The sequence below is a fragment of the Marmota flaviventris genome, chromosome 3 (genome assembly GCF_047511675.1).
Source record: "Marmota flaviventris isolate mMarFla1 chromosome 3, mMarFla1.hap1, whole genome shotgun sequence".
NCBI lineage: Eukaryota > Metazoa > Chordata > Mammalia > Rodentia > Sciuridae > Marmota > Marmota flaviventris.
In genome coordinates this window covers 156,830,676-157,041,261 of record NC_092500.1, presented here as the reverse complement: position 1 = coordinate 157,041,261, position 210,586 = coordinate 156,830,676, and the positions used below count along the sequence as shown (strand labels likewise).

Below are 210,586 nucleotides of genomic sequence, written 5' to 3'. Positions count from 1 at the left end.
TTTAAAAAATTGTTCTAATTAGTTATACATGACAGTAGAATGCATTTTGACACATCATACATAGTGGAGTATGACTTCTCATTCTTCTGGTTGTAAATGATGTAGAATCACATCAGTCATGTAATCATATATGTATATAAGATAATGATGTCTTATTCATTCTACTCCCCTCCCCTCCATTCACTCCTCTCTGTATAATCCAGAATACACTATTCTTCCCTTACCTCCTCCCCTTATTGTGAATTAACATCCACATATCAGAGAAAACATTTGGACCTCTGTTCTTGGGGATTAGCTTATTTCGCTTAGCATAATCTCCAGCTCCATCCATTTACTGGCAAATGCCGTAATTTCATTTTTCTGTAAGGTTGAGTAATATTCTATTGTGTATATATGCCACATTTTCTTTATTCATTCATCAATTGAAGAATACCTATGTTAGTCCCATAGATTAGCTACCTGAATTGAGGTGCTATAAATGTTGATGTGTCTCTGTCATTATAATATGCTGATTTTAAGTTCTTTGGGTATAAATTGAAGAGTGGGATAACTGGGTCAAATGGTGTTTCCATTCCAAGTTTTCTGAGGCATGTCCGTACCACTTTCCATAATGGTTGCCCCAATTTGCAGTCCCACCAGCAATGTATGAGTGTACCTGTTTCTCCGCATCCTCACCAACATTTATTGCTACTTGTATTCTTTATAATTGCCATTATGACCAGAGTGAGATGAATCTCAGTGTAGTTTTGATTTGTATTTCTTTAATTGCTAGAGATGTTGAATATTTTTTCATAAATTTGTTGATCAATTTTATTTCTTCTTCTGTGAAGTGTCTGTTCAGTTCCTTTACCCATTTGTTGATTGGGTTTTTTTGTTTGTTTGTTTTGTTTTGTTTTTGTTTTTGTTTTTTTGTTTTGGTATTAAGTTTTTGAGTTTTTTATAATATCCTGGAAATTAATGCTCTCTCTGAGGTGTGCATGGTAAAGATTTTCTCCCATTCTGCAGGCTCTCCCTTCACATTTTTGATTGTTTCCTTTGCTGTAAAGAACCTTCTTAGTTTGATGCCATCCCATTTATTGTTGCACTTCAGAAGTCTTGTTAAGGAAGTCGTTTCCTAAACCAACAACACATGAACTTTTGGGGGGACACATTTAAGCCATAGCATATTACAGATAGCATGTTATAAATAGTACAATTCCATCTATAACATCCTGGATGTGACAGAAGTATGGAACTAGAGAACAGAGTAATGGTTGCCATATGCTAGGGGAAGGGGAGGGAAGGAGGATGTGAATATGATGGGGTAGATAAGGAAGTTCTTTTGTGGTGATGGTACAATTTTTTTGTTGTTGTTGGGGGAGAGAGGTTGGGGATTCCTCAGCCCTATTTCATATTTTATTTGGAGACAAGGTCTCTTTTTTTGGTGGTAGTGGGGTACCGGGGATTGAACTCAGGGGCACTTGGCCACTGAGCCACATCCCTAGCCCTATTTTGTATTTTATTTAGAGACAGGATCTCACGGAGTTGCTTAGCTTCGCTAAATTGCTGAGGCTGGCTTTGAACTCTCGATCCTCCTGCCTCAGCCTCCAGGGCTGCTGGGATTACAGGCATGCCCCAAGATGCCCAGCAGTGATGACATCATTCTGTATCTTACAGGTGGTGAACTCTAAACACACACACACACACACACACACACATACAGAGATGAGGATATGTGAAACCTGAGTAAGATCTCCATGGTCTAGGTAACAGTGTTATTCCATGGTCTAGGTAACAGTGTTATCCTAGACATTTTACTGGTGTTAATATTGGACTACCGTTACATGAGATGTCACCATTGGAGGAAGGCAGGTGAAGAGCATATACAATTCTATATCTTACGTTTACAACTTTGTTAGTCTATAATTATTTCAGAAGAAAGAATTTCAAAAGTCAGCCTTAATAATCAGAAAAAGAGGTAACTAATCATCCAGAGTATCTTTTCTAAGGGAGATCTACATTCATTTTTCTTAAAATTTCTCATATAGTCTTTAAACTGGATAGATTTTTGGCTTTGTAATGTGGCATAAGTCTAGAAAGCAGAGAAAACTAAGGTGGCGTAAGTGGGGAAGAAAACAAGGAAGAATAGATATCCTTTGGACTTAAAGATGAATGATCATGAAATAGCAAAAATATTTCCACAAAATTGGACTTAACGGTCTTATCCAAGCATACTTAATGGTCAAGAAATAAATAACATATAAATACAATGCAAACATGAAGCCTGTAATACCAGCGGCCTGGGAGGTTGAGGCAGGGGGATCACAAGTTCAAAGTCAGCCTCATCAACTCAGCAAGATCCTGTCTCAAACTAAGACATAAAAAGGGCTGGGGAGGTGGCTCAGTGGTTAAGCACTGCTGACACAAAAATTAATTAATCAATTAATTAATTAATTAAATTGGGGGACACTCTTGATGCAATTACTCTTTCTATACTGAATAAAGACTGTCACCCACCACACAACTAGTCAGGTCTCTTGTCTCTTGGGAAAAAAGATGAAAGTAACAAATTGAGACTGAAGCAAGATACAGAAACACTGTATGCACTTTTCCCAGAAAGACAGATTGTACATATTCACAAATAGAGCAAGAAATGAATGCAAAATTCTTACCAAACTTTGAGAAGAATAAAAGAAAGCTGACCATGGAGTCCCCCAGTGTTGCCTCCGATGAGGTAGGAGTATGACTGACTGTGACCTTGATTGTTAGCACAATCCTCATCTCTTTCTAGAGGGGATAATAAATGGTCAGGTTTTACTTTTTTGAGGCTGTCATCTGGTTGTTCATAGACACAGCTGCAGATGAGAGGCCCAAAATCCCAATATCGAGTAAAAGGGGAGTCCAGATGGCTAAAACTTTTGGAAAAATTACTGCCACCAAAGCAAGTGTGAGTCTTACATAAATGTCTTCTAGCATTATCTTGGGAAGAACACGAAGATCCAGCAGAAAACTCATTGCAATCTCCTGGTGTCCTGAAGTCTCAGACTTTCATTGCTTATTCATAAGAATGAAATAAGCCAGCAGGGAAGGGGCGATCCGGGACTTTGGCAAAGCCCTACTATATTCAGGAACTCTTGTACTTTTTTTTAGTTCTACCTGTGACCTCTGGCAGTGTGCAGACTTGTTGACATGGGAAATCTTCTGGAAGCACTAAATGGATTATGCAAATGGGAAAATCATAAGTATCTTCTGAAAGTGGCCTACAATGTCACATGCACATCAAAACCATGGCAAATATGGGCTGTCAAAGAATACTTGAACCAACAATAAAAATTAAAAAAAAAAAAAAAGAATACTTGAGTCAGTGGAATTGGACATCAACTCTAATTTCCATTCTTATTTATTAACTTGGGATTAAAATATTATTAAACTCAAATTTCAACAATCATTTTTGGAGAATTTAAGAAATAAAATGTAAAAGGCTAGAGGATAAAACATTACTACTATGTGAGATTTCTTGCTAGGATTAAACCTTTGGAATTAGAAAAGTGTCATTTTGGGGATTTTGTTTATTTGGCATCACATTGGCAGAAGAGCTGCATTTTTTTCTAAAAAGCAAAAAAGCTGAATTATGGCATCAATTTAAGGGCTCAAGGTATCCAACTGTGAGGAGAAACTAGACCAGGGACGACTGTAATTATGACCATATTTCATATTGTACAAACTGGTCAATTCCTTTATCTTTAACAGTGGCTGCAGAAAATGTCAAAGCTCAGTTTTTTTCCCCTCCTCAACTCTTTTTTTTTTTTCCCTGCTGTGTGACTCACATCCTACAGTAACTCCTGGGTGACTTGAAAGCCTTTCTAGGACATCAATTCCCAGGACTCAATTTTCTCTATCAGATTGTTGCAAATAAATCTCATTTTATATCTCGGCTCATAACAGCAGTGAAAATGCTTTACTGTGTCTCTGCTTCCTATTGCTGTGTTTAACGCTACAGCTGAGGACTTGATCATCCCGCCAAGAGCCACTGAAGATGGGAATGTGCTGTCCCTGCCCCCACCCCTCTGCTCCCAGGAACAACTGAGCATTAAGGTAGTAAATCACCATCATAATTGTCTAGATAGATCCAGTCAACTGGCTTAATGAGACGGGAAGTAGGTTGCTGGGGAAGAGGAATGACATTTTAACAAGACAACTCACATCAAACTGTAATTTATCCTTCCCAGCACATTTAATTTTTCTGGAAAATTATCAGAAGCAAAATCGCCATTTGGAAGATGCCAGGCCCTGCTTACCCTTTTCAAGATACTTCATTAAGTCAGCAGAATCACAAAAAAAAAGAAACCTTAAGATACTTGAAAATCTCTGCTAGCACAATGCCAGCTATGTCTCTCATTTCTGGTAGGTTCTGTAGCATCTGAGTTTTAAAATATTCTCTTTGGAATGACACAAGTTCCATACAGTACTGCTTTTTTCATTTTGTAAGTTCCGGACTTGCATTTCTACCTCCTCCTGAGAAGGAATTGACAGGACCTGAGCTTTCTGTTTACTACCTCCTAAGTATCCCAGCACCTATGGCATCCCAGAGTCTGATGGAGGCTATGTTCAGAGGGAGAAGTTGAGGGCTAATCAAGGGATTGTCCACACAGTGGTTTCTTCAGGCCTTGGGAGGTGGGGATTGGTCACCCTTGAGGGCAGACATGGAAAGAAGCTGCCACATGGAAGTTCCACGGTGGCCATGCGCCTTCCTCTGTGCTCAGCCGCTTTGCATTGTTTGACCTTGCTGCAGAAAATGAAATCCCGGGTGCTTCTCTTACGGCTCCCTTGAGCTTTTGATTGAAATGCTCTTTGCATTCTCTGTTTCAGCCTGAACAGAGCCAGTCGGCTGTCCCAGTAGCGCTGGGTTTCCTCCATGCTTGCCCATTTCCTTGTCCTTCTGACTCTCTTTTCTTCTTTTCCTCCACCTTAACTGATTCGGGTCCCTCTTGTCTTTTCCTCCCCCTCCCTTTCTTCCTCCCCTCCCCTTTCAGGTATCTCTGCTTCACAGAGACCCCTTCCTCTTGCTCTCTAAGTCGCCTGCAGTCTCTTGATTTCGAGTCCTAAAACAGGTAATTCGCATGAATATTTTAGTCAGAATTTTGTGGCTAAGGAAAGCCTGTCGTGTTTCTGCTGTGCTGTTGAGGAGATTGAAAGGAATGACTCCTCTGTGGCTTACACGGGAACAAGCGCGCTCCCTGAAGCCTTTGCTTTGAGCAAGAGGCAGCCTCTGTGGTGGTTCAGCCCTGTCAGCATCCTGAAAAAGAGTACTCTGCTCGACACACCTGCTCCCTATTTCAGTTACACAAACCTATTTCCACTTTATTTGCTCATGATTTTAACTAAAAAAAAAAAAAAATCAAACAACACAAAAGCAGATAGATTAAAGAGTGACCTATCAGGCTTACCTTTGTTGATTTACTCTTCATGACTATCTGTGTTCCCAATTAACACCTGTGAAGCAGAGGCACAGATGAGACACATACTTGCCCAGTGACACACAGCTGGTCTGTGTCAGAGCCAGGAATTGGAAACTAGGCAGGCTGTCTCCAGCTCCTGGCCAGAATCACTGCTCACTGGCTCTGTAAGTGTATGTGCATAGGACTTAGATTGGAGGGCTTTTAAAGCATGAATGCCATATCACTGTCCATACTATTATAACATTTTTAAATCATTTCTAAGGGAGATGGGAAATGGGTGCTTAATGGATATGGATTCCTTTTTGGAATGCTGAAAATGTCTTAGAACTAGACAGAGGTGATGGTTGCACAACACTGTGAATGAATGAATGAAATGTTACTGAACTGTATACTTTAACACAATGGGGTCTGGCATGATGGCGCTGGCCTGTAATCCCAGCAACTCAAGAGGTTGAGGTGGGAAAACCATCAGTTCAAGGTCAAGCTGGGCAAGCTGTTTCAAAATAAAAATGTGGAGACCCTGTTTCAAAAAAATAAAAATAAAAAGGACTGAGGATGTAGCTCAGTGGTAGGTAGAGTGCCCCTTGATTTATTCAGTCCCCAGTAATGCCAAAATTAAGAAAGAAGAAAAAAATGTAATGGTTAATTTTATGTTATGTGAATTTTACCTTAATATTAAAAAATCAATTCCCATTGTCTTGGAGATGTTTCCATATACTTATATAACAATTTAATCAATTCCATGTTTAAGGACAATGAGTTGTTTGCCAGTTTTTGTTGTTACAAATAATGCGTGTGTGTGTGGGTGCGTGTGTGTGTGCGTGCGTGCGTGTGTGTGTGTGGTGTTAGGTGTTGAGCCCAGGACCTTGTGCATACTAGGCAAGCACTCTACCACTGAGCTATATTCCCAGCCCTATAATTATGCTTTGTACACATGTATGACTGTTTTTATGGGGCAGATTCCTTTAAGTGAAATTATTGCATGATGGCAGGGCATGCCAATTTTTTGTTTTGATAGATACTGTGCATTTTCTTCCAAAAAGGATGTGCCAGTATAGACACTTATGTTAAAATCATCAGTGGAAATAGATTTCTGTAGTGAAAGTGGCTTTCTCTTCTTCCACTGTGTGTTGATCCGTACAGCCTTATATTAAAGTATGATGCAGACTTTGAAAGGCCAAGCCAGTCTCATTCTGTCACTCAGACATTGGGTAGGCTTACTGTGGTTCCTGTGCCCAACCCTCCTTACAGTGTTAGAGACCCCTCTGCTTCCAGATCTTACCTCCACACATTCCATGTCTGTCTCACTCCTCGGGGACCATCTTCCAAAAAAAAAAAAATCTGTTCCTGGATTTTTGACAGTTTCAGTCTATTCTTGAAGATGTATTGAGCCATAGAGAGTGGTCACAGGCCACCTTCTAGATCCTTCTTTCTTTTCTTTCAAGTCCCGTCCCCAGTTAGGTAAAGTCACTCCACCCTGGCCACTGAAAACTGGACCTTGGCCAAAGCTGGGAGAATCAGCTCCTACTGATGGAGAAGAACGTGGGGCTGGGGTTGTGGCTCAGTGGTAGAGCACTTGCCTAGCATGTGTGAGGCACTGGGTTCCATTCTCAGCACCACATAGAATAAATGAATAAAATAAAGGTTCGTTAACATCTAAAATAAAAAATAAAAAAAGAAAAGAGAGAGAGAAGGAAAGAAAGAGTGAGCTGTTGACTCCTCGTGGGAAAAGTGTTCACCACCCCGCCTCAGACGCGCCTTTCCCACACCTTCCTCCTCCCACACAGTGCAGCAGAGATCCGCTCCAGCTCTGAACACTGGGTCTCCTTAATTAACTCCCTGTCAGACTGTCCTTCATCAGTTTCATAACACCATTCTGGCATAAATATGCCTAATCGCTCTCAGCAGGTAAATGAGAAAATTGCTCTCCTTTGCTCTTGGCCTTTGTGCTCTCCCTGCTCTCTGCCCACCCCTGGTAACACCCCCACTCACCGGAAGGAAGCTCAGGGTTCATTCTTCTCAGGTCTCTGGAAGATTCTGCCCCAGTCACCTTGTCCCACTGTTCACATTGCCCTAAGGATTTAGTCAGTAAAGCAACATGGGGAAAAAAAAAGTCTCTTTTCCATCTTCCACTTTAGGAAATTTGGCATCTTAGTTCTTGCCTTTTACTCAGTAGGAAAAGTTTTTTTTTTTTTTCTTTGACAGAAAATACCCCAGGAAGCATAATCTCTGGCAGAGTCTTGCAAAACTCCATGTCTTCCAAGAATCCAATTATTCAGGCTTTCAATGACTTGAAATCTTTAACTTTCAAGGGTTTGAATGTACCCCACGGGGGCAAGCATCCATAAAAAATGAAAGGCTGGAAGGAGTGAGAGTTTTCCTAAGGGACAGTAGACACCTGTTACACTTGAGTCCCCGGAAGCACAAAGGCTGTCCTCTAATTTTCTGAGAGCTAATTGTTCCAAGGCCCAGAGGGACCCTCTGCATAATCATTTCTGCAGAGACTTCATTTCCTGCTAGGAATAGCCCTCTTCACTCTTTTCTTTTCTTTTTTCAGGTGAGCTTAACCCATTTAATTCCTTTTAATTCTTTAACGAAGTTCTAGTTTTCCATATGGACTGTCACTTTTTTAAAAAATATTTTTTTAGTTGTAAATGGACACATTGCCTTTATTTTTATTTATTTATATGTGGTGCTGAGGATCGAACCCAGTGCCTCACCCATGCTCAGCAAGCGCTCTACCATTAGGCCACAACCACAACCCCAGGACTGTCACCTTTTTACACATATTTTCTACTTCTTTTCTGTAAGCATTGACTAAATTGTCCAACTGGCTCCACTTGATCTGTGCCTACACAATATCCAAAACCAAAACAAATGAAAAGCAACAACAAGAACAGCTGACGGATTTAATCATCAACCCACAGTTAAGCAATTGCTTTACAGAACTAGCTAGAATTTGGTTAACGTGATTTGCTGATTCACTTAAAACCATCCAACCATATAGATAGCCACGTTTCAGAGACTCTTCCAAATCATTTCTGTGTTCTTTTAGAAGTAGAAACAAGTGTCCTCCGAATTTGGGGGTAGAGGGAATTCTGCTGACTCCCGATGAATGTCACGTGGCTAAGAAGTATGCAAAGAGGCAATGCAGTCACGTGTCATCCAGAATCAAGGAACTCATCTAAGAAGAACTGGTAACTTCACTCTGCAGTAAGGAATCTTAGGAAATACAAATACCCAAGCTTCTGAGGAATTTTTAGTTTACTGTGTTGGAAATTGTACAGTTGCAGGCTCATATTTATGAATTTTCAATGGTTTTAATTTTCAGTTTTTTAAGCATGGTGAAATATACAAGTTAATTTCTGAGTCTGCTCTCAGAGGCCTTCTTGATGATCCTGAATAAAAAATTAGTTGCAAACTTCCATTCTGGGCAGCAGCAGGACTCACATGGGGGTTCCATATCAATGCATAACCAGGCTTTTCATTTAAATTCTGAAAGATTTTATTCCAGCAGTGCCTGGTCTGACAGAACTGTATTTGAATCTCTTCTAATCCACTTGCTACAAGCTTCAGTGGGAGGCAGATAGTCCAGTGTACAATGGCTGAAGTAAAATAGCCTCATCTCTGCTATTTCCATCCTACTACTGATCCCAAAACCAAGATATACTCAAACATGCCTATGCATTCATGTATGCATACACACACCTCATTTTAAAATTACAAGCGCTTGTCTAACATGTGTCAAACCTTGGGTTCAACCCCCAGTACCTCAAAAACAAAACAAACCAAAAAATTATGTTATGAAGTTGGTAACTTCTAAAATTAAAAGTTCACCTTCTTCACAGCCTTCTGTCGTTAATTTCACCCCTTTGGTGGATTTTCAAATGCAAACAATCATCAGAGCAGTTGAATAGGAGAGAGGCATTAAAATTTGTTGGATATGATAATATACAATCCTTTAAACATCCCACTAAGATCAAAAATGCCCATCTATCTGCACCCCTGTTTTCCTCTCTAAAAAATGAAGGCAACTGTATCTGCCAGCAGTTCGAGAAAGATGAATAGGATCATGTTTTCCAAGTCTCTTTAAGCTTCACTGTACAATAGTGCCAGCAAAGAACAAAGTATCGTTTTCCTTCGGGCGGAATAATTAAAACAAAATCTCATGAGTCCCATCTGTATGCATGTCTCTCAAATTGATCATGCAGTGATTTTTAAGAACAGAGCAGCTCTGTGTCATTTATTTATGATCGCTTTTCATTGTTACAGAGGAGCTTTCATAACATCACCTTTGGGCTCTGGGGGACCCTTTGCATTCATTAGGGAAGGGAAACAGTCTTTCTTTCAAATAAGCAATTTGATTGCTTCAGGAATAGGTCTGTAATTACTGGAGCACTGGGATATGTTATTGTTAATAAGATAAAGAAACTAGGCTTTCTCCAAATCAGAGGGGGTTCAGCCTCTTCTTCCAGACACTGTAATTAAAATGGGGTGGCAATAGTTTCTCATGCCCCATGACAGGGCTTGCACTAGGCTGCATGCATCAGGTCACCAGCACTTCCTCTATCTTTTTTTTTTTTTATATGAAATAGGGTGACCGGAGTCGAATAGTGAAAGTGGTCCCATATAATATCTGAAATTCATATATACAGTGGGAAGGTCAAAGTCCTTGGCTTTGTGATTTATATCTAATTTTGAAATAGTATAAGAGCCTTAACTGTGGAAGCCTGACAAGCTTTTAGAACTTAACATTTTTTTTATCCAGAGGCTATAGCAGATTCTAATTGGGTGAACAAATTCAAGAGGATTGAAGACTTTAAATTCAACAGAAACAAATTTGTGGACTATTAGCAATGGGTTATATAGGAGTTTTTTGTTTGTTTGTTTGTGACTTTCATTTTATCACTCCTTTCAATCCTTTGTGCATTCAGGCAGTTTGCTCCACAAACATTATTGATTTCTTGTTCCATCTAGCAAAGTGCTTGGCTGCAGGGCAAAGGGGTCCTTACTCTTGAGAAACTCATCTAATGATCTGCTTCCCACTCCTGCTTCTGCTTGTTCTACTTGGGTTGTTAGCCTTTCACTTTCCTTCATTCCTGCCTTTCTCATGCATATTTAAAGTCTTTGGCCATTTTGAGGGCAATTTTTTTTCCAGTCTTATAAAGTTACCAGAATATAAACCAGAAGGGGACGTTGCACCGGAATAAGGAGGTTTATCCCCCCCCTTACCCTGTTGCTACCCAATAAAAAACCAGAAATATCACCCTTATCATCAAAGAAGGTGCAGTTTGGTGGCATTGTACATATAAGCAGTGCTAGGAAAGCACTTCTGTTTGGTTGTACTTGGAGATAACTTCAGCAAAGGGCAATGCAAACAATTTTTTAGAATGTTTCGGTCATGGACACCTGGGGAAGCTTTTCATTTTGGAGAAGACCTGCTGGAATGTGAGTATTTGAAATTGTTTTTCAGACAGCAGATTCTTCTGTCAATACCTCAGGGAAACTCTTTCCTAATAGAAGAAAAGTCAGTTTTGGAGTAGAAAGAGGAGTGTCCCTGGGTGGGCAGAATGGATGCCCCTGACCTTGCCGTATAAAGATGATGCTGGGGTGCTATGATAGAAGGGGAATGCACTTAAATTGTTTAAGTGCTGCAAGACTTTGGGAAGAAAGTCTAGAAATCCAGGGAAACAAAGAAATGATCTATCGATATTACATGACAAAACAGTATGATCTGTGTTTCCTGACATGGCAACTAAATTATACGACATGCGAAGGAGCTTAGATTCCTAGAATAGAAGGAAGCTGCGGGGCATGAATCTGTGATGTCATTAGCCTGTACCTGTACATCCATTTATCTGAGCTAACTAGTCATAAATGCCCATGTGGATCATGTAATAAGATTCATACGTAATTACCTCAGCTTTCTACTTGCAACCAAATATCCTCTGGTTACAGAGAATACTTAGCAAGCTAATTAGTGGCATTCATTACCCTCCTCCCAGTCCCACAAGAATGATTCATAATAAATCCTCAGTAATCCAAATCCTAGGGCTCTGCTTGATTTGGAACAAAGGAAAGACAGAACTGGAAGGATGACATCATGGGAGGGGGCTCTGCTGCAGCCTGTTGCAGACCAGCCAGAGAGGGGCATTGACTAGACACCTGTTGGAACAATGCCCAGGACTTGTTGGGCCTCATCTTTAAACTCTCGGTGCCTGTGCCCCTCTGCTCCTTTGTTTTCTCCTATAAATGCCATCAACAGAAATCCACCGCCACGGTAGCGGCAGTTTCCATCAGCTCTCTTTCAAAACGCATCCCGATAGATCCCAGAGCTCATGGTGCCTCATCAGCTTCACTTGTCTTCAACTTGTCTGCAAGCCACAGCCATCTCATCCTCGCTTCTGGTGTGGTCTCTAACTGCTCTTCTGTCTCCACAGAGTGTTCTTTCAAAATTGGAAATTATATGTCACCACCCTGTTTATGAAAACAAATTCCTTGCTGGGGCCTTCGAGGACCTAAGTGACTTGGGCTCTGCCTGTACCCACTTCCCTCTCCTGATGCTACTCTCCTGTTTTTCTCCTCTTCCTGGAACCTGTCAAGCTTACTCTGGCCTCAGAGCCTTGGCACTGGCTTTTCCTTTGGTCTGAACACTTCTTCCCTGGAACTCTCCAAAGCTGGCTACTCTCATCATCTAAGTCTGGTATCTGATATGTCCTCCTCAAAGATGGCTTCCCTGGCATTTCAGCTAAAGTAAACCACCTATTTCCCATCACCCCATAGCTCCCACACTGATTTGTTCCTCCTAATACACCTTTCTATGAAGTCATCATATTAACATGCTCATTGTCTTGTTCACTCTTATGTCCTTAGCATCTAGCACTCAGCAAGTGCTCCATGAATGGATATTAATTCTAATAATAAAAAAGTAGAGAAAAAGCATTCAATCTAGCCAAGATTTCAATTATAGAAATCGATTAATGTAGGAGTTACTTACTATAGGCATGTCTCCTATAAAGTGCAAGGTGACAGCTCTAGGTTGTAGTTGAATTTGTTAAGTTTTGGAATTGAGGTTTGCCGTGAAGGTAGTTGTCCTAGAGAAGCAACTTGTATTACCTTGATGAGACAACAACATTGACTTCTCCTTGTTAACATTGCAAGATTGATCAGTCAGGAATGCTTCTGACTACACACAGGAGCTGTACCTGACTATAGCTTAAATTAACAGAGTCATTCTGGTTATCTATACTCTGTAACAAAACAGTGCTACTTTGTGGCTTTAGGGAAAAAAAAAATTCCTTTTGCTTACAAATCTGCATTTTGATCAGGCTCAGTAGAGAGTTCATCTGGAATCTCCACTTTGCATCAGCTGGAAGGGGCTTGCAATCACCCACATGTAAAAGCTCATTCACCCACTTATCTGCAATCAAGGAAGATTCCAATATCCAGGGACTGGAATAGCAGGACTCCTTGGACATCTTTCTTGTGGCTTCTTTATGTGATCTTTCAAGAATGTGGCTATTTCTTTTTGTTAGAAGTAACAAGCTGAAGCTGATCTATAATTAAGTCGAAGAGAATTGGACTTTTTCTTTTGATGGGAAGAGGATCAAAGAATCTGTGGATCTATTTTATGATCACTATATGAAATTTATTTTTTGGGACACAAGAAGAACCAAGATAGCTACCCCAAGGCTATTGCAGTGGCTCAACAATGTTAGCAAGTCCTAGACTCTTTCAACCTTTCCCCTCCACTTCTTTAGGGTCTTGGCTTCTCATGCTATGTGCCTATAGGGGCTGCCACCCTTCCGGGCATTGCATCCAGATTCTTATCAGGATGAAGGCAGAATGTCATTTGCTCTTCACTCTCCAGTCTCCTATAAAACACGCAGCTGACTTCCTCTTAGATTTAATTGTCTGGAATTGTGTCAAGATGGTTCTGTCAGGAGCTCAGCTGAGCTGGGAGAGGGGGCTGAGCTGTCAGGTGTCAGAGAAGCAACAAGGAAGCAACAACAAAGCAAAACGAAAGTGACAGTGAAGCCTTCAATCACTTATTGCAATGAAAGGCCCACTCCCCCATTTCATTTTCCCACTTGGATTGATGCATCCACCCAGGTCAAGAGTCAGGTGGACCAGCACAGGTATGGGTGTGTCTCATTCTTAAGGGGACTACTAGGAAAAAAAAAAAGCTACTATGGTTTAATGAGTTTTATGGTCCTGAGACCCATCAGAAAGGGAGATTGAGGGAGGTCTAAGAGAAGAAAAGTACCCAGTGGAGAAAAGTATCATTGAGGTTCCCTGAGGCCACTCAATGGAGACTCCTGTACTAGGAATACAGATAGGCATGACCCACCAGGGGTCTTGGGTCCTTGACTACACTGCCTTTCAGAGAGTGCAGTGCAATGGGAGGTGCGCCAGGTTTGCTGTGGGGGACCCACTTTCTCCCATGAGACCGCCAGGTGGATTGTAATTGCCTATGGTCAGACCTGAAAAGTTGCACACGAGTTTCTAGCCAGAAGCTGGACTCCTCAGGATTCCCCCTAGCCACAGGCCACAGTGGAAGTTGGGAAGTTCAGCATTTTTCTTTCTAGCATCTACAGCAAAGGAAGATAAGTGCAAAGGTGACGGGGAATGTATGTTGAATGAACAGATGGACATTATCTGTCAAGCACCATAAATTCCCAGAAAGACTGTTCAATTTTGTTACAGATGTTTGGATGTTTGATGATTCCATTATAACTATTTAATTTATTTTATGTTATATATGCATAGAATTGAGTAGGAGCAGAGAAAAGTCAGGAAAGAGATTTAGGAAGGAAAAAATGGGAATGGCTATGGAGAAAAATAGGTCCCCTGAAGTCCTCAAGGATGAGAAAGGTGGTCTGCGACCTAGGACTACAGTATCTCAAACTAACAGCTTGATGTTGGTTTCTTTTCAAAATTTTATTTATCTACTTATTTTGTGGTGCTGAGAATTGAACCTAGCAACTTGCACATTCAAGTGCTAGGTAGTGCTCTCCCACTACCCAGCCCTTTTTATCTTATTTTGAGACAAGGTCTCACTAAGCCTTCCAGGCTGGCCTTAAACTTGAAATCCTCCTCCCTCAACCTCCCAAACAGCTGGCATTACAGGCGTGCACCACTGTCCCTGGTTGGGGTTGGTTTCATTTGACTTGCATGGTCCAACAGTTCTCTGGTGCCCTGTCCCTTCAGCATCTCCCACCCACACTGCCTTGTCTCACAGGATCACAAAATTGGTTCATCCGATTTGGGACAGTAGCAGAATAACTTGGCATGAAAGAGTTATAATCCAAAAATGAATCTTGCAGTTTTCCAGACCCCTCTTGAAGCAGAAAGTGCTGAAAATGAACACATTCTAACTCCATAGGCTTATTTACCATCCCCTGTTTGGCTTTCAGTAGCTGCTATGATATCATGCTCACAGAAGGAAGGAAGGAAGGAAATGAAGGGAGGGAGGGATAGAGAAAAAGTAGCCTGGCACAGTGGTGCATGCCTATAATCCCAGGGGCTCGGGAGGCTGAGGCAGGAGAACCTCAGGTTCAAAGCCAGCCTCAGCAATTTAGCAACTTTGTGAGATCCTGTCTCGAAATAAAAAAATAAAAAGGGCTGGGGAGGTGGCTCAGTGGTTAAGCGCCCTTGGGTTCGATCCCTGGTACTGAGAGAGAGAGAGGAGAAGAGGGAAGGGGAGGGACAAAGGAAGATGGAAAAGAAGGAAAGAAGTGGGGGAGGGAGGAAAGAAAAAGTCTTCCTGCTTAATTCATTTCTTTAACATTAAATTTTTTTTTGCCAAAGTCAGAGATGAATTAGCAATTACTTGGCAGCCAATTAAAATTCATAGCAAGCTATTCTCTGACCCTGGGGTCAGAAACAAATTTCTTATAAACCTTAGGAGAGTCTCTCTCCTGGGTTTCTTTGAGGTGAGAAAAATTCATATCCTGCTCTCAAGTTCTCATTTCTTGTACAGGGTGGTGACCGGCTCTGTTCCCGGGGCATCGGTTGTGAAACCTAGAGATAACTCTTAATTCCCCACTCAGTGATTTCCCTGCAATTTGGAGAGAAGATCTGTGGTGACAGCTGCCAGTAAGAGCTTCTCAGCTGCAATATTCTGTACGTTGTGGATCAAGAAGAGACATGAAGATGGGGTTAGAGTCAAGGCTGTCTGTTTTCCACGGTTCTGAGAGTTGATCATTCTACAGAGCTGACATTAGACAGGAGCAGAGGATACCATCACCAGGTGTTTCCCAGGTGTGAAAAAGATGCTATAGTTGAAGTGAGTCTTCCCTTCCAGGAGGCAGTAAAGCAACTTGTTTAGGATCTGCAAGTGAATCTATATGGATGGAAAATGATTTCACCACGCTTGGAACTTCCCATTCCAGCAGAATTAAAAAACTTTCAAATTCCTAGTGGTTGACAAATCTTTTTTGTTGATGGTTATTTCCCCAAGGGAGTTGTGGGGAGGGGGGTGGGCACAAAAAACAAACAAACCAAAAAAAAAAAACCAGTCTTTGACCTTAAGTCATTAAAACAGTTGAATACATGCAAAGTGTCCCTTTATGTCTCTCTATTTATATAAGAGCAAACACTTTCCCACATGGAACATCTGTGAAGATGATATACTGTTTCTGACACTGTGCTGTCAAAGGGACAGAGGGGGAAAAAGATATAAAAAGAAATGCAAATATAGCTAGCTAGTTAGCCAAGAGGGCAAAGGGAGGGGAGACTTACATTAACCTGATCTTCACAGTTGCTAAAAACCTGACAAGGGAAATATGAATTTTAACTAACCACTAAGACTCAATTGGTTATTCATGTGTGACCAAAAAAAAAAAAAAAAAAAAAGAACCAGGGAAACTTTAATTTTCTCCTTGTCAGTTTTAAACAGAGAGGCTGTCAATTCACCAAGTGCAGCTATTAAACACGTTACAGAAGGGAACCGTCCTACCAGCATCCAGTCTCAACATGACATCAAGCCCAAGACCGCTGTGCCATTACCCTTCAATCAAGTTTCAGTCCACCCTGCCCTTATTCTGCCCCTGTTATGTGCTCTTGCTTTTATTGGGTAGCACAATGCTCCCTGGGCCTTGCCATCATCCTGTGTTTCCAGAAAGGGAAATGTGGAATGACATTGGCAGTTTTAATCAGCAGCCATTATGAACTCTTCCTGGGTCACTGTCTGGCACAATCAATGGAATTCTTTGGCCACGTGTGATTTTGCTGTGCTTCACTGGCTTGGTGCTGATTGAGTTCAAGTTAATTTTACAAAAAAAATATATAATTACTATGTTTAAAAATGTTAACGCCAGGCACTAGAGTTCTGTGTCATGTACCGTGTTTTCAAATGTGATTTAAAAATTGCTGTCTCATAGAGCTGGGGTGGTGGCTCCGTGGTAGAGCATTTGCCTAGCATATGTGAGGCCCTGGGTTCGATTCTCAGCAGCGCATATAAGTAAGTGAATGAAATAAGGGTTCATCAACATCTAAAAAAATATTTTTAAAAAATTTGCTGTCAAATAGGCAATGATGGGGGGCTTAGGAGCAAGGTCTGGGGTAGGGGCAGCAGGTGCCACGTCCAGCCATGAAGGTGGCAAGAAGAAGCCCCTGAAACAGCCCCAGGGAGATGGATGAGGAAGATAAGGCTTTCAAAGAGAAACAAAAAGAGGAGCAAAAGAAACTTGAGAAGCTAAAAGTGAAGGCTGGTGGGAAACTGGCCACAGGTGCAATTAAGAAATCTGACAAAAAGTAAGCTGCTTCTTGTGCCTGAAACGACGGTGACCATGGATTCCATTCCTATTTAAACATCTTTTGTCACCTATAGCTAGTCACAAGTGTTGTGTTGGAGTCTGTTGTAAATTTAAGAATAAACTTTTGTTTAAAAAAAAAAAAAAGGTGAAGTGGTGCAGACCTGTAATCCTCGTGACTCAGGAGGCTAAGGCAGGGGGATGGCAAGTTCAAGGCCAGCCTCAGCAATTTAGTGAGGCTCTAAGCAACTTAGCAAGATCCTCCCTCTACAAATCAATCAATAAATAAATAAGGCTGGGGATGCTGCTCAGTGGTTAAGCACCCCTGGGTTCAATCCCTGGTACCAAAAAAAGGATAGATGAGGTAGTGCTTACCTGTAATCCCAGTGACTTGGGAGGCTAAGGCAGGAGGATCACAAATTCAAGGCCAGCCTCAACAACTTAGTGAAGTCCTGAGCAACTTAGCCAGACCCTGTCTCAAAATTAAACAACAAAAAGGGCTGGGGATGTAGATTGGTGGTTAAGTGCCCCTGGCTTCAATCCCCAGTCCAAAAAAAAAAAAAAAAAAATACTATCAAACTATTTGCAAGTCAAATCCATTAAGTCATAGACATCTCCAGAAAACCCTTGGGTGTTTGTTTAGTAACTGTGATCTGTGATACGTGCTCATTCAATACATATTTATGACTACAAATTGCTATAATATTTCTGCTTTGAAGAATATGAAAATGTGCCAGGAGGTAAAGTGATATTGTTAAAAAAGGTATGAAACTACTTAAGCCAGTGTTTAGGAAGGATCTCCTGGAGAATTGAGCAAAGATTAAAGTCAAAGTTTCAGAATAAGGCCAGAATAAGTTTCCAGAGAAGCCACAGTTACAGGCAGAACCAATCCTAGCAGCATATAGATCCTAGTAAGGAGACTGGATTTTTATTTTGATTGCCACAGGAAGCCATTGGAGGGTTTTCTACTGAATCATGGTAGAATGCTCTGGCTACTGAACGGAAAACAGTCCCCGCAGAGCCAGAGTGGAAGCAAAGAGTCCAATTTGGAGGCTTTGCAGCAGCCTAGGCAAGCCATGATGTTGCTCTTCACAAATGAACTTTCCATCTGATCAGGCTCATACTGAAATTCTGTTTGAGCCTTACATGAATGGAATGCCTAACATGTGTTTGGTGTGACGATTTTCAATCATAAATTATATCACCATATCCCGAGGGCTTCAGGGTTCTGCTGACCCATCGTTCAGAACTTGGGAAGGATTTACTCTGATCTACCTATTCTGAAGGATCCCCTTTGAAAACACCATCAGATATTGGAAAATGTATGAAGGGCTAAACTCTGAGCCTGTGAAATGGAGAACTCACTAGTAAAAAAACGGTACTTAGTTTACACCTTTGTTTATGGCTGTATCCCCACACACAGGCTGACGTACAAATATTTGTTGAAGGTGGTAATAAGTCGGCCTATTAAAAGCTCAAAAAAATACCGGTTACACCTTAGTAGTACAGCATTCCAACCAGTTGGAAGTGGCCTTGGAGAGACACTTGGTGTTTGAAGACTGTTTCCATGGAGAGGTAGGAATGGACCCACAGCTACTCCAACCTCTGTGTGCCAGCATCCAAGACTTCTTGCTGATCACGACATCCTGAACTGCCTAAGGACAATTCCATCTCTTGCTAGTCACCATCCCTGCCCCCCAGCTCTCCTTCTCAAGGGAAACCCTGTAGACCAGCATCTTGCTCACGCACAGGACGTTCCCCCTGGACACCAGCCCCCCATCCTGCTTCCCAGCTGGCTCTTCTTCCCACTCTGCACCAAAACATGGGAGCCTTTTGTGGAAGCAATCAAGCCCTAAATCACTGTTTATATTTCTTGGAGTAAACTTAATGCTGAGAAAAGGTTCTGGAATGACTACCCGGGGGACTGAAGCCCATCTGGAAACATGAATAATGTGAAATTTATCCCTCCATGGATTCCCCCACAAGACCAATTACAATATCATCCTTTCCGAGAATTTCTGCCAATTTTTTATGGGGTCACCAGAAAGTTATATGTTAAGTGAAAACTGCACAGATTTATATAGGGGATAGTGAACTGGTGGGGTGAGGAATGTAGAAGTAAACTACAGGAAACAGTGATGCTCCACAGATGGAAATGTGTGTAAACTTGGCTCTTCACCTCAGGAAGTGGAATGGATTTATTCATTTATCGAATGACTACTGTGTGCCAGGCACTCTTCTAGGTACTGGGGTGAGGGCAATGAACACCCCTGACATGGCCCTCATGAAGCTGGCATTTTAATGGCATGGAAAGATGGGCCATAAGCATCGACACTAAAAATGGTGCCGAAAGCCTGAGCCATATGAAGGAATTGAGTTTCTTGCTTCTTGGTAGTTAAGATAGTTGTGCTGCCCTACTTCTTGAGAATTCGTGGTGGAATCATATCCATTGTTTGGAAACTCTCAGGATGAAAGAGACTTGGCATTTATGAGTTCCCTCATACTTCTCTCCTTGAGCTGCAAAGTTCAACGGCGAGGTATTTGGCAGAAGGCCTTTTGCTGAAGCAATCACCTGACATCATGAGTGGGGATTTGAGCCAGTCAGAGTCTAACTCAGATGGAGCAGTTTGATTAGGTGATGAGCACACATTATCATAAAATTGCAGAGGGGCTGTAATTCACCACATCATGGCTAGAAATTATCCTCCTCTGAGGAAAAGTGTCCATGAAGGGTCATCTTCTTTACTGACGGTAGTCCTTAAAATTTCGTTTCCAAGGGATCATTTGACTGAAAGATTCCAGCTTCTCTCCTAGAAATTCAGAATGGGAAGGTCTGGGAAAAGGTCCAGGAATTCACATTTTACCACTGTCCCCACTGATTCTGTTGCAGGTGGCGCCACATTTGGAGAACTGCCACACCACGAAGGGTAAGAGAGAAGATAGGGGGTACAGACCTCCAATTCCCCTCCTCCAGATGCAAGAGCATGTTGGCCAGGATCCCTTCCTTGGAAGGGAAGGAGAAAAGGAAGCTGATAGGAATGGCTGATTAGAGCTTATTCCTTTCTCTCATGCACTCAAGCAAATATAGTTTAGCCACCACAGTGGACAAGGTACAGTTACCCACTAGTGGGAGGATATTACAATGCATAAGCACCAGTTACTGGACCATAGGGAGCTTGTAACAGATAAGAGAATGGAATTCATTGAGGCTGAGTTTGACTGGTACTGCACGGTGCTGGGTGCTTTCTCAAACATCCTCTCATTTAGTCTTCTCACGTTTTGCTTCCTCAACTTCTTCACGTGTTTACCCAACTGTCTCTTTTGCAGTGAAACCTTGCCAGATGATCCTAAGTCAACACATCAACAGCTGAACTCCTGACCCTTCCACAACCAATTCCTCCCAGAGTCTTCCACATCTCAGTAAATAGTAATTCCATTCTAATAGTTGATCAAGCCAAAAATGGAATCAATTTTTTCTATTGCACCCCAAATCTCACCCATTATAAGTCCCAATGGTTCTACCTTTAAAATACGTTCAGAGTTCTGCCACTTCTCTCTTCCTCAATGGCTACCACTTTGGTCCAAGTCATCATTACCCTCTGTCTGAATTACTGCTATAGTCTCCCAACTGTTCTCCCAGTTTCTACCATAGCCTCTCTTCAGACTATTGCTGACACAGTACCCAGAGTGATTTTGTTAAAATACAAGTCTGAAAAGGTCATTCCTCTGCTCCAAACTGGCTTTCCATGTCACTCTGAATAAAAGCTAAAGTTCTCACAACAACCCACAGGGTTCTGTCCTGCCTTGCCACCGGGCACCTTTGAACTTGCTGTTCCTGGAATTCCCTTCCTCTACTTGTTTATGTGGCTTGCCTCTGTCCTTCCTCCATGTCATTAATCAACCCTTGCTTGCTCACTAGGCTTAGCTGGCCTCTTTGTCTAATATTTTGTTACATCTACTCATTTCCTGTACCTTCCTGTTTTATGCTAACATCTCCATATTTTTCTATTTTTGTTTTGTTTCTTGTCTCTCTCCCCTAACAGAATGTAAGCTTCATGAAGGCGAGGGTTTTTGTCTGTTTATCCCTACTGTATCTTTGGAACATAGAACAGTGTCTGGTCTGTGGCAGGTTTTCAATGCTGTTAGTTTGAATAAATAAATGAGTTCAAGATCAAATAAATGAATGGATAAAATAGTAACCCCATACATATACCTTCTATTTCCCCTATTTTCTCCACAGAATTTATCATCCACCAATATATTCTAGAATATATATTGGTTCTATTTACTGCCCAATTTTCCATATCAGAATGCAGGTGCTGTATGATCTCTGAGATTTCTGTCATATTCACAGGGTTATACTTATCATGCAGAAGAGTACCTGGCTTTTACACTTCATATTTATTGAATGAGTGAATGCTATTTTTGTAGATTTATATATGTGTTTTGTAGATATATATATATATATGTTTTATAGATTTATATATTTTGTTTCTATATATATAATATATATAATATATATAATATATATAATATATATAATATATATTTTGCAGCATTGGGTCTCATGAATGCTAGGCAAGCACTCTACCATTGAGCCACATCCTCAGCCCTAGATTAATATTTTTGTCATTAATATTTTGTAGATTAGGAGTTGACTTTTAGTATGATTAAATTTTACATGAACATTTACACAATTGACGTGTAGCAGGGCCAGGGTGAGAATTTGGATCTGTGGGACTTGAAGTCTGTGCTTTTTACACTTTTCTAATTGAGAAGGCCTTTGAACTAGGTACTAAAGGATGGATAAAAGGTGGGCAGGATAGTTTCCTCTGCTGCAGAGCTCTTTCCCACCTCTTCTCCCTCTTTCCTTTCTAGTCACAGTACTTCCCGCACATCCTGGCATGTCAATTTCCTATTTATTCTTTTGTTTTCTGCAGTAGGTTGAAAGGTCTGCGTAGGCAGGTGTCACTTGTATATTGTTCACTGTTGTATGATAGGCCCACCACATAATCTAGCTCATGATAGGTCCCCAGTGAAGACCTGGTTGGTTTAACGAAGGAGGGGAGGGAGGTTTCTTGCACAAGAAATAACAATCAGAGAATTTGAGGGGGCAACCGGAGTTATGTGCTTAGGGTGGAGGCTTCCATGGGGTAATAATGTGGAATACATCTAGTCAGGAAGGTATGTAAAAGACTGTGAAAAACACTGAAGATTGTGGATATAAAGATTATCTTTGGAAAGCTATTTGGGAACCACTGAGTTTAGTTTGCACAGAGGTACAAAGAGTTCTTTTTTCAGAAGTTTAATCTGATACTGATAATGGATTGAAAAGAAAAAGAGGAAGGCAGATTTTGCTGCAATAGCTAAACCACAAAGGTAAAAAAAATATCCCCACTTGAATGGTGTCAGTGGAACTGGAATGGAGTAAACAGGTATGATAAATATTTTAGGAAAGACCCAACAGGATTTGGTGAACAACAGGTTCTTGAAGACAAAGGAGAAGAGGGAACTGAGCTGGCCCCAAGGCTTTGAATCAGGGTGGCTGGAAGAATAATGGTGTATTTAATGGAAGGAGGGGAGGAAATTGGAAAGAGACAATAATTGGATGGAGAGAGAATGAGTTTGGCTCCAGGCATTTCAAGCTTGAAATATTCACACAACATTCAAGTAGAAATGAAGTGAATTAGAAATTCAGGACTAAAATTCAGAAGAGATGTCTGTGTAAACCCTGAAATAGTTTAGCCTCTGTAACAGTAGGTGAATTAATGCTTAGTTTTCCAAGGGTTTAGTTTTTGTAAATCTTAAAAATGTTTGAACATGGGGCTGGGAATATAGCTCAGTGGTAGAGTACTTGCTTAGCATACATGAGGCCCTGAATCCCCAACACCACAAATATCTATATAAATATATTTAAAGAGTTTTTTAACTTTCTGACAATATTTGCTAATCTTTTCTTATTTAATGAGACAAAACTCTGAGTAGATTAGGGTGTGCTTTTGCATACCTGTAACCTTTGGAGTCCCAGGGCTCTTGACATTTGGTTAGAATGGGTATTAATCTTGTGGACATTTAATCAACTGGTGGAGAGAGACACACAATGTAAGCTTGAGAAGATTTGTTCAAATACTGAAATAAACACTTTCTTGGCAATTTTTCTGGTTGGGCAGATCTCTGGGACTTTAGCTCTGTACACAAATTCAAAGTTCCATTGTCTGAAGACTCAAAGGAAGCTACTTTATACAGCTAGCAACCTACTAGAATTAAATTGTTTATGTTTTCCCTCTACTAAAAATAGATATGCAAGGTTTTAATTCTATCTACAATTTTAAAGTATCTGATACAAAGGGGTAAAATTTCAATATTTTAAAAATCTGGGTGGTAGGTACTTAGATATTTATTATCTTATTATCTCCACTCTTCTATTGAAATGCAGGAATTCGTATTTTAAAAAATTTTAAAGGAGCTATAAAACAGCAGAAGACTGAGATTCTGAGGCTTCAGCTAGTCTGGGAAGATGACCTATTGAAGCAATGGAGCAACTCTACTTTCCAAAGTTCCTGTCCTCTCCAAGAACAAAAGGCCATGTGGTTGACCTCCATGTTAGAGGTCATGGGATAGAGAGGGAGGTGGTAATTCTTTTCTCGGGCTGTGGGTCACACAAAGTCTATAATAGTCTTCTTGTGGTGAGCCACCAGCTTGGGAAGTCACATACTCACCACTGGCGGTTAGGCGACAGTACACTCCCATGTTCAGAATCACTTGTAACTCAAGCACAGTGACAGAGGAGTCTCCTCCCTGTCCACCCCACACTGTGCCTGACTCAGGCTGGGTTTTATGTCACTTAATACCATGGTGCTTTTCTGAGAGAGCGCATCAAAGCAGGCATTGAGTCTCAGGGGCCACGATTCTCCTCCCAGGCTGTGTGTGACACTGGGAGACCTGAGTGGGTGGTGGGGTGGGGAGCTCCCAGGGGCATCTCCCCCAGGCCTTCCAGAGGTTTCCAGCACTGCGCTCCCTTCCTCTGGACAAGTCCAGAGCACCTTTCTGCAAGTTCTAAACAGTCCCTCTAAGCCTTCTGCACTTCCCAAAGCTGACAAACACTTCCTTTTTCTAACCTCAGTTTCTCCTTTCACACAGGCCTACACTGGAGACACCACTGTCTGATAAACCTCAGCCATACTAACCACCGGGCAGGCTTGATATGATAGCAATATTCCAGTAAATTAGCTCTTTAGACTAAATATACTAGAAATCAAACTTGAAAAATGTATGTCCTAGGGGTCCACCCATGTGCCATAGACTTCTACAAGGAGAAGCAATTTTGAGGAAGAGTAGACAGACATCTTTCAAGCCAGAATTCAATAAAGAGAAGCAAACTTGCCTCTGACCTTGCAGGCTTTGGAAACAGTTAGCATCTAGTCTGCAGCTCATCCCTTGAGAACAGAAGTCCTTCCCCTAGCTCCCAGGAAAGCCTCCTTTTGGCTTCCTGCACAGCCCCAATTGGGAAAAATGAAATGTTTCCCCTGGAGCTTTGTGTCTCTTCTCTGATCCGGGGCTCCTCCAGATAGCTGCCTCTTCTGTCAGATCACACAAGAAGTCCACATTCTTCCTGCCAGCCCTCTTCCAAGTCCCCTCTTCCAGCCAACTTGCCACTCAGCAGACAGTAGCCTTCCTTTTTCCTGCTGCACAATTGGGAACAGTCTCATGTCCCTAGCTTTCCCTTCCGGTACTTGTCATTTCCCCACGAACACAAGCTGCTTTGCAGCCTAGTCACACGCATGGCACCATTGCTGAGACAGGTCGGACGTATGGCGCTGATCAAATTTGCTGTTCCAAGTTGCCAGGACTTTCTGGAACAAATAAAAATTTAACATTCAGCTCTTGGAGCACCCCCGAAGCCAGACCTCCCAAAGTCTGCTTCATTTCCATCAAAGCATTTGAGTTCTGAATTTCACTCTTAGAGACGAGTAATTAGAAACTTTTATAAAAGCCATATTGTATCTCTCGTTTTTTCAGCTTCCTAAGACCACTGGAATCACAGTGCCTCCTAGAGTCCTGGAATTTGAAGGTCAATGTCATTGAGTTCTCATTCCAGTCTGGAAAATTACTACATATCTTCGTTCTTCTGGTAGCTCATACTTGCTACTCTTTTCCTCTACTTACCTTCATGGACAATTTAGCCAAACACTTGCTGGACACAAATTTGTGTCCAGCATACCAGGCAAAATGGCCTGGAATCTCATCATCTTGATTGGTATCTGTGGCCAGCACTAAATCAACAGTACAGATTTATATTATTGACATAACAGAAATCATCTTCTCTTTGTTGCCATTGCTTCTTTTGGGGGACGCAGGGCATAAGAACAGAGCTCAACTCAGGCCTGGGTATACATTTAGCAGAAGGGGAAATGAATTTCCTCTGAAAACTTTTAGCCTTTCCGGTCAGAGGAGAATGAATGTACCCAGCATAGCACCAGCTTGCAGAGCACAGAGAAAGATCCAAGCAACACGTTCTATTTGCTAAACAAAACATCTAAATGGGATTTCTGGTCCAAAACCATGTAATATTTTCATGTACATTCATAACTTAGTACTGAAGATTTCCAATGCCATGTATACAAATGCTAAAGTTAAAAACAAAAGCTGACAGATTGGAGAATAGCACCATTCAGCTCAGCCCTCCAATTTGTTTCTTGTCCCAATAATATATATTTTGGTAAACAGCATTTGAAGGACAAAGAAAGGGTGGCAGATTAAAATAAATTATAGAACAAAATAATATAAAGAAAGAAGCAACCACAGGTGAAATACCCAAACGTTATTATTTACAGATGACTCATATTTCCAGAGCCCCCATCTGACAGCTGCCTTTTACAGACCCCTGTCCAGAATGTTACAGACTGCCGGTTCAACCTTCAAGCGTCACAGGACTTGTAAACTGCATGCTTTGCTCCATATCAAATAAAAAGCAGAACCTTTTAAATTAAGCCAACACTCCTTTCCCCAAGTTTTATCTTGTTTCCGCAGGGCAGAGAAAGTGGCAGTCTTTTCCATACAAACCTCTGCCAACCCCAGCTAATATTAAGTAAATGTGTGGGATCCAAAACAGAGGGTTGTTCAAATTTTTTCAAGTTTCTCCCATGCTCCGTTTATCAGGATCCTAACCTCTCTCCCTGGGCTCCCGGCTCTAAAATTATATGACTCTAGTTATTTTGGCAGTGATTCAGAGGAAAGAGAGAATAGGGAGGAAGGGGGAAGAAAAGGTAATTATTTTGCTTAAATATCACCTCTAAAATTCAGATGGCATTGAATAGAAAAGGTGTTTAAAAGACAGTCCCCATTGTACCAGCTAGAACATACATAGGACAAGCACTGTTTAAGTAGCCACTCAAGTTCACTGCTCCATACTAATTTTTCAGCAATCATAATGGCCTTGATGACTAAACCAAGATGTTTCTTAAGCAAGAGGTCCCAGGGCTGTGTGGCTTTATCTTTTCCCTTCTGAATTGAAGGGAGAAAGGGCAGCCCCACAAAGGGCTCTGTGTATTTCTTATGTTCCTTAGTGGTTCCTAAGGTGGTCATAAAGCCAACGACTCTGTTACATAAGCCAACCATTGTTGAACCAAGATCTCCCAGGGCCCAAGCCTGTCCCTGGTAGCAACCGTGAAATACATTAACTTTTCCAGGCAGAGTAAAATACACCCTAATGGGTAACAACTGTAATTCCTCAGCTAAATGCTGCCTTTGTGGCCTCTAAGTCAATGTGCTCCCCCACCAGCCTCTAGCACAGGAGTGTGGGAATGCCTCTGCATTTTAGATGTACCCTCTATTCACAGATGCAACGCGGAACATCAAGTCTGACCAGCCGAAGTAGTAACATAACAATGACATTACAAGAAAAACAATGATAAAAGGCCGAAGTAGTAACATAACAATGACATTACAAGAAAAACAATGATAAAAGGATCACAGCACTTCAGTGTCCAAAAAGCTAAGATGGCAGAGACATTGCTTGGCACTCATCGTGAGGAGGTGGTACAGAGAGGGTGATGTGTGTGTTGTGGGTACTGGGGAAGGCAAATGCTCAGAGTCTGCAGAGATGTTCTCTGCCTCTCTATGAGTTGCCACTCAGAGCTTTATCCCTACCCTCACCTCTCCTTCAAAATGACAGTCAACAAGTCACTGAACAGTACTGTGGTCTTTTGTGCTAATCGTCTCAGCAAGAATCTGATTTTTGTCTTTGCTCTCTGTCCTCCCACCTCATCAGCTGTGGCTAGACAGATGGTCCCTGACTCGCCCTGCTTAGACTTTGGTTTTCCAAACTATATGATAGTGTGAAAGTGACATGCATTCAGTGGAAACCATACTTTGAACTTTGAATATTGATAATTCCCAGGTTAATAATGTGTCACAGTACTCTTGGGCAGTGGCAGTGAGTGGCAGCTGCCTGTCAGCTACGTGATCATAAGGGGGGCAACCAACACTATAGTGTCCTGTGTTGCTAGGCTGTGATGTTTGGTAGGTTAGGCACGATATGCGCATTTTGGATTTATGATATTTCCAACTGATGATAAGTTTATTAGGACTTACCTCCATCTGGTTGAGGAGTGTCCACACTGTAAAGCTGATGAAATTGAAGCTTTGGAATTTTCATCCATGTGGGGTTATTCCAAAGGTCTTAGGAAGTCTCCTAGCAATGTGACATATAGATGTATACACACATATATGTGTGTGTGTGTAACTGTGATATATATAGCAGTGTGATATATATTACAATATTATTATTATAACAATATTATCATATACAACATATAGGAATTTAATACACACACACACACACACACACACACACACACACCCGAGTTAGGGACATATTTGACTGGATTTGATGAAACATATTAATCTGATTTGCAAACCTATCTGGATATAAAGTTATTGCTAGTCATCCGGATATGGGAGTGGCTTCCAGAAAAACTACCCATTGTGCCAACTCACCTCTGCATCATGGCAGGAAGGTACAAACCCAGGATTTGCCTCATAATATAAATGTGTAACACAGCATCTATACCACAAGTGTGTGGTTCCTGAACCTAAAACAGTCTGAAACACTTGGAGCCAGAAGCTAGTCTTAGGGGATATTCATTCAAATTTTACAGTTTACATATAAAGGGAACTTGTTAGAGGTTATTCCAAATGCAAAAACAACCCTAGAATTTTAAATGACATAACCAAACAAAACTTTTAAGTATACATAAGCAAATTTCAATCAGCCCTGCCAGAGAAAAGATTAAATGATCCTATTCTCCCTAGAGAAAATGAAACTTCAAAAAAAATTATTGTTGGAAACTATAAAAATGTTTTCTTTAAAAGATGACCAGAGAACATACATTCAAAGAATATGTTAGGAGGGGAAAGTGTTATGAATGCATAACAGGCAGTTAACTAATCAAATTATATTTTATTGAGTTTTATAATTTTATATCATTCAATTTTATCACATGCAATTTGTTGTGATTTTTTTAACTTATGATGTCATAACTAATTTTATATACCCGATTTTATATTCTTTTACTTAGAGAGGCTCTCCCCATGACTATGTAAACTTCAGGCCCTCAAACCTGGATCTGCCTCTGCTTTCACAACATGTAAAAATGTAGCAGGTAAACTGTTGAGAATTGCACACATTAAATGTTTGCGGAGTTCCATGCTGCCCTCTCCCTCATTAAAAATCATTCCCTCTGGTCTTTAATCTCTCCCTGCTTCATCCACAGCCCTGCCTCAGCTGCATGGAGCCCACACATTTCTATGGGTCCTGTAAAGCAGCCTCCTCCAGGGCACTTCCCCTGCCTGTCATCAGGACCATCCACTGACAGCTCGTCAACTGTGACAAGACATCCATCAATACTTACAAGACCCTGGGAGCTGGAGGGGCGTGGGCTTCGGGGAGCAAAAGAAGATGGTCACTAGAAGTGAGGTGACCTCTCTCTAATGATGCCTGTGCTAGCAGCAGCATCTCCTCCATTGACGGCCCAAGGGGTACAGCAGCTACCCCATTATCTCTGGGGCTGGCCTTGCACTGAGTCATTATTGCCACCAAAGATACCTAATAAAATGACAGCACAGACCACATGAAATCAGCCCAAAGCAGACACAAAGAACAGGCAGCTAGTTTCCCTCCAAAATGCAAAGCCTCCGTGACAGGCGACAGAACAAATAATGACCATAGTGCTCATAATACCAGAGGCTCAGGAGGCTGAGGCAGGAGGATCAAGAGTTCAGAGCCAGCCTCCACAAAAGCGAGGCACTAGGCAACTCAGTGAGATCTTGTCACTAAATAAAATAAAAAATAGGGCTGGGGATGTGGCTCAGTGGCTGAGTGCTCCTGAGTTCAATCCCTAGTACCCTGTCCCCCCAAAAGATTTATAGATGAAAAGAGGAAGACAGATGGCATAAGGCTCCACAAGACAGTGTGACTTAGATGTGATTCTCTTTGTAGATGGTTTGCAAACAGAAATATTAGCAGACTCAGTGAGTTACTTTTGATATCTGCTTTTTCTTACTTAAGCCCCTTCAGAACTGGGACAACCTAGATTGATGTGATTTTAACTTTTATTCATATATTTTGATCTTCATTTGCTCAAGTTGAGGTACATGAATGGTCAAAAATTAAAATAATATTTAAATAATAATAATGATATTTTAAACCCAGGTCCTCTTCCTTCCCAACGTTATTGGTTCTGCCTCTATTGGCTCAACGGCATTCACTACTTAGGAGACAGTGGAAACAGCTTGGAACAAAGCCCACAGTGGAGGTGGCTGAAGGAATGTATAGCTCACAGCATCTGAAGTTGACTTGAAAGAGCTAGTCATGTGACACAGGGAGGTGGTTTTGTTTTGAATTCCAAAAGGGCTTCGTTTTAAGATGCTAGTAAAAGCTTGAGGGACCAGACCATTGTTTCACAAGTAAGTGTTAACTCCAAGGGATGCAGGTCATGGTACAAGGTCCATTCCCCCTCATAAAGGAAAGCAATGACATTTGTTTTCCTGATTTGGGATAAAGGTGGCTAGAGAGTGGCACATAAGCAGAAAGGCAGAGAAGAAAAAGAGCTAGGAGTTATACGTTTTTTTTTTTTTTTTGCACCAGGGATTGAACCACTGAGCCACATCTCCAGCCCTTTTTTTTTTTTTAAATTTTTTATTGTTGGTTGTTCAAAACATTACATAGTTCTTGATATATCATATTTCACACTTTGATTCAAGTGGGTTATGAACTCCCATTTTTACCCCATATACAGATTGCAGAATCATATCAGTTACACATCCATTGATTTACATGTTGCCATACTAGTGTCTGTTGTATTCTGCTGCCTTTCCTATCCTCTACTATCCCCCCTCCCCTCCCCTCCCCTCCCCTCTTCTCTCTCTACCCCCTCTACTGTCATTCATTTCTCCCCCTTGTATTATTTTTCCCTTTCCTCTCACTTCCTCTTGTATGTAATTTGTATGTAATCCAGCCCTTTTAATTGTTTAGTTTTGAGACAGGGCCCTACTGAGTTGCTGAGGCTGGCTTTGAACTTGTGATCCCCCTGCCTCAGCTTCTCAAGCCACTAGGATTACAGGCATGCGCCATCATGCCTGGCTTATGTAATACACCCTTTCTCCCACATATGCACTATGTTTTCTATTACTACAGGTACATGGTACAAACATGCACATATGTGGAGGAAATGTGTTCCGTTCTGTGTGAGGAAATCAGGAAAGAGCCCACAGGGTCTTGGGAGGGGCAGCCAAAGAGAGCAGAGCCAGCCACTGCAGAGGTGGGGCCAGGACAGATGAGAGCAGCCACCTGAGAGCACATGACAAGCTAGACAGGTAACAGCAACAGGAACCGTGATTAACACTCATGACCCAGGTAACAAGATGTCTCCTAGACCAAAGTGGACGAGACAAAAGAAATGGGGAACTCAGACCCAGGGCTGAGTGAAGTTATAAAGAAGTCACATTTCACCTGCACATCAGAGATATCACTATAAACTTGAAACCTACAGGGGTGAAGTGGCACATGCCTGTAATCCCAGGTACTTGGGAGGCTGAGGCAGGGGGATTGCAAGTTTGAGGACAGCCTGGACACCTTAATGAGGCTCTAAGTAATTTAGGAGACAGTGAAAACAGCTAGAACAAAATTAAAAGGACTGGGGATGAAGCTCAGTGGTAAAGCACCCCTGAGTTCAATCCCCATTTCCACAAAAAAACAAGAACAAACAATAAAGTTCAACATGAAACCGACTGTATGGATTTGAAATCCCTGACCTTCCTCCAACCCCTGAAATCACAGAGGTGGTCTTGCACCCTGTGAATCTGCCTACATTTGGTGGTTGCGGTGGGTGATTAGCAGAACCCGGACCAGGGACCAGCCATCCAGCAATAAGCACTTCACCCAGTATCTTTTGTACCTGTGGATTCTGTGTCTAAGGACTCAACCAACAGTGCATTGAAAGTATTAAAAGTGAAAGTATTGGTATGACTTCTATCTTAGCATATTCCTAAATAATACAGTTTAACAACTATTTACATGGCATTTACATTGCATTTAGTATTAAAAACCATCTAAAGATGATGTAAAGTATATGGCACAATGTACACATGTTATATGCAAATTTATACAAGGGACTTGAGAATCTGCAGATTTTGGAATCCATTGGTTGATCCACTGATTACTAGTTGAGAGGTTACTGGTTGTCATGGAACCAATCCCTGATGCATACTGAGGGACAACTTTGAACTTACAGAGATCTAATTTGTGGAAGTGTTTGAGAGAGAGATTCAAAGGTCTCACGTAGGTCATGAAGATATGAACACTGATGGCCCCAGTGTCGTCTTGATAATCATAATGGCTATCATGATGTCTTCATCTAAGACAATATGATAAAGAAGTATGATGTCAGCTTTCCCCCTGATTTCTCCCCCTCTATAATCTGACTGATAGCTTGAAAGCAGAAAATTATAACGTAGCATGTGCTATAACTACCTTCTTTAATTGTCATCCACCATGATGAGGGACACCTCCGTCAGGCTGGGCACAGCCCACCGGGTGTTCAACCAAAATGACTACTATGCTTCTCTTTGTTAGGCCTCTGAATTATTTATCTCTAGGTATGGGGGCAAGAGGCTCAGACTGTGGTTCTCTAAATGCCCAGGAGCCAAACGTCCCTGTTGCTTTCTCTGGAATAACATAATTCATTCCTTTCTGTAAGGAAGGGAGTTCTCAGGACTGTGATGACTCAGGAGGAACTAAAATAAAAGCGTTACAAACCCTGTAGGTAAAAATGAGGATGTTCTTCAAGTTCTGTTATGAATTGGGTATAGCCCAAGTATTCAGCGGAGAATAAATGAGAGATTACTGGTTGTCTGGTTTGGTTGCCCCTGGGGAATAGTTTGTGTGGGAGGCCAGAATATATAAGGCTCCCTGGGACAGCAGCCCCAGCTCTGCTCTCGATCCTTCCTTAAGAGAGGAATTGAATTTCCAGCAATTTATTTTTCTGTTTTTTTTTTTGTGGCTCAGGCTCATAGAATCCAAACCAAACAGACCCAGGAAGAGTCTTGCTCCTGTTTGTAGAGAGGACCTCCCCCTCAGCATTTCCTCTCTGGCTTTGGAGCTTCCTAAGCAATCGCTGTTAACCTCAGGGTACCCATGAAATGTCTGTCCTTTATTTATTTATTATTTTTTTGGTACCAGGGATTGAACCCAGGGGCACTCAACCACTGAGCCACTTCCCCAGCCCTTTCGTAAAAATTATTTTGAGACACTAAGTTGCTCAGGGCCTCACTAAGTTGCTGAGGCTGTCTTTGAACCTGTAATCCTCCTGCCCCAGCCTCCCAAGCTGCTAGGATTTCAGACATGTGCCACTGTGCCTGGCTATCCTCTTTTATTTAAAAAAAAAAAAAAAAAAAAAAAAAAATATATATATATATATAACTATGGCTTGTTTCTTAGCAGCAACTATATATTTGAGTAGTGGGATTTTTATAATCTCAAAACAGAGCCTGCCATTTACTATTGATGGTTTTTTTTTTTTTTTTTTCGGTGCTGGGGATAAAACCCAGGGTCTCATGCACGCTGGGTAAGTCCTCTACACTGAGCTACATCCCAGCCCCTACTGACAGATCTTATCTTGCAATGTGAGTTGATTGGTTCAGATTTTTAGAGATCTTTTGGGATTCTGATTTTGCCCTTGAATGCATTAGCATTCCACACAAGTTCTGTGTCACCTGCAAATAAGATAAGCTTATTTTTGGTCTTCATCCAAGTCACTGATGAAACAAAACAAAATACCCAATACTCTCTCTCGAACCCTAGAAGAACATGAGCTATTCATCATGGCAGCATGGCCTCTAAACCCCCTTTTTATTTGGGAAAATTATCAACTTTGAGTCTTCTAGAAGGTAAGACCTCTTCCCACTCTGCAAGGTGAAAACATCTGTCACTGGCTGTCCCAGAGCCCTTGATAGCTAGGGTATGGGGTGTCATCTGGGTTCCACCAAGCAGAGACATCATGGTAGACCTCAAATCAGGAGCTAGAGCTGCTCAGAAGTTGGGTCTTTAAAAAAGGAGTTCATTCCAGTAGAGGGTGAGGTCAGCTTTATCCATCTGGGGGACAGGGACAGTGATGTCAGCTATGCGGCCATGGCATTCAGGACAATACTGACTGGCTGTCAGATCCTCTGAAAACCGGTTCAGCGATTTTTGGACGTGGTTCTGATTTGTGATAGCCAAGCCTGCTGACCAGCCCTCTGGAGAGTCTGTAGGCTGCTCTGTATCCTTAACTAAAATCCCCTTCTTTTTAAACGAACTAGAATTTCTTCCTATTCTTTTGAGCTAAAAACAAGTGACATATCTTTCTTCTCCACCTTATCCTCTGGTACAGTAGTGATCATGTCAGATTCCTGAAATGTAGACAAACCATATCATCCTCATTTGCAAGTTTGTCAGTGAATAATCCTGTCAGAAAACATGAAATTAGTATGACACAATTTGTTGTTGGTGATCCTGTGTTTTCTTTATTTGTTTTTTTGAGACAGAGTCTTGCTAAGTTGCCGAAATCATCTTGAACTTGTGACCTCCTGCTTAGGCCTCCAGAGTAGCTGGGATTACAGATGTGTACCACTGTGCCAAGCACTACTAAGAACTCAGAAACCGTCTCCCAGTATTCTCTTTAGGACACTTGCCAAGACTCAACATCAAGCTCACTAGCTTATGGTTTATAGAATCTGCCTTCTTTCTTGAAAATCAGAAATACATTTCCTCCATCTCTTCTAGTTCTGTTATGTTTCAGAATTCTTCAGGGATTTTCCTAAGGATCTCTGCACACAAAGATTATCAATCATATCTTCAAATTCTCTCAACAGCCTGAAATCCAATTTTCTTTACTAGGAAAAATACAATTGATCTCAAACATACTTTGATTTGTACTTTATGGCTTGAAGAACATTATTCTTTGAGAAGGTAGAAGTAACACTGAGTTTGGGCCTAGTAAGAGTGAGATCCCTACAACCAGACAGGTGCTAGGGAGTCACTGTTTCCAGAACTCCAACAAAAGGGCTTGACTAGCCTGGGTGGCATAGCAGAGGCAGAAGAAATGAAATTCAGGGAGAGATTCCACCCCACATCATCCCCTTCCACTGAGCAAACATGACAATACTCCTAACTCTTTAAGGGCTCATGACCCGCCCCCAACTCCTTAACTGCTCATGACTCCCTTTACTGAGCTGACAAGGAATGGAAGGGGTTTGACAAAAAGTCCCTGGCCCGTTGGGCTCACATCTTCCTGAGAGGAAGGTAACATATAGGTCTTTAACCTAAAGGTTCCTGAGTCAGATTACATCTGTAATCCCAGAAACATGAGTGGCTGAGGCAGGAGGATCTCAAGTTTGTTAGTAAAACCCTGCCCCCGAAAGAAAAAAAAAAAAAAGTCCATCACTGAAGGCCAGTTAGACTGGAAGACATGGGAGTACAAGCTGTGTTTATAGAGGATGCTGCCTGTCTCCTGAATATCTTGAGCATTAGGTGAATTCAGCCTGACTTGCCAACAGCAGGGTCTGTCCATCATGTCCTCTCTACTTAATTGCATATCAACAGGACACTAAGCCTATTTAGACCCACCCACCCACCCACCCACACTACTCAGGGACAGATAGATGACAAGGGAGAGGCTTGTTGCATTTCAGGAAGACTGATTTCTGAATTCCCTGACATTATCGGAAGGCAGCTCTTGAGCACTTGCTATCTAGGGATGAAATGGGTCACGTTATTTCTCCAAGAAAACTTCAGACCCAAAGTACATGGCTGCTTTTGATACTAACAACTCTCCATATGCCCTCATCCTTATCTGTAAGCAACCAAGAAAAAAACTAAAACCAATCTAAACATTCCCTTCTCCCAAAGGTTTGATAATAGAACCCATACCATTCTAAAAGAACACATTTTACTTCCCTTCACTAGATACACAGGCCTCCTCCTTTAAGGGAAATAAAATAATTACAAACAAAAATTCACCAGACATACAAAAAGGCTGACCAGTGCAAAGGAGACGAATCTGAGATACCAGTGTAGCTAACCCATTTCAAAGACAGTGCAAGAAACAGGAGGAAAGGGAAAAAAAGCATATTCTTTTTTTTAATGTTTACCTAGACAATATTCTTTAAAAAAATTTTTTTTAGTTGTAGATGGACACAATACCTTTATTTTATTTATTTATTTTTATGTGGCGTTGAGGATGAACCCAGTGCCTCACGTGTGTTAGGCAAGAGCTCTACCACTGAGCCATAACCCCAGCCACTTTCCACCGGCAACAGTCATTTCTTAATGAGTAATTATAAAAGAGAAAGAGCAAGAATTCCAGGTGGGTATCTCTCTGCAGCTTTCCTCAGAGATCTTCTGCACACAGAGGACAGGAGCTGAACTCGGGTGTGTGACCTGGCAGCCAACTGCACATTAGAGCTCCATCCTCCAACCCACCTAACACTTCATAGGTTGGTGCCCTGGGACATCTGACTGTCCCTTTCCTTTTCAGAACTATATAATAATGGATCAACCAGGGACTGAGGTTGTGGGTCAGTGGTAGAGAGCTTGCCCAGCAGGCATGAGGCACTGGGTTCAATTCCCAGCACCACATAAAAAATGAGCGAATGAAATAAAGGTATTGTGTCCACCTACAACTAAAAAAATATTTTAGAAAAACAGTGGATTGGGCTGGGGTTGTGGCTCAGTGGTAGAGTGCTCCCCTAGCATGCACGAGGCACTGGGTTTAATCCTCAGCACCACATAAATGTAAAATAAAGATATTGTGTCCACCTAAAACTAAAAAATAAATATTTTTAAAAAATAATGGATCAACCAAAGATAGAAAAAATAAGGTAGAAAATGGCTCTCTGGGGGATCTTGAATCACATGAGATGACACCCTTTCCTGAGATTCCCAGCCCTGAGAGGGAAGCTTTGGACCTCCAACATGTGCACAAAGAAACATGCTTTCAATTTGAGATCCCTACAGATGCCTGGTCTGGACTCTCTATCTCTGAGGATCAGCAAAGCATTGTCCAACTCTCAAGACGCCTCCTGAGAGCAAGGACAAAACACAAACGATTCTGGTACTTTTCCATTTTGTCCTGTCAGGAAAGAAACATTTTTAAAAGTCAACCCATGTTCTTGATCTTGAGAAATCACCAGCAGAGTTAATAGACATCACCAGCACTGCAGAATCAACAACCATGTGTGTTTCTTTCCTCCCTGTGGCCATATGCCCAGAATGAGAGATGTAATATAAGAAGCAGAGAAAATTATTAGCAATGGAAAAAAAATCGCATAAAGGGAATGACTGGCCAAGATGTGAATCCAAATGGCAAATGGGGATGCCTGTAAGTGTTCGCAGCAGCAAGCACTTGCCACAATTGCTACTCATACCAGGATGTAAGATCTCGGCACACAATTATATAAGCAGCGCAGTAGGCCAGGGTGATATGTGACTGTTCTCAGAAATGATCGGTTCATACTTTGCGCAAGAAAAATCAATGTAAGGAAAACAATGTCATCTTTATACATCAAATAGCGTGCTGTGTTCAATGAGATTTTTATGATTTTAAAGACATCCTTTTAATATATCAATGCCCATATGATCTGCCAGCAGGATTTACACATCATTGCACAATTATAACAAGAACACAGAAATTTCATTTCAATTCTGATTGGGTCTATAAGATCTTTGCATTCTTTCCTGAAGAGAAATAACATTTCCTTTTTTTTTTTAAACAAAAGAGAAAAAAGGGTCAGGATGGCTGCCAAGAACTTCTTGGTTCGTTTCCAAAGCATTCTGAGCAGATTCTCTCTGAAAGTTAAATGTAACATCCCATTCAGGGATTCATCTGGATTGTCAGTGCTGTGAGATTGGGAAATGTAAAATTCTTCTCCAGTTCCTTGCTTTGCTGCAACAGAGACTGTCACCCTCTTCTGTGACGTGCGACTTTATCCTGACCCCCTCTTTCTGCCCTTGTTTCCAGAAGAAAGTGGTCTGTGATGTTCCTGCCCCTCTTCATGCAATCAGTACCCTGTCAATGTTTCCCAGCGGCAGCCATTAGTTCTTGGCTAGTCTATCTACACACACTCCTTTTCCTCTAAGGTAAAGAGTTCGAAATAACCCAACTGATTGGTAAAGTTTCATATTTTCAGCTGTCCATGAAGACATCCAGTTTAAACACCACCATCGTTTCAAACTCAGCATTTCTGAAATAACACTCTGGAAACATGCTTCTCGTACAATCTCTGCATCTCTTTCAAAGGCTCCTTCATTGCACAGTCATTTTGATATGAATCCTAAGGGTTATTTTTGTTTTATCTCCTCCATTTCCTATATTTATTCAGCAATCAATTTCTACTGGCTCTTTTTTTCAAAAATGCCTCCTGGGGAGGGCCAGGGTTGTGGCTCAATGGTAGAGTGCTTGCCACTAGGCATGAGGCACTGTGTTCAATCCTCAGCACCACATTAAAAAAAATAAAATATTGTATCCATCTAAAACTAAAAAATGAATATAAAAAAATGCCTCCTGGGCTTTGCTCACCCTTCATATCCTCTTCTACCAGCCCTCTTGCCCCTGGGGTACAGCTCCTGCTACTCCAGATCTCCCTGGCCCTAATCTCCCTAGCTGCTCTCCATTACTTAATCTTCTACATGATTGTAGTTCCTTGGTCCTTTTTTTTTTGATGTTGGGGATTGAAACCAGTCAGGACCTCACACATGCAAAGCACACACTGGACCACTGAGCTACCTCCCCAACCCCTAGTATTTCTTTTCTTTCTTTCCCAGCCCCTAATATTTCATATAACAACTTTGATTTTTGGATTGTCTCCCCAGCAGACCGTAATCCTCAAATACAGGGACAATGGCTTCCTTTTTTTAAATTATCCCCTCTTTTTGAGAGCCTATTTCTTTTTCTTGATCCGACATTGTACTTATTTTTGTTCTCCCATTTTATTATATATGTTCTTGTAGGCCATCTCCAAATATTTGCAGAATAAAAAAGAATTTCTTCTGTATCTTTCACAATATTGATCAGTGTTAGCTAAGCACACAGTTACTTGTAAAAGCCCACTCAACTAATATGTAATTGGTTTTTAAATATAGCAGGTTGTATGTGAATTAACTTCAGGCAAATAAAAATATCTTTAAACTCTTAAACATGTTCATGAAATCATTTAAGTCTTCTTTCCCCCAATTCAGCTGTGTTGTCATTTATTATAGTTCAGTAACACGATAATGCCTTGATACCACTAAAACTAAAGAGATAGAAAAGCAAAAAAAAAAAAAAAAAAAAGCCCAAAACCCCACAATTTCACCCATGAGAATTTAAAGGGAGTAGCTGGACTATACTATTTTTAGATGAGGACATTTGTTTGTGGAATATTCCACCAGATATCTAGCACCACTATCCAATGCCTCCACCAAGGAGTGAGTGGTGGGGGAAGGTGCCGCAGTCTGGCTAGGCACAAATGCCGCAGTCTGGCTGGGCACACAATCACGAGCCACCACACAGCTTGTAGATTCAAACAGCAACTCTTTATTCCCAAACTCACACCAGCCGTCTACAATCACGTTCTGGGGAAATCCACGTTCTCTGCCCAAATCCACCTCCTCTGGGCTTCTGTCTCCCAAAAAATATACTGTCTGAATCCCGTGAGAACTCAAGGGGAACTCAGGCAGCAGGATACGCCCTATTCCCAGCAGGAATAATCTTAAACCTTAAACCTGGAACCTAAACTGGGAACGCCCTAAACCCGATTATCCTAAACCGGGAACACCCTAATCCGCCCTGGTCCTTGAGCAAGGTCACCTACATTCAATGTCACTGCAACATGGGGTACGCTGGCAAGGAAATTGTCATACCTACTTGGCTAATGGCTCCCAGCAGGAAGGAAAGAAGGGCACAGCAGGCTGAGGTGAAAGCATTAGGAGAGAACAGTGAGATAAAAGAAATGAAAGAAATAATCCAAAATGTTGATTTTTTTTTTTTTAAGGAGAAAAAAAATGCCTTCTCTGGCATCAGAAATAGTTCAAGATCAAAGGCAAAGATTCTGATTTTAAAAGTTCTGAGTCTGCTTTTCTTAGACCTGAGTCACTGGGAGAACTGAGATAGTGGGAGAAATTATTGCAGCTCTGCTCCTGGGAGGCAATGCTTTTGCAACCCTCCTGTTCCTGAAAACTTCACTCGCTTGGGATTTACTATGGGGACTGGCTGATAATATGCCAATCCCACAATCTGTCTTGGGCAAATAAATCACAGGAAAGAAACTTTTCAGTTTAAAGGGTAAGAAACTCAAGTCCAACTTTGACTTTTGCAACCATCACCACATCATAGGAATCCCACAATTGCTACCCCAGTAGAACAAACAGTGCTGGCTATATATGGAGACTACCCTACTGCCCTGTGGCCTGAGCAAGAGGAGGAGGCACCCGGCTGTCCAATACCCTCAGAGCCACAGGAGTCAGCTCTTCCTTTCTAGCTGGGAAGGAAGAAAGGAGTCCTCCCTCCTCACCTGTGTCCTTGCTGATTGCTGTTTCTCGTGGGTTTGGCTGTTTGAGCAATATAATGGGGACAAATATATGCATGAGCCACTTTTAAGCACTGTCTCTCAATTTCTGTGTCTAGTCACTGTACAGAAAGGGTTTCGGTGACCCAGGTGGTCTCATGTGATAGAGTAGTCTAAAGCCAATTATCTGGTATCTAAAACATAAAAAGAGATTTTTACTCACAGAATCCCCATCATCATCTCCAACCCCAAATTCTCAATCAGAATAAACTTTTTTTTTTTCTTTTTGGGCTGGGGAGGGAACCTAGGACTTCTGAGCTACATCCCCAGCCTGAATCAGTTCTTAACAGAAGGTCTTAACTAGATGTTGGTAGGAAAGGGGGAGAAAAAAAAGAAAAGACACAAATTAAGACCACAGGGGATGGCTGAATAGTTTATGTTAAAGAGTGAGCCGGCAGCAAGGTATCAGTCTTCACTGTGTCTGCCTTTAGGGAGTTTATTGAATGGGCTTTTGTGATATAATTTATAAGGAAATTGGTTTTACTCAAAAGGACATTTTTGCTTTATGTTTTGTAGCACCCTTGAGTGCTTAAAAAAAGGGAGAAGGTAATTCCATTAAGCTTTCAATTTTCACAGGCAAAAGAAATGAACTAGATGTGATTGGAAAGATAAGGCGATGGCCTTCACTTGAACTGACCTTGCTGGGGGCGGGCGGTGGTGGGGGACTAAGAATCATGGCCTTTGTTCTAGAGATGCCACTTCATGTTTAATTAGAGGGCTAGAGTGTCATTTTCTTCCTTCTATAAGCCCTAATCTCAGTTTGCTGAGAAAATGACCAGTTAAATTCACAGTGGGCCGATCATCTGACCATCATGCCAACAGCTTTAGGAGTCACGCGTTCATTCTGGGGACCCTACGTGGACTAAAGTTCACGGCCAACGTTAAAATCAAGACAGATGTGCAAGAGATATGCACTGATATTCAGGGAATATCACCTCTGCTTGCTTGGAAGTTCATGGTCTACACAGTCAAACCAAAAAGGCTTCATTAGGTTCCCCCAATACTCTCTAATCAAATCTAATCTTTTTGCCTATTGTTTGGAACACATGGGGAGGAAGACGCCATTCAAAATTAAAGAAAGGATCTCTGGGCTGCGATGCAGCTCAGTGTAGAGCACTTTCCTAGCATGTGTGAGGCCCTGGGTTCCATCCCAAGCACTTCAGGAAAAAAAAAAATTAAGAAGAGAAAAAAATGCTATTGCTCAAAGTTAAGTGTTTTCACATATCTGGCAGCGTTTCTAACACATTGAGTTCTGTAATCCTTAATGTATAAATTGCCTCCCTGTGAGAGCTGGATACAGTATAGCAATGCCGTGTTTTGTGTTGTTTTTCCCTTCTTTGAACGATCTTTCTCAAATAGCATTTCTCAAAAACTGCACTGCCTAATACTGTAGCTATTGTCACTATGGCTTTTTGTATTTAAATCTAATTAATTTAAATAAAATCCAATTATAAAAATAAGGAGCACCTAATTTCAAAATTACAAATACCTTAACCTCTTTTAATTTTTAAGAATTTGTCTTCCAGATTCATCTGTTAATCAAGTATAAAATAATACTATCATATTCATCTCAGTCTTGCTTATAATATCAAAATATTGGAAATAACTTGAATGTTCACCAGAAAGGCACTGGTTAGTTATGTCTTTCTTTTGCTGTAGATGTGTGGCTAGTGAATCCTTGAAATGTGGCTATTGTGACTGAGGAAGTCACATCCCAGGTAGCAGAAGTCCTGGCCCCATGCCTCATGGTCTAAAGCCTGGTGAAATTATTTAATTATTGATTGCTCACCCTGTCTTGCCTGGGCTCTCCTACACAAACCCCTAATAAAGGCAGTGGGATAAACATTCCCTTTGCTCCTATTTTTTACTCCCACCTCAGTCTTTCTCATGACCTGTGTGGTTCACAGTGCCTCCTACATGAAAATCACAAGTTCAAAGCCAGCCTGGTAACTTAGTGAGATCCTGTCTCAATATAAAATTTCAAAAGGCTGGGCATATATACTTCAGTGGTAAAGTGCTTGCCTAGCATACATGAGCCCCTGAGTTCAATCCCTAGTACTGAAAATAAAAAAAAGATTAATGTCAGTTGCATATCTCTTCAACCTAGTTACTGAGAGTCTGGATCATTGCAGAACGATGAGAATTAGCAAGAGTAAGATCCATATGGTGTTTCTGAAATGGAAATCCAATGAGCCAAATCGGAAAGTAATTACACTTGACCCTTGAACAATTTAGGGGCACCAACCTCCTCATGGAGTCAAAAATCTGAGTGTAACTTTAGATTCCCCCCAAACTGAACTATCAATAGCCTGCTATCAACCAGAAGTCTCACTGATAACATTAACAGTTGATTAATCCATACTTTGTATGTTATATGTGTTGCATACACCAAAAAAAAAAAAAAAAAAGGTGAGACCCACCAGAAATAGCTTTCTCCTGCCACACACAATTTCCTGGAAAGATGAACCACTCGCGTGGAGATGATCAGTAGCACACAGAGTTTTAAGCAGATAATCCTAATGCTTGAGCTCACTGCAATGGCTATAGGAGGTGGCTACAAGATTACCATAATTCTACAGTTAATCTTATGCAGTTATGATATAAAGATAACAATGTATCTTTACATTTGCTTGCATTTCTCTCAACTGTGAATGGGGCCACATACAGTGTGCTTAAGTTTTGATAAAATCTAACCGATTTGCATGTATTTTATGGTAGTAAATGACAAAATAAAACTGTTATCTACATATACTTTACACATCCCCACCTAATTTTTTCTTGTTTGAACAGGTCTAGGCTGTGATGTTTAGCACAAGTTTTTTCAAATTGTTGCAAATCTCCAAAGAATCCCTTTATGTATGTGGACCTGTGCAGTTCAAACCTGCATTGTTCAGGGGTTAGTTGTAATAGGAAGTCAAAGAAATGTTCATTTGTGAACTAGAGACAGGGTATTTTAAAATTGTCACCATTTACTTTGGCTGGTTACCATTCAGTCTAATAGCTCCTTTCTACCTCTGGTGACGATCGCTAAGGGGCAGGCAGAGCAAAGTCCCCAGCACTCCCCATTACATTCTGGAGCCACAGAAGTCAGTGAGGGTTACTCCCCTCAGCCAGATCTGGATATTGGCTAATCTCTTTTGTAAATGTTTATTTTGGGAAGCTGGCAAACTCTTTTCCTTGGAAAGGAGAAGTTTTCAATAGGACTCCATCTTGATAAGGGCTTGCTTTAACTGGTTCAAAACACATTCAAAAAAAAAGAAAAATTCACATGGATACATACTTAGAGTTGCACAACTTAGTTAAACATCTATTAAAAGCACTTTCCAAACTTGAATACCAGTATTGTTCATAGTTCTGGATTAAAATATTCACCTGAACTTGTGAAGATATAAAAATGTTGTCTTAAGCTGGGTGGAGCAGTGAGTGCCTATAGTCCCAGCTACACAGGAGGCTAAGGCAGGAAGATCATTTGAGTCCAGGAGCTTGAGACTAGCTTGGGTAACATAAGAAGACACTGTCTCAATCAATTAAATAGTCAAACAGTCAGTCAGTCAATCAATCAATCAATCAATCAATGGTTGTCTTATTATCATAGACAATTCAATGCACAGCAGTTGGAAATATCACCTTCCTTTGTTCCTTCTGAATGCAATTAGACTCCATTACTATATATTGTGTACTCTAATAAAGTGAGATAAAATATTTGAAACTAGAGATGAATTTAATGCCACATACAAATGTAATAAAATTAAAAGTTTCAAAACAATGACATTTTCTCCTTTGCGACTCACCTTACCCAGTGGGATAGACAGACCAGTAATATGAAGAAACTAGTAACTGACTTACACAGATGATTACAAAGGTGATTTTTTGGTAAAGCCACAATACAACCTGGAATGCCTGATTTTTAATTCTCACAAGTCATTTGAGAGTAAGCAAGAGTTAATGGAAAAATATTTTTGAACAAGAATTATGTGGTCTTTTCATTTCATGGAAGATTAAAATCATGGTAGGTCTCAGGATTAGGTCCCCAAGCCATGTTGAGACCCAACAGTTCATATGGTTGGCTGAAGGTCTGCTACCCTTCCCATGGCTTCTAGCACTTACCAGGCTCTTTAGTAACCCTGAAGGGGGAGGGGGAGCAGAGATGCTATGCAGTATCTTGTGAGACCTTATAGACGCTTTGCAGAAGACTTCAAGCTTCTTGGAGGAACTAAACAAATAAGGTTTTTTGTTAGTTGGAGAGGTAAAGTGTATAACCACCAAACTGATGCTTGCAGACACCTGCTGTTTGAGGTGTATGCAAAGAATTTTTATGAAACAGAAATCAAGTCAAAAGTATCCTAGGTTAAAAAAAAAAAGGAAAATTTTAAGGACTGACACAGGGGACTTATAAAGGTTGAACATCAAATTTTAATCTTGAAACATTTTATCTAGTCCTCAAATTATTAACATGTAAAGGAATGATAAATTATAATTTTATCATTACCATATCACTGTGTAACAAGCCCTTGTTACAAAATCCATCTACTGTCTCCAAAAAAACCAATAGAAAACCCATACATTATATTACCTAATGATCTATTAACAGATGAAATCTTAACCAACTTTATACCAGGAAACTTATTAACAGAGGTACTTCAATCACATAGCTTAAAATATGAAGAAAAGACAGGTAAAAAATTATCTTAACCTGTAGTAGTCTTTTTACTTTTTAAAATTTTTATAAAATACACTAATTTCCCAAAATAAAGAATATTATGACACATTGGTGTCAACTTACACAGATGAAAGCTGGCATCAGCTTTTTTTTTCCTAACTAAAGTTCATTTCACCAACCTTTATATATTACATGAATATCCCAGTATTTAAAAAAAAAAAAAAATTCAACACACAGGAACATAATGTACAGTGTTTTATAAAAAAAAAAAAAAAAAATGGTTAACTTAGGAATGATTTCATTTTCAACCACATTCTGTATCTTTTTAAGACGATGAAACTTCTTGCTATTGCAAGAAGACTTTTAAGTCCATGTTTCTATTTCCCAGCATTAATTCTTAAAAGTGTAAAAAAAAAAAAATAAGGTTTGTTTTTTTCTTTACTTAGTTCCCATGAGAAAACTGTGGTAACAACCTCACCACCAGGCTGCCTTCCCTCCTTTTATTCTCAGGACTCCCCAGGTCCACGACTGCGTGGCACCGTAATGAAATCGGTGGAAGAGGCCAATGACATCAACGAATGGATATAAATATAAAAAGGCAGGCTCAGCTGGATCCTGCCACAATTGTAAGGTGTGGGCACACTGGCTCCCGCCAAGCCTTCCCGCCAGAGCTTCCAAGGAACAGCCTCAGGAGCAGCCTCCTAGATAAGCTCATCCTTTCCATCTGTCTGCTGGGAGGACACAGAGCATTTTCAGTCATGACTTGTGTGATGGCTAATGGACACCTTAGCCAGAGAGGGAGCGAGTGTGCTCAGCAGACCTTGGTCAGGAGAGGCTGTGGGGTACAGAGTGCTGTTTATTTTACATCTCCTGCAGTGGTCAATGCTGAATGCAAACTAACCTCAGCAGAAAACGGCAATGAACTATACACACCATGCACAGTCCATGTTACTGTGGGACTTGGCAACACATGCAAGACGGTGGAGAAAGAGCCACAATGGATGAACGTAAACTTTTCACAGTGTTTCTTACAGCCTTTGACCCGAACACGAGCGCATCACTTACCACCACATCTCACAAACGTTTTACTGTGTCCTGGGCATGCAGATCACTTGGGGTAAAATGGAAATTACATTTCATAGCCATTCTCAAGACAGCAAGTACAACGTCAATGTTCCCTACTTTCCAACCAATGAATTGAGCTGCTTCTGTTATAAAAACTAAATATTATTTCTGAATATATTTCTAGTCAATGCTTGTGCTTTGTTTTTCCTTATTACTGGTTCCATTCTAGGGAAATTTAAAAACCCATAAAATTAAATTGAGGACTAGGTCTTCAGGTTGATTCCTGATCAAACTAGAAAAAAAGGAACACTAACCTTTCTTCTCTTGAGTTTTTCTCCCTACCCCAGGCCCTTTCTATACTGATTCAATTCTATGTTTGGTTTCCCAAAGAGGAAAACCCAAATTAGAGAACTGGTAATTCTGTCTTAGAGAAGCAAAATATAATGGTGGGGGGGCAGGGGTAAGGGAGGGAAGATGCATCTGACATCAAAACGAATCTCTCGCTCTCAATAGGAGATAATCCAGCTTCTCCTTGGCTCTCATTTCATAAATTAATAATTTCTTAAAATCATAATCCAAAGAATTTATCTATTACAAGAAAAGTTCAAGTTTAAAAAAAAGCAAATAAATTAGTTAAGCCTTGTAAACAATTGTCCATTTTAGTTATACATTTTTCAAAAACAAAAAAGGTTGCTCAGTACAAGGCACACCTTACAATCCCAACTGAGTGGTGAAACCTAGACACCGGTTTTGCTCTGCTGGCTGGTGTGGCTGTGCTGAGGCTCTGGAGCCACATACCAACCCTCTGCTCAGCTCCTGACCCTTCGAAGTCCACAGATGTGCTCTTTCCATCAAACTGCTTTGTGCTCTTTTGTTGTGTGATGTGATTTTGAGTCTCCCCAGTGTTTGTCTCCTCAGATGTTTTCCACAAAGCTTCCTGGGAAAAGGCCAGTTTTCCCATTGCGTTGCAACGTGCCTTTGAACCAGCCATCCTCTCGTTTTTTATGAACAAACACAATATCTCCTTCTTTAAGTTCAAGTTCTGCCTCACTCTGAGGAGGATAGGAAACCACCACCCGGTGCCTACAAGAGAGAGGGAGACTTTGGTTAAGGCCATCAACGTAGTGATAAGAATGGTGCACTTGTCAATCTGCATGAGCCTTCAAAATAAACAGAATAGGAAATAGCATGAATTTGTTTATAAGGGTCTGTAAAAACTCAAAATACAGCTCTTCTCTGTCAGTAGAGATTTGCTTGGCATTAATGTGTTTGGATATGTGCATTTGTCCACTACTGATGGTCCAGACTGGTTTATTTGGATGACCTATGCAGGAGAGCCATTTGACCCCTCCCAGTGTTTGTATGTTGGCCCTACAAACTGGGAAACTGAAAAGTCTTATTCAATTTCCCAGGAGAAGTGTCCTGCCCTCTACTCCAAGAAGAGAGGAGTGTATTTATTTGGTGAGACTGGGAGAATAGCTGAGCATCTGGGTTCGAGCCTCTTCGAATTGTTTGCTTTCAGAGTGGGCTCTGCTCTGCCGTACCTTGTAACCAGAGAGGGGTCAGGGTCAGGCCTGCTTGCTGGCAGTACATCTGAAAGCCTGTGTCTTTGCATCTCTTATTCTGGGACTTGGCAGGAATGCTAAGGAAGTTCATCTGCTTTACACAGCTACATTCTCTGTTGGAAAGGTAGCCCAAGGTCCAGACTTGGAAGAGAGACTGTGGCCACAGATTCAATCCACCACCACCATTAATGAGTTTGACATTCTGTAGTCTCAGATCTGTGCCTATTTCTCCTTGTTTCTCAACTCAGCTATCAGTGGGAAAGGTAGAGTTAGCACTTAGACACTCCAGCAGCTTGCTGGTTTAATATTTCCTATTTCCTGCCTCTTTGTTGCTGAGGCTCTCTGCATGGGATTATTCAGCAGCCAAGAAAGCCAGAGGAAGGTAACTTAGTTTAGGTTCTATATTCTTTTAGCCTTCTCTGTTTATCCAGTGATATTTCTTTCCTTTACTCCTTTTGCTTTTTCCAACCAAATGGTGGGGGATGGGAATGGTGGTATATGGCAGCCAACACCCCCTGGGGCTGTAGTGATCCTTGCCTTCCTGTATTCTCAACACTTGTGTAGGCTCCTCCCACAACACAAAGGGATGACCTGTCTGACTGATAATGTATTATGAAAGTGACAGCACGTGATTTCTGAGGCTAGATGATTAAAGGTATGTGGCTTCCAGTTTACTTTCTCTTGGATCATTCACTGTGAGAAAAATCAACGGCCATGTTGTAAGGACACTCAACATCCCTACAAGGCCACTGCATTGTAAGGAACAGAAGTCTCTTTCCAAAACCCCAAACAATAGTGATATGAATGAATCACCCCAGTCATTCATATCCACTTATATTTACAAAGACCATACATATATAAGACTATTATATTATTTAATACACACACACACACACACACACACAAAGGCTATGTGGCTACCCAGCATAAGTACAACACAGAGGTGGGTTAGCTGTTTAGAAAGGGTTAGCTAATTCAGACACAAGCATTTATAAACACATGTGTCAGGGTTCAATCAAGCACAGACTTGGGGATGAGGCCTGGCACTGTGAGGAAAGCCTTAGCCTAGGGAGTGGGGTGACAAGTTTTTAGGGACACATGGAGCTGCTTAACTTTGGGTCAGTTATCTTAGCTTTCTTAGTCACAGTTTCCACATCCGTAGAATAGGACTATAATGAGATGCTTTGAATGAAGCCCTCGTATGGCAACTGATACAGAGTTCAACCCCAAAATATTAGCTCCCACTGTGATCATATGGTTTATATAAGAGTAGGCAGGGGTCTGGCACTTCTTAGAGGTAAGGTTTGAAGGATGGACCTCTAATCAGGAATCATGACACAACCTAAAGAATCTCTTGATAATAAGACTTCAGAAACTTGAGAATGATCAAAGTTTTAGAATCCTTTCTCTGACAAACAAATTCATTATGGCTTTATCTGAAGGAAGGATGCAGATGAGATTTCTCAGGTCTGATGCCAATATGCTGAAAATCTGGGTAAAAAGAAATGATGTAGTTCCTAATTGGGGCAAGTTAAAATTTAAGTAAAGCTCTACAATTCTAGAAAGAAAAAAAAAGTACAAATGATTCCAAACATATTCAGAGCAGATCTCTTATGAGACCCAATTCTAACTGGTTCTCTGCGAGCTGCCTTAAAGGTAAAATGGAACCAAAATAGTTTGAAAAATTTGAAGTGAATTAGATTAATATCTGCATTTTATAAAATGCACTAAACCAATTTTGTCAAAAAATTTTTTGAACTAGAACTGCTGCTGGGCTAAGAACATAATCTTCCTGCCAAGTTCCCAGTGGGAGCAAATTTTCATTGCTCAGTTATAAACCTCTAGGGGGTGGAATGAGAAACTATGTGCATAATGGAAACTGTGACACAATCTTGATCATATGAAGACTACCAGGTGCAGCAGTGACAGACTCAGAATTCTTCCAGCTCAGATCCTGGCCTCGAGCCTTGTGAGGTGGTTTGCACAGTTTTCTAATACAGACTCATGTGGCCAAATTCTGGGCACAACAGGCCAACTATCTCAGGCATTGAAAAAGCTTTGCCAAGTAGAAGGTTCACAGACCCACAAACAGATGTAAGGCCCAGCTGCAGAGGCCCTTCATTCACATCTGTGCCCCGCCCTCTGCCTCACTTGGATTAGGCCTGTCTTTATGTGAACAGGGATTTGGGGCAGTTCTAAATCTCAGGAGTTCATGACTTCCATGGCACCTGCCGATCCACTTCCTTAAACTTGCACCCCGTCTACTCCTCTTCATTATCATTGTCACCATCCCGGTTGGTGACTTCATTAACATCTACTCCTTTCCTGTCTTGAATCTCTCCCTGTCTCCAATTCATTCTACACATTTAATATTCTTAAGTGGCAACTCTATTTGTAGCTACCCATTGCTGAAAAATCATTAACAGCTCCCCAGTGCCTGCAAGGTTAATCCTCAGACTAGTCCACAAAGCCATCAATGATCTGGCCTTCATCTCTATCGCTAGAGCTGCCATTATCACCATGAATGTACCAAACACCCCCTTAAGCTGGAACACGTTTCCCAGATATGGCCTCTGCTTCTCCCACTCCACACCTTGCTCGTGGTGTGGTTCCTTCCTCTGGGAATTTCTTTAACAGCATCTCTGACCATCCACACCCTATCAATCTCTCAAAGCCTGACTCCAATTCTCCCCTGTGAAATCTCCAGCCCCATGGCTGGAAGTAATTTCATGCTTGACTAAATCCCAGAGGCCTCCATGTATATTTCTTATGGCACTTAGCACAGTCTCCATTGTATTATCAGCATCCCTGTCCCTGTCTCATTTATTCTACCAGACCATAATCTGCTTGAGGGGTGAGATGATGCTAAATCCACTTTATGTCTCACACTACCAAGCAGAGTTATATATAGTGATTATTGTTAAGCGTGCACCATGATGCAAAGGCCTAACCACACAGTAAAGCTATTTTTAAAATGTATTTTAAATGTTTCTTTAAAAGGAATGAAATCTAGATACCTGCTACAACATAGAAGAACCTTGAAAACACCATGCTAAGTGAAATAAGCCACACACTAAAGGACACACACTGTATTGTGAGACACCCAGGACAGTCACTCACAGAGATGGGAAGGAGAATGGCAGCTCAGGGCCTATGGGAGCACAGACTGGGAGTTGTTGCTAAAGGATACAGAGTCTCAGGGTGGGACGGTGAATGTTTCTGCAGATGGATGGTGGTGAATGGTGGTAAACAATGCACATGTACTTGATGCTGCTAAATTGCACACTGATAAATTGGTAAATTTTATCTGCATTTTACCACAGTTCAAAAAATGAGATGACCAAATGAATAAAAAGAATGGAAATAGTAGAAGAAAGAAAGGGAAGAAGAAAGAGAGGGAACAAGCTAACTTATACCACAGTTGCTGGAAAGTTCCCCCTGATCTCTTTGCACAAAGAACTGTGGTGTAGGTGTGGGGTGTGGCTCAGATCCAAATGGGCCTTTTCATGGCTGTGTGATTAACTCACCTTCCAAGGACAGTTACCAGGGTAAAATTAGAGAAACAAGTCTCGCTGCTAAGTAAAGAAATTCTACTGATATCCAATGCCAAACCTCCTGGTTTGGGCTACAGTAGTCTAGCTTTCACCCGTCTTTTATTAGTACACATTTTCTATTTCCTTGATTTCTCTGGCTTTTCTTGTATTCTCTGAAGTTCGCGGATTTTCATTTCTAATCTCCCCTGGTTTAGCCCAAACTGGCCTCCCTGTAACGCTGGGAGCCGCTCAATCCATCACCTTGGCCTGGGTGAGTACCATCACTACTTTCTGCCAGTTGCCAGAGCAGTCTAATATCCAATTAGACTCGCAAAACTGTGATAGCTGGCTTGGTAGCTTGCTCAAAGCCCAAGTAAATTATGTCTGTCGCTTCACCCAGTGGGTTCATTGTCTCTGACTTACAGAAATTAATCATGCTGGTTAAGCCCGACTGCCTTTCTATAAATCTATCTATATCCAATTTGTTTGTTTCCAAGTATTCTAGCCTAATCCCTGATCAAAGATCATAGGTTCTTTTCCAGTTTAGGAGATGGGCTTATAGGTATGTGATTATCAGTTTAATTTCTAAACTTAAAAATAGGAAGAGACAGCTGACTTGCTGTGTCTCCCTAAGCCATATATATACACACAAACATATATATGTGTGTGTGTGTGAGTGTGTGTATATATATATATATATATATATATATATATATATATATATATATGGCTATCACACATACTTTTATTTGCCATCTCTTCTGAAATATTTTATTTCTACTTTCTCTTTGCAATTTCCTAATTATTTTTTCTCAATCCTAAAATAGAGCCTAAAATATTTGTTCTATTATTTCTGCTGTCATCAATTATACATTTTCTGCCTCCAGGAAAGAGTGCTATTTCTTGCTTGTTTTCTTCAGTCTCTCTCACAAACACAAAAGAATCCTTTTGTTCCTTAGAGAATTCCCTCAGCTGACACTGAGACCTGTCAACACACTTCAAGGTTCGTCCTTCCTTATTATGAGACTGCTTAAGTCTTTACATCACATGAATGCTTCTCTCCATTGACAGCACTGGCAGCCCCAGTCACGTCTGTCTGTTTTTCTTCTTTCTTTCTTTCTCTTCTTTCTTTCTTTCCTCATTTATTTATTGTTTATTTATTCCTGTTACTTTAGATTTATGGGTCATGATTTGAGAGGTTTGGTGCTGGCTCTCATTATAATCTGTAGGGATCCCTATCTCATATTGCCCCGATATTATAGACTAAAAATATTTCTATGAAATTCAATCAGTAAAAGTTCTACCAACAGAACCCTAGGCTTCTACATTTTGAGAGGGCAAGAACTGTTGATGTTTATATTGTTGATCAAGGAAACACAACATCTTCAAATGCTTTCTGAATCATACTGAAATGAAAGTTGATTTTTCCTTCATATTAAGCAGTAAATACTTTTTGCTGTGGTAAAATTTTTGAAATATGCAAACAGGTAATCTCTAAATTATATACCTGGTAGCTTTTTATTTTTCCTGGTGCTGGATTGAACCCAGGGCCTCACATGCTAAGCAAGTACCCTATCATTGATTATATCCCCAGCTCTCCTTGGAAGTTTTCTATTAAAAAATTCATTTCTGGTGGATAATAGCCCATTTTCTTACGTTTTTACAGTCAGGCAGACTTAAGAATCCAAGCTAAATAAATATGATTCTCATCATTGTATGAAAGTAAAGGGCTATGAGAAGTTGGTCGTGCTAGCTTTGTATTTAATATTCCACTGAACGTATGAATTATAAAAGTATAAACGTGGGCAGAAATCTTCTCCAAAGACCTATTTCCCACTCCTAAAAATTGAAATGGTTATATTAAAAATGTGTGAGAGAATTCCAGAGTGCCTGAGCCCATCTGTCCCATCATTAAATTCTCCATGTTCCCTGTCTGATGTGCGTCCCTTGCTCCCTGAAACGCCATCACCTGTCTTCCTTAGTAATTTCTCCTTTTCAGGAGCGCTGAACAGCAGGAGCCTGCTGTTAGAAATGAGCCTCTCTAAGAGGAAAGGGCTGGAATGCAGAAGCCACAGAGACTGAGGACATCTGGCAACTGAAAAGGAATGCATAATGGGGTAGGAGGCTCGCAGTGCCTGAGTCAGGGCCTGGGGAGAGTCTGGGCAAGTGAACCATCCCTGGAAACAGTCACACAAATACCAAAATGACAGAGAAAAGAGGACAGCGAGCCTCACGGAATGCAGGAAACTGCAGATCATCGCCTGGAGGGAAAGAGGGAGCCTTTGGGACCAAAAGAAAGTACACAAGTGACTGGACTATCTCCAGGGACAGGACCTCCTGTCCCTGGAAAGCAGAGTAACAGCACTGCAAGAAAAAGCCTGCCGCTCGAATAGAAGATCAAGTGAAGTCAGGACACAACTTCAAAGCTTTACCAGAGCACAACAGACAAGAGAAAGAATGATTCCAAGTGTAAGGAGGAGATGTTTTTTTAGGGTAATGTCTCATTTCTCAACTGGTTTTATAAGAATCAGAATTATTATTTAACTTTACTATAAAAACATACACTGTGCATTTTGTACTAAATGCATATAGGTTGTTTGAAGTTTATTCTTTTCCGTTTTTCAGTTTTTCCCCCATATTTTTAAATTGGTGCATTATAGTTGTACATAATGATGGGATTTATTATTACATAATTTGCACATGCACACAATATAACAATAAAATTTGGCCAATATCACTCCCCTGCACTTCATAGTTTTTTTAATATTTCTTTTTAATTGTAGATGGACACAATACCTTTTATTTATTTATTTTAATGTGGCGCTGAGGATAGAACCCAGTGCCTCATTTGTGTTATGCAAGAGCTGTACCACTAAGCTCCAACCCCAGCCCTCATAGTTTAAGTAAAAAAGTATGCCACAAAATCATATAAATGAGGACTTTAGATTTTGATAAGCACAAATGTTCACATGGCTCTTATCTGAAAGACAAAGGTAAGTGCTGGGGAATTGGCTCGGTGGTAGAATGCTTGTTGGGCATGTGGGAGGCCAGACACTCTCCAGCACAGCAATAAATAAATAAATAAATTTAAAAATGCAATGGTGAGGGGCTGGAGTTGTGGCTCAGTGGTAGAGCGCTTGCCTAGCATGTGTGAGGCACTGGGTTCGACTCTCAGCATCACATATAAATAAATGGATAAAATAAAGATCCATCAACATCTTTAAAAATTTTTTTTTTTAAAAATGCAATGGTGAAGTGAATTTGAGTCATTTTAAAATATAGTGTTTTACAGTAAGATCTCAGTTCTGTAACACAGAAAATGCTTTGAAAAAGGCAATACTTCCATGAATTTAAAATTTGCTTCATTTATGAAATGCAGGTCACGAGGGAATGAAACTTACAGAAACAATGAAACAGCACTTAAAGCAAAACGTTTGTATTTTATGTGAAAATAGCACACTGCTTTAAGGGTTCTTCATGATGTTTTCCTGGGTAATAAAGAGTATTTCATTCTCAGTTTGTATAAACCAAATAGATTTTGTCTCATTAAGTGTATTTTCTTTCCTAACACACTCCTAGAATCCCACTGGCTGTATCAAACAGAACTGCTCCTGTTTCTGATCATTATTCAAGGCCAGAACCACCAAAACAGACCTCATTATTCTGAGTGTACTGAACCAAGTCACTAGGTCAGGAGAAGAGTCAGAACTAAGACTGAGGACAGCCACACTCTTCTGGGTCAGGAGGAAGAAGGAAAGAATTCTCTAGCTACTTTAAACCAGCAGGTGATGATATCAACTTTTAATAAATGCAGAGGTTAAATAGAGAGAGTGACTGCTGGTAATGGAACAGAAGCAGGAAGAAGGAAGTAAATACGAGTGAGTTTCTGGTGACTGATAAATTTCATCTGCATCCATTCTGAAAATAAAGAAAAAGAAGGCCGGAGACCAACCCCACGGAAGAGATCTAGGGATAGGGGGAAAGGAGACCAGAGTACATTGCAGCAAGTGAATAGAGTCAGAGCTTGACGTTATTACAAATTCAGCTAAAAATAAGGACACAAGAAAATATCTTAGATATCAGACTGTATTTTCCAGCATAAAGCTTGCTATTCACTTCAGAGTTTTCTCCTAGAATGACAGTGAACTCACCTTTCACAAACAACAGGCCTAGAGTCATTTGCAACAGGACCCAGGGAGGAACATGCCTGACGAGGAGGTGGTGCGATGGGCACTGCGGAGTCCAGGGAGCTGGTCTTCCGATGGAAAGCATCCTGGGCCAGGGCTGCCCCTGCTGGTGCCGCGGTGACTGGGCCATCCGCGTCCACGGGGCAGGAGCCTGCTCGACCGTGGCCTCCCCCAAGGGGTAGCTCAGGACCCACAGCTCCCTGCAGGGGCAACTCGCCACCACTGAGCTCCATTTCCAGGGTGGGCGATGCTGGAGGGGATACTCGGGGCTTCCGTTTGGTGGAGGCACCAGACAGCAACTTCAATAACCCCTTTTTTTCTTTCTAGAAAAAGAGAAACAGGGACAGTAGTTGGAGACGGACAGCGCTATTGCTGTTGTAATCTATAGGTCCCTCCAGTTTCCGCTTTTCCTTGGATCTTTTGAAATTGTTTGTTGATACTTGGTTATTGGTAATCTGGTGACCAGTGTTTGTTTGTACAAGGTTAAACCGGAGGGTTGCTGCTGCTTCTCCCATTCAGCCTGCATGCTTTTGTTTGTTTTAGACATCCTGTTGTTCATTATCATCTTCTACTGAGGTAATGAAGATAAGCAGATAAAAAAGATAAAAGGAAGCTAATTCACAACAGGGGGACACTAGGGAAGAACAGAGTTACCTTAGATTAGGTAGAGGGGAGTACAAGGGAAGGGAGGGGAGAGCAGGGGATATGGGGATAGGAAGTATAGAAGAATGAAATAGATATTATTATTTTATGTTTATGTGTGACTACATGACCAATGTGGTTCTGTAACATGTATAATCAGAAAAATGAGAAATTATACCCCATCTATGTATGATATATCAAAGGGCATAAATGCATTCTACTTTAACAAATAAAAAAAACATTTTTTTTAAAGATACAACAAAAACCCCAGTTTGATAAAAGTCTAAGTAGATATTTAAGGATAAAATGAAAAATTCAGAAGATAGATTGAACTGTCTGAAATTCTGCCTATCCTGTCTCTACTGTAAGGGAGCTGAATGAAATGCAAACCTAATAGCATGTTATTCCACACCCACAGATTTGAGCCTCATCATTTACAGGAATGATACCTTCATCAGAGTGTAGGGCTAAACCACTTCTCACTCATCCTCACCTTGATTAAATTTAACCAGTCAATAATAACGAAGTCAAGTCATTTCTATTCTGCAGCCATTCCCTTGATAAGAAACCCAAAATGCCACATTTTAATGAAAGCATCAGTATATTAATACTTTAGTATCTTTTTTTGCAAGCAAATGCACAAATAACAATTTTACCCAACAACCTCATTTCCCAGAAACCATCTCTTGAATTTTTGCCTCTTCTGACATCTTGCTTGGCTCTGCTAAGAAAGCCAGAACTTGAACTAGCTTTCCTTCATTCACACACTCGAAAGTGCCAATGTTTTTTGATGACCAAGCTTAACATCATTTTAAAATCATTATCTTAAATTGTTTTACTAAGATGTCAACTACATCATTAAGTCCTCTTTATGGAAACTCTGCTTGAAAATGAAACATTTCATAGAAAACTATTTCTTTAGAAAACTCTGTAAGCAAATCAGAACTATTAAGGCCCACCAACGGTGACATGGAATTATCAGGGACCCACAAGGAAACAAAGCACTGAGAAATTTTTCTTGGAAATATGAGTTAGCTCAGATACAGTTAAAAAAAAAAAAAAAAACCCCTTGGGGAAATGAATCTGAGTCCACAATAACACAATTCCATTAGAGCCAGAATGGCAGAAATGAGGAAGACGGAGCAATCATTTATCAGATGATGAGCAAGCATCCCTGGGAAATTGCACCACAGTTTCCATTTGCTTAATGCTGCTCACAGTATGCATTATCCCCTGGGCTGGAAATGGGAAGCAGGGTTAAGAGGGATAGGGAGTAAGTGCTAAGGTCATTTCTGTACCAGCTTGACTCGGGCTGTAGCTGAGCAGAGCCAGATCCCTTCAACCCATTCCAAGACTGAGCAAGTTCCTTCTGCATCTCAAGGCCAGGGCTTCGGCTCATCACACATATAATGTCACATTATCCTACAGGCAACCACCTGCCTTCCAGTAAATGGGCCAACAAATTTGGACTACCTGCTTGAGTGTAGAAACTGTATCTTACACACCTCTATATTTTACACAGGACCTAGTACAGAGTCTTTCACCTATTAGAGCTGAGAGGCCAGGACAATACTGGAAAAGGATGAGACCCATGGAAGGGAAGCCAAATATTTAGCTAGTGACAGGGCTCAGAAGATATAACAGGAGTTTTGTATTTCTTTAATGCAGAGGAGATAAAATCTTTCCTCTCTTCAAAGGTCAATGAAATGCCCTGACTAAATAGCTGCCAATGCTGTGGCCCTACTTCTTGGAAGGAGTCTGAGGTCAAAAGAGTCGAGCAATGTGCTGGGAAGATTAATGTCTGATAGCTTACACTTCGAAGGTAGCTATCAGCTGTGACTTCTAGCTATTCCTGCCATGATGTAAGAGGGCACACACTAATCCCTGGACCCCCATGGATCCACCAAGAACATCGAGTCCATTGATAAATTACCATCTCAGCAAGCCACAGCTAAAGATGTTGCTTAAAAGCTCAGTACCGGGCACTCAGAAGAATATCAGATAACTGAAATGCACTCAGGGAACAGCCTTTAAAGTGATTAAGAAGAAAGATGACTTGGCTCATTGAAAATGATTAAACACATTAAATACAGCTTGCTTTAATGACTTCTAAGGGATGTGTTATCATCATCAACTGATGCTGACTACCCATGGAGCAGAAGGCAGAGGATTAGGTATCATGGCAGGGTGCAGGGGGTACAGGGAGGGGATGCTAACACAGGAAAGATGCAGCCCTAGTTCTAAGGAGCTGTGCTATTAATTTCATATTCTGGAGTTTTCTCTATTAGCAGAGCAACATGCCACTTGGAAGAGTTAACTGCAAATTCAGACACTTATCATCTAAGGGCACCTTTGTTTTTTTCTTTTCTTTTTTCTTCAAAATCAAACAGCAGAAATGGAAACTGGATGAATTAGTGCAGACTATACTTCAGCAAAGCAATTTTTTAAATGCAACATTAGCACACATGAAAAAGGGGCCTATCTTTTAACATAAACCTTTATAACTCATCTCCTGTGGGTTTTCCAATAAATTATTCCCAGATGAAATAATGTTTTTAGAATCATCGTTTTCCCTTCAGAAGAGCTGACGATTTAAAATAGCATCACATACCAACCAACCAACCAACAAACAAAAAACAAAACAACTATCTGGGTCAGAAAATGATCACCAGATAATCAGAGTTATTTTTATATATGAAATAATTTCTGACCATCAGCTTAATTCCTTTCTATAAGTCACATAACAGACAATGAGTCTGATGGAAAACATCAAGTTGGAGCTCTTTCCAGAGTAGAAATAAACTTTATTTGAGAGAGTCACAATTAACAACATTCTCCCATTGAGTCTTCCATTTTTTGTTTTGTTTTTGCCCTCAGACATGCAGAAATCAGCAAAAAAAAAAAAAAAAAAAAATAGTATTACTGGGCCATAGGCCATCAATAATCTATATAGCCAGACTCCTAAAACTCAAAATCAATTGTTCTTAGGTAAGGAATCTCAAAAACTAAATTCACGATTATCTATAGTAATCACTCCCACTCTGAACGAGTATTTACAGAGTGTCTAACATGAAGAAGGCAAACTGCTAGACTCAGGAATACAATAGCAAATAAGACAAAGAACAACTCATGTTGCCTAGCAGAGACACAATTGTGGCTATAAAATAGGCCCTCTGCCAAGAATAAAGCAGAGTAAGAGGAGAGTGATGATGATTCGGGTGCTGCCTGAGATACAGGGGACCAGGGGAGGGGTCTTTAAGGAGGGGCCCTATGGGAAGTGCCATGTGAAATTGTAGACATGATCAAAACACCACTAACTTCAAAAATTTTGTCAAATGCTTTCAGAAAGGATTTCTACATTTATTCACAGCAACCGGATGAAGCAGGAATTAACTATTATTCTCAGTGCCTGAAGCTTTCTAAGCTAGCAAGGGGTGATGGTGAGATCTGAATCAGGCCCACGCTCTTCTCTTCTGTGTGTCCAATGCAAGCAACGCCTCTGGAAGCGCAGGGGAATCATAGGAGCAGTCACGTTTCCCTGTCGCCACAGATCGCAAAGGCTGCTCTCAGTTGAACTGTGTGTGTGGATCTGCACTTCGGGGAGCTGGTCTGGATCCCAGTTCTCAGCAAGGGCAGGGCAGTGACTGTGTTCTCGTCACAGGGAGGGTGGGCTTCCTTTCCAGCAAACAGAATGGCAAAACACACATACACGATCTTATTTCTGACAGCAAAAGAAGAATGGGGAGGAAGGAAAATGGTTTGAGCAAAGAAAATAATCAGCAGGGACTTCAGGAAAAGGGCTCAGAATAGAAAACAATGAATCTTAAAAACCGGATAGGAAGCTCTGCTTAAGAAAATCAAGAATAACAGGTCCTTAAATGTTGGCTGACTGAAGAAAACCTGTGGTTGGCTCCTTAAGAGAGAATTGTGAGGAATTTGGGGGTGAGGAGTTGAGGCAGTAAATGTTGATGTTTTATCCATTTTTAGAAAAACAGCAGACAAAGCTGTTAAACTCATGATTATGAAAGAAATCAGGGATCTCATGGAAGGAAAAATAACAATGACAGAAAGGTCCAGATTTCAAACAAGTAATAACTAAGATTATGTTTGAAAATATATAGTATTCCTGATAACTTTGGTCCAATACAGAGTACACATACCAAGTTAGCTAGAGACTTTAACTCTGGGATGAAAACATAACTTTTAGATATTCCTAAGATTTTGTAATACAGGACTTCCAAATAAAATACAGTTCAAAAGGAACAGCATAGGCAGAAGAGATTCTCATATACTTTTCCCTTGACTTTCAGATAGTTCAATCTCACAGAAAGCCAAGCACACTGCAATTCTGGATCTGATTCTGATCAACTATGGGGAGAGGAGACCAGCCAGGAGCTAGACATGCTCTCCAGGAGAAGCAGAAATACCAAGAACTTCGAAGAAGGCGCCCAGAAGAGACTGGAGGTAGGTTTGAACTCTTCCTTTTAAAAGAATTGATTTTAAAAGTTCAAAGAAAACATGTATGACATGAAACTCAAAAGGGAAGATGCTTCAAGAGGAAAGGGAAGACTCTCAAAATGAAATTCTACCCATACAATTGCAAATTATCTGGGCAGATGAAAATGTAGAGGCATCCAAAGGAACTGATGTGATTCCCCAGGGAGCAGCGTAATGGGCTCACATTTTTAAAGGACATGTACAAAAAGATGAAGAGAAGGGCCCGTAACAAAGAACATAGTATGGCGCATGGTGATTCAAGAAGGCTGAAGATCAGAATGAGCTTAAACTTGCCAAAATGCTAAAGACAAAAAAAAAAAAAAAAAAAAAATTAAAAGGGGATTTAAAAAGATATTTGAAACAAAAAGAACAAGAAAGACACAGATCTGCTATCTGGAGTGTACAATGGTTCTCAGATGGAAGGAGCAAAGGGAAGGATACTCTTCATACTGAAAAGGAAGAATAAATCTTGATAAGAGAGAATGGGTGAAAAGAGGGATCGAGAGATCAAATGGATACTCTTGACAGCTGAAGTACAACCAATAATCTATGAGAGACTCTAGTGAACTTGGGGATCAAGGTCAACTCAACAGGCAAACATGAGGACGTTTCAAAAAGAAGACAAGGCACTCTGCAGACTGGGAAATTCTAGAATTTTTCAAACTAAAATCTTTCAAGGTTTACAAGCACTTAGGAAAGGAAACAACAATTTGAGCAGACTCTTCCAGGAAAAGTTTGCTACCAGTGAGTGATAGCAAAAATGAGTTTGAAAGACATTTGCTCTCAATGTAGCATCTGGCAAGTGGCCCCGTGATACCCTAGTAGAGGTGATTTAGGAATGTGGGCTAAAGGACCCTTAGTTGTGAGGATTCGTGATTATTTAAGTGATGATGATCATGGAATTACTGTACTATCAACAGACTTGGAACATCAAATGAAGTAGTAGTCTTGAGAAGGGAAAACGTGGATATCTGTGACATGATGAACAAGAGTATGACCTTAAAAAAAGGAAGAAGAAATAAGGAGACAACTTTGTGAACATCTCGGGGCATCATGTAAAAGGATCGATATGTTCCACAAGGCCCCTTACAATGAAGGGAGGGCACAGGGAGACACATGTGTGCTCAGTGCCTTTGCTCTGAGCTAAGGATGTCTGACGATGACCAGGGACCATCCAGAGTTAGGGCACTAGCAGCCCTTGTGGTGTCCAAGCACAGGCCAATAGCCATTGGTCAGGGATGGGTACTCAAGGGAATGATGCTCAGGGTCCTGGATTAGTTGCAGCTGTAACATTGCACCAACTTTTGTGGTGAAAAGCAGTTCTTAAAATCAAGGGTGCTGGTAGGGCTCCATTCCTGGATGCTGTAGGAAAGGATGCTGCCGGGATTCTTTGGCTTGCTCCTTTCTCTCATCACTCCTACCTCTGCTTCCCCTTCTGTTTCTCTCCTGACCCCACTGCCTCCCCTTCAGGAAAACCCTTGTACTTAACCCTGGGTCTTCCCAGATAAGCACTCTTAATTTAAGCACATTTGTCAAGTGCTTTTGGCCAGCAAGGAAACATTTCCCCAGGTTCTAGGGATTAGGAGGTGGACATCTCTGGGAACCACAGGAAACAAGTTTCAGAGATTCGATGAATGCTATACCAGGATTCCTGGGAAGGTAGGGGCTGAAGAGGTCCTTCCCCATCAGTGACCAGGGCCCTGGGACACACCGTGCCCATGCATTAAAATCTAAACCATAAAAATAACTCTTTTAATGATATTAACAAAGTTGGATGTGTCAGCTTGAGCCCAAGTTTAATGTAGTTGATTATAAACACGGAATAGATATCAATCTTTTTCAAAATTTCTCATGTAAAAAGTTAAATATTTTTAGTAAGCGGTAAAGTTTATTTCCTTATAAATTCCTGTTTACAGGCTCACCTACCCATTTAAATACAGCAACATACATCACCGCTGAACCAGGTGCCGAGAGTTTATGATTACCCTAGCGCTTCCGAGGACTGATCCACAGCTTTAGGGGGAATGCATGAAATATTGAGGAACAAGTGCCGACTACAGTACTATTATGCAGACCCTGCTATTATCTCTTCTCTCCTGGTCACATTTAATCACTATCAGTTTCTCTTTCCTTTAACTACCTGTCTCAAAACCCATCCATCGGTGAGTACTTGAAACAGTTTTCTACTTGTATTTTCTTTGACATTCAGCCCCAAGTGAAAAACATGAAAAATACATATGAGTTTAGAAAATCAATTTTTCCCTGTATTTCAGGTCCTCTGAAGGAACCATGCTGATGTCAGATGTACTGTTGATAAAATAAAGCCACCAGTAATACTTTTTTTTTGGTGGGGGAGGGGGTGAGTACAGGGGACTGAATGCAAAGGCACTCAAAAACTGAGTCACATCCCCAGCCCTATTTTGCATTTTATTTAGAGACAGGGTCTCACTGAGTTGCTTAGCACCTTGCTTTTTGCTGAGGCTGGCTTTGAACTCGTGATCCTCCTGCCTCAGCCTCCCAAGCCACTGGGATTTCAGGCATGCATCACAGCACCCGGCAACAAATAATACTTTTAATCAACATTTTCAACCCCCTTGTGTCTTCAAATTTTTCTTTCTTTTTATTTTTTAACAGATTTGTGAACAAGTGAACAGGAAAACTTAAGGACAGCAAAATGATGAAAGAATGAGTGACCCAAGAAGAAAGAAAATTCCTGCCAGAGACCAAGCTGAGAGAGGCGGCTCACCGAAGTCTTATTCACCGTGGCCTCCCTAATGCCCACAGAGGGCTGGGCAACTGGCAGGAGTCTGAATGCAGGACAGGGTGGTGCCCCGTTTCCTCCCCACTGTGTTCCTGGCTCGGGGACAGTGACTCACCCGTGGTAAGCACCAGAAGGACTCAAACAAAGAGTATGTGCGTTAGCGAGACACCACGGGACACAGCACCAGCAGAGAAGGGTGCGCTCTTACCTTGCTGTCCTTGTCTGGTTTGCTTGCTGAACCGCTCCCACAAGCTGATGAAGAGCCGTCTGGAGACGTGGGAAGTCCAGGGAGAATGGTCACTGTCCGTCCACTGGGCTCGGCTTCCAGAGAGGCAGCGGTGATGCTCGGGGAGGTCAGCGAAGTGGCCGCAGCACAGGCCAGTGGGGCACTGGCTCGACTGATACCGACAGCAGCAGCGTGGGCAGCGGAGCCTGCCATTGGAGGCAGAGGCTGCGGGGAGGCCAGTGAATGGTGGGGCAGGCCCACAGATGAAGGCCCAAGGCAGGCGGCATTCTGTACCTGGATGGGCGTCACCGCTGCCGTGGGACGTTCTTGGTTATGTGCTGCAACTGGTAGACGACAGGAGGAAAAAGTCAACTTCCTACCAAATGCTACTCATTGAAACATGAGTCAGTTTACTGCATCACACACAATGAAAGGTTGCTACTGCTACTTATTACAATAAAGAATGGATGGATAGTAATTTAAATGCAATTAAAATCTTGGCTGGATCTCTAGACACTATTTTCCTTCCAGATCAGCCCTGGATTCTGTTGAGAACCTAGAGGTTCAACTATAACCCAAAACCCTTTAGTTAAAGAGAACACCTTTCCACACAGAATAGGTTTTTGATGGTTCTCTACAGTGTTGAATAATATCAGCCTCAAGTCCTTTTTCAATTAACCATTTCTCTTTTCTTTTTTTGAGTTGGGGGTCTTGCTATGCTGCTCAGACTGGTCTTAAACTTATGATCCTCTTACCACAGCCTCTTGAATAGATGGGAATAAAGACAGGCCTGTGTCATCGTGCCTGGCTTATAACGAACCATTTCTCTTCTTTTTCCGACAGAATTTACAAGCCTTTAGTTTACCCCACCATTGTTACCCAAGATTCTCAGTAGGTTTTCAATGCTACAGAACCAAGAAAGCTATTTAAGATTCTACTGGGTCTAAAATGAATTCACAACTTAGTTCATCAACAATGATCAACACACCAGTTGGCAAAGAATCATACAGTGGTCACAGAGCTAGGAACAGTGAGATCTGAGACTTACAATCTTGATTACAGAAGTCATATTTTCATTTACTCTTTGGACAGGGTTTCACTAAGTTGCCTTGGCTGACCTCCAAGTTGAGATCCTCCTGCCTCAGCCCCCAAAGTAGCTGGGGTTATAGGCATGTGCCACCATTCCCAGCTTATTCGACTGTTGTTCATCATTTTAATATTATACCTAATTTTCTCAACCTCTGCCATAAATGATCTGCCATTAGACAGGCAAATTCTTTCCCTGATGTGCCCTGGTCTTCTCCTCTTACCTGTCCTCACTGCGTTGCGGGCCTGGTTGACTGTCATTTGCCCAGTCATGTGCAACAGGACCTTCGTCTGAGGACTTGTCTGGATGTGAGCTGCTGATACCACAGCCGTGGGGACGACACTGGGTGTCCCAGCCACACCATTTCCCTGGAGCTTCTGGACAGGCCCTCCTGCAGTGGAGGGACTGACCATGGTCACCCCTCGACTTGTCTGACCCGCAGTAGACATAGGGACTTTAGCCTGGGAAGCATTTGTCACCGCCCTGCCAAGACAGAAACAGAAAGCCCAATCCATCAGCAAAATGAGAGAGAGAACAATTAAATGCAAGAAAAATGACTCAGGGCTTTAAAGACAGAAGGTTATAAAAAATGAATGGAATTATTTTTACAAAGTTTTTAAGAAGAGCACATTCAAAGAAATGATGGCCCTGAGGCAGAGAAAGGTCTTGAAATTGTTCTGAGTCACCAGAGACCAACACGTCACACTCTGCTCAAGAATATACAGTTGCTGGGTTCGGTTTTCCATGTCACAAACCAAGCATCCCACTGACTTCCAACGTCCTGGATTCTCCTGCTTTCACCTACCAGACAAGCCAGGTGTGTTCCCTTTAATAGCCTCATTTCCACAGCTTCTGACCTTCTCTCTACTTGTCTCCGACACATCACTCAAGTGTCTGTGCGCGCACACACACGTATGCACACATTCTGGGAATGACCTTTCTGGCTGCTCTTGACCAATTTCAGTCTCATTTGTTTCAAGACCCAGCACAAATCCCATCATTTCCACAAGTCTTGCCTGGGGTCCAAGTTTAAGATCTTATGGTTCCACTGTTTCATGCAGATTCCTTCCTTTGTTCTGTTTCTATATTCAACACAGTGTATCTTTAATTTCGCCCTTGATTACAAAATGTGGTGTATTCTTTTTTTAGAAATAAATCCCGTGTTAATGCTGATGATGCAGTGAAAGTTCCTTGAAGGTAGGTCCAGTATAAAATGGGACTTTTCTGTTCCTTCAGTATTTGCACATTTTGGCGGGTATGGCCAGCTCTAAACAAATTTATTTCCTATGAATGTAATTATATTAAGTACAAAGTGATTTCGTATAATGTATTTTTTTTATATTCCTAAAATCATTTAGACAATGACCATTCTGTTTAGAGCAATTCTCTAACAGATAGGGTATTTTAATAGCACAAACATACTTCTTATTTATCATGATGACTCAGACAGCACTTATTCTAAGCAAGAATTGCTCCAGAGTTAAACAGACTTATAATAATCTGTTTTTGAATCTCAGCTTGACCAACTTCATTTATTTACTGTTGTTTGTAGTAGTTCCCTTATTTATTATTATTATTATTATTTTGCACCAAGGAGGTTTTATCTGCCATTTTCTGGATGGGCTGGATTCTGAATGTCGATTTTAACATATACAGAATAGAAGGTTTATATTGATTAAAAATTTGCAAGTCAAATTAAAGCTAACATTCTGTCACCATCTGCAACAATAGTGATTTTCATTTGATTAGGCTGCTAGCCAACCTATAAATAAAGGCCAACAGCTGACAAACATGTCAGTTCATTAAGTCATTTGTTTAAAATCAGGACATTTGAAGAATGATTTAACATAGTTAAACCTAGGCTATTATTAAAAGTCCAGTGGTCAGAACCTGGGGCTTCTTCCATGTTGATTTAATTACTGGTCATTTCCTTTAGTTCCTGAGAATAGTTTCCTCAGTGACCAGAAGGTAAATTATCTTTAAATAAAATAGAGAAAAATTTTACATATATAAAGTCCTATCATTCTGTAATAGGATTTCTATGATACTTTGGGCCAGATTATTCCTGTGGGGTGAGGTGGGGGCTGTCTTGCACACTGCAGGATGGAACAGCATCTTTGGGCTCTACCTAGTAAATGCCATCAGCACCCCACACCTTCAGTTGTGACCAAATGCCCATCAAAATTATGTTCAGTTACTGCTAAATGTCCCCTGGGGAACAAAACTGCTCTTATTTAAAATGGATCAACACCATATTTAAGGCATTTTTATTTCTGACTAAGAATTCACAGGTAATTGCCCAGTTAATGTCTGGATATAGATCCACACGGTATGGGCTTGAGACCTTCTTCAGTGTCATCTCAGACAAGTTATTTGATCTCTCTATGCCTCAATTTCCTCACTTATTAAGTGGGGGATAATAACAGTAACTACATCAATGACGTGTTTAAGGACTGAGAGTTGATAAATGTAATGGGTTTAGAAATCAGCATGCCTGGTATATAGTAGGCATTATATAAACAGAAAAGTATTAATAACATAGCTCTTATTTCAAACATTATTCCTTTTATTTTCTAGTAGGAAAACAACTGAAAAGGGTACAGTTGAGTCTTCTAACATATAAATTAAAGAAAATAACTTCCAACCCAGTATATTTATTGGTAGAAACCTATAATTTCACACATATCCATGTGAAAAGTAAGCTAAGATCTTAGCATTAAAAGGGGTTTTAGCAGATATAGATATGGATTTTAAAAACTTTGGCTATGTAACAGGCAATTATAATGTGAGAAGAAATAAGAACAGGCTGGAAATCCTGGGAAAGAACAAAGCTGTTCTGTTTAGAACTTAGTAAACCATTTACTCAAAACCATACCTCGTGATGGGTGCCACGTAATTGCCAGGGAAAACCCCGATCTTGCTAGTATGCATTGATGTCCCTTTGAACCAGCCATCCTGGCAACGCTCAAACACTAAAAACATCTCCCCTTTTCTCAGTTCTAGTTCATCCTCTTTCCGGGGAGTGTATGGGTAGATAGCCACATACCTAGAATAGGAAGAAAACATTTGATCTCAGGCTAACAGACATACACCGAGGTGCTCAAAACTCTTGTTTGTTACAACATCTTGAATGTTGTACAAATGTTACTGAAAGCACAAACTTTTAATCTATAAGTAGCATTCGCAAGTCTCCCTTGAAAGAGATTTTGCTGTTTACATTTTAAATAGAGTTACAGGCCTTCCTTGCCAAGATCTTCTCCTCCCAGTGTGGAAAAGTATCCATCAAATGGTATTTGTATGGTGTAACAGAATTAATGCTGTTTCTTTTTTAAAAAATATTTTTTTAGTTGTTGATGTACATTTATTTATTTATTTATGGTGCTGAGGTTGAACCCAGTGCCTCACATACTAGGCAAGCCCTCTGCCACTGAGCCACAACCCCAGCCCTTTAATGCTGTTTCTAAGAGTGCCTTATGTGCTGCTATGGATTAGGTTCCCACTGGGAAAACTGGGCACTTCAAATGGCACTTGATAGACTTGGGAAATAGCCTCAAATGAGGACATATGGTATAAAATCCCATTGAGAAGCACAATATGCTGCCTTCCAAACACAAGCTCAACCTAGAGGCTTGGGCTGCACCTGTTTGTATATGCTCATCCAGGAAGGAGACTGCATTTGAAAAACTCAGAGGAAAAGAAGGTCTAGGTCATAGAGAGTACAAAACAACCCCACAATGTAAAGTGATTCTGCCTATTAACACCTGAAAATCAGATACTCAAACTAATCTACAGTTCTGACTGGTGCTGTGAACAATCAGGATTTGCAAAAATCTTATTGCATTCTGCCACTAATAAACTCTGGACAGAATAATAGACTTTTCTGGATAATTATTGCTGGGGATGTAGAGTTTTTTATACCTAGATCTGATTTGTTTTTTTAACATATATTTTAAAATATTTTTTATAGTTATATACGACAGTAGAGTGTATTTTGACATATTATACATAGGAGTCCAACTTCCCATTCTTGTGGTTGTACATGATGTGGAGTTATACTGGTTGTGTATTCATATATGAACATAGGAAAGTTATGTCCAATTCATTCTACTGTCTTTCCTATTCCCAGCCTCCCTCCCTTCCCTTCATTCCCCTTTGTCTAATCCAATGAACTTCTATTCTTCCCAACTCCCTCTTATTATGTGTTAGCATCCGCCTAGATCTGATTTGTGTGGAACACCTTCCTGTTTCTTAATGCCCTACTGCAAGGAATGAAAATCAAGACCAAAAGCTCAAACAGGAGTTATTTAAAAAAAAAAAAGGCAGTTCCCCACACATTTGCTATTAGAAAGAAGAAAACGGCATGTTTCCCTAACTGTGAAAGGCCATTCCACAGCAAGAGAGCTGCCTAGCACGCTGATGTGTTAGGCTCATTCTGTTTCAGCAGTCTCCTAATTATATGCATGACCAGGCAGAGGTCTGCAGAACACAAACTACTTGGTGGGCCATAAGCCTGTCAGCAGCTCATATCAGAAAGGTGTGTTTCTACCTCTCCTGTTTAGGCTTAGTTTTAAGTGAATACTCAAGCAGTAATAAATGACATCCTCACTTACACACTTGGGCGAGTCTGAGGCCGTAAATGTGCAATCTGGTCAGTGGATCCTGCCACAGGCCTGGGTCCCATTCCAGCAGCAGCGGCGGCAGCAGCAGCAGCAGCAGCAACAGCAGCAGTAGCGCCTGGTGGTGTGGAGGCGAGGACAGTGGCAGCCAGGAGAGGGGGTGGTGGAAGGGGAGGATTCATGGTCTAGTATAGAAAAAAGAAAAGGAGGGGGCAACAAAATATTTATTAACATCTGCTATGGAAGGTGGGAGGGAAAAGGCACCAGAAATCTATACAAGATTCGAATGGAATCCATACAGAGCAGAACCAGCAGGCTGCCTCCTAGGAGACCCCCTTTAAAAATTCATCTTAAAGCCACAGCAACTTGTTTTTACCAAACAGGTAAGTAATCACTCTTGGAAAGAGGAAAGAGGAAAAAGGGGGTAAAAATAAAGAAATGATGCCGTGTAATTTTAAGATTAATAGCACTTTAAAGTACAAACTGGGACCAGAATTCAAATGCCTGTTGAGGGGGCAGCTATGTCATGCTGTTTGCTAGGAATTAATTTGTGATTGTTTCTGTAACCTGAAACTTAAACACAACACAAAACAATTTAGCGGCATTATATCTCAAATCATTCCTTTGAAAGAAAATTTCTTTTGATGCTTGGTCTCCAAAAAGCCCAAACAATAGCGTGCCACAGTCACTGGGCCATTGTTGCTACTTTGGCTTATTCTTTTCTTAACTCTGCTAGCTTTTGAAATTTAGGACTATCAAGGCTGGTAATCTTTAACAAGTACACCAGTGAAAAGCTGCTTGTTCCTTTATGGGCACAGCCTAATGGGGTTCTGCCTACAGGACTCCAAGTCTTTTGAAAATCAATGGAGCAATTGTTACTTTCTGATCTATAAACTCCAGATGATTCTCTAGGGTCTGCATATTGAAACTCCTGGGAAAACAAGCACTGCCTGAAAACCCACCACCCCCTACCCCAATCTTTGAAGCCCATAATGGTAAAAATTGAATCAGAAGAGAAATAAGGAGACTAATAGATGTACCTACCTAGCACAAATGGCTTCTATACATCAGCATATTGATGAGAAAAATTTAGTGATTTCTAAACATAGCTCATAAGTCATTTTGTTTCTATTTTTTGGAATAAAAATTTGAATCTCATCAACATGTACTTCATCTATTAACTAGGGATGTGGTCGTTCCACCTAAGGACAACAGCCAGGTCCTGGAAGACCATCCCTAAGGTCCCTATGGGCCAGGTTGCACCAGATTATCTCTACTAGGTGTACTACCAGTCACCATCCTGTTGCAAAAGCAACAGGGAGCCTTGCTCAGGGGTTACCTCTCTGTTTTTTCCTCCTGCTAACAGCCAACTTCGGTTGATGATCCTCTTTCACTCATTCTGTAATCTAATACCTCTATATTCTCACATCCTACCTCATAAACATCACATCCTACTCCTTCCTTCTCTCTGTCCACCACTAGAAACTATAAACTCTTATGAAACCCTACTGACTATATGCTAGAAGATAATTGTACTCATCATTTCTGTTTATTGGGGCAAAACTGTAACTGTCTAAATAGAAGCTAATTGATTTATGGCTGCATATTAGTTGCCGTGGGTGCTCTAAACATTGATCTCCCCCATAAAGGTGATGTATTCCTAACCTGCAGGGACACTTCAAGATTATAGGGTAGAAACTGCAATACCTCAGATTCGCACTGCAAGAGAGGAAGACACACAGACAACATGAAAAAAACAAGGGAGGAAAACGCTCCAAACAAACCAAGATACTATAACAATAGAATCCATTGATAGCACAGTAGATGAAATGACAGAGAAGTTCAGAATGTGCATAATTAAAATGATCAGGGAATTAAAGAATGACCTAAGAGAGCAAAAAAAGGGCAAAAATTGATCACACCAACAAAGAGATAAGAGAGCAAATACAGGTAGCAAAAGACTACTTCAAGAAAGAAAGAGATTTTGAAAAAACAAACAGAAATCAATGAAATGAAGGAAACAATAAAACAAATTAAAAAACTCACTAGAAAGCATCAACAACAGACTAGATCACTTGGAAGACAGAACCTCAGACAATAAAGACAAAATATACAATCAAGAGTGTGTGTGTGTGTGTATGTGTGTGTTTGTATATATGTATATTTATACGAATTGATTTATGTATATGTATATATGTATACATACTAATTGATTTATGTATATGTTTTATATACATAAATCAATTAGTATATATACATATAAACACACACACACAAACACACAATAAAATATAAAATAAAGTTGACCACACAGTGACGATGGTAGGAAACCATGAATAGAACATCTAAGAATTATGGGATAGCATCAAAAGACCAAATCTAAAATTTATCAGGATAGAGGAAGGCACAGAGTTTCAAAACAAAGGAATGCACAATCTCTTCAATGAAATAATATCAGAAAATGAAGAATGAATTGGGAAATCAAATACAAAAGATTTACAGGACACAAAATGTACAAAATTACAACAGATCTATACCAAGGCACATTAAAATAAAAATAACTAGCATACAGAATAAGGATAGAATTTTAAAGGCCGGAAGAGAGAAGAATCAGATTACATATAGCGGGGAGACCAAGTCAGATCTCAGCAGACTTTTCAGCCCAGACCCTAAAGGACAGGAGATCCTGGAACAACATATACCAAGCTCCAAAAGAAAATGGGTGCCAACCAAGAATCTTATATCCAGTAAAATAAGGCCTCAGATTTGATATGATCTGAAAACTTTTCATGATAAACAAAAGCTGAAAGAATTTACAGCAAGAAAAATTGCACTATAGAGCATCCTCAGCAAAATATTCCAGGAGGAGGAAATGAAAAACAACAATGAAAATCAACAAAGGGAGGAACTACACTAAAGGAAAGGCCAATCAAAGGAGAAACCAAGTCAGGTTAAAAACCAAAAATAAACCAAAAGGACAGGGAATACAAACCATATTTCAATAATAACCCTGAATGTGAATGGTCTAAACTTATTAATTAAAAGGCATAGACTGGAAGATTGGAAAAAAAAATTTAAAAAGACCCAACAATATGCTGCCTTCAAGAGATTCATCTCACAGGAAAAGACATCCACAAGACTCAAGGTGAAAGGATGGGAAAATAACATATCATTTACATGGACCATATAAATAAGCAGGGGTTTCCATCCTCATATCAGATAAAATGGACTTTAAACCAAAGTCAGCAAAAAAGGATAAAGAAAGGCATTTCATACTACTCAAGGGAATCATACATCAACAGGACATAACAATCATCAAGATCTATGCCCCAAACAACAGGACAGCTATGTATATCAAACAAGCTCTTCTCAACTTCAAGAATCAAATAGGCCATAACACAATAATACTGGGTGCCTCTAACACACCTCTCACCACTGGATAGTCTTCCAAACAAAAACTAAACAAAGAAACTATAGAACTCAATAAAACAATCAATAATTTAGACTTAACAGATGTATATAGAATATTCCATCCATCAAAGAGCAAATAAACTTTTTTCTCAGTAGCACATGGGTTCTTATCCAAAATAGACCATATATTATGCCACAAAGCAAGTCTCAGCAAATACAAAAAAAAATAGAGATACTCCCTGCATTCTATTAGACCATAATGGAATGAAATTAGAAATCAAGGATAAAATAAAAAAATCTAAGCCACTCCAATAATATTTAAATATGCTACTGAATGATACATGGAAAACAGAATACATAAGGGAGGAGATAAAGAAATTCTTAGAGGTAAATGAGAACTGATACAACTTATCAAAATCTCTGGGACATTATGAAGGCAGTGCTAAGAGGAAAGCGTATTGCATTAAGCTCATTCGTTACAAGAAGAAAAAGTCCACAAATAAATGACCTGACATTACATATCGAAGTTCTAGAAAAGAACAAACCAACACCAAAAGAAGAAGATGGGAAATAATTAAAATCAGGGCTGAAATCAGTGAAATTGAAACAAAAGAAACAATTCAAAAAATTGACAAAACAAAAAGCTGGTTCTTTGAGAAAATAAATAAAATTGACAAACCCTTAGCCACCCTAATGAAAAGGAGAGTGAAAACTAAAATTACTAACATTCATGATGAGAAAGGAATTATTACAATAGATATTATTGATGTACAGAAGGGAATTAGAAGCTAATTTGAAAATTTATACTCCAGTAAACTAGAAAATCTCAAAGACACCAACAAATTTGTAGAGGCATATGATCTACCCAAACTGAACCAGGAGGACATACACAATTTAAACAGATCAATTTCAAGCAAGGAAGTAGAAGATGCCATCAAAAGCCTATCAACCAAGAAAAGCCTGGGACCAGATGGATTCTCAGCCAAGTTCTACAAGACCTACAAAGAAGAACTAATACCAATACTCCTCAGATTATTCCATGAAATAGAAAAGGCAGGAACCCTTCTAAACTCATTCTGTGAGGCTAGTATCATCCTGATACCAAAACCAGACAGAGACACATCAAGGAAAGAAAATTTCAGACCAATGTCCCTGATGAACATTGATGCAAAAATTCTCAATAGAATTCTGGCAAATTGCATACAAAAATATGTTTAAAAAAAGAGTGCACCATGATCAAGTGTGGTTCATTCCAGGGATGCAAGGTTGGTTCAACATACGGAAATCAGTAAACGTAATTCATCACATCAATAGACTTAAAGATAAGAATCATAGGATTATATCAATGATGCAGAGAAAGCATTTGACAAATTACAGCACCCTTTCATATTCAAAACACTAGAAAAACTAGGGATTGTAGGAACATATCTCAACATTGTAAAAGCTATCTCTGCTAAACCCAAGACCAACATCATTCTAAATGGAGAAAAATTGGAAGCACTCCCCACTAAAAACTGGAACAAGAGAAGAATGCCCTCTTTCACTACTTCTATTCAACATAGTCCTTGAAACTCTAGCCAGAACAATTAGATAGAAAAAAGAAATTAAAGGAATATGAAGGGAAAAAAAGAACCCAAACTATCATTATTTGCTGAAGATATGATTCTATACTTAGAGGATCCAAAAAACTTTACCAGAAAACTTCTAGAATTCTAGAATTCAGCAAAGTAGCAGAATATAAAATCAATACCCATAAATCAAATGCATTTCTATACATCAATGATAAATTCACTGAAAGAGAAATTAGGAAAACTATCCCACTCACAATAGCCTCAAAAATAATAAAATACTAGGGAATCAACTTAACAAAAGAGGTGAAAGACCTCTACAATGAAAACTACAGAACACTAAGGAAAGATATTGAAGAAGACCTTAGAAGATGGAAAGATCTCTCATGCTCTTGGATAGGCAAAATTAACATTGTCAAACTGGCCATACTACCCAAAGTGCTATACAGATTCAATGTGATTCCAATGAAAATCCCAATGTCATTCATTATAGATACGGAAAAAAGCAATCATGAAATTCATCTGGAAAAATAAGAGACCAAGAATAGCTAAAGCAATCCTTAGCAAGAAAAGTGAAGCAGGAGGCCTCATAATACCAGAGCTTAAACTATACTACAAAGGTATATTAACAAAAACAGCACCAAAACAGATATGAAGAATAATGGCACAGAATAGAAGATACAGAAACAAATCCACATAAATACAGTTATCTCATACTAGACAAAGGTGCCAAAAACATACATTGGATCCTCTTCAACAAATGGTGTTGGGAAAACTGGAAGTCCATATGCAGCAAAATGAAACTAAACCCCTATCTCTCAACATGCACAAAAATCAACTCAAAATGGATCAAGGACCTAGACCAGAGATCCTACACCTAATAGAAGGAAAAACAGGCCCAAATCTTCATCATGTTGGATTAAGCGTTGACTTCCTTATCAGGACTCCTAAAGCACAAGAAATAAAATCAAGAATCAATAAATGGGGGAGCTGGGATTGTGTGTGGCTCAGCAGTAGAGTGCTTTTCCAGCACGTGTGAGGACCTGGGTTCGATCCTCAGCACTACATATAAATATATAAAATAAAGGTATTGTATCCACCTACAATTAATATTTTAAAGAAAGAATCAATAAATGGGATGGATTCAAACTAAAAAGCTTCTTCTCAGCAAAAGAAACAATGAGGTGAACAGAGAGCTTACATTTTGGGAGCAAACTTTTTCCACATGCATGTCAGATAGAGCACTAATCTCCCAGATATATAAAGGACTCAAAAAACTTAACACCCAAAACAAAACAAAACAAAAAAAAACCCTACCAAACACACAAAAAACAACCCAATAAATAAATGGGCCAAGGAGCTGAATACAACTGATCAACAAATATATTACAAAAATGTTCAACATCTCTAGTAGTTAGAGAAATGCAAATCAAAACTAAGATTTCATCTCACTCCAGAATACAAACAACAATAAGTGTTGGCAAGGATGTGGGGGAAAAGGCACACTCATATATTGCTGGTGGGACTGCAAATTCATGCAGCCAATCTGGAAAGTAGTATGGAGATTCCTTAGAAAACTTGGAGTGGAACCACCATTTGATCCAGCTATCCCACTCTTTGGCCTATACCCAAAGGACTTAAAAACAGCATACTACTGTGACACTGCCACATCAATGTTCATAGCAGCACAATTCAAAATAGTCTAACTGTGGAACCAGCCTAGATGCCCTTCAATAGATGAATGGATAAAGAAACTGTGGTATAGATATAAAATGAAATATTACTCAACATTAACAGAGAACAAAATTATGCCACTTGCAGCTAAATGGATTGAGTTAGAGAATATCAAGCTAAGTGAAATAAGCCAATCGCCAAAAAACAAAGGCTGAATGTTTTCTGATAACATCCAGGGCAGGGGCATGGGATGATTGGAGGAACTTTGGATAGGGCAAAGAGGAGGGGGGAGGGGCATGGGGGCAGGAAAGATGGTGGAATGAGAGGGACATATTACTCTAGGTACCTGTATGATTGCATGAATAGTATGACCCTACCTTGGGTATAACCAGACAAATAAAAATTGTGCTCCATTTGTGTCCTATGAATCGAAGAGCATTATGCTGTCATGTATAACTGATTTGAATAAATAAATAATTTTTAAAAAAAAAATAAAGATAATCCTGGTGAAAATACTCAGCAAAAAAGGAGCTGAATGACCAAAAGATAGTAATACTTCAGTGGCTTGGAGGGTGAGCTAACAAATTTGCACTATACATAGAGTAATATAGTGAGAAACTGTAGGAAAAAAAAACCTGATTTCCAAGCCCAGTCTCAAAACAGCATGGCTGTGGAAAGGCAGAAGACAAATGGCGTGTGTTCAACAAGGAAATTAAATTTATCTGTTGTATCTTAAGGAGGCTACACTAAATAGGCTTTAAGAAAAAAAAAAAAGCCAAAAAAAATCTATGAGCCTTATATAAATATATGTCACATTATAACCATGTGAAAAGAAAAGTCACATCTTACTGCTACAAAATACAGTAAACTAATGCTTCATGTACATTACACTTGCAAAGAATGAGTTAGGCACTAAGATATGGCATAAAAGAGGATATTCTGAAAGATCCTGGAGATTGTACCTAAGAGAAAATACAGTTCTCTCTTTTTGTGGTTGAAGCATAGTCAAGCATAGATGTTCTGAATAAAATTGGACAGATTCCCCCCACCCCACACTCACACAATACTGAGTAAGTGTGCATAAGACCAAGAGAGAAAGACTGATTAAAATCAGATTCCTAGATGCTGCTTGGCCCTGTGTGGTTGGTCAAATGATACGGCTCAGTCAATCCAGGGCTGGGACACACAAGGAAGTTCTGTGGGTTGCTTTATAAACAACCTAAACTGAAATATTCTGGTGATGTGGAAGTTCAAAAGGTAATCTGCTGTGTATTGTGCTTCAGGCAGTTTGATAGGCTGCAAGACTGGAAATTTCTACACAGAAAACCATAGCCTTTCATTCACCAGGAGTAGACCTGGAGACCTGCCTATTAACTCACAGTCTGGTCCAGCCCAAGCACCAGAGGCCAAGATGCACTCTCCCCTACCAGACAAAAACAAAACAAACAAACAAACTCCTACAGACCTGCTAAGAACACAGGTCACATTTTGTTTGCGGAGGCTTGCTAATATGAAATTAATAGCCATCTTTTTCCATTTCCAGGGTCTGTTCTCCTGAACCCTGATTTTTGAAAAAGACAGCTTTGCTTTGTAGAAGCAACATGGGTTTTGCTGTCAGAAAAGAAGACAAATTCCAACCCTGGTCCAGACTCATAGGCCAGTCTCTGACTTCCCGCCTTTGCTAGAGTGAGCAGCTACGGAATGGGGCATCTTCTCTCTGAGGGCAGTATTCCAAGATACTGACAGGCCTCATTTGCTAGTTGACATTGGGAGTGAAAAGTTCAAGTACGTGGGTGTGAAGTCCTTTCTTTCTGGCATCCTCTTGCCCTTTCATGCAACCAGCCCAGAAAGCGGTTAGATCTGGATTTGGCTAAGGATAAGTAAGGGAAACCCTTCAGTAGGTATCAAGCCTGGGCCAAGGGCTGTAAGCCAGTTTACCAGTAAAGTGCTCTGCGCTGGAGTTTCAGGCACAAGCTCAACTGACCATAAAAGGATCATTTCCTTTCCAACTGTCTTTTTATGTATGAATCTTCTTCATAAACTTCCCAAGGTACAAAAAAAAATGGGTCTCTTGGGCAAATACCATTTAACATCTTCAATCCCATCATTTCTCTTTAAACATCTAATTTCCAGTCAACCCACTTTCAACCACACATATCAACATCTCTAACCCGTCTTTCTGGGTACTGAACTCAAGATACATGTCAGTGGTCGATGAGGGAATGGTTCAAGCTACTGCATGAAGATGCTTCCTTCAAGTCAACAGTGCTACCAATTTCAGCAGCATTACCATCTGCATGCATAAACTGTAATTTATTATTCCACATTTAATCTATAAGAAAGAAAAGATATTTACAGCCAGTTAATTATGTAAATTATGGAAGGTCTTTATGCCTTAATATACCAATCTGCAAGACAGAGTTAATAATTAAATGGATGGAACTGGAGACTATGATGCTAAGTGAAATAAGCCAGCCCCCAAAAGTCAAAGGTTGAATGTTTACTGATATGGGGAAGTTAATCCAAAATGATGGGGTAGGGAGAGAAAGGGGGAAAAATTGAGAGGAATTCCATAAAATTGAAGGAAAGATCAGGAGAACAGATGAAGGGGACTGATGGGGAGGAAGAAGGGAAGGGAAAGAGGAAGAATAGTGGAATGAACCTAACTGAACTTTTCTATGTGCATGCATAGATGTGGAATAGTGGGTTCTGGCATCAGGTCTATCTACAGGACACTAATTTGACACTATTTTTAAAAAGTAAACTGTATATGGCTTGAACAGGGATTGGTAGAGTCGGGGGCAGGTGCTGGGGACTGAATTGGAGTGGGTTGTGTTCCATGCTTTTGTGATGATGTCAGGGTATATCTTGGTGTTGTATATATCAGAAAAAAATTTTAAAGGATTTACATAAGTTGCCATTCATACCCCAGAGTATAGCAGAAGCTCAACAAATGGAAGCTATTGTTATGATTCATGAAACTGTAAAGTCAGAGACTGTCTCACACTTCTCTGTATTGCTGGCACTTGGCTCTGCAGCCAGAAGGTAAGAGATCCTCCCTGAGTGCTTCATGAACGAGAACACTCACTGTGCCTCTAACATAGCTCTCAACTGGCACTGAGGATCAGGGATTGTTAATTACTTGTTCCAAATGTTCTTCTGCCAGTGCACAGAAGATACAAGGCTAAGATCTCCACCCTCCCCATCCCACAAAATTAGTCAAAAAAACCTCACTACTCTTAATGGTTTGATGTATCAGCACAACAGTTGGAATACCAGCGTTGCTCATAATGTTAGACATTTAACATTTTAACTGTTGCATGTGAAATGTATGGGACATATGCTCCTAACTTCATTCTGTATAAAATATTAAAAAGTCTCAATTTATGAAAAAACACTGGAAATAATCTTCATTTCCTATTCTAGTGGTGACATTTATTACATATAAATCATACCATGAGAAGCCTGGTTTCTTTTCTACTGAGCTGTATACTATTGCTGTGATAGTACTCAAAAGTCTTCAGAAATTATTTCAGATTTTAAATAGAATACTTGCCACAGTTAATGTAAGATGCAGAGGGCACAGGCTGCTGAGATTTTCCCACTTAAACGTAACATATTAAATCTGAAACATTTCTGCCGGCCTACCAGGGACTCTGAGATCGAGACATCTCCAGGGATGACAGACAAGTCTGTTTATAATTAGTTTTTCATTAAATGGAATTGGCACACTAGACATACTGTTTAATAAATCTTTCTCTTGCTTAGCATGAAGGCTTTCTTATATAATCCTAGGATAACATGGTTGAATATAAATTAATTTTTATATATTCATGTTCTCTTGTGACCTGTCCTATTGATTTGCTCTAGAGTAGGCCCCCAGCTAAAAGGAACTGGCCATTTACCATACTGTAAAATTTTCAGCTCACAAGGGCTGAAACTCAGCCAGCCTTAGGTCTTTTCCACTAATTAATTTTTCTAAGATGAAAAAGTCTTTTTTTTTTCTTCTTTACCTTAAGAAATCAAGTTAGAATTTTCCAGGAAAAGTGGTCATCTTAAAATGGAAATACCAACTAGTCATATGTGTGCACTGGGGGTGGGAAAGGAAGGGGAGAGTCTCCCCAGGAGATTAGAGGGCAGGATGCTTATGAAATTTGGCTCCAATCAAACATCCGGGGCTAATAGATTCTCATGGAAACCACATTTAATAAATGTTAACTGAAATTCATCTTCTCCCAGATGAATCAAGGCACAGTCTCCTTCACCAACAATTACACTATCAAGGAAGTTGTAACCATCCAGGGAACATTAAAAAAAATAAAAATTTAACTTCTAATGGGACATTATTAACTCCATTTAAATATAAAAATATATTTAATTCTATAAAAAGTTTTCAAAAGGTAGGTAATAACTCTATTTGTACTTGTTTCAAAATCAGTTTTTAACTCTTTATAAACTATATCAGGGAAAAATAAATATTAGATAAGAAAAATTAAGCAAATGTTAAACTGAGGGCGATAAAACCAGAAGGAGTCAACATTTTAACTGATAGGTTGTGAAAGCCTTTCTGGACAGGGCTACCAATTTGGGCTCTAAACTGTCTAACAGAGAAAAACATAATCTTTACAACATATATAAAATCCACACCCTAAAGGCAAACCAGCTGCTGAGAACCCTCACCACTACAGAGAGCAGAGGAAACCATAACAAAGTGAGGCAGGCCCTCCAAGGCATTCTTAGGGTAAACCAGTGGCACATGTTGCAAACCCGCCTTGCAACAGTCCTCAGTGGAGGGCTAGACCAGTAATAGCCAGCCCTCTCTATGATCTCGTTCTGTGACATACACACTATCAATCTCAGTTTACAAGTAGGGACACTGAGGCATAAAGAGGCCGAGTAACTTTCCCATATAACAAATAAGGGGCCAAGCTGAACTTCAAACCAGGTCTGTTCCATCCCAGGTCCGTGTCTCCATCTTCAGGCCACACTGCTTCTCTAAGCGCATCACCACAAATCACAGGTGTGGGGCGGGGACTGGGCGATGCCATGGTCCAGAACTGTGGCGATCTGATGTTTTTGTCTTTATTCAATCCAGTGCTGGAACAAATAGTCTGAATGTACAAGCCAAGGTCTGTTCCCGGACAAGAGGTGTCTCACTGTTGCCAGTTTCTTGAAATTCAACTGCCTACAACCTTAGGAAGCAGGGACTACTGATTCTCTCTACTGCCTAAGGTCTTTGCATTTGCTTATTCTTTGAATTCTCTCTCCAGTGTTCCTTTGCTCTGAATCCATCTCCCTCGGCGATTCTAATTCTCCCTATGAATTTCTCCCATTCAGATGTTTTTAAGCAATTACTGATTATTCTACCTGTAGGATGGTTTTCAGAAGGAAATCAACACAATCTAAGGGAGCCTTCTAGGACAGTCAATATGTTTAGGTAACTATTGCTACACTAGATGAGAAACTGAAGGATGAATCCTAAATGCAGAGTTGGTATCAATGTATCGTGTGACTCAAAGCTAACACTTTAGCCTCTGGGATCTATCTCCTCAAGTATTTCTATAAATGTGTCTTTAAAAGAAATAAGCAAGATCTAGAAACTCTAGGGAAATAAAGGCCAAGCCTTCAGAAAACCAGGTTGAACTGTAATAAAATTAAATGTGTTTTTCAGAGTTCTTCCAATAGCTTCAGGCCAATGATCCTCATTGTTAAAACAATGTTCAGGTTCCAAGCAAGAAACTCTCTAATTTTTTTTTTTTTTTTTTGTAAGATTAGCTAAGGCTATTAAGATTAAGGTTATTAAGATTAAAGATAGGGATCCATCCCACCCAGCAAGTATCAGCATAAACTGCAGGTGACAGGAAGTAGAGTGTGCCAGATCCACACGACTAAATACTAAAAAGAAAAAATAAAGATTGAAGCTATACTCACTCCAAGGGCAGCTGGGTAGGGGACATCTGATGGGAAAGTGAATGAGGGGCCAGTTGTCACTGGGCTGCTTGGGGGTGGGGTCACAATTAACCCGGTGGTACTTATATGAACCTGCCAAGAAAAAAACAAGTTATTAAAAAGAAGGAGGTCCCATTTTTAAAAAATCTGTACCTTTTGTTATTTTGGGAAGGCAGAATTCTTTTCAGTATATTCAACCCAATTGATTATCCAATTTATACGAGGCATTTTACTGGATACTGCAGAGGCATGTGACAAAAGCTGGACACTACAATATTGTATGCACAGAGCTGAGCTATTGTTAGTTTCACAACAACTTGCTACCTCATTTTTGCCTCCTACCATGGGTCACACTGCCCTTTCAGATGGTCAGACATCTGGTGCTCCACTAAGCTAACAATTCTGTGGAAGAACCAGCTAAGGTGAGTTGTGGCTGATCACTCACCTGTCTCTCCATTGTTGGATCTAGGTAAAAATTCTTAAATATTTTGTTATCTTCAAGATCATTTTTCATGACTTCTAGTCAGTTGGGATGCTTAATTAAAATGCAGCTGCCTAGACATGCCTACAGCAGGCAATTATTTATAAACCTTTAAAGGAACAATATCAAGCCAAATTAGTTGTTTTCAAAGGTGTCTTGTCTAGGATACTGCCCAAGATTAATTTACTAGAAAGAAATTGAGTTATTCGGGTCATTTCATTGCCTGTGTTCAATTACTTGATCAATTTCACTCATGTTGCAGAGCAGGGCCAACTCAGAATGCAATGGTGCTGTGTGATGCTGTAAAAATTAGGGAGTGGGGTGGGTTCCTGAAGAAATAGACTGTTTTTTCCTCTACCGTGTATAGAAGCAATGGAGTTCACTGGAATCATGTTTCTCCAAAGAAACAATGATACATCAAAAACGTTAGGTTCAAAAATGCTGGGGATGGAGCTCAGTAGTAGAACACTTGCCTAAAATGCATGAGACCCTGGATTCAATCTCCCATACTGGGATGAGAGGAGAAGGCAGGGGGAAAGCTTGGTTTATAATAAAAATGTAATCCCAGCCAGGTACAGTGATGCACGCCTACAATCTGAGTGACTGGGGAAGCTGAGGCAGGAGGATGGCAAGTTCCAGGCCAGCCTCAGCAACTTAGCAAGGCCCTGAGCAACTTAGTTGAGATCCTGTCTCAAAATTAAAAAAATAAAATAAAAAGGGCTGAGGATGTACTTCAGCAGTAAAGCACCTCTGGGTTCACTCCTAAATAAATAATATATAAGAGGAAAAGAAAACTGAAGGTAAAGGTGGGCCTGAGTAAGGAAAGGAAGACAGAAACCAGGCGGATAGCCAAAGGCAGATTCAGCAATGGGCCTTACTGAAACCTGCACACTGGCCCTTTGCTGGGCAGAGGAAAAGTTAGCCCTGTTTCAGAGCCTCCCATGGACCATTTCCCATAATCTCCACAGTTAGGAGGGAGCATGTCACATATGCTACACATACTCAATGCTTTATTGTGGACTGTGGTTCCCTCCAATGTACACAGTGCCCAAGATAAGTGGGGTTTTCTATAAACCTGGGCGGGAGAAACTGGGAAGCACTTCAAACACTTCCCATCTTCTTCTAGAAATAACTCCTCCCTGAGGCAACGCGCTACCACTGAGAACAGAACTGCAGCACGGGAGGAGTGGTGGGGTGGCTGAAGGGGAAAGTGTTTTAATGGAACACAGAAAGAGCCTTGTTTCCTAAGCTATTCAAACCCAAACAACAAAATAGCTCTACTTTTACAGTCTTCACTCCCAGCTTGGGTGTGGCAAGAGCAGATGTGCTCACACCTGGCTGCTGAGCTCTCTGCAGAAGGGGTAAAGTCTCTATTTATCTTTCTCTTTTGATTTTTTCTTCTACTCCCCCAAATGCCTGTCCATTCTCTCGAGGCTCTTCTCATTCACTGCTGTCACCATTCTTAGCAGAAGCTGTCTTTCATGTCAAGAAAACCTCACTGTGCAAATGTTGCTGGATCACAAGATGGAAATGCAGGGTCAACTTCCTATTAGTGAATGCCTGTCTTGACTGCCTTTTCCTGCAGAACCTTATTTAAAAAAACCTTCCATTTTGAATCTTTCCAGGTCCACCTCACTTAGTACTCCACACTCTGATCCTCAGTTCATGTTTGTTTTTCACATAGGGATGATTAGTTACATGACTAAAATCACATGGTTCCATCCTCTATTCATTTTTCAACTGATTCATTCATTTGAATATTGTGTGCTCACTGAATGTCTGCCCTATGGGATGTTATCAAAAAACAAAAAAGACCTCTGCCTTCATTGCACTCATGTTTGTGTGTGTGTGTATGCACCTTACTTTCCTTAAGAAGATCAAAAGTCGTGCGACCTAATCATTTTTTAAAAAGTCAAAACAGCACAATCTCACTCAAGAAGTGGATGCATATAACTCCCAACACACAGTATGAATCTACAGAAGCAGTGTTAAATAAATGATAAGGGAAAAGGATTTTCAATAAAACTGGCAAGGAACACAAAAATTATGTGGTAAATTTTTATTCTGTGATCCAATACAGGAACTTATTAAACTGTAAACTTCTTAAGGACCAGGACTACTATATATTTCTTTTCTTTAAGGGGAAATACTCTTGTATTTATATATATTTTTAAAAACCCAAAGCTGTAATGTGAAGTAAATGTCAAGTCTGCATGAATCTTAAAAAACGATCCAAGACTAGAAAGAAATTTCTCCTGCATGTGGCAGGCTTTACCTGGGACTAAGCTTTTTGACCTTTAAGTTGAAGGAAATATAGCCATTACCTAATTGGATAAAGCTAGTAGTACTGGAATGTAGGCAGGTGCACAGTCAGGCTCATTTTATACTCCAGAATTAAGGCCTAAGGTAGGGAAGTCCTATATCTTATGTATTTTGACGTACACATTGCCTAGATGAGTACAATAATAAGGTTCCCAATAAGCATTTACCAAATGAATGAATGAAAGTTTGCAGTCAACTGTGTTTTTAGTAACATAATAATTATGTGCAGCTTCTTCCTTCCCTCCCCACAATAGTGGAGACTGAAGCCAGAAGCACTCTACGACTGAGCTACATCCCCAGTCCTTTTTTATTTCGAGACATGGTTTCACTAACTCAGCTGAGACTTGCCTCCTCAAATTTACAATCTTCCTGCCTCAGACTCTCAAGTAGTTGGGATTATAGGCATGTGCCACCACACCTAGCTATATGACTAATTTTTAAGACAGTCAAATACTGATGAATAATGAGCTTTTAAAAAAATGCAAAGCACATTTGCTCAGGGTGCACCACTATAATCCCAGCTACTCAGGAGGCTGAGGCAGGAGAACTGCAAATTCAAGGTCAGCCTGAGCAACTTGGAGAGACCTTGTCTCAGAATACAATTTTAAAAGGCTTGTGGATATAGCTCAGTGGTACAGTGCATGTGTAGCATGTGTGAGGCCCTGGGTTCCATTCCCAGTAGAGGATAAAATAAATAAATAACCCATAGGCCTATTTCTAATTTAAATTAAATGTTTCTTTCCATCTTTTCTCTTCTTTTTTATCTACAACTCTGACTGGGAAGTCTAAACATCAAGGTGAGTTATAGAGATGTAAGGAGCTGCAAATGTTATGTTTCAACAAGAGCATCTTAAATTTGAGGAGAGATCAAATTTAAGCTGATAATATCTTCCAAAGTAGCACTATGAGAAGGTTTTGTAAAACTGAGTGACTGTTTAGTGAAACTGATATTATTTGACCCATCTTGTAAGTTCTGATCTTTCCTCTGAAGAAGACTTAGTAGTTCTGGGTTGACATACTCCTAGTTAACTTTCCATTCTCTATTTTTTCACCTATGCAGTGGCACATGCCAGTAAGTTGCAGCTCGGGAGGCTGAGACAGGAGGATCACAAGTTCAAAGCCAGCTTCAGCAACAGTGAGGCACTAAGCAACTGGATGAGACCCCATCTCTAAATAAAATACAAAAGTCAAGTGCCCCCACGTTCAATCCTTGGTACCCAAAATAATAAAATAAAGGCTTCATGTCCCAGGTAAACTATTACTTCAGAAGCTGAAATAAATTGTACTTCCCAGCTAGTGAACAAACACGCTTGCAAATAGATCCTTTTGTGACCTAGCTCTTTTTTATACCTCTCTGAGGCTTTACCTGAGAGGGGGCACTGCAGGAGAGCCCAGACAGTTCGCTGATCCTTGCGGCAGCTGTGGGGTTGCTGGAGCTGATGAGCACAGGAGGGCTGATCTCCATGGAGTGGCGGTTCTGGGCGGCCTGGGAGGACTTGTTTGCCATGGTGAGGGAAGTGAAGGAGTGCCGCTTTTTGGTGTTCTTCTTGGTGTCGGAGTGCTTTGGGGCAGTGCTGCTCTGGGCTGCTGCTGAGGTACATTCTCCAGCATCAACTCCTGGCATGGGAGGCTTGTCCCACTCTATCAGCTGCTTAGCAGCCGAGTTAAACTACAAAAGCAACCAACAAGCCAGCGTGAGAAGTCTCATTGAGATTCACTGTCAACGTGGTTTTTGTTAAAAAGTGTCACCACTTTCTAGTTAGCACATACAAGTTACATTCTGACCACGTGAGATGTCGTTCCTGCTGATACTGGGATTTCATTGTATTTCTGTCACAGGTAGATATTAAATCAAGAATAATTCCAATGCAAGACTTGAAAAGGTAAAAACAATTTTTTTTTCTTTAAGAATTTTCAGAAGGTCTAATTTTAACATCTGCCAGAAACAAAGGAAGATGTATTTCAGCTTGCTGACAAAATTTAGAGAACAACCAAAAGGGTATTCAGGTATTTGACAGAATCACCCTGTTACATGGTAATGACTGGGCATTTGCTCAATTTGAACATTGAGGGAACAACTGTTGGCTTTGGCAAAAATGAGCAAGACAACAAAGAATAAAACCGTTCAGTATTAATGCACATGCTCACAAACAAAACCTCCTGCCTCTGAGGGACCCCACAAAAAAGGCGGTAGAAATTCTTGATATATTTTTGTCATGTCATTTTGTCAGTTATTTTCACATGTGCTCAAATTTTAAATCATAATAGGGTAAGACATGAAATTTGAGTCCTCTCAGCAAGCTAACTTGGTCTATTTGAAAAGTCCTAGTATAAAAAACAAAGTATGAGAGGGTCAAAACATATGTACTGGGCTGATAAGATCAGCAAGAAAGGAAAGAACATTAGCTTTTTGTTTTCCCTGAGGCAAAAATAAAACATTTCCAGAAACCTTTAATGATAACAAGCTGCATATGACTTACCTAGATATTACAATAATGAAAAAACACGGGGCACACTGCTTAACCTCTTGTAAAAAAAAAATTGAGGTGAAAAATAATGAACTGTTAAAAGGTAACATAGGTCACATTAAGGACAAAGGAAATTTTCCCATCTCAGATTGACACACTCAGCACTTCACAATGCCTTTATATGAAAGAGTATAATGTTTTCTTCCTACCCACCTCAATTCTTCAGACCATGTCTTCTCACCCCGAAGATGAGACGCCCTACTAGAAGGGAAATCCTGCCAGTCAATATTTAACAAAATAGACTTGCTTAAGCACACCCAGGCTCCTCAGGAAGCTGTTAATTGCAGCTCAACAGCCCAGGTGCTCCTACAGAAGATTGCAAATTGACTGACAATTTGTTCCTATGGCTCCCTGGGGACTGGAATTCAGGTGGCCTGTCTGAACCATAACTGGAAGGATAAATTTTTTTCAAACAGGAATATCTCTTCTTCTTCAAGGAGTCTTTCAATGGGATAAACTTTCAAGAAGAACAGGCAGCAGTGTTGAATAAGACCTTACCAACGCCTGACGTACCCATGGCAGGAGAAAGGATCGTGAAGATTCTTGTGGTGTGTGTTTAGGGATGAAGAACCAAATTGCTATAAAAGGGTGGCCCGACTAAATCAGTATAGTGACGTTTGGCCAGGAAATCTAGAATTTATAAATCCTACTTTAGTCTAGGTTTCCCACCTTCTAGGTGGCCTCCAAGGAAACCAAATGCCCAAAAGAGGCAAGGTAATGTTTTGTTATTATGGAGGGGGAGGCCCCAACCTCAGAGTAGAACTCTCAGGAACTTTAGTGAGCTGTAGCGGGCAGGGTCTGAAGCAAACAAGAAGCAAAGCAGGCTGCAGAGTTACTTCCTTTCCCCATCCCAAATTCATCACCTCTATGAAACGGAAAGCCAGAGCACCCAGCAGTGCTGAAGGAAGAGACGGAGAAGCCTTCTTACCTTATGATGCCATCTCCCCCCAAGGCACACACCCTCCAAAGCAAGAAGCCTGATCTCTACTCCAGAATCTGGCTAATCAACTGGACACTCCTGCTCTGTTGAGTGAGAAACCTGAGGGAGTGTAAGAACACTTCCTCTTCCTTAGGGGCCAAAAACATGCAGAGGAGACTGCTGCATCTACTTGATGTGGTGTTTAGATTAATCTGGGGGTCAACTCATCAACTCTATTAGCTGATCTTGCTTTGAAATATTACCATAATAGCAAACTCAGCCAACCACTACTTACAATTAATATTGTGTTAATATTTCTGGTTTCCATAGACTGTCCTCTGATATAAATATCTGAAAATTAAATTACTGTTCCCTGTATTACCATTTTTTTCTCATAAAAATACTGGGTGCTTCCTTTGTGTCTATTTCTATACCATATCCTCTCCATTAAAATAAGAACACATTGTGCATCTATTATATGCTGGATAACAGGCTAGGTGCTAGAGATCTATAGAGAAATAGTCTCTGCCCTTAAGGAGCTTTATAAACACACATTAAAAAAAATAACACAAATGCTTTCCATAATTTCTTAGGTCTGGCTACATTTGCACAACAATATGCTTTTTGAGATTTGTCCATATTGCTCCATGAATCAGTTGTTTTCAATTGCTGTGTTAACAGTCCAGCGTGTAAATAAACTATAATTTATCCATTCAACTGCTGATTGAAGTTTGGGTTTTCTTCCTTATTTTCTCCTCCCTTTCCTTCCTTCCAATAGACTGGATATTAAGAATAAATACAGCCATGAATAATTTAGTACATGTCTTTTAGTGGACATAAGCACTCATGTGAGTCTATCAGATACATATCTAGGAGTAAAACCTCAGGACCATAAGGCAGATATATTTACAAAAATAAAGTTATACGCAGATGCATGCATATACCAGAAGCCACAGCATGGTATGGTAGAATTAGCACGCTGAGAGACAGAAGACCACAATCCTAGGGCTAGTACAGCCATTAACTAACTCTGTGACCTTAACATGGCCCATTTACCTCTCTACTGATCACAGCCTCCTGATCAATAAAATGAGTATTATGTCAAAGCCAATGATTTTTATGTCTCTTTTAGCTCTCCGCATGTACAATGCATAATATCACTTTACACATAGTTTATTTTCCTATTTTATTTCTATTCCCTTAAATAACCTAGTGTATTTTTTCTGCATTCCATTTTTACATAGGGTCAGTAATATTAGTTAGTAGGATGTCATCACACTTTAAAATCACTTTAGAATTCTTCTGAAGCAGCAAAAGTTACTATGAATAACATTGCCCCTTGCTTCGTTTTATGAGTTCCAGAGAAAATGGTAAAGTGAAGACTAGGTGGAAGCTTCAGGTAAATCAGAGTGGAAGCTCAAGAGGCTTTTGTTGTAAGTGTAACTTAGCCTTTGGTAACAACAGGAAAGCAAGGATCTGACAGCTTTAAATAGGATTTTGATGAAATTCATTTATGAATGTTTGTTTGAGCTCAGTGGTGTGAGCTTTCTGTGACATTTATCTAACTGTGACCTTTAAAGTTAAAAGTGTACTCATCAACCACAAAATAAATTTGTACCCTAAAATACCTACTTCCAAGCATTTGATGAGGAACTTGGACAAGACTTAGTTGATACAAAGTAAAATTCAGTGTACTGGAGCTAAAGGCAGGGACTAGGGATTTATTGATCTTAAAATTCTTGTCCCTTTTTGAGGAGAAGCTGAAAATCTATAAAGATTTGTCTTTGGGAGTTATCAGAAATTTAAGTAAACATGGCAGAAAATTGACAAAATAATATTAATAACAATAAGACATTTTAAGAAATATTAAAATGAGCTTTCTGTGCATGTGGTTACCCTCTTTGCTAAAGAGAATGTGGTCTTTTTAAAAGATGAGACTTAAAACTTTTTTTTTAATCTTTTTTTTTTTTTGGGGGGGGGGGTAGGGTTCTTTTGTTGTTATTGTTTTTTGGAACTAGGGGTGGGACCCAGGGCTTTGCAAATGTAAGGTGGACATTTTGCCACTGAGCTACATCCCAGCCCAAGAGACATTTTTTAAAGAGAAAATAATTTTAATGAGATCTACATTTAATACTCACTATTTCATATAAAGCTTTTCAGATGAATCGGTCTCTAGCTTTGAATACCAGAGAATAAAAATAATAGGCCTGAGAAGAAAATATTTTAATCTATAATCCACTGCAGTATCCACAAACTAATTGGGTTTTTTTCTTGATAAAAGGCAAATAAAACTTTCAAAAAGGAACATGTTCGTTATTTTTTTAAAGAAAATAAACAGTGTAGTATATTATGGGGGAAGAATTCAAGGGTCTCAACCAGTTACCCACAACTGTCTCCTCTCAACCCATTTCCGGGGTGTATTTGCACTTAACAATTCATAAAGAATCCTTCCACACATTTTCTATGTAGATGTCATATAATGCATCTACTTTTAAAATTTTTAACACAAATGAAACCAGGCCATACATACTATTCTCTCCTTTAACAACAGCTCATGGACGTATGTCCATGTCAATAGAAGCAGGCATGGCGTTCTGTTATATACAGATGTCATCATTTAATATATTTTGGCATGCTTATGCAAGCATATCCATGGGGTAAGTTCCCAAAAGTGAATTTAATATTACCACAGTGTAAGCTTAAAGCATTTTTTGAAGAATATAGTCAAATTATATCACTTCTGACAGTGTCTTTGTTTCCCCATGTTGTTAACTCCATTAGTATTACCAAGGACTGGTTAAGCCTCGATTAGTTGGAAAGGTAAGAAACTATATTGTATTGTTTAGTTCGTATTACTATATTTTATTAATGAGATTAAGCATTTATTTTCTTTTTTAGCATTTGCCTCTTTCCACATCTTCTCTGTATTGGTATTCTTCTTAATATATAAAGTACTCTTTATGCGAGATATGAGTGTATACATGTCTAAGCTAGAAATATTGTTAATTTAATGTTTTTGTAAAGAAAATTATATTTTGCTTCAAATTTATCAATCTTTTCCATTACAGCAACTTAACATCAAGACTTAAAAATATTATTTCATGATTGTTTTTAAAAGGAAACCTTTTTCTCTTAGTATTTAATGGTTCCTTCCTTCCTTCCTCTTTATACCTCAGCCTTTGAACCACATGACTGCATGTTTGTTTTTTAATAAGGAGAGGGTGGAGAGAGGGAGAGGGAGGGAGGGAGGAATGCCTTTCTTTCTTTATTTTATGTGGTGCTGAGAATCGAACCTGCTTAGCCCGTGCTAAGGGAGCGCTCTACCGCAGAGCCACAATCCCAGCCCCGCATGGCTTTTTTTTAAAAGAATACAGAAGGACAGTGCTGTGTTTCTTCCACCAGTTGCCCTATCACTGTTGAATTAACGGTCCATCTTTTCCTCACTGGTTGGAAATGGTACCTTTATAAAGCCTTTATGCTGTAAATGTTGTATTTCAACATTTACTGCATTTCTAGGTTGAATGTTTCTTCCCCAGATAAATCAGACACTTTGAAGAAAACCAATGGATTAATGCTATGGGATAGAAATTCGTGTCCACTTTACACCCCTCTTAGCAGAAATGAAAATATTTGGTCCTTTGCAAGATGCTTCTGACAACTTGGCAGTGTGGAATTTATATTCCCATTAGTATTCTATTCTTCTCTGCAATTTAGGTAACAAAGCTTTTGTGTTTGGATGATCTAAATATAAAAGGCAAGCTCAGTCTTCATTTATAATACAAGACTTACCCACAGAAGAGGAATAACTTGAGAGACTGAAAGGATTACTTGGAGGTTTTTAGAATTGATATAAAAGCCTCCCTTAGGCAAAAACTCCATTTAGGTCTCTGTAAATATTTGTCGAATGAATAAAAATATTTGTCTCTTGGAATCATCAGCGGGGGAAAGTCTGCCTCTGGACTAGTACTGTGCAACTGTATGGGCCATACATATAACTTCAAACTTGCTAGTAGTCACATTTAAAAGGATAAAAAAGAAAAGATAAGATTAATTTTAATGACATACTTAATTAAGCCCAACACCTCCAAAATATTATCCCTTCTACATATAATCACTATAAAAAATGGAGATAGCAGCACTGCTTTTTTGGTTACCAAGTCCTTGAAATCCAGTCTGTATCATGTACTTATTATAGCCCACCTCAGTTTGGATTAGCCACATTTAGCGGGTGGGGTCTTACTGGGAATTGAACCCAGGAATGCTTTATCACTGAGCTAGTCCCCAGCCCTTTTAATTTTTTTTATTTTGAGACAGGGTCTAAGTTTCTGAGGCTGGCTTCAAACTTGTGATCCTCCTCCTCTGTCTGCTGAGTTGCTGGGATTACAGGCTGAGCCACCATGTCCAGCAGTCTAGCCACATTTCAATTTGTTCGAGGGTGACATGTGCATTGATAGCTCAGCTCTAGTCTGTATGTAGTTCATGAGGGGAAAGAATCCAAACAACAAGTGGCTGTCCTCCTCACGCTCGCTAAGCACCAAGAATTTGCTGAACAGAGAAAAGAAGCCTGGACTACTCCCCTGACCTCCTGTGGCCCACACTTCTGAAGCCTCCTGAACCCTGAAACAGTTGTAAAGACTCAAGCTTTATTCACTTAAGCAGCAGTAACAACAGGGACTCCTAATATAACCCCCCTATATCCTGCCAGGGGAAAAGGTTTTACAAAGGGACTGTCCACTCCGCTAGGTTAGGAAGGGGAAACATCTGTAGCTTAGCCCTTCGCTTACAGTTATCTTTACCTCTGTTGGCCCTTGGGGTTAAAAAATAAATTAATGAGAATTTTCCTTTCCAGGTTTCTAATTTTGAAATAAAGGTACAAAGGAAGGGTACACGTCATTGAAAGTCTAAAAAGAATTTGAGTTTAGGAGAGTTGAAAAAGATACTGTCTAAGAAAACCACAGGTACATCCTTGAACTTGAAGTCAAAGATTTAGGTTAGAGTCAGGTGTCCATTGGGCATGTTGGTACACTCCTTTAATCCAGCCACTCAGAAGGCTGAGGCAGGAGGATCACAAGTTCAAGGCCAGCCTCAGCAATATAGCAAGTCCCTCAGCAACTAAGTGAGACTCTGTTTAAAAAAAAAAAAAAAAAAATTAAAAAGAGCTGGGAATGTGACACAGTGGTAGAGCACTGTACTGGGGTTAAATCCCCAGTACAAGGGGGAAAAAAAAAAGAGTCAGGTCTCCACCCACACAGGTAGAGTAATCTTGGATGAACCCTTTCCATTCCTTGGCTGTATAAAACAAGGAAGGCATTATCACTCCAGGTAGAAATGACTGTGGGTTAAAGTGCCTTGTAACCTATGAAGTACTATACAAACATGAGAAATTCTTCCTTTCAGGGACGTCCAAGTCCACCATTCACTAGCTTTGTTGCCTCGGGCAAGTCACTTTACCCTGCCTGTACCTCCCAATTTCTCATAAATTACATGAAGTTGGACTTAATATTATCTAAAAAGTTTCATGCCTAGGTATAGTACAAATAACCAAGACAAAAATGCCCCATCCAAAAGATTCGATAAGCAGTGACCTCTATGAGAGCAATAATGCCCTCAGGTCCACAGTGAGAAGAGTCAAACCAAATAGAGGCTTTTACTCATGCAAAGGTTTTTTGAGTGATTGTTATAAGTGAAGACAGTACTGGATAGGAAAAGAGAAAAGAGAACCTAGAAAATAGCACAGTGGATCCTACAGAGCTCAGGCAGGTGAGGTTAGTAAGTAAACAGTGAGGTCACTCACTATTCGCCAGGTAAGGAAGAACAGTGAGTGGTGGGCATATTCTGGTGACCCAGGGAGTATCTGTGTGTCTGTGCTCTCTCTAGGGCAAGTGGCTTGGCAGAATCAGCTGTTTTTTTTTTTTTTTTTTAAGGAAAGCTAGAAATTAGTCATACGTAAAATCTCCTGATTTTTCATCTTAACTAATTAAAACAAAACCACTTTGAGCTGGGGCTGTACTCAGTGGTAGAGCCCTTGCCTAGCACATGTGAGGCACTGGGTTTGATCCTCAGTACCAAATAAAAATAAGAATACTGTGTCCATCTACAACTAAAAACAAATTTAAAAAACAAAAAACAAACAAACAAACAAAAACCACTTTGAAATCCAAGCATACAAGTCACCTGAGGGCCATATGAGTTAGTGGTGTCTGATTTAGGAAGGAAAAAATCCAGAAAAAAAGAACAGGGGTAGGCAGAAAAGACATAGAAGACCTTGTGAAGCCTCTCTGGCCAACCATCCAACCAATGCTCCAGAAATGAAAAGCAAAGTCTCTCAGGAACATGAGGACAATGCTAGGTGTTATCTGGAAGACCAAAGAGAGGCTCAGAAAAGGCAGTTAATGGCAGCCAAGAGGGCACTTTGGGGGTCTGGAGGGGCCAAAGGCTAGCTACAAGCTATAAGCAAGAGGGCATAAGTGGCTCTTCTGAGAGTTATGGCAGGAAAAGGAAGAAAAGAGTAGAACTGTAAGGAGGAGAGGGTAGTCATGAAAGACCTTTTTTTAAAAAAAAAAAAATCTTTATTTTTATTTGTTTATTGTTATGTGGTGCTGAGGATCGAACCAAGGGCCTCATGCATGCAAGGCAAGCGCTCTACCACTGAGCTACAACCCCAGCCCTGGAACACCTTTTTGAAGGGAGTTAAAGACAAGATCATTTTCTTGAATCAAGGGGGAGCCAAGGGAAAGAGAGTGATTGACATGCAAGACAAACAAAAAAAAAGATACAAATGATATGACCAAGTTCCTGGAGGACAAAAGACCTGGAGAAGACAGCAACTGCAAAGCAGAGCCCCTCACAATCATGGACGGTGTTATGTGCAGAAAAACTGAAAAGACAGAAGGAAACAACCCTGAAAATTAAGGCTCATTATTGGGGCCTGCTACTTCTGAAACAATAGATCTCCAATCTAATTATGGTACTGGGGAGAGAGACTCGTGAAGAATTTTGAAACTGGGCTCAGTTCGTGTAAATGTCCACGAACTGACGATACGTGAGGTTTGTATGTATGTTTCTATCTTCTATCTGTTCACTAAATGCACAATATAAATCAGAAATGCCTATTAACGAGTACACATTCCAATGATACATTTTATTTTCCAGAACCTCATTACCAGATGTAGTAATACTATGGAGGAAATATACCCATATCCCAAGAGGTACAGAATATGGAATTGTCATTAAATTCTAAGCAAAGCTTTGTCAAATGTGAAATGACACACTGACAGAAATTCCATCGTAATGTGTAATCAGTTTATAAATCAATGAACAGGTTTCTCCCTGGTCTTGGATAACCCAGAGTGTGTCTGGGTGGGGGATATGTACCGGCAGTAGGGAGGACAGTGAATGGGAAGAAATCTGGCACAGGAAGAGAACGAGGATGCTGACCACCATGACTTTACACATTTGTCTGAAGTCTTCTCAGCATATGGAGAAAGTTTTACCTAGAATGTATGTAAAGCTTGATGTGTACATTATCACTAACCTTTACTCTAAACATTATCACTAACCTTTACTCTAAAAACTAATGTTGTTCTACAATGCTTAGAAAAACTTGCACAAAATATTCCATTTCACTATAGAGAAGCTTTTCTCCCATTAATTTTAAAATCAAAATGCTTCTGTTCAAGCCACTTTTATTTTCATATATGCACACAAATAAATGCCCACACAGCACAAAATATTCAGCCTTCTTCACTAGAACACTAGACAGGACTTAACAGTTGGTTAAATGAAAGGAACTTACTTTGCTTAGAAAAAAAAAAACAACCTTAGTTCTAGCAAAATTTAGGATATACACAGCATATAATAAAACTTTTAAACAATAAAATTTAAAAAATACTAATTATGGCCATGATTAATTTGTGATTTTTTCTTTAAAAGGCAACCGCACAGTTGAAATTGAGTAATGAATCATTTCTGAAAATTAACCTTTTACATGTTAGAACTTGGAAGTGTTTTCATAACTTTTTATGCAAAATCAAAACATCCCATATACGTTTTAAGACGGCTAAATAATAATAGTGATTTTGCACACTGTTAGGAACAATCGTCATTGCATGTCCTCTGAGGCAAGTACAGGGCAATCGCCTACGGCAGGATGGAGACTACCATTTCTTCTTAATTACCGACTGTGTCCCCCTAAACAAGACACTTGTCTTAAAAAAATGGCAAAAATAATTAACTAAATTATGGTTTAGCTACTAGAGGGTTTATTATGTAGCTCTAAAAACTGATGGTTAGCAGTACTGCAGTTAGGGGCAGAAGGGCAAAATCATGTATGTAATGTCATTAATTCATAAGGAAAAAGAATGAAAGGGTATTTACCAAAATTACATGTGATGAAATTTAGGATCATTTACTCCCTTTTCAAGTCCTCTGGAGTGAAGTAAGGGTAAATTTTTTACAGGGACATGGACAAAGAAATATCCCAGATGAGTTCTAAAGGCAGCCATTCCAAAGTATGTTTTATAGGAACAACCAGTAAAACTCAGCTAGGACCCTGGTCCCTGCCCGGGATTCCTGGTGAATCAAGGTGGACATTAGATACCACGTGTTCATTACCTAGATCTCTGGTCAGGCTAGGCAGGAGACATACATTTTTATATCAAACTACTCAGAGAACCAGAAACTACCCGTTCAGACAGGGAGGACTCAATAAATGTTCACTGATCTTTACAATCTTAGCTCCCTGAATGTTTTCCTTGTGAGAAACAAAAGGAAACTTAAATTCTGCTGAATAATAGATGGAGCATAAACTGCCCTACATAAAGTTCCTTACCTAATCTAGCCACTCTTTTTCACATGGCGTCTCTGGCCCTATATTAAGCAGCTATTGGTGGAGCTCAGAGGAGACCTGTCCTTGCTTTTAGAACATCAGGAGCCAGTGCCCATTTTTTCTTCTTTCATTGTGACAGAAAGAGAAGCAACCATTTTTTTTTTTTTTTTTTGTACGAAGCTGATAACATTCAGAAGACATGAAACCTACACCTTGGGACCTGCCCCACAGTATTAAAAGTCCAAAAGATGAAAGCTACTCAAAAGCAGATCCAATGTAATTAGCAGGTCAGGAAGAAAGGATGGTGCTAAGCCACTTTCATTCTCCTTTACTGACTTCTCAACAGTATCTCTAAATTTCACTGATAGAAATGAACTTACTTCAAAACTGGAGGGGAAATTGGGGTGTTATGAAATTTAATACTTCTCCCTTTCCAACTTCCCAACAATTGCCCTAAATTTCTTTTATAAACATTGATTATACTTTTTAATTTTAAAGGAAAAAAATTCATTCAAAATATAAATGACAGAGTATTTCTTTATATAGTTCAATCAACTATATGAAGTCTTTGATTATTACATCAAAGACTATTATTTCGTCCTTCTGCTATCATTATTCTCTACAAAAAAGACTTTTAAGTTAAAAAAAAATCAAGTTAACACTGCTATTCTTAGTTACTGCAAGGGTCACCTTGGCAACTTCAAACCATGTACCTAAACCTCCATTTCTTCTTCTTTGGAACACAGATAATATCTTCCAGTCCCCTAACTCTGTAATGGAGGAAGCTAGAGATCCCACTTGTAAGAAGAGCATTTGTGCTTTCTGAGTCCTGTGCATTTGATCTTCCATGATCAAAGCTGTCAACACATAATATTCCTTAGCCAGAGGAACATATTCCTTCTATCCAAAAGTCTGTATCCCTTAGCCAACATCTCCCCAACCCTGCCCTCCTGCCTGTAAGTCTTTTACATATTACAAAAAAACAAACAGCGTGGGTTGCCAGATCTAATCCGCAGAGTATGACTACCATTATTTTAGCCTGGGAAAATTCTAAACTTGGCATAACCAAACACTCACTGAGACTGGTTTAAAAGAAAAAAAGAAAGAAAAATATCTAAGGTCACACAGACCCAATGACTCGGAGGAATGTAACTCCCTGACATAACCCGGAAAAAAACCAATAAAACACATATCTAGATAGGGAATGATGGGAATATGAGCTGGAAAAATTTAAAGTGGGCAAAATCTACAAACTCGATTGTCTCTGGTTTAGAAATTGTGGTCCTACAAGTTCTTAGGTTGTTCATTCATTCAAGCAATATTTAGTGAGTATCTACAATTAGCAGTTGCTGTGTGAGAGCCTCAGGAGATTGAGGTCAATGACAAGGTACTGTCCACTGGAGCTCACTTTCTAACGGTGGAAGGGAGGATGGAGAACAGTTGGTAACCAGATGGACAAATAACCTGAAATAGCTAGAAAAATGTGCTATGAAGGAATAATAATAATATGGTGGTAATAATTAGCCTTCACTTAAAAGCTCTTATAGGGTACCAGGCACTGTTCATTAGTACTACTGAAATTAATTTGCCCTATGAAGATGTTTTATTATTTGAAACATGAGAAGACCAGGCCTAAAGTCACTCAGATAGTTTGTGTTGGGGCCAAGACTCGAAATCCAAGATTTCCCCCACCATCAACCAGAACATGTTTGAGATAAAGCAGCGAAAAGGAGAATTACCTTAGAGAAAGCCTGTCAGAAGAGTGAAGTGGGACATAAAGAATGGGAATTGTAGCCCTATTTCTGACAGTAACTCAAAAATAAAAACAGCTCTCTCTTAGGCCACTTCTACACGTTATCTGCACATAAGGAATGCTTATCTTACTTATTATCTATGGCAAAGAAGCAAGTTGCTAGGTAACTTTTTATTATTGAAAAACCCAAGTGATATTTCAAACAAATGACAAAAAAAATCAAATAAAATAAGAAATTTAATAAAAATGTACAGTTCACTATAAACCTATAATACATACACAACAATGTTTGGAAAATGTCCAAAATCCCATATTTAGCACACTTCATTCAAACCTTTTGAATGCTAACAATCATGTCATCCTTGTCCAAATAATTGCTACAACTGAATGAGTCAGCTCCAAATTAACAGGCTTGTTAAAATCTTCCATTCTATTGTACAGACAACTGGTATTTTTGAACAAAGAAAGAAGCAGGCTACTAATTTCTCTTTCTTTTATTATTATTATTTTTAACTGCACTCAAGTCTTTGACAAATATCCCCTTTGTATACATATCCTGGCATGGTGTCTTTCAAGGAAATTCTCACCACTTCCCAGCTAGCTCGAGTCTAGGACAAGTCAGTCTCAACAGAACCCAATCCACACTATCTAAACCATGTCCACAAAGGATGTGATCAGAGAATCTCCAGAGGCAAAGGGTGATGGGATCAAAGCAAAAGAACCCTCCTCATGGAGCTAGACAAGGACTCTATGGGACAGAATTCAGGGCCACTTATATAGCCATTTTTTACTCAGTATCCAAACCAAGACAAACTCTTCTCTTCAGACTTTGAAGAGGTTTGTGTTTTACTTTAATAAGAAGATCCATATGCAAATCACAAAACTATCAATCCTCTTATCACTACAATGCAGGTGGAGATTAGAGCTCACAGTTACTACCTGAGTCAAGGGAGAAGAGAGAGGACCATGGAACACGGGAAGGCAGCATTTCTCACCATCTCAATCCTCCTGCTGCCCACCTCCAATGCTCAGCTTCTTTCAATCTGCGTATATTCCACATACAGCTCCACATCTAACCTCTGACCCACACATTCCACTCCAGTTCTACAATCCTACCCCCCAGGACCATCCTGTTCCGTTTCTGCCAAAAGCAAGGTCCTTGGACATTTCTATTACCAATGCCAACCAGGAGTAGTTAGAAGAGTCTCAGCTTCTGCGCACACACCTGTGCAAAGTCAGATGTGGCTCTGGAAACTCGGGAATGCATTTGGTGGTGATTCTCTCATTTGATCATCGTCATGCTCTGGTATCTGGTGTCATCTGCTCTCCAAACTACTCTTCAAAATGCACAGTGGTGCTGAACCTTTTTGAGACAAACTATCTCATTCCATCTTCTCAAAAACTCTGGGAGTTAACTGCTTTTGGCAGCAATGTGAAAAAAAGCAAAAGCACCTAACCCTGATGGAGCCTTAAATGTCTGTTCATAAGATACAAGAAAACTACTCACAAATGAATTTTTGTACCATGGCCTGCTTTTATTTTGGAGACGATCTGAGCTCTTAAAGTGGGCCAAATAAGATTAGGTTTATAGAGTAAGAAAAAGACCATTATTTAGGAAACAGTCCTGGTTTTCGATTCTTAGAGTTTCCTTTTCTGCATCTGATAGTGCCCTGGAAGGCATTCTGCACTAAAGAAATAGGTGTATTTTGATAGGCTGTGAATAAAATCTGCCTCTACTACAATTGCCTGAGGGCTAACTCTGGTGCCACTAATCCCCAGATGCTTTGCTCCCCACCAAGAGCGTCAATCTGATGACTTGACACCAAAGAAATGTTCATCGGCTCCTAGACATAAATGAGTTGTTTACCACATCTCAACTAGAAAAAAAATGTGATTCAAATAAGGAAAATGCTCACTTGGAAGGAAAAAGGGCAAAAAACTGAAAATGCTTTCCAGTTGGGCAGAAGCTCACCTTTCCAATTTAAGTCAGAGTCAATAATCCTAATGACTCAAGTGCCTGTTGACTCTAGACTTGCCATGGGTGGGGTGTCTTCTGACTATCTACACAATTCTTCACCTGCCCTATAACAAAAATATAGCAATACCTTTTCATGCCTCACAAACCAAGTCTCCCCATGTGATATTGATAATACCTAACAAGTAAAGACAGGCTTTTATTACTAACCTTGCGCTTACTCATGCTCTTTAGCATAGCTATTCAAATACTTGGAAATGCTTGTAGTTTTCCATGACCCACAGTCAGAATATATAAATAACATGCAAAAAAAGATTGACTGTTAAGAATTGTTTCCTGTTGTTTACTTTCAAAGGAGGAAACAATTTCAATAAACAGGAAGGGTATGGATAAAAATTCAAGACTCATATACATGGTTTGAATTACTTCCTTGGATATACAGTAGTGAAACTGATTTTTTTTTTTTTTTTGACTCTGGCAATCTCCTGTCTAAGGAAGAAATTGAATGCTGGCTACGATGACATAATTTGTCATTTTAATATTCAGAATCATGCCAAAATAAATGCTTCAGATAAAAAGATGACAAAACAAATGATTTTTGTATCTTACATACTGAAGATATATGCTTTGAAATTTTCCAACAGAATCACTTTCAATTCCCCCAGCAATGCTCTCTCTTACTTTCTGGCTTTTGCACATGCCATCATTCCTTCCTGGGTATTCTTTCTGCTATAAAATGCACCCTTTCCATCTCTCCAGTGAACCTCCATCGGTCCAGCACACAGATCCCTACAGGGACCTCACTTCTCCCCAGAAGCTGTCTCTGACCAAAGCACCTTTGTATGATTGTCGGGGGCTGTGGTTGCTTCATTCTTTGAAAATTCCTTTGGTTTTGTTTTCAGCAAGAAATGTTTATTACTGAAGGGCATTTAGTTTATGATATACAATGTCATGGAAGCCTACTGTAAATTGTAACTTGCTATCTCATTTTTAACTTGTGCTTGTGATAGGCAGCTTTCCATGGCTCTGACCAAAATACATGACAAGAACAAATCAGGGGAGGAAGTGTTTATCTTGGTCCAGGTTTCACTAACTAGGTTACATCTCTTGTAATCCAATATTCCTTTATTAACACGGGAGCTTTTGAGGGTACCTCATATCCAAACCATAACAGCTTTTCTTTAAAATAACAGAACTATATTACTTTATGCATGTTCTTTTTTTTTTAATATTCATTTTTCAGTTTTCGGCGGACACAACATCTTTATTTTACTTTTATGTGGTGCTGAGGATCGAACCCAGCGCCCCGCGCATGCCAGGCAAGTGTGTTACAGCTTGAGCCACATCCCCAGCCCTATGCATGTTCTTTAAAAAGAAAGCCTGGCCACAAGCTTTTGGAGTCATGATAATTAAAAAGGGAGAGGGAAGCTAAGAAGTTGCTGGGATATGATAGAGAAAGATTTATATAACAAATGTTTATTAAAGGTCTTGGCTGTGAGTCACTATTTTGTTCTGATGATGTGGCAGATAATGAAAGAGATAAGCACATAAACAAACACATTAATCTTCCACCTTACTCAGGAACTTCATTAACTTTCTGATCCTGGGGCTGGCAAATGGAATAGAACACCTGGAAACAGTACAGGTGATGGACAGGAGGTGTAGTGTACCTTCAACCGACACAGGAATGCTCTGAGCAGGAAGATGAAGTAAAGAGTTTGAAACATTCTGCAATCTTCAGTAACTGAAGGACAGAATGAAGTTTTCCTAATTCTTCCAGTGATCCAGGAGAAGGCATTTCTGAGGCTGCTTTGTGCCATGACGACTCCTGAAGGCTCGTATTGCATTATTAAGATTTACTTACTAAGCTGAACACCAACGCAATTCATGAGTCTACAGGTTAACTTACCTCAACGTAGGAAATCGGAAATATTCCTATTTTGTCTGCCAACATTCCTTCAGCCCAGTTTTCATCCACTCTGCGGATCACAGTCAGAACATCATCCTGGAGAAACAACAATCATTAGGCTCCCTGATCCCTTTATCAGTTAATTTTCCTTTGCAATAAAGAACTCAAGTTTCAAGAGTAGATGAGTAAAAATGTTGTGACATATCTTTATACACATTCAAACTCTGCATGAATTAAATGATAATCACCCATCAACCTGGCGTTCTATTAGTTGTAAAACCACAAACTTTGACACAAAGGGTTGGCCTCTTATTTTATTTAGTTCCATAAACTGCAACCTCAAATTCTATCTGCCTGAGCACCTTGAATTTCTGTTTAAATTGATTCTCAGAGGCCTGGCATGGTGGTGCATGCCTGTAATTCCAGTGGCTCTGGAGGCTGAGGCAGGAGGCTTGTGAATTCAAAGCCAGCCTCAGCAACTTAGAGAGCCCCTAAGCAACTCAGTGAGACCCTGCCTCTAAATAAAATACAAAAAAGGCCTGAGAATGTGACTCAGTGGCAAAGTGCGTATGGGTTCAATTCCTGCTACAAAAAAAAAAAAAAAAAAAAAAAAAAAATTGGTTCTCAGATGCTTCTCACTTTCTGATAACACACCAAAGGCCCATTCAAACACATATCCGACTGCTTTTTTTTTTTTAAACAAGGCCATAATATTTTGCTTAAAATTCCAAACCATTTTATCAATTCAGTAAATATATTGCAGGTGCTATTATGCAAATAAACTTACATATAAAATAAGGAAATAATGTCATCTCATCTATTATTCATGATTCAGTATTGTAAAATCCCTGAGTGGCACATACATACTTTAAAGTGGCTTAAAATAAATTTAGGTTCTAAATATGAAAAACATTCCATGTAGAGCATCAACCTAATTATCTTTCATAGAAGAAGTTTATGTGCAAAATTACGTTTCTTGTGACTTAAAGCAGACTACTTCTAGGTATTTTCAGAAGCACAGTGAGATATCTCACACAAAACTCTTTTTCCAAGAGAAAACACCAGCCACGTTCCACTCACAGAAGAATATCTGGTAAATTCATCCCAACTTTACCTTTGCGAATGGAAGGCAATCTTTGTCCGCTTCCTTGTCTTTCACTTCAAAGTCATAAAGTGCTTTGCACTGAGGTGGGGGCTGAGGTAATGGTTTAATAATCTGCACAAAGTTGGTGGGGAAAAAGCCATGGATTCCGTTGACTTCCCCATGGTACCAGTTTTCATCAACTTGTCGTCGCAAAATGATGATGTCACCTTTGCTGAATTTAAGGTCTCCAGGCTCCTTTCCTTCGTAGTTATATAATGCTTTGGCACATGGTAACTGAGGTATACCCTTAAAGAAAAAGACAAATGTCAATGAACACTCCAGAAATGTTCATCAAAATATAACTTTACCGGGCTGGGGATATGGCTCAGTTGGTAGAGTGCTTGCCTCGAAGACAATCCCCAGCATCACAAAAAAAAAAAAAAAAAGTGATACACACACACACACACATATATATATCTCCTTACTGTCACTATTTTTAAATCAAGGTCAAATCCACATTTTGCCATTTGAAAAGAACATCTTACGTTAAAAACAATCAAAAAACTATGTGCCCCATCAATAAAGAGCAAATACAAAATAAACATTCATAGTAAGATAAGAAGATATCCATGCACCAGCTACAATGTAGCCTTCTATTCCCAAGTTTAATTTAGTGGGGGCCTTTCCTTGTTTGTCTGGGATCATTATTACATGAAAACGTGACTTCTGAGTATAATTCTCTGACATGAAATTCAAAAACTCATAAAAGGTCCATATTAAGTATTTTAATGATCAGAATAAATTATAAGCACTGAGAAGAATATTTAATCAGAAGTATAATTCATCAATTCACTAACTGTTCTTAAGCTTGACTGATAAAAATCAGAGATAGGGTTGTGGGCAAAACTTTTCCTGATGCTGCTTTTAATGTGGGCAGGAGATTTTATTCTTTTGTGAATTCAATAAGTATTTATTTAGGGCTTAGTCTCCGCCTGAGTCTGGAATGCAACTGTGAGTAGGACACAGTTCCTGTCCTCTCATAGTTTATAACCAGTACATGTTCAGGCACATGGTCTGGTGTACCTTAAGATTAGTCAACTTTGCTCTCTTCTCATTAGAGAACACTGTTAGGCTGATAAGATAAGACAGGGGGGTTTAAATGTTGCTGTACTGAATTATGGCTTTGAATGACAGGTTTTGAATGGTGTGTACCCCCAAGGCAACTGAATTAAATGGGTTCAATACAATACTTCCCGATGGCATTAGCGGGGCCCATTCTTGAGCATTAGCTGTCATTTTAAGATCTCTGGCCTCTCTGGAACACTGCTGCCAATCATTGATTCAGAGAATAAATGGAAAATCAAACATGACTATAATAATTCAATGAGCTAGATTACAGGTTCCTGTTTCTCACGTCCTCAATCATTTATTCACTCATCTAGAAAACACTAAATTTAACATCTTATCAAGCTTTTTACCTCTTACCAGGCACTGTATTAGTGTTGAGGATTTAATGAGAAATAAAGCACAGTTCTTTTCCTTAGAAATAATGACAACACAGTTTATTAAATGCAATGTAAAGATATGCAACTGTTTGTGGGAGCAGAAACACTGAGGTTTGAGGGATGAAAAAATTACTTTATTCATTTATTTATTTTTCAGCCTTTATTTTATTTATCTATTTATTTTAATGTGGTGCTGAGGATCGAACCCAGGGCCTCACAGGTGCAAGGCAAGTGCTCTACCACTGAGCCATGACCCCAGCCCCTGGGAAAATTAAACACTTCCCTACTCTTAAAGAATAATAGGAGCTAAAGAGAGAAAGTTGGAGTGGAAGAATAAAAAGAAAAGTGAGAACATTCCAGGCAGAGGAGATAGCTCCAGCAAAGATGGGGAAGTGAGAATCAGATGTTGTGCAGAAGGACTAGGGTTTGTAAAGAACGCAGTGTTCTTGTGTGGGAGTCAAGGAACATAAGCAATGTGAGAGGTAGACAGAGGCCAATGGATGGAGGGTCTGGAATAACACGCTAAGGACTTTGGATCTGTGTGTCCTTCCAACAATGTAGTCACCCATGGGTCTGAAGCACACAGATGGACATGGTGTGACCCTGTGCAGACCAGTAAGCCAGGCAGTAGAATAGAAAATGTGAAGTGGGCAGGTGGGCAGACAGCTATGTAGCTATGTGCAATGCACAAGCCTAAAACAGTTGATTTTTTAAAAATAGTTTAATGTTTTCAAGAAAGGACATCAATAATGTATTACTCATATTGCTTCTTCATACTCCCCCTTCCTTCAACAAACATAGATAAAGGTTGAACATCCTTGATGTTAACAGAGCTTCACAGTATGGTTTTCAGTTACTTTTTGGTTCTCACTCAGAGATTTAGAGACTGGACTACCCATAAGCCAAACTTTTTTGCTAAATATTTTTGGATGGCTTCAGAGGAATAGTAATCCCTGCTCTCAAAACGCTACTGGGAGTCGTTTTGCCTTGGCTTGGTCCACGTAATGCTGTGGTTGGTTAGTTAAAGCTGCTCTGAGGGGCCAATATCCCAGGAAAACAAGATCTGAGCCTTTCAGAAGTAACTGATGCCCTCTTGACTTCTGGACCCTGCTTTAAGATCTGGTCTCCAATGACATGACTCCTGTCATTCAGCCTTGACATAATCTTGTAAGCAGTTCTGCTGTGCCCTTTGGTCCCTCCAGCAAGGAGGTGCCATTCAGGAGCTGGTCCTTCACAGTGCTATGAACTTTGCTCATTATTTCATTTAGCATTTGTGGAAGGGAGAATTTTAATTTTTGTCTAATCTCACATATGCTTCATTCCATTCTCTATTATATACTTCTTGAAGCCTGGTTACCACAGCTTATCAATATTTCCCAAGACAGGTTTAAGGAAATAACAACAAAATAATACCACAATAAGTACCATAAGGGGGAAGAGATAGAGAACTGACAAAAGAATGAGAGAGCTACGTTAACTCTTGTCTGTAGCCAAAGAGACTATGACCACGTGGTAGAAGGAACTAATTAGTTGGGAGCACGGACTCCACTGCTTGAACACCATCTCAGTGACTGTGGGATCTTGGGCAGCTTAACGTCTCTTTTCCTCAATTGCTTCACCTGGCTGTTGTAAGGATTTAGTGAATTCATGTATATAACCCCCTCAAATGGCCCAGAAGACAGTAAAGGCTACAAGCATGAACTATGGTCCTCATCATCACCATCATCATCATTATCACCCAGTGGGAAAAGCCTGGTCACCAGTGAAATGGGGCACCTGACAGTATATTTGTCTCTCTGCAGCTGGATGCTTTTCCTTTTGGATGGATTCATATAACAGTTACATTTTTAACATATATTCACTGTATAACAATGCAAAGAATGTTCCTCCTAGGAAGTGTTCGGGATTTTGAAATGTGCATTTCTGAAGCACACATTTGTTTTCTGAGTAGAATCCATTCATCTTCTGGTTGAACAGAAGAAATTACAAATTCACTGACATGCACCGTTTAATAGGGGATGGCATTTTAGATGTGGCTGTAGTTCATCTTGACAGGGCTAATGTAAGGCATTGGAAGCCTGCATGAATTAATTGAAAATCCTATTACAAACTCGGTGACAAATAACTCCATTCACCATTATGGCCTGTTCTCTCGATTTTTTTTTCCCCACCTCAATTAGCTCTATTTGGCCCACTCTGCCCAAATTAATGCCAGCTAGATTCATGCACCAAGATACAGATTTAGGGCTCTTAGAAACCATTCTGAATTGCTCCTTGAAGAGATCTGTAAAATTCCAGGCGGCCCACAGTATGGTTCTTTTGTGATATGCTGATGTGGGAACTGAGGGAATTTATTTCTTTATAGATCACTTCCACAGACCCAGTGGCCTAATGGACTTATGAACTTTTCCACAAAGCAGATCTATGAAGTGCTCCTACGATCATCATGTATTCTTAACAGATTGAGTGACAAGGAGAAAACTTATTATGAGAACAGTGATACACGATACGACCAGCCTAGAATTTCATCTCTGTGATGCAACCAAAAATTCATTAATTCACACTGACTTGTTAAATGTTGACTGCTATGGTTATTTCAACGATCAATAACCATAGAAACAAAATTCTAAAGCTTAATGGCAATCTAACCCAAGAGCAGACATGTGTGCATCTGGCAGTGTTTTTCTATGGTGTTCTTTTTCAATTAAATTCTAAGAGACTAAAAAGCCAGCTTGTGTCAAATTTCTCAAAAGAAGGTTTCCCACATTAAATAAAACGAATTCTATTCTGATTTCAAATCAAGCAAAGTTCAGTGATCTTTAGAAGTCTTATTCCCACACAGACTGCAGATGATTAAGGGTAAACGGTTAAACAACTTGGAACAGCAATAAAAGAACACATTTTCCTTCTGCAACATCTGAAGGATAAAGCCAAAACAATTGGTTTGAAAACCTAGTACTGCTCTTCCGGGTAAAATATGTCCGGGGCCCAGGGAGGCAATGCCTTCTCATTCATCTCCTTAGAAAGGTCTGAGAGCCGTGTCAACACCCGGCCCTCTGCCCTCCGTGCCTTCAACAGCCTTTCCAAACTGCTGCTTTTCTTCTGGACCCTCTCATCAGGCCATGGCCCCTGAGGATCTGCAGAGCTTACGTTTCATTTGGAGACTTTCACTTGGCTACACATGAAAGGGAGGCTTAAAGGAGAGAAAGTCAGAGAGAACCCAACGCTACAGTGTAACCTTGGGTGTGCGGCTGTCACTCATGCTGCCAGCTTTATTAAAAGCTTGGCAATTCAGGCAAAGTATTAAAACAATTCTGCACCTAAAATAACTTAGTAAACACTGCATTGTTTTGCTCATTTAAAAAAAAAAATGAGGCATGAGAGTGGACCAGATTTATTTTTCAAATCATTTTTGCTTCTAAATTATACATGCAGGTTGTCCTATGTATCAGACATTAAAATCCTCATGTGATATGCCCACAAATATCTTTGATTAAATGCTTTACACTTCCATTTCTGTGCCATCAAGTGTATTCCAATATATCTGGCAAAAATGCTGCTTGACGTGCTAGCTGCTATTCTAACAGGTAAATAAAACATTCACTGCCAATTTATTTTATAGACTTTAAATGCCAATGCCAAGATATGCATGCAAGACAGCTTCTCTAAATTCAAATTCCTTCATGCATTTCTTACTGCTCCATAAAGTAAAAAAGATTCAATGACCTACTAAAAAGAAAATCTAGAAGACACTCATATAGTGTGAACAGCTATAAAATGTGTATAACTTAAAACTTTAGTTATATCTGAATTGGCACAAACTCTGCCTGATTCCAACTTGACTTTCAAAAACTTTCCAGAAAGAACTGAGGCACAAGGAAATCGCCGAAATAGGAAGAGCACCACACACAGGGTAACGAGCAGCAAGACGGGTTGAGGAAAGAATTATTTTAAATGTCCTTTGTACAACAAAATATATGCTATGCTGGTTTTTCCCTACAAAGTAAAATACCTATAAAGATATGACAAGAGTATTTCATGAAAATACTGATTCTTTAACAGTGAATAAGTCTTGAACACTGTTCTCAAGATGTCTGGGTGAAATGTTTCAATCTCAATATTGCAAATTCCAAGATGATTATTGTAAGTTATTTTTTTCCAAAGCAATATCAAAAGGGATGAAGAATCTATAATCCCATTATAGTCCACCTTTTATTTGTTCTTTCCTTTAACATTTACTTGTGGAGAGGATTGTGCTGGGAATTTTTATCTGATAATCATTTTCTTAAGCTTCCATCTCCCACTCATTCCAAATGTGCCACATAGAAATTTCCAATCTTACTAACAAATCTACCAGCACTTTGGGGACAGCAGTTGTAAATAAATAGCATTTAAGAAAAATCATGTTTCCTCATCATAATTATTCTCTCCCCCCCGCCTTATTCTATTATCCTCCCCCTTGTTATACTCTGATCAGCTTTATCTGATCTTTGTGTCTGGACAGCCCTTCTCTACTCCAGATCTGGTTCCAATTTTACCCTGGCTCAAGAATGTGTGGGATGATCAAGACCAGCCTGAGCAGGTACCCAGAAGCCCAGTTTGAAAACAGTGTTGTAGATGAAAATGTGAACTATGGGGTATTGTTTAGGAAATACTTTACTTAAGAGCTTGGGGGATGGGTGGCACTAAAAACCAGGGAGATAGGAAGAGGACCAGCAAAATATAACCATAGTAGCAAAAATAATTCCTCAAACATGGTCTTGTCCACACCACCCGTGTCTTTACAAGCTACAGATAAATCTCTTAAATCAAATTAATGTTCTAAATCATGAATTTTATGGCCCTCCACTTGGATTGACCGTTCCACCTCATATTTTTCATCCTCAGCAAGCAAACCAGGATTCTGTCATCACCTCCAATCTCAAGCATGCCATTCCTCCTCCTCCTTGAGAACAACCCATCTTTCCTCTCTTTTCCTCTCTTCAAAGGTCCCTGGTACCTGTAAATATGCATCATTATACATCTACATTTGGTAATTATGTGGCATTTCTTTCCCTTGCATTTCTGTCTATCTAGGATGGCTGCTTCTATTATCTGGACGCAGGTATAATGTTAAGAGCAGAGATCTGATTCCTGTATAGGTCAAAAGGACATACTGTTTCCTCAAATATAAGGGTCACTTGTCCTTCAGGACCCAACTCAGGCACTGCTTCACTGAAGAAGGTTCTCCCAAACCTTCCCCCGCCTAAGTGTGATGAGGGTGCTGCTCTTACATACACCCAAAGTCTTATACATGCTACTATTATGTCTTTTACCTCACTCCATTTACAACCTGCTTCCCCCTGCTAGAACGCAACCTCCTGAATATCGGGGACTACATGTCATTCATCTTGACATCATAAGCACCTACCTCAGCATCTGAATAAATTTTTGCTGGATGGGTAAATGAGAACACAAATGTTATCTCCAGTGGGCTAAGCACTAAGGTGTGGATGAATAAGTGGAAAAATTCTGTATCTAAAGGAAAAGCAACTAAAAAGACAATTCTATAATTAGGTTTGCCATCATTGAATATATTGCCATCAATCTATATAATATATTGCTATCATCGAATGTTGCACAATATACGCAATCATATATATATGTGTTCATAGGTACACCTCATGAAGGCATACTGTTAGTCTCTCCTTACTGCCTCTGATGTACACAGTGCATGATGGACACTCTATTCTGAAACATTTGAGGAGTAGGAAAATTGAAGAAGAAATCCCATTCATATTCCCTGAGGCTTCTGAGGAAACCAGGGACCCACTAAGGTGCTCCAGAAAAACCCAGGGAGATGTGAGCAAGTTCTGCTAATGGGTGTCTACTGCCACGGGCCCTAGAAACATAACCAAAGGCATCATACATTCTGGACATGGGCACTCGAGTGTTTTATACTAAGAAAACTGCTGGCATTTGAAAAATGTGAAACAAATTATATAGTAACTGCAATAAACAAATATTTTCCTTATGAACACATATAGTAGTTGTGAGAAAACAGTCATGCAGCTGATACACAATTTTTTTCCTTGGATGGTCTTGACAAGGGAGTGTCCAACTGACAGACAAATCATTAAAGAAAACAAATCTTATGGATTACTGTAAGGGAAAAGAGCTGTTGAGAACACAATTCACTGAAGTAAAATTCAGGAAGTTCATGTCACTCACTGCCCTGAATATTAGTTTTCTGTTTCATTACATGTTTAATTACAATAGTAGTTTGCAGAGAACAGGAAATGTTACTGGGAAAATTCCCTACAGTAACTCGAGTTACCAGCTTGAGGACTCAAGGCAGGATGGGAGTGTTTCCTAGTAAAAGGTCATGTTTCTACCTATTTGGAAACAGTTTGACTCCTGGTAAAGAATCTGCCCTTTTCCTGCCTCCACCCAGTGCTAAGCCTCCCACCTGACCCTGGGGCTCAGGGTTGTGCAGCTAGACAGGGAAGAATGACCACATTTAGAAACTGCATGAAAAGTCTTTTATCTAATCCTTACAGAAACACATGAAGGTAGGAAAAATCAGAAATACACAGGAGAAGGGCACATGAGAATAGGTTTTAATATTTAAGAGGTCAGATAAGGCCTCAGTTAAATTTAATTACCTGGTTTCTAGGGTTTTGTTCAGTGTTTTCAATGTTAATACCTTGGAGAAAAAATGCTCACATAATTTAAACATACCATTAAATGGGAATGGCAGTTGGAACTTTCAGAATTAAAACAACATTGGAATAGGCCCACACATATACCGTCAACTGACAAAAGTGCCAAGGCAATCCAATTGGGGAAAGTCCACCTTTCCAAAAGAAGATTCTGGAACAATTAAAAACTCGAGGGGAAGGGGTTGACCCCAGCCTTACACTGTGTAGAGAAATTAACCAAGAGATGAATCCCATAATCAAATGTGAAAACCAGAAGTTTTCTAGAAGACAAAATAGAAAAGTATCTTAGTGACAGGGTAAGCAAAACAAAAAAACAAACAAACAAGAAAACCCTAACCATAAAAACTGATGCATGGGACTTCCTCAAAATTGAAAAATTCTGTTCATCAAAAGACACAATGAAGAAATCAAAAATATAAGCCACAGATTAGGAAACTATTTTTAATGCTTCTATTTGACAAAGACTCACATCCAGAAATAAAAGGAACGCCCACAAATCAACAACAAACAAAACTTCAACTTAAAAACAGGCAAAAGATTTAAAAATATATTTCAAAGAGAAAGATAAATGTATTGCAATGAAAGGGACCCAACATCATTAGTAATCACGGAAATGCAAAAAACAACCACAATAAGGTTATTCACATCCATAAGAATGATTAAAACGTAAACAATGACAACAGAAAATGTTCAAAAATGTGGAGCACCAGAACAGCAGGAGTCTAAAACTGCTTGACAATTCTTATAAAGTTATATATACTTCTACTCTATGACCTAACAATTTCAATCCTAGGTATTAACCCAAGAGAAATGAAAACACTGTGTCTATACAAAGACTTGCACAAAAATGCTCATTGTACCAGTATTCATAAGACCCAAACTGAAAAGAACTCAAATGTCCACCAATAGGAGAATAAACAATGGAACCGCACTCAACTATTTAAAAGTGTGTGTTTGGGGGGAGGGGGGGGGTTAGTTTTAGTTCCATGGTCAAAAATTTGCCTAGATGTGTGAGGTCCCAGATTCAATCCCCAGCACCACAAAACAGCAACAAAAAAAAAAAGAAAAAGAAAGAAAGAAAGAAAAAGAAAAAGAAATACCCACAAATTTCTGATATGTGTGAGTGAAAATAATCACAATAAATACCACATGATTATATTTAAGTGACATTCAAGAATAGGTAAGACAAGTCAATTGTGATAGAAATCAGAACAGCAGTGGTCCCTGTGGGATGGGGAATGAGTGGCAGGGCCTTGAGGAAAATTTCTGAGACTCTGAATATATTCTGCATCTTGCTAGGATATTGGTTACCCAGGTATAGAAATGTATCAAAAATCATTAGTTGTACATTTAAGACCTGATTCACACATGCAAATGTATCTCAGTATAAAAATGTTTTATACACATAATCCAGTTAGAAGCATTTAGGGAAAAAAATATAATCAAATATAGCAGATATGTCACTATGTATGTACACCCAAGTATCACAGTGAATTCCAAGCTACATCTGCGAAGAACAGAATGGCAAAACTGCAGAAACAAAAAAATCTGGAGTCCAAGGGTGCAGAGATTAAAGAGCTGAAGGAAGGCCACTTTTCCAACAGTAAATGCATCTCTAAACAAACAGGGCTGTGCATAATGTCATGTCTCAGCTACAACCTAACCCTGCACTAAGCACAGTCTGCCTCCCACTAGATGTCCAGGACACCTTCTGAATCCACAAACAAAAGGAACAGAAAAGCCGTATAGTCACTGAGGAGAAATAAAGATGATGAAAAGTGCTGGAAAATATTATGATGGATAAGTAGATGGTTAGTAAATTTCACAGTGATAAAATTAAAATTTCAAATACTATGAAAAGGGCTTACACAAAGAGAGTAAGACCAGTTCATATTCACTGAAGAAAATAAAAATGCAGACTTTGACAGATGTATGTATTATTCAAGTTGGATAAAAGAACTTCCTGGCAGAGAGGGTTGTTAAATATTGCAATGGATCATTATATCTCTTTCACTGGAGGCATTTCAAAACAGGACAGTCTCACAAGTTTGGTTCTGCCCAAAGGCAAAAGAAGAGATTGACTTATGATCTCTAGTAATACCATGATTTCTATGGCAATCAAATGATTGGGGAAAAAAAATAATTCTTGATAATTTTGTCCTCTTTTCTTTTTTAAAGGGTCGAGTCTCAAGAATGAGGGTAGTAATAGAGAGAATGAGCAAGAAAGACATTTGGAAAGAAATAATAAGAACATGAATTAGACTATAGAAGTCAAATTAAGGCAGCCTCAATCCTTCAGAGTCTAATCCCCTACAACGGGGCATCAAAAAAAGCAGAGACCATTCAGGGCAGCTGGCAGCCAAGCTGCCTTTTATCTATTTATTTTTGCAAGGTCAGAAAAGTAATACACAGTAAGTGTGTATTACTGTTACTACTCTTCAAAGGAATGCTCTGCTAGTCAATGAAATACGAAGTTACAAAGTAAAGAATGAATAATTACTTCAGAGAAACATCTTTTCACTTTGAAGCAAACAAACAAACAAAAAACTCCATAAACCTGCATAAGCTTTGGAATTGTGGTTTTCAAAAAGAATTCACAGAAAACGAAGTAGAGACAACCTTCTAGTTCTTCCAGCCAAGGTCTTTCACCTTTGATTAAGTCTGTTGGAAATGATAGTTTACAAATACTTTATAAAGATTCCATGGTACTAAAGTTGAGTGTTACATGAAGATACTAATTGCCTATATGTTCTGCTTTCTCGATCATCTGACTGCAAGAAATGCTACTGGAAAGAAAAAGGTGCATCCATTTGTGATGAATAATTTTACCAACTGCTATATTATTATTTCAAAGCAAGCTGTTTTGTTGAAGCTCCCTTCCAAAAAATATATTGATCATTAAAGATCATTAAAGAAAAATTTAAATATATTGATCATTAAAGAAAAAAAATTAGAGCAACTTAAGGGGAAAAGGTTTACCAACTAAGCCAGTCCTGACAAGTCCAAATCCAATTCATTTTCTTCTAAATAATTAAACAGATATGAATTACATATTTTTCAATCCAAGTGGGCCATTTATATAAAAATGACATATTATTTTTATATTAACAGGTGATTAAGTATAGAGCAAAGAATATAAAATCAAGTGAGAGTTCATGTGCACATTGAGACTATTTTTATTAAGCATTTAATTTATATTGCATAAGAGGATAACAGATCATGCCAGTTGTATTCATAGCAGTAGAAAATTAAGACAATTGGCAATCTGAATATTTTTGGCCATGACAAAATATTAAATTACAGTTTTGAAATATCATACTAGCATATTTTAACTGTGTGATTTTTAAAAATTACTTTAATATTATAAAATATTACTAAAAGTTACTTTAATTATTTAACTAAGTCCTTTTTAGACAGTGCAACCAGTTTTTCATGTTCACAGACTGTGAGCTCCTTGTGGGCAGGAACTGGACCTCACTCATCTCTTTAGCCTGAGAATCCACCAGGAGACAAAATCAACTGGCGTAGAATCCACTGTTTTACTGCTGCCTCTTACTTCATTCCATTTTAGATCCCCCTGATTCATCTTCTTAGCTGATGGTCTGTCTGATCCATTTCTTTCTAATTCCTTCTCTTTCAAATATAGCACAAATCTTTCTCTATCACACTTAAGATCCCTACAATATGGCCCCAAATGATTTTCTCAAATACTTCACACTCTTCTCCAATAAATATTCCCAAAGCAAATTAGATTCCCTAGTGTCCCTTGATAGGTCCCATCTTTCCCATCTCTAGGACTTTTCTGAGGACTCTCTACTTCAGTCTTACATTCTCAGTTCAAGTGGGCAGTTTGCATCTAGTGTTGAACTCTAAAGAATTCCATTGAGGAAATTAGCAGAGTGGCCTGTATGGTACCTGCCTATAGGTACAACCAAGCAGGTCAGGTCACACAAGGGTGCCGCTTGTGCTTACTGTTATTTTACCTGACTTAGGCAAGGGAATCAAAGGAAACAAATCAAGGCACTTGCTTGAAATTAGGCTAAACATATTTAAATTGTTTTAGTGACCTCTTGCCCAAGGTCATGTTGAAATAAGAAGATTTTTTAAAAATAAAAATCTATAGCATGTATAAAATATAGGGGGAAATACCCAGGATTATGCCAGAAATTTTTAGAGACTTCTAGAAGAATGAAAATAGGTAAAAATAAAAAAATTCAGTGACTAGATTGAAAGACTATAGGATAGGGCTAAAGACCAAGGTGGTGAGAGCTGGGGTTGTGGCTCAGTGGTACAGCGCTTGCCTGTCACACATGACACACTGGGTTTGATCCCCCCTACCACATTAAAATAAATAAATAAATAAAGGTATTGTGTCCATCTACAACTAAAATATATATATATTGGTACCGGGGATTGAACTCAGGGGTATTCGACCACTGAGCCACATCCTCAGCCCTATTTTGTATTTTATTTAGAGACAGGGTCTCAGTTGCTTAGGTTGGCTTTGAACTCATGATTCTCCTGTCTCAGCCTCTCAACCTACTGGAATTACAGGCGTGTACCACCATGTCCAGCTTACAACTAAAAGTAGTTAAAAAAAAAAAAAAAAAAAAGACCAATGTGATGACCCACCTCATAAAGTACACACCCTAATACATAAGGAAAATAGATATGAAAAATGATCAAAAAGTTGAGATATGAAAAGCAGCTTAAAAATGTCCACTATCTATCTAAAGTGAGTTTCACAGAGATTGGAGATAATGAAGGGAAGAATTGTGAAAGAAATACAGTAATGGAAGTACATTTTCCTGAGCTAAAGATACATAAGATCTCAGCTAGAATAGTCTCATTAAGTGCCAAGCAGGATTAATGAGGGGAGAAAAGACCCACATTCAGACACAGCTCATTACAATTCAAAACTCCAAAGATAAGAGAAAAATTATACAAGATTTGGGTCAGATGAGTTTACCATCATGGAAACAAAATCTGACTTTTTGGCAGCATTATTGGATGAGAGAGTACAAAACACAGCAATGCTTTTAAGTCTCTAAGGGAATATACCTTAGAGGAACTTATCCAGTGAAACTGTTAAATATGTGGGTGAACAAAATATCTTTTTTTTTTTTTTTTTTTTTTGGTACCAGGGATTGAATCCTGGAATGCTTTACTATTGAGCCATATCCCCAGTCTTTTTTAATTTTTTATTTTGAGATAAGGTCTCCTAAATTGCTGAGGTTGGCCAGTTGCTGAGGCTGGCCTTGAACTTGTGATCCTCTTGCCTTAGCCTCCTGAGTGGCTGGGCTTATAGTCATGTGCCACTACACTCAGCAAGGCATTTGTTGAACACACAAAAATCTCAAAGTTTATCACCTGTGCATTTCAAATGGAAACACACACACACACACACACACAAAAAAAAAAACCTGTAATATTCAAGGAAGTTGAAAAACTACCAAAACACAGAAAACTCCTAGAGAGATGATAGATGATACAGAAAAGACAGATGGATGAATATGTTCTAGAAGAAATGTACAAAATGGAAAATAAAGAGAATCCACTGAACCTAGAAGTGGAGCAGAGTATAGTGACATGGGTCACACTCGCTTCTTCATAGTTCCAACAACACTGTTGTGAATCATGCTTATATAATCATAATACTGCAAATGCTCTTTTCACAGGACTTCCATTTTTAGATTTAATCTTCACACCTAGCAAAGAAAAATTAATTATAGCTACAGAATAGAATGTTTATAAACTCTGACAATATTGAATTAACAATGCACTGAACAAAAATCACAAGTTATGCTGAAAGGGAGTTGGGAGATAGAAGTCATTGAAATTTTACCACTTGGTATCTCAAATTGGAAACTGTGCAAGGCTAAGAAAGCAAGAAATGGAAACATATTATTTAAAGTTGTAATGGTAATCAGAGGAACTGCAGAAGAAAAGATACAGGCATTACCTCTGGAAAGCAGGAGTAGGGAAAGAGGAAGGGCATTGTGTGGTTATAGATTTTCTTTCATGAAAAGTTATTACTTTAAAATGAATCAGTGCATAAAGTTCTAATGTGCTTGCTCTGAACTGTAATAGATAATTTGGTTTATTAAATCATTCAAACAAATAAAATAAAATAATATAACTTAAGAAACAAGACATTTTTAAATGCAATTGAAACATCCTATTTTTTTAAACCAATTACACAGTAGATTAGCTTTAAAAACAATAAGAAAATTTAGGAAGGCCCTGACTACTGTATATAAATACACACTCCTCCCACCCAGTCCCGATCCTACTTTCTCCTAATTATTCCTGATCAGAATATTCATCTCCATTAAAAATTTGACTCCAAGACTTCAATACAGTGTTGGTAAAACACCAGTAAAAGTCCCACAATGCCGGTTATTCAGATTCTTTCTTATAATTAATATAGACTTCTTAGATTGCTATGGCATGTTCCTCTACTGATACAAATAAAAAGCAAATGTATTGAATATATTCAATTGTTCAAAAAGAAAAACAAGACCCAAATTGTCTCTACCATCATGCACTCTGCTTCTGCAAGATCTTGTCATTCAATTAATTGGTGTGATTTCACCTTGAGAGCTTCATACCAGGAACTGGCAATCCAGAAGCCTGGAGGGTTAAGCATGTTATTAGCTTTGGAGAAAATAATAAAAGCCTGAATACCATCCCTTCAATTCAAGAGGGGTTAGTTCTCTGAACTTGTGAAATGTGAGAAAGTCACTTGACATGTCACCTTCAAAAATACCTACTTCGTATACAAACAGAAATCTAAGTGCAATCCTCCTCCCAGCTCTCTGTTCACAAGCTACTTTTGAAGAGGAGGGGATGGGGGTGGGGAATGATGACTAGATTCATACATAAAGCAGCACTACCCTAATAACACAATCAGAACTGGTACTTCTCAAATTTTAATAAGGACACAGATAACTTGAGGCTCTTGTTAAACACATTTTTTCTGATTTAGTAGGTTAGATAGGGCATGTGGTTCTGTACTTCTAACAGCTCCCAGATCATGAGGATGCTGTCAGGGGAACTATACTCTGGGCAGAAAGAGAATCAAGATCAGCCTCCTTCCCAAATTCCTTTAGTTGGCTGTTTATCAGTTTTGCCCCAGGGCTCCATCTTCTGATTCTCTCTTCTCTTTAAATTTACTACCAAAATGAACTCATCTATTTCCTTTTTTTTTAATTTTTTTTTTTTTGGTATCAAGGATCGAATCCAGGGGTGCTCAACTACTGATCTATATCACCAGCCCTTTTTATATTTTATTTATAGACAGAGTCTCTTGAGTTGCTTAGGGTCTCACTAAATTGCTGAGGCTGGCTTTGAACTCTCAATCCTCCTGCCTCAGCCTCCCAAATCACTGGGATTACAGGCATGCACCACCACGCCCAGGTTATTTCCATCTTTTAAAACTATTTATATAAGCCCTTCTCAATCCTGGCAGAGTACGACAATCAACTAGGGTATTTCTTTCTTCTTTTAAAGTTTTATACCCCCCCACACACAAAATAAACCAACCAACAAACAAACAAACAAATAATCTGAGGTAAGGTCAAGAAGCATATATATTTTTAAAAGCTCCTCAATAATTCTCATATTTTGCACTGTCACTGGTTGGATGTAGACCATGACATCTCCCAGATCTGATCTCAGTGACAACTTCCCACCTGATCTCCAAGTGCCTACTCCATATCTCCTCTTGAATGTCTACCAGGTGTCTACAAGTCGACACGTCCAACACGTGCCTCTTGATTTTTACCTGCCCCAACAAAACCTGATCTTTACCACTTTCCCCCATCTGAGTAAACAGCTGTGTTCACCCAGTTGCTTAGACCATAAGACTGAGCTTTACCATGATGCCTCCTTTCCTGTTTTTTTTCACAGCCCATATTCAATTCATCAGCAAGCCTGTTGGATCCCAAATCTGTCCATTCTTACAACTTCTATTGCTACCAGCCTCAGACAAGTCAATACTATCTCTATATTGCCAATCTTTTTTTTTTTTTTTGGGGGGGGGAGGAGGAGCTGTACTGGGGTTTGAACTCAGAGGCACTCCACAACTGAGCCACATCCCCAGCCCTATTTTGTATTTTATTAAGGGACAGGGTCTCACTGAATTGCTTAGTGCCTCGCTTTTGCTGAGGCTGGCTTTGAACCCTTGATCCTTCTGTATCAGCCTCCCAAGCCTCTGGGATTACAGGTGTGCACCACCAAGCCTGGCCTTTATCGCCAATCTTGACCCCCACCTATGTCTCTATACTGCCAACCCTGACCCCAGAGAGTTTTCTCCAAAGGGTCTCTTGCCTATTAACCTCTCAATGGCTTTCCACCCCACTTGAAATAAAAAGCCCATCCCTTCCTGTGGCTCCCAATGCTTCCCATCCTCAGGCCCCTGCTTATTCCTCTTCAACTTATTTTCTACCCCATTAACCTCCAGCTTCTACAAGGGCCTTGGTGCTTCTGGACCACTCCAGGCTCTTTCTGACGTCAGGATCCTCCTCTTGTTTTTCTTTCTGCCTACATTTTTACAGGCCTATTCCTAGATATTGTTGAGTCCTCTGCTCTAATGTCACTTCACAGAAGCCTTCCCTGAATGTCTCCACGTAGCCTCACACAACCAGCGCACCATAACCTCCTCTACCCTGCACTTTCTGCCCTGCTCATTCTCTTCATGGCATTTATTTGTACTAGTTATTCATTTGCTGGGTTATTGTTTCCTACCCCACCAAAACACTAGACCATAAACTCCTGAAACAGTGAATTTGTCTTGTTCACTGGAGAACCACAATCATCTACATCCACACCTGGAAAGTTGCAGGTACTTGATGCATATTTGTTGTTATGATTTGGATATGAGGTGTTCCCCAAAAGCTCATGTGTGAACCAATGCAAGAAAATTTAGAGGGGGAAATGATTGGGGTTTTGAAATTAAGCTAATCAGTGCATTAACCTTCTGATAGGGATTAACTGGGTGGTGACTATAGGCAGGTAGGGTGTGGCTACAAGAGGAGGATTATTGGAGGGCATACCTTTGGGGTATATATGTCTCTTTTCAGTCTCTCTCCACTTCCTGATGGTCATGTCCTGAACGGTTTTGCTCTGCCACGCCCTTCCACTCAGATGCTGCTTTCTTTAGGCTCAGAGCAACGGAGCCAGCTATAGATGGACTGAGTCCTCTGAAACTATGAGTGCCAAATAAACAGCTCCTCCTCTAAAACTGGTCTCATCAGGTCTTTTGATCACAGTGATGAAAAAGTTGACACAGTTGCTATGGACTAAATATTTGTGTTCTGTCCCCCAACACCAAATCCATATTCATAACTCCTAATGGGATGGTATTTTCAGGTGGGGCCTTTGGAAGGCAATTAAGTTTGATCATGAAGGTAGATTCATGGGGGACAAAGCCATGGGAGTACAGCCTCCATATTGGGATTAGTGCATTTAAAAGAAGAGACACCAGAGTGCTTCTTTCCTCTTTTACTCTTGCAACATGCACTCACCAAATACACCAAGGAAAGGTCGTGTGAATGCACGGCAAGATGGTGGCAAGCCAGGAAAAAACCCTTGTCAAAAACCAAATCTAGTAGCCCCAGCCATAGCACACTTACCTGGTATGTGTGAGGCACTGGGTTCAATTCTCAGCACCACATGTAAATAAATAAAATAAAGATCTCTCAACAATTAAGAAAAAAAATTTAAAAAAAAAATCTGCCAGCATCCTGATCTTGGATATCCCAGCCTCTGAACAGTGAGAAAGAAATGTCTGTTATTTAAGCCACTCAAGTTTTCTATAGCAGCCAGAAATGCCTAAGACACTGATACAAAGAATAAAGTTGACAGAGTCACTGCTGGAGGGCTCTGTGACATGCCCCAAAGCTCTTCAGGATGCATAACCCTTTTATTAATAATATGAATGAAGAGATAGTACGGCATATTTAATTTGCTAGCAACAGAAGTCTAGAAGGGAGAGTGAGCAAGCTTATATGTTCATAAATATGATTTTAGAAGATCTTCACAGAGGATCACTATGGGCCAGACAAAGCAAATATTTACCAAAATGAGCATAAATTCATATATTTCATTGTTTAAAACCACTTGCACAGGTATAGGAAACTATAGAAGACCTATCTAAATAGCAGATTGAATGATAAAGACTCCAAACCTTCTGCTGCTACAAGTTCATCATGAGCCTTAGGTAACACAACTGCTGTAAAAATTATGGAGACATCAGACTGCATGAATGAAATGCTGACAACAATCATGGAAGGAGACAGTTCTTCCATGCATAGACTAATCTGTGACCTCTGGAGTAACTGGTTCAATTTTGTGTAAGCTAACTTCAAGGAATATTGGTAAAATAATCTGGTATGGGAAGGTGAACAGTCTATGTATTTATTGTATTTTACTATCCTTCCAGTGGTATGGAAACCACGTGAGAATATATGTCTGAAGGACCTGGAAGCATTAAATCTTGTCGGGTGAGGAGGGGACACTAGTGGTAACACGGTCAGCATTCACTAAGCATTTTCAATGTGCCACACGTACCCATTCGCATGAACAACACGTGCTTGGAGTAGGTGTCATCACCATTTCTATCTAACAAAAACAAAGGCTCAGAGAGGGTGTGTGATCTGCTCAAGATTATACATTTGGTAAATGCTGTGATTTGATTCCAGAGCTCACATTCACATTCAGGAGAGTCTTTAAATACTTTCAGAGTAGACATAAAGGAGCTATATTAGACTTTTCCTTTTCTTTTGAGGTGCTGGGGATTGAACCTAGGTCCTTGCACATACTAGATAATTGCTCTGCAACTAAGCAATGCCCCCAGCCCTAGGCTTATTCTTTATAGCTCCAGGGCCCAAAAGAAGAACAACAGAAGAAATTTACAAGGACCAAGCTCACTATCATATGAGGAAGAACTGCAGAATTTACCTAATAATGAGCTCCTAGTCAACAGCATGTTCAAGTGGAGACTGGTTAACCATCTGGGTGTATGCCACCCAGAAAGCAGCAGATCTGGGTGGAGGTGCAGGGGTCTCCTCCTGCTCTCAGCATTATTCCTCAATAATACAAGCTTCCTTTTCTATCTAAACATCCACTCCAAACCCACAGCAGAGAACAGCAAATGGGAATTTTTACAACTCTTCGAAGCCCTGTTGGTTAGCTATTTGAAAGGCTTAGAAGCCATCTTTAAGTATAGCACTTGTATGTAATTCAATTATTATAAAATGTACAAGAGATGCTACGTCATCATGCCAACTCAGCACACACGGCTGTCTGGCAGACAGACACAAGTGGACTTGTGATTTAGTTTTGCTTATCTCTTTCTCCTCCAATTTTAAATTCTTTCAGAAAACATAGATGTTTTCCTAAAGATTTCCTCAGCTTGTACACTGGAGGATCTTTACTTCATAAACACCCACTTGTGCCAAAGGAAACATTTTTCATTGTCTAAGAAAGGCTAATATTTGCAAGAAGAGACAGACATGTTATAAAATTAAGCACTGAAAGATCTCAACACTTATTTTAATGAAATACAATAAATTTGTAAATGCTATGAAGGTATATGAAAAAAACAACAAAGAACATTCATAATTCATTTTTAGTTTTTCAATTAGGCACATATTAACTCTATGTCTGACTTACTATTTTTTAAATAAACTGAATATTTATTCAAATGTTTCTCAATATCACTGTATTTTCAAATTGCTTGCATATATGTGAACAGGTTTCCATAAGTTTAGAAATCTGTAGTTCCTAATATAGTTCCCTATATATTTGAATGAAAATATTAATATGTGTGTATAATGTGAACACATACATACTTACAAAAGCTAATAAAGGTGCGAAGATCTTGGTTCTCCAAGGAAAGGTCCTTGAGAGTTTAAAAGTTTGTTTTTTTTTTTTTTTAAAGAAGCTGTGTGCCTACCCCCTATTTTAAAGCAAAGAATCATAGGAATTTGGGGCTAAGAGACTTTAAGGATTATTTAGTCCAATTTCCTCATATCAGGACAGGGAAGTAAATTGAGGCCCAAAGTCATACAGATGATTAGCAATAAAGCCAAGACCTAGGACCACACCTGAGTGAAAGGTTTCCTACACGGGACACCTGAGCTCAGGTCTGACACCTGAGCAAGAAGAGACCCAAAGCAGGATAGAGAGTAAACTGGGATTTGTGACACCAAAATTTACATGGTTTGGGCCTTTCTTTCCTGATTGTCTAGAAAAATCAGTCCAATCAGATCCAGATGGTGATTTGTGTGTTTGTCTGTGTGTGTGTGTGTGTACACAGAAAGAACATGTCTCCTTGTTTTTCCCTACTATCTCTGACCTTCCCCAAGTTTCCTTTTCATGGAACAAACAACACAAAATATTTCAAGAACAGGTTGTATTCTTGAAAATTATTTTATAGTACCAAAGAGTTTTAAAACATTAATAGCTCAATACTCTTGCTGAAGACTGAAGTTCTGGGGAAATGCATTCCACAGTAATAGACCCCACCATATATGTTAGCAAATTCATGGCTCCAAAGATGTCCATATCTCAATCACAGGAGACCTGTGAATCTGTTTACCTTACATGGCAAAAGGGACTTGACACATGTAAAGATCATTACATGGAGGGGCTCAAGTAATCACGGGGTTCTCAAATCAGAGAACATCTCCAACTCAGTTCAGAGTTGAAGGAGATGTGACTAAGGAAGAATGTCAAAAGAGATGCAATTTTGCTTGCTTTGGATGGAAGAGGAGTACCATAAGCCATAAGAATACTTCTTCTAGAAAAGGCAAGGGAATAGATTCTCCCTCAGGGCCACCCAAAAGTAATACAACCCTACCTACACCTTGATTCTAGCCCAGTGAGATCTATATCAGACCTCTGACCTACAAGTTAATAAATGTATTGCTTTAAACTACTAAATTTATTGAAACTTGTTACAGCAGTAGGAGAAAACTAATACACCATGTGCACCAATAGCCAACATCCTCGCGTGGCCTGGAATTTGTGGCACCAAAATGTCACATGGAAGAGACAGGGCCTTACATCATGCCTCTCTCTGAGGGACTTCCCAGTCTCCTTAGGTTATATGAGGATAACTTCAGGAGAATGGTGTACAGCTTGGCAACAGGAAAAAAAAGGCTCCCAAAAGTCCCCATCCAGAGACAACACTACACCAACTCTGAGTAAGTCAAATTTCCCTGTTTACTTTAGCTCACTCTTTGAACTACATTTGCCTCCAAGTGAAACAAAATTTACTCTGAATAAATTTTACAGTGTTCTACTTGAAACAGCTGGTTGGACTTTTCCAAAAGCATCTTGTCAGAATTATGTATTTTTTTCCCTAAGACATATTCCTTCCACTGAGTCATACCAGAAGCCTTGGTAATCACGGTAGATGACAGATTGGAAGCAAATCCCTTAGATATCCATTCTGCAATAAGCTTCTTAGAGGAAGGTGTGAATACATCAAACAGCTTAAATGCAATGCTGAAGAAACCTCCATGTACTGTGGCCACATCCACAGCATGGAGTGGCAGGCACCAAGAAGGGACTTTTAGTTCTAAGGGCTGAACAACCAAAGCCAGGCCATCTGCGTCATGGCAAAGGTCAAAGCAGCAAATGTAGCAAATGCAGGCCAGGCTTTCACTGATTCTTTCCCATTTCCAACATCAAGCGTCAACGTGGAGAGGGATTTCCAATGAAGAATAAAATTGTGTGGCAAAGGAAAGGGAAAAAATGTAAACTAAAAACCTATAGAGAAAAAAAAGTGCCCGAACCAGAGTCTAAGGGCTCATGTTCCCAGTCTCCCTTATATAAATACTAAGCCTCCGCTTCATTGAATTGTTGACATTACATAATTAGCCAGTTACAATAATAACACTGCAGCTTAACACACTGCCACAACTGGAGGAATTTTAACTACTCTGGTGAATTGCCTGTCACCAGCTACATCTGTGCTGGTCTTCAAAGGAAACGTGGGGAAATAAAAGAGATGAACGTTTAGTATGCAGACTAACACAGGGGAAAACAAGAAGAGTCTGGCCCATGTAAGTCTGGGGTTCTTGGGGGTTTTTTATTCCCCTGTTCATTCTTTGTTTTTATTTAGTTAATTCAGCCTTTGGTCGTTGCCTATTTAAGTAAATAAGATCCAGTAAAGGCACCTCATATGCACTGTGAAGTAGTAAAACCCCAATAATAGTAACAATAATAATGACGGACCTCAGATCACTATGTACAGGAAACCAACTCAGACATTTTTACTCTTCATCTTCATCAACGGACACACAAAAACACGGAAATTTCAACGCTTTTATTTTTCAACTTTTTAAACTCTACATAAACAAATGAAACAAAAATACCTTACAAAAACAAAATCCTCAGATGGCTTAAGAACCTGTTAGCACTCCCAGCACTAGATAAAGAGAAAGTATTTCACCTGCCAAGGACCTTTCTCTTTTCTCTTTATTCACACATTCATTCTAGGGACTCGAGGGTGCTGAATTCTTTCTTTAGTAAAATCAATTGTATCTAAAATGCCAGCCAACCCAGGCACTGGGGACATTAGAGATAAAATTCTGTCCTTAGACACACTGGGAAGGAATGCTCCGTCCTCCCACTGAGATGCCAGGTATTCCTTTCTGATTGTTTGAGAACACAGTTCTAGGAACTATTAAATTTGGATGGAAGCTTAGAAATGATCTCCTTCACTATTGCTGTTTTACTAAAGAGAACTGCAATATCTTTTACCCACTACTGTAATTAAACCTCAAACCCTTTATGGTAAATATTCCAGGGAGAGCCAGTTCCTCCTGCCACTGCTCCAGGAGAGGGCAAAGGACTGTGGTGTGCTCTGTCCAAGGAGTCATACTGAACAGGATGGCTTCTCCAAGTGATTTACCCTGTTTCTTTCCTCCCTTATTTGGTACCTCAGCTTCTCCCTCAGCCCATCTTATGTCTCATATCCAAAGTCCTTGGAGCAAACACACATTTTTAAAAAGAATATTAAGTTTTCACTCCTGAAGGTTAACAAAACTTTTTCAAACCCTCAAGAAATGAAAATAATGATGAAAGCTGAGGCACCATGATGATACCGGATTGTGTAAAGGTCACACTGTTTGAGTGTCTAAAAGCCCAAGACTCGTCCATCTACAGCACGTGGATAACTATTACATTCCCGTAAATCTCATTATCTTGTCCAATTTTAAAACCCACCACCTTCCCCACTCTTTTGGAACTCGGCTGCTGTTGGCCTGATCCTTACTCTTCTAAGGTTCTGGTACGAGAGAAGAAAGGACGCAATGGTTTGACAAAAATGGTCTAATATCTATGAGCCCACCACTATCGAAATCCTTTTATCTGGCCTCATTTTTCTTCATAGTTCTTACAGTCCATTTCCTGTTTGCTCATATATGGTATTTTATTGGACACCTATTTTTACTGAACTTCATCTCAAAATCCTAGAAAAAGAAGAGCAAAACAACAGCAAAAGAAGTAGAAGGCAAGAAATAATTAAAATCAGAGCTGAAATTAATGAAATCGAAACAAAAGAAACAATTGAAAAAATTGACAAAACTAAAAGTTGGTTCTTTGAAAAAATAAACAAAATCGACAGACCCTTAGCCATGCTAGCGAAGAGAAGAAGAGAGAGAACTCAAATTACTAGCATACGGGATGAAAAAGGCAATATCACAACAGACACTTCAGAAATACAGAAGATAATCAAAAATGATTTTGAATCCTTATACTCCAATAAATTAGAAGATAGTGAAGGCATCGATAAATTTCTTAAGTCATATGATCTGCCCAGATTGAGTCAGGAGGATATAGACAACCTAAACAGACCAATATCAATCGAGGAAATAGAAGAAACCATCAAAAGACTACCAACTAAGAAAAGCCCAGGACCGGATGGGTATACAGCAGAATTTTACAAAACCTTTAAAGAGGAACTAATACCAATACTTTTCAAGCTACTTCAGGAAATAGAAAAAGAGGGAGAACTTCCAAATTCATTCTATGAGGCCAACATCACCCTGATACCTAAACCAGACAAAGACACTTCAAAGAAAGAAAACTACAGACCAATATCTCTAATGAACCTAGATGCAAAAATCCTCAATAAAATTCTGGCGAATCGGATACAAAAACATATCCAAAAAATTGTGCACCATGATCAAGTAGGATTCATCCCTGGGATGCAAGGCTGGTTCAATATACGGAAATCAATAAATGTTATTCACCACATCAATAGACTTAAAAATAAGAACCATATGGTCATCTCGATAGATGCGGAAAAAGCATTCGACAAAGTACAGCATCCCTTTATGTTCAAAACTCTAGAAAAACTAGGGATAACAGGAACATACCTCAATATTGTAAAAGCAATCTATGCTAAGCCTCAGGCTAGCATCATTCTGAATGGAGAAAAATTGAAGGCATTCCCTCTAAAATCTGGAACAAGACAGGGATGCCCTCTCTCTCCACTTCTGTTCAACATAGTTCTCGAAATGCTGGCCAGAGCAATTAGACAGACAAAAGAAATTAAAGGCATAAAAATAGGAAAAGAAGAACTTAAATTATCACTATTTGCAGATGATATGATTCTATACCTAGCAGACCCAAAAGGCTCTACAAAGAAACTATTAGAGCTAATAAATGAATTCAGCAAAGTGGCAGGATATAAAATCAACACGCATAAATCAAAGGCTTTCCTGTATATCAGCGACAAATCCTCTGAAATGGAAATGAGGACAACCACTCCATTCACAATATCTTCAAAAAAAATAAAATACTTGGGAATCAACCTAACAAAAGAGGTGAAAGACTTATACAATGAAAACTACAGAACCGTAAAGAGAGAAATAGAAGAAGATCTTAGAAGATGGAAAAATATACCCTGTTCATGGATAGGCAGAACTAACATCATCAAAATGGCGATATTACCAAAAGTTCTCTATAGGTTTAATGCAATGCCAATCAAAATCCCAACGGCATTTCTTGTAGAAATAGAGAAAGCAATCATGAAATTCATATGGAAAAATAAAAGACCCAGAATAGCAAAAACAATGCTAAGCAGGAAGTGTGAATCAGGCGGTATAGCGATACCAGACTTCAAACTATACTACAGAGCAATAGTAACAAAAACAGCATGGTACTGGTACCAAAACAGGCGGGTGGACCAATGGTACAGAATAGAGGACACAGAAACCAATCCACAAAACTACAACTACCTTATATTTGATAAAGGGGCTAAAAGCATGCAATGGAGGAAGGATAGCATCTTCAACAAATGGTGCTGGGAAAACTGGAAATCCATATGCAACAAAATGAAACTGAATCCCTTTCTCTCGCCATGCACAAAAGTTAATTCAAAATGGATCAAGGAGCTTGATATCAAATCAGAGACACGCCGTCTGATAGAAGAAAAAGTTGGCTACGATCTACATACTGTGGGGTCGGGCTCCAAATTCCTCAATAGGACACCCATAGCACAAAAGTTAATAACTAGAATCAACAAATGGGACTTACTCAAACTAAAAAGTTTTTTCTCAGCTAAAGAAACAATAAGAGAGGTAAATAGAGAGCCTACATCCTGGGAACAAATCTTTACTCCTCACACTTCAGATAGAGCCCTAATATCCAGAGTATACAAAGAACTCCAAAAATTAGACAATAAGATAACAAACAACCCAATCAACAAATGGGCCAAGGACCTGAACAGACACTTCTCAGAGGAGGACATACAATCAATCAACAAGTACATGAAAAAATGCTCACCATCTCTAGCAGTCAGAGAAATGCAAATCAAAACTACCCTAAGATACCATCTCACTCCACTAAGATTGGCAGCCATTATGAAGTCAAACAACAACAAGTGCTGGCGAGGATGTGGGGAAAAGGGTACACTTGTACATTGCTGGTGGGACTGCAAATTGGTGCAGCCAATTTGGAAAGCAGTATGGAGATTTCTTGGAAAGCTGGGAATGGAGCCACCATTTGACCCAGCTATTCCCCTTCTTGGTCTATTCCCTAAAGACCTAAAAAGAGCATGCTACAGGGACACTGCTACATCGATGTTCATAGCAGCTCAATTCACAATTGCAAGACTGTGGAACCAACCCAGATGCCCTTCAATAGACGAATGGATTAAAAAAATGTGGCATTTATACACAATGGAGTATTACTCTGCATTAAAAAATGACAAAATCATAGAATTTGCAGGGAAATGGATGGCACTAGAGCAGATTATGCTAAGTGAAGCTAGCCAATCCCTAAAAAACAAATGCCAAATGTCTTCTTTGATATAAGGAGAGTAACTAAGAACAGAGTAGGGACGAAGAGCATGAGAAGAAGATTAACATTAAACAGAGATGAGAGGTGGGAGGGAAAGGGAGAGAAAAGGGAAATTGCATGGAAATGGAAGGAGACCCTCAGGGTTATACAAAAGAACATACAAGAGGAAATGAGGGGAAAGGGAAAAATAATACAAGGGGGAGAAATGAAGGTCAGTAGAGGGGGTAGAGAGAGAAGAAGGGAGGGGAGGGGAGGGGAGGGGGGATAGTAGAGGATAGGAAAGGTAGAAGAACACGACAGTCACTAGTATGGCAATATGTAAATCAATGGATGCGTAATTGATGTGATTCTGCAATCTGTATATGGGCTAAAAATGGGAGTTCATAACCCACTTGAAGCAAAGTGTGAAAGATGATATATCAAGAACTATGTAATGTTTTGAACAACCAACAATAAAAAAAAGAGATAATAGAAAAAGAATATAAGTGCACATACATATTTACCTATAAAATATAGGTATATGTGTGTATAGATACATATGTATACATAAATGCACAGATCCCCACGTATATTTATGTGTGCCTACTTTGTAACTATAAAAAAAAAAAGAAATAAATGAGTCAGGACATGACTGCTTGGTGTAAGCCTTTGCTAAAATAATAGGAATGCAGAAAGGGCCTTATTAGTCCTATAAAATCATGAAGTTTACGGGGCTACAAAGATAAAGCTGACAGACCGGCTCCATTGGAAGATTTGTTTGTTTTCGAAGCAGTGATGGCTTGTGTCATTCTTTTGGCTTAAATCTGTTACCTGGGAATGGCAGTAAGGAGGCTGGAGCGTGTGAGCAACAATCTTTACACTAATGGAAACTCACTTGCCTGAGTGCCCAGGCTGCACAGAAGGTGCCAGACCTCAGGGCACACCAGGCAGCAGCTGACCTCAACCCCACATCCCACCTCTGCAATCCATCAGAGCGGCAGACCTCTTGCAGGAGGGCTATATTGCCAGAGCAAATGATCTATTGATGAATTATCTACTGACTCTTCACTCTTTTCAAACTTGAAGAGTTTCTAGCTCAGCAGCAATTCCAGAGCATATCACACATATACATATCAAATCAGCCCTGACCTCCTACACTTGATTCTAGAAAACCATATGGTGAGGTCATGCAACAGCATGTCACCAACATGGGCAGTGAAGTCAGTCAGACCTGGGCTTCCATTCGGGCTACTGCACCCAACACAAGTTACTTCCCTTCCCTGAGCCTCATGTGAGGACAGGTATTCTCCTTCTGAACTACTCAAGTTTAACAGTGTAATATTATTCTGAAGGGAACTAAACCTCAGGACCTTTATGTTTAATCCAAAGCAACTATTAATTAACCATGAGCCGCTATAGGAGATAACCATTGTAGGATGAAGACAACTGGTGGCAAATGATCCCTAACTTCCTAAAGGGTTTTGTTACTTTTTTTTTTTTTCTTTTTGCACATAGGTGAAGTGTGAGACAAAGCTTGTGCCCTAGCAGGTACTATCTAAATTTCACCTTGAACAGCATCATCTACAACTGAACCGGATTAAGCCAAAACAGGAACAGCACTGGACAAGATTATACTTGTAAGCAACTATCTTTATCTGTGAAATAAAGGGTTTTATTTCCTGACAGATTCTAGGTGCCTTGTATTAGTTATCAAGTCCTGATGCCACAGGACCACCAAGATAAGTCTCCTTATTCCCAATGTCTTGCAAATGTGGTCAGGAGTTAGCTCCCTTTCAGAATGAAGTTTCAATTGAAAGGAATAAATTGTTGTAGGAGTTTCAAGATCTCCTTTCCTATGAAGATGGTTATCTAAAAAGGTTTTTATTTCATTTTTCTCTTTCATCCCACAAATAAATACCTACCATGTGCCAATCACTGTGTTTACACCCAGGATAAATGATAATCAAGAAGGATCCAGCCACTGCAGTCAGTCAGGGAGCCCACACCTGAATGCAGGGACAGTGACAGAGAGAAGCAGTGAGAGTTAACAGTATCCCTCTTCTCCAAACCTTTGCAAATAGCTGAACTATTCTAGATGTAGTGGGGAGAAAGGAAATTAACAAGTGAGTTCTAGTCTCTTCATGGGCACAGAAAAAAAGAAATATTATTTTCTTTCAGGATAATATTTTAGTTTTTGAAAGGTGATTACCAACTATTAGCATCCACCTTCAAAGGTGGACACAGAGATAAAGGAAGAAGGGGTCAGGGGAAGATTGGGACTACACTGGAGGAAAAGGAGAGGCATCACAGCCACAGCCCATGCTGGGGAGGTTTCAAGAGATACAGGAGGGGCTGGGGTTGTGGCTCAGTGGTAGAGCACTGCCTAGCACATGTGAGGCACTAGGTTCACTCCTCAGCACCACATAAAAACAAATAAAATACAGCACTGTGTCCATCTACAACTTAAAAAAAAAAAAAAGAGCTATAGGAACTTGAAGGACTGGACATGTCCATTATAACCTGCATTCTAAATCAGCCTCTACCCCCCCACAAGCCTTCAGTGGTGTCTGTAGTAATAACAACAGCTTTGAGCAATGAAAAGCAGGGAATTTTTCCCTGCTTGAGGTGATGTGATCAGAGAGAAGGGAGTAATCACAGTAAGGAAGAACTCACAAAGTAAAGAGAACCCCAAGTTACAGAGACCTGGGGAAGGCAGATCACAAGCTTCCTCACACCTCCACTTATGTACTCCCCACTGCAGCTCCTCCCCAAGATCCTAAAAACACCCGAGGAGGACACTGGGCCTCCCAAAACATACAGGACAGGGCCGCAAACTAGGAAGGAAAGAGTAATGTCACAGAGCTGAAAGATTAGAGACCTGAAGTTCATATAGAAAACTTAGTTCAAGAAATGATAACGTCTCCAACAAGAGTAATGTTTACCTTATTTTCTAAATAGACTGTCCTGCAGCTTTAAGAAGAATGGCAGCTTGAAACTGCCTGGGTTTACTATTGATTTATTTCAGCAATCCAGGTAGCTCACTTTATAAAACTGATGTTATTTCTCAGAGACTGACTATATATAAAATTATTGTTTAAATAAAAATCTTATTTTTTTCCCATTATAAAATAGCCTGTTCCTTAGGGTGGAAGAAATAGTGAAGATTAAACTATTACAAAAGGAACTTCTGAATTCATTTATTCCAGAGTATTGTTTTAGAAAATATAATGTTAATACTATGATGAAATTTTTGCATGCATTTTCCTGACTATTAAAATATACTATCCTATCAATAAAAAAAAAATCTGTCCTTTAAATTAAAAGTATGCAATCATCCCTATTCTAAATAAGTTATGATTCTCTTCAAAACCTCAAGGCCTCTATTTTACATGAAAGGATTCCTTCAGATGCCTCAAAATACTGGGCTACTAGAACTGTTTCTCTAGTTTCTGGCTGAAACACTTTTAATTAGCTTGTCCCTATAGTACTTTTTTATGACACATCTCTTTCAGGTTGAGAGCAACTTTTCAAGTTTATTCCCTTTTTTTCATTAAAGTAGTCTTCAGCAACAGCATAGAACTAAAGGTCTTATTAAGATCTCATTATGTTTCCAGGTGTCTGAATCTATAAATAAAAATATTGCAGCAGACTCATGTCAAATATAATAAAGGGACCGGTAAAAGTGCTTTTGGAACTAACAGGGAAGGATATTTGTACTGGATTCAACAGTGTCTTCCAAAACCGATACCCACTTGGGACCTCAGAATGCAAGATTCTTTGAAAATAGGGTCTTTGCCGATGTAAGCAATCAAGAAGAGGTCACCCTGAATCCGGGTGGGCCACGAATCCAAAGGCTGATGTCCTTGTAAAGAAAGCCATGTGAAGACACAGCAAGCAAAGAAGGCCCCGGCAGACAGCAGACATTGGACTGATGCAGGTAACAGCCAAGGAATGCCAAGGGCTTCTGGGAAAGAAGAAAGGATTCTTCCCAAGAGCCTGCAGAGAGAGCCCAGCCCTGCCAACACTTTGATTTCAGACTTCTAGTCTCCAAACTGGGAGAGAATACATTTCTGTTTTAAGCTACTCAGGTTGTGGTAATTTGTTATGGCAGCGCTAGGAAAGTGATACAGTATCTTTGACTAGAAGGCATGATTGGAGAGAAACAGCTTTCCCAGGACGCACCGGTTCGTAAAGTGGAATACTAAAGCAGGAAAGACGCACTACCAGTGCAAATTCCTTAATGACACTATCTCCACGTTTCCTTCCCTACTCCCCTTGTAAATCACGACGCCCATACCCTCAGGAAGTTCTCTGTGTCCCCAGACTGCTCCAAGGTAAAAGCAAAACCTAACTACAAAATGAAAGGCCCTGTGTATACATGGCTGTTCTGCTAGCAGGACCGCTAAGAAATGACATATTGTTTCCCTCTAATCATTTCTGAAAACCCTCCCCTTATTTACAGTGCAAGAAGTAATGAAAATGTAGTTGCAATCATTATAATTTACTGAAAATCTGACAGGGAAAAAAAAAAAAGCCCACATGTAAAAACACTGACGCACTCAAAATCTTTAAAGCTTTCCTGGCTTATTTAACCATTTCAACCTGCCTACTGCAGTTTAATAAATTCTAAATGAAAAGCTTTGTGCAAAAGTGGCCTAAACTGGCAAAATAATTTCTTCCATGCTCCTTCTATCAATTTTCTGTGTGTGCTTCAAGCTTTCAGCAAGGAGTGTTAAACACATGCTCTTTTCTTCTCCAATATTTTGGTGGCTGCACCACTAAGGAAATAGTTTATCAATGTAACTGACTTTTTCAACGGAATTATGTAGTCACCTTGACATCTTCAAAAAGTTAGAGCACAAAAGCAAAATGAAAACCTGAAGGTGGAAACTTCTGGGGATACAACTCAACTGTCTCACTTTAGTACAGATAAAACAGCTTTGGCTTGAATAGTTATTCAGAACAGACTCTTACTGATTCAAGTGGAAGCTTTTCCAAGTGTCTATGGTGGAACACGCAGAGGTTCTCTCAATCCTACCTCCACAGATGCAATATTTAAGTGCACCCAGAAGAAAGCAAATACAGTATCCTCCCCTCAGTTATTTAAATCAATTTAGAAGAGACTATCTGCAATTAGTCCACTATGTCATAAAGCAGTAAAGCTGTCAGCACCTCATGCTGATGTTTTGCTGTTATTTTAGTCCCATCAAAATGCTTTCCTTGCTGGGTGCACTGTATATGCCTATAATCCCAGCAGCTCGAGAGGCTGAGGCAGGAGGATCTCAAGTTCAAAGCCAGCCTCAGCAACTCAGTGAGGCTCTAAGCAACTCAGTGAGACCCTGACTCTAAATAAAATATTTTTTAAAATAAACACATAAAGGGCTAGTGATGTGGCTCAGTGAGTAAGCATCCCTAGGTTCAATCCCTGGTACAAAAAAAAAAAAAACATGCTTTCCTTGAAAAATGTGGTATTCTACTTTGACTCCATGCCTGGGCAGAAACTATGTGAGTTAGCCTGAGTTTTCTTACTCCTCATCATTGCCCTGGATGGGAAATGCCAGAGCAAGATCTATGTTAGGACAGAAAAGAACTGTGTGCAAAAGCAGGTAAACTACTGTCTCCTCAGGTCCTTCAAGAGTCACACATTTTCTGATTCGAGGGCCATCAGTACAGGTTGAAAACAAAAAACAGTATTCCCCCACGCTGTTGGAGAAAGTACTGTGTACAGGAAACCAGCCAGCTTTGGACAGAAAGGCCTGGCCTCCTACGCTCCTCCGCTGCTTGCTGTGCACTCATGGCCCAGCGGTCCACTTCTCTCCATGTCAGTTTCCTCACTGGAGCACAGTGAGGCTGAAGGGAGATCAAGTCTGCAAGGCATCTAACACCCCTGAGGTCTGCTACACTCAATAAAGGTTCATTCCTTTTCTTTCTCTCCTCCTTCTGCCAGCTAAGTTTAGGCTTGCTTAAGTTCTGGCTTTCAGCAGAAATGCTGCAGATGTGTCAGCTTCCAACAGACAAAGCACCAGGACTCCGCCCCCGGAGAGTTATTTGGGGGATTTTTTTTTTCTTTTAAACATAAACAAATGCCTGCAGCTACTCCGGGGCTGTGAGGTTTTACTTCAGTGTGCACAGAAACGAAGCCTACAAGTTAAAACTGTCACTCTGAAACTGCTCCCTTTGGGGCAAATAAATAGAGTTGACGCTGTTACTATGATGGCATGGCTTAGAGTATGGCTGAGTAATTACTGCAGGGTAGGTCCTCTTTGGGGCACAACCCTCCCTACGAATAAGGAGTAAGGAGGCAAGGACTCACCACGCAGCCCTTGAATGAAAGGTCCTTTAGCCTGGGAATTAGAGCTCAGTTCTCTGGATAGAAGTCAACTCTCTCATTGATGGAAAAGGACAGACTCTGAGTGTGAGCAATAAATCAGCTGCTGCTAGATTCAAAATGTGAACAAAAGGGATTCTTACCAGGTTTATTTCTTCATTATTGTTATTGGTATTTTTTCCTCAGCTTTTTCCCTCTCTAGATATTTGACATAATCTTTTATCAGCTTTTAAAAAGCAACCAAAAGGGGTATGGGACAGATTGATAAAAGGAGACTAGCCCAGCATGAGAACTGCCAGAGAACTGTTCCAAGCAATTTCCAAAATATTTATTTAAATGAAAGACAGAGGCACATACTTGGAGAGCATGATGTTACAATATTTCTCCATCTCAAATTTGTTCTGGGTGGTATTTAAATTTTCTTGAATATATATTTTAACTTTTTACTGCAAAATAAAGCATCAGAGGTACATGCACAAAAACAAGGCATGCAGTGCAAAGATTTATCACAAAGGGAAATGCTTGTGTAACCACCATCAGGACAAGAAATAGCACTGGCCACAAGTGCAAGCATCCCTCATGGCTCTAGTAATCACGACATCCTCTTTCCCAAAAGGCAACCACCATCTCAATTTTTACCTAAGTATGTTTCTTTAAACATTATGGTTGTTTGGCCTTTTTAAAAATGTTACTTAAATAAATTACTTTTGTGAAATTTATCCGTGTGAATATCCCCAGTTTTCAGTGTATTGCTTTTCATAGATGCATACTATTTCACTGTACAAACATGTGACATATAGACATATATATAATATACATATGTATATATGTGTACACACACACATATAAATATATTTCTTTCTTCTTTTTTTTTCTTATCTTTCTTTCTTTTTTTGGTAGTACTGGAGATTAAATCAAGGTTGCCCTAACAGTGAGCTATATCCCAGTCTTTTTTTTTTTTCGCCCAGACTGGCCTCAAAGTTGTGATCCTCCTGCCTCAGCCTCTAATAGCTGGGATTACAGGTTTGTACCACTGTACCCAGAAATATACAACAATTTATCCATCTCATTTTAGTAGACATCTGAGTTCTTTCCAGGTTTTCGTTATTATGAATGTGTTACTATGTTTTTGAATGTGTCTTTTGTTTACATTTCTAAGTATATTCTAAAGAGTGAAACTGTTGCATCATTGAGTATACATATCATAAATTTTGTAGATTATGTCCATATTCCAAAGAGAATGGACCAAATCACATTCCACACCAGCTGTATATGAAATTTAAGAGTCTCATAGCCTTGCCATATCAGGTGGGTGTAATGGTATCTCCCAATGGAAATCTCTTTTCCCTGTAACATATATAACATTAAGCACCTTTTCAAAAGCCTATTTGTCATGTGTTTTAACAATATGTATTTTAAGCCAAAGATGTTTTAAAACAATGTTTATTTTTTATTTGATCAACAGTTTATTTCGAATTCTCCACACAGTCATGTTTATAGATGCATTTCTAACCTTCCACCTGGAATATTTTTTCTCCTACCTACATAACATCCTATAATCCCTTCTCTGGCTAAAGTCAGTTGGTAATTTTGCTTGGCTAAAAATGTTTTTATTCCACCTGCATACTTTGCAGAATATTTCTGCTGAGCATCAAACCCTGGATTAATATTTACTTTCTTTCTACATATTAAAGGTATCATCCCACTGCCTCTGGCTTCTACTGCATCTCCTAAGGAGTCAGTTGCTGATATTATAATGCCCAGGAAAGAAATCTGTCGTTTGTTTTTAGAATTTTCTCTTTTCTTGTTTTTATTATCTTTAAAAAGTATGAATTCCTTTTTTATTGATCCCTCTCTCTGGAGTTCATCCCATTCTTCAGTTTATACATGGAAGTTATTTATCAGTTATAATTATCAGTCACTGCTTCTTCAAATAGGACTGTGCTCTATATTTGCTCTGTTGTCATTGTGAAATTTTACCTATAAGTGTTTTAAAAACCTATGAACATATTCTTTATTTTTCTTAGTCTCTCTTCTGTGTTTTCCTTTACTCTCTGCATTTTATTTTTTTTTATATTTCTTTCACCTATTTTTTAGTGTGTTAATTCTCTCTTTGGTTGTATCTAATGTGTTGTTAAACCTACCCAGTGATTTGTTAATTTGGGGCACTGTAATTTGCATTTCTATAATTTCCATTTCACTTTCTTTTATACCTCTTAGCTCTCTTGAATTCTTGCTTTCCCTTAAAAATGTTAAACATCATAATTTTAAAGTCTGTTTCTATGATGCCAATCCATGAAGCTTCTGATGCATTTTTCAATTACTATTCCTTCCCCTGGACTTTGCTAATGTTTCTTTCCTCCAGAAATGCTTATTTTAGATTACCCACTGGACACTGTTTTTGCAAAACTGTTAGTAGAAATAATTTGAGAATTGGAATAATATTATATACGTCTAGAGAGGATTTAAACTTGTTCCTGCCAATTGCTTCTGGAACAAGCACTCCACAATCGCCTTACTCTAATTACAGGGAATGAGAAGATTAGAAACTGGGCCTCATTCTATGACACTGGCATGCTGGCAGCTGGAAGTGCTGATAACGCCAAGGTCGTGGGTTCGTTCCTGTACGGGCCACCAAATGCCACAGTCTGGCTGGGCAGGATTCAGGAGCCACTTATCAAAAGAAAGGAACTTTATTTTTAGAACCACACACGCCAAACAAAACAGCTCCTCAGGAAAACCTTCGGAGCCCAACTGCCACCACCGGCTTCCCACAAGCCTCTCCACCTCCCCCACTCCTCCTGCTCTTGAGGCCGATTGACTGGGTCTCGTGGGTGGAGCCAAAAAAGTCCCCCAATGAGCAGCTCCGTGGTCTGAAAGGGCAGGGAAACAGCCCAATGAGCATCACCCAGAGGAGCCAATCAGTTGGCAGCTAGAAGTTGCTGGGGCCGCTGTGAGCCAATCATCAGCTGGCAGCTGGAAGTTTGCTGGGGCCCCTTCGGCTGTGGCTCTCAACACTGGCATCATAACTCTACTCTCTTATATGTGTACAGAAGGCATTTTATACTTTAACTTGCTATTCTATTGTCCCTCAGAAGAAAGGTTAAGCCAAAATTACCTGGCCCACCAGTATAGGAACCTAGCTCCTGGCCTTGTGTTTCCTTATAATAAATCGTTCTTTATTTCCTCAATCTCCACCCATAAATTAATCTATGAAATTAATCTAGAATTGTGTCATTTTTATCCAACAAGTCACATTATTCTCCATTTTTAAGTTATTTAATTAGTTTTGACTATTTCACTCTTAAAGAGTATGGAACACTCAAAAAACTAAAAAGGAAAGTTCATCCTTAATTCTATCACTTTCATTTTAGTTATACAAAGGCCCAACCCAGAATAAGACAGATTACATTTGACAGGTAAACTAATTAATCCTTTAAATAGAAATAAACTTACTGACATTTTATCTTAAAATCACAAATTAACAAACCTGATACTCCCACAACTAATAAATGATGAAATTTCTTTAGCACTGTGTGTGCCTAGAATAGTAAAGTGGATTCTGATCAAGATAAAATTGCTAAACAGGTCCCATAGTCCACTGGTTTCTTTGCCGTATAAGCAAATTACGTTGTGGAAAAGTGCAAAACAAGGTCCTCTGTCTCCATCTTTCATTCAGTTTTCATACTCAAAAATTGGTTTTCAGGTTACTGTAGCTTTCAACACTTTAAACCACAAATGAAAGGCCTAATTGTTAGAATACCAGCACAATGAACACTTCTAATAACCCTAGTTTTATTTACACCAGTGTTTTGCTGGAAAACATACACCTCTGTAAATGTCCAAAATTCACATGGCTTGCTTTTGCTCCAACTTTTTATGCTAAGGATAACATGTAAGTACCAAAACATGCATCTGATTTGTATAATACTTTGAAACGTGTTCATGTTATTAGAAATAATGCATTCTCTATGGGAATAATCAAAGTATCTTTTTTAAAGCATCCAATTTGTATAAGTCTTTACAAATATCTATCAATACCTTATTCAAAAGAATATTAAGGTGGAAAAGTGAAAAGAAACCACATGAAGACATATTATAATGAAACTTCAGAACATCAAAGACAAAGAGAAAACTCAAAAAGGAGAAAGGGAGATCATCTAACAAAAGAATGACAACTGGGCTAGAAACAACTTCTACAGAAACAAACAACGGAGGGAAAAAGTTTATGAGAACATCTTTCGGGCTGGGATGCAGCTCAGTGGTAGAACACTTGTCTAGCATGCTGAAGGCCCTGAGTTCAATCCCCAGAACTGCAAAAAATAAATAAATATCTTTAAAGTGATCAAAGAAAATAAATCAACCTAGACTTGAAACAAGATCAAGAAAATGAAAAATAAAGATCTATGCAGACAAATAAAAATAAAGAGGATTTATTATTACCAGGGATTTACCCTGCAGCCTCTCAAGGACGGACTTCAAGAAGGAAAATGACCTAGAAAGCAAGTCTGAATTTCAAAGAAGGAAAGGTAAGCAAATACACTAGTAAAACAGAAACAAATCTAAATAGTCAATAAAACAATAATCATGTCTAAGGTTTTTTGGTTTGTTTGTTTAAAGGACGGTGTATAAAGTAGAAAGGAAGCAACTAGAGTTGCATTTAACATCAGGTTTAATTTTAGACTCTGGTATACATGGACAATTTCAAGTGTACCACTAACAGAATAAAAAGTACATAATTTCTACCTTTATTTAGGAAAACATTAGCTGCTGTAGCAACCCTAGATTGCAGGGACTTGACCCTACATTCTCCTAACAAGTGGTTTTCCTCTACACAGAGATTCAAGGACTCAGGTTCATACCACCTGTGGGAAGTAACACTTAGGGTCTTTTCTTTTGAATCTAGAGAGCAAAAGGTGAAAAGGGGAATGGATGAGGTTCAAGCATTCCTCAAAGCCTTGGTCCCAAAATGACATACATTACTTCTCTGTTCATGTCCCCCTGGCCAGAACTCAGTCACACGGTGACCTGCCAACAGCAAGTGAGCCCGGAAAATATACTTGAGCATGTCCTCAAAAATTAACAGAGTATTGGAAAGCAGCTACAAGTTTCCATCACAGCTTCCAAACCAGCGAGAATAAGGAAACAAATAAAATTGAAGCAATTAAAAAAGAAAAGCAATTAAGGGAAAGAGAGAAGGATAAAAAGATGAGACAAATGGAATACATAGGGCAAGACGATAGTAACAACTTCAAACATATCAGTAATCACAACAAATATAACAATCTGCCAGTCAAGAGATTATAATGAAATTTTAAACAATAACAGAATCTAACAATGTGTTATTTACCAGAAACCCAATAAAACAGACATGAAAGGCTGAAAATGTGGGGAAAATGCCAAATATGAACCTAAATAAAGTTATTACGTACATCAGTACCATTTTAAATTAATTCTACCCTACCAAAAGGAATAAAGAGAGCACCTACATAATAATTAAAAACAGGAAATATAATAATTCCATATATATGTATATCTATTAAAATAACTTCAGGTATATACACAAAGTTTAATGAAAACACTAAGAAAATAAATGAACCTATCAATAATAGGAGATTCTGATGTAAAGGACACATGTGGTACACTAAATAATGACATAGACATCATTTTCATGTACATATTTTCCAAAACATGTTTGCATGTGATAAGCCACAAGAAACCCTAAATGGGTTTCCAAGAATAGATAGTATACTGACCATGTCTCCTAATCACAAAGCAATTAAATTAAAATATATAAAAATAAATTTTAAATACCTACGAGTTGAAAATTTTTAAAGCACTTCCAAATAACCCATGAGTCAAAATAAAGATCAGATAGAAAATTTCCCTAAGAGTGAACCATAGCTCACTAAACTATAGATAAACACAATCTTGAGGTTAAAAAAAAAAATAAAGCTACTGCTAATGCATTGCCATTTCTTAAAAACTTTTCCTATGCGGTCAACTACAAACTCTTTCTACCAGGCAAATAAATGATAAACACAAGGTGGTAGAGATACGGGACAGTGAGAGACACACATGTGACCTCCCTGGTGTTGGCAATGCATGTTCTGAGTCTTAAACTGAGTGATAAATTCTCCAGTATACATGTAAATTTGTGTCATATAAATAGCCTACATACTCTTTCACATGTATTAAGTATTGCCATCATGTGAAACGCTGGCACATACACTGCGACAAATTCAACTCTCTGTGTTCCTTTTACCTCCATTTCATTTCATTCTATTTTATTTTGCTGGTGCTGGGGATAAACCTAGGGCTTCATGCATACTTGGCAATGGCTCTCCCACTGATCCACACCTTTGGCCCTCTTTCACCGTCCTAAACCCACCTTTTTGTTTCATTAAACAAACAAACCATTCTCCATTTCTATTTATCATTTCCTTCCTATTCACAGATCAGGAAACACAGATTATGAAGATCCCAGAGTAGTTTGGTGAGAAAGGTATGTTAGATCCCAGAATAATTTGTCTTACTAACTGAAATGGGCAAACTGACAAGTTCCTAGGGCTTGGTGGGCCAGAAAAACCATGAGGTTCCCCGCAAGAATACTTAGACTTTCAAAGTCAAATGACAGCACTAACAGAAGTCCTTAGTGTGCCCTGGAGCCAATCAGACACAATATCAGTTAAACAAATAAAAACACTAGAGGATTCCAAACAGAAAGAAATGCAAACAGCAATATACCACCTCTGATTTACTGTAGTCCTGAAACATCTTTTCTAAGACAAGGTTTAAATGTGATCAATATTTTCTAAATAAACATTTTCTGAAAGAATTAAATTTTGTAAAGAGCAACAGAAACAATGAAATTCGGAATTGAAGTTTCTATTGGGAAAGTCACATTTTGGATTTTACCATACCCTCTCCACCCAACTGCCAGAATTGCCTTTAACAATTAACAAATACGAACACTAAGTTATTCTGCAGTGAATTTGTTGATACAAAAGCCAGGAAACAGTTTATCTCCACTGGGAATATTTTGAAGACGGGATTAGAGGCAGGCAGGGGCAAGAAGGATCTGTAAAAAAACAATATTTGTTAAACTAAAAACACATAGGCACACATGGGAATTATTTTACTTTCAACAAGTTCTGAAAGTAGTAACAAAACCAGGGAGAGTTAACAGAATAATTTAACACTGATGTTTCAGGAATGTTGAAAGAGACCAGGCATTTAGACCTCATGTTGCTAAATTTGTTCATCTAAAATCTAAAAGACATTTTCATGACAAGGACTTTGCTATTCCTCAGCATTTTCTCTCCTTAGGCATTTTCTCTCCTTATTTCCCACTCAAAGTTATAATGCTGTATTCATAATACCATAATCATTTCCATGGTAACTTCCTGTGATGTCAAAGAGAAAACACTATCGACTTCTCCCTAGGCTCCAATTTCCCAGCTAAAATTATGTTGATTTTATCCTTTCCAAAGTGAATCAAAGATTTACTATTTTAAATTCTGGGGATGAGGTCTGAAAATCAAAAACCATCTACCATGACTACAGCCAGGTAGAGAAACCTATAGGCAAAGGATGCAAGCTAAAAGTACAAGCCCTAGAGTCAATAATCTTGAGTTCAGACCAGGTTCCACCAGCTATGAGATACAGTACCAATGTTCCACCAGATATGACATACAGTACCAATGTTCTCCAGGGGCCTTTTTGTTTGTTTGTAGTTGTAAACAGACAGAATGCCTTTATTTATTTATTTTTATGTCGTGCTGAGGATTAAACCCAGTAGCTCACATGTGCTAGGCAAGCACTCCACCACTGATCTACAACCCCAGCCCTAATCTCCAGTTTTGACTCACCATCTCTAAATCAAAAAAGTACCTCAGAAAGCTGTAAGAATTAAAATGAGACAAGGTATATCAGATGCTTAGCATAGCACCTGGCCAGTGTCAAGCCAATCAAGAAATTACGTGAGGTTCCCCCCGGAATGTTCAGTTATCTCTGACCTCAGGATATAGAGTTAAAGTGGAAGTTATCTTCAGTTATCTTTGTATTCATTCAGCAAATATTTATTGAGTATCTGCTTCATACCTTGCAGTGTTCTTGGTGCTGGGAAGATAAGGAATGGTATTAGTGCCCTGGCCCTTGCAAAAGCTATTCCTGTACTCTACTCCAGAGTAGCAGGTAGCCTGCCTCTCACTGATGGACCTGGCTCCCCAGGGCTCTCTACTTCTCCCAGTGCCCACACATCCAGGCAAACAGAGTACACACTGAACAGCCTCAAACAGTAAGCCTCTGTGTGGACAAGAACCAGAGTTCAGGCTGGGCAGTATGATCACAGTTGACCACCTCATCTGAAAAAGCATATGCAGTTCTTTTTAAAGGAAAAGTTAAAATGAATAAAAGTCTCAGCTTGCAGCCCATGATTTGGGTTTACAGCATAGTGACAACTGTTTGAACCTTTGAAAACACATGGTAGTAAATGCCTACCTTCAGAAACCAAAGTATCGGTTAACTCAGTCCGGGTAACTACAAATTTCTATAAAAATAACACGATACTTCCGCCTAGCAACTTCATGGCAAGTGGAGAAACCATTTGTGATAAAATGAGACCCCTAAATACTTCTGAATTCCTTAGATATGCTGTCATCAGATGCTTCAACTTTCACCTAAACTCAGCTTAATTAATTCACCAACAGAAAGGCTGAGGTAGTTTTCAATAAAAGGAAGCTTGAAATGCTGACAACTGAATGCTTTCTGAGCAGGAAGACAATAAAATAAAGAAGACAAAGATTCCACATGTAGATAGCAATGCAGGCTCTTCTGGACTCTATTTGGGATAAATGGCTCTTGGGAAGACAGGGCATATTAAAAAAAATTAATGAATAAATGATCGAATAATCCACCCCTTAATTCTAGTCACGAGATAACTCTTCTGATCTGCTCTTTCTGACTTCCCAAGGAGTACCAGAAATCTGTGACTCCATGAAATCACATATTTAGGAGCACACTAAGGAAGAAAGAACACAGACCTTGGTGCTGAACAGATTTAAAACTCACTCTTTAAACAGTCTGGTTGTTCTAACTAGCAGTGTGACCTTGTGCAGTTACTTTTTTGCAAAATGGGAATTAAAATATTTTGTCCTACAGGCTAGGATAAAGAAAGTGCCTGGCATAATCTTGGCATATAGAAGACATCTTAAAAATACATTAGTCATCTCTCTTCCTCTTTCCTTCATTCCAACTTACCTTGACCTACTTTAAATTCTGAAGAAAAAGGAACCTTGTCAAGGGCTAAGTAAAAACTTCACAGGGGATTATCAAATGAGATGTGGTAAACCAAAACAAATAAATCCCACACAGTCCTGGATCCCAGGCCCCCCACGACAAGAATTAGTTTCTAAAGACTGTAATGCTATATTCCCCTAGTACTTTCCTAAAGGCCTCAAGCAGTGTAGTTTCTTTGAGGTGTATGTCTTCTTTTAATCAAACTAATTCAACAAGACTTCCAGCACATAATTTCATTAAATTCCTATGTTTTCAGTCAAAGATTTTATCACTCAACATCAAGACAGTATATTTTTATGACAAAATGATGCAGCTCTTTCTTCCAAGTTCAAATCTTTCTTCCATCGACCTTCCCAAAGTAAGCCAAGTGTAATGTTCCACTTACACTGAAACAATTAAGAGTATGAAGTTGAGTATTTAATAGCCAACTAATTGACACAATCACACTCAATCCTGGTCATTCAATTCATTCGAGTATGGGCTCACGTGTATCTTGGTTCTGGCATTTAAACCAATTTCTAATATTAAGATGTTGATGGGCTGGTTACAAGACTTTGTAAAAGAGCTCAAAATTCTTTCTCTGTGTCAATCAGTCATTAGTTAACTAAGGAAGGGAGGAATCGATTGTATATTAAAATGGAAATTTACTAGCAATGTGGAGTTACTTGATGTGCTGACAGAGTAATAAGGGAGTCCAGGGAAATAGCTTCATTAAACGCGCTATTTACGTTCCAGTAAATCCAGTGTTTTAAATTTTTTGACATTTGTTTTGAAACCAGATTCAAATTTAATACATAGTATTTCTTTGTTGGCAAGAGCTACAACCTCCTTAATGCCACTAAGTCTAGCTTTTTTGCGCCAGCTTTTTGTGCTTCAAGGTATCGGAGGGCCCATGAATCAGGTCAAAATTAACACCACGTGTATGTCTTTGGAGAAACAGAAATAACCTGTCAGATTTCTATCATGAAAACTAATTTATATTTTTGTAATCCCCCTGATAAAGCAGTAATAAGCACAGCCAACTTTCCCAAGTGCTATCTCTTTTATATTAATAACTGAGTTTGTAAAAATAAGATCAAATCATCTACAAGTTACAGGCGAATTTCCAGCATGTCAAACACAACTGCCCTGAATGGTGGAGCACAGTGCAGGGCTGAGCACAGCCTTCTTAGGTTATTTTTAAGCCATCTGATGTCATCTAAGTATTGACAAATACTCACCTGTCAGAAAAATCTTCCAGCACATTTTTTCACTCAGTAATATCACCAGTAACTCTGAGAGAAGCCCAATGACATCAACCGGATCAATAAATTTCTATCTTCCCCTTTCTTGAAATTTACCAACATACCATACAGACACCGAATACAATTTTTCTTACTCAAAAAAAAAAAAAAAGGAAAGGGAATCCAAAGAATATTTAAGGAATTTCTTAACCACAGACATAGACACATACAAAACACAGACCCTGAATGGAGAAAACAAGCAAACCACATCTAAAGGAGATCTCAAATCCTCCTTGGCAGGGCAAACTGGCCTCTGAAGAAACGACTGTGGATCTTTGGGGACATTGACATTTTAGAATTTGGGACCTTCCAATTGGTCCTTTCTTTCACTGCCAACAGAACAATATATTCATACTTTTGATTTGTGTTTTTAAATGGGAAAAACAGTGATAAAATGGGGAGCACGGAAGTCACAACATTAGTGAAAAGTCTAAAGAAAAGACTCTCAAGACTGAATATTTCAAGAAATTTAGTGATGCTAACGGGCATTTCTTAACTACCAGAACACTTCAAAAGATTAAGAAAGGATGAGAAAAATCAATAAAATCTTCACTGCTATAAAGGGCAACACTTTGAAATATCTGAAAATGATATTTCTATATGACACACACACACACACACAACTCAGTCTACACTGGAGTCCTGGTCCCCTTGCAATAATTCAGCAACCCAGCCCCAGTCAAAGGGATCTGCAGGCTCTGCCCTCGCATCTAGCACCCACCAAGACTGCTCAAAGGAGTCAGTCTCAATTACTCAAACTGACAAACACCTCAGGCAAGTGCTTGCTATCTACAGTGCTCATCGTTGGCTCTCAAAGATAGATCACACAGAGAATCCCTGCCCTAAGTTCACTGGATACCTCAGCTCCATCAAAGGTGCAAACTTTATAGGGTGCACAGTGGAATACTCAGGCCACGGGAGATTTAGCATTGCTTTCATTTTTACCAGTGGGAAATGAAGAACCAGTGAAGTCAGGGACAAAGAGAGTGGAGTGGCCATCCAACAAGAAATGAAATCTGCTAACTTCTGGGTATTGTATCAGCTACTAAACGAAAATTCCTACATTTTAAAACAAGTCATGACAATGTACTAATATGTTTTAGGATTAGGCCCTGGCTTCGTAATCAACCATACCCTACAAGGAACTGAAAAGCTGGGAACTCGGTCAAGAGGCTGTGGCCAGCTCCACAGTGGTCTTCCTCACCTCTGGGGCTGGGCCCTCCAGGCTCTGGCTGCTGGCAGTTTTGCTGAGAAGATAAACCCAGCTGTAATGGGATGGCCAGGCCATCCCTATCAGTCTATCTCTGCAGAGGACACTCATGAGAAAGCTTCCCTCTTCCTAACTCCTTGCCTACTATGTAAAAAGCCACCAAGACTCCGCAGAGGACAAGAGATGGGGTTGTTTATACAGCTGCCACTTTGCAGAGAGCCCTAACAGAAGCAGCCCCTCTCCTGCAGAGCTGGACACAGATCAGAAGCCTGAGGACACCATGGGGAGTACCAACAGGGGCTGGGGGAGCAAACAGCTCTGTTCTGATTTGCCGGTTTTTCTTTTTCTTTCCTTTTTCTCCCCCCCCCCTTTTTTAGATTTTTTTTCTGTGAGTAAGATTCTATGCAATAGGCAAAATGAAACATACAAAAAAGTAAAACGAACTTCATTTAGAAACGTAAAGATTGGACCCACAGTTGCTTCATTAAGGCCTCGAGTTTTGTTTTTTTTTTTTTCCCCCGTAAAAGGAAACCACATTCCTTCACTAACCTTCCTTCATCCCAGCCCCCACTGCCTGACCCCAAGTAATAGCAGTTTCTGCCCAGAGTGAAAATGACCTCTGCCCTTCCACCCACTTTATCTTATATAGGAATTTCATTCATCCTTCTGTTTCCCACGGACAGTCATTGGGCCCTCCTTTTCCCTGTCACTTTTACTCATATTCCTAATGAAACTCTTCATCGGCAATGGAATCAGCCCGTGGAGGGGGAAGAGAGGAGATGACAAAACTAAGTCTACATGATAAAGTTAAACTTCTTTCTAGTAGGATAGATACAAAACCTCTTTAAAACATTTGAGCCAGAGAGATCGTATCAAGTCAAATATTTCTTTCCTAATGTTTACTAAAGAATTATGTCATTCCTAGTCATTAAATTAAGAACACATAACCTAAAAGACTGGCGAAGAGGCTGGGGATTTAGCTCAGTAGTGGAGCATGTGCCTGGCATGCTTGAGGCCCTGTCCTTCAGTTCTCAAAGGATCCTCTCCACTCAGGAAGCTTTCCCTCTGGGTCCTGCTTCTCCTTCCACATGCTCCTCTACTAGAATCAGGTGAAGGGTTCCTCATCCTCTCCCCCTGGAAAACAATCTGTGTGAGGACGGGAACCACACCTAGCTGGTACAAAGTTACCCCCTGGAGAATAAATATTAACGGAAAATTAAATGACATGAGTTCAGACCCTGGTTCTACCATTCATTCACACTGCGACATAAAGATAACTTAAGTCTCCTTCCTTGTAAAATGGAGTTGATAAAACAGACGATACTATACGTACCAGAAAGTCATGCAGTAACTGCGAACAGCTTTCTCCTGCCTTCTCATCCATCCTCAAGTCCTTCCACTCTGATGGGTGCTGTCCCCCCTCACTTCCATCTGCGTGTTTCTGCCATCTTACCTTCTCCTCTCTGCTCCCTGCCCCCAACCCCCACTCTTCATTTTGGTCTTGCTCCAGCTTATTTTAATCTTCTTACCATGAAGGATCATTTGCACTGGAAACTGTGAACTTTTTACCTTCTAATGCACATTACAACAGAATATTTTATGAGACTCTTTGGCTCATGCGCTCAACGTGTTTTAACCTGGGAATATTTGTTGTTGAAAATAAATGCCAATTACCCAGATTATAATGAAACAATGTACAGACCTTAATTTCTAAGAGGTCTAAGCCTCTTTTAAATTAAAAGAAAAACTTTTGAAATAGAACTGTATTTACTTGTATTTGTGTAAAATATTTTCTTTTTGTTATGCATGATTTTACATAATCATTTTATTTTTGTGATGTTGCTTCAATGTTGTCAAAAAGAAATAGAAACCCTTTCCTCAAAACAGAATTACTTTTCGCGGGACAAGTAACTAAGAACAAAAGACACAACATTTATAGCCTTAAACCTAAAATTCCATGAAAACTCGCTATTCTACCATCCTTCGGTGATGGGATTTAGTATTTCAGATTGTTCTCCAAAGAAGAAACTAAGTCAAAGAACACTAAGCACTGACCTACCACCTCTCACTGGAGAACTCAGAATAAGCAGGTCAGCACCTGTCTAAGAATGAGAACAGGCAGAACTGGACTTGGCACAATTTAAGTGAAGGTCTGTGTGCTCCTAGAACTTTTTCCAAGAATTAAAGGTGGGAAAATCACCATGAACAATTAAAGTCTATATACAAATGTGTGCATGTACTTAAGGGGTTTACAGATAAAAATATTCTAAAGTTTTGTTTCACCACATGACAGGGAACTTGCCAAGTACCAATAAAACTCACACATCTTGCTGGCCCCATCCCAAGTCATCATCTGGATGGCCGTTATTCCTGACTCCAGGTCTCCAGAGGGGGCTTCAATGTGGTCTTACCTTATGATCTGTTTCACAGCTTACTACCAAAAATAAAAGAAAAATTGCAAATCCCAGTGCTATATACTTCTTCCCAAATGTACCTAATCTTACCTTTTTATTGATACTGCTGGAAGAAATGTTTTTATGAGATCTTGTGTTTCTAGTTTCCAAAAGAGTCTGTGATATTTAATCAATACCAAAGAAAAAGTTTCTAGTTCAAAGCAATAACACAATAGTCTCAATGCTTTTTAATGTTTAAGCAAATATATCTCTCCGTATAGGATGAATATTCCTATCCAAAATGCTTGTTATCAGAAGTGTTTCAGATTTTGGAATATTTGTGCAGAATTTTACTAGTTGGACATCATGCTTGTGCTCAAAAAGTTTCAGATTTCAGAGCATTTCATATTTCAGATTTTCACATTAGAGATGCCTAGCCTATGCATTTTTTTCTCTTTTCATCATTTACTTCAATATTTTTTCTTTTTAAATAGACTTTGTTTTTTAGAGTAATGCACAACAAATTGAGCAGAAAATACAGAGTTCCCACAAACTCCCTGACCCACACAAGCAAAGCCTGCCCCGTTAACAATATTCTTAACCAGAGAGGTACATTCACTATAATCCATGAACTGACATTGATATACTTTTCACCTGAAGTCCACAGCTTACATTAGGGTTCACTTTGGGTGAGGCATGCTATGGATTTTTACACATGTATAACCACATGAATTCATCATTATAGTATCATACAAAATGGTCTCCATGTCTAAAAACCCTCTGTGCTTTGTCTATTTATCCTCTTTACCCCCTAATCCCTGGCAACCACTGATCTTTTTACTACCTACATAGTTTTGCCTTTTTAAAAATGTTATACGGTGTGAATTATATAACACATCATCTTTTCAGATTGGTTTCTTTCGCTTGACAATATGCAAATATGCATGGAAGGATTCGCCATATCTTTTCAAGATCTGATAACTCACTTCTTCCTACAGCTAAAAGATACTCCTTTATCAGGATGTTCCACAATTTATTCATTCACTCATTGAAGGACATATTGTTTTTTTCCAAATTTTGGCAATTATAAGTAAAATTACTGTAAACATACATGTGAAGGTTTTGGGGTGGACATAGGTTTTCAGCTCTTTTGGGTAAATACCAAGGAATATAATGGCTGGATCACATGTGAGACTATGCTTAGTTTTATAAGAGACTGACAAACTGTACTCCAAAGTAACTCTACCATTTTGAATCCCTACCTGCAATGAAAGCTTCATATTGCTCTACATTCTCATCAGCATTTAGTTTTGACAGCATTCTGAAATTTTTGCCATGCTGAGAGATGTGTAGTGGGATCTCAATGTTGTTTTAATTTGCATTCCCTAATGACATAGAGAGAGAGCATCTTTTCATATGCTTATTTCTCATCTACATATTTACTTTGGTGAAGTGCCTGTTCAGGTATTTTACCCATTTTTTATTCTGCATATTTATTTTATTAAAAAAATGAGGTTGGGCTTTAAGAGTTTTTTGAATATTTGGGGTGAAATATTTTCTCCCAGTTTACAGCTTGTCTCTCATTCTCTCAACACTGTCTTTTGCAGAGCAAAAGTTTTAACTTTAGTAAAGTACATCTTATTGATTATTTCTTTCATGGGTTGTAACTTTGGTACAGTATCTAAAAATTCATCACCAAATCTGAGGCCATCTTACATTTCTTCCTATGGTATCTCCAAGGAGTTTTATAGTTTTACATATTACATTTAAGTCTATGGCCCATTTTGTATTATTTTTTTGTGAAGGGCATAAGGTCTATGTCGATCATTAGTTGGAAACACTATCTTTTCTCTTTTGTAATACCTTTTGCTTCTTTGTCAAAGGTATCTTGCTTAATTTATGTGGGTCTATTTCTGGGATCTCTAATCTGTTCCATTTATCCTACTTGTCTATACTTCCCTCATTACCATCCTGTCTTGATTACTTCAGCTTTATGGTAATTCTTGATCTAAAGAAGCATCAGTCATGGCTGGGGTTGTGGCTCAGTGGTAGAGCACTTGCCTTGCATGTATAAGACATTGAGTTTGATTCTTAGCACCACAAATAAATAAATAAATAAATAAAACAAAATAAAGATGTTTTTTTAAAAAAAGAAGCAGCAGCACATCAGTCCTTCAACTTTGTTGGTCCTTTCAATACTGCATGGACTATTTGCTGACTTGTGCCTCTCCATATAAAATTCAGATCATTCTGTAACATCTACAAAACAATTTGCTTGAATTTTGTTTGGGATTTTTGTGGAACCTACAGATTAAGTTGGGAAGAAAGCAGAACATTTTGACAATAGTGAATCTTCCTATCCATGAACATGGACTATCTCTCCATTTATTTTATTCATTTTTTATTTCTTGCATCAGAGTTTTGTAGTTTCCTCATAAGAACTTTGCACATATTTTGTTAGATTTATACCTAAGCATTTCACTCTTTGGGGTGGTAAATGGCATTGTATTTTTTAAATTTCAAATTCCACTTGTTCATTAATGATATATAGGAAAGAGATGGACTTTTTGCGTATTAACCTGACATCCTGCAATCTTGCTATAATGACTTATTGGTTCCAGGAGTGTTTCATTTTTTTGTTTTTTCAGATTTTTCACTAAGATTATCACATCACCTGCAAACAAACACAGTCTATTTCTTCCTGCCCAATCTCTATATACCTTTTCTTTCCCATTCTTCTCTTGTTAATTAACTACGACTTCCAATATGATGACAACAAGGAGTAATGAGAAAAGACATCCTTATCTTGCTCCTGATTTTAGTGAGAAAGTTTCTAGTTTCTTGCCAATATACATGATGTTATCTGTAAGTTTTTAATTTTTTATAACTTTTTATTTTATTTATTTATTTTTATGTGGTGTTGAGGATTGAACCCAGGGCCTTGCACGAGTGAGGCAAGTGCTCTACCACTGAGCCATAATCCCAGCCCCTAAAGTTTTTAGTAGATGTTAAAAGATGAGATAGTTCCCCTTTATTCTTAGTTTACTGAGAGCTTTAAAAAAAAAAAAAAGAATGGGTGTTGAATTATGTCAAATGCTTTTTCTACATCTATTGATAAAATTATGTGATTTTTTCCCCCTCTTTAGCTTGTTGATGTGATGGGTTACATTACTTGATTTTTAAATATTTGGCCAGCTTTGCATACTTAAAATAATCCTGGTGTATAGTTCTTTTCATATTTCGTTGGATTTGATTTGCTAACACTTTGTTGAAGACTTCTGCATCTAGGTTCACAAGAGGTATTGGTCTATAGTTTCCTTTTCTTATAATGTCTCTGTCTAGTTTTGGTATTGAGCTAATGTTGGCCTCATACAATACAATAGGAAATATTGCCTCATTTCTTTATTCTGAGAAAAATGCATCAGAATTGGTATAATTTCTTCCTTAAATTTTGATAGAATTCACAGCAAAATAATCTGGGCCTGAAGGTTTCTGTTTTGAAAGGCTAATAATTAATGATTGAATTTTTTAATGGATATGAAAATAATTCAGATTGCCTATTCATTTCCCTCTATTTTGTTAATTACAGGTGTTGCATTAACCTTCTCTCAAAAACCCCAAACTCATGGATTTATATTCTATAAAAATGTAGGCTACTAAATAGCTTTCTAATACTCAAGTGATGTAGTATGTGTTATATATGTTAGCTGCTATAATGGTATCCTAAAGTGGGCAAAAGATAACAAACAAATCTTCAAAGTTCATGTTCTGAAAGTTTTAGGAAAATCTGAAATCAAACTGTTTAAAATTAAGAGATCTAAGTTTTTTTTAAATTATTTATCTTTTATTTATCTTCATAAGTTCTGAATTTAAAATGCTTAGCTACTTTGATTGATAGCTAAATGGACAGAAAGGAAGAAAGAAATTAGATTTGTAGGTAGGCAGGCAAGCAGATAGATGATAAAGAGATAGATGAATGGATGTTTAGTGGACACGAAAGAAAGAGAGAAAGAGAGAGAGAAAGGAAGGAAGGAAGGAAGAAATTACCTATTTCTTTCAATTAGTGAACAGTAAACTAACTGGTTTTTTGTTTTTGTTTTCTTATGGTACCAGGGATTGAACAGAGGGGCTCACACTCACTGGGACAGTGTGAGCGTGAGTTACATCAACAGCTCTTTTTATTTTTTTCATTTTGGGACAAAATAAATACATAAATTAATAAATGCTAAATTGCTGAGACTGGCCTTGTACTTGCAATCCTTCTGCCTCCACCTCCCGGGTCACTGGGATCACAGGTGTGCACCACCATGCCCAGCAGCTTGATGCTTCTCATATGGTCGGAGAAGGCTTAGACAAACACCTGGAGCGAGGCCGGTTGGACAAGATCAGCACTGGGCCTGATCCCGGAGAATGGAGAGAGAAAGCCAAAATCCAAAGCTAGATATAAGACAGGCTAGACCTGTGTATATAAGACAGGCTAGACCTGTGTATATAAGACAGGCTAGACCACCAGGGCTCTGGACACAGTTAGGAACGCCTCCTGTTCAGGATAGGTTACTAAACCAGGATGTCTGCAAAACCCACTTCTGTCGATGGGCAGCAGCAAGGGTGGTACAACAGTATGCATGTACTCATACCACAGAACTGTACCCTTTGAAGTACTTAAAACAGTAAATTTTATGTTGTGCATATTTTACCCAAAAGAAGTTTTTTTTTTTAATGAGGGAACAAATGTCTTCTAGTATCACTGATCAAAGTCACTGGGTCATTTCAATTTCGCTGAGTACCTTCCTATAATCTTCCAAATGATTAAGATACAAAGAATTCTCTTGTAGACTGAAGTTTCTGCCAGAAATCAACTCAAACGTGAATGTTATCATCCCTGGGGAGAATAAGTACTTAGCCAGAGTTTGGGCCAGAATCAAGTCTGGATCCAAGATCCAAATTTGATAGCCATTTTTATCTTAAATGTGTATGCGTGTGTGAGGAGAGTGTGTGTGTGTGTGTGTGTGTGTGTGTGTGTGTGCGCGCGCACTCGCACGCGTATAAGAGAGTATATATGTATAACATTTGCCTCCAAAGAGAAATGAAACACTGGCCTGCTATAAACCCTCTCTCATGCATTTCCCTGGAGCTGGAAGAATCTGGCTGGTATTGGGAATTCAACCATTCTCCCCACAAAGAAGGAAGACCCAGAGCAGACCCCAAAACGGAGCACCCCCACCCATAATCCCAAATGCAGATGAAGCCAAAGTCCCTTGTTGTTATTTTAAGAATGAGCGCAGCTTTAACTGTCTATTTATATGCTGACTGAAGCTGACACTGAAATGCATCTGTAGGAATGCAAAGTGGGTAGCACTGTGCTTAATAAATACATAAACTCATTAATTAGGGAAGGAAGCACTTAAAAATTAAAATGTTCAGTAAAAGTAACCTGGAAATAAAACTTCCCTTCAGGCTATTAGGAATTAACTACTCTTTCAAGGTACCTTCAATTGTAGTAGTGGACAGTACACAGAAGTTAGACCTTTGACAGACTCTACCCTCGAAACCATGGTCCTGAGCAAAGAAGCATGATTCTGCCACTCAGATTACCTCCACCACTGGCCGCAGAGTCACAATACGTAGACCTCAATGCCCTTCCTTACATAACAGAATTCACAGTAAGCTCAGTTATCTGACTTCTCAACTCACAAAAATAGAAGGAGCTGAGAGACGCAAGTGTCAGAACAGTGAAAGAGGTGACGGCTGAACTCCACAGAGCCGGAAAAAGAAACAGACTGTGGACCATGTTAAGATGCTGCAACAGTGGTGTACACAACAGCAACTGTAAATCGTTAGGGAAGGGCTAGTTTATGCCATGTCCTCTCCGTTCAACCAATGTCAGGAGCACTGGATTGTTTAAGGTAAGATTTAACGAAAATTACAAAAGTTTGAAAAAGGGGTTCTGGTATTTTGGACATGAGAGACGAGACTCTAGTTGGCTAAACATTCACCCATCAAAACCCTTTATTTCCTCACCAATGTCAAATAAAGGAGTCACTACTTTATTTTCAAGTTTTTCTTCCTAGAAGAAGCTATTTCAAAGCTCTCAGAAATCATCTGGGGGGCAGGGAGGACTTGATATGTTCTGCACTGAGATCTCTAAATATTTGAGGGATGGTGCATAAGGGCAGCTTGTGTTTGTTCTCCTTTGTCTACTGCTTTCTACTTCCTTTAGGCCTGTTCAGGCAGAGGGCCAGCACACAGCTGCTCCCACAACTCCAAGAACTCACACTCCAAAACTCTGCGTCCCTGTGTTCTCACTGCTGCAACCAGGGCTTTCTAACCCGGGCAGGGGGAGGCATCTCTTCCTCTGTGCCCCTCTCACCAAGTCATCATCAGAATCAATTACTCACTTGTCACCCTGCATAAAATCATTTTCTCCACTTACATGACACGCTTTGCACCCCCAGATGTTTATCCTATCTAAGATGACTAAAATGATCCTTGGATAGACAGTTTGTTATTAGCAATCAGCTTCCAGGCAATCAATTCAAATCAGCATGTGGTAATCTAAATTAGGGGAAAGACAGAAGGGAAGAAAAAAAGAAGAAAGAAAGGAGGAACTTTGGGTTTCTGCTTCAAACAAATACCAAAAAATTACTTAAATCAGTCAAAGCGAATCATCTGTCCACCAACATGTCTCATTTCTCATCTAAGCAGGAGAAAAGTAACTACTGTAGGAAATAATATTTTTAAGATGTGCATAAATGTGCATAATTTTGACTATCTTAATAATGAAACTGAAATTGACATGCTTTTCTTTCTTTCCTATAAACTTTTTATACCTGTAACTGGAATAAAAATGTTAAGTTGTCCACGGCTAGCTGACTCTTCACACGAACACTGATGAAGAATGAATTTCATTTTAAACACATGTCATTTCACAAGATCTGCTATTAAATATTTACACTAGCTTTCCTCAGCCAGAAGTGAATGAACCAACTGAACTTCTGTTTGATCCTCTCCTCCACAGAATGATTTTTCCTTTTTCTCGTACTTTCAGAGTACCTATTTTGGTGAGGGTAGATGGCGGAGTAGGAAGGGTACTGGGGATGGAGAGCACTGGCTTTGTCCCAAGAGAACAGGCACTGTCTGGCATTTTGGAGGTTTCATCAATTCACAGCCCTGAGGGGCTTCCAGAAGTCTGGGATGGCGGCACTCAGCTCATGGGGCTGGCCTTCCCTGCACTGGACTCCTCTAACAGCTGACCTGCAAAGCGCTACAGTTTTCTACTAAGCAGCACAAAGCTCAAATATATAACTTGCTATTATTTATTGCTGGGTAACACACAAATAAAACATGAAATTGAAATCTGGAACAAGAATCTACAAATCCATACATTTTATGAGATTTATACTTACAATCTTCAAGAATAAAGTCATTGAAGAGGTCTTAAGGACACTTTTTTCCTCCTCTGTGTTGGGGATTTAACTCAGGGCTCTGCACCTGCTAGGGGAGTATTCTTCCACTGAGCTACACACCCCAGCCCAAAGAGGTCTTGATTACTGTTAAAATCAACAAGACTGAAGGTCAGACCCAGGTTAAATTTGCCTTCAAGGCAGAAACAGTGGAGGAACAGCTCTGGTTTGGTGAAAAATACACGGTCTTTGGACACTGGGAAGGGAACAGTTGAAACACAACTTTGCTTTACCCAGAAAGGTCTCAAGTGGTTAGTGAGAGGCCACGAGGCATGTGCTGCGTTTTCAATGTGCTGACGCATCATTCTGTGCTCTCCAGTGAGCAAGAGTAATCTCGGTGGCACTCAGGGAGGCTGAACCTGACACCGTGGGCAAGTCAAGTGCTGATTTTATTCTTTTTGTCATTTTCCTTTCAAGTGGAAGATTCCTAACACACTCTGCTGCTGACAATGTTTATAAACAGAACTCTGAGCAGCATCTGAACATACAACACACAAAAAAGAAGTTCTTTTTTTAATATTTTTTTTTTTTAGTTGTAGTTGGACACAATACCTTTATTCCATTCATTTATTTTTATGTGATGCTGAGGATTGAACACAGGCCCCATAGATGCTAGGCGAGCGCTCTACCACTGAGCCACAGTCCCAGCCTCAAAAGAAGTTCTTTCTAACAAACCAAGATAGACAATCAACTAGCTGAGTCCTCATTCTGCTGGCCTGGACTTAGAGGTCCATTTAAGACCTATGTTCCAAAACATAAAAACTTAAAATTGTTCTATTTGCCAAGAGCTATATATTTTTTTTTAAATTTTTTATTGTGGGTTGTTCAAAACATTACAAATTTCTTGACATATCATATTCCACACTTTGATTCAAGTGGGTTATGAACTCCCACCTTCACCCCATACACAGATTGCAGAATCACATCAGTTACACATCCATTGATTTACAAATTGCCATACTAGTGTCTGTTGTGCTCCGCTGCCTTTCCCATCCTCCACCCTCCCCCCTCCCCACCTCTCCCCTCCCCTCCCCTCCTCTCTCTCTACCTCCTCCACTGTATCATCCTGAGGGTCTCCTTCCATTACCATGCAATTTCCCTTCTCTCTCCCTTTCCCTCCCACCTCTCATCCCTGTTTAATGTTAATCTTCTTCTCCTGCTCTTCGTCCCTACACTGTTCTTAGTTACTCTCCTTATATCAAAGAAGACATTTGGCGTTTGTTTTTTAGGGATTGGCTAGCTTCACTTAGCATAATCTGCTCTAATGCCATCCATTTCCCTGTAAATTCTATGATTTTGTCATTTTTTAATGCAGAGTAATACTCCATTGTGTATAAATGCCACATTTTTTTTATCCATTCGTCTATTGAAGGGCATCTAGGTTGGTTCCACAGTCTTGCTATTGTGAACTGTGCTGCTATGAACATCGATGTAGCAGTGTCCCTGTAGCATGCTCTTTTTAGGTCTTTAGGGAATATTGATTCAATGTAATCCCCATCAAAATACCAATGACATTTTTCACAGAACTAGAAAGAACAGCTCTAAAATTCATTTGGAAGAATTAAAGACTCAGAATGGCCAAAGTAACTCTAATCCAAAAAAAGCAATGCTGGAGGCAGCACAATACCTGACTTCAAATGATACTGCAGAAGCTGACCGAGGGTACACATGCCTATAATCTCAGCAGCTTGGGAGACTGAGGCAGGAGGGTCATGAGTTCAAAGCCAGCCTCAGCCAAAGCTAGGCACTAAGGAACTCAGTGAGATCCTGTCCCTAAATAAAATACAAAATAGGGCTACAGATATGGCTCAGTGGCTGAGTGCTCCTAAGTTCAATTTCTGGTACCCCCCAAAAAATAAATAAATAAAAGATATGTCTACAGACATACACACTACAGAGCTATAGTCAAATAAAACCTGCATGGTACTAGCATAAAAACAGACATACACACAGATGTAGTCATCTGATCCTTGAGAGATGTGCCACAACAAAGGGAAATACTGTGGAATGATATGGGCCAAATTATATTGGTATGTTGTGTGATGAGAGAATATGTAAAACTAAGTCCCACTATAATGTACAACTCTAATGCACCCATTGAAAAAAAAAAAAAAAGAAGAAGAAGAAGTGCCAAAACACAGTTTGGAGGTAAGAGCCTATTTAACACATGGTGCTGGGGAAATTGGGTACACATATGTAGAATGAGACTGGCCCGCTCTCTCTTACCCTGCACAAAAGTCAACTAAAACATGGATCAAGAAACTATGCAACTCCTAGAAGAAAATGTAGGATCAACACTCCAACATATAGGCACAGGCCCTTAAGGACTTCCTCAATAAGACACCAAAAAATCAGGAATTAATGCCAGGAGTTAATAAATAGGATGGCATCAAATTAAAAAGCTTCTGCACATCAAAGGAAACAATCAGGAATGTGAAAAGAGAACCTACAGAATGGGAAATAATCTTTGCTAGCTACTCTTCTGACAGAGGGTTAATAGCCATATATATAAAGAACTCAAAAAACTGAGCACTAGCTGGGCACGGTGGCACACACCTGTAATCCCAACTGCTTGAGAGGCTGAGACAGGAGGATCTCAAGTTCAAAGCTAACCTCAGCAACAGCGAGGCACTAAGCAACTCAGTGAGACCTGTCTCTAAATTAAAAATTACAAAATAGGGATGAGGATGTGGCTTCGTGGTTGAGTGCCTCCGAGTTCAAACCCCAGTACCAAAAAACAAAAAACCTTAGCACTAAAAAACACAAATAACCCAATTAATAAAGTGGCAAAAAAAACTAAACAAACAACTTCTAAAAGAAGAAATACAAATAACCAGCAAATAGTTTTTTTTTTAAATGTTCAACATTGTTAGCCATTAGGGAAATGCAAATCAAAACTACACAAACACTTCATCTCACTCCAGTTAAAATAGAAGCCATCAAGAATAAAAATGACAGTAAATGTTAGAGTGGATGTGGTGGGAAAAAGAGTAATTTTACGCTATTGGTGGGACTGTAAATTCACACAACTACTCTGGAAATCAGTATGGAGGTTTCTCAAAGGCTATGCATGGAACCACTATAGGACCCAGCAATCCCACTCCTTCATATGCATTCTAAAGAAGTAAATAGGGGCTGGGATTGTGGCTCAGCGGTAGAGCGTTCCTCTAGCCCTGGTTCAATCCTCAGCACTACATAAAAAATAAATAAATAAAATAAAGGTACTGTTTCCAACTACTTCCAAAAAATAAAAAGAATTTTTAAAAAAGAAGTAAGTCATCACACTATGTAATACACGCCTACCCATGTTTATAGCAGCACAGTTCACAACAGCCCAACTACAGAACCAGCCTAGGTGTCCATCAATGGATGAATGGAAAAGAAAATGCCTTATATATACACAATGAAGTTTTATTTAACCATAAAGAAGAATAAAATTGTGTCACTTGCTGTAAATGGATGGAACAGGACAGCACTGTTAAGCAAAATAAACAAAACTCAGAAAGTCAAAGTTTGTACTTTTCTCTCATAAACGGAAGCTAGAGAAGAAAAGGAAAAAGAGTGGGGGGATCTCATGAAAAGTGGAGAGAGATCAGTAGAGGAAAGGGACCGAGGAGAGGGAAGAGCAGAGGAAAGGGGAAATACTGGGGAGCGATACTGGCCAAAGATAATGTTATGTTCTGTGCATGGATAACTACGCAACAAGGAACCCCACTATTATGTGTAATTATGATGCACTGATAAAAAAAGAAATATGGGGTAAAATTGCCCTACTTCCTGTGTTTGATCCTCATCAAAGAAAAATGATTTCTGACTTAAGATGGATGGTCATCAGTTGTACTGAGAACTCTGTTCTCAGAGAAGGTGGAAAACATTAACACAGGAAGAGACGGTTGGTTCAGTGAGACATGCATTAGTTGAAAACACTCCTAATGAGAGCATTTCATTGTAACACATGGACACCATACTCTTGTGACATACCTTATAATCTACAATTAAAGGCAACATCCTTCCTGTCTCACAATAAAAGAAGATAACTGCTCAATCCTAGATGACGTAACACTTCAGCTTTTATCCCCTGTTTGCCATGAGCTTTCAAATTCGTTCTTCAGGCAACCTCTGAGTGCTGCAGTTCTGAGAGCCTTGACTAGAGGGATCCGAAACCTTTACATGGTACACACAGTGAGCAGCTGAGCTAAAGTATATCCCTATTGCTGAAATGGGTAAGCAGATGGCAATAAGAGCAGACTACATAACACACCCGTCTAAAAGTCAGCTCTCTCCACTCGTCCATCAAAAAGCTCTCCTGCTAATTTTTCCTTGTGACATTATCAAGTATAGATGTCCACTCTGTGACATCGATACGTAGTTAATCCACTTGTGTGGGCTTTTCTTTTTTAAGACCGACTGTCCCCCACCCTGCAGGCAAAGCACACTGCAGAAGAACATCAGCACGGTGGCCACTATGACATGCTTTCAATTATACATCACTGGGTGCTCTGTATCTTTTGGCAATTTCCTACCAGGAATTTAAGATAATCGAATTTAACTTTAACAACGCTATTAGATAAATACCATATAACGAAATAATGAAGTCTGCTTCCATAAGAGGGGAATAGTAATCGGAGGAGAAATTTCCGTCAGTTTACTGCTTCCCTTGTTAATCTCTCACCTTCTAAAATGCATTTTACAACTAGAAGTGAGAAGGAACTGATGTTAACAGCTCTCGACTCGGTGACACTTGAACTTTCACGGAACACGTTTATTCCTTCCCGCCCCTGGCCACGCTTCCAAAGGAGTTCAGCTGAGAAAACGCAGTCCTAAACGGGAAAGTTCTGCACTGGCCGGCTAGGAAGGCAAGTGGCTAGTGCAGACATCGACGGCCAGACTGTCCTCCCTGGGCCACGGTCAGGGCTGACCCCCCTGGAGCTCTTCATGAGGTTCAGGGACCTTCCCGGGCACCTTCCCACATGGCATCAGCCCTCCAACACACAGACTTTCTCTAAGGTGACACCCCTGTCCAACCCACAGGTGGCGCAGGCCCACTAAGCGCGTGCAAGGTGCTCCACGCAGCACATAAGGATACAAGGATGGAATGATTCTCAGTCTGGCCCAGCAGGAAGGGTGCGGCACAGACACTAGGAGACAGAGGTAAGCTCTAAAAGGTTCTGAGGAATGGGCAAGATCGGAGAAGGCAGCATGAAGAAGCAACTGCTAAAAGGGTCCTAAAAGAGTGGGTGGGACATGGGGAGGCAAATCCAGTGTCCTTCAGACAGGTGAGGAAGAGGAGGACAGCACAGTGTGAGGCAGGCAAGGGTGAGACAGCTGCTCACTCTCGGTGAACATCCACTGAACACGAGGGTCACATGCTGCTGGGGATACACTGTGAACAAGGCAGGCAGCCACTGTCCTCGAGAAGCTTACTTTCTGGTGGGGAAATGCACAAACCAATCAATGAATGAACACCGAAATTAACCTTGGGTTGTGATAAATATAAAGAAGAAAAATAAAGCAGCTTGGGGCACAGCAAGTGCAGAGGGGCTTCCATAAGCATGATAGATGGAAAGGTGGTATATGAACAGAGATCTGAAACAAGTGGGGAAAGTGATTTAAAGAGGGATGTGGTAAGCATACGCAAAGGCCTTGAGGCGGGATGGTCTGTTATGTTCGAAGAACAACTACAAAGCCAGTGCAGCAGAAGTGCAAATGTCCCCAGTTAAGGGCATCATGGGCACTTGGTACATGCCAATATGGCCTCATTTTCATTTAGCATCATGGACCGTCCTTATAACAAAGAAGTCACCACTAATTTCTGAATAGTCCTAGTGACAGGAAGGGGACAAGATTTCCCACTAGGACATATCTTGTATGGCCCACTTGTCCTCAATAGTTGACATAATTTTGTTTTGAGTTTAAGGGGGAAGCCACTAGACAGCTGTAAACAGGAAATGGCACATTGACTGTTTCCGTAGAAGGAGGATCTAAATTTCATCTTTGAAAGATATCTGTGGAAAACTGACTCTAAGAGGCAAAGTAGCTGCGGGGCAATCAGATATAAGGGGACTGCAGTAACCCAAAGATCATGGCAGTTTGGACTGGAGTGGTTACACTGGAAGGGCTAAGAAGTAGCAAGACTAGGGATATTTTGAAGAAGGGGCCACCACGATTCGCCTAAGGTACAGAATTAATACTGTCAAAATGGCCACACTCCCAAAAGCGCTCCACAGATTTAATGCAATTCCTATTAAGGTTCCAGTGACATTCTTCATAGAAAGAGAAAAGGCGGTCATGAAATTCACTTGGAAAAATAAGAGGCCCAGAATAGCCAAGTAATCCTCGTCAAGAGAAGTGAAGCAGGAGGCATCATAACACCAGGCCTTCAATTACACTATCAAGCTACAGTTTAAAAAACCAGCATGGTATTGGCACCAAAACAGTCATATAAATCAATAGTACAGAATAGAAGACACAGAAACAAACCCACAAAAAATATTTAGTTATCTCACTCTAGACAAAGGCACCAAAACCATTCATTAGAGAAAAGATAACTTCTTCAACAAATGGTGCTGGGAAAACTGGAAATCCATATGTAACAAAATGACATCAGACCCCTATGCATTAGACCCACCATGCACAAAACTCAACTCAAAGTGGATCAAGGACCTAGGCATTAGACCAGAGACCCTGCATCTAGTAGAAGAAAATATAGGCCCAACTTTCCATTACACCAGCCTAGGCACCACCTTCCCAACCCAACTCCTAAGGTGCAAGAAGAAAAATCAAGAATCAATAAATGGGATGTTTCAAATTAAAAAGCTTCTTCCCAGCAAAGCAAACAATCAAGAACATGAAGAGGGACCCTCCAGAATGGGAGAAAATCTTTGCTACCTGCACCTCAGATAGAGCATTAATCTCCAGGATATATAAATAACTCAAAAAACTTAACACCAAAAAAATAATAATAAAAAGTAACCCAATCAATAATGAGAAAAGGAACTGGACAGGCACTTCACAAAAGGAGAAATATATGAAAATATAAGAAAAAATGCTCAACATCACTAGTAATTAGAGAAATACAAAATAAAACTACACTGAGATTTCATCACACTCCGTTCAGAATGGCAACTATCAAGAATACAAGTAACAATAAATGTTGGTGAGGATGTGGGGGAAAAGGTACTCTCATACATTGCTGGTGGAACTGCAAATTGGTGCAACCACTCTGGAAAGCAGTATGGAGATCCCTCAGAAAATCTAGAATGAAACCACCATTTGACCCAGTTATCCCATTCCTTGCCATATACACAAAGGACTTAAAATTAGCATACTATTGTAACTCGGCCACATCAATGTTTATAGCAACTCGATGCACAATAGCTAAGCTATGGAACCAACCTAGTGTCCTTTAATAGGTGAATAGGTAAAGAAAATATGGCACATGTACACAATGGAATATTACTCAGCCATAAAGAAGGAAATTATGGCATTTGCCAGTAAATGGATGGAACTGAAGGCTATTGTGCTAAATGAAATAAGCCAATCCCAAAAAACTGAAGGCCAAATGTTCTCTCTGATATGTGGACTCACACTTGCGGTGGGTGGGGGAGTTCCTATAGGATTTGACAGGGCAGAGTGCAGGAAGGTGGGTGTATGGGAATGGAAAAGACAGTAGAATGAATTGGTCATAACTTTCCTGTGTTCATATATAAACACACAATCAGTGTAACTGCACATCATGTACAACCACAAGAATGGGAAGTTATGCTCCATGTATCTATGGTGTCCAAAAACATGCTACTGTCACTGTTTAACTAAAAAAGCATTAAAAAAAATTATTTGCCTAAGGTGGTTTCACCCAGTTGGAGAAGAGTACGGAGAAAGAACAGTCCAAGATGAGGTTGGAATGGGAGGCTGGAACCAGATGACTGAGGGCCTGCTGAGCCGGCTCAGGAGATGGGCAGTGAGGTTCTGCAGGTAACAGGATGCCCAAGAAGGACTTTATGCTTTAAGCGACGATCCAACCGCAGCTGGGAAAGAGGGGAGAACCAAAGAGGGAAACCAGCTCAGAGAGCGACCAGTGACCACACTCCTGTGGGTCAAGGGACCGAGGCTCTGCAAGGACAAATTCAGAAGGCACCACAAAGATGAACGCAGTGATGGCTAATGACCGGGTGGCCCTGAGGTACAACCCTGAGCAGCACAGGGATGACACAGCCACCAGCACAACCAGGCATCGGGGGAGGAGAAGAGGACGCGGGAAGAAAGGAAGATGACCAGCTTCAGACAGACGGAGCTTGAGTGCCGGCCAACCTCAGGGCTGCAAAGCCAGTTGACCACGCGGGACCAGAGCTCCAGTGCAGGTGAGGGCTGGGGATGGGTGTTCGGAAGTCACCAAGGGGGTGAGCACTAAGCCATGAGACTGAAATAGACCTCTACCAGACAGGAGGCTGGGCTGAGAACACCTGGGAGGGAACACCAGGGCCTGGAGGCCGATTCAAGAACCGCACTGAGAGCCAGAAGGTCAAGGGCACAGATCCAAAGCAGGTAAAGACTGAGAAAAAGCAGACGGATTTCCTAAGAGGAGTCTGGCAACTATCAAGAGTGCCACTCTCGGCAAGACAGAAAGGTGACCATGGAGCATTCATGGAAGTGAGTCAGGCTGAGGGAAGGTGGATGCATGGATACGTTTTCCACCGCTGGGTTATAAGGGAAAGAGATAAAAAGTGGTGGTAGCCTGAGGGAGTGGGGGAGTTGAGGCAGGGGCGTGTGTATGTGCGTGAAAAGATTTAAGAATTAAGTATTCATGTGGGCAGCTTAAAACATCCAGAGGAAAGGGAGAGCCTGAAAAACCACAAGATGACCCAACCCACTGAGGATCAGGAAAATGAGAGAAGGGCAGACCCGTTACCCTTGGAAAGAAGGCATGCCTCTTCCTCTGGCAGACACAGGAAGACCTGTGACCTCAGTGGCTGCCATGTTGAACACAACAGAGGAGACAGGGAATAAAGCTACAGAGAGCAGCACTCCCCCAACAGTCACTGCGAGGGGAAACAATTTTCTGACTAATGCCATTATTCTAGTTAATATCGTGACATTAGAACAACCAAATGTTGTGACTCACGTTTGCCTCTTTTGTTTAGTGCACTTCGCATGAATGAAGGAAAGAGGTGGGTGGTTAAGTGCCCTTGGTAACTGAATGAAGAAGCACTTTCCAGATAATGCAAATCAGACTATATATAAAAGGGTGTGTTTTGTTTCTGAAATTAATTTAAACTCCCACGTGGTTTGTCTTTCACCATCACTTGACATTTACAATTCAGTCTCAAATTCATAAATCAAAAGGATTCTGCTTTTTCGCTGCAGTTTTATCTATATATCATGACACCACCATTGCACAGCAGTGAGAAGCAACACGTAAAGAATGCTGTAAGAAAGAAAAAGGTGGTGAAACTGGAGTTAAAAAAAGAGGGAATCTGGGGGTACAGCTCAGTGGTAGAACACTCACCTAGCATGGATGAGGCCTTGGGTTCAATCCCCAGCACTGCAGAAAGAGAGAGCGAGCATGCAGAAGAGATGGAATATGTGAACTAAGCGGTTGATGAGACCATCCATCAAAGCCCACGCTAACTTCAATTTAACCACCCAACACTCCCCCAAAAAAGGAGGTAGAGAAACGGCACACGCCAGCAGTATGCGTATTTAGGTCAGTAGTTTTTTAAATAATTGGCCACCATGAACCATCGGTTTTCTAAGAGACGACTACAGATAATGAAAACCTATCTTTCTAAATCTATTTAATATAGTCTGCTAAAATTGTCAATGAAGCTAAAGTCTTGTCTTATAATAACTGTGACTAGGTGATAAATGGAATGAGTTTAACTAGCATTAGTCACCCCTAATTGTAAATCTGGGTTGTACTATCTCAGTTACCTAGCTGCTTTTAAAAACACACTGGGGGGGGGGGGGGGGAAGAATCCAGAGTTCCATTAATTCCAATTAGAAAACAATAATAATAATAAAAGAATAAAAATCATTATATTGTAACCTCAGTAAGCTATTTCAAAAAATAAATTTATTAAACACTAAAAAGATTTGAAGTGACCAATGAAAAACAAAGACGATTCCCTATTGCACATATTTGGAAAAATCTTCCTCCTGAATAAACTGTATCTGTCACCAGATATTTCATCTTTCACTGATAGGTATATGGCAAAATGATTCATGGAGACTATCGGTAGACTACAAAAATATGTGGTTTTCATAACAGGTGTTAGGTGTCGAGTTGGAATTTATGCTTTACAACTTGTAATGGAGCCACAGCAACATGTTTCTCTTTAAATCTGAATTATCATTTTATATTCTGAAACAACATTTGGCAGGGGTGGCCGGATCCCTGGGTGTTCCATAACATCCATGCATTATTTATTTTACTATACCACCATATTGAGCTATAATTCACTCTGTGGGCCTTTCTCCACCAGTGAACTGGAAACAATTTGTGAGTACAGAGACAACGTATCCCCAGCCACAGAACCATACCCACCGGAAGCAAACCAAGCACTCTGAAGAGGAATGTCAAAATGCAACGGGGTAGGTACAGTGGAATTTCTCAAAGGGAAATGCACCACCCCTGGATATGTGAGCAGAATTTATTGCATTCTGAAATGCTTCAATTCAGGAAACTCAATAGGGAAACTGTTAAAAAAAAAAAAAAAAAGTCATGATAATGAATGAAGGGAACTCTACCAATCATGAAGTCAGGATGTGATTCTGAATCCCAAATGCCTGATCCGAATTTTATTAAATATTTTCCTTCCTATGAAAGTAATATATAGACTTTAAACTCCGTCTTTATTCAAGTAGCTATTTTACTATCCCATGTTTCAAGCTTGAACCAGAAGCAATAGTAGATCATTACTGAATATATATATTCTTAATGTATACTTTCAGTAAGAATTAAAAATCCATAGTAAAAAACATTTGCTAAAAGGCTGGGGATGCAGCTCAATGGTAGGTCACTTGCCTAGTGTGCCTAGGTTCTATCCCCAGCACCTCAAAAGTATGTGTATATGTGGGTGGGTGGATGGGTGGGTGATAGATGGATGAATGGATAGACAGGTAGACAGGCAGGTAGGCAGGCCAGCTGTGAAGGGAGGTAGTTTGAAAATACGGTAGAGTCCACCTAAGCAGGTTTCAGAATATGTGTGTGTTTGTTTCCTATGGCAGCTGTAACCAATCAGCACTAATTTCATGTCTTAAGACAACACAGATTTATTAACTTACCATTTTAGAGGTGAGAAATTTGAATGGGTCCCTCTGAGCTAACACCTGAGTGCTGGTAGTGCTGCATTCCTTTCTGGAGGCCCCTGGGAAGAATCGGTTCCCTTGCCCTTCCAGCTGCCTGCACTCCCCGGCTGGTGGTCCCTCCCTCTACTTCAACAGCAGATCGCGTGGCCTCCCTCTTTTACTTCTGAAAACACCTTTGATTCCACAGAACTCAATAATGGGTTTACCCAGGACCCTCCCCTCATCGAGGTCAGCTGATTGGCAGCCTTCATTCCACCTGCAATCTAATTCCACTTTGCCGTGTTACCACACATCCACAGGTTCTGAGATTAGAATATGGATATCTTTACAGGGTTAAAGAGCATTTTTTTTCTGCCTGACACAATACATAATCATCTGTCAGTACACACACCAAATTCTATTTTTTCAGAGACACACTGATATACACTATAATCACACACAAGATACATTAAGATTTCCCTACTCTGTGAACTCTAGACTAATTCTGAATACTTCTACAAATGTCTTCTCTAACTCTGTAGTGTTAAAATTTTGTTTTTTAAGAAATATCTCTTTTAAAAAATCTAAATGGTTCCAAGAATGTGAAAAAATAGTTTAACCTGATTTAAAAAAAAAAAAAAAACAAACAGCAACAGCCCCACCAAGAGAGATCTTCTGAATTTACAAGTAGTTTGCATCTACTAGAGTATGCTGGGGGTCCTATGAATGGCCCTAAGGCTTCTGTCTATAGTTGTGATGCCTCAGCTACAGGCCGTTGATGCATGGCTATACTTTTGTCAAGTTAATGTTACTTTCTCTTAGAAGAGTGTTTCCCAGAAAGTCTAGAAGTCTTCGTTCAGTTAATCAAAGATAGCTGAACTCTGTCTCACATATCACCACTTTCCAGTAACAATAAACCATGACATTTTAATTCCAAACTCAGTTGTAGGAAAATGGAGTCATCTCCATAATTCTTCTTCCTTCTTTATTTGAATTTAATTAAGAATAGTTCTTTTGTCAATCCAATTCTCTAATACTGTCGTCGGTCACTAAATAATGATCATAGAAATAATTTTCTGAATCTTCAAAACAGCAATCAAAATATATGGTTCACTCTATAACACGTCTTTTTTAATGTCCAAAGTGTTTCTGAGAGCAATATGAATTGGTATGCTTCAAAAACAAAACTATTCTAAGGTCATGTACATTTGGGAAATGATACATACTATGCCCCCCTTGAAGAGGGCCACAGTGCACACAAGTTGTTACAAGTCCCAAAGCACTAAAGCCTCTAGCTTGGTATAGCATCACTGTTTCCTAACACCTTTGTACACGCTCTGGGCTGAGACAGGAAAGTGAGAAGAGAGCAGGAATATATGGCACAACTCCACAGAGTATTATTATTCATGTAAGTGGCACATAGCTAACTCCACAGTTTTTAACCCAGCCAACCCCAGAGCATAGGGGATATGCAGAAAAGCATTTGCAAACTAATGCTGAATCAATGCCAAATTGCAACTAAGATTAAAATTTACTTGAAACAATTCAAATATGAAAAGATTCTATTGTTCTATCTAATTGTTTTTATATAGATGAAATATTTAAAAACCAATGCTTAGTTCAATAAGACTTTCAATGATGCAAGTCTATACAAACTGTATTATGTTTATAAATAATCCAAATGTATCTCTCTGGAAATAATGGCATCAAATAGAACCATGGACGTCCCATGTTCTATTCATAAGCACCAGACATTGAATTTTTTTAAATTTTTATTTATTTACTTATTTGGTACTGGGGATTGAACCCAGGGGCACTTAACCACTGAGCTACATCCCCAGCCATTTTTCTTTTTTTACTTTAAGACAAGGTCTCTCTCCTAAGTTGCTTGAGGCCTTGCTAAGTTGCTACGGCTGACCTTGAACTTGTGATCCTTTCGCCTCAGCCTCCGGAGTTGCTTAACAGACTGATTTTTAAAAAGCATCTCAAAGAGATTTTCTTCATCTACTATGTAATCAAATACAATATTCAACTAAAAGAAACCAAGGTTAATTTTGAAGGGATATAAAGTCTTTTAAATGATTTTCACTCTGATTTTCCATAAAATTCTGGAAATAGTTCAATATAAATCAAAAATTTTATCTTTAACCAAAAAATGTTAAGTATCAATATTCAAATATTACTGACTTCCTCTTTTTAAAATTTCTATAAAACTGGATCTACTTCTTGAAGTTTATAATCATTAAGTATAAATGCATAAGGCTCAACAGGTTGATTATTGTTTTAAATTTGTTATTCATGAATAAAAAGGAAAATAAATTTCTCCTATACAAAGTCTCTAAATAACCAAGATTAATTTTTACACAAAGTTGCTACAGGACAATTATTTCTCCAACATATCCAAATTACCCACTACTATTCCTTCCAAATCACCTCCACAATCAATTCCCTTTTCTACTTCCAAATGAATGCTCTCTCTTGAACTACTGACTCATTCACTTCATATTCATCAAATACCTAATAAATACCAAGCACTGTTTGCCTATAGACATTCAAATATATCTAAGGATGAGGTGATACCTTTAAAGACCTCTTGGTCTAGGAAGAGATGAAGGTGAAAAATATTTAACAGTTTTCAAAACTCTTGAGTGGAAATATGTCCAAGACACGGTATTAGCGAAAAGGAAGGTCTGCCTGTGTCCACTGTAGGGAGAGTGCGCCAGGGAGCTGGCCAGACAGCCAGGCACTGCAAGAGGGGGACACTTGCAGGAAGACAGGCTCCCAGGACCTGTTTTAAAGTGGTCCTCCCCGGACACCCAGTGCACCCACTAGTAAGGACTGCAAGGCGAGAGAGGGTCTCAGTCTCAACAGGCTCCTTAGACCATGCTAAATTTTCTGGACTTTATTCTGTACTCAATAGAAGACTCTGAAGGAACAACATTTAGATCCACATTTGGTAAAGATGCTGGATTAACATGGAGAATGAAACAGAGGAAGTAAAAACTAGAAATGCATAGACCAAGTCAGAGAGCCTTCAAAATCCCTTCACTCTTCCCAAAACTTTGGGGACAGTTACTCCCATAGAGATTGGGAAATGGAGTTCTGACATAATTAAAAGACTTGCCCAAGGCCACATAATAATGAAGAAAAGACTGAAATGAAATGTCCTCTAGAATCCAGATATTCTCATTCCGCTGGTCCTCTCTTCCCGGTCCCTTGAAGTTAAAAATCAAGGGCAAATTAGGGGCATATCACATTCTAGACAGTATTTTAGTTGGGGGCAAATGAACTGAGGTTGACTAGCCGGATACTTTCTGATTGCAACAGCAAAACACACACGCGCACGCGTGAGCGCGCGCACACACACACACACACACACACACAGAGTAACTAAATAAAATGAAATGGTGCCGTCAATTTTGATAAATGGTGCATTAGTCCTGAAAATCAGCTGCTACAAGATATTTTTCATCACCTCTCTTCAGTGATGTGCTTTAAAGCCACAAATAAATTCATGCCCATCAAACAATTAAGCAAGACTTTGGTTTAATCCCTAAACTCTGAACACATACTCTACTAACCTGTCAATCAGTGGTATAAACTGCCCGGCTATAAATATTAAGCCTTTATATTTGACATATTATAATGAACTTTGGCTTACTCAGAACAGTTGGTAAATGAGATGTTCTGGTTAATTTAATATGCTGGTTATCTGGAAGCTAACATATAGTGTGTGTGTGTGTGTGTGTGTGTGTGTGTATATATATATCATAAAAGAACTACCTTTTATCTTTTCAAAGAGCTAGAATAAAAGAATTTACAGGTGAAACTATACTGAATATCCTTTTCTTTTCTTTTTCTTTCTTTCTTTCTTTTTTTTTTTTTTTAAGATATACATGACAGTAGAGTGATTATTCCTGGTCTTTATTTTAACAGATAATGACAACTGTTATTGATTGACAGCTTATCATGGGACAGGTATTTTTCTAAGCATTTTTATATCTATTAATTCACTGCATTATATTTTGGTACATCTAACACAATGATAAATAGGAATTCTTGTAAATCTCATAAAAAACAAATCTAGTTATTTTAGATTGTTTTGGATATTTGCCTTCCAGAAAAATGAAAGTTAATATTTCACCACAATAATTCATTGACTGATTTTCCTCCTCGACTCCAGATAATGAGCAACTTCATCAGCAAAGCACCTCCCTCTACACTATTATTGCATGGAACCATTACTCTTTCCTGCTGTCAGCTCTGCCCTTACAAGCTGACATTTCATTAAGAGAAATAATTGAAAATCTAGCTTTCAGGTAAATCTGAGGATCTTCCCCTACGATTTCTCTATTTTTACCCCTGCCCCAAAGCAGCTATAAAATAGCTTCTGTCCCTATTACCATCTGCTTCCCTGTCCTGTGTTCTGATACACCCTGCAACTGCCATTTGGATTCTCCACGTTCCTTAAAGCTGCAAAGTATTCCTGGTTTGCTGTTGTGGTTTCTCCTTTTCCACCTCAGCCTGGGAACTCCAGGAGAAACAGTAACCTCATCCAAATTACTCCAACACTGGATCTCTACTGGGGACAATTTTGTCCACCCCCTAGGAACATGTGGCAATGCCAAATTTCTGACTGCCTCAACTGTGACCATTAATCAGGGGATCAGGGAAGAGTATGCTACTGGCACCTCTGAGTGGACACTGGGGATGCAGCTAAATATCCTACAATGCACAGGAGAGACCTCTCCCCAAATCATCAGGTCCAAAATGTTAGCAAGGCAAGGTTGAGAAACCCTGGTCTAGAATATGATCTCAGACCAAGAACCAAACCACCCAGCTATCAATGGATGCAAATTGAAATAGAACTCTCCAAATACACTGCCGTGGCAGCCTAAGGACATTTTTATTTATGTATGTGTTTTTGTTTTTCATTTTTCTCTTAAATTTTTTTTATTTGTTCCTTTTATATATATAAAACAGTAGACTATATATTGACATATTATTCATACATGGAGTATAATTCCCATTCTTGTGGTTATACATGATGTGGAGTTATACTAGTTGTATATTCATATATGAACAGGAAAGTTATGACCGATTTCTCTAATTACTAGGGATGTTGAACATTTTTTCATATGTTTATTGACCATTTATATTTCTTCTGTGAAGTGTCTGTTCAGTTCTAAGGACATTTTGGTGAAGAACATTCACTAGACCCAAACGGTGAAGTCCGGACAGCCGTTTTCATGGGTGAGGACCAACACACTTCTAACACTGGACTTGTCATTTAATAGACATTACTATGTCTCTCACGGTGCAGCTTTTAAAGAATTGCCTGAGCAGAGCACAGTGACGCATGCCTGTAATCCCAACTGCTTGGGAGGTTGAGGCAGGAGGATCACAAGTTCCAGGCCAGCCTCAGCAAGCCTTAAGAGAGCAAGAAACCTGTCTCTCAAAATTTTTTTTTTTTTTTTTTTAATCACAGAGATTGAACCCAAGGGTACTTAACCAGTGAGCCACATTCCCAGCCCTTTTTATTTTGAGACAGGGTCTCACCAGCTTGCTTAGAGCCTGGCTTCAAACCTGAAATCTTCTTGCCTCAGCCTCCAGACCTGCTGGAGGGATGCACCACCACACCCAGTTTTGAATTTTTTTTTTTTAAAGGCTGGGGAACTGTGTGTGGAGGGGAGTGTAGCTCAGTGGTAAAGCACTTGCCTAGCAGGCATGAGGCCCCAGGTTCAATCCACAGCTCAAGGATGGGGGAGTTTGGGGCGGCAGGGGGTGACACAAATAAGGGCTGGAAAGGAGCTCAATGGTAGAAAATCCCCAGTACCAAGAAAAAAAAAAAAGAACTGCCAATCAGTGCTTGCAGAGAACTTCATACTAATGTCAACAGGTTAATGCTGTGATATTTACAACAGGAAATCTACCTGCATTTGGCACTCTAAGGAATCTTCCTATTAAAAGCAATTCCTGGTAAATTGAGTTCTGTGTCTAGGTCAGGGTTTCTCAACATTGGTACTGACTGTGGGCATCTGAGATCCATGATTCTTTGTTTGGGCAGCTGGCTGTCCTATGCACTGTCCCATGCACAGCATCTCTGGACTCTACCATTAGATGCCAGTAGCATCCTTCCCTCCCCCTCATGACAATATGCCTCCAGATCGCCACATTTCAAGATCACTCCCAGAGCCCCACTGAGAACTACTGTTCCAGAGTCTTTTAAAAATTCACTTCTAATTTTTAAGTTTTCCACATCTAGACTTTGATACACTGGATGTGCTAAGTGCACATATATTTAATAACTAAATCAATAAGTTATTTATATGGATAGTCTTAAAACAGGATTCCATCCATAATCCTACTGTGGTGGAGGGGGGCGGCAAATTGAAATTTTAAACATTAAACAGTACTCAAGCATTATATTAATCTGGTTTATATACAAAGTGATATCCTTACAGATTAATGTTGTCAAACTTTTTGTTTATTGTTAAGTTTTTAAAGATATCATTTACTCTGTGGCATGACAAAATTCCTAATAAAAAACGGAAGCTAACATTCATTCAATGTTTACTATACACTATGATTTTAGTAGTGTTACCCTCACAAATACTATTTCTAAAACCACTTTCAGTAACACAATAACTCGGTAAGATAGGTCCCATTTAAATATGAGGCAATTGATTGGGCTGGGGATGTGGCTCAAGCGGTAGCGCACTCGCCTGGCATGCGTGCGGCCCGGGTTCGATCCTCAGCACCACATACAAATAAAGATGTTGTGTCCACTTAGAACTAAAAAATAAATATTAAAAAATTTTCTTAAAAATAAATAAATAAGAGGCAGTTGAAGCACAGAGAAGAGAAGTAACTTGCCCACAGTCACACAGGTAATCCATGACACAACTGACATTTTGACCCAAGCAGCCTAACTCAGAATCCATGTTTTTGGGGATGGGGATATAGCTCAATGGTCCAGCATTTGCCTAGCATGCAATGCAGCCCTGAGTTCAATCGCCAATTTGGGGGGGTCTGGGGGAAAGCTCCATATTCTTACCTGTTAAGTCACACTGCTTCTCATATACTAATGTCACATTAATATTATAAATCCACATAATAAGCACATTGGGGGGATTATTTAATTTCTTTTTTTAACTTTTTAAAAAATTTCTTTCAATAACATTTCTTCAGCATCCAAAGTGACAAGATTGTTCCAGATAATAACTGCATTTATGTACAGTTGCAGCCACTGGCACGGCCTCTGTAGCCCAGCTGCCTAGATTCTAGCTCCAGCTCTCCTACAAACGCGATTCTCTTCTCTCCACGACAGGGCTGCACTTTCCACCTCCGTTAGGTGAAATTATGGCCTAGTGACTTGTTTTGGACAGGACGACAGGGGAAGTAAATATGACGCTTCCAGGTGGCAACTTTAAGCCTGAGTCAACTTGCAGTTCCCCTCCTGAAAGCAGGCACCAAGGCAGAGCCTTTGTCAGCCTGGGTCTCTTGAGTGACAATGATGATGATGACGACAATGACAATGAGCAGGCTCCCACCAGACAGGAATCCCAGGTATGAAATAAGCCTTTGCTGTATTACACCTCTCAAATTTCAGGGTTGTTGGCTACTGTACCATAACTTAGATTATTGTGAGTGATACCAGGACTTCCTAGTTGTGAGATCAAGTTAGTTAACTTCTCTGTTTCTTCGTCTGTAAAATGGAGATAATGGTAACTAACTTACATTAAGTAAGTTCATGTACACAAAGCACCCAAAACATGGCCTAGCACACAGGAAGAACCCACTTTTTTTTGGGGGGGGGCACCAGGGATTGAACTCAGGGGCACTCGACCACTGAGCTACATCCCCAGCCCTATTTTGTATTTTATTTAGAAACAGAGTCTCATTGAGTTGCTTAGCACCTCACTTTTGCTGAGGCTGGCTTTGAACCCGCGATCCTCCTGCCTCAGCCTCCTGAGCTGCTGGGATTACAGGCATGTGCCACAGCACCCAGCTAAGAACCCATTTTTGATCCTAGATACAAGCTAAAGTGTAGATATTTCCACTCAGATCACAGGTCTCTAAATATGAGGAATGGATATGGAAATACACATATTGCTTCTATACTGGTTATTTTATTCCAATAAAAATGATAAATATGCAGACTTGAATGCTACCATATACGTGACTGATTAGCCTAACAGACTGAATAACAAAACAGAGAATTATCCCCTGCTACAAAGTGACATGCAGGGGACCCAAAAACTAGAAGGCAGAGGAGAGATGACTGCATTTAAACTGACTTAACTGAGTTAACTTTTGTTTTTTGCCTCATCCCCTTCCAGTAATACCTGCATCAACAAGCACAGACATACACACACACACACACACACACACACACACACACACACACACACTCCCTTCTCAATGAATAGATTTAATTTGCCAGCCAACTAGAAAAAGATCCGACAGAAGGAGCCAAGAATGCAGTGCCAGCTGGCTGTGTGACCTGCACAGTAATGTCTGCTGATAAGCCACCCCCTGACATCTGACAACAGTAAGCAGGAAAGGAGCCATGCAATGAGGAAAGTCAACCTGGACCATTTCTAGACACGGAACAGAGAGACTGGATTAGGAAGACGATCATACTCGGAGTCTGGGAACATTTTAAAGGGTCTCCTGTTCCAAAGGTGGTCTTCACTGGGTATTTCCTTATTTACTTGGGGAAGAATTTAAAACTGATTTGAGAGGGAACATGGTGTGCATGCCTATTAGGTAACTGGCTAACCACCAGCATGTCAAACACACAAGTATCTGAAGTCTTTATTAGACAAAATTTTGGTGTGGGGGGGAAAAAAAACACTTTCTTTAAACATGAAGAGAAAAGCTAGATTTACACATTTAAAAAAAAAAAAAATCCTACCCAAATAAAAAACAATACGCCTGTAATTCCAGCAGCTCCAGAGGCTGAGGCAGGAGGATCACGAGTTCAAAGCCAGCCTCAGCAAAAACCAAGGCGCTAAACAACTCGGTGAGACCCTGTCTCTAAGTAAAATACAAAAGATGGCTGGGGATGTGGCTCAGTGGTTAAGTGCCCCTGAGTTCAATTCTTGGTAACCAAATAAATAAATAAACTCTTCAGGGAGCTGGTATAGAAAAATATATATGTGAGGGGTTTTTTGTTTGTTTGTTTGTTTTGTTTTGTTTTTTGTTTTTTTTTTTTTTTGTGGTACTAGGGATTGAACTCAGGGGTGCTCTACCACTGAGCTGCACCCCTAGTCCTTTATATATTTTATTTTGAGATGGCCTCTCACTGTTGCTTAGGGCCTCACTAAGCTGTTGAGTCTGGCCTCAAAAAAAGCAATTCTTTTTTTAAAAAATTTTAAAGATTAAAAAAAAAAAAAAAGCCATCCTTCTGCCTCAGCCTCTTTACAGGCGTGCACCACCATGCCCAGCTATGTGTGAGATTTTGTGTAGTTTTAAATATACATTTATTTAGAAGACTCTGAATGTGGCTACTGTAAAGGAATGACATCTCCAGCTGGGTCACATGTAGAGTAATGAAACTGAAAAGAGTTAAAGAGAATTTTAAAAACATTTTAAGGAGGTGTCCTGAGACCCAAAGAGTCAGCAAGAAGCTACAAGATATTAAAGACGTCCACATATTACTAATAAGGAATTAATAATAAAACTGCAGAAAGTACACCCTATACTACTGCGTTAAACTGGAAACAAAAAAATGAGCTTTCTCAAGATCTACAGGCCTGGTTTTAGCAAGATTTGGGCTTAGTCAGTTTGGAGAGAGTCCCCCAGCCTTGGTATCTCTTCTGACCCCCTTTCTCTGGTCTTTGGCTATTAATATCCTGTGGTCTTTGGTATCTTCAGAGTTGAGACCAATCTTTCTTCCGTACTGCAAAAGTCTTCAATAAAATCTTCCTTACCATTTTAACAAGGATCAGATAATTTTTCCTTTAATATCTTCAAGCATGATCTAAATTAGGATGATAGCCAAACCCAGCCTGCACTGGTAAAGCTCAGCTCAGCAAGGAGGAAGAGAGCGACCAGGTGCCATGGGCTTGGAAGGGTGAGGGCACCCTTAAAATGGTGAGGTAAGGGCACCTCCTTAAAATGTTTTTAAAATTCTCTTTAACTCTTTTCAGTTTCATTACTCTTACAGTGGCCAAGTGAGGGGGCTGGGGTTGTTGCTCAGAGGTAGAGCGCTCACCTAGCATGCGTGAGGCACTGGGTTCGATCCTCAGGACCACATAAAAATAAAATAAAGATATTTTGTCCACCTAAATAATAAATATTAAAAAAAGAAGCCACTACAGACTTGAGTGCTCGTAATGTTCATGTCCACCATGAAAACACTTTTCCTATGAGACACTTCTCATCATTAGCATCTTCCTCTATTTCCTCCACCTATTGGCCCTGCCTCCCATCACTTTAAAAGCAGCATCAGCAGCATCTTTATCCTTTGTCTTTCTCATTGATTTTAAGTGGATCTATTTTAACGATTTCAGGCACAAAATCCTGACAGGTAAATAACTTCAAAGCCAATTTTGTTCCTACTTTGCCCTTTCCCAGTCTCAAGGTACCATGTCACTCCTCCGTGCACTCAAAAAAAAAGATGGCTTAATTGCTTGGCACACTGTCCTTGGTGGATTCTTAAATACACTGGAATATACTAGATACGTATGGCTCCTTGAAGTAGTACTTCATCCATCTTTTTTTCTTATTTACCTCCCTCTTCAACTTGGAATTTTTGCCATTTCGCAACCATATGTGGGTGGATGTTTCTGCCAAAACTGTGCCAACAAGACTGGTTATAAATCTACCTCCTTTGTATAAGGGAATATTATTGTTACCAGTGCATATCTCTGTTAAAACATGAAGGATATGCTGAAGGCCGAATGTCCAAGTGACATGCAGAAAAAAGGTGATAATGAGAAGCTAATGAAGTGAATTCTGAATCCTAACTGCTGTTCAGAAAACAAAAAGACAGCTGTGATCTAGTTACCACAATTCAGCCCACGTGTATATGTGTTGCTATTAAAATAACTGTTCAAAGTTAACTTTTATCCAAGATTTCTCGGGAAAAAAAATTTAAAAATAGTCTACGGTTTCAAATGCTTAACCATTTCCCCTTCAACAATATCCGGCTCATTTTCAAACATCTCTAACTTAATGAAAATGAGTACACTCATAATAACTGCAATTAAGTGTGAAGTATAACCAAGATATTTCAAATAGAAACTGTTCTAAAGGCTACTTCTTAGGACAATCAACTTTCTGAAAGTCAGTTAAAACTGCCCAAAGCATTTTACAAAACTCAGTTTTACTGAAATTTACAATAAATTTCAGTTTAATCACTGAAGAAAATGGCTTCACTTTTTTTGCGCATGCAAGGCAAGCACTCTACCAACTGAGCTATATCACCAGCCCCTATGAAAGTGGCTTGAAAAACTGTGTTCAACTCAGAATACTAATGATTCTATGTGGTTTCTTGGTTTTTGTGATTGGCATATTTATTTATGGTGTACAATCTGTTTTTATGTATGGATACATCATAGAATGATCAAGTGAGTTGCTATCTCTATCACCTCACAGTCACGTGCCACATAATGCCACTTCAATCGATGACAAACCGTATATACAATGGTGGTTCCATAAATTATGTTATCTACTAATGCCGCATTCATCCTAGTTTGTACAAGTACACTTTCATGATATTCACACAACAAAACTGCCCATGAACACACCTGTCCTAACATATCCCTGTCATTAGGTAACCCATGACTACATGTTTTGTGGGGAGGGGGGGACGAGAACATTAAATTCCAAGCATACATCTTTATTAACCAACCATGCTGTGTTAATCAGTTTCATTCATCATGGAGTTAACACTACTTGTACAGAAGACCCTCTCAGAACAGTACTCCCAGGTATCACCAGGTCTAACTGAACACCACCCAGTACCCCCCTTACTGCTAGGATGTCTTTTTAAATAGCATGACTATTTAACATTAACTTCCTTTTTAGTTAAGGCTGAAATTTTTTAAACCTACTCTGTGTCCAAGTCCGTGTGAAATGGACACAAGTTTAAATATTCAACTTAATAGCTTTTCTTCAATAAATTGACCCTTCACAGAAAGGCAGTGAACTTCACCCCTAATTCTGTATAGGATGGTTTGGTTTGATTTTGTGGGGGTAGTGTTTGGTTCTAAATTATTATGTACTGAAGTAAAGACTCTAGGGATTGAGAAAGGTCAGAAGCATCAGAGCAAATGGGATGTGCCTGGGCACAGGCTCACGACTAACATCTAGGCTCCTGAATGCCACCCAAGGATACACTGAGAAAACCCATTCGTCCTAGGTTAGGGCCTGAGATGCATCACCCCAGAAATCCTCCTACACCAAAAAGAGAATGGGACCATGGGGCTGACCTGAGAAATCAGAAGCACAGGCTGAGATCTTCCTGGATTGCCATTTGGAAACCCTGGCCTCTAGGTGTGGCTACTGAGGTATATACTAGGCTTTTTGGGAAATGGGAGTTGGTTTCCTCCTGTGGAGCCCTCTAATGCTTGGCAAAGTCAACCCGGGTTTACCCACCTCTCTGGCCCTATGGCAGAGACCTAAGTCTGTTGCCAGGTAGTTAAAACCAGAAAGCACAGCATCAAGTCATTTGAGTTTCATTTATATTTTAAATAAAATCTTAAGATTATACAAACAGAGGTTGGGGTTGTAGCTCAATGGTAGAGCGCTTGCCTAACATACACAGGAAATGGGTTCGATCCTCAGCACCACATAATAAAAATAAATAAAATAAAGGTATTGTGTCCATCTATAATTTTGAAAAATATATATTAAAAAAAAAGATTATATGGGGGTTGGGATTGTGGCTCAGTGGTAGAGCGCTTGCCTAGCATGTGTGAAGCACTGGGTTCGATTCTCAGCACCATATATAAATAAATAAAAAATAAGGGTCTATTGACACAACCAAAATAAATAAATAAATAAAATTTTACAAAAAAGATTATATAAACAATGATTATATGTCAATGGATATTATAAATAGAATCCTTTGGTGGGAAAGAAAGAATCCATAAATTCTTAATCAAATCTTTTTCTATTTCAATTTAAAATACAAAAGTCAGGCTGGGCTGGTAGCTCAGTGGTAGAATGCGGCTGGTAGCTCAGTGGTAGAATGCTCGCACTACCTTAGCACATGAGAGGCACTGGGTTCGATCCTCAGCACCACATAAAAATAAATTAATTAATTAAAGTTTTTTTTAAAAAAATGTTTAAAAAAAACAAAATGAAATACAAAAGTCAAAATTATAATGCTAAATGATTATCTTTCACTCTTCCTCAAAGGAGAAATAATCTGTTTAAACTCATTGCAATCATTAATCTGATGTATAATTGAATCACAAATTTAAAACTACTTTCACATGAAAAATTTTTCCCCCACACAAATTATCAAGCTACATTTTTAGGATGAAATATCTCCAAAATTACAGCCAAAGGAAAAAGATTTTAAACATTAAGTTTATAAGGTCCTAATAGCCAAGATTTGCCCTTATATTTTGGAAGTGTTTTTCTTTAAGCATTAGTGTACACAACAGTCTCCAGGGAAACTAGCTCAAAATGAAGATTCCTGGATCCTAGCCCCGGGAAACAGGATAGAGCAGGTGGGACGTGACCAGCTGTGTGCATTGTGTCACACCTAGAGTTTCTGATGCAGATGGTCCTAAGAACAGACTGAGAAACAGCACTGCATGGAAGAGAACTCATTTCCAAGATAGCCACCCAACCTTCACCCCTCTCCCATTCCGGGATGCTTTTTTTTATTGTCTAATTTGACAGCTTGTAAACAATCCTTACTGTATTTCAAAGAAAACCTGTGAAATGTTATTCTCACAATACTACCAAAAGGCAAGGCATTCGTAGCTGAATAAGAGAAAACTGAAAAGCTCAGTAGCTCTAAGGAATCGTTTAAAATTAGACCTGGATGGGATCTTGATCATTCTAGGCTAATTCTCTCATTACAATCTTTAAATAATATTTTGAGCACTCCCCTGACTATTAATTTTGTTATCTACATTCTCCAGTTACCTCATTCACGCTAGGAAGTGAGATGATGCCTGAAATTTAAATCAGTCCTCAACAGCCTCTTGCACTGGGTTTTCAAATAGCCTTGCTTTCAGTTTCTGTGTTTCCTATTTAAACTTTTTCAGAATCAGAATTCTTTATCGGCTCTATTTATTTCATTATTTTTCTAAAAGATGACTTAAAACCTTTTGGAAATTCCCACCTAACCACAAATGTAATTTGTTGCACTGACTACAGTAAACTTGTATTTTTAAGTCACAAATTCAGCTTTCCTAAATAACTGCAGACATGGCAGGCTACCCTGGAGTTGCCAAAGTCAATATGTTAAGTCTGTCTCTAGGGCAACAGACTAAAGAGTAGTAAATGAGGTTTGGAGCTGCATTCCTGTTCATTTCTGATTTAGCAACAGGCTTCTACATGCTCCCATTATGCTCTGGCCATCCCTTTGTCTGATCTCAAAATTACACAGAGTGATTTTTGTTGTTGTTGTTCTGCTGTTTTTCTAAGACACTCTATTTCAATTTTTCTTACTGTTCTCATACATACCTTCTAATTTTCATGACCCCAGTCACTGTATTTGCCTGTCCTCCACAAACATACAAATGTGCATGCACCCTCCACCATTTAAAATCTTTTCCATGTGAATTGAGGACTGTAAGTATTCAGCAGCTTAATTAAAAATCTGCAAACCCCTCCACACAATGGACCAGTGCTGATTCAGTAAGTACTTCCTGCTGCTTTTGTAAAAGCTCTTCCCAGTTTTTTATTTTTTTAGAGCCACTACACAGATGATCTCTTTCTACCCAACCTTAGAGTTCCACAATACATCTTTTCTGTGGACTCAAGAACACATTACAGCTCCAATGCCAGAATGTCAATCAATCTGAATTCTCCTACACCATAAATTAATAATTTAAATTCATCTAACTATAACTAGCATTACTTGAAAGGAAAGGACACAAACACAGTGTCTGATTAACCAAATGTGGATGGAGACATTTAAGATATGCTGATATCTAATAAAATAACACTCTTATAGAACAAAATAATGATTTTTTTAAGTTGCACATGTATAACCAAGATACAAGGACAACATCAAAGTGCTGAATTTTTCTAAACTTTATCAGTGTGTTTTTGAGGTGTTGTAATCCAATAAATACCTTTTATACTTCAAATTGTACTATCACCATTTTATTAATGAGAAACAAAAAGGGTGGTATCTAAGGTTCTGTGTGAAAGTGAAAAGAAGTAAAAAGTTTTTCTCATTTTTATTAGTACATTATAATCATATATAATGGTAGCATTCATTATTACATATTTGTACATGTACACAAAATAGGTAAAATATAACAAACCAAAAATATAAGACACCCAGTTTTCAAAGCTACGTATTTATACCAACCCCTTGATGTAAACACACTACACTAAACCAACTCACATTATGTAAGCAGATATGTCATCATAACAATAGCGTGATTAGCATTAAACATCTGCTAAAATAATACATCTTGGTACCTTACAAACCCAAATCCTAAAGCGGTCTAGATTTTAAAAGAATTTGCTTATGTTTACCATAAGACTAATTCATTTCAGACAATAAATAATCAACTTTAACTATCAACTGCAAGACAACCTCAAAGAAGGAAATAAAATGAACTACTTCCTCTGAACAAATTTACTTAGATTGATGCCTGTGTCTATGGATGAAATGTGAACACAAGATCCCAATGACTGTGCATACTAGTCACACCATAAGCCAATGATTGTCTCAAGCCTCCATTCAAGTTTGTCTGTACTCCACCTAAATCCACTGTATTTTGATAGGACACAGATGAAGTAAGCTTATGTTCTTATACCAGATTAGCAAAAATAGTACATTAACTAAAACTATCTTCTCTCTACCTGTCTATCCATCTCTACCTGTCTATCCTCAAGATCCCACTCTTGCCTACCAGGAGTAAACCACAAAATCCAACTACAAATGTATCAATGAGAGTAAACCTCAGTTTCTGCTACGAGCAACGTGGCCAGAAATATAGCGAATGCAGCTGAAAGAAAAGCAACATCGCTGTGGTAGGTCAGTAATAAAGACTAGTCTTATAACGGCAGGATATCCTATAAAATGAAAATGTAATTTGTAAATCATTTTTAATGCTACAGGAAACCAAAGGAAGGGCAATAGGGGCATATTTGCACAAGACCACCTTCAAAAGCTTCTTTCAATAACACCCAATCTACTGAAGAGAAAAAGAGGTCACATTCGTTTTTAATGAAAGGCAAGCAGAACAATCATAAACACCTGTGCCCATTCACTTGTGCAAATATGAGTTGCTTAAGTCTAAAAGAAAAACAGTTTGTCAAGAGTGCCACATCCATTTTAAGTTGCAGCAACTGAAGGCTCCATGGTTATGAAACTACTACAGAAACCCCAGGACGCTTCACCTGGCCGCTCTGCATGGGGTACCTGAAGCAGCCTCGACTTCCTGAGAATGAGATGATATCACTAAGACTCCCTTTGAAATTTATAACATTCAAAATAGGATTCAGCTATAAGTCATTTCAAATTGAAGCATGAGATATTTTGGAAAGAGCTTAGATTTTTTTTTAAAAAAAGAAAAGTCCTCCAAAATAAAACATAGGTTGGCTAGAGAGTATCAGTTTGCCCCAGCATTTCTTAAAGTTTTCATCTAGGTGTGTTGCACTGACACTATCACTGACATATCAAACTCCAGCTAGGAGCACAGGCAGCCCTCCTTGCCTGCATTCTGTCACTTTCTTCTACTCCACAGACACTGAAGAGGTCATGCTTAATGGCCAAAAAAAATTCACTGCATGCCTAAAGGAGAAAGTAGAAAAGGATAGGCAGGCCTGAGGGTGTGATTATCTATTTAAGCATGCAACTGTATTTTAAACATAATTAGACTAATTGCCTCCCCATCGTAGCAGATGCATCTGCACATGCAATTAATTAGAACTGATTTTTAAAGCCCTGTTTGGAATCCTTTGTTTCTCACTTCCTACAAATCAAATTACCAAGGAACAAATTTAATTTTTCAACTTTTATTTTAAGAGAGACACAAACTTACATTAACTGGGTCTGATCCACTAATGTAAGTCATGTAACTGGCAATTATTTTATTCTGAAACTAAAAGCTCGTTGAAATTTTTTCATCTATAAAATAATTTCCTGGTAAATATGACAACCTTACAAGACTGCTGTAAGGAATAACTTTAGTCATCTCATAGCTGCTCGTCTACAAAAAGGAAGCAGGAAAGAAAGCTCCCTTTTCCAGGAAAATTAGGGAAGTTCATTATTTTGGAAAGCAGTATGGAGATTTCTTGGAAAGCTGGGAATGGAACCACCATTTGACCCAGCTATTCCCCTTCTCGGTCTATTCCCTAAAGACCTAAAAAGAGCATGCTACAGGCACACTGCGACATCGATGTTCATAGCAGCACAATTCACAATAGCAAGACTGTGGAACCAACCTAGATGCCCTTCAATAGACGAATGGATTAAAAAAAATGTGGCATTTATACACAATGGAGTATTACTCTGCATTAAAAAATGACAAAATCATAGAATTTGCAGGGAAATGGATGGCATTAGAGCACATTATGCTAAGTGAAGCTAGCCAATCCCTAAAAAACAAATGCCAAATGTCTTCTTTGATATAAGGAGAGTAACTAAGAACAGAGTAGGGACGAAGAGCATGAGAAGAAGATTAACATTAAACAGGGATGAGAGGTGGGAGGGAAAGGGAGAGAGAAGGGAAATTGCACATGGAAATGGAAGGAGACCCTCAGGGTTATACAAAATTACATACAAGAGGAAGTGAGGGGAAAGGGAAAAATAATACAAGGGGGAGAAATGAATGACAGTAGAGGGGGTAGAGAGAGAAGAGGGGAGGGGAGGGGGGACAGTAGAGGATAGGAAAGGCAGCAGAATACAACAGACACTAGTATGGCAAACATGTAAATCAATGGATGTGTAACTGATGTGATTCTGCAATCTGCAAACGGGGTAAAAATGGCAGTTCATAACCCACTTGAATCAAAGTGTGAAATATGATATATCAAGAACTATGTAATGTTTTGAACAACCAACAATAAAAATTAAAAAAAAAAAAAAGCTGCCTTTCCCCTGTTGCTTTATTATCCATCCACTGGCTGTTCTACCCTAAACAAAAGGTAGCTAGAGAATTATAAAAGGTGTTATTTTATCATATTTTAGCAGAGTAAGAAGAATTGCTGATTGGGAAAAGGGTGACGACTGAAAAGGAAGGTTCAGACAATGAGACTGGAGAAGCAGGTGGGACAGGAGGGAAGGACGCAGGCGGCAAACCAAGAGGGACCGGGGAACAAGTGTGACGGGCTTAGAGACTGTGGTGGCAAAGAGCAGGGTGGACTCGCCAGCTGAGGGATCTTCTCCCAAATAAATATTTACAGAGTGAAAGAACTGTGCACAGCATCCTCAGCAACACCTGAGGGGTGGACCAGGTCCCAAGGGAGATGACTAACAGGTGATCAGTAAGGGACACCCCAGAGCTGCACGCAGGCCTGGAAATGCCAGGCAAAGTCTGAGGGTATGAGGGGGAGCGTGGAGAGAGGGAAGACAGATGTGCAGGCTGGAGACGGCCATATCCTGTGCCTGAGTGCAGGAGGAAAGCTGGAATCTGGAGAGGTGAACAAGGTGGGGTCGCTTGACTAATAATGGTGACACATCTGGGGAGGAGCACAACCTTGTGCTAGGGACTAAAGGGAAGAGAATTCCTGTTCTGAAGACAATAAGGGAATTTGGGGCCTTGTGATCCCAGCCTGAGGAGGTTATCGCGACATTCCTGAAGATGCTGGAAACTCTGAGCTGACCACAGGAACAGAAATAGGAAAGGGGAACCGCCCACATGAACAGACCACTCTGTTTCCCCATGCAGGACTTGCGGCGCTACCTGGAAGGTGTCTGCAGTCACCTGTGGCAGGCAGCAGACCTCCTCCAGCTGCAGCTGCCATGCTCATTTCCAGTGCCCTCAGAACTGCTCAACATGATTGGCAACTTCCAATGGTTTGAATGGTCTGAATGGGTACCTTCCAAATTTCAGGTGTTGCCAATGCGATAATGGTATGAGGAGGCGGGGCCTTTGAGAGGTTATTACATGGCAGGGGAATCTTCCCTCATGAAGGGGTTAAGGTCCTTATGAGAGACTTCATGTGGCAGCAGGTCAGCTTGCCCTTTGGCCTTCTACATTCCTTTCTGAGCAACCACCTTAGAAGCACAGGGCAACCCTCACCCAGGGACCAAAACTGCCAGAACTGCTGGCGTCTTGGTCTTGGACTTCCCAGCCTCCCGAACTGTAAGAAATAAATTTCTGTTCCTTATTAATTACCCCATCTCAGGTATTGTGTTGGGATAGCAGAAATGGACTAAGACATCCTGTTGGAGGATAAGAGGGCACCCTCTATTTCTACATGGGAAGTAGCCCGTGTACCAGTGCACATCTAAGCCTCGGTTCCTTATGTGCATTTAGCAAGCTGTAGCTCCCTAAGTCAATAAGTTGAAGGAAGCATGTGCAGACTTAAGTGTATGCTAATTGGTCAAACATGCAGTCATGTTCATGAGTGCCTCCACAGGCATATTTAAGGTTATTTTATTATATATACATAAATTCATTCTCTCTCTCTCTCTCTCTCTCTCTCTCTCTCTCTCCCTCTCTCTCTGCTCATATTAGAAAAAGGAAATTCATTTCTGACAGTCATCAGGCTCCAGACACTCAACAGAACCAACCCACAATGCAGTTGTGATATGTTGCCAAAGGGGGAGAAGCAAGGATATGGGAAGGCTAATTTGAATCCACACTACATCATATGAGGAAAGATGCTCAAGTCACGACACAGCCGAGATTAATAGGTGTTACCACCCACTCCTTCAACAGTTTTAGGTACAAAAAACAATGTCACTTCTCTTCCCAAGAATACGTTAAGCACAGAAGTTTGCAGAAATACATGAAAAAGTGTTCCTCCCTGTGTTCTCATTATCAAGTGTTCTGGGTTGCTTTAAAAGTAAGTACTGAAGAACACCAACGCTATCAGTTATAAAGGAATTGTATTCACTTCCAAGAGCTAAAAACAGAGATGTTGCTGTAGTTTGCAATTGTGTTGCTCATCTCCTGGGTTTAAAATTTAAAATAATAATAATAAAAAAAGGCTCATAGCAAGATTATTTGTTTAAATCATTCCACAATTACCTTCATAAAAACAACACAAAGTGAAATGCCAAATAAGCATACATGACACTTTAATTCACTCCTCTATGAAAACGTTCAATCTAACTTAAACATCTGAATGACTAACAATCATTTTCCTACTTGCTACATTTTTTCAACATGAGGTTTGCAGAATAATTAACATCAACACACAGCAAGTAAAACTCATTCACTGATTTTATTTGTTATCTTAGCAAATTCTTACTGAGAGCAGACTATGTACCAGGCAGTGTGCCTGCTGCTAGGGATACAGACAAGAACAAATTTAGTCCAAGTTCTGGCCCTCAAAGAGCCTACTCTCTGTTGGGGTGGGGCCGTAAACAAATAAACGTATAACATAATTTATTACATAAGTACCACAAAGAAAAATAAACCAGAGTAAGGCTAGAAGATGGTTGAGAGTTGTCAGGGGCTTGTTTGGAATTGGCGGTCAAAAATGACCTTTGTAAGGAAATGACGGAAGATAAGTGAAAAAACTGAAGGAGCAAGCCATCCTCCCAGGCAGGGCAGGGAGCAGGTACACAGGCTCCACCTTCAAGCTTTTGTGAACAGCAAGAAAACTCTGAGGCTGAAGCAGAGTGTATAAGCTGAGGAGATAAGGTAGAGGAAAAGATAGGACTTGGTTGTACTGCTGAAGTCTAATGACCCATTATATAATATAGCTTTGTGTAAGAGAGACGCGTGTCACACTAATGGAGGTACAAGGAGCTACTCTAAAAGACACAGGTGAAGCTGGGCTTGTGGTGAGCACCTGCAGTCCCAGCTATTAAGAAGGCAGGGGCCCGAGGATCACTTGAGACCAGGATTCTGAGGCCAACCTGGGCAACAATCTTGGCAACACCTCAAAACATAAAACAAAAGACTCAAGGGGAACAATAAGTCTAGTTAGGAGACCCGTTTCAACACATAGACCCTAATCTGGTATTCCTTAAATGTTTTCACTGTTTAGATTTTTATGAGGGGGTAGAAAGAGGGGAGTTACTTCTTAAATTGCATTCTATCCAAAGAAATAAATATAGAAATATTTATACACTCCATAACCCACATTCCTGTGGGTGACTTTATTAGTCTGAATAATTGAAAACTATTGTTTCAAATAATCTCAGTCAAGCAGCCTTAAAAGTCATGCACAAAACAAGATGACCATCCTCCTGCCTTTTATTATAACTACATGAAAGTCATGTAGGAGTGAATAGTTCTTTTGTCCTTAAACAGGCTATTTGAAAAACAGAAGCATACTGTCTTTTATTGTCAATTCATGGTTCACAAAGCCTGTGAGGTTGGCTTTTGTCCTTCAAAAGCTTTTAATGGACAGGTACATTTAAGCCTTATTTTACAGACTGTGAGAAATGGAATGCACTGGGAGCGGTCCACATCTCCCTTTTATGAAAGGAGAGAGATATCAGCAATGCAGGGTGACCTCACCTATAAGGAATGCATCAGTGATATGGAACAAAGGTGGCTTCCTTCTTAAGGAAACACAATCTGTTTCAGAAAACTGCTTCATTACTTTTGAATGATTTAGGGCTGCCCAGCCTACCAGAAACCATCCCATTCTTTAACCTCTATTTATTTTATTAACAAAAACTGTTTTGTGGTATCATTCTTTGTCCAAACGTTAAAGGGAAAAAAAAGCCTTGTGCAATCATTAATCAAAACAATGTATTGTTCAGATCACCTTTGATCATATGTGTTTGTGCCAAATAAGTGTATTTATCAGTTAGAGACTGTAAAGGGCAGATTGGATGCCTACAAGGGTAAGGCCCTGGTATGCTGTCCACATGAGATGTGATAGGGAAAAGCAATTAAATCCACATTGCAGGCCACAGTGCAGAGGGACTACATTTTCATATTTTAGAACATGTTACATTTTCCAGTTTATGAAATTTATCACCACTTCCTTTTTCAAACAGTGATATCAATGCAAAAAAAGTTCTTTGAGAACAAGTGAATTCATTCATGACTAATGTAGATGCCATGAAACCAATAGAACACAGAGTTGCTAAAATATTACTATATTCTTTCAAGATTACAAACATTTAGTTACATTTTTCTCCCCAAGATACTGTGTTAAGATACTGTGTTAAGAACTTTCGGGGGCTGGGATTGTGGCTCAGCAGTAGAGCACTCGCCTAGCACGGGCGGGACCTGGGTTCGATCCTCAGCACCACATAAAAAATAAAGGCATTGTGTTGTGTCCATCTACATCTAAAAAATAAATATTTAAAAAAATTTTTTAAAAAAAAGAATTCACTTTTCTACAGTGATACACACCTATAATCCCAACCACTCAGGAGCCTGAGGCCAGAGGATCACCAGTTCAAGGACAAGTTCAGAAAATTAGCGAAGCCCTAAACAACTTAGTGAGACCCTGTCTCAAAAGAAAAAAATAAAAGGAGCTGGGAAGGTAGCTCAGTGGTAAAGTGCCCCTGGGTTCAATCCCAAATACCAAAAAGAAATGACTCTCTGGACTCAGATATACAGAGTTCTATAAAATCAGCTTTTAAATGTTTTTATGATCATTAAAGTGATTCTGCTATCAAACTATACAATAGCTACATCTTCAACCAAAAGCTACTGATAGATAGTTGCAGTCTAATTACTCCCAAATGAGCAGATTGTATTATCTGGTACATGGTTGCTAATAATTAGCAACTCAGTACAACTGTCAAGTAACACTTAAATGACTAGGAAAATTGATTTTAAGTACCTAATTACAAATCAATTTTTGCCTCAATTTATCTTTGACCGACCAATTCTGTTCTTTGGCTTACTATCCCAGTACGCCTGGTAATACTGCCAAGGAATGGTGACCTTTCAGTCCAAGCACAGAAAATAAATGTGTTGAGGGACTGATGCATTTATGAGCAAAACATAAACTCTTTTTCCATATACTCTCAATTTCAATACATATCACTGAACATAGGCAGGTTAAATTCTAAGCTGGCAACCACCCACAGTTATAGACAGTTACAGATGGGTAGATTATATCATGATAGAATTCCCACTCCTTCCACACAAAGCTCTTCATTCGCAGCGTACCTAGAAACCACAGCACGACATGTTTCTTAAATTCTCCTAGAAATCTGCCATTCTCTTTAATCTATAATGCAAATGATACGTAGATCTAGTGCTCCTGATTTGTAGGTATCAGATAGCTTCTTCTCCCAGGAGAAGTAATAACTCAAGGTATTTCTATGCATATAGTTAAACAGTTGATACATTAACAATCACAGAGAATCAGCCTTGCAGGTATCTGCACCAGAGAGCCATGGGCCCCTGTCATGTTTCATATCACAGCTGGCTGGCTTATGATGTGAGAATTGGAAAGGATCCCTAGGGACTAATTTATTCTTCTAACTGCCCTTTTCTTCCCTCTTTCCGCTTCATTCTCAAGAATTTTAATTTAATTTTGAATGTGCATGTTGCTTCTCGTGGGATTTAAAATGGGGAGGTGCTATTGCTAACCACAGCATTACTTGTGCTTCTGACCATCCACAGGATTACTTAGCACAGGAATTAGTGTATAGATTATCTGCATCAAAACAGAGGCCTTTATTAAATTTAACATTCTCATTCCAAAAATAGATTTGCAAGCAAAGAAATCACAAGGTGTTTGGTAAAAATCAACATGACTGTTGGACAGTTAATTCCCTTTAGTCTATTTCATCTTCCTCAATGTCAGGATGATGTGCCTGGGAACAGGAGTTAAGAGATCACATATTTTACCTTTTATAAGGCTTTTGAATCAACTCAACAGAACATTTTTTTCTAATAAACTAGGAAAACATGATTTCTAGACCACCAAGGTGGGTGCAACACAAATGTTTCAAGAGCCATTCTCAGGAGAATTGTTATTCAGGATCCAATTATAGTCAAGTTTCATGAGGGTTTATGAAGTCTTTGGGTAATACTTTCATTGCTGACTTAAATAACAGAAAAATGATTGGGATTAAGCTCACTAAAAATGTACGTGTGGTTAGGCACTCTCACTTATGAAGATATGAATGTGTCCTAATGAATCATGATATTCTGGAAGATGAGCAATCATTCACCAGTTCCATCAAGGAACAGTTAATGAAGCCAGGTATGATGGTACATGCCTATAATCCCAGCAGCTCAGGAGGCTGAGGCAGAAAGATCACAAGTTCAAAGCCAGCCTCAGCAATTTGGTGAGACCCTGTCCCAAAATACAAAATTAAAAAGGGCTGGGGATGTGGTTCAGTGGTTAAGTGCCCTATGAGTTAAATCCCTGGTATATACATACATACATACATACATACATAACAGTTACCTAACCCAATACTTAATACTTTTACCACAGTAAAGAACAGAAAGAGCTGGGTGGTATAGCTCAGTGGTAGAGCACATGCTTAGCATGGGTGAAACTCTGGGTTCAATCCCCAGCACAAACGTATGTACAAACACACATGCGTGCCAAAAAGAAAGTATAAAAAGATTTGCTCCTATTCTTAAGTTCCTTATACTTTGGTACGGAAGACAAAACTAAAACACAATTAGAGAACAATTAAATACCACGTGTGGGCAGAGAACACTCAAAATCAATGTAATAGACAAGCTGTAGGGCTGGGGTTGTGGCTCAGTGGTAGAGCGCTTGCACAGCATGTGTGAGGCACTGGGTTCGATCCTCAGCACCACATAAAAAAAAATAAAATAAAAATAAAGGCATTGTGTCCATCTACAACTAATATATATATATATATATATATATATATATATATATATATATATATATATTTAAGTCTAAATATGTATATTTATATTTTAAAAAAACAGACAAGCTATATATGTGTTTAAGATCAAACATCCATATCATTACAAACATTTATTAAAGAAATAACATTTGGATTGACATTTTCTGATTTCCTGTTAATAGTTGCAAATTACTGCCACTACCTTAAGGATTACAGAAACAGCAGGAGGCAGTTTAATTGGGAAGGTGGTAAAAACTATAAGCACTCAAATAAAAGACACAAGAAAATTAAAGAGAAAATCCGAAGTTGAACTAAAGTATGAATCAGCAGTGTAGTGGGTTACTTTTAAAGGAAGGCAAAACCAGAGGTAAAAACAAGCAGCATGCTCAGGAGGGTCACATGATGGCCCTTGCACAACACGAAGCCCTATTCAGAACTTTATTACCACGCTAAGAGCTCTTCAGGACCTGAACCCCAGCAAGATGAGCAAGAGCTGGAGAGCGTCCAAAGGAGAGTGACTGAAATGATTAAAATGTTCGGAAATGAGTCCTAAGAGGACATGGAAAGCAAACACAGTTATTTAGCTCAGATAAAAGATGGCTAGGGAGGAGGTCAGGGCTGCACAATAGCCTGCAAGGTCAGGAAGAAGAGCGGACTAGGGAGCACTTCTTTTTCCATTAACATGGGACGAGACGTGGAAGGAGATTAAATTGCAAGGACAGGGATTTAAACTTGATACAAAATGAAAACTTCCTGGCTAAAAAGACCAAAAGGCATTAAATAAGTTGCCAAAAGCTTTGAAATATCCTTCTTAAGACACTTTTTTAACATACAGTAAATGACGGTTTTCATAAAGTGTTCACCCAGTGTCCTTTCTTACCCTATAAAATCAGTATGTGATTTAACATAAATTAGAAGCTCATTTAAAAAAAATAAATAAAACTATTGAAAGCTGAAGCATAGCAAGGTTCCTTCCTGACTGTTGCTGCATTTCTGAAATTCATCAAAGAGTTGTCAGTTAAATAAATGCATCTGTTTATACACACGACTAAAATCAGAAATGGTTTTAGTCAATTAAAAAACACATGGGGCTGGGGATGTGGCTCAAGCGGTAGCACGTCCGCCTGGCATGCGTGCGGCCCAGGTTCGATCCTCAGCACCACATACAAACAAAGATGTTGTGTCTGCCGAAAAAAACTAAAATAAATAAAGAGAGAGTTTTTAAAAAAAAAAAAAACACAACCAGTTTTTTTAGATCAAAAGAGACATAAAAAGAGTCACAACATGAACAAACTGACCAATAACATTTACACAACATAACCTTAATACTATGAAAGTAGCAGGAAAAATGGGGAAGGGTGGAAAAGGTAAACAAATGACTAAAACACAACATACACAGAGGCATACATCCTTTCTCTCCCTCCCTCATTCGTATGCATGTGTATGTATATGTATATACATATGCATTCTTATGAGTGGCATTCCAACACCATATGAAGGCATGAGAATCCTTCCTAACATTAATTTTTAAAAATTAGAACTGCACTGCAACACACACCTAATTTCCCTTACAGAAAGTCTTAGGTACTGCTGTAGATTGGATCCTTAATGTTCTCCAAAGGCCATGTGTTAAAGGCTCGGCCTCCAGACTGGGGAGCCTACTGGAAGTCAGGTCCCTGAGGACATGTCCTTGCCTCCCCTTCTCCCCTCCTCTCCCCTCCCTTCTCCTCCCCTCTTCTCTTCTCTCTCTCTCTCTCTCTCTCTCTCTCTCTCACCATGACATAAACAGACTCCTCAACCACACCAGGTGGTGGCAGGAGCATGAGGTACTGTGCCACAACAGAGCCAAAGCAACAAGGCCAAGCAACTATGGACTGAAACCTCTGAAACCATGAAATAAACTTTTCCTCTTTTAAACTAGTTATCTCAGGCATTTTGTCACAGTAAGGGGGAGATGACTAACATAGAGAACCAAGTCTTTTCAATACTAAAGAAAGAACTAAGTCAAAAAAAATATTATATTAAACTCTTTGAACTGTTATTTTCCTACATAGGGAGGGAGGAAGAGAGGATAAAAACAGTCACAGATGGTACACGATGAATTCCACTGGACAGATATCATAGACTAAGAGAGGAAGATGAGGTACTAGAGATAGTATTGCTTACCATTGTCTGTTACAGATTAAGTACACAAAAGCTGATTTAACCAGTATCACACTATAATCAGTGGTAGAACCAATACTAAACTACATATCTAATATAATTTGTAGTTTCCAACTTATAAACTGCCTGGTTACCTAACACTTAAGTTGGCTGTTTAAATAGTATGAAATGTCCTATAGCATTAACACTGTAGGTGTTGGTTAATTAAATTACCAGGACCCACCCACCCCCAACACACACATGCCATTTATTTAACATAGCTGTGATGTGATACTAAAAGTTATAATTTCTAGAAAGTGAAAACTGAAAGTATCAATGTTCATTAAGCAACTACTAGGTACTGAACACTGAGGGTTCCTTATGGACTTGGAAAACAATCACCATCATTTTATAAGTGAAGAAATTAAGGAAGGAAGTACCTTGCCCAAAGCCACATATAAAACAAGAAATAGAGAAACTCTTCCTGATGCTAAGCCCCCACCTTTTCTCTGTATCACATTTTCTGTGCAGTAGGAACCACCAAGTACACAAAAAGAAGTATTCAGGAAGAAGTCGAATGCTCTGCATTTCCCCTGAAATTTTTTTGAAAAGACTTTGTATTCTTTGGCATCTTCCCTATGCTTGATGAAACCTTTCTCTGTATTCTGGGCTTACCCATGCTATCCGTAGTGAGGGTGACCATATGGCCCTGTCTGCCTGACAGTCCTGGCTTACTTCTGTTGACTCTGCAAGATTACCAACAGCATCCCTGTCCACTCTCCACCATGTCCCAGTGTGGAGGAAAAATTTCAGGGTTACTCCCACTAGAATTGCCTCCTCCAGAGTTGCTGGCCCCAGAGAAACTTAGTTGCCTGCTGCTAGGGTTGAATGTGTCCCCCAGTCTCATATGTTGGGAGATTAGGCTCCAGTGCAACAGCTTATTAAGACAGGATCTGACTGCTGGGATTTCAGAGTGTGACAATTTTACATGAGGATAATATTCAAGCAGAACGGAGGTAGATCACGGTGGGCAGATGAAGCCTATTGAGCAAACCAACCCTACTTGTGCCTGAGCTTAAATCAGGCCTCTAAACTGTCCTCACTCCTCTGCCTTGCTCACTTCAAAACTCCACGGAGCTGGGCACAGTGGCACACGCCTGTCATTTCAACAGCTCAGGAGGCTGAGGCAGGAGGATCGCGATTTCAAAGCCAGTCTCGGCAATTTAGTGAGGCACTAAGCAACTCAGCAAAACCCTTTTGCTAAATAAAATATATATTTTTAAAAAAACACAGATTTTCTCCCAATTCATCTGAAGGTTCCATGGCAGACATGGTGTGGGTTTAAGGGCCAGCAGAGACAGACTACTGCTGCCCAAGGGTGACTGGCGAGACTCATGTCTCATCCTACCAAGATGATATCGAGATACCAAACTCAGTTTATTCTAAGTGTCTGTTAGTTGACCTTTGCTAGGGTAACTATGCATAAAATTTCTGGGCTGCAAAGAACTCGGACATCAGGTAAGCCTCATTTGATAAATGAAGAAACCAACTCAGGCCTACGGAAGAGAAAGCACTGGCCTAAAAGCACAAAGCCAGGTCTGGAAACTAGGTCTCCTCACTCTTTCCACCGTCTAGGAGATCTTCGATTCTGCACATGATACATTCTCATGCCTCACACATTAAGACCCAATGTTTTTCTGATGACAGATTTGGACTTTCTTCAAATAGGTGATATATAAACATTTCAAGCTGTCACATGACGGTGCCTTTCAACCGACACTTCAGTGCCAGCAACATCACAGCCTTGGTGCAACAGTGTTAAACAGCCTCAATATCTTCTAATATTCTACACTTCATAAAAATGAGAAAAGGAAAAAAAAAAAGTGTCACTACTAGTACAATCAAGACAGGAATGAAAATAATTAGGCCTCTCAAAAACGGCAAAAATATTTAGCCTCATAGATGTAAGCTCTTCGATTGTGTTCAACTGTGGGAAGAGATGGAGATCAAAAGCTGTGCTTAAAACCTAAGTTTTATGGGGCTGGGGCTCAGCAGTAGAGTAAGTACTTGCCTCCCACGTGTGAGGCACTGGGTTCGAGCCTATGCACCACATAAAAATAAATCAATAAAATAAATATATTATTTATTACTTAAAAATTCTTTTAAAAAAACACGTTTTATAATGGAGCGAAAAAAATGAAAGATTTGCTAACTAAATGTTACCTTGAGTAGTCTGAGCAGATAATGAAAATTTAACGCTTGAAATTTAATTTTATTACATTTATTAATGTTTAATCTAGGTGTTCAATTGGTTTTGGTTTTGGTTTTGGTTTTTTTGCCTGTTTGTTGTGTGTTTTTTGCAGTGATGGCGTTCAAACCCAAGGCCTCGCGTATGCTGGGCTAATATGTGTTCACTGTTTTGCTCCTTATAGATTTAAACACCAGGCAGATATATACTTTAAAAATGGAGGAATACCTTTAGCAGTACAGGAAATAAAATCTCCTTGTTACATACCTAACATTCAACTTTAAAATACTAGGGCTCATACCAACTTCCAGGGATCTTACACAAATGCCAGGGCTGTTTGGATCCTACATTGATATTCTTACTCTATTGCTATGGTATTACTTTGGGGGAACCTTACCTAAATTATAACTGGACACGGAATATCCTACAGCAAACCCTATTTTCATTTCTGTATAATTCTTCATTGCTTAGGACCACTCACTACATTTTAAAATAATGAAAATTCACTTCTGTTCATCGTTTCAAAAGAAACTTTTCCTTACCCAAAAAAAAAACCCGTTAAAGAATTTACTTCCTGAGGCTAACAGAAAAACGCTCAAACTTGACAGCCATGTCTTTCTGCACTATATTTAATGTAACTTAAAAATTCATTTGCACATCCTCCTACTGCTCACTTTTTCCATGTTTCACAACACAAATAATCTACTACTTCCCTGCTACTGTCAGCCATCTGAAATGGCACCTCCATTCCCTTCCCAGCTACCCTGAAAGAGCCCACTCACACATCTATCTTTAAAATGGCTGTGTTTACAGCTACCCATATGTCGCCATTCATGAAACAACTGCTACCAACCACCCTCTTGACTAGGCATTGGCAGGCACATAGGCTGGAAAGGGACCCACGTGAAGGGTAGCCAGGGCTCAGCATATTTTTTTAAGGTTGCTACTCTCAGAAGTCCCTGAAACAAAAAAAATCAAGTGGGGGCGTGGGGAGGAGATATGCATATCCTTCCTGCTAAATCTTGGGGAAGGAGAGGGCTTCTAAGTTCCCAAGTGAGGGAGTCTTAGTGGCAAACCTCTGATCACTCAATTTCTACCCTAAGTACACCTCACTACACTCTGCTTCCATGCAAACGAGGCTTGCCTGCTGTCTGTGTTCCTCCCTCTGTCGCCATGTGTAGTATTTCTACCTTGAGGACACATCACTACGTGGACTAGATTGCCACACTCATGGATCCTTGTTAACAACCCTGCTACAGAGAGAACTGCAAAAATCATTTGAGTTCTGGCCTCAAGATCAAAAAGATCTTCACATATTATTGTCTTGGGTTTTCTTGAACCATGTTAAGCCCAAGACTGGAGAGGGTAAGGATTAATAAATGGAGCAAGCGTCTGTGGGGCAAAGCAGGCATTCTCCCTGTGAGAGCTGAGAGAGTTAAAGGATGGCATTGTGCCAAGGGGAGCCAGGGGACCTTGGGAGGCTGAGGAAGAGATAATGGACAAGAGAAGAAGAGAGGCAGGCATTGAGGACTGCCCCTACTCCATGCACCTATTGGACCTCTGCTTTGATTCCTCCCCTCCACTGAGACAATTAACTAATTAGGAGGCAAAAAGAGCAATTTGAGAAAGCAACTGAGGGAAGGAAAAGGACCCTTCTCCTCCACACTCCCCTTTCAACCACTTGGCATACAGACCACAGCTGCAAGGAAGTACAGACGGCTGGGAGACAGGAAAGAGAACAAACTGTGAAGTTCAGCACCTGATGATACAGAAGCCAGGTGAGGAGCTGCAGCTAAAGGCAGGGGGCAGAGGTGGAAACTTGTCCCCTAATTTTCCCTTTCCCTGCCCAGCTGGCAACAACTGAATAATCTTTTCTCTTCTTTCTCTCCTTCAGTCACCCAAAGGAGATTTTTTTTTTTTTTTTTTTTTTTTTTAAAGAGGGCTGGAGCAACAGTGATACTCAGTGATGTGCAATTGTTTCAGTCAAGGTCGGACTGCATATACAACTGGAGTCCCATAAGATGATAATGGAGCTGAAAACTTCCCATCATGTAGTGACATCCAAACTGTCATAATGTCACACTGCAAGCATCATTCACATGTAGTTGGTAATGGTGTAAACAAACCTACCACACTGCCAGTCATATAAAAGAAGAACACAAGCCAGGTGCGGTGGTGCACACCTGTAATCCCGGCGCCTCTGGAGTCTGAGGTAGGAGGATTGCAAGATCAAACCCAGCCTCAGCAACTTAGCAAGACCCCGAGCAACTTAGTGAGACCATGTCTCTAAATAAAACATAAAAAGGGCTGGGGGACTGTGGCTTAGTGGTTAAGGATCCCTGGAATCAATCCCCGGTACCAAAAAAAAAAGAACTAATCTCACATTCCCATTCTGGGTAGCTCTACATCAAAACACTGTATCCAATTTATTATCATTTCTTATCAATTACTTGTGTTCTCACCACCCAAAAATTATACTCTTTTGTGAGGAAGACAATAACTACTTTTTTAAAAATTTTTTTTAGTTGTTGAGGAACATTTATTTTATTTATTTATTCATATGTGGTGCTGAGAATCAAACCCAGTGCCTCACTCATGCTAGGCAAGAGCTCTACCACTGAGCCACAACCTCACCCCAATAACTACTTTTATAATAATTATTCTTATACATCGATTTACATAGTCTTTACAATCTTCCAAGTATGTGTACATCAATTCTCGCATTTATCCATAAGAATCTATTAATAGGCTAAGTGTTATCCCTATTTTACAGATTGTGAGGAAACAGCACAAAAAAGAGGTTAAAATATTGAGAGAATGTGTGGCTTAGGGTCCCTAGAAGTGAGCAGTGGTTCACTCATTCATTTAGCAAGCCTCTTGTGAGTGTATACTACGCATCAGACACTACAAAGGGTTCTGAAAAGTCAAAGATGAACCTAACTCAGCCCACCATCCCCCACTTGTCTACCTCCAAGCTCTCTGCAATCGAGCTCAGGTTACAGATAAATAAATGAACTGGCAAGTCACCAACTAAGCCTCGATGAAGTTCTATTTATATAAAAGAAATCCAAAATACTATATGCATACCCATATAACTATATATGAAAAGATACAGAAGTTATATACATTCTTAATAACATACACATCTATAATGTCGAATGTTTACAACCAAAATGCTTTTATGTACTCCTTTTGAAATTTACATTTTTTCCCTTTTTTTAAATACTACTCTCCTCCAAGAGGAGTTGGGAGATATATATGACTGTGGTTACATAAAAAGTGTGATATCAAAAAAAAAAAAAAAGTTATAAAACATTTCTCTTTTTAAATTACCATGGAGTGTGAACCTCAGTCTCCCTTTCCCATTCCTGCCTTCTACCCCACTCAAGATGACAAAGCCTAGGGCTGGAGCAGGAGCATGGACCTGGATTCAACCCAGTATCACAAAAAGGGGCCGCAGGGGGCAAAAGGAAAGATAGATAGATAGATAGATAGATAGATAGATAGATAGATAGATAGATAGATAGATAGATCGATCGATCAGAGCCTGACATCAGAGATGTCACCACTAAGTCTGACTTAAGAATACTATAAAGCTCAGGGGTAAAACAGACATGAGCCCTGGAGCAGGGGTCCAGGATAAAAGGAATAAAGTACAAGGTCAAGAATATCTGCAACAAATGTTATTTGTCCAAAAAGACTCAACTTTCCTATTTCAATTCAGTCATTCTGAAACATCAAAACAGCTCCCTCAACCAAACTACCACATTAAATGTCATGCCTAGGTCCAGTATGAGTTAGTATACACCCTCATTCCCATCTACACAGACATCCTTTCTTTGACAGTGTTGGTACCAACCCTTCCACAGATGAGGGAGGCTTGTTCTGACCACTCTACTCCACCCTGAACTGTACATTTCATCCCAGGAGCACTCAGCACAAACTTCATTATGTGGACTCATTCTCTACCTTATTCCACCAGTTGGAGCTACACAATATGCTGCCTTATTTGCATTTCTTATGCATTCTGCCTCCCCAGAATGCAAACTTTCTGAACAAAAACACACACTGATGCCACCTGTCCTGGCATTGTATAGATCACGGCATAGAACTGAGCCTGAGAGATCTTCACCAGTAACAGTACGTCCCGCAAAGCACTTCGTCAGACTCCAATTAAGGATGAATCCAGTTGGTTCAAGACGGGAGATTAGCAAGAGTTCTCTACTCTTTTGTCCCTTTCCTCCAAAACTTTGTCATATAAGCCTCATTTTCTTCCAGCATTCCTTTCTACTTTATGAAATTGTTAACAGGCAATTGGGCAGTGGCGGTGGGTAGGAGGGTCTGAACTGCTTCCCAAGGGTATTCCACCTCAGAAGAAAAGATGCAGATGGGTTAGGCCACCACAGTCCTCTGGGGGAAACAAGGACTGAAGGGACTGGCAGTGGACCAAGAGGCCACTCAAGGGGGTGATCTTTAGAAGCATGCACAGTCAGCCGTGGCTGCCGTCACAAAGAACCACAGACTGTGTGGCTTCTACAACACAGAAATCTGTTTTCTCACAATTCTAGAGCCTGGAAGTCTGAAATCAAAATGTTGGCAGGGCTCTTTTCTTCTGATGTCTCTCTCCTCGGCTTACAGATGGCCATCTTCTCCACCTGTCTTCCCATGGTCTTCCCTCTCTTGTCTGATCTTCTATTCATATAAGGACTAGTCATCTTGGATTAGGGTCCATGCCTATGACCTCATTTTACCTTAACCACCTTTTTAAAGACCACTTCTCCAACAGAGCCACATTCTGAGGTATCAAGGATTAGTATTTCAATAAGAAGGATTTTGAAGGATACATTTCAGCCCATAAGAGTAAAAAATTGGAAAAAGGAAAGGAGGTGAGGTTGTGGCTATGAAGAAATGAAAGCACACGTGGTGCTTGCAGGGAAAAGAGAATTTCACCCATGTTCCTTCATATTTAGATTTCTCTACCCTTCCTCTGTCCCAATCCTTTGACTCCAAGCTCCAAGCCCAGGTCAGTTCTAAATCTCTGCTCATCATCCCAATCCCAATGATCCACCTTTCCAATCCCAAGTGAAGAGTCCTTACTTCTCTGGCACCCATTTAGCCCTTAACCACCCCTTGTGGTGGTTCTTAATGCCTTGTAGGTTAACAGACTTGAGGCTTGTCTTTAATTATTCCTGCAGCTTGCAGCTTGCTCAGTTCACGGCTCACCTTCTGTCAGTTCTTCCTAGGAGTCAAGCCCCTCCTGCTATAGGTCAAGGTCTTTGAATGCTCTTCCCTTCTGCCCCTTCTCCAGTCCAGCCCCACTCATAAAATTAACATTATTTCACTGTTAAGATCTTACTTAATACCTCTTCCTCACTGAAAATTTTGAGACCCCCACACATACACTTTTCTGGGGGAAGGGTGGGGGTCAGCAGGCATTAAATCCAGGGGTGTTTAACCACTGAGTTACATACCCAGCCCTTTTATATATTTTTTAATTAGAGATAGGGTCTTGCGAAGTTGCTGAAGCTGGCTTTGAACTGGTGATCCTCCTGCCTCAGCCTCCCAAACTGCTGGGATTACAGGCATGCACCACCACAAAGGGCTACACATTTATTTTCACATGAAACACAGATCCTTCTCCTATGGGCTCCTCTTGCTCTCTGTCATAGGACTTAACACCTTTAGTTACATATCTGAATTGCTGTGTTATTAATATCTCTCCTGAGAGACTGACCACACACTCAAAAGTTCATGTGCAGGGCTGGGGTTGTGGGTCAGTGGTAGAGTACTCGCTTAGCATGTGTGGGGCACTGGGTTTGATCCTCAGCACCACAAACATACATACATACATACATAAAAGTTCATGTGCAATAGGCTGGGGATATATGTAGCTCAGCTGTAGAACACCTGCCTAACATGAGTAAAACCCTGGGTTTGATCCCCAGCATTGCAAAAAAGAAAAGAAAGTTCATCAGCAGAATCTACCTCTGGTCTGTCCATCATTACCTATCCAGCTGGTGTAGAATTTGGCACCTAATAAGTGCTTAATAAAACTTGTTAAATAAAATAAAGGACAAATGAAAAGTAAATTAGTGTGAATTAGTGGTCATGTGATCTATTTTTGTTGAATAAATTCACATTGAGGTGGAGACAGTATAAAATCATTAGGTAATGATATCTAGGTGGACGAACACATGTACTGTGTTATTAGTAGATCTCAAGTCAATGGAATTACACATTGAAAGCAGAAATTTATTCTATTAGGTCACAATTCTATAGGAATTACTTAAAAACTACTTAAATATGTTCTTCATCATTCACACATACACACACAATATATATAAAGAGGATTAGATAGACAACAATGTTCTACAGGCACCCGGTTTAGTGCATTAAAACAGTATGTATCTGCCATCTCCTTCTCCCTATGGCTCATTCTGCTGCTTGACTCTAGCCAACAACCAACCAATAGGAACTCTTTATTCCAGGTAAAGAACTGTCAGATCCCATGGTGACTCCAATCTAACACTTACTCTTTCTTTTCTCCTTCATATTAGACAGGAAACACTAAAATTCTGGGAACAAGATGTGTGTCACACATTGGAAATGTTCAGATCTGCTGATAACATTCAATCTACCCTGGCTAAATGCATGAGGAAGCCACATGGTCACAATCTAATGTAACACAGAACATAACTAGTAAACTCAAGCAGCATTCCACATGTTATCACTTTCAGCTTTGCACAACATGTGGAAACAGGCACACGGCACCATTTGGTTGTGTCAGAACATCTGAGGGAGGAGGATGCACGTTTGGGATTTATTACCCTGGCTCACCTCAGGGAAGTGTCCCAAAGAGTGTATTACACTGCCACGTGGCTGTATGTTACAGAATTCTTTCTTTTAAAAGGAGTATGTTCTAGAGATATTATTTACTTTCAGGTGCTTGGAGCATATGGGTAGCCTTGGTTATTCTGAATACTTGCAAAAGCAAAAGATACCAGTAAATGCTAAAGAGTAACTAGAGGGGAAAAAAAAAAGTTGTTCTTTTGATAAGTATTCTATCATTTGCTTCAACCCAACCACCAGTAGTAGTAGTAACAGACACATCTGTTTGAGTCACTTCAACTGTTTCACATGAATTATAAGGCTCAGGTTCAGTTCAGCTTCTTGGCAAGTAATTTGTCTCATGCCAAAGAAAAAAATGGAAGCAAATTAGGAAAATCACACATGCCAGAAAAATAACAACAACATGATCAAAATCTCCAAACAACTTACCTAAGAAAAGTGAAGTTCAATCTTAGGAATACAGCAGTTCAGCTCTTTCACTTAAATAGCATTAAATGGTCAATTTTTATGTTAGAAAGAAAACTTAAAATTTAATGGACATTAAGTGGAATGTTTGAGCCTCTCCTTTTTAGCAGTGAAATTCCTTTTTATCAGTGATCAAACACTCAACACATTCCGCACAACAGGTATGGTGTGTCAACAACCAAGACACTCCTCCTCACAGCCGGAAGCCATGTTTTCTCTAGTCTAATTAAGAGGGAAACAAAACCTCTCCTAAGATGCAAATCTACCCCTTCATTAACGAAGGTAAGCAGACCAGGGTCCGGAGTCTTAGAAATTATCACTTGATCACTAGTTCTGAGGTGAAAATATTCATGAATCCATATACACTAATCAAGATAGTCAAAAAATAAAGGTAAAAAGGAAAGCAGGTCAATTTCACAACATGTGGGCTCCAGATAAGGAAAGCTTCCCTAACCTAGAGTTTTCTGTGTGTGTGTGTGTGTGTTGTTGTTGTTTTGTTTTGTTTTTGTTTTTTAAACTGGTGACTGAATCCAGGGTCTCCTTCATTCAAGAGAAGCACTCTACCATTAAGTTATATCCTCAGCCCTTTTTTTCTTATTTTTTGTTTTGAGACAAGGTTTCACCAACTTGCCTGGACTGGCTTCTAACAATCCTCCTGCCTCAGCCTCCCCAGTCCCTGGAATTATGGGCGTGCCTGGCCATATCACCTCGTCTGGTTCTTTAAAAAAGGAAATTAAATATGAATCAAAAGAAACCTGATAGTCAAATGAGGAAACTGTACTCTAACGAACCAAACAATGGTTTACACACTTCACATCCAGTGATGTAAATGCATTATATCATTTGCTAAAGATGAGCCTGAGAAAGCGGTAAGGGGACTACCACTCAGTTGTAGTTGTCTGATATCCACATCCGTAAATTCATATTATAATGCTATCCTAACAGGAAGTTCTATATTAAATGAAAAAAGTCAATTTTGAATTTTGACTATCAGCATTTCAAAAAAAAATTCTCATCCAGCTTAATTACTTTCTAAAAGTAGATTTTTACGAGTTTGGCCAATTACCAAAATTGCTTCTTCCAACAAAAATGGAACCATTTTCATTATCTGATGTCCATGACTATTTTTCATTTTTGCAAAAACTGACAAAAGCCCATCTTATCAGGAAGCCAGCGTATGCAACACAATTTATATTTATGTGGAATACTCCACCTTCTAGAAATTTAAATTGTAACAACTGTGCAAATATTTAACTTCACCTAAAATTACTTCAGCCCAACCCCAAGAAAAATCATTTTGATGGAAATATTTCATTTCACTACCTGTAAAGCCCAATATAAAGCTAGATGGTTCAGCATAGTCCTAAGTGATATTCTGTTGCTATGGCAACGAAACTCTACTACCTGTGGCCATGATTTGTTAAGAATTCCTCCAACCAGTAAATTCTGTGCTGTGCATTCATAAAATCAGGAGAATGACTCTAAGCAACACAAAAAAATAAGGATTGATTTCCTACTTATGCTCTATCCACATGCATATTTACAACATAAATATGCATATGTACACACTCCCACAATTATGACTCCCAACTCCACAAAAAGGGGAAAACCATATCAAATTTCATTTTAAAATAGGGACGAAAAACTGCTGTTTTAGATTTCATTGAATAAATGCCGTTTCCCAAAATATACCTTAAAAAACAATAGAGACTAGCTGGAAAAAATTTTAAAAACAAGAAAATTATATTATTTACATCCTACCTCATTCCAAGATGGAAAAAGAAAAAAATAAAGATCGTGAGGTATAGAGGTATAATGTCCAATCTGTTCCAGTAAGTGTTGCTTCTTAAGCAGTGAGCTGATTTAGAAAACATAAAGCTAAAGAATACAGAAAAATATGGTCACCACAACATTTATTTACCAAATTGCCTCTGGAGGCTACTCACCCTCACTGGGGGGCTCCAGGCTTGCACCCGAGGCTGCTGTCCACACTGGGAGCTCTGCAGATCTTTTGCGCTACAATTAGCCACAGTGCTGCCCTGAGCCCTTAATGCGTTTGTGCAGTTGGTCCCACTGCCCCCACTAGGGCTAGGTTTCCAAGGCCTCTGCTTGATGCCATCCAGAAGTCTGACCAGCAGGATGTTACTGGGAAGCTCCTCAACACCAGAGCCAACAAGAGTCCTGCACTCGGGACATCTGAGTTCATTCCGGGAACCTACTATCCCCAGCAAACACCGTTTGCAAAACGTGTGCTGGCAAGGCAAGACTTTTGCAGAAGCATCCAGGCGTTCTAGACACACAGGACACTCCAAAAGATCCAACAAGGCAGATTCATCCATCTTGATCTACTTTACTGAGAAAAGGGTTTCAGAAATGTTCATAGTTGTATGCAGCTCTTAAAATGATTCATGTAACATCCATTTCAGACTTTGCTCTAGAGTCATGAGGAAAGGAGGAGGAAAGAGAAAATTAGCGTTATCTGGAGAAAAGTTCAGAGGAGCCAAGAACCAAAAAGTATACAAAAGTGCTTCCTCTGCATGGCGCAGCTTTGCTTTGGAATGTGGTTCTAAACTCCAAAGTCAACAATTAAAAAACAAACAGGGTTTTTAAACAACTCAGAATTAATTGCTAATACTATCTAGGAGTCTGCTGTGCAGAAATGGCTATCAATTATTTTACAGGACTCCTGAAATAAACAGGGTATATGAAATGCAGTAAAGAACATTTTTTCAGCTCTGAAAGTTGCCTCAGTACAGTCTTCAACTCAGAGGAGAAGCTGAACAGAAGCAATTGAGTTTCCTCTACCTGAAATTATTTTAAACCTAACGAAGTTCCCGATTTTTAAGCCACTTCAGCGTTTAAGAAACCAAATCTCACGTGACCCTGGTGGCAAGATTCCAATAATAAATACATATGTTGCTTCTCTGTCTTAAAAACAACTGTTTAATCTTGTCCAACCCAAGACCTTAAGGTTGAAAATTCTTAAGGATATAAGATGGGCTTGAAAATAGCTAAGACATCACAGCACCCTTGGTGGTAGTGGTTGACAAACTCCGAATAACAGATTTCTGAACGGCGGGTCCTAATCCCATTCAGAAAATCTAGCAAAATTACCACCAAAAGAATTCGACAATGGAATGCTGAGCTGAAAACTGTGAGCATAATATGAAAATGGGGCCCATTCAGGAAGACGCATTTATAAACCAGTTACTGTTCCACGCAACCCCACCACCACCACCGCCACCACTAAAATAAATGTAAATGTGAATGCCTAGGAGCAAAGGGGTGAAAAGTGAAAAGACTGGGATGGCAGCACCGACAGCTGTTCTGGACCAAGTAGGGGTTGGGGAGCTCCAGGGCTGAGCCCCCTTACGCGCGGCGGAGCACAGGTAGTCCCCGACCCCGCAGGAGGCGCGGCGCCGCCCGCCGCAGACACACCCCGGAGCCAGGTGTCCGCGGCGCAGGCAGAGGACGGTCCAGGGCTGGGGCTGCGGCTCGGGCTGGGGCTGGGGCTCGGCCGCGGCCGGATGGGTCCGGGAACGGGGATCTCACCCAACAGCCTCATCTCCGTCTCCCATCAGGTCAGGCTGAGGACAGAAAATTCCCCCCACGACTGCGGGAAGTTTTCAAGGACTTAAAAATAAACGTGCAGCCTTAAGTTGCGAAACTCAGCCCCACAAAGTGCCCTGGGAAGCAGATCTGTCGCCCCGCAGAGATGAGGCGACTCCCGGGAGAGCCAGCAAGCCATCCGGGAAGCTGAGGCGCTGGGCTGCGCCCGGGGAAACCGCGGCACGGAGCCTGGGCAGCTTCCTGCCCGGAGAAGGCAGAGAGGCCGCGGGCTCGGTTCCCGCAGGTCCCGGTGGCCGGCCCAAGGAGACGCGCGGGTGAGGGGGCAGAGACTGACCAGTGCGGGGGTGGGGGGACACAGCGACCTCCGCCGCCTTCGCGGCGAGGGTCTGCCGACACCGGGTCCCCCGGCCCCGCGCCCGCCGCGCGCCCTACCTCGCGCCTCGGCTCCTCCTCTTTGTTCGCGGCCCCGCAGAGGCCGCCGGGGCCGGTGCAGATGCGGCCCCGCCGCGCCCGCCGCTCGCTGTGTCTCTGACGCCGCGGTGGCACCGGGAGACTCCTCTCTGCTGCCCCCCTCACGCGCGCACACACAGCACGCCGCCGCCGCCGCCGCCGCCTCCCACTTTCCCAGCCAAGGAGGGCGGAGGAAGAGGAGGAGAAGGAGGCTGAGCCGCAGCCGTCGCCCGGGGCGCGAGGGGGCGGCCCCGCGCTACAGCGCCTCCCCCCGGAGCGGCAGCCGCACCTCTGGGAGGCGCCCGGCACCGCGGCTCTCCCGGCGCTGAGCTACCTGCGCGCCCGACCCCTTCGGACCCAGGGGCAGGATGGGGGCGGCGGCCGGAGGAGACGCTGCAGGAGCCCGGGGCCCGGGAAACCAGATCCCTGGGGAG

At 39.7% G+C, this 210,586-nt stretch overlaps 1 protein-coding gene and 1 pseudogene across 3 annotated transcripts; one reads left to right on the top strand and one right to left on the bottom strand.

Moving 5' to 3' along the window:
• Positions 1-16,976: 16,976 nt before the first annotated feature.
• On the top strand, positions 16,977-17,199 carry LOC114085851 (translation machinery-associated protein 7-like; annotated as a pseudogene).
• Positions 17,200-44,744: 27,545 nt separating this feature from the next.
• Positions 44,745-210,255, bottom strand: Sh3rf1 (SH3 domain containing ring finger 1). Of its 3 annotated transcripts, XM_027927109.2 has the most exons (12): positions 210,135-210,255; positions 208,079-208,566; positions 103,603-103,878; positions 102,489-102,584; positions 85,944-86,246; positions 81,757-81,867; positions 69,167-69,357; positions 67,432-67,602; positions 64,780-65,039; positions 63,452-63,813; positions 55,308-55,666; positions 44,745-47,141 (listed from the first exon to the last, which is right to left on the bottom strand). In XM_027927109.2, the coding sequence occupies exons 2-12, from the start codon at positions 208,469-208,471 to the stop codon at positions 46,973-46,975; spliced, it is 2,691 nt and encodes an 896-aa protein (XP_027782910.1). In that variant the 5' UTR covers positions 208,472-208,566; positions 210,135-210,255; the 3' UTR covers positions 44,745-46,972. The 3 variants fall into 3 exon arrangements, with proteins under 3 accessions (XP_027782910.1, XP_071466637.1, XP_071466638.1); XM_071610536.1 differs by lacking the exon at positions 81,757-81,867; XM_071610537.1 differs by lacking the exons at positions 81,757-81,867; positions 85,944-86,246.
• Between the last annotated feature and the right edge of the window lie 331 nt (positions 210,256-210,586).

Coding starts and splice junctions, on each gene's coding strand:
- Sh3rf1 (XM_027927109.2), bottom strand. CDS start 208,471: ATGGATGAATCTGCCTTGTTGGATCTTTTGGAGTGTCCTGTGTGTCTA. Junction 86,247..102,488: donor TTCCGATTTCCTACGTTGAG/GTAAGTTAACCT, acceptor TTGCTTTTGTAG/TTTAACTCGGCTGCTAAGCA. Junction 69,358..81,756: donor CCTACCCAGCTGCCCTTGGA/GTGAGTATAGCT, acceptor TTTCTATACTAG/ACCATGAATCCTCCCCTTCC.